Below are 288358 nucleotides of genomic sequence, written 5' to 3'. Positions count from 1 at the left end.
ATATAATCCCAATAAAACCCCAATAAAACTCCAATATAATCCCAATAAAACCCCAATATAATCTCAATAAAACTCCAATATAATCTCAATTAACCCCCAGTCTAATCCCAATAGAATCTCAATCTAATCCCAATCTAATCCCAATAAAACCACAATCTAATCCTAATATAAAAACAATAAAAACTCAATCTAACCCCAATCTAATCGTACAGATGTTGTGATATTCCACAGGCAGTTTACTCCATCATCAGCTATGACAGTGCAGCAGGGGGAGCATTCAACGTGGTTAAAACCAGTGGCAACATCGGCAGTGCCGCTGTAGCAGAGATGGTCATGACCCTCTTCCTGTCCCTTGTGGTCTGTATGGGGGCCGTCAACGGCAGGACCCGTACCCCACTGGCCCCACTTTGCATTGGGCTCACTGTGACTGCTAATATACTGGCTGGGTAAGGGCTGAGCAAATCTATGGAGACCTGTCATGCTAGACGGTGTATTGAAATGACAAGGGTTCACGGCAGAACAGGTTCAATACTATTCCTGCTTTGCCATTATCGAAAATAACAAGAAATGACACAGCAGGAATAAAGAGAACATTGGCATTGACATCACTGCCTGCCTGATAACGATTAATTCTACTAACTACGTGTATTGATCTGATGTAATGCATTGTTCGATCAATATAGAAACCAGATGTGTTTGTCCCATTGGTCTTTTAGCGGGCCAGTGTCTGGAGGGTGTATGAACCCAGCGCGGGCGTTTGGCCCTGCAGTGATGGCTAACTACTGGGAGTACCACTGGATCTACTGGGTGGGACCGGTTGCAGGGGCCCTTATCACTGGCAGCTTGGTCAGGTAGGATGCAGCACACCTAGCCTTCATTACTCACCTATTTATAGATAGTATTACCCTTCTACCATAGATTGTGACCTTAGAGGCAATAAAATGGCACAGCATTTCCATACTGTTTCAGCCTGTCATACATCATACTCTATACAGTCAGTAGGAGAGTATTGCTTCATCGCATTGTAATTCATGGATTGTTTACTATCATTGAATTCCTATTTTTGTACACAGGTTGTTGTTTGGAGACCAGAAGACACGTCTTGTTCTGAAGTAAAAGTGTTATCTTGGAGACATAGGGCATTGTCTTCCAAAATATTGTATTTCCCTTTATAGCTTGCAGAACTTTTGTATTTCACATCTTGTCGTACACGTCTGTTACGGATACAAGTATCCTGTGTGTGTATTCTGTGTGTGTGTGTTTCTTTTCTCTCCGTCTCCCCTCACAGGTGAAAATCATCACTCCCCAATCAGTCAACAATCCAATCAACAATCAGAAGACACACCTCCTCCTGTTTCCTACCCTATCACAGTTCCTTCCCCATGGTTTAAAAACCCCATCATTTGTTTGCTCTGAAGCTCAATCTCTTTGTAATGCCATGTTGGTAGAGCTCTGTTCTTCATAGATTTCAGTAGCTCAATCTCTTTGTAAATGCCATGTTTGTAGATCTCTGTTCTTCATTGATTTCAGTAGCTCAATCTCTCTGTAAATGCCATGTATGTAGATCTCTGTGTTTCACTCTCTCTTTGTGTCTTAGACCTCTTGTTTGAGCACCTCCATATCACTTTCATCTCCTGTGAGTATTGTTTTTGCTTATGGTGTTTGCTGGTGGGAAAAGGGGAATCCAAGACAAGTCACCCATGGGCATACACTACCCGTAGGTAAACTTTGTTAAAAACACTAGTTAGAACTGGGCGGACCACCCACTGTATTTTTGGTTAGTTAGCTGTTAAAGTAGGCTAGTCTAGCTTAGGGGTGTTTTTGCATATTTGTTTCTTTCCTTGGGTCCAGCTCAGCCCCTTTTCCTGCTCCCCCCATTACCGTGTGTTTATCAAATAAACCTTGAGTTTGACGGTAGATTTCAGTTGTCCTGGTTATTACGTTCACACTTTTACTTTGTCACAATTATAATTTGCATGAGTTATGTTACGCGTCTCATTACCATCCCCCCTAGACTGTCGGGCCAAAAGGGATTCGTAACATAAGTGGAGCCTCATCCGGGATCTGTCTTTACTGACACCCATGCCGCTCATGTAGATTGTTGATAGTGGTTTAGTTCAGTGTTGAGCGTCATAGCTGAAGTAGCATTAGTGTTTGCTATTTTCGTTGGCTCTTGTGAAGTAGTTAAAGATGGCTACTTTTGATTTGAAGTCCTTTTTGGATAACCCTTCGTGGGAGGTTTTTGACAAATGTCGTAGAGTTGATTTAATGACCGTGGCTGACCATTATTCAGTATCGATTCCACAGAATGTAGTTAAGTCGGAGGTTAAAAAGCTGGTGTTAAATGTATTGTTGGAAGAGCAAGTGCTTGTGTTACCGCTGCCTGAGCATACTACCCCTATAGGGGATGTTGCTGCTCCTGTAAGCCCATTGGTGTCTGATGATGAGGGCGAGGCTAAAACACCAGCCACATTGTCCCATTTTGATCCACTCTCCCCACTGTCAAACGGTGATGCCAGGAGGGATGTCCGTTTAGCACAGTTACAACTGGAGGCAGAAGAGAGAGCCCAAATTAGGCGAGAGACTCTCCAGTTGGAGATGTGTAAAATTGAGGCAGAAAGAGAACAGCCGCATTTAGATTTGGAGATGTGTAAAATTGAGGCAGAACGAGAACGAGAACAGCGGCAGATGACGTTTAAAATGCGCCAGATGGAACTGGAGGCAGAGACAGCGAGGCTAGCCTTTGTTCCTGCTGTCACTGTTAGTGAGTCGTCCTCACCTGCTGTGTCCTCAAACACATTTGACATTAGTAGGCAGATTGCCTTAGTACCTTTGTTCAGAGAGTCAGAGGTTGACTCCTATTTTTGTGTATTTGAGCGTATAGCCGTAGCATTGAAGTGGCCTGAAGAGGTATGGTGCCTATTACTTCAGTGTAAATTAACTGGTAAAGCCCAAGAGGTTTTGTCAGCGCTACCTCTGGAGGACAGTTTGAATTATGAAGTGGTCAAAGCTACTGTTCTTCGTGCCTATGAGCTTGTGCCTGAGGCATACCGACAGAGATTTAGGTCTCATAGAAAGTCTTCTAGTAAGACTTATGTGGAATTTGCTAGAGACAAGGGAAATCTGTTTGATAAATGGCATGCTGCTAGTAAGGTAACTGATTTCAACTCTCTCCGGGAGTTAATCTTGTTGGAAGAGTTTAAAAATTGCTTACCCGAACGCATTGTAGTTTACCTAAACAAACAGAAAGTATCCTCCCTGGCAGAAGCGTCTGTGTTGGCAGACGAGTTTGTGTTGACGCACAAGAGTGTATTTTCAGCTCAAACAGAGTAGAACCACTGAGTTTCCTACCTTTAGCCCTAGTCGGCCAGCAGTGGTATATCAAGCATGCCAGAAGAATGAGCGTCCCTGTTTCTATTGTCATGAAGTAGGACATATGATCAATGATTGCTTCATGCTTAAACGCAAACAAGGGATGCCTCTTCGTGCCAAGCCACCAACAGGTGTTGGTCTAATTCGTACGGTTGTGAGGTCTGCAACAAAACAGGTGCCTCAGAGTAACTGTAGTTTGAAAGACCCAGTCCCCGACCGCAGTTATGAACCATTCATTTCCGAGGGGTTTGTGTCCCTAACGAATGACGAAGCGTCTCAGCGTCCGGTTAAAATCCTTAGAGATACTGGTGCGGCGCAGTCATTTATATTGTCTGATGTGTTGCCCTTATCTGACGATACATACTGTGGTTCCAGTGTGTTAGTGCAGGGTATTGAAATGGGTTTTGTCCCAGTGCCGTTACACTTTGTGAAAGTACACTCTGAGTTAATCAGTGGAATATTCAGAGTGGGGGTACGTCCTAAGTTGCCAGTGAAAGGTGTGACCTTTATAATGGGTAACGATATTGCCGGAGGAAAGGTAGTACCCGTATTGGAAGTATTGGATAAAAGTGACCACTCTCTCTCGAATGAGTTGGCACAGAGTTATCCACATGTGTTCCCCGCTTGTGCTGTCACTCGTGCTCAGGCACTACAAGAGGGTGACGTGATAGATTTGTCGAACACTGTTCTGTTCAAAGAGGATGATCAAGAGGATGGATTGTGTGATACCTCTGAGAAGCTGATCACCTCTGACAAACAGCCCAGGAAAGAATTAAAGAACGTTGAACTTATTGCTGATGCAATACAGTTACCAGTCACTCGTGAGCAGCTGATTGCTAACCAAAAGGTTGACAACACACTTGCTAAATGTTTTTCTAGTGTTGTCTCATTGGAAGAGGTGAAGAAGAAGAATGTGGCTTACTTCATTGATGGTAATCTCCTCATGCGTAAATGGAAATCCCATGTTGACGCGGGTGGAGATTGGAATGCTGTTTACAAAATAGTGATTCCTACAGCCTTTCGACAAAATGTGTTATCCCTTGCTCATGATCACCAGTGGTCTGGTCATTTAGTAATTACAAAGACGTATGATCGGATCCTTCGACATTTCTTTTGGCCGGGTTTAAAACAAGATGTGGCGCAGTTCTGTCGGACATGCCACACCTGTCAGATAACAGGAAAACCAAATCAGGTTATTCCTCCCGCTCCACTTTGTCCCATACCGGTCATAGGTGAACCATTCGAGCATGGGGTGGTTGATTGTGTCGGACCGTTACCGAAGACAAAATCGGGTAACCAGTTTTTGTCTCGTGTCTAATGATTGTTGTATGTTTTGTAAGGTTGACTTTGTTATTGTGAGTATTAATTGTAATACTGTGATCGCAATCCCCCCTAGGGTTGCTCTTTTAAGGGTGGGAGTGTTACGGATACAAGTATCCTGTGTGTGTTTCTTTTCTCTCCGTCTCCCCTCACAGGTGAAAATCATCAGTCAACAATCAGAAGACACACCTCCTGTTTCCTACCCTATCACAGTTCCTTCCCCATGGTTTAAAAACCCCATCATTTGTTTGCTCTGAAGCTCAATCTCTTTGTAATGCCATGTTGGTAGATCTGTTCTTCATAGATTTCAGTAGCTCAATCTCTTTGTAAATGCCATGTTTGTAGATCTCTGTTCTTCATAGATTTCCGTAGCTCAATCTCTCTGTAAATGCCATGTATGTAGATCTCTGTGTTTCACTCTCTCTTTGTGTCTTAGACCTCTCTTTTGTTTGAGCACTTCCATATCACTTTGTCATCTCCTGTGAGTATTGTTTTTGCTTATGGTGTTTGCTGGTGGGAAAAGGGGAAACCAAGACAAGTCGCCCATGGGCATACACTACCTGTAGGTAAACTTTGTTAAAAACACTAGTTAGAACTGGGTGGACCACCCACTGTATTTTTGGTTAGTTAGCTGTTAAAGTAGGCTAGTCTAGCTTAGGGGTGTTTTTGCATATTTGTTTCTTTCCTTGGGTCCAGCTCAGCCCCTTTTCCTGTTCCCCCCATTACCGTGTGTTTATCAAATAAACCTTGAGTTTGACGGTAGATTTCAGTTGTCCTGGTTATTGCGTTCACACTTTTACTTTGTCACAATTATAATTTGCATGAGTTATGTTACGCGTCTCATTACCATCCCCCCTAGACTGTCGGGCCAAAAGGGATTCGTAACAACGTCATATTGTTTTGAACTGTACTGTATAACAAAAACAATTTGCATAAGTACAGTACATTCAAACCTATGGTCACGTCTGGCCATTCAATCCGTCAATCATTGTTTATGTTTGGTTCAAAGGTCTTTAATGGAAAACATGAATCGGTTTTACTATTTTATTACACTATAGGTGGTGTAATAACTTTTTGAACTCACTGACTGATAAAATACATTCTAAATCATGCTTCAACTGGCATGCATAAATTATTTTTAATGTATTTTATTTCACCTTTATTTAACCAGGTAGGCTAGTTGAGAACAACGTCTCATTTACAACTGTGACCTGGCCAAGATAAAGCAAAGCAGTGCGACACAAACAACAACACAGAGTTACACATGGAATAAACAAGCGTACAGTCAATAACATAATAGAAAAATAATAAAGTCTATATACAGTGTGTGCAAATGGCGTCAGGAGGTAAGGCAATCAATAGGCCACAGTAGCAAAGTTATTACAATTTAGCAGATTAACACAGGAGTGATAGATGAGCAGATTATGATGTGCAAGTAGTGATACTAGTGTGCAAACGAGCATAAATTGTGCAAGATGTATTGACATTTGCCATGCATCCCTGACATTAACATTGTCTCAAACATAAAATACACAGGACCAGTCAAGTTTGGACACATCTACTCATTCAAGGGTTTTTCTTTGTTTTGACTATTTTCTACATTGTAGAATAACAGTGAAGACAAACTATGAAATAACTGAACTGAGGAGTCTTTACGTCAAGTTTCCTGATGCTGCCAACTATAAAGTGCAATTCTATGAATATGGTCACTTCCCAGGAGTGATTAGCTGTATAGATGGATGTCATGTTCCCATCAAGTGTCGATCAACTCCTGATGCTGAAGAGTACAGGAACCGTAAGAACTGGTTTTCCATCAATGTTCAGGGTGAATGTATTCCTAATTTAGAGTTTTCAAACATTGTTGCCCAGTTTCAGAGAGGACAAAGTAGTGGACCACTACTTGGTGACAGTGGATATGGTCAGAGTAACTTTTTATTCATTCCACATGTATATCCCACAACAGCTGAGCAGCAAAGATACAACAGAGCTCATATCTGCACGAGAGCGATGGTCAAGCATATGTTTGGAGTATGGAAAAATCGATTCCAGTGTTTATGCAATACACTTTGTTTCAAGCCAAGAAGATGCTGCAAGATGATCATTGCTACAGCTGTGCGGCACAACTACCTGATCTTCCATCCTCCAATGGAAGATCAGGATCAAGCAGATGTGCCAATAGCTGAGGCAGGCAATGACCAATGAGGACTTGCACACAGAGTTGCTTTCACATTGCAGCACTTCAACTAGATGAGATGCATTTGAATATGGAATGTATTCATTATGGCTTATTTTTGCTTTGATAATGTTTGTTCTGTACAAAATTAAAATAGTGTGCAGCAAAATTAAATGAGTGACTAAACCAAGGCTGGTTTAAAATGTAGTTTGTGGTGATTAAAATACTCTCACTCATGAATATCCAAATGACAAAACATTTATTTGTTACATATCATATTGTTCACCATGGCTGGTAATCACAACTGTCTCATTACTGTATATTTTTTGGATCATACCTCTCTCTTCCAACTTACTATCCAATTCAACCTGTAGATTCCTCATTTTCCTTTCATGTTTTTCCTTCAGATACAGTGCCTTGCGAAAGTATTCGGCCCCCTTGAACTTTGCGACCTTTTGCCACATTTCAGGCTTCAAACATAAAGATATAAAACTGTATTATTTTGTGAAGAATCAACAACAAGTGGGACACAATCATGAAGTGGAACGACATTTATTGGATATTTCAAACTTTTTTAACAAATCCAAAACTGAAAAATTGGGCGTGCAAAATTATTCAGCCCCTTTACTTTCAGTGCAGCAAACTCTCTCCAGAAGTTCAGTGAGGATCTCTGAATGATCCAATGTTGACCTAAATGACTAATGATGATAAATACAATCCACCTGTGTGTAATCAAGTCTCCGTATAAATGCACCTGCACTGTGATAGTCTCAGAGGTCCGTTAAAAGCGCAGAGAGCATCATGAAGAACAAGGAACACACCAGGCAGGTCTGAGATACTGTTGTGAAGAAGTTTAAAGCCGGATTTGGATACAAAAAGATTTCCCAAGCTTTAAACATCCCAAGGAGCACTGTGCAAGCGATAATATTGAAATGGAAGGAGTATCAGACCACTGCAAATCTACCAAGACCTGGCCGTCCCTCTAAACTTTCAGCTCATACAAGGAGAAGACTGATCAGAGATGCAGCCAAGAGGCCCATTATCACTCTGGATGAACTGCAGAGATCTACAGCTGAGGTGGGAGACTCTGTCCATAGGACAACAATCAGTCGTATATTGCACAAATCTGGCCTTTATGGAAGAGTGGCAAGAAGAAAGCCATTTCTTAAAGATATCCATAAAAAGTGTCGTTTAAAGTTTGCCACAAGCCACCTGGGAGACACACCAAACATGTGGAAGAAGGTGCTCTGGTCAGATGAAACAACAATGCAAAATGTTATGTTTGGCGTAAAAGCAACACACCATCCCCACTGTCAAACATGGTGGTGGCAGCATCATGGTTTGGGCCTGCTTTTCTTCAGCAGGGACAGGGAAGATGGTTAAAATTGATGGGAAGATGGATGGAGCCATTCTGGAAGAAAACCTGATGGAGTCTGGGACGGAGATTTGTCTTCCAACAAGACAATGATCCAAAACATAAAGCAAAATCTACAATGGAATGGTTCAAAAATAAATATATCCAGGTGTTAGAATGGCCAAGTCAAAGTCCAGACCTGAATCCAATCGAGAATCTGTGGAAAGAACTGAAAACTGCTGTTCACAAATGCTCTCCATCCAACCTCACTGAGCTCGAGCTGTTTTGCAAGGAGGAATGGGAAAAAAATTCAGTCTCTCGATGTGCAAAACTGATAGAGACATACCCCAAGCGACTTACAGCTGTAATCGCAGCAAAAGGTGGCGCTACAAAGTATTAACTTAAGGGGGCTGAATAATTTTGCACGCCCAATTTCAGTTTTTGATTTGTTAGAAAAGTTTGAAATATCCAATAAATGTCGTTCCACTTCATGATTGTGTCCCACTTGTTGTTGATTCTTCACAAAAAATACAGTTTTATATCTTTATGTTTGAAGCCTGAAATGTGGCAAAAGGTCGCAAAGTTCAAGGGGGCCGAATACTTTCGCAAGGCACTGTATTTCATTTCATGCTCATGAAATACCCTGGCTAACTTTTCATGCATGGTCATCTTTTTTGTTCTCTGCTGAAAGGTGGTGGCAGCGTCTTCTCTCCGGGATGCTATAGCAGATGTGGAGAGTACACACTCACTGTGCACTGGCTCTTCCAACCTGTTCACATTCCTTTCCTCTGGAAAAAGAACACTGTTAGAAGCACAAATAAACGCATATGGTCCTTAGAATAAAATACAAATAAAGATTGACACAGACATTGGAATATATTTACCAAAGGAAGTAACCAATTTTATTTCTTTGGTATATGTACCATTTTTGCTGAGTTCTTCATCTGAACTGTCCAAATGGTCATCGTCTGGTATACCATCCAGAGGTTGGTCATCGTCTGGTATACCATCCAGAGGTTGGTCATCGTCTGGTATACCATCCAGAGGTTGGTCATCGTCTGGTATACCATCCAGAGGTTGGTCATCGTCTGGTATACCATCCAGAGGTTGGTCATCGTCTGGTATACCATCCAGAGGTTGCTGGTGCTCTATTCTTCTAGACAGCAAGTCACTCAATTCATTAGTCTTGTCTTTTTTTGGTGGTCCACCAGCAGTAGTAAATCACTCTCTTCTGATCTCTGCATTCTCTCTTTCTAAAGCCAGTTTAATGTCATTCCACAGAGTATTTGAAGGCAGATATCATTCAATATAAGTGAGGTCACAAAAATATGAATATGAGAAATGTGAAATTCTGATAATAAGGAAGATATCTCACCTGACGTTGTTGTACTCTTCTGGTGGTTACATTTACATTTACATTGAATTCACTGCAAATTGCAGCCCAACCACTCTTTCTTCTGCTCAATAGTAGCAGTATTATTTTTACCTTCAATAACTGGATGGATCCACAAAAGTAGTTTTAGTATCTTTTTCATACTCACTATAGTTTTTTGAACAAATTATTTTTTCCTCTGCCATTGTTTTGTCTCAAGATTCACACCAGTAACTGTGTTTTCTATTCCATTCCGGGTTTTTATGAGCACCATTAGACCAACAGCATGTGCTCATACTTAACCTAATCATGCTTAGCCTAGGTGTTCTCATTTAGGCTTACTTACCTTATTACTCCATGACTCCATAGTCTCCAACTAACTAAGCCAAATTTAATGAAAGATACTTAAATGTCCTAGTTTAACTAGTACACATTAAGGACTACTCTTGGCTTAATCTAAGCCCTGTCTCTGGAACTGGCCCTAGCTAGACTATTACAATAACCACATGCTCAAAAATCACCAATAGTCCGTTTCATTAACATTGTCAAGTTTGTATCATGTGCCTGATAATGTCCCCTTTACCAAACCGCATCTCTGTGTAGACTGTAATCCTAGATATTAGTGTGTGCAGCAGTTAACCAGTCTGTGTGCTGGTGCCGAAGGGATGTGTCTGGGACCTGTCTGAAGCCAGCCGGGGCTCTGGTGCCAGCAGTGATGGCCAACTACTGGACCTACCATTGGGTTTACTGGGCTGGTCCTATCGCAGGAGGTCTACTGGCGTATGTTTTTTTCTTTATTCAAATTCCATTTTGAAGGTAACAAGTTCAAATATATTACAAATATCTATAGATCCTTCTACAGTGTGGTTGGTATACTGTATACTGAAGACCGAATTTAGCAAGTTGACTGTGTAAAGGTAAATGAGGAGACGTAAAAGGTTTAATACAGAGCTTTCTGGATACAGGTGGGCATGTACAAATGCAGCGGCTAATAGCACCAAAGGCCAATAGCCTGGTTGCTAAAGAGCATTGCTAATAGGAAAACGTCCAAAAAGTGCAATTATGCTGTGCAATTAACACCATATGCGAATTGATTGCCCCCCCTCTATCTTCAGAGCTCGTGCTGTTAGGTGACCTAAACTGGGACACGCTTTTAACACCCCGGCCATCCTACAATCTAACCTTGATGCTCTCAATCTCACACAAATTATCAATCAACCCACCATGTACAACCCCAAATCCGTTAACACGGGCACCCTCATAGATATCATCCTAACCAACCTGCCCTCCAAATACACCTCTGCTGTCTTCAACCAGGATCTCAGCGATCACTGCCTCATTGCCTGCATCCGTAATGGGTCTGTGGTCAAGCGACCACCCCCGCGACCACCCCCCATCAATGTCAAACGCTCCCTAAAACACTTCAGCGGGCAGGCCTTTCTAATTGACCTGGCCTGGGTATCTTGGAATGATAATGACCTCATTCTGTCAGTAGAGGATACCTGGTTATTCTTTAAAAGTGCTTTCCTCACCATCTTAAATAAGCATGTCCAATTCAAAAAAATTTGAACCAGTAACAGATATAGCCTGTGTCACGTTCTGACCCTCGTTCTTGTGTGTTTTTCTTGTTTTAGTGTTGGTCAGGACGTGAGCTGGGTGGGCATTCTATGTCGTGTGTCTGGTTTGTCTATTTCTTATGTTTGGCCTGAAATGGTTCTCAATCAGAGGCAGGTGTTAGTCATTGTCTCTGATTGGGAACCATATTTAGGTAGCCTGTTTTGTGTTGGGTTTTGTGGGTGATTGTTTCTGTCTTTGTGGCACCAGATAGGACTGTTTCGGTTTTCTCACGGTTCTTGTTTTGTAGATTGTTGTATTTTCATCTTTATTAGAGATGTACAAAACTAACCACGCTGCATTTTGGTCCGCCTCTCTTTCACCAGAAGAAAACCGTTACAGCCCGTGGTTCACTCCAGACCTGACTGCCCTTGACCAGCACAAAAACATCCTGTGGCGTACTGCATTAGCATCGAATAGCCCCCGCAATATGCAACTTTTCAGGGAATTTTGGAACCAATATACACAGGCAGTTAGGAAAGCAAAGGCTGGCTTTTTCAAACAGAAATTTGCATCCTGCAGCACTAACTCCAAAATGTTCTGGGACAATGTAAAGTCCATGGAGAATAAGAGCACCTCCACCCAGCTTCCCACTGCACTGAGGCTAGGTAACACTGTCACCACCGATAAATCTGTGATAATTGAGAATTTCAATAAGCATTTTTCTACGGCTGGCCATGATTTCCACCTGGCTACCCCTACCCCAGTCAACAGCCCTGCACCCCTCACTGCAACTTGCCCAAGCCTCCCCATTTCTCCTTCACCCAAATCCAGATAGCTGATGTTCTGAAAGAGCTGCAAAATCTGGACCCCTACAAATCAGCAGGGCTAGACAATCTGGACCCTCTCTTCCTAGAATTATCTGCCGAAATTGTTGCAACCCCTATTACTAGCTTGTTCAACCTCTCTTTCGAAATGTCTGAGATCCCCAAAGATTGGAAAGCTGCCGTGGTCATCCCCCTCTTCAAAGGGCCCCAAACTGCTACAGATTTATATCTATCCTACCCTGCCTTTCTAAGGTCTTCGAAAGCCAAGTTAACAAACAGATCACCGACCATTTCCGATCCCACCGTACCTTCTCCGCTATGTAATCTGGTTTCCGAGCTAGTCATGGGTGCACCTCAGCCACGCTCAAGATCCTAAACGACATCATAACCACCATTGATAAAAGACAATACTGTGCAGCTGTATTCATCGACCTGGCCAAGGCTTTCGACTCTGTCAATCACCACATTCTTATCGGCAGACTCAACAGCCTTGGTTTCTCTAATGACTGCCTTGCCTGGTTAACCAACTACTTCTGACAGAGTTTAGTGTGTCAAATGGACTGCCAGTTGTCCGGACCTCTGGCAGTCTCTATGGGGGTGCCACGGTTCAATTCTCGTGCCAACTCTTTTCTCAGTATACATCAATGATGTCGCTTTTGCTGCTGGTGATTCTCTGATCCACCTCTACGCAGACATTCTGGATACATCTGGCCCTTCTTTGGATACTGTGTTAACTAACCTCCAGATGAGCTTCAATGCCATACAACTCTCCTTCTTTGGCCTCCAACTGCTCTTAAATGCAAGCAAAACTAAATGCATGCTCTTCAACCGATCGCTGCCCACCCTACCCACCCGTCCAGCATCACTACTCTGGACGGTTCTGACTTAGAATATGTGGACAACTACAAATACCTATGTGTCTGGTTAGACTATAAACTCTCCTTCCAGACTAACATTAAGCATCTCCAATCCAAAATTAAATCTAGAATCGGCTTCATATTTCGCAACAAAGCCTCCTTCACTCATGCTGGCAAACATACCCTTGTAAAACTGACTATCCTACCGATCCTTGACTTTGGCGATGTAATTTACAAAATAGCCTCCAACACTCTACTCAGCAAATTGGATGCAGTCTCACAGTGCCATCTGTTTTGTCACCAAAGCCCCATATACTACCCACCACTGTGACCTGTATGCTCTCGTTGACTGGCCCTCGCTTCATATCCGTCGCCAAACCCACTGGCTCCAAGTCATCTATAACTCATTGATAGGTAAAGGCCCACCTTATCTCAGCTCACTGGTCACTATAGCAGCACCCACCCGCAGCACGCGCTCCAGCAAGTATATTTCACTGGTCACCCCCAAAGCCAATTCCTCCTTTCCTTCCAGTTTCCTGCTGCCAATGACTGGAACGAACTGCAAAACTCACTGAAGCTGGAGACTCATATCTCCCTCACTAGCTTTAAGCACCAGCTGTCAGAGCAGCTCACAGATCACTGCACCTGTACATAGCCCATCTATAAATAGCCCATCCAACTACCTCATCACCATATTGTTATTTATTTTGCTCCTTTGCACCCCAGTACCGCTACTTTCATACTCATATTTTGCACATCTATCACCCCAGTGTTTAATTTGCCATACTGTAATAATTTCACCACTGTGGCCTATTTATTACCTCACCCCCTTATCCTACCTCATTTGCACACACTATCTCTATTGTATTATTGACTATGTTTGTTTATTCCATGTGGAACTCTGTTGTTTGTGTCCCACTGCTTTGCTTTATCTTGGCCAGGTCGCAGTTGTAAATGAGAACTTGTTCTCAACTAGCCTACCTGGTTAAATAAAGGTGAAATAAAATTACAAAAATGCTTCTGGGCCTCAAGACTATATAGTCATTCTGATGTATGTAAACATTGTTACAGACGTTGGTAGATATGAAACTGATAGAACTGGCAGATGAACAATGACAACAGTTAAGTTTCTGCTACTTTGTCATGTTATGTGGAACAGAGTGGCATTCAGCGTTTTAGCAAGTTCAAGGTTGTGTTAGTTCCTGAGGCCTAGAAGTATGTCCTAGTCACTAGTTACCACAGCCACAAAGTCATAATTATGGCTAAACCCCGCCTATTTCTGCAAGTTTCTTAAAATCAGATTTTAACCCTAACTTTAACCCTAACCACACAGCACATTTTTGTTTTCTTGAATTTTTACTATGCAGCCAATTTTGAGATGTTTAGAAAACCACTTTTATACATTAGGCCATTTGAAGTTAAGTTTAGTCAATTAGTCAGGCAGGCAGGCTAATTAGGCAGGCGAGTTATATTAGGCAGGCTAACCATATTAGGCAGGCAGGCAGGCTAATTACACTGAACATAAATGTAAACGCTACATGTTAACGTTTTTGTTCCTTGTTTCACGAGTTGAAATAAAAGATCTCCAGAAATGTTCCATACCGCATGAAGCTTATTTCTCTCACATTCTGTGCACACATTTGTTTATATCTCTGTGAGCATTTCTCCTTTGCCAAGATATCCATCAACCTGACAGGTGTGGCATATCAAGAAGCTGATTGAACAGCACGATCATTACACAGACCGATTAACGTGTACCAAGAACATGCGCGGACCCACTGGCAAGTGTCTTCATTGACATTTTCAAACTTTCCCTGACCGGGTCTGTAATACCTAAATGTTTCAAGCAGACCACCATGATCCCTGTGCCCAAGAAAGCGAAGGTAACCTGCCTAAATGACCACTGCCCCGTAGCACTCACATCGGTAGCCATGAAGTGCTTTAAAAGGCTGGTCATGGCTCACATCCACACCATCATCCCGGAAACCCTAGGCCCACTCCAATTCACATTACCGCCTAACAGATCCACAGATAACACAATCTCAATCGCACTCCTATGAGAATGCTGTTCATTGACTACAACGGGTGTGGTTGAAATAGACAAATCCACATATTTGAATGGGAGTCCACATACTTTTGTATATATAGTGTAGTTCCTACATGGTAGAACGTTTGCTTTGTTATCTAACTGATCTTGTGTCCTTTCTGTCATCCTGTGAACCCATTCTCGCCACTATTTTTTAAGTGTTTTACATGGTGCCAATGTCCAGGGACAGCATGACCACCACCGTTCAAGAATTACCCACGTGAGCAAAATTACACAGTAAACAAGAATCCCCTGCCTCCAACAAAATTCTGAATAATTTCTGAATAATTTGGTTCAGGATACATTTTTTTTTACCTCGTTGTGAAAGATCTAAATTATTATTATTACTGTTTTGGACAGGCATGTAATACTGTCTACAAAAGTATAAATAACCCTAATATCCTTTCGTGTCACCGTGTTTTATTTCATTTTTTATTCACCGCTGATTTAAATGTTGATTCTTGCCACTTTCAATGAATTAATGTCTTATCATTTTTTTTTTAAATGAACACGCAGGCATGTTTATCACCGCACGAATGACGAAGTTTCCAGATATAAAAGAGCTTAATTTGGAGTCAGTAATGGGTGGAGGGTCTTGTAGGAGATTACACAGAAGCGTGTTTGTAGCAGATACCACGTCAGAGGGTGGGAAAACATGGTCCCGATGTTTTGATTGTAACTAAAAGTTTATGTCTCACTTTTTTAATTAGGCCTAAGAAAATCTCAAACGATGGCGTCAAATTGAAATTCTGAAATCGAAATTGAAAAATCTGAAATTACAGCCCATCAACTACTGCACAGGTGCACTCTCGAGAGGCAGGGTTGGAATGAAACTAATGCCATGCCAATTGCCATACATTTTAGAGTAGTCAAAAGTTTAGTGTTTGGTCCCATATTCCCTAGCACGCAATGTGACAACAAACGTGTTGGATACATTTGCAGTTTGTTTTTGATTGTGTTTTGGATTATGTGTTGCCAACACAATCTCACATTCAATTCGCGCAGTATGTACATAATGCATTTCAGCACATTTTTTACGTTTTGTGCGGCTTAATTCATGAGAAAAGACACGAATTTATGTGCTCCATAATTCGTGCGAAAAGACACCAATTTAACCAGTAGGCTACACACAAGCCTTTGCAACAACCAAAGACACAATATCCTATATTTCATTTTTGTTCTTCTTTATGGCTAATTCAACGTTGTGAATATACAGAAATTGTGTCTTTATTTAACCCTGTTTTAAAATGTGTAGTTGTATGCTTATATATAGTGTTTTAAACTTGCTGAACAGAATTTGTGAGAAAAGAAACACATTTACGTGCGACTTAATTCGTGGGAAAAATTGTTTTATTGTCAATGCTGTTTTCCATGCTTAATACTTTGGGAAACTGGTGCACTTGTAATCAGAAAGGCTATTTTTTCGTGTAGGCAACAGTACACCATTTTCTTCATAACGAATGTAATTACGTTAAACAGGTTATTGTAAACTAATGAATTATGTTGGCTTACACTTATGGCACTTCCAAGGCCTTTCCGTTATGATTATTACGGTCATGTCAATCATGTTATATACTTAGTCTACTTTAACGCGTTCAATCAGTTAGCAAGTCAGAAATGTAATTTTCCTAGTACCGACTAGGATTTGAATGATGTCTTATGCTGGCTTCACATTCTCGTGAGAAATAAGAAAATGGGCAGTTGAGACTCCGACATGATTGTATTCAACTGCTTTTGAAGTCGGAACAAATCTTAAACCAATAAAATTGGCAACATCCTTTTCTCATTTCCCACTTGTAATTCCTATTTGGAGGGTCATTCAAGTGAAACTTCCCATTCGGAACTAGGAATTTCCGAAAACTCCGATAGCACCCGAACGAAGCATTAGTATGTGTAATAGACAACAGTAGGGTCTGGATGGCGGTGTGTCCAGCCCTCATGCCCATTCACGACCACGGCGGAGTGAGTGTCAGTAGGCTACTTACTATGTGTCCGTGCAGTCAACTAGTAGAATTATTGTTTGTGAAGTAAGTAGGGTGATTATTATTACGGTTATGGTCGTCTGAGATACAGGCTATTACAACAAACAATATAACTATAGAATTAAGAAACTAAAGTAAATAAAATTCATGAAATAAATGCAAAAAATAAAATAACATTAACAAATGTTTGGTTGCTTTACGACTAATAAGTCACACAATAATATTTTTCAAGGAGCGGTTCCAATGTTTAGCCTACATACATACATACATCTGTCTTCAGATTTATTTTATCGGTGATTTTTCCATTAAATACATTTCTTTCAATCTACCACGCCACACTTCCGTAGTATGAATGTCCTCATTTAACCAATGCTTTTTGATACATTAATTTGCTGCAGACAATAGGATATTCAACATGTAGGCATTTTGAAACCGTTCAGAGAACACTCCTAGTAATAACACTCATTGGGTTCTTTGCCAGGGAACATTTAAATACATTATCATTGGCAAATGCTGTTTTCTATGCTTGATTTCACATAATATTTGTGTGTGTTGTTGCGCTCATTGCAGTCAGAAAATATATTTTGGCCGATCGAAACCCTTGCAGGTTATGTTGCTTTCTCTCCCCAAGTCGTACGAGAAAATAATGGAAAACTGACCCAAGATCAGTACTGTACATTGGCAACTTCAAGCCAATCTAGTGCAGAGCGCGTTCCAGTTCGTCAGCAGCACAATCGGCTGCAGGGGACGTTACTTTCTGCGTTCGGTTTATAGAATAATATTAAATACATCTAAGAAACGCATTTCCAGGCAGTTTGAATGTATATTATTATTCTGTGCAGAATATGTGTATGTTGACCTACAACACAAACGCGCATTATGACTTCAACCAAGGCAACTTGGAACGTCCCCGATCCTCCCATGCGATCATCCTCTTTCCCGGTAAGTGAAGTATGCAATGAAACAATGTGGTTGTAATCGCTAGAATGTAATGGAGATTGATTTATAGCTTTTTACGAAATTTCTTAACCCACTATGCATTTTTCACTGATCTGTCAATGTTTTCAATGAAAATCTTAGCTATAGGCCTACTCAGTTTCAACTAGCTAGCGAGCTAGGCGACCGTCTATGGAGTTTCACGTGGGCGCAGGGTTTTGTTCTGGGCAACATCTACACACCTGATTAGACTAGCTTGAGTGGTTAATTACTTTAATCCACGTGTCAAACTCCTACCATGGGAGGTCCAAGTGTCTGCAGGTTTTTGTTCCACCCGTGATTGATAAATGAAGTTCACAAATTACTAAGGAACTCCCTTCACCTGGTTAAGTTGTCTAGATGTTAATTGAAATGAAAAACCAAAAACCCGCAGACACTCGGCCTTCTGTGGAATGAGTTTGACACCCCTGCCTAATAGAGCTGGGTTCAGTTTGTCCTGCCCTGTTCAACTTGTCTTTGCAAAGCCTTTCTAAAGACAGTTTTAGATCTTGTGGAGCAAACAATTCCAAACAATGGATGAATTGGGACAACAAGGCAGCACTGCTCCCATCCACAGTGAATGTGTATCTATCCAATGATCATATTGTAGTTTTTGTGATGTAATCCACTAACAAATTAAGTACATTGTCATGTAGTCAGTAGTGTAAGTGAGTGGTTGCGTGCATACGTTTGATAATGAGGGGTGCCGAAAGCAAACAGAGGGGTGCCGAAAGCAAACAAACAAAATGGCCACAACCAAAATCTAACAGTGTGGGTGGAGAGTCTCCTCAATGAATGGGGAAGAGGTGTATTTATCCCGGGACACACCCGAGCCCAGGTGTGTCCCATTTCCCATTTCGCTGACGACCCTCCCGGCGCCGCCCACCGATATCCTATTAAGGAAAACAAGAGCAAAGAGAAAGAATTCCAGACAGAGTGGGAGGGTCGTCACCACCTCTCCCATAAAACTGGGAACCAACAAGGACCCCGGAACACCATACCAATCACACAAACAAAATAGTGTCCTGCATCCTAATAGAAGCATTCCATCCATGATGCGTTGATGTTCGTTTTATGGTCCATGTTCTTATTAGTTAAAAGAAAATACATTGGTCACTTCATAGTTGTTTTTGTACCTTTTATATGTTAAAACACATTGTGTCACGTTTTACAGCCAGCAACATTATACAATTCAGCCGGGCCAAATCTGTAAACTTGTAGGCAATGTGCATGCATTCGCGAACTTCTTCATCTTGGCAAATGTATTATTTATAATGTGTAGATCTAACATCTAGATATGAAATAACCATTGAAAACATTAACTTTTAAAGTTGTCTTATTCTAGTATCCATGCTTAAAGTGCAATTTGTCTAGCCCCATATGCATACAATTACGCAAGAGTAAAATAAACATTTAAAAAATAAACAAACAGATGCTTCTATGCTTCTTTTATTTTTCATTGAGGGGTGAAACACATGTCTCCTCTGTCAGGTATAGAGGACTGACTCTAGTGGTACTGCCTGCCCAGAGCGGACACCACCACGGACAAGAACTTCTGGAAGGATGCCTGATACTCGGGGGTGAAGGCGGTGCCCATCTTCGCAGCGATGACGATGGTCAGACAGTCAGACAACAGCTGTAAAAGAGATCAAACCAAAGCAGAAGAGAGATGTTTAGAATGTATTTGGGGGTAGCTTGATCGAGTGGTGTAATGACATAATATGCTTTACTTTGCACGCGCAAAAAAAAGTGTTCTTCAATATTATTTTGTATCTTACCTTGAAGTTGTCTGGATCCACGCGCAGTTTCTCGGAGTGCAGAATGCTCAGCTCCGCGTATGTGTTCTTTATGTCGTCCATGTTCTTCAGAGCTCTTTCCAGACCGCGCAGCACCGTGGTGCCGTGCTTAGCGATCAGAGGGTTGTTCATGATGGCCTCTGCGTTGTACAGGTTGCCGAAGGCCCCGAAGTACCTCTGGGTCCAGGGGTAAACGATCAGACACCTGAGGGGAGCGGAGAGAACAGTGTGAGGCTGAACAACAACATAACATGACGAAGAAGATGGAGATTTAGGGGACTAACACTCCAAATTAAAGTCAAGTTAAGTTTATTGTCTTACCTTGACAGGCACTTTGGGCCAACGTCGTCATAGTCTAGCTTGGAGAAGATGTCGGAGATGGCTGCGCGCTCTTCATCTGTCCACACAACCATGTTTGCTCGTGATGATTTAGCTTAGGTTCTGGTGAGAATCAGAATTATGAACAAATTCGGAAAAAATCTTTATTATCATGGTATTTTTGCACACCGCCCCCAAGACGAAAACGTGAATGTGATTGGTTGGAGATAAGACATTGTTGAACATTGGGCCCTCCTTTATGACTATAGGCCTACTATCAAGCGGTTTTCCGTGAAACTGCAAATAAAAAACATTTCTGGAACAAAAAAATAGATCATGAGGGTAACCTGCAAAATATTGGAGATTTACATATGCAGTAGCCTATTTAGTAATACAGGCCTACTCTCCATTAGTCTGTTTTGCCATCATTTTGAGATTTTTAATAATTGTCATTGCATTTGAATGAGTTCGCATTGATAATCATTAATAAGTCACGATGTCTCTCATGATTGCAAAAAAATAATGTATGACATTGGCATGGCATTGGTTTCATTGCAACCCTGCTTCCTGATTTGCAACTTGTTTCATAGTTGAAATAACAAGGGCATGGGCTATAATTAAGTCGCTCTGGATAAAAACGTCTGCTAAATGACTAAAATGTAAACATTTTAATGAAATGAAAAGCGTTACAAATAAAATGTTTGTTACAATCCAAAAATCGGGACCAAGTTTTCCCATCTTCTGACGTGTTATCTGCAACAAACACGCATCTGTGTAATCTCCTACAGCAAGACCCTCCACCCATTAGTGACTCCACATTAAGCTCGTTTAGGGTGGAGTGGGGTAAATTGAGCCATTTTTCATAATCAGCGTCACTCCATCAAGGGAAATATAGTTTAATTTCTAACAAAGATATCTACGTATTTTTCAGCATGTTGTGTATCCCTAGAAATAATCAGCATTCATGTAAACATTACAGTTTTTAAAACATAGCTTGTCTAAAAAAAGTGGTTTATTGGCATAATTTACCCCGGGTATGGGACAGGATTGATAAAGCAACCTTCACATTTCTGTACTGAATGAAATGTTACCAATACCTTTAAAAAAATCTTTATTTCCCAAAGACAATCAACATATTTTTTTGTTGTTTTTGTCTTTGAATAATTTTAAGCAGATTTTAACACAGGCTTAACACCTAACAAACATCTTGTACTTAAAACAAAAAAAAAAACATTTAATATGTATTGCATTATGCCTGGGAAGAAAACACTTACATTTGCTTAGCTAGCCATTGGCTCAACCTTTGGCTCAACTTACCCCATGGCCATTGACTCAACTTACCCCATGGCCATTGACTCAACATACCCCATGGCCATTGACTCAACATACCCCATGGCCATTGACTCAACTTACCCCATGGCCATTGACTCAACTTACCCCATGGCCATTGACTCAACATACCCCATGGCCATTGACTCAACATACCCCATGGCCATTGACTCAACTTACCCCATGGCTATTGACTCAACTTACCCCAAGGCAAACATTTCAATGATATAGGGTCCCCTGTGGCTCAATTGGTTGAGCATGGTGCTTGCAACACCAGGGTTGTGGGTTTGATTCCCATGGGGGACAAGTACAGATAGAAAGTATGGAAATATATACACTGACTTCTGTAACTCTCTCTGAATAACAGTGTCTATTAAAATGTTTAGTAGCCCACACAGATACAATGATGCACTATCATTCTAGGTTTAGGACCTCATATTGAAGCTTATAGAAACCCCAATTGATGTATAGAACAATCTTTACATTTTCTACTTTGGTTTCGATTCAAGCATCATGAAACCTCTAACACAATAAATTAATTGGACTTGTGCGAAAATCATTTTTTGGACCTAACATGCTTACCACTTTTTCGATGTGGTTTCTTCCTTCAAATCCAATCTAATTTCATTTGTCACATGCGCCGAATGCAACATCTGTAGACTTTACCATGAAATGCTTACTTTACAAGCCCTTATGTCCTCGACAATTCAGTTCAATAAATATAGTTAATAAAACATGTGCTAAATATACTGACTTAAAAAATGTAATTAAAAGTAAGACAATAAAAGAACAATAACGAGTCTATATACAAGGACTACCGGTACCGAGTCAATGTGCAGGGTACATGTAGGTAGGGGTAAAGTGACTGTGCGTAGATAATAAACAGCGAGTTGCAGCAGGGTGTCAATGTAAATAGTATGGGTGACCATTTGATTAATTGTTCAGCAGTCTTATGGCTTGGGGGTAGAAGCTGTTAAAGAGCCTTTTGGACCTAGACTTGGCGCTCTGGTACCGCTTGCCAGTCTATGACTTGGGTGACTGGAGTCTTTGACCATTTTTTGGGCCTTCCTCTGACACCGCCTGGTATATAGGTCCTGGATGGCAGGAAGCTTGGCCCCAGTGATGTACAGGGCTGGACGTATTACTCTCTGTAGCGCCTTACTGTCGGATGCCAAGCAGTTGCCATACCAGGCGGTGATGCAACCGGTCAGGATGCTCTCTATGGTGCCGCTGTAGAATGTTCTGAGGATCTGGGGACCCATGCCAAATATTTTCAGTCTCCTGAGGGGGAAACGGTATTGTCGTGCCCTCCACGACTGCCTTGGTGTGTTTGGACCATGATAGTTTGTTGGTGATGTGTACACCAAGGAACTTGAAACTCTATGTGAATGGGGGCCATCCTTTTCATGTAGTCCACGATCAGCTCCTTTGTCTTGCTCACCTTGATGGAGAGGTTGTTGTCCTGGCACCACACCACACTCAGGCTCCATGAAATGATGACCTCTTCATAAATACCCTGTATGTGGTTAAATTATTAACAAACGTCATTCGTGCCATGATAAACATGCGTGCATGTTAATTTACCCCCTAAATTGATGACATTAAATCAATTTATGTCCTATCAAAATTTTAATCAAATTTAAATCAATATCAAATCATTGGTTAATCAAAATATTTGTTGGAGCCACAAAATTATAACAAATGTATTTATACCTTAATATACTTACTATTGCAGGATAATCAAAACGTCACTCTACCAATGATAGCCAACTTTAAAAATCCTACTTTAAGCACAGTGCCAATTGCTCTCTGCCAGGCGTTAACCCTGAGGTTAAAGCCTACATTTTCACCTCTTTCCCAAATATCCATACGCAATAGCCTATTTATTCATATACTTTTCATTACTTTCGCCATCATGTTGGGGTTGTGAATAATGTAATATGTTGAATTGCATTTGAATGATTTTGCGTTGCTAATCTGGTATACTGATCTAGTCAAGGGCATGGGCTGTACTTTCAGATCAATTTGATGCCATCGTTTGAGATTTATTGAAAAATGTACAAACAAACCTTTAGTTACAATACAATCCTTAAATTGGGACCAAGTTTCCCATCCTCTAACGTGTCAGTAGTGACAGACTTGTTTAGTAAAAACCTAATTGAAAAACATTTTTAACACACTTTATATTTAATTGTGGCTTCAACAAATGATATCCATCAGTTGCCAATTAGAAATGTATGGTCCACCGCAGACGGTTTAGTTTATATCAGTTCTGTCACTACTGTTCGACAGAACAACAGTTAATACAGCTGAACAAGTAACGATTTTCTCCACATTTTAGTGTTAATGACACAAGATAACTCATTAGGGGTTTTGTCATGTTTTATTACAAAATAAAAGCACACTAATAAAATACCTTATGTATAATAAGTTAATTCCCTTAGTAGTAGTAGCTAGCTGGCAGCCTGACTAAAAACATAGCAAGCTATAGCTAGCCTTTTTTTAGCTTCCCACATCTCCATGTCAAATCAAATCAAATCAAATGTATTTGTCACATACACATGGTTAGCAGATGTTAATGCGAGTGTAGCGAAATGCTTGTGCTTCTAGTTCCGACAATGTAGTAATAACCAACGAGTAATCTAGCTAACAATTCCAAAACTACTACCTTATACACACAAGTGTAAAGGGATAAAGAATATGTACATAAATATATATGAATGAGTGATGGTACAGAACGGCATAGGCAAGATGCAGTAGATGGTATCGAGGACAGTATATACATATACATATGAGATGAGTAATGTAGGGTATGTAAACATTATATTAATTAGCATTGTTTAAAGTGGCTAGTGATATATTTTACATCAATTTCCATCAATTCCCATTATTAAAGTGGCAGGAGTTGAAATAATCAGCCTGCAAATATGATTCTACTTGCCTGCGTAACCTAAAACATTATCCCAGTTTGATATACTGCTTGTGTATTCATTTCCATATCAGCTAAACATAGAACGTCATGGAGAACAAAGCACATGGCTAGCTAGTTGACTACAGCAGGTTCTACTATTTCACTATAGCCTATAATCACTAGTTATTACTTCTAAACAATATACCTTTTTGGGTGGATTCTTGGGTTTTGTTGTTGCCTTCTCATTTGTTGACAAAATCAAAAGAAGAGTCTTGTCTTGCTAGCTAGTTGGCTAAACACTGCAAGCTAGCCTTTAAGCTTCTGACATTTTCACATTAAAAAATCAGATTTATTATTAAATAATATGCCCTGGCAAATATTCTTATATTTGCCAGTGTAACCTACAACATCATCCTCGCTTGGTTTATTGTTAGAACAGTCCCTCAGATTATATTTGGTTATCAATGCAAAATAGGCTGCTTATTTAATGCCAAGCTAAACCAAGACAGCAATTTGGAAGTTGAATTGATTTTGTGAAGTTGATTAGCTTCCCACATACCATGTGAAATAATCAGATGTATAATTAAATAATATGCCCTGGCAAATATTGCTATACTTACGGGTGTAACCTACAAAAACCTATCCCAGTTTGTTATGCTGCGTCAATGTATTGCTCCTCCCATATTCGCTAAAAATAGAATGTCATCAAGTTTTGGTCGTGGAGAGAAAGCAGTAAATTGCAAAAGTATTCAGACCACTTACATTTCTTCACATTTTATTGTGTTACGAAGTCGTTGCGTAAGTATTCAGCTCCTTTGTTTAGGCAAGCCTAAATTAGTTTAGGAGTGCAATTTGGCTTAACAAATCACATAGTATAATTGCATGGACTCACTCAGTGTGAAATATAGGGGTTGACATGATTTTTGAATGACTAACCCTTCCTCTGTCACCCATACATAACATTTGCAAGGTCCCCCAGTCAAGTATTGAATTTCAAGCACAGATTCAACTACAAAGACCAGGGATTCAGAGACCAGCTTCAGGTAGCCTAGTGGGATGGCAGGTTGATGGATCGAATCCCCGAGCTGACAAGGTAAAAATCTGCCGTTCTGCCCCTGAACAAGGCAGTTAACCCACTGTTCCCCGGCAGGCCGTCACTGCAAATAAGAATTAGTTCTTAATTGACTTGTCTAGTTACATTTTTTATGTAAAAAAATAAGGGCAGTGATGGGTAACAATAACAAATCAGACATTGAATATCTAATTTAGCATGGTCAAGTTAATAATTATGCTGTTGATTATATATTAAACCACCCAGTCACATCAAAGATACAGTTGACCTTCTGAACTGAGCTGCAGGACAGGAATATAACTTCTCAGGGATGTTACCATGAGGTCATTGGTGATTTTAAAACAGCTACAGAGTTCAATGTCTGTGATGGTAGAACACTAGGGATGGATCAACAACATTGTAGTGACTCCACAATAATGACCTAAATGACAGAGCGAAAAGAAGAATACACATTTACAGAATACAAATATTCCACAACGTGCATCTTGTATGCAACAAGACAGTAAAGTAATAAGCAAAGCAAAGGAATACACGTTTTGGCCTTAATGCAAAGCCTTATGTTTGGGGCAAATCCAACAAAACACATCACTGAGTAACTGCCTCCTTATTTTCAAACATGGTGGTGGCTGCATCATGGAATGTATGGTATGCTTGACATCGGCAAATACTGGGGAATTTATCAGTATAAAAATATATGGGATTTGCACAGGCAAAAGCCCAGAGGAAAACCTGTTTCAGTCTGCTTTCCACCAGAGACTGGGAAAGGAATTTACCTTTCAGCAGGACAATAACCCAAAACACAAGGCCAAATTGGAGTTGTTAACTAAGACAGTGCATTTTCCCGAGTGGCCAAGTTACAGTTTTAATTTAAATCTGCTTGAAAATATATGGATTTGATTTAAATCTGCTTGAAAATCTATGGCAAGACTTGAAAATCGCTGTCTAGTCATGATCCTCAACATCTTGACAGAGCTTGAATAATTTTGAAAAGAATAATGGGTAAATATTGCACAATCCAGGTATGGAAAGCTCTTATAGACTTACCCAAGATAACTCACTGCTGTAATCAATGTCAAAAGTGTTTATAACATGTATTGACTCAGGGAGCTGAATACTTATGCTATGACTACATTTTCGTTATGTCATTTTAATCATTTTTTATATGTCGTTTTTTTTATTCCACTTCGACATTATTTTGTGTAGATTGTTGACAAAAAATATATAAATGAAATCAAGTTTAACCCAACTTTGTAACACAATAAAATGTGAAAAAAATCCAAGGGGTCTGAATACCTCTGCAAGGCACTGTATTTCGCAACTGTTTTTACCAGTAACCTGGAATCACTAATTACTACTTCTAAACAAAATACATTTTGGAAGGGATTCTAATAAGGCTACAATGTTGTTTGGTTTATTGTTTGAACATTCGCTGAGATTATATTTGCTTATCAATGCAAAATAGGCTACTGTGATGCATAGCGTATAGATCAGATCAAGGAACAAAGCAAGTTTCATTGTCTGCACAGCACTGTCCCCACCGCTACGGAAGGTAAGATACTGTGCGTTACAATTTTCATGTGACACGGGAAAAGTCGAATTTAGGACCGCACTACAAGGAGCAGAACATTTTGCAACGAAAAACGGCATTGCGACACTGCGCTATACGCTCTGTCGCTCCGTTTGCGTATTCTTTGTAGATGTCTTTATCTGCAACAAAAAAACACGCATCTGTGTTATCTCCAACAGTAAGACCTCCACCCATTATTGACTCCAAATGAAGCTAAAAAAGGAGAACTCTCGAACTTCTTTCTTGCCATGATAAACATGCCTACGTGTTCATTTTTTAAACTGATAGAACATTAATTTAATAAATGTGGCAATAATCTAAATTTAAATCAGTGATGAATAAAACATTTGCCAAAAGGAGACACAAATGATAACATTGTTATTTATAGCTTCAGATGATATATGTTTACATACGTGATGGCCTCACATAGGCCCGATTGCCTCACGTAGGCCTAGTTGCGCTATAATATATTGGCACCCTTGCACGATTCACTGTTTATTTTCAAGTAAGTTGACGTTGAAAAAACTTTTGGTGTTCACGCATGTATTTGTTTGATTTACAACAGCACAGGACAACAACAAAAAATACTGAGATTGAGATTTTCACTTCAAATTGTACCTGGGGCATTGAGTGCCCATGCGCAACAATGATGTCAATAATGACTCGTTTAGTAAAAACCTAATTAAAATACATTTTTTACAACACTTTATACTTAATTTTGCCTTCAACAAATTATATCCATCTTTTGTCAATTATAAATGTATGGTCCACCGCAGACGGTTTAATTGATATCAAATCAGTATTGTTGGCAACTCTGTGACTACTGAACGACAGAACATAATACAGCTGAACAAGTAACGATTTCCTCCACATTGTAGTGTTAATCACACAAGATAACTCATGAGGGGTTTTGTCATGTTTTATTACAAAATAAAATCACACGAATAAAATATGTATACTAAGTTAATGAAACAGCAACATTTGGTTTCTATTAATCTCCTTATCTGTGTTTCTCTGCCAGGAGGGCTGCAAAGACCGAGAGGTACTTGTCCATGGCTGCGTGCGCGACAGGATTGAACTCATCACCCATGCGAGCCGCCAAAGTCACGAAAATACAGTGACAAAGAAGCTGTGCGAAAAATAAACAAAACACAAAAGAACAAATAACAAACGGCATGATGTAGGCCTGTGATTGAGCTATAAGAAGAAGAAGGAGCTATGGGCTGCATATTAACATTTTGGCTCAACATGTGAAAACAGTTATCTTCACTTTTTTTGTAAGGGAAGTACTGAAATTGTATGTATGTTGGTTTTAAGGTAAGTGGTATGCTGGTCAGCTAAAATAGTGTGCAAATGTTGAATCAATAACAATATGATTACATTTGACATGATCAATTAGTCCTGAAGTTTTCAATATACCAGAATGTGAACTCACAACCTCTGGATTTGGGGTACCTGAACTTTCTACTGCATCAATAAGTCTGAAGCATTCTCAGAAGTCCCCTAACCATTCATGGCCTATAATAGATCTCTCCACTGAGCAACAGAGTGCCATCTGACTGCTATTTTAGTTATCAGTTAATCTGACTATTCTCTCATCAATGCTTTAATTAACTTATTTAATCAATTTGAGGGTTTTCTGTATAGTTGTCTAATGTTGGTGGGGCATTTTATTCTGTTTTAATGATACTCCTGAATCACTACTATACAAAGCTGAGATGTACTTTTAAGTCCAAAGTGTAGGAATACAGGTGAATTTATGGTGGAGTAGCAGGAAAATCGGAATGCTGTGAACCAAGAGTTCAAGAGTTCAAATCCCAGATGAGGACATGTTGAATAATAATTACTGTAGAAATGAACATACACAAAGTAATCATGGGTGTCAAATATGTAAATTGAATATCTAATATCTGTTGGAACAGTACATCAAAAAGAAATAGGGGAGCCACCTTGAAGTTGCAGGGGTCTATTCTCAGTTGGTAGGCTTGCGGTGCAAGGGTGACCATCATGGAGCTGATGTCTTTGTTCTTGCAATAGCAGAGTGTTCCAATCTTCTTCCCGCGGGACCGGGGTCTGATGTCCAGATGGATTAAGTATTTTTTTATTTCACCTTTATTTAACCAGGTAGGCTAGTTGAGAACAAGTTCTCATTTACAACTGCGACCTGGCCAAGATAAAGCAAAGCAGTTCGACACATACAACAACACAGAGTTACACAAGGAGTAAACAAACATACAGTCAATAATACAGTAGAAAAACAAGTCTATATGTGTGCAAATGAGGTGAGATTAGGGAGGTAAGGCAATAAATAGGCCATGGTGGCAAAGTAAATACAATATAGCAATTAAACACTGGAATGGTAGATGTGCAGTAGATGAATGTGCAAAGTAGAATGTACAGCTATGTACAGGTGCAGTGATCTGTGAGCTGCTCTGACAGCTGATGCTTAAAGCTAGTGAGGGAGATAAGTGTCTCCAGTATCAGTGATTTTTGTAGTTCGTTCCAGTCATTTGCAGCAGAGAACTGGAAGGAGAGGTGGCCAAAGGAGGAATTGGCATTGGGGGTGACCTGTTGTAAGTATGTCTTTGTCCCGGGAAACGTCGTCATCATCCTGTGATACAGTGATAAAGGAAAGGTCTGGATTTGGGCGTCATATCATACTAGGGTTGCAAGATATGGGCAAATAATCGAATTCTGATTAAATATTGCTATTACGATTTTACTATTTACTATTTAGATCAAAACGCTTGGGTGAGCTGTTGGAATAATAGAAAATAACATCAGTATTCTGATTCTATGGTTGGTGTTGTTTGGCATAAGAACTGGCATAAGAACTAATAAAAGGTACAGTAGAAGTTGTTGTTACAGTGTTGATCAGAGTTTTCACAAGGGACCCTTACATTTAAACATTACGTAACTGCCTTTATAATTGCCATAATGTCATAATTGCAATTTTGATTTTTTTAAAGTCAATGAATTGTACAGCCCTACTGACAACAGGTCCAAGAGAGACCTCTGATGTCAGCTTCATTCCCACCAAGTTTGGGTAAATAGACCATGAAACCATTGGAATTGCAAAATTATTGGAATAGGTTAACCATACAGTTGAAGTCTGAAGTTAACATACACTTAGGTTGGAGTCATTAAAACTAGTTTTTCAACCACTCCACAAATTTCTTTTTAACAAACTATAGTTTTGGCAAGTCATTTAGGACATCTACTTTGTGCATGACCCAAGTAATTTTTCCAAGAATTGTTTACAGACAGATTATTTCACTTATAAAACACTGTATCACAATTCCAGTGGGTCAGAAGTTTACATACACTAGGTTGACTGTGCCTTTAAACAGCTTGGAAAATTCCAGAAAAAGTTGTGATGGCTTTATAAGCTTCTGATAGGCCAATTGACATCATTTGAGTCAATTGGAGGTGTACCTGTGGATGTATTTCAAGGCCTACCTTCAAACCCAGTGCCTCTTTGCTTGACATCATGGGAAAATCAAAAGAAATCAGCCAAGACCTCATAAAAAAAATTGTAGACCTCCACAAGTCTGGTTCATCTGTGGGAGCAATAACCAAATGCCTGAAGGTACCACGTTTATCTGTACAAACAATAGTACGCAAGTATAACGCCATGGGACCACACAGCCGCGCCATGGGACCACGCGTTCTGTCTCCTGGAGATTAACACACTTTGGTGCGAAAAGTGCAAATCAACCCCAGAACAACAGCAAAGGACCTTGTGAAGATGCTGGAGGAAACGGGTACAAAAGTATCTATATTCACAGTAAAAAGAGTCCTATAATAAAAAAGCCAGGCTACAGTTTGCAACTGCACATGGGGACAAAGATCAGACTTTTTGGAGAAATGTCCTCTGGTCTAATGAAACAAAAATAGAACTGTTTGGCCATAATGACCATCGTTATGTTTGGAGGAAAAAGGGGGAGGCTTGCAAGCCGAAAAAAACACCATCCTAACCGTGAAGCACGTGTTGTGGGGGTGCTTTGCTGCAGGAGGGACTGGTGCCCTTCACAAAATAGATGGCATCATGAGGTAGGAAAAATTATGTGGATATATTGAAGATCTATCTCAAGACATCAGTCAGGAAGTTAAAGCTTGCTCGCAAATGAGTCTTCCAAATGGACAATGACCCCAAGCATACCTCCAAAGTTGTGGCAAAATGGCTTAAGGACAACAAAGTCAAGGTATTGGAGAGTCCATCACAAAGCCCTGACCTCAATCCTGTAGAACATTTGTGGGCAGAACTGAAAAAGCGTGTGCGAGCAAAGAGGCCTTACAAACCTGACTCAGTTACACCAGCTCTGTCAGGAGGAATGGGCCAAAATTCACCCAACTTATTGTGGGAAGCTTGTGGAAGGCTACCCGAAACGTTTTCCCCAAGTTAAACAATTGAAAGGCAATGCTACCAATTACTAATTGAGTGTATGTAAACTTCTGACCCACTGGGAATGTGTTGAAAGAAATAAAAGCTGAAATAAATCATTCTCTCAAATATTATTCTGACATTTCACATTCTTAAAATTAAGTGTGGATCCTAACTGACCTAAAACATGGATTTTTGTTACTAGGATTAAATGTCAGGAATTGTGAAAAACTGAGTTTAAATGTATTTGGCTAAGGTCAAATCAAATGTATTTGTCACATACACATTGTTAGCAGATGTTAATGCCAGTGTAGCGAAATGCTTGTGCTTCTAGTTCCGACAATGCAGTAATATCCAATGAGTAATCTAACCTAACAATTTCACAACAACTAACTTATACACACAAGTGTAAAGGAATGAATACGAATATGTACATAAAAAAATATATGAATGAGTGATGGTATAAAACGGCATAGGCAAGATGCGGTAGATGGTATAGAGGACAGTATATACATATGAGATGAGTAATGTTGGGTATGTAAACATATGAAAGTGGCATTGTTTAAAGTGGCTAGGGATACATTCATTACATCAAGATGGCAAGATGCAGTAGATGGTATAGAGTACAGTGTCATGACTGTCCTGATCAGGTCAGGTTACAGGAGACCACAACCCTACAGATTATCTCTCAACCCCAACAGAGGAGGAGAGATCTAGGGGTCTGAAGATGTGGGGGTTTTATGACCCCTCACGCCCCTGGTAAATCTCAGGCCACAGACAACATCTCTTTGTCCTGTTACTATGGAGAACCAACCTCAGAACATTAAACATGAACTAAAGGGACTTTGGAACAATGGTTTCCGTCAGCCACAATGGTGGTCATGACGATAGATGGAATATGAAAATGTATGTCATTTTTGTTTTGTTATTAAAGGTTAATAGATGACGTTATTAGGAAAACATTGTAACTGTAAGAGTTCTCCTAGGATATTCTTGGTGTTTATACATTGTAGGTTGTGTGGAAAATGTCCAAATCAAAGAAAATGTTTTGGTAAAGATGAAATGTGAAGTTAGTTGTCTAAAATTGGATTTGAGTAAAATCTAGACCTTGCCACTTAACTTAGTACGCCCAGAGAATTGCCCTAAAGGCAGTTACGCCCACTTCTGACCCGAGGGTATAAGACATGTGAGTGAAGAATTAACATATCAGACTAAGTGACCCAAGCTGCAGCCGAGGTCTAAAAAGTAAAAAAAAAAAAAAAAACTCAACCCAAGGTTGAAGACAAAGAAATCTTGGTGTGGTACGAACTCATTGGTGAGACCCGGGTCCGTGCAGATTCCCAGATTATGCGATGTTCAGAATGAGACTGTAGAGGAAACTGATTAATTAGCGACGGTTGTAAAATCGATATTCTGATATTCTTTGAGTTAATTTGGGAAATAGAAACTCAATAAAACTAATTTTCCCTTGGTGCCCCAGGTTAATGAGTTAATAATTGCTTGATTCAGTTAATCACGCAATTAGAAACTTTTAATAATTCGATGAGCAACAGTCGTCACATTAACTAATACAACGTCACGACAACAGTATATACATATGAGATGAGTAATTTAGGGTATAGACATTATATGAAGTGGCATTGTTTAAAGTGGCTAGTGATACATGATTGTACATGCTTGATTCCATCAATTTTTCCATTATTAAAGTGTCTGGAGTTGTGTCAGTATGTTGGCAACAGCCACTCAATGTTAGTGATGGCTGTTTAACAGTCTGATGGCCTTGAGATAGAAGCTGTTTTTCAGTCTCTCGGTCCCTGCTTTGATGCACCTGTACTGACCTTGCCTTCTGGATGATAGTGGGGTGAACAGGCAGTGGCTCGGGTGGTTGTTGTCCTTGATGATCTTTTTGGCCTTCCTGTGACATCGGGTGGTGTAGGTGTCCTGCAGGGCCGGTAGTTTGCCCCCGGTGATGCATTGTGCAGACCTCACTACCCTCTGGAGAGCCTTGCTGTTATGGGCTGAGCAGTTGCCGTACCAGGCGGTGATACAGCCCGACAGGATGCTCTCGGATGTGCATCTGTAAAAGTTTGGAGTGTTTTTGGTGACAAGCCAAATTTATTCAGCCTCCTGAGGTTGAGGTGGCGCTGCTGCACCTTCTTCACCATGCTGTCTGTGTGGGTGGACCATTTCAGTTTGTCCGTGATATGTACGCCGAGGAACTTAAAACTTTCTACCCTCTCCACTACTGTCCCGTCAATGTGGATAGGGGGTGCTCCCTCTGCTGTTTCCTGAAGTCCATGATAATTTCCTTTTGTTTTGTTGACGTTGAGTGTGAGGTTATTTCCCTGACAGCACACTCCGAGGGCCCTCACCTCCTCCCTGTAGGTCGTCTCGTCGTTGTTGGTAATCAAGCCTACCACTGTAGTGTCGTCTGCAAACTTGATGATTGAGTTGGAGGCATGCATGGCCACACAGTCATGGGTGAACAGGGAGTACAGGAGAGGGCTGAGAACGCACCCTTGTGGGGCCCCAGTGTTAAGGATCAGCGGGGTGGAGATGTTGTTACCTACCCTCACCACCTGGGGGCGGCCCGTTAGGAAGTCCAGGACCCAGTTGCACAGGGCGGAGTCGAGACCCAGGGTCTCGAGCTTGATGACAAGTTTGGAGGGTACTATGGTGTTAAATGCTGAGCTGTAGTCGATGAACAGCATTCTCACATAGGTATTCATCTTGTCCAGATGTGTTTGGGCAGTGTGCAGTGTGATTGCGATTGCGATTGCGTCGTCTGTGGACCTACAGTGCATTGCGAAAGTATTCGGCCCCCTTGAACTTTGCGACCTTTTGCCACATTTCAGGCTTCAAACATAAAGATATAATACTGTATCATGAAGTGGAACGACATTTATTGGATATTTCAAACTTTTTTAATAAATCAAAAACTGAAAAATTGGGCGTGCAAAATTATTCAGCCCCCTTAAGTTAATACTTTGTAGCGCCACCTTTTGCTGCGATTACAGCTGTAAGTCGCTTGGGGTATGGCTCTATCAGTTTTGCACATCGAGAGACTGACATTTTTTCCCATTCCTCCTTGCAAAACAGCTCGAGCTCAGTGAGGTTGGATGGAGAGCATTTGTGAACAGCAGTTTTCAGTTCTTTCCACAGATTCTCGATTGGATTCAGGTCTGGACTTTGACTTGGCCATTCTAACACCTGGATATGTTTATTTTTGAACCATTCCGTTGTAGATTTTGCTTTATGTTTTGGATCATTGTCTTGTTGGAAGACAAATCTCCGTCCCAGTCTCAGGTCTTTTGCAGACTCCATCAGGTTTTCTTCCAGAATGGTTCTGTATTTGGCTCCATCCATCTTCCCATCAATTTTAACCATCTTCCCTGTCCCTGCTGAAGAAAAGCAGGCCCAAACCATGATGCTGCCACCACCATGTTTGACAGTGGGGATGGTGTGTTCAGCTGTGTTGCTTTTACGCCAAACATAACGTTTTGCATTGTTGCCAAAAAGTTCAATTTTGGTTTCATCTGACCAGAGCACCTTCTTCCACATGTTTGGTGTGTCTCCCAGGTGGCTTGTGGAAAACTTTAAACAACACTTTTTATGGATATCTTTAAGAAATGGCTTTCTTCTTGCCACTCTTCCATAAAGGCCAGATTTGTGCAATATACGACTGATTGTTGTCCTATGGACAGAGTCTCCCACCTCAGCTGTAGATCTCTGCAGTTCATCCAGAGTGATCATGGGCCTCTTGGCTGCATCTCTGATTAGTCTTCTCCTTGTATGAGCTGAAAGTTTAGAGGGACGGCCAGGTCTTGGTAGATTTGCAGTGGTCTGATACTTCTTCCATTTCAATATTGTCGCTTGCACAGTGCTCCTTGGGATGTTTAAAGCTTGGGAAATCTTTTTGTATCCAAATCCGGCTTTAAACTTCTTCACAACAGTATCTCGGACCTGCCTGGTGTGTTCCTTGTTCTTCATGATGCTCTCTGCGCTTTTAACGGACCTCTGAGACTATCACAGTGCAGGTGCATTTATACGGAGACTTGATTACACACAGGTGGATTGTATTTATCATCATTAGTCATTTAGGTCAACATTGGATCATTCAGAGATCCTCAATGAACTTCTGGAGAGAGTTTGCTGCACTGAAAGTAAAGGGGCTGAATAATTTTGCACGCCCAATTTTTCAGTTTTGGATTTGTTAAAAAAGTTATGAAATATCCAATAAATGTCGTTCCACTTCATGATTGTGTCCCACTTGTTGTTGATTCTTCACAAAAAAATACAGTTTTATATCTTTATGTTTGAAGCCTGAAATGTGGCAAAAGGTCGCAAAGTTCAAGGGGGCCGAATACTTTCGCAAGGCACTGTATTTGGGCGTCAGGTAGGGTGGAGGTGATATGGTCCTTGACTAGTCTCTCAAAGCACTTCATGATGACGGAAGTGAGTGCTACGGGACGGGAGTCATTTAGCTCAGTTACCTTAACTTTCTTGGGAACAGGAACAATGGTGGCCCTCTTGAAGCATGTGGGAACAGCAGACTGGGATAAGGTGTAAGTAAACTTCCGACTTCAACTGTAGATAAATGTATGGAAAGATGCACAGTACAGGTCTGCGTAAAATGCACAGAATACAGTGGTTTGGGTGAATGTGTGAAATTGCAGTCGGTGTGTCACAAAGTAGCCCTTGATAATGACTCTCAGTTCCATCACATAAAAGTTATTGATGAAGGCGTCTTCTTTAGGTAGGCTACGTAGGAGTTTTGAACATTGGTCTGAACATTAACATGCATCACTTGCAGTACGATTTTGGAAGCATAAGGACCTTATCTTTCTCATCCGTAAACACATTTAGGCATGGTGTTCTTTACTGTAGACATGATGTTCTTTACTGTAGACATGGTGTTCTTTACTGTAGACATTATGTTCTTTACTGTAGGCATGGTGTTCTTTACTGTAGGCATGGTGTTCTTTACTGTAGACATGGTGTTCTTTACTGTAGACATGGTGTTCTTTACTGTAGACATGATGTTCTTTACTGTAGGCATGGTGTGCTTTACTGTAGGCATGGTGTTCTTTACTGTAGGCATGGTGTTCTTTACTGTAGACATGATGTTCTTTACTGTAGGCATGGTGTTCTTTACTGTAGACATGGTGTTCTTTACTGTAGGCATGGTGTTCTTTACTGTAGGCATGGTGTTCTTTACTGTAGACATGGTGTTCTTTACTGTAGATATGATGTTCTTTACTGTAGGCATGGTGTTCTTTACTGTAGACATGGTGTTCTTTACTGTAGACATGATGTTCTTTACTGTAGACATGGTGTTCTTTACTGTAGACATGATGTTCTTTACTGTAGGCATGGTGTTCTTTACTGTAGACATGATGTTCTTTACTGTAGGCATGGTGTTATTTACTGTAGGCATGGTGTTCTTTACTGTAGACATGATGTTCTTTACTGTAGACATGATGTTCTTTACTGTAGGCATGGTGTTCTTTACTGTAGACATGGTGTTCTTTACTGTAGGCATGGTGTTCTTTACTGTAGACATGATGTTCTTTACTGTAGACATGATGTTCCTTACTGTAGGCATGGTGTTCTTTACTGTAGGCATGGTGTTCTTTACTGTAGGCATGGTGTTCTTTACTGTAGACATGATGTTATTTACTGTAGACATGGTGTTCTTTACTGTAGACATGATGTTCTTTACTGTAGGCATGGTGCTCTTTACTGTAGACATGATGTTCTTTACTGTAGGCATGGTGTTCTTTACTGTAGGCATGATGTTATTTACTGTAGGCATGGTGTTCTTTACTGTAGGCATGGTGTTCTTTACTGTAGGCATGATGTTCTTTACTGTAGGCATGGTGTTCTTTACTGTAGACATGGTGTTCTTTACTGTAGACATGATGTTCTTTACTGTAGACATGATGTTCTTTACAGTAGGCATGGTGTTCTTTACTGTAGGCATGATGTTCTTTACTGTAGACATGGTGTTCTTTACTGTAGACATGATGTTCTTTACTGTAGGCATGGTGTTCTTTACTGTAGACATGGTGTTCTTTACCGTAGACATGATGTTCTTTACTGTAGGCATGGTGTTCTTTACTGTAGGCATGGTGTTCTTTACTGTAGGCATGATGTTCTTTACTGTAGGCATGGTGTTCTTTACTGTAGGCATGGTGTTCTTTACTGTAGACATGATGTTCTTTACTGTAGGCATGGTGTTCTTTACTGTAGGCATGATGTTCTTTACTGTAGGCATGGTGTTCTTTTGGGTGGAAAGATATATTGGGTTTTTGCCAGACATATCGTTTTGCGCTCAGGCCAAAAAGTTATATTTTGGTCTCATCTGACCAAAAAGAAAAATAGAGATTATATTTGAAAATGTTGAATATTGTTTTGTAAAATGTATCTGTAATAGAAGGTTAATCAAAATTAGCGTTACTGTGCCTGGTTCTCCCTTTCCTGCAACTTTTCCACTATATTTCAGTAGTAGTTAAGTGGGGTGGTCAGGAATTCAGGACAATATTTCAAATATGCAATATAAACAAAGTGTGTGAGTAGTAGTCTGTCTGACATATGTTGGAAGACGTGTGAGTAGTAGTTATGTCTATCTGACATATGTTGGAAGACGTGTGAGTAGTAGTTATGTCTGTCTGACATGTTGGAAGACGTGTGAGTAGTAGTTATGTCTGTCTGACATGTTGGAAGACGTGTGAGTAGTAGTTATGTCTGTCTGACATATGTTGGAAGACGTGTGAGTAGTAGTTATGTCTGTCTGACATGTTGGAAGACGTGTGAGTAGTAGTTATGTCTGTCTGACATATGTTGGAAGACGTGTGAGTAGTGGTTATGTCTATCTGACATATGTTGGAAGACGTGTGAGTAGTAGTTATGTCTGTCTGACATATGTTGGAAGACGTGTGAGTAGTGGTTATGTCTATCTGACATATGTTGGAAGACGTGTGAGTAGTAGTTATGTCTGTCTGACATATGTTGGAAGACGTGTGAGTAGTAGTTATGTCTGTCTGACATGTTGGAGGACATGTGTGAGTAGTGGTTATGTCTATCTGACATGTTGGAAGACGTGTGAGTAGTAGTTATGTCTGTCTGACATATGTTGGAAGACGTGTGAGTAGTGGTTATGTCTATCTGACATGTTGGAAGACGTGTGAGTAGTAGTTATGTCTGTCTGACATATGTTGGAAGACGTGTGAGTAGTAGTTATGTCTGTCTGACATATGTTGGAAGACGTGTGAGTAGTAGTTATGTCTGTCTGACATATGTTGGAGGACATGTGTGAGTAGTAGTTATGTCTGTCTGACATATGTTGGAAGACGTGTGAGTAGTAGTTATGTCTATCTGACATATGTTGGAAGACGTGTGAGTAGTGGTTATGTCTGTCTGACATATGTTGGAGGACATGTGTGAGTAGTAGTTATGTCTGTCTGACATATGTTGGAAGACGTGTGAGTAGTAGTTATGTCTATCTGACATATGTTGGAAGACGTGTGAGTAGTAGTTATGTCTGTCTGACATGTTGGAAGACGTGTGAGTAGTGGTTATGTCTATCTGACATGTTGGAAGACGTGTGAGTAGTAGTTATGTCTGTCTGACATATGTTGGAAGACGTGTGAGTAGTGGTTATGTCTGTCTGACATATGTTGGAAGACGTGTGTGATAAAGGTTTGGGAGAAATAGGATACGAATTTGAATTGTTTTCCAACCCCCTATTGTCACGGCTGTGTGGAGAGACGGACCAAGGCGCAGCGTGCTCTGAGTTCCACATCTTAATTTTTTGTGAAACTTACAAAACAAAAAGGAAACAAACAACAAACCGTAACATAAGAGGTGCAACAGGCACTAACTCAAAACAAGAACCCACAAAAACCAGTGGGAAAATGTCTGCCTAAATATGATCCCCAATCAGAGACAACGATAAACAGCTGCCTCTGATTGGGAACCATACCAGGCCAACATAGATGTAAACACATTAGATAACCCACCCTAGTCACACCCGACCTAACCAAAATAGAGAATAAAAGGCTCTCTATGGTCAGGGCGTGACACCTATTTGCACCACTTCTCTACAATGACCCATTTATGAGCCATACTAGATGCCTCTATATAGGTCTTCAACCCAAGCCAGTTAGCAGTGAAGGTTTGCTCATCACTTGCCCTGCCCATGTTTCTAGTTTCCACAAAATCTTTTAAATATAGCATCTGCATACAAGTCCAATTCAAGGGTCCCAACAAACATAGTACAATAAAACCAGAATCCAACATCTTATAACATTTTGTAGGATCATAGTCTTTATCCTACAGTAGTGTACAGTAGGCAAAACATATGTTATACATATTCATACATATGCATACATATGCGTACAACAGTAGGGTTAGATCTGACATAAATGGAAAAAACAACAACAGAGATACATCTGTGGGTATTTATTGCTTTATATTTACTGTAGAACCACACAATTTTTGTTAAAACCAGATGTGCCTAATTTCCATTTGTCTGTATATGTATGGTTGGAACTCCAGTGGTCATGGCCCAGGTCTGGAAGAGGAGAGGTCAGCCCAGGTTTCTCAGAAAGGGAGGGAGGGGGCTGATAAAGGTCTCCAGCTGCCCCTATCAGCGGCACCAGAATGGGACTCGGGTCAGGGCGGGGCGGGGCCGCGGGGGCAAGGCATAGAAGTAGAAGGTGTAAGTCCCTAACCACAGATCCAGGATAAGATTACCCCTAACTCCAAATTTAACACTACCCATTAGGGAGTTTAAAACATAGCTGACTCTGGACCCATGGTTAGGGCAGTTTCTACATACTGTGTTTTAGAGGCAGAAGAATGATTTACCAGAAAGATGGATCTCTCTTCTAACCTAATTACAGAGCATAGGATGAGCCTGATGAATCAATGATATTATGTTATGTTTCATTTACTCAATATTTACTCAAAATTAAAAGGTAATTACAAAATAATGACATAATCATGACCAGATAACAAAATAATAACTAAATATCCAATGCTGTCAGACAGAATATGTAGATTGTTTGTCATCTGTTTAAATGTTTCCTCAGACTGGAACCACAGTATCTATATCCCTGAACATAGTGACCAAATCGCTTGACAAAAATCCTGCTTTTCCTGTAACATTGAGCAAAGAAATCCTTTACAAGTCACATGAGCAGCTGTTCCTGGTCAAAAGGAGAATTCCATTCTAAGCTAGTTTTTTCTTTAGCGTTGTATTCAGGTCTCCAATGAGTCTTCCATTAAACTAATGCACACTATTGCTCTAACTCCTCCGCACTGGCTGGCTGTCATCATGCCAATCAATGCCCAGCTGAGCCTGGCCCTGTCTGAATTGAATCAGACCCAAAAGCCCACCCACTAACACTCCACTCTCCAGAGTACTTTCCATGCACTGAAAGTCAACCCCAGACTTCATGTCAAACCTAAATTCACAGTGTCTTTTTTATTTCTTTATTTTGGGCCTGGTCATTTATTGTGTTCTGTGAAGTGGATTATGGTGAAATTTATGATATTATGGCACAGCGCCATCTACTGTAAAGAGAGAGGGAGAGAGTAAAGAGAGAGAGAGAGAGAGAGAGAGAGAGTACTAGAGAAAGTGTGAAGAGTGTGTTAGAGAGTGTGTGAGAGTGTGTGTGTGAGAGAAAGAGAGAGACAGAGAGAGACAGAGACAGGGAGAGAGTGAGAGTGAGTGAGAGAGAGAAAGACAGAAAGAAAGCGAGAGCATGTGAGAGAGCTTGCGAGAGAGAGAGAGTGAGAGAGAGAGTGAGAGAGAGAGTAAGACTATTATCTACTTCACTTGCTTTGGCAATGCTTAAATTGAGAAATTGAGAGTTGAGAGACAGAGAGTGAGAGAGATACAAAGAGAGAGAGAGTGAGAGAGAGAGTGTGAGAGCGTGTGAGAGAGAGTGATAGAGAGTATTATCTACTTAACTTGCTTTGGCAATGCTAACATATGTTTCTCATGCCAATAAAGCCCTTAAATTGAGAAATTGAGAATTGAGAGAGTGAGAGAGAGTGAGAGACAGCAACAGAGAGAGATAGGGTGGAAACTGTGCTGCACTTCCTAACCTCCTGCCAAATGTATGTGTCGCGCCCTGATCTCTTTCACCTGTCGCCCATCTCCCCCATTATCCCCTGTGTATTTATACCTGTGTTCTCTATTTGTCTGTTGCCAGTTCATTTTTTCTTCAAATCTACAAGTGTTTTTCCCCTTGCTCTTGTCTTGTCTTTTTACCTTTGTACCTTTTTACCTTTCTGCCTGCCCTGACCCTGAGCCTGCCTGCCGTCCTGTACCTTTGCCTGCCCGTGTTCGATCAAATAAACTTTTGTTACTTCGATACTGTCTGCACCTGGGTCTTACCTTCAAACGTGATAGTATGACTATTTTAGAGACACATATTTCCCTCAGATTACACAGACCTACAAAGAATTCGAAAACAAATCCAATTTGGAACAACTCCCATATATTTAGCGTGAAATACCACAGTGTGCAATCACAGCAGCAAGATTTGTGACTTGTTGCCACAAGAAAAGGGCAACCAGTGAAGAACCATTCCCATTATAAATACAACCTATATTTATTTTCCCTTTTGTACTTTAACTATTTGCACATCATTACAACACTGTATATATATTCAGTACATAATATGACATTTGAAATGTCTTTATTATTTTGGAACTTTATTAAGTGTAATGTTTACTGTAGATTTATTTTTGTTTATGCCACTTTTGTTTATTATCTATTTCACTTGCTTTGGCAATGTAAACATATGTTTCCCATGCCAATAAAGCCCCTTAATTGAATTGAGAGATAGTGTGAGAGAGAGCATTGCAGTTTACTAGACCAAAATCAATATATGTAATGCTCTCACACACACATACACACCCCTCCACCCACCAAGTAGTCAGCAGCACTCAACATTCTTTGTCCTCCAAACACGACGAGTTTAGTTTTTACCAAAAAGTTCTATTTTGGTTTCATCTGACCATATGACATTCTCCCAATCTTCTTCTGGATCATCCAAATGCTCTCTAGCAAACTTCAGACGGGCCTGGACATGTACTGGCTTAAGCAGGGGGACACGTCTGGCACTGCAGGATTTGAGTCCCTGGCGGCGTAATGTGTTACTGATGGTAGGCTTTGTTACTTTGGTCCCAGCTCTCTGCAGGTCATTCACTAGGTCCCCCCGTGTGGTTCTGGGATTTTTGCTCACCGTTCTTGTGATAATTTTGACCCCACGGGGTGAGATCTTGCGTGGAGCCCCAGATCGAGGGAGATTTTCAGTGGTCTTGTATGTCTTCCATTTCCTAATAATTGCTCCCACAGTTGATTTCTTCAAACCAAGCTGCTTACCTATTGCAGATTCAGTCTTCCCAGCCTGGTGCAGGTCTACAATTTTGTTTCTGGTGTCCTTTGACAGCTCTTTGGTCTTGGCTATAGTGGAGTTTGGAGTGTGACTGTTTGAGGTTGCGGACATGTGTCTTTTATACTGATAACAAGTTCAAACAGGTGCCATTAATACAGGTAACAAGGACAGAGGAGCCTCTTAAAAAATAAGTTACAGGTCTGTGAGAGCCAGAAATCTTGGTTGTTTGTAGGTGACCAAATACTTATTTTCCACCATAATTTGCAAATAAATGAATTAAAAATCCTACAATGTGATTTTCTGGATTTTTTCCCCTCATTTTGTCTGTCATAGTTGAAGTGTACCTATGATGAAAATTACAGGCCTCTCTCATCTTTTTAAGTGGGAGAACTTGCACAATTGGTGGCTGACTAAATACTTTTTTGCCCCACTGTATAAGACTCCAACTTCAGTGATTTTTGCAAATCGTTCCAGTCATTGTCAGCAGAGAACTGGAAGGACAGGAGGCCAAATTAGGTGTTGGCTTTGGGATGACCCGTGAAATATACCTGCTGGAGCGCGTGCTATGTTGCTATGTTGACCAGTTAGCTGAGATAAGGCGGGCTTTACCTAGCATGAACTTATAGATGACCTGGATCCAGTGGGTTTGGCGACGAATATGTAGTGAAGGCCAGCCAACGAGAGCATACAGGTCGCAGTGGTGGGTAGTATATGGGGCTTTGGTGACAAAACGGATGGCACTGTGATAGACTACATCCAGTTTGCTGAGTAAAATGTTGGAGGCTATTTTGTAAATGACATCGCCAAAGTCGAGGATCGGTAGGATAGTCCGTTTTATGAGGGTATGTTTGCCAGCATGAGTGAAGGAGGCTTTGTTGCGAAATATGAAGCCGATTCTAGATTTAATTTTGGATTGGAGATGCTTAATGTGAGTCTGGAAGGAGAGTTTACAGTCTAACCAGACACCTAGGTATTTGTAGTTGTCCACATATTCTAAGTCAGAACCGTCCTGAGTAGTGATGCTAGACGGGCAGGAGGGTGCGGGCAGCAATCGGTTGAAGAGCATGCATTTAGTTTTACTAGCGTTTAAGAGCAGTTGGAGACCACAGAAGGAGAGTTGTATGGCATTGAAACTTGTTTGGAGGTTTGTTAACACAGTGTCCAAAGAAGGGCCAGAATTATACAGAATGGTGTCGTCTGCGTAGAGTTGGATCAGAGAATCACCAGCAGCAAGAGCGACATCATTGATATATATACAGAGAAAATAGTCAGACCCCCATAGAGACTGCCAGAGGTCCGGACAACAGACCCTCCGATTTGACATACTGAACTCTATCTGAGAAGTAGTTGGGTAACCAGGCAAGGCAGTCATTTGAGAAGCCAAGGCTGTTGAGTCTGCCGATGAGAATGTGGGGATGGATAGAGTCGAAGCCTTGGCCAGGTCGTTGAAGACAGCTGCACAGTACTGTCTTTTATCGATGGCGGTTATGATATTGTTTAGGACCTTCAGTCTGGCTGAGGTGCACCCATGGCCAGCTCGGAAACCAGATTGCATAGCAGAGAAGGTATGGTGGGATTCAAAATAGTCAGTGATCTGTTTGTTTGTCAACTTGGCTTTCAAAGATTTTAGAAAGGCAGGGCAGGATGAATATAGGTCTATAACATTTTGGGTCTAGAGTGTCTACCCCTTTGAAGAGGGGGATGACCGCGGCAGCTTTCCAAATCAAATCAAATCAAATTTATTTATATAGCCCTTCGTACATCAGCTGATATCTCAAAGTGCTGTACAGAAACCCAGCCTAAAACCCCAAACAGCAAGCAATGCAGGTGTAGAAGCACGGTGGCTAGGAAAAACTCCCTAGAAAGGCCAAAACCTAGGAAGAAACCTAGAGAGGAACCAGGCTATGTGGGGTGGCCAGTCCTCTTCTGGCTGTGCCGGGTGGAGATTATAACAAAACATGGTCAAGATGTTCAAATGTTCATAAATGACCAGCATGGTCGAATAATAATAAGGCAGAATAGTTGAAACTGGAGCAGCAGCACAGTCAGGTGGACTGGGGACAGCAAGGAGTCATCATGTCAGGTATTCCTGGGGCATGGTCCTATGGCTCAGGTCCTCCGAGAGAGAGAAAGAAAGAGAGAATTAGAGAGAGCATATGTGGGATGGCCAGTCCTCTTCTGGCTGTGCCGGGTGGAGATTATAACAGAACATGGCCAAGATGTTCAAATGTTCATAAATGACCAGCATGGTCGAATAATAATAAGGCAGAACAGTTGAAACTGGAGCAGCAGCACAGCCAGGTGGACTGGGGACAGCAAGGAGTCATCATGTCAGGTAGTCCTGGGGCATGGTCCTAGGGCTCAGGTCCTCCGAGAGAGAGAAAGAGAGAAGGAGAGAATTAGAGAACGCACACTTAAATTCACACAGGACACCGAATAGGACAGGAGAAGTACTCCAGATATAACAAACTGACCCTAGCCCCCCGACACATAAACTACTGCAGCATAAATACTGGAGGCTGAGACAGGAGGGGTCAGGAGACACTGTGGCCCCATCCGAGGACACCCCCGGACAGGGCCAAACAGGAAGGATATAACCCCACCCACTTTGCCAAAGCACAGCCCCCACAACACTAGAGGGATATCTTCAACCACCAACTTACCATCCTGAGACAAGGCTGAGTATAGCCCACAAAGACCTCCGCCACGGCACAACCCAAGGGGGGGGGGGGGGGGGGGGGGCGCCAACCCAGACAGGATGACCACATCAGTGACTCAACCCACTCAGGTGAAGCACCCCCTCCAGGGACGGCATGAGAGAGCCCCAGTAAAGCCAGTGACTCAGCCCCTGTAATAGGGTTAGAGGCAGAGAATCCCAGTGGAAAGAGGGGAACCGGCCAGGCAGAGACAGCAAGGGCGGTTCGTTGCTCCAGAGCCTTTCCGTTCACCCTCCCACTCCTGGGCCAGACTACACTCAATCATATGACCCACTGAAGAGATGAGTCTTCAGTAGAGACTTAAAGGTTGAGACCGAGTTTGCGTCTCTGACATGGGTAGGCAGACCGTTCCATAAAAATGGAGCTCTATAGGAGAAAGCCCTGCCTCCAGCTGTTTGCTTAAAAATTCTAGGGACAATTAGGAGGCCTGCGTCTTGTGACCGTAGCGTACGTGTAGGTATGTACGGCAGGACCAAATCAGAGAGATAGGTAGGAGCAAGCCCATGTAATGCTTTGTAGGTTAGCAGTAAAACCTTGAAATCAGCCCTTGCTTTGACAGGAAGCCAGTGTAGAGAGGCTAGCACTGGAGTAATATGATCAAATTTTTTGGTTCTCCAATCTTTGGAGATCTCAGACGATACGAAAGAGAGGTTGAGTAGGCTATTAAAAGGGGTTGCAACAATTTTGGGAGATAATTTTAGAAATAGAGGGTCCAGATTGTCTAGCCCAGCTGATATGTAGGGATCCAATCTTTGGAGATCTCAGACGATACGAAAGAGAGGTTGAGTAGGTTATTAAAAGGGGTTGCAACAATTTCGGGAGATCATTTTAGAAAGAGAGGGTCCAGATTGTCTAGCCCAGCTGATATGTAGGGATCCAGATTTGGCAGCTCTCTCAGAACATCTTGGGTAAACTGCTGCAGGGATTGCTAAGTTGTTGGCTGGGGTAGGTGTAGCAAGGTGGAAAGCATGGCCAGCCGTAGAAAAATGCTTATTGAAGCTAAGAAACAGACTCCTCAACCGAAGACATTTTCAGGGATCACAGGGGTGGAAGGTAATTCAGACAGATCCCTCGTGAAGTTGTCCATCACACAGACACAGATTATCACATCTCAAGGTACTGAACAGAGACTGTCAAAACTAACTATGGGAAACACATAAAGACTGATGCCTAGCTTCTAGATGTTTCAAAACGAATGCTTCAAAATGCATGCTTCAATTGTTCTAATTCCCCCATGGTTTTAGACCTCAAAAAAATAATTTAGTTATAACCAATGATTTATATATACACTAGATGACTTACGCTGCGCTGTTTTGAAGCCATCCCTCCATTTTAGTACCCCCTATTGTAAAAAATATTTTGGAAGTTGTAAAAATGCATTTATTAATTTACACATCTGTTTTTGCCACATGCATTGTATTACAGACACCTTGATGCATACTTTTAAATTATTTTATGTGAGCTGAATTTCCAATACATCATTTTTATAAAATACATACATAATTTTGTCCTTGAAACATGTAATTGAAATACTGTAGAATTCCATTAATTCCTATGGAGGACTGCCAAAATGGCCGACCGGTGGTTTCAAAACCTCTCATTGGCCTCATTGTTTTCTTTAAAAACTGCTGGGTTATTGATGCTGGGTACTGGGTTATTGTAGATGGTTTATTAAGATATAACTCAGTGGGACAGATCAGAAGACTGGAGGCATGGCTTAGCCTATGCATATCCAAATGTAACTCAATCTCTGGATACAAATTTTATATCAGAATATTAAATGTGTGAAAACATTAGAGGAAAATTGAACTTTGCCATGTACAAACTTAAGTTTGTCAACATCATCAACAGGAATTACATTTACTCTTACAGGTGGCCAAAAATAATTATCTGAAAGCCATGGCCCTAATAGGCCACACCTCCTCAAAATAACCTATGGATTTCATAAAAAGGATCCAATTGCTGGGTCAACCCCATGTCTGGGTAATCCCAAAAACACAATATGTTGTTATTCACTCAGTCCAACTGGCTGGGTCAAAATAACCCCGCGTGTTTTCTGTCCAATATTTACCCAGAGCTGGGTTACCAAATAACCCAAATTGTGTTGTTTCTAATATAGCATTCCCTGCCCTGCCCGTGGCTCGTAAAGCTACCAGGATGGGTACAATAATGAGCCCACTGGACTTATCAACCTGTATGGGGAAAGATGACAATCATGAGATGTGAGTCCTGCAACATGATACTGTTGTTAAAAAACAAGACTTTCATGAGGAAAATGCATCTCACTTTATTTCATTGCTGATGGAAGTTTCTGTAGTACCTTTCTGGTCAAGGTCTAACTTTTGTTGCTTTTTTTAAGGGCCTTAAAAGTATTGCACTTGATATGGAATAGGGTGCCATTTGGGATTCAAAACAAAGTGCAGTTACAATGAGTGTCCAGCAGGTGACATCATTGTGTTAAGACTTCCAATTCCTTGAATCAGACCTCTAGGCTCAGCTTTTGGCTGGTAAACGAGACTAGTCTTCTCTGCTCTGTCAACATACTGTAACTCTATCTGTAATTTAATTATAAGGATTGCAAGTGAACAAGACCTATTACATGAATGGAGACTGCTCTCTGTCATACAAACAACCACAATATAAAATCAAAAGCAAATACATGAGTATTTGTCACATGCGCCGAATACAACAGATGTAGACTTTACTGTGAAATGCTTACTTTCGAGCCCATTCGCAAGTAAAAAAAGTTATTTAAAAAAGCACAAAAAAAGGGAATAGTAACACAATAAAATAACATATCTATTTTAGTCATTTAGCAGACGCTCTTATCCAGAGCAACTTACAGTAGTGAGTGCATACATTTTCATACTGGTCCCCCGTGGGAATCAAAGCCACACTCTACCCACTGAGCTACATGGTACAAACAATGTTTTACATTTGAGTCGTTTAGCAGATGTGACTTACTGTAGTGAGTGCATATATTTTTGTACTTTTTTTGCTTGTCCCCAGTGGGAATCAAACCCATTGCAAGCACCATGCTCTACCAACTGAGCGACACAGGACTATATACAAGGAGCACCGGTAGCGAGTCAATGTGCAGGGGCACGAGGTAGTTGAGGTCATTGAGGTAATATGTAGGTAGGGGTAAAAGTAGCTAGGCACTCAGAACAGATAATAAACAGAGTAGCAGCAGCGTATGAAAAGAGTGTGAAAGAGTGTTGTTTTGTTTCTGCTTGTCACCTTGCCTGGTTCCAATGACTCAGACGTTTAGACTAGTGTGTGTGTGTGTGTGTGTCCATGCCAAATCTTTTCAGTCTCTTGAGGGGGAAGCGGTGTTGTCGTGCCCTCTTCTAGACTGTGTTGGTGTGATTGGACCATGATAGGCCCTTAGTGATGTGGACACAGAGCAAATATGATCAATAACTTGATTCATCCACAGTGTTATCAAATTGCAGAGCATCAGCCTGGTGACTGGTTGTACAGCGAGGGTAAACCATTTAATGTTGCAGGATGTGACAGAGAGGTATTTTCCTCTACCTATCCTAAGGGGCTATATCAAACACAAACTGCAAGTGGAATGTCAAAGAATTACCCATCAAACTAGATAATATCTTATTTTGTAAATTTAGAAAATGTCCCCTCCCTGCTCCTCTGCCCCAACGTCCTCCTCCTCCTCCTGCTGCACAAGCAGCGGGCGCCTTGCGGCAGTATGAGTGGTGGCATACTGGCTACTTTTTTAGTTGTACGTCAATCTGACGGTCAGGGACATGGTCAGGGTCAGGGAAAAGGTCAGGGTCAGGGACAGGGTCAGGTACAGGGTCAAGGGTCAGGGAAGGGTTCAGTTTGGCTGTTTTCAGGAGGCTTACAACACAGATGTTAGCAGCAGAACAAACTCCAATCACAGGTAAATAATAGTTACATTGTTACAACAGCAGAACAAACTACCAATCACAGGTAAATAATAGTTACATTGTTACAACAGCAGAACAAACTACCAATCACAGATAAATAATAGTTACATTGTTACAACAGCAGAACAAACTACCAATCACAGGTAAATAATAGTTACATTGTTACAACATGTTAGCTAGCTAACTAGTGAACTGATTTACATCATCTACATTTGCTATGATCAGCTGATACTCCCCTATATCCCCTTTCGGTGAGTAGTAGGCTAGGTAGCTTGCTTAAAGAACGTTTTTGCTGAAAAGAAAAATGCTCAAATAATATTTTTTGAAATTTGTCTATGAGCAGTAGAGAATTAAGAAAGTAAGGCATTTGGGGTAAAATTGTTGTTGTTGTTATTGTTGTTGCATGTGTATGTGTGTTGGGGGGTCCACCTTGAGCACCTGCTCATCCAAAGTCTGTGAACCGCCCTGCCTGACATGCACAGACAGAAAGGAAGGATGTTGGTGACTGATCCATAGGAGATGAACCCTGACCTCTATCATGCAGTGGGACATAGAACATTCAGTGTGTAAACACACACACACACAATCAGTGGTGAGAGCGTGCCGTGCATACTCTTAGCTCTTCCTGTCACTCTTCCTGTCAGTGTTCCTGCACCATAGAGGGATTGTGAGGGGGGAGATGAGGACTGAACAACAGCCAGTTTTCCTCTAATCAAGATGATTATCTCTCTCTCTCTCTCTCTCTCTCTCTCTCTCTCTCTCTCTCTGCTCTCCTCCCCACCCACCCTCTCTCTCTCACTCTCTCAATTTTCAATTCAAGGGCTTTATTGGCATGGGAAACATGTGTTAACATTGCTCAAGCCCCTCTCCTCCCCACCCTCTCTCTCTCTGCTCTCCTCCCCACCCTCCTAAGTCGGACTAGAAGGAAACTCCAAGCCCCTCTCCTCCGCCGGCGTTGTTTTGGGTCAGCCTCTGGAATCAGTTCAATTGTCCTTGGGGCTGTGAACAAAGGATCTGCTTCTGGAAAGTCATATTCCTGGTCTTAATGCTAGTAGTGCTGGTGAGTTACCACCACTCTGATATCCAATAGTTCTTCCCAGCTGTTTGTAGTAGGGGCTTTATTGGCATGGGAAACGTGTTAACATTGCCAAAGCAAGTGAGGTAGATAATTTACAAAAGTGGAATAAACAATAAATATTAACAGTAAACATTACACATACAGATGTTTCAAAACAATAAAGACATTACAAATGTCATATTATATATATACAGTTGTCTGTCTTACTATTTTGTGTTTTCTTTATTATTTTGGTCAGGCCAGGGTGTGACATGGGTTATTTATGTGGTGTGTTTTTGTCTTGGGGTTTTTGTAGGTTATGGGATTGTGATATAGTAGAGTTGTCTAGGTAAGTCTATGGTTGCCTAGAGTGGTTCTCAATCAGAGGCAGGTGTTTATCGTTGTCTCTGATTGAGAACCATATTTAGGCAGCCATATTCTTTGAGTGTTTCGTGGGTGATTGTTCCTGTCTCTGTGTTTGTTTGAACCAGATAAGGCTGCATTTTGGTCTGATCCCTGCTACACCTCCTATTCAGAGGAAGAGGAAGAAGAGAACCTTAACAACAGTGTTGTAACAATGTACAAATGAAAATAAATATGGTTTGTATTTACAATGGCGTTTGTTCTTCACTGGTTGCCTTTTTCTTGTGGCAACAGGTCAATCTTGCTGCTGTGATGGCACACTGTGGTATTTCACCCAGTAGATATGGGAGTTTATCAAAATTGGGTTTGTTTTCAAATTCTTTGTTGATCTGTGTAATCTGAGGGAAATATGTGTCTCTATGGTCACACATTGGGCAGGAGGTTAGGAAGTGCAGCTCAGTTTCCACCTCATTTTGTGGGCAGTGTGCACATAGCCTGTCTACTCTTGAGAGCCATGTCTGCCTACGGCGGCCTTTCTCAATAGCAAGGCTATGCTCACTGAGTCTGTACATAGTCAAAGCTTTCCTTAAGTTTGGGTCAGTCACAGTGGTCAGGTATTCTTCCACGGTGTACTCTCTGTTTAGGGCCAAATAGCATTCTAGTTTCCTCAGGTTTTTTGTTAATTCTTTCCAATGTGTCAAGTAATTATCGTTTTCTTTTCTCATGATTTGGTTGGGTCCAATTGTGTTGCTGTCTTGGGGTCTGTTTGTGTTTGTGAAAAAAGCCCCAGGACCAGCTTGCTTAGGGGACTCTTCTCCAGGTTCATCTCTCTGTAGGTGATGGCTTTGTTATGGAAGGTTTGGGAATCGCTTCCTTTTAGATGGTTGTAGAATTTAACGTCTCTTTTCTGGATTTTGATAATTAGTGAGTATCGGCCTAATTTTGCTTTGCATGCATTATTTGGTGTTCTACGTTGTACATGGAGGATATTTTTGCAGAATTCTGCATGCAGAGTCTCAATTTGGTGTTTGTCCCATTTTGTAAAATCTTGGTTGGTGAGCAGACCCCAGACCTCACAACCATAAAGGGCATTGGGCTCTATGACTGTTCCAAGTAATTTTAGCCAGATCCTAATTGGTATGTTCAATTTTATGTTTCTCTCGCTCTCGCTCTCTCTCTCTCTCTCTCTCTCTCTCTGTTGCTCTCTCCCTCACTCTCTCTCTAACTCTCTGTAACTGTGTCCGCTCCCTGGTCTCTCATAGTGAGAGGTGAGGTGAGGCGGGACCTAGTTTTCTGTGTAACCTGGTGACCTCAGTATCTCCAAGGTGATGACTCATCTCATGGTCCGCCTATTTGCGTCTACATGTGTTAGTCATTCATCAAAAACACAAACCCACAACAACCCACTTTGAAAGCTAAAAATAGACTTTGAACATTAAGGAAGGTGGGACCCAAAAACAAATAACTAGAATTTAGCCTGGAGCTATGTCCTTTAAAGAGATGTATTTAGAGCTCTCTCAGGTGTTAGTAACATTGTTGAACCACATGTTCCATTACCTATAATTGGTGGCTCATACTTGGTGGTTGGGTCCACCCCTTTCTTTTTGGATTAACCCTTTAGTTTCAGGTTGTTATACTGCGTAGGAACACTAAGGATAAGGGTCTAGAAAGCTATAGCAAACTTTTCTTTGTACAGTAACTCTTAGAATGGAAGAATCAAATCTAATTTGCAACAACATACAGATCTCAATGTGTTTTCCTCCACTATATCGTGTCAACCTTCCCTCCATTTTGACCAACACAGATGGGACTGAAAGCTCATTTGTTCTGTCTGTGCATTTTCATCAGCCTATTCAAATGGGAAGTGGCCTTTTGAATTTCCTGCACATAGTTTAGGGCTCACACAGGCTACAAAACAATTATAAAGGAGGAAAAAGCCTGCCTTGTAAAAGTTATTACACAGCTAAGTTAGCTTTTCAATGAGTGTGCGAGTGTGCTTGGGTGCATACGCTGCATGTGCATGTGTGCGTGTTGCAGGAAATCCTGTTTACTATAGAACAAGCTTGAGCAGGGAGGTAGCAAGAACCAACCACTCTGTAGATTAGAATGTGTTCTTTGATAATTGTAGTCTCTCTCTCTCTCTCTCTCTCAATTCAATTCAATGGGCTTTATTTGCATGGTAAACATATGTTTACATTGCCAAAGCAAGTGCACTAGACACTAAACAAAAGGGAAATAAACAATAAAAAATGTACAGTAAACATTACACTCACAAAGAAATAGAGACATTTCAAATGTCATCTTATGGCTATATACAGTGTGGTAACAATGTGCAAATAGTTCAATTTTTCAAAATAAAGTAATAAACAAAATATGGGTTGTATTTACTATGCTGTTTGTTCTTCACTGGTTGCCCTTTTCTCGTGGCAACAGGTCACACATTTTGCTGCTGTGATTGTACACTGTGGTATTTCACCCAATAGATATAGGAGTTGATCAAAATTGGATTTGTTTTCAATGTTTTTGTGGGTCTGTGTAATCTGTTAGACCCATCAACCAATGGGCTGCCAGGCCATGAAACATGCCTAAAAGCATCTTGTGTCGAAGGACAGTGCACCAATGCTTGAACAGCTTCCTGGTATCCTACAGGAACACGCCTCATGCAACCACCAAAGCTTCGCCTGCATCGTTACTCATAAAGAGAGACCTATGGACAAGATTCAACCTACTCAACCCTCAGAAAGCAAAGGAGAAGTCAACAGGAGAGTCAAGTCAAACGTTGTGAACTGAGCGCAAAGGACAGAGCTTTCAATCCTGGAGAAAATGTCTTAGCTAGGAACTACTTTGAAGGACTGAAGTAAGTTCCTGGTACAGTTATTGCTCAGACTGGTCCTGTCTCCTACACTGTCCAGACTGCAGAGAGTGTCATCTGAAAAAGGCACAAAGTTACTGACAAATAAAGCAACACTGTCAGAACCACAGCCGTAAGTGGTCCTGAACTGCTACTGGGTAACACCTTGACTCAGTCAACTAGGGGCTAGCAGTCACCTATGTGTCTCTAATAAGGTCAAACATTTGGCAGGAGGTTAGGAAGTGCAGCTCAGATTCCACTTCATTTTGTGGGCAGTGTGCAGAGAGCCTGTCTTTTCTTGAGAGCCAGGTCTGCCTAAGGCGGCTTCTCTCAATAGCAATGCTCACTGAGTCTGTACATCGTCAAAGCTTTCCTTCATTTTGGGTCTGTCACAGTGGTCAGGTATTCTGCCACTGTGTACTCCCTGTTTGGGGCTAAATAACATTATTGTTTGCTCTGTTTTCTTGTTAATTATTTCTAGTGCCCAGGGCCCAAGGACCAGCTTGCTTAGGGGAATCTTCTCCATGTTCATCTCTCTGTAGGTGATGGCTTTGTTATGGAAGGTTTGGGAATCACTTCCTTTTAGGTGGTTGTGGAATTTAACAGCTCTTTTTTGAATTTTGACAATTAGCGGGTATCGACCTAATTCTGCTCTGCATGCATTATTTGGTGTTTGACGTTGTACTTAGTACATTCATCTTCAGATAGCTAGGTGAGACAACCACATATCACAGTTAGTTCATTTATCTTCAGATAGCTAGGTGAGACAACCACATATCACAGTTAGTTCATTCATCTTCAGATAGCTAGGTGAGACAATCACATATCACAGTTAGTTCATTCATCTTCAGATAGCTAGACAACCACTTATCACAGTTAGTTCATTCATCTAAAGATAGGTGAGACAACCACCTCATCTAATAATACATGGATGTGTTTGTGTAATAGAATACTGTACGGTAGTCCCTTGCACATCTGGATGATTTCATCTTGTCCCTTCTGCCATCACTGGGTAGCCTAGTGGTTAGAGCGTTGGACTAGTAACCGGAAGGTTGCGAGTTCAAACCCCCGAGCTGACAAGGTACAAATCTGTCGTTCTGCCCCTGAACAGGCAGTTAACCCACTGTTCCCAGGCCGTCATTGAAAATAAGAATTTGTTCTTAACTGACTTGCCTGGTTAAATAAAGGTAAAAAAAAAAAAAAAAAAATAAAAAAAAATAAAGTATTTTATGGATCTGGCCGTAGGCAGTTAGGCCATGAGTCTGGCTGCTCGTGATGACATGACCATACACTACTCAACAGACCAGAGCCAAAAACCCCTGATTACAGTGTGTGTGTGTGTGTGTGTGTGTGTGTGTGTGTGTGTGTGTGTGTGTGTGTGTGTGTGTGTGTGTGTGTGTGAGTGTGTGTGTGTGTGTGTGTGTGTGTGTGTGTGTGTGTGTGTGTGCGTGCGCGTGTGTGCGTGCGTGCGTGTGCGTGTGCGGATGTGTGTGTGTGGATCACACACATCGACAATGGCTGAGAAACCGGGTAAAGCATGACAGACCCAGCACTCCCCTGTGCTCCCGCTCTTTGACCTCTGACCTCTGTGAGTCTGGGAGTCTTTATTCCTCTAGTTTCAGCTCTGCTCCACTGGGGCTGACTGACCTGTTCAAAAGGTACCAGCGGCTCTGTCCCGTACATCACAGACATGGCCCTCCAACCACCAGAGAGCCATAAAGCATTAGAAACTGAGATTTCTCTCTGTTCTGGCTGATTATCTAAGCAGTGTCTCTGTAAATCTACAGGACGTACCATACAGACAGCGGAGGATTAGTTATGGTATTTCAGTGTTTGTGTATACATTCTGGTTCAACAGTTGAAGTCGGAGGTTTACATACACCTTAGCCAAATACATTTCAACTCAGTTTTTCACAATTTCTGACATTTAATCCTGGTAAAAATGCCTTGTTTTAGGTCAGCTAGGATCACCACTTTATTTTAGGAATGTGAAATGCCAGAATAATTGTAGAGAGAATTATTTATTTCAGCTTTTATTTCTTTCATCACATTCCCAGTGGGTCAGAAGTTGACATACACTCAATTAGTATTTGGCAGCATTGCCTTTAAATTGTTTAACTTGGGTCAAATGTTTAGGGTAGGTTTCCACAAGCTTCCCACAATAAGTTGGGTGAATTTTGGCCCATTCCTCCTGACAGAGATGGTGTAACTGAGTCAGGTTTGTAGGTCTCCTTGCTCACACTAGCTTTTTCAGTTCTGCCCATTAATGTTCCATAGGACTGAGGTCAGGGCTTTGTGGTGACTACTCCAGTACCTTGACTTTGTTGTCCTTAAGCCATTTTGCCACAAATGGTCATTATCCATTTGGAAGACCCGTTTGCAACCAAGCTTTAACTTCCTGACTGATGTCTTGAGATGTTGCTTCAATATATCCACATCATTTTCCTCCTCATGATGCCATCTATTTTGTGAAGTGCACCAGTCCTTTCTGCAGCAAAGCACCCCCACAACATGATTCTGCCACCCCCATGCTTCACGGTTGGGATGGTGTTCTACGGCTTGCAAGCCTACCCCTTTTTCCTCCAAACATAACAATGGTCATTATGGCCAAACAGTTCTATTTTTGTTTCATCAGACCAGAGGACATTTCTCCAAAAAGTCTGATCTTTGTCCGCATGTGCAGTTGCAAACCGTAGCCTGGCTTTTTAATGGCGGTTTTGGAGCAGTGGCTTCTTACTTGCTGAGCGGCCATTCAAGTTATGTCGATATAGGACTTGTTTTACTGTGGATATACTGTAGATACAGTTTTGTACCTCTTTCCTCCAGCATCTTCACAAGGTCCTTTGCTGGTGGTCTGGGATTGAATCACACTTTCTGGGATTGAATCACACCAGAGTACGTTCATCTTTAGGAGACAGAACGCGTCTCCTTCCTGAGCGGTATGACGGCTGCGTGGTCCCATGGTGTTTATACTTGCGTACTATTGTTTGTACAGATGAACGTGGTACCTTTAGGCGTTTGGAAATTGCTCCCAAGGATGAACCAGACCTGTGAAGGTCTACATTTTTCTTTCTGAGGTCTTGGCTGATTTCTTTTGATTTTCCCATGATGTCAAGCAAAGAGGCACTGAGTTTGAAGGTAGGCCTTGAAAAAACATCCACAGGTGCACCTCCAATTGACTCCAATTGACTCAATTGACTCAAATTAAGCTTCTAAAGCCATCACATAATTTTCTGGAATTTGACTTGTGTCATGCACAAAGTAAATGTCCTAACCGACATGCCAAAACTATAGTTTGTTAACAAGAAATTTGTGGAGTGGTTGAAAAACAAGTTTTAATGAGTCCAACCTAAGTGTATGTAAACTTCTGACTTAAACTGTGTGTGTGTGTGTGTGTGTGTGTGTGTGTGTGTGTGTGTGTGTGTGTGTACCCATGCCGCAGCAGCCCCAGTTGCCCGGCTCTCTGCTGCCAGAGCTGTTTCCTGCTCATAGCTGCTGCTCAGACGAGAGGAAGCGCTCGCGCCACAGTGTGTTACCGAGAAACAGGCATCTCAGAGCAGGTCCCAGGGATGAAGCTGAATGCACACACACACATACATGCAGTATATAGGCACCCATAGCATGCGCACACACACACACACACACACACACACACACACACACACACACACACACACACACACACACACACACACACACACACACACACACACACACACACACACACACACACACACACACACTGCGGTCCTGTGGGTAAAGATTCTAGGATGTAGGGGTTTTTAAATCAACTGTTGGTCGTTTGTATTTAGGTTCTGACAGAACGTTCACAAGGTCAACCTGACTACAGGATTTTTTGGGCTTGTCTTCATAGGGTAATACTACAACATCCTGTTGGGAGATTTATTTTTCTCTATAACTATTATTTTCTTTGACTGTGGAACAGTGGATGTCAGAGCAAATTGCTTAACGGGCTCAATATGATTTAGTTTTCTAAAAAAAATGGGTTCTGCTCTGTATTCACTATGACTTATTTTGATACCATGGATGGTCAGTCCTTGCATCCATTTCTTTGCCTATGAATTTGAGAGTGGTTACATTTTTCCATCACCATCCCTCAGCTTTTCACCAAAACTGGGGAGGGTGGAACACTTTGTTACTGTTTCAATTGCTGATTGCTGTTTTAAAGTCAACCAGTGCTCTCTGTCAGATGATCTGCTGCTCTGAATGTTACTAACGGTTGACTCCACTTCTCTGCTCTAATGTTGCAGAGGTAGACAGACTACTGTTACATAGTAGTTACATAGTAGTAGCATAGAGAAAATCCTCCTTTAACACAAAGAGAAAATCCTCCTTTAACACAGGCAGAAAACTTTCATTTAACACAGGGAGAAATTCCTCCTTTAACACAGGGAGAAAGTCCTATTTTAACACAGGGAGAAAGTCCTCCTTTAACACAGGGAGAAAGTCCTATTTTAACACAGGGAGAAAGTCCTCCTTTAACACAGGGAGAAAGTCCTCCTTTAACACAGGGAGAAAGTCCTCCTTTAACACAGGGAGAAAGTCCTCCTTTAACACAGGGAGAAAGTCCTCTTTTAACACAGGGAGAAAACTTTAATTTAACACAGGGAGAAAACTTTAATTTAACACAGGGAGAAAGTCCTCTTTTAACACAGGCAGAAAGTCCTCTTTTAACACAGGGAGAAAGTCCTCTTTTAACACAGGCAGAAAACTTTCATTTAACACATGGAGAAAGTCCTCCTTTAACACAGGCAGAAAGTCCACCTTTAACACAGGCAGAAAGTCCTCCTTTAACACAAGGAGAAAGTCCTCTTTTAACACAGGGAGAAAGTCCTCCTTTAACACAGGCAGAAAGTCCTCCTTTAACACAGGCAGAAAGTCCTCTTTTAACACAGGGAGAAAGTCCTCCTTTAACACAGGGAGAAAGTCCTCCTTTAACACAGGGAGAAAGTCCTCCTTTAACACAGGGAGAAAGTCCTCCTTTAACACAGGCAGAAAGTCCTCTTTTAACACAGGGAGAAAGTCCTCCTTTAACACAGGGAGAAAGTCCTCTTTTAACACAGGGAGAAAGTCCTCCTTTAACACAGGGAGAAAGTCCTCCTTTAACACAGGGAGAAAGTCCTCCTTTAACACAGGGAGAAATCCTCCTTTAACACAGGGAGAAAGTCCTCCTTTAACACAGGGAGAAAGTCCTATTTTAACACAGGGAGAAAGTCCTCATTTAACACAGGGAGAAAGTCCTCCTTTAACACAGGGAGAAAGTCCTCCTTTAACACAGGGAGAAAGTCCTATTTTAACACAGGGAGAAAGTCCTATTTTAACACAGGGAGAAAGTCCTCCTTTAACACAAAGAGAAAATCCTCCTTTAACACAGGCAGAAAACTTTCATTTAACACAGGGAGAAATTCCTCCTTTAACACAGGGAGAAAGTCCTATTTTAACACAGGGAGAAAGTCCTCCTTTAACACAGGGAGAAAGTCCTATTTTAACACAGGGAGAAAGTCCTCCTTTAACACAGGGAGAAAGTCCTCCTTTAACACAGGGAGAAAGTCCTCCTTTAACACAGGGAGAAAGTCCTCCTTTAACACAGGGAGAAAGTCCTCCTTTAACACAGGGAGAAAGTCCTCCTTTAACACAGGCAGAAAACTTTCATTTAACACAGGGAGAAATTCCTCCTTTAACACAGGGAGAAAGTCCTATTTTAACACAGGGAGAAAGTCCTCCTTTAACACAGGGAGAAAGTCCTATTTTAACACAGGGAGAAAGTCCTCCTTTAACACAGGGAGAAAGTCCTCCTTTAACACAGGGAGAAAGTCCTCCTTTAACACAGGGAGAAAGTCCTCCTTTAACACAGGGAGAAAGTCCTCCTTTAACACAGGGAGAAAGTCCTCCTTTAACACAGGGAGAAAGTCCTCTTTTAACACAGGGAGAAAACTTTAATTTAACACAGGGAGAAAACTTTAATTTAACACAGGGAGAAAGTCCTCTTTTAACACAGGCAGAAAGTCCTCTTTTAACACAGGGAGAAAGTCCTCTTTTAACACAGGCAGAAAACTTTCATTTAACACATGGAGAAAGTCCTCCTTTAACACAGGCAGAAAGTCCACCTTTAACACAGGCAGAAAGTCCTCCTTTAACACAGGGAGAAAGTCCTCTTTTAACACAGGGAGAAAGTCCTCCTTTAACACAGGCAGAAAGTCCTCCTTTAACACAGGCAGAAAGTCCTCTTTTAACACAGGGAGAAAGTCCTCCTTTAACACAGGGAGAAAGTCCTCCTTTAACACAGGCAGAAAGTCCTCTTTTAACACAGGGAGAAAGTCCTCCTTTAACACAGGGAGAAAGTCCTCTTTTAACACAGGGAGAAAGTCCTCCTTTAACACAGGGAGAAAGTCCTCCTTTAACACAGGGAGAAAGTCCTCCTTTAACACAGGGAGAAATCCTCCTTTAACACAGGGAGAAAGTCCTCCTTTAACACAGGGAGAAAGTCCTATTTTAACACAGGGAGAAAGTCCTCATTTAACACAGGGAGAAAGTCCTCCTTTAACACAGGGAGAAAGTCCTCCTTTAACACAGGGAGAAAGTCCTATTTTAACACAGGGAGAAAGTCCTATTTTAACACAGGGAGAAAGTCCTCCTTTAACACAAAGAGAAAATCCTCCTTTAACACAGGCAGAAAACTTTCATTTAACACAGGGAGAAATTCCTCCTTTAACACAGGGAGAAAGTCCTATTTTAACACAGGGAGAAAGTCCTCCTTTAACACAGGGAGAAAGTCCTATTTTAACACAGGGAGAAAGTCCTCCTTTAACACAGGGAGAAAGTCCTCCTTTAACACAGGGAGAAAGTCCTCCTTTAACACAGGGAGAAAGTCCTCCTTTAACACAGGGAGAAAGTCCTCCTTTAACACAGGGAGAAAGTCCTCCTTTAACACAGGGAGAAAGTCCTCTTTTAACACAGGGAGAAAACTTTAATTTAACACAGGGAGAAAACTTTAATTTAACACAGGGAGAAAGTCCTCTTTTAACACGGGCAGAAAGTCCTCTTTTAACACAGGGAGAAAGTCCTCTTTTAACACAGGCAGAAAACTTTCATTTAACACATGGAGAAAGTCCTCCTTTAACACAGGCAGAAAGTCCACCTTTAACACAGGCAGAAAGTCCTCCTTTAACACAGGGAGAAAGTCCTCTTTTAACACAGGGAGAAAGTCCTCCTTTAACACAGGCAGAAAGTCCTCCTTTAACACAGGCAGAAAGTCCTCTTTTAACACAGGGAGAAAGTCCTCCTTTAACACAGGGAGAAAGTCCTCCTTTAACACAGGGAGAAAGTCCTCCTTTAACACAGGGAGAAAGTCCTCCTTTAACACAGGCAGAAAGTCCTCTTTTAACACAGGGAGAAAGTCCTCCTTTAACACAGGGAGAAAGTCCTCTTTTAACACAGGGAGAAAGTCCTCCTTTAACACAGGGAGAAAGTCCTCCTTTAACACAGGGAGAAAGTCCTCCTTTAACACAGGGAGAAATCCTCCTTTAACACAGGGAGAAAGTCCTCCTTTAACACAGGGAGAAAGTCCTATTTTAACACAGGGAGAAAATCCTCCTTGAACACAGGCAGAAAACTTTCATTTAACACAGGGAGAAAGTCCTCCTTTAACACAGGGAGAAAGTCCTCCTTTAACACAGGGAGAAAGTCCTCCTTTAACACAGGGAGAAAGTCCTCTTTTAACACAGGGAGAAAGTCCTCTTTTAACACAGGCAGAAAACTTTCATTTAACACATGCAGAAAGTCCTCCTTTAACACAGGGAGAAAGTCCTCCTTTAACACAGGGAGAAAGTCCTCCTTTAACACAGGCAGAAAGTCCTCCTTTAACACATGCAGAAAGTCCTCCTTTAACACAGACAAAAAGTCCTCCTTTAACACAGGCAGAAAGTCCTCCTTTAACACAGGGAGAAAGTCCTCTTTTAACACAGGGAGAAAGTCCTCCTTTAACACAGGCAGAAAGTCCTCCTTTAACACAGGCAGAAAGTCCTCTTTTAACACAGGGAGAAAGTCCTCCTTTAACACAGGGAGAAAGTCCTCTTTTAACACAGGGAGAAAGTCCTCCTTTAACACAGGGAGAAAGTCCTCCTTTAACACAGGGAGAAAGTCCTCATTTAACACAGGCAGAAAGTCCTCTTTTAACACAGGGAGAAAGTCCTCTTTTAACACAGGCAGAAAACTTTCATTTAACACAGGGAGAAAGTCCTCTTTTAACACAGGCAGAAAGTCCTCTTTTAACACAGGGAGAAAGTCCTCTTTTAACACAGGCAGAAAACTTTCATTTAACACATGGAGAAAGTCCTCCTTTAACACAGACAGAAAGTCCTCCTTTAACACAGGCAGAAAGTCCTCCTTTAACACAGGGAGAAAGTCCTCTTTTAACACAGGGAGAAAGTCCTCCTTTAACACAGCCAGAAAGTCCTCCTTTAACACAGGCAGAAAGTCCTCCTTTAACACAGGGAGAAAGTCCTCTTTTAACACAGGGAGAAAGTCCTCCTTTAACACAGGGAGAAAGTCCTCCTTTAACACAGGGAGAAAGTCCTCATTTAACACAGGCAGAAAGTCCTCTTTTAACACACGGGGAAAGTCCTCCTTTAACACAGGGAGAAAGTCCTCTTTTAACACAGGGAGAAAGTCCTCCTTTAACACAGGGAGAAAGTCCTCCTTTAACACAGGGAGAAAGTCCTCCTTTAACACAGGGAGAAAGTCCTCTTTTAACACAGGGAGAAAGTCCTCCTTTATAACACAGGGAGAAAGTCCTATTTTAACACAGGGAGAAAGTCCTCCTTTAAAACAGGGAGAAAGTCCTCCTTTAACACAGGGAGAAAGTCCTCCTTTAACACAGGGAGAAAGTCCTCCTTTAACACAGGGAGAAAGTCCTCCTTTAACACAGGGAGAAAGTCCTCCTTTAACACAGGGAGAAAGTCCTATTTTAACACAGGGAGAAAGTCCTCCTTTAACACAGGGAGAAAGTCCTCCTTTAACACAGGGAGAAAGTCCTATTTTAACACAGGGAGAAAATCCTCCTTGAACACAGGCAGAAAACTTTCATTTAACACAGGGAGAAAGTCCTCCTTTAACACAGGGAGAAAGTCCTATTTTAACACAGGGAGAAAATCCTCCTTGAACACAGGCAGAAAACTTTCATTTAACACAGGGAGAAAGTCCTCCTTTAACACAGGGAGAAAGTCCTCCTTTAACACAAGGAGAAAGTCCTCCTTTAACACAGGGAGAAAGTCCTATTTTAACACAGGGAGAAAATCCTCCTTGAACACAGGCAGAAAACTTTCATTTAACACAGGGAGAAAGTCCTCCTTTAACACAGGGAGAAAGTCCTATTTTAACACAGGGAGAAAATCCTCCTTTAACACAGGCAGAAAACTTTCATTTAACACAGGAAGAAAGTCCTCTTTTAACACAGGGAGAAAATCCTCCTTTAACACAGGCAGAAAGTCCTCTTTTAACACAGGGAGGTGTTCATTGAGGATTTTCTCCCTTTGTTCAAGGAAGATTTTCTCCCTGTGTGCAAGGAGGTGTTTCTGCATGTGTTCAAGGAGTATTTTCTGCATGTGTTATTAAAGGAGGAAATGGTGAAGTCATCCTCCCCTCCTGATATTCCCATCCGGAAGTTTGTCCATCCTGCAGGAGGAATGCTAATGAATTTCAGGAAGGAGGTGGGAAAACACAAATACACACAAACACAACAGCACGGACACATATACACACACACACACACAGGCCATGTCCGAAATCTGTCTGGCCTACTGAAACAACATACAGTGTACTAAAAGTACTAAATCAAATCAAATGTTATTGGTCTCATACCCATATTTATCAGATGTAGCGAAATGATAATGTTTCCAGCTCCAACAGTGCAGTAATATCTAGTAAAACACAACAATACACACATAATCCCCAAAATAAATAAAACATATCAGGATGAGCAATGTATATGATGGTGTGTATAGACATGGATATAGATATGGACAGATATATGAATAGAAAAGGTGTGTACAGCAGTAGTTACAGTTGAAGTCGGAAGTTTACATACACTTAGGTTGGAGTCATTGAAACTCGTTTTGAACGCGCTTCCTCCCGCATGAGCAGCAGCTCTGAGCAGGAAACAGCTCTGGCAGCAGAGAGCTGGGCAACTGGGGCTGCTGCAGCATGGGTATACACACACACACACACACACACACACACACACGCACACACACACACACACACACACACACACACACACACACACACACACACACACACACACACACACACACACAGTTGAAGTCAGAAGTTTACATACACTTAGGTTGGACTCATTAAAACTTGTTTTTCAACCACTCCACAAATTTCTTGTTAATTAACAAACTATAGTTTTGGCAAGTCGGTTAGGACATCTACTTTGTGCATGACACAAGTCATTTTTCCAATAATTGTTTACAGGCAGATTTTTTCACTTATAACTCACTGTATCACAATTCCAGTGGGTCAGAGGTTTACATACACTAAGTTGACAGGGCTTTGAAACAGCTTGGAACATTCCAGAAAATTATGTCATGGCTTTAGAGAACGCTGATAGGCTAATTGACATCATTTGAGTCAATTGGAGGTGTACCTGTGGATGTATTTAAAGGCCTATCTTCAAACTCAGTGCCTCTTTGCTTGACATCATGGGAAAATCAAAAGAAATCAGCCAAGATCTCAGACAAAAAATCCAAACACCTGAAGGTACCACGTTCATCAGTACAAACAATAGTACGCAAGTATAAACACCATGGGACCAAGCAGCCGTCATACCACTCAGGAAGGAGACGCCTTCTGTCTCCTAGAGATTAACGTACTTTGGTGCGAAAAGTGCAAATCAATCCCAGAACACCAGCAAAGGACCTTGTGAAGATGCTGGAGGAAACCTTTGATGCACCTGTAATGTCTCCGCCTTCTAGATGGTAGTGGTGTGAACAGGCCTTGGCTTGTGTAGCAGAGGTTTTTGATGATCTTCTTGGCCTTCCTCTGACACCGGGTGCTGTAGATGTCCTGGGGGCAGTGTGCCCCAGATGGTGTGTTGGGCTGACCACACCACCCACTGGAGAGCCCTGCGTTTACAGACGGTGCAATTGCTGTACCAGACGGTGATACATCCTGGCAGGATGCTCTCAATGGTGCATTTATTAGTTTGTGATGGACTTAGGGGCTATTTAGAATGTAGTCTGCTATTTAGTAAACATTTATGCAGTAAGCAAAAAATATTTACATGCTACAATGCGCTTGTTACTCGCCATTTGCGCATTTTTGTAGAACTTGTCCCATATTCTGATTATCAGCTGTTGTCAATCAGAGTGTGAAAAGACAATTATTTTCCTCAATAGTGTAATAGTAATGTACTGTTAAACCATAGTTTCTTTGAAATTTACGTTAACATACTATACCTTTTTTACAGTAACTTACAGGTTGGCTGCCAGTAAGTTACCGTAAAAACAACAGGATTTTAAAAAACAGTTTACTTGATGAAAAGCCAAAATGTGTTTGACATCTTGCATACCCAAAAAGCCTAGTATTTAGAATGCAAGTATGGGTATTTGGGCACAGCCACTGTTTTAGATACAATTTCTATGTTACAGTGCAGGCAGGATAGTGTCATGCTACAGAGAATTTTGAGATAATCTCTGGTTGATGTTAACTTTGGGATCGGTGTCCCGTCCACGGGACGGTTAAGCTAACATAGGTTAATGTGATTAGTATGAGGTTGTAAGTAACAAGAAAATGTCCCAGGACATAGACATTTCTGATATTGGCAGAAAGCTTAAATTCTTGTTAATCTAAATGCACTGTCCAATATACAGTAGCTATTACAGTGAAAAAATACCATGGTATTGTTTAAGGAGAATGCATAATTTTGAACATGAAAAATTATTAATAAACAAATTAGGCACATTTGGGCAGTCTTGATACAAACTTGGAAAATAAATGCAATGGTTCATTGGATGAGTCTAAAACTTTGCACCTGTACTGCTGCCATCTAGTGGCCAAAATCTAGTGGCACCTGGGCTGGACTAATACATTATGTCCTTTCTCATGCATTTCAAAGATGATGGTACAAAAAAAATACAAAAGAACGGTTGTTTTTTTCTTTGTATTTTCTTTTACCAGATCTATTGTGTTATATTCTCCTACATTCCTTTCACATTTCCACAAACTTCAAAGTGTTTCCTTTCAAATGGTATGCATATGCATATCCTTGCTTCAGGGCCTGAGCTACAAGCAGTTAGATTTGGGTATGTCATTTTAGCCAAAACTGAAAAAAGGCGCGGATCCTTTAGAGGTTAATTATGTTTCCTCTCTTTATGCCATGTCCATGTTTTCTCTCTCAGAAACATTCTCTGACACCTGCTCCAGAAGCTGTCATGCACCAATGAGGACAGGCCTGTAGAGCCATATTAAAACACATGTTATTCTAAACAAGCAGATGTTTGTTTTCCCGATGACTCAAACAGATTTGGTTGACTTGGATCAAGTCCCTGATTTGCCTCTGTTCCTTTCTTTCTTTCTTTCAACCATTCTATCCATTAATAAGGAAGTAACTTATTAATGCGTGTGACTTAATGCCAGAAAAAAAAACGTATTTCTCCCTGGAACTCTAGATTTACAGTATACCATCGTCCCACTCTTACTTCATTGTTGATGCAGGATACTGATCCCACATCTGTTGTTGCCAGGGTTACAATGCATGTGCTGAAGCTAGACCCACTTGTTGGTTGTTGCCTATAGCTAGTATGGCCTCATCAACCTGAGTTGGGGTGATAATTATTGTCTTTTGAATTATAAAAATGTTGTTAAAAACAACGTTTCAAGGATCGTCTAAGCTCAGACAATGAGCTGCATCATTGATTTTGATTGTTCAGTAACTCTATCATATTCCAACCACACACCACACATTTGCTAGTAGACGCTTTCTCTCTCCTCCTCTTCCTAAGGCCACCTGGCTCTCCAATATCCTTTCTTGATTTACACAAAAACCTAAGGCACAGAAGAAGAAGCTTCAGCTTACAGATGTATCCCTGTCCAGGCTGTCATTCTTCAGTTTACAGATGTATCCCTGTCCAGGCTGTCATTCTTCAGTTTACAGATGTATCCCTGTCCAGGCTGTCATTCTTCAGTTTACAGATGTATCCCTGTCCAGGCTGTCATTCTTCAGCTTACAGATGTATCCCTGTCCAGGCTGTCATTCTTCAGTTTACAGATGTATCCCTGTCCAGGCTGTCATTCTTCAGTTTACAGATGTATCCCTGTCCAGGCTGTCATTCTTTGCCACACTTCTCCAGTTGAGTGAGTCACACAGTGATTGGTGAGTAACAGTGATCAGGTGAATAGATCAAATGGGGTCTTCTGCTCTCAGGTGTTATTAGACAGAAATAGAAACCCAGAGACAAATGAGGTGTTCTACTTGTTCTATGGTGTGGTGTTATTGTTCTGTGGTGTGGTTCAAATAGACAGAAACAGGACCTATAGACAGAACAGGACACATGAAGTGGGTAGGAGGGAGAAGAGAGCCCATCTGGATAGGGGTTTTATGGTGAGGTAGAATAAAGGTAGAATAAAGCATGCTCTCACAACTACAGGAACCATATGGCTCACTCTGGTAGAACATACGTAGGTAGATACAGTGCCTTGCGAAAGTATTTGGCCCCCTTGAACTTTGCAACCTTTTGCCACATTTCAGGCTTCAAACATAAAGATATAAAACTGTATTTTTTTGTGAAGAATCAACAACAAGTGGGACACAATCATGAAGTGGAACGACATTTTAACAAATCAAAAACTGAAAAATTGGGTGTGCAAAATGATTCAGCCCCTTTACTTTCAGTGCAGCAAACTCTCTCCAGAAGTTCAGTGAGGATCTCTGAATGATCCAATGTTGACCTAAATGACTAATGATGATAAATACAATCCACCTGTGTGTAATCAAGTCTCCGTATAAATGCACCTGCACTGTGATAGTCTCAGAGGTCCGTTAAAAGCGCAGAGAGCATCACGAAGAACAAGGAACACACCAGGCAGGTCCGAGATACTGTTGTGAAGAAGTTTAAAGCCGGATTTGGATACAAAAAGATTTCCCAAGCTTTAAACATCCCAAGGAGCACTGTGCAAGCGATAATATTGAAATGGAAGGAGTATCAGACCACTGCAAATCTACCAAGACCTGGCCGTCCCTCTAAACTTTCAGCTCATACAAGGAGAAGACTGATCAGAGATGCAGCCAAGAGGCCCATGATCACTCTGGATGAACTGCAGAGATCTACAGCTGAGGTGGGAGACTCTGTCCATAGGACAACAATCAGTCGTATATTGCACAAATCTGGCCTTTATGGAAGAGTGGCAAGAAGAAAGCCATTTCTTAAAGATATCCATAAAAAGTGTCGTTTAAAGTTTGCCACAAGCCACCTGGGAGACACACCAAACATGTGCAGAAGGTGCTCTGGTCAGATGAAACCAAAATTGAACTTTTTGGCAACAATGCAAAACGTTATGTTTGGCGTAAAAGCAACACAGCTCATCACCCTGAACACACCATCCCCACTGTCAAACATGGTGGTGGCAGCATCATGGTTTGGGCCTGCTTTTCTTCAGCAGGGACAGGGAAGATGGTTAAAATTGATGGGAAGATGGATGGAGCCAAATACAGGACCATTCTGGAAGAAAACCTGATGGAGTCTGCAAAAGACCTGAGACTGGGACGGAGATTTGTCTTCCAACAAGACAATGATCCAAAACATAAAGCAAAATCTACAATGGAATGGTTCAAAAATAAACATATCCAGGTGTTAGAATGGCCAAGTCAAAGTCCAGACCTGAATCCAATTGAGAATCTGTGGAAAGAACTGAAAACTGCTGTTCACAAATGCTCTCCATCCAACCTCACTGAGCTCGCACTGTTTTGCAAGGAGGAATGGGAAAAAAAATTCTCGATGTGCAAAACTGATAGAGACATACCCCAAGCGACTTAAAGCTGTAATCGCAGCAAAAGGTGGCGCTACAAAGTATTAACTTAAGTGGGCTGAATAATTTTGCACGCCCAATTTTTCAGTTTTTGATTTGTTAAAAAAGTTTGAAATATCCAATAAATGTCGTTCCACTTCATGATTGTGTCCCACTTGTTGTTGATTCTTCACAAAAAAATACAGTTTTATATCTTTATGTTTGAAGCCTGAAATGTGGCAAAAGGTCGCAAAGTTCAAGGGGGCCGAATACTTTCGCAAGGCACTGTAGATAGCCTAACACTGTGTTTAGGTTTTCATACTTCATCATAAAGATGACGCCCGCGCGCCTGCTATAGCGCGGGGCACACCGGTCGGCGGTGACGTGTGACAACGCTCTGTTTTCTCTGCCCTCTCCAGCACAGCACAGTCAACCTCACGTGGGCGTTCCCGCTACCCAGCAACGAAACTGAAATACAGACGGACTGAAGCGCGCTGCCGAACGAGCCAAAACGAGACTGGAACAGACAGCGGTGGGAGAGTGTCTCTAGAACGGGAGGGGAGGCAAGAAGATAACACTGTTTCCCGCAGTTTCAGCATCTTTTCGCGATGTTGTGAGTGAGATCTTCAGAGTCCCCCCTTTCGGATGCAGTTTTAGAAGTGATTTTTTATTTATGTCATCTGTCTGTTGCATGACTGGGTTATGAAGTGATTTGACTACCACGGTATATTGGTCATTGGAGTGCCACCGATAGGGTGGATCGAGCTGTTAAGGACCGGAGCATTTTCAGTAAGGTAAGGTGGTCTGGCAATTTACCCCTAAAGGGCAACTGGTAATTATGAGACCATTCTTTGATAGTGTACTGTAAAAGATTGCGGAAAAAAATAAAAACTAGAATTAAACAAACACATGATCTACTTGGCACACTAACATGAATTCAACGTGAAATCAACAAACTATGTCAAAATGTAATTGGATTTAGGTTAAAAGTTTAGTGAAAAAAATGACACATTCCCTTACACGTTGAATCTACGTCATCACGTATAATTTTTGGTTGAATTTACGTGGAAATAACGTTGATTCAAGCAGTTTTTGGCCAGTTGACAACATCCATCTATATTATCTATGCACATTGTAGGCTATTCGATATAAAATAAGTTTTGAAGATTGAGAGAGGATTGCATTTGGCCTTAATCCAACTCACTTAATTTTCCAATCTTTCAAAACATGATTTCGACTGTATAGCCCACGGTGACAAACCGGTAGTAATTACATCCAGGATGCTGTAGCCTAGGCATATTTGCTTTCTATTTCAAAGCACATGCATGACATTTACTCCGGCTTGTCAACACGCATGACATCGGGACAAGTTTCTGTCTACTGCACGCACGCACACGCGCGCGCGCACACACACACACACACAGGGTGGGACCTCAACACTTGCCCGAGGGAAGTCAAGTATGATCTCATGTATTTGTTTTGAGTCTTGTGAGGTGGGAAAGGGCAAAATGATGTCCATATGCTTTACCAGTACTGTCACATGTCTATTCAAGATGACTAAATGTCTGATGTAGAGTTTTGGACATGGAGATAATTGGATTATGATTTGGGAAACACCACCAATACCATTTCAGAATCCAATTTTTTTTTACCTCATAAATTGAGATTAGATGACAGTCACTGTGTGTGGTTGTGTGTGGATTTATGAGATCAACAACACCAGACAAACAGAATCTGGTCATTACATTTCAGACTGTATCATGCCAACTCTACAGATGTACAATCTTAATTTGACCACTTGCTGAGTATTTTCCTGCACACAGCAGGAAATGCAAACTTGTAGTGTATTTGAGTCTTAAAAAGGCTTCTGAAGTTTATAATTTCAGACTTTATTTGCCCTAATGAAAAATGTATCAACCCTTACAAAAATGTCCATTAATCATAATCTATATAATAATTCACATTTCCTGTTGCTGTATTCTGGCACTGTGGGAGCCAATCGTCTCTCACTCTCTTTCTTTCTCTCTCTCTCAATTAAATTAAATTCAAAGGGCTTTATTGGCATGCAAAACATATGTTTACATTTCTAAAGCAAGTGAAATAGATAATAAACAAAAGAAACAATAAAACATGTACAGTAAACATTACAATTACAAAAGTTTCAAAGGAATTGAGACATTTCAAATGTCATTATGTATATATACAGTGTTATAACGATGTGCAAATATTTAAAGTACAAATGGGAAAATAAATAAACATAAATATGGGCTGTATTTACATGGTGTTTGTTCTTCACTGACCCATAGCCTTGAGTGTTTGTTTGGTTTCCTGTCTGAGAAGAAGTTACTTCTGTTGACTGAAGGCTTCTCTGTAGAAGTCATGTTAATAGTAGATGTTGTTATGGTTCTGAATCAGACTGAACAATCTGAATCATTTGGTCCCACACACTAACTAGCATTCATGGTGTTCCATAGTGTTTTACAATATGGATACATTGCTTATAACAATGATGTTCCTCTATATAAACTCAATGCTGGGGGTTTGGGACATCCCAAACCCATGCTGTTTCAGTATAGAGAATGTCTGCATTGACCGTGATTAGTTGAGAACAGATGGGAGAACAACACAGCACAGGCCTAGCTTCCATACACCAACATATTGAAGGGTATGATATCCAATGGTTTCCTAGAGGGCAATTCCAGTGAATGAGAGCTTCCGAATTCCTCTCTACAGCAGCAAGGTGTTGGTCAGGTGTTTAGCAACAGTCAGTGGATGATATCGTGTTACTCTGATATGGGAGTAGTTTGGAATCAGAGGTATGCAGAGTGTTAAAGCATGTTGTTCATTATCCTACAAAGAAAGAAAGAAAGAAAGAAAGAGAAAGAGAGAGAAAGAAAGAAAGAAAGAAAGAAAGAAAGAGAGAGAGAGAGAGAGAGAGAGAGAGAGAGAGAGAGAGAGAAAGAGAGAGAGAAATAAATAAATAAAGGAGAGTAGATATCCAGACATCTACCTAACCATTTCCTGGCTCTGTTTAAAACTTAGTAGTGTGTGTCCCCTTTTTTCCCTCCATTGTCAACTACAGTCCTCCTACACACACACACACACACACACACACACACACACACACACACACACACACACACACACACACACACACACACACACACACACACACTGGCAGCCATTGAACGCTCTAGGGAGTGTCTGGGCATACTTTGTGCTCGGCACAGTAAGTAGTGAATCAAATCAGCAGCAAACTTATTTGTCAGGTTTATATCAAGGCTAGTGCTGTTGTGCTATCCTGACCCGTCACTTGCAAAGCTGCTGCTGTAATTTGTTATGAGTGCTAATTATGCATTTAATTTATTTTGTGTTTTGTGAACAGCACACAAACTTGATATCGTGTCTTATAAGCCCATACTGTCTGGGCACCAATTGGTGCACGACACGGAAATAAGATAAATCAATTAATTGGAAGTAGTTGTCGTCGTCGTGCAGTAATATGTACATGTATTTGTATTTATTATGGATCCCCATTGCAGCAGCTACTCTTCCTGGGGTCCAGCAAAATTAAGGCAGTTTATAGAATTTTAAAAACATTGCAATACATTCACAGATTTCACAACACAGTATGTGCCCTCAGGCCCCAGTACTAAATCCATGTGTATGTATAGTGCCTATGTTATCGTGTGTGTGTGTGTGTGTGTGTGTGTGTGTATATATATATTTGTCTGGTTTGTGTTGTTTCATAGTCCCCGCTGTTCCATAAGGTGTTTTTTAATCTGTTTTTTAAATCAAATTTTACTGCTGGCATTAGTTACTTGATGTGAGTTCCATGTAGTCATGGCTCTATGTAGTACTGTGTGCCTCCCATAGTCTGTTCTGGACTTGGGGACTGTGAAGAGACCTCTTGTGGCATGCCGTGTGGAGTATGCATGGGTGTCCGAGCTGTGTGCCAGTAGATTAGACAGACAGCTCGGTGTAGCTCGGTGCATTCAACATGTTGATAACCTAGGTAGAGTTGTTAAAGTGACTATGCATAGATGATAACAACAGAGAGTAGCAGCGGTGTAAAAGCGGGGGGGGGGGGGGGGGGGGGCAAAGCAAATAGTCTGGGTAGCCATTTGATTAGATATTCAGGAGTCTATTGGCTTGGGGGTAGAAGATGTTTAGAAGGCTCTTGGACCTAGACTTGGCGCTACGCTACCACTTGCCGTGTGGTAGCAGACAGAACAGTCTATGACCAGGGTGGCTGGAGTCTTTGACAATTTTTAGGGCCTTCCTCTGACACAGCCTGGTATAGACGTCCTGGATGGTAGGAAGCTTGGCCCCATGATGTGCTGGGACAGTCGCACTACGCTCTGTAGTGCCTTGCGGTCGGAGGCCGAGCAGTTGCCGTACCAGGCAGTGATGCTCTCGATGGCGCAGCTGTAGAACATTTTGAGGATCTGAGGATCCATGCCAAATCTTTTAGGTTTTGTCGCGCCCTCTTCGCGCCCTCTGTCTTGGTGTGCTTGAACCATGTTAGTTTGTTGGTGATGTGGACAGCAAAAAACTTGAAGCTCTCAACCTGCTCCACTGCAGCCCCGTCGTTGAGAATGGGGGCGTGCTCGGTCCTCTTATTCCTGTAGTCCACAATCATCTCCTTTGTCCTGCACGTTGAGGGAGAGGTTGTTGTCCTGGAAACACACGGCCAGGTCTCTGACCTCCTCCCTATAGGCTGTCTCGTCGTTCTCGGTGATCAGGCCTACCATTGTTGTGTCATTGGCAAACTTAATGATGGTGTTGGAGTCGTGCCTGGCTGTGCAGTCATGAGTGAACAGGGAGTACAGGAGGGTACTGAGCACACACCCCTGAGGGGCCCTGTGTTGAGGATCAGCATGGCGGATATGTTGTTACCTACCCTTACCACCTGGGCGTGGCCCGTCAGGAAGTCCAGGATCCAGTTGCAGAGGGAGGTGTTAAGTCCCAGGGTCCTTAGCTTATTGATGAGCTTTGAGGACACTATGGTGTTGAACGCTGAGCTGTAGTCAATGAATAGTATTCTCACGTAGGTGTTCCTTTTGTCCAGGTGGGAAAGGGCAATGTGGAGTGCAATAGAGATTGCATCATCTGTGGATCTGTTGGGGCGGTATGCAAATTGAGTGGTTCTAGGGTTTCTGGGATAATGGTGTTGATGTGAGCCATGACCAGCCTTTCAAAGCACTTCATGGCTACAGAGTGCTACGGGTCGGTAGTCATTTAGGTAGGTTACCTTAGTGTTCTTGGGCACAGGCACTATGTTGGTCTGCTTAAAACATGTTAGTATTACAGACTCGGACAGGGAGAGGTTGAAAATGTCAGTGAAGACACTTGCCAGTTGGTCAGCGCATTCCCCCAGTACACGTCCTGGTCATCCCTCTGGCCCTGCAGCCTTGTGAATGTTGACCTGTCTAAAGATCTTACTCACATCGGCTATGGAAAGAGTGATCACACAGTCTTCCGGAACAGCTGGTGCTCTCATGCATGTTTCAGTGTTATTATCCTCGAAGCGAGCATAGAAGTAGTTTAGCTCGTCTGGTAGGCTCGTGTCACTGGGCAGCTCTCGGCTGTGCTTCCCTTTGTAATCTGTAATGGTTTTCAAGCCCTGCCACATCCGACGAGGTCAGAGCCGGTGTAGTACGATTTGATCTTAGTCTTGTGTTGACACTTTTCTTGTTTGATGGTTCATCGGAGGGCATAGTGGGATTTCTTATAAGCTTCCGGGTTAGAGTCCCGCTCCTTGAAAGTGGCAGCTCAAGCCTTTAGCTCAGTGCGGATGTTTCCTGTAATCCATGGCTTCTAGTTATGGTATGTACGTACAGTCACTGTGGGGACGACGTCATCGATGCACTTATTGATGAAGCCAATGACTTATGTAGTGTACTCCTCAATGCCATCGGAGGAATCCCAGAACATACAGTGCCTTGCGAAAGTATTCGGCCCCCTTGAACTTTGCGACCTTTTGCCACATTTCAAGCTTCAAACATAAAGATATAAAACTGTATTTTTTTGTGAAGAATCAACAACAAGTGGGACACAATCATGAATTGGAATGACATTTATTGGATATTTCAAACTTTTTTAACAAATCAAAAACTGAAAAATTGGGCGTGCAAAATTATTCAGCCCCTTTACTTTCAGGGCAGCAAACTCTCTCCAGAAGTTCAGTGAGGATCTCTGAATGATCCAATGTTGACCTAAATGACTAATGATGATAAATACAATCCACCTGTGTGTAATCAAGTCTCCGTATAAATGCACCTGCACTGTGATAGTCTCAGAGGTCCGTTAAAAGCGCAGAGAGCATCATGAAGAACAAGGAACACACCAGGCAGGTCCGAGATACTGTTGTGAAGAAGTTTAAAGCCGGATTTGGATACAAAAAGATTTCCCAAGCTTTAAACATCCCAAGGAGCACTGTGCAAGCGATAATATTGAAATGGATGGAGTATCAGACCACTGCAAATCTACCAAGACCTGGCCGTCCCTCTAAACTTTCAGCTCATACAAGGAGAAGACTGATCAGAGATGCAGCCAAGAGGCCCATGATCACTCTGGATGAACTGCAGAGATCTACAGCTGAGGTGGGAGACTCTGTCCATAGGACAACAATCAGTCATATATTGCACAAATCTGGCCTTTATGGAAGAGTGGCAAGAAGAAAGCCATTTCTTAAAGATATCCATAAAATGTGTCATTTAAAGTTTGCCACAAGCCAGCTGGGAGACACACCAAACATGTGGAAGAAGGTGCTCTGGTCAGATGAAACCAAAATTGAACTTTTTGGCAACAATGCAAAACGTTATGTTTGGCGTAAAAGCAACACAGCTGAACACACCATCCCCACTGTCAAACATGGTGGTGGCAGCATCATGGTTTGGGCCTGCTTTTCTTCAGCAGGGACAGGGAAGATGGTTAAAATTGATGGGAAGATGTTTGGAGCCAAATACAGGACCATTCTGGAAGAAAACCTGATGGAGTCTGCAAAAGACCTGAGACTGGGACGGAGATTTGTCTTCCAACAAGACAATGATCCAAAACATAAAGCAAAATCTACAATGGAATGGTTCAAAAATAAACATATCCAGGTGTTAGAATGGCCAAGTCAAAGTCCAGACCTGAATCCAATCGAGAATCTGTGGAAAGAACTGAAAACTGCTGTTCACAAATGCTCTCCATCCAACCTCACTGAGCTCGAGCTGTTTTGCAAGGAGGAATGGGAAAAAATGTCAGTCTCTCGATGTGCAAAACTGATAGAGACATACCCCAAGCGACTTACAGCTGTAATCGCAGCAAAAGGTGGCGCTACAAAGTATTAACTTAAGGGGGCTGAATAATTTTGCACGCCCAATTTTTCAGTTTTTTTTTGTTAAAAAAGTTTGAAATATCCAATAAATGTCGTTCCACTGTGGCCTCCCGGGTGGCGCAGTGGTTAAGGGTGCTGTACTGCAGCGCCAGCTGTGCCATCAGAGTCCTGGGTTCGCGCCCAGGCTCTGTCGTAACCGGCCGCGACCGGGAGGTCCGTGGGGCGACGCACAATTGGCCTAGCGTCGCCCGGGTTAGGGAGGGGTAGGGGTGTCCTTGTCTCATCGTGCACCAGCGACTCCTGTGGCGGGCTGGGCGCAGTGTACGCTAGCCAAGGTGGCCAGGTGCACGGTGTTTCCTTCGGCGCATTGGCTTCCGGGTTGGATGTGCGCTGTGTTAAAGAAGCAGCGGCTTGGTTGGTTGTGTATCGGAGGACGCATGACTTTCAACCTTCGTCTCTCCCGAGCCCGTACGGGAGTTGTAGCGATGAGACAAGATAGTAGCTACTACAACAATTGGATACCACGAAATTGGGGAGAAAAAGGGGTAAAATTCAACAACAACAAAAAAAAAAATGTCGTTCCACTTCATGATTGTGTCCTACTTGTTGTTGATTCTTCACAAAAAAATACAGTTTTATATCTTTATGTTTGAAGCCTGAAATGTGACAAAAGGTCGCAAAGTGACCAAGGGGTCATTCGGCAAGGGGGCCGAATACTTTCGCAAGGCACTGTATTCCAGTCTGTGCTAGCAATGCTAGTTCAACCATTCCTATGGGGGAAATGAATTGGGAAAGAATAGGGTTTTGGGATAAATGCCCCCCAAAAGATCTGAGGTTAACACAGGCTACGGAGATCTTATACATGTTGTTCTCTGAGATTATAACAGTCAGTAACATAATGGCTTTATAATCCATAAAGGTTATGTGCTTTATGTGCTTTTTTTGTGAGATACATGCTTCAAAATTCACAAAAATTGCCTACAGAAAGACACCCTTACAATTGCTCTCTATTGTCCAGTGCAGCTGGAGCAATTGGGGTTAAGTGCTTTGCGATAGGATTTGAACCTGTGACCTATCGGTTACTGTCACAACACACTTACCTGGAAGCTATCTGCCACCCCCTAGCTAGCAGTGGTAGGTCAGGGTCAGTCTACTGTGTATTATCACCTGGTTCCATGTGAGTATCTGGTTAGATCTGGTTAGGTTCAGTTCCATTTGAATCCTGTCAATTCAGGATAATGAAAAAGCACACATTTTAAAGGGGAGTTTTCTATTTAGAAATGGAATTTGACTGAGTTAAAATATAGTCGACCCCATATATCCTGGTAAGACTTTGTTGAGCCCACCATCACAATCAGTTATATTAGAGGGTTCAAGGAAAGTGTTTGGTAGGATATTTCACTGAATTCAGGGGTAACCCGGCCGGGACTTTGCAACTCTCTGCAACTGTCAGCTGAACACCTTAACCATCCCTGTGTGAAGGGAGATAGGCTTTTCCATCATGATGGATCAGTACAATGAGAACAGGTGCCACAGTTGCTCTCTCCTCCCTCAGATGATAGGTGTAGAACTAACAAACTAACAAACTATCATGGTCCCAACACACTAAGACAGTCGTGAAGAGGGCACATTAAAACCAATTCCCCCTTAGGAGACTGAAACGATTCGGCATGTGTCCTCAGATCCTCAAACGGTTCTGCAGCTGCACCATTGAGAGCATCCTAACTGGTTGCATCACTGCCTGGCATGGCAACTGCTCGGCCGCAATGCACTACAGAGGGTAGTGCGTACAGCCCAGTACATCACTGGGCCAAACTTCCTGCCATTCAGGACCTCTATACCAAACGGTGTCATAGGAAGGCCCTAAAAATGGTCAAAGACTCCAGTGACCCTAATTATACTGTTCTCTTTGCTACCGCATGGCAAGTGGTACCGGAGCACCAAGTCTAGGTCCAAGAGGCTTCTTAACAGCTTCTACCCCCAAGCCATAAGACTCATGAACAGCTAATCAAGTGGCTTCCCAGACCCCTCTTTTACACTGCTGCTACTCTCTGTTTATTATCTACCTACATGTACATATTACCTCAATTACCTCTACTAACCGTTGCCCCTGCACATCACTCTGTACCCCCTGTATTTAGCCTCGCTATTGTTATTTTACTGCTGCTGTTTAATTATTTGTTACTTTTATTTTCAGATTTTTACTTATCTATTTTACTTAACACTTATTTTTTCTTAAAACTTGTCACGGATCCCCCCGGTACTGCTGCTCATTCCGTTCACCAGCTCCAGAGGTCTACGTCACCGGTCTTCTAGGCGTCACTGAACTGGATCATTACCACCAACCCTGGACTGTCTTGTCTCATTACGCACACCTGGTTCCTATTCCCCCTGATTAGTTTGTGTATAATTGTGCCCTCTGTTCCCCATTGTCCTTGCTGATTATTGTTCCATGTCCGTTGGTCTTGTGCTCAGTTATTATCGGCTTTCGTGTTAGTGTGCACTTGTTATTACGGGTCTCGTCCCGTGTATTGTTATTACGGGTCTCGTCCTGTGTATTTATTAGAGGTTTACACCTCGCTCTTTCGTTTGTGTTACATCCCAATGTATATACAGTGCCTTGCGAAAGTATTCGGCCCCCTTGAACTTTGCGACCTTTTGCCACATTTCAGGCTTCAAACATAAAGATATAAAACTGTATTTTTTTGTGAAGAATCAACAACAAGTGGGACACAATCATGAAGTGGAACGACATTTATTGGATATTTCAAACTTTTTTAACAAAACAAAAACTGAAAAATTGGGCGTGCAAAATTATTCAGCCCCTTTACTTTCAGTGCAGCAAACTCTCTCCAGAAGTTCAGTGAGGATCTCTGAATGATCCAATGTTGACCTAAATGACTAATGATAATAAATACAATCATGATGCAGCTATTTTCATACAGTTTTATATCTTTATGTTTGAAGCCTGAAATGTGGCAAAAGGTCGCAAAGTTCAAGGGGGCCGAATACTTTCGCAAGGCACTGTATATATATAAACACACATACACACATGTTTGTTTTGGGCTTCGTCCCCGTCATTTTCATGACGTATTCTATTTTAGCTAGGGAAATAAAATATAAAGATTTTCGTATTCCTGCGCCTGTCTCCTATCATTATACAATGTGACAACTTCTTAAAGCATGGTTAGTTAAGGGCTTGTAAGTTAGCATTTCACTGTAAGGTTGTATTCGGCACATGTGACAAATAAAATTTGATTTGATTATGACAGCACTGTTGTTTAATGGCTGTAAAGCCATTCATTTGAATGGCTATCACCACAGGGATTTGATCTGTAATTATTCTCCATGTTGATGATCTGGGATGTGATCTGAGATTATCCTCCATGATGATGATCTGTGATGTGATCTGAGATGATCTGGGATGTGATCTGAGATGATCTGGGATGTGATCCGAGATTATCCTCTATGATGACAATCTGGGATGTGATCTGAGATGATCCTCCATGGTGATGACAATCTGGGATGTGATCTGAGATGATCCTCCATGGTGATGACCTGGGATGTGATCTGAGATTATCCTCCACGGTGGTGATCTGGGATGTGATCTAAGATGATCCTCCAGGGTGGTGATCTGGGATGTGATCTGAGATGATCCTCCATGATGGTTATCCAGGATGTGATTTGAGATGATCCTCCAAGGCGGTAATCTGGGATGTGATCTGAGATGATCCTCCATGACGGTGATCCGGGATGTGATCTGAGCTGATCCTCCATGATGGTGATCTGGGATGTGATCTGAGATGATCCTCTATGATGACGATCTGGGATGTGATCTGAGATAATCCTCCATGGTGATGATCTGGGATGTGATCTGAGATGGTCCTCTATGGTGATGACCTGGGATTTGATCTGAGATGATCCTCCAGGGTGGTGATCTGGGACGGGATCTGAGATGATCCTCCATGATGAAGATCTGGGATGTGATCTGAGATGATCTGGGATGTGATCTGAGATGATCCTCTATGATGACGATCTGGGATTTGATCTGAGATGATCCTCCAGGGTGGTGATCTGGGACGTGATCTGAGATTATCCTCCAGGGTGGTGATCTGGGATGTGATCTGAAATTCTATAAAATAATTTCTCTGTAATTAATATTACCTGATTAAGCTAATCATGTAAATGTAATTAACTAGAAAGATGGGGCACCACAAAATAATGTTTATAGAGCTGTTATCTTCCGAATAAACTCTTAAAGACCTGGTAATCTTTTACCTCAATAGCAGTCAATATTTAATCATCACCTTATTCAGTCTCATCTGAAAGTTGTAATTTTTTTTTATCTTCACGAACCCTGGCTAACAAGTTGAATCATCAATACAACATTTGTTTTAATTATTTATTTACTAAATAATCACACGGAATTACATCTACACAGAATGGATCATACATTGATTACCAATGATGTCATAAAGGAAAACGTCCCTAGCGGACGGAACAGATATGACGGCTGGTTACACAAAGAGAGGGGGGTTGGGTTTGAGTGAAGGAGCGGGAAGACTGAGGAACAAAAAGGTTTTGTGTCTCTATCGGGCCGTAGGCAGCTATGCTATCGTAAATACAGTATCTTATGCATTCTCAATAACCGCCCATTTGGAAAAGGAAAATGCAATAAATATTTACTCTGAGCTGCGGTTTGGTAGATTGGTCGTAGATAGAAGGCCGGGTTGTCCAGCATGGATCTCTTGTCCTGAAGAATGTCTAGTGGTGAACTGGAGCGTGGTAGAATGGATACTCTGTCCGTCCTCTCCTAACCCACGTTTACAGTTGCTGCGGCTAACTCAATCGGCTAGGAAGTATCACTTCTTTAGTGAATAAGAGTTCAAAGTTCATACCACATTGCCATGCTATATGCTCATGCTATATTCTGGCTGGTATAGTCGAAATTCATCCTTCCGGCGTGTTGATCATCATCTTCACGTTGAAATTCAATGCTAATTTTGTTAGGTTCTTGTCGTTCAACCAGAGCTCACGCTGAGGTTGGCTTAGTTCTGTAGGTGATCTTGTCCTTTTAACGCAGGGACCGCAAGTCCTCACGTCCTTGGAACAGAAAGTTTGATTTTTTTCAACAGGCTTATATCGTGGTGAAGAGAAGGGCGTGTTTCATAGTTTACACCCAATGTCTGTTCACTTGGGCGGGGCCTCTGAGTGAGAAGAGTTTCCTCTATGACAAACTGTTCTCTCATTAAGAAGCTAAAATTACATTTAATATTTTCACAAATAGTTTCATATTTAAACATTTAAATTGCACAACAATTCCATGTGAATCTGATAACTAGAATGTGTAGATTTTCCAAGATACAGTTTATGTCATACTCTCATTAGTAGTAATGTCTCAGACAACAACTGATCTGAGATCATATTCATTAAGTAACAACGCATATGTTCAACTGGTTGGATTACCGAAATATGGTTCCGTCTCCCACCTTTTGATGTTACCAGACTCTCTATGTTACAAATGCATTACAAGAGTAAACTCTATAAAGTAGAGAGAGAGAAAAGGGGAAAGGTATTTATGGTTGTCATAAACCTCCCCCAACAGGCCAACGTCATGACAACGGTGATCCGGGATGTGATCTGAGGTGATCCGGGATATGATCTAAAATGATCCTCTGATGATGATGAACTGGGATGGGATCTGGTAATGGAGGCTGGGTTTCTGTATTGATAGGGGAAACAGCAGTGGGAGAGCCAGAGTGGATATTTAGGGAGATTGCGGTAGGTTGGGGGGAGGGAATATTTTGGCTAAGATGTAGATTTTATGACAATATGTAAATGTAGGTGTGGAATGGATGCTAGAATCCCCATAAATCTCTCCAAATATGACTGGATGAATGGAAAATTCTTTACCAAAGTCTAGTCCCATCTTTCATTAATGTAAATTAACATGGATGATGCCAGTGCTGTCACAAAGGCCAGAGTTCTCCATGGGGACTCCAGACTGAGTGCTCCATTTCAAAGCAGCCACAATTATGACATTCTTCATTCTTCTCTCTAAATAGTATTTTCAGTGTCGCTTTTCTCCCTCTCCCTCTTTTTTCCAATGCAGCATCTGTGTGCAATTACCATTAGGGTTTTTTATCCAGTGCGAGCCAACAGAGGAAGCTGTTATGTCTAAGTCACAGAATGTGGATTGTCCATAAGGAGCTCTATTCATCAGAGCAGACTAAAGCCTCCCACATTGACTGATTGTGACAATGGTCTTCACTTCCACCAGCTAGCTGAGACAAAGTAGTCTTCAATAAAGAGATTGACTCTCTCTCTCGCTCTCCCTGTCTGTCTCTCACTCTCCCTGTCTGTCTCTCGCTCTCCCTGTCTCTCTCTCACTCTCCCTGTCTGTCTCTCGCTCTCCCTGTCTGTCTCTCGCTCTCTGTCTGTCTCTCGCTCTCTGTCTGTCTCTCGCTCTCTGTCTGTCTCTCGCTCTCTCTCTGTGTCTCTCGCTCTCTCTCTGTGTCTCTCTCTCTGTGTCTCTCTCTCTCTGTGTCTCTCTCTCTCTGTGTTTCTGTCTTTCTCTCTGTGTCTCTGTCTCTCTCTCTGTGTTTCCATGTCTGTCTGTCTCTCTCTCTGTCTCTGTCTCTCGCTCTCTCTCTGTGTGTCTCTCGCTCTCTCTCTCTGTGTGTCTCTCTCTATGTGTCTCTCTCTCTGTCGCTCTCTCTGTGTCTCTCTCTCTGTGTGTGTTTCTGTCTCTCTCTCTGTGTCTCTGTCTCTCTCTCGATGTTTCTCTGTCTCTCTCCATTTCATGGGAAACATGTTTACATTGCCAAAGCAAATGAAATAGATAATAAACAAGTGAAATAAACAAAAAATGAACAGCAAACATTACACTTACAAAAGTTCCAAAATAATAAAGTAAAATAATATTATGTCTATATCCAGTGTTGTAATGATGTATAAATAGTTAAAGTACAAAAGGTAAAATAAATGAATATAGGTTGTATTTACAATGGTGTTTGTTCTTCACTGGTTGCCCTTTTCTTGTGGCAACACGTCACAAATCTTGCTGCTGTGATGGCACACTATGGTGTTTTACCCAGTAGATATGAGAGTTTATCAAAATTATATTTGTTTTCAAATTCTTTGTGGGTCTGTGTAATCGGAGGGAAATACGTGTCTCTAATATGGTCATACATTTGGCAGGAGGTTAAGGAAGTGCAGCTCAGTTTCCACCTCATTTTATGAGTAGTGTGCACATAGCCTGTTCTCTTGAAAGCCAGGTCTGCCTTCATCGGCCTTTCTCAATAACAAGGCTATGCTCACTGAGTCTGTACATACTCAAAGATATCCTTAAGTTTGGGTCAGTCACAGTAGTCAGGTATTCTGCCGCTGTGTACTCTCTGTTTAGGGCCAAATAGCATTCTAGTTTGCTCTGATTTTTGTAAATTCTTTCCAATGTGTCAAGTAATTATCTTTTTGTTTTCTTATGATTTGGTTGGGTCTAATTGTGCTGCTGTCCCGGGACTCTGTGGAATCTGTTTGTGTTTGTGAATAGAGCCCCAGGACCAGCTTGCTTAGCTTGCTCTTCTCCAGGTTCATCTCTCTGTAGGTGATGGCTTTGTTATGGAAGGTTTGGGAATCGCTTCCTTTTAGGTGATTGTAGAATTTAACGGCTCTTTTCTGGATTTTGATAATTAGTGGGTATCGGCCTAATTCTGCTCTGTATGCATAATTTAATGTTTAACGTTGTACACAGAGGACATTTTTGCAGAATTCTACATGCAGAGTCTCAATTTGGTGTTTGTCCCATTTGGTGAATTCTTGGTTGTTGAGCAGACCCCGGACGTCACAACCACAAAGGGAAATGAGTTCTATAACTAATTGAAGTATTTTTTAGCCAGATCCTAATTGGTATGTCTAAATTTATGTTCCTTTTGATGGCATAGAATGCCCTTCTTGCCTTGTCTCTCAGATTAATCACAGCTTTGTGGAAGTTACCTATGGCGCCGATGTTTAGTTCGAGGTATGTGTAGTTTTTTGTGTGCTCTAGGAAAATGGTGTCTAGATGTGTATTTGTGGTCCTGGTGACTGGACCTTTTGAACACCATTATTTTGGTCTTACTGAGATTTACTGTCAGGTCCCAGGTCTGTCAGGGCCCAGGTCTGTCAGGGCGCAGGTCTGTCAGGGCCCAGGTCTGTCAGGTCCCAGGTCTGTCAGGGCCCAGGTCTGTCAGGGCCCAGGTCTGTCAGGTCCCAGGTCTGTCAGGGCGCAGGTCTGTCAGGGCCCAGGTCTGTCAGGGCCCAGGTCTGTCAGGGCGCAGGTCTGTCAGGGCCCAGGTCTGTCAGGGCGCAGGTCTGTCAGGGCCCAGGTCTGTCAGGTCCCAGGTCTGTCAGGGCCCAGGTCTGTCAGGTCCCAGGTCTGTCAGGGCGCAGGTCTGTCAGGGCGCAGGTCTGTCAGGGCCCAGGTCTGTCAGGTCCCAGGTCTGTCAGGGCCCAGGTCTGTCAGGGCGCAGGTCTGTCAGGTCCCAGGTCTGTCAGGGCGCAGGTCTGTCAGGTCCCAGGTCTGTCAGGGCGCAGGTCTGTCAGGTCCCAGGTCTGTCAGGGCGCAGGTCTGTCAGGGCGCAGGTCTGTCAGGGCCCAGGTCTGTCAGGGCCCAGGTCTGTCAGGGCGCAGGTCTGTCAGGGCGCAGGTCTGTCAGGGCCCAGGTCTGTCAGGGCGCAGGTCTGTCAGGTCCCAGGTCTGTCAGGGCCCAGGTCTGTCAGGGCGCAAGTCTGTCAGGGCCCAGGTCTGTCAGGGCACAGGTCTGTCAGGTCCCAGGTCTGTCAGGTCCCAGGTCTGTCAGGGCGCAGGTCTGTCAGGGCCCAGGTCTGTCAGGGCCCAGGTCTGTCAGGTCCCAGGTCTGTCTGGGCCCAGGTCTGTCAGGGCCCAGGTCTGTCAGGGCCCAGGTCTGTCAGGGCGCAGGTCTGTCAGGTCCCAGGTCTGTCAGGTCCCAGGTCTGTCAGGGCCCAGGTCTGTCAGGGCCCAGGTCTGTCAGAGCCCAGGTCTGTCAGGGCGCAGGTCTGTCAGGTCCCAGGTCTGTCAGGGCCCAGGTCTGTCAGGGCGCAGGTCTGTCAGGGCGCAGGTCTGCCAGGGCCCAGGTCTGTCAGGGCGCAGGTCTGTCAGGGCCCAGCTCTGTCAGGGCGCAGGTCTGTCAGGGCCCAGGTCTGTCAGGGCCCAGGTCTGTCAGGTCCCAGGTCTGTCAGGTCCCAGGTCTGTCAGGGCGCAGGTCTGTCAGGGCGCAGGTCTGTCAGGTCCCAGGTCTGTCAGGGCGCAGGTCTGTCAGGGCCCAGGTCTGTCAGGTCCCAGGTCTGTCAGGGCGCAGGTCTGTCAGGGCCCAGGTCTGTCAGAGCCCAGGTCTGTCAGGGCCCAGGTCTGTCAGAGCCCAGGTCTGTCAGGGCGCAGGTCTCTCAGAGCCCAGGTCTGTCAGGGCCCAGGTCTGTCAGGGCGCAGGTCTGTCATGGCCCAGGTCTGTCAGGGTGCAGGTCTGTCAGAGCCCAGGTCTGTCAGAGCCCAGGTCTGTCAGGTCCCAGGTCTGTCAGAGCCCAGGACTGTCAGGGCGCAGGTCTCTCAGAGCCCAGGTCTGTCAGGGCCCAGGTCTGTCAGGGCGCAGGTCTGTCAGGGCCCAGGTCTGTCAGGGCGCAGGTCTGTCAGAGCCCAGGTCTGTCAGAGCCCAGGTCTGTCAGGTCCCAGGTCTGTCAGAGCCCAGGTCTGTCAGGGCGCAGGTCTGTCAGAGCCCAGGTCTGTCAGGGCGCAGGTCTGTCAGGTCCCAGGTCTGTCAGGGCCCAGGTCTGTCAGGTCCCAGGTCTGTCAGGGCCCAGGTCTGTCAGGTCCCAGGTCTGTCAGGGTGCAGGTCTCTCAGGGCCCAGGTCTGTCAGAGCCCAGGTCTGTCAGGGCCCAGGTCTGTCAGGGCCCAGGTCTGACAGAATCTGTGAAGAAGATCTAGGTGCTGCTGTAGGCCCTCCTTGGTTGGGGACAGAAGCACCAGATCATCAGCAAACAGTAGACATTTAACTTCAGATTCTATTAGGGTGAGGCCGTGTGCTGCGGACTGTTCTAGTGCCCTCGCTAATTCGTTGATATATGTTGAAGAGGGTGGGGCTATGTTGAAGAGGAGTTTCCCAAGGTTGCTGTCTCACGTAGTCATTGGGGTCAAATTTGCCTCCACTCATGTGGATTGGGATGATCAGTCCTTGGTTCCAAATATTGGGGAAGATGCCAGAGCTGAGGATGATAGAGTTTAAGTTTAGCCAATTGGAATTTGTGGTCTGTATATTTTATAATTGAATTTAGGATAACATCAACCCCACATGCCTTTTGGGTTGGAGGGTTTGTATTTTGTCCTGTAGTTCATTCAATGTAATTGGAGAATCAAGTGGGTTGTGGTAGTCTTTAATAGTTGATTCTAAGATTTGTATTTGATCATATATATGGTTTTGAAGTTTGTTCTTTGTCATAGAGCCAAACAGATTGGAGAAGTGGTTTATCTACTGTATACATCTCCATTTTGGATAGATACATTTTCTTGTTGTTTGTTTAGTGTTTTCCAATTTTCCCAGAAGTGGTAAGTCTATGGATTCTTCAATTACATGGAGCTTATTTCTGATGTGCTGTTCCTTTCTTTTTCCACATTTTCCCACAAAACATAAAGTGACATTGGAATGGCCTGGTGAATGTCTGTGGTGGAGGTTTTGGAGTTTATTAATTGATATGTGTAGCCCATGTATCTGATGCTGTATGGACATAGAATATACAGCTACATATAGTAAGACAGGGGATGCCGTGTGTATATATATATATATATAGAGAGAGAGAGAGGCCGGTCGGTCGGTCAAAGGCTTGACCACTTGAAGAGGGCCAAATCCCACCGAACAACAACAGCCACAGACAGAAAACTCTGCCAGGGATGGTTTAAACAGCTGTCCTCAAAACACTTTGTTATGGACTTGGGGCTCATGTACGACACATTTGAACTCGCACTACTTTCCGAGTGCTTAGCTTACAGAAACATACCACCGGTATAGCATATACAAATAAACAGATCCACCTTATGAACCTCATCACATCAACCAGATCTGGGATCCAAATTCACCGCGTGTCTGCCTTGATGTTCATAACTCCACGGACCCCCTCTGGAACCCAGAACGACATGTCTCCACTTGGTCACGCTGCTGCCCTTTCAGCACCATGATTCAAAGGGCTTAAATGAACCCTCACTAAGTGCTGTTGCCTAATAATCCTACTCATCACATTATTATTGTCATTACAAATAGAAAGGTGCTTGTTTAGTAAAGTTCGATCAAAGCTGAATCAAATATCTCGCAAGACCACGTAATGATTCATTAGTATTTTACATAACAGAACTGAATATAGTACCATATACTGTAGCATAGTAGGCCTACAGTATGTTACACCAAAAACACATCTTCCTCATCTGGCTGAATAGTCACAATTATTTCCTCATGCAGCCAAAACTCAATAGTGCAATCAATCCAGAATGCTCTTTGATGGAAAGTATGCATAGAAGAAAGGTTAATAGTTTGTTAACACCGTCTGTTTTAATTCGCTCAACAGTAATTCAAGAAGAACTAAATGCATATTCCCATGAATCTGATTGACATCAAATGATTGGCATTCAGTTTGGACATTTATTTCACCGGTAAAATGTGAAGAATTATCATTCACAATTGACAGTGATGACGGCCTATTTTGAAATGAGGTATGCCTAACTTGGTGTTTGAGGGTATTAAAAATAGAACATGTTCTTGAGACAATATGTGTGGGCATAGGCAGACGTTGTGATTGGAGGATGCATTTTATGCATAGACATATTCTACAATGATATTCAATAGGCTTCATCTGTCGGTACAAACGTTGATTGAGAAATGATGACGTCATACTTTTTATTTGTTGCTCTTCCTCACCTTAAAAAAGAGCACTACTCCACTGGAATTGAAGGACATTTGGCAAGTGCATAGTGCACTGTTCGGATGCTTGGATTATTGTGGACAAAAGTACGAAGGTAACCTACTTTTTGAAGGGATTTGTTTGACAATCAGATAAAAACATCATGACTGGTTGTTTTCATGCCACATTAAAAGGTTACACATTTTTACAGTTAAATTACATGTCTTTACTATAAAACCCATTTAAAAAACACATAGGAAGTCCCGTGAAAAAAATGTGCCCCCCTATGGAAATCAAATGCCCGTCCAACTGGCCAAGTCTCCTCCAGTCTCTGCATATTAGTCAAGCACTATCCACTGGGTATCAGTATCAAAACCAACGCTGTGAACGGGAGCAGATTTACTGCCATTATAGCTGTAATTTACAGGGTAACATGAGGGCAGTAGACAGACCAGGGAGCAGTCGGAGTTCATTTGAACCATGGCATATTATACAGGGTAACAGGTCTGTGGAGTTGTGTCTCTGGCAGGCTTGGGTGTGAGTTCAAGTTGGATCCTTCCTGCTGCATCATAGAGAACCAAAGTAATGTAAGATTATAATTTATTCTCACCTTCATTAGTCAGTGGGCTCCATGAAGCTTATAACAGCTTAGAGGCAGTGCTTTCAGTGGATGTATACCCCTACGAAGCTGTAGCTAATGCCTCATAATTCCCTCTTTGCTAATGGGTACTATGGGCTGTTACCTGCTCTGACTCTATTCATATTACCAGTGTCATTCTGATATGCAAACAGCTCTCCGAGGTCCATTCCGAAATGGAATGAAACAGAATTGGAATATCAGCTCACATTCTATTCAGAGCTGGTTCCACACTGTCTTTACGGAATTTGGATGCAATTTTGTTGCCAGATGATGGGATGGTTGGCTTGAGACTGTGATATGTGAATCCACATCACAGTAGTGCACTATATGGAAAAGGGTGCCATGCATTTGAGACCTTAATCTGCAGACTGACTGCAGTGGGTAGTTGTGACAGTGTAATAGTGTTAATGTTCCCAGGCAGTTTGTGCCAGTTGGGGAGGAGACACTCAGACTTCTACTGCCTCTCTACTCTCCCCTGGGAGCGCTTTATGGCAGGTCTGTCCATTTCCCCCTGCCTCTCTCTCTCTTTCCCTTTCATTCTGGGTCTCTGTCATCAACTCACTGTTTAAAAATGACAAACTGACAGATGGGAAGATCTGCCTTCTGCCCAGGCTTTTGAACTCACCTGGCATGATATATATATCTTTTTTTCAGGGTTTCCTGGCAGTCAAATATGCCATAAAGAACTGTTGAAACTTCAGTGAGTTTTCCATATAGGATTTTTCCAATCCATTTTAATATAATTTGTAATTTACATAATTTACGAGATATAAGCTTAGCTTGCAAATTGAGAGAATACTACATCTATAAGATACAGGTAACTGCAAAAATAAATGAAACACCAACATAAAGTGTCTTAATTGGGCAATGGGCCACCACGAGCCAGAACAGTTTCAATGCACCATGCCATGGATTCTCCAATTTCTGGAACTCAATTGGAGGGATGCGACACCATTCTTCCGCAATAAACTCCATCATCTCCTGAGTGGTGCAATGGTCTAAGGCACTTCACCGCAGTGCTAGCTTTGCCACTAGAGATCCTGGTTCATGTCTAGGCTATGTCCCAGTCGACTGCGGCTGGGAGACCCATGGAGTGGCGCACATTTGGCCCCGGGTTAGGGCAGGGATGTTGTTGTCCCGTCGTGCACTAGCGACTCCTGTGGCATGCTAGGTGCAATGCATGCTGACACGGTCGCCAGGTGTATGGTGTTTCCTCCGATACATTGTTGCGGCTGGTTTCCAAGTTAAGCGGGCATTCTGTCAAGAACCAGTGTGACTTGGCTGGGTTGTGTTTTGGAGGACGAATGGCTCTTGACCTTCGCCTCTCCCGAGTCCGTACAGGAGTTGCAACGATGGGTCAATTCGATACCACGAAAAAGCGATAAAAAAAATGTGTAGAATTTTATGGGGGGGAAATTCCATCATTTGGGGTTTTGTTGATGGTGGTGTAAAACGCTGTCTCAGGCGCCGTTACAGAATCTCCTATAAGTGTTCAATTGGTTTTTTGATCTGGTGAATAAGACGAAATCTGGTTTACATCGTTTTCATGCTCATCAAACCATTCAGTGACCATTTGTGCCCAGTGGATGGGGGAATTGTCATCCTATGGGGCCTATCCTGGCTTAGGAAGACCACCAAATTTCCATCCCTATATAACATTTTACGACAAGATAGAACTGCCAAGGGGGTGGTGTTGCAATCTACTGCAGAGATAGCCTGCAGAGTTCTGTCACACAATCCAGGTCTGTACACAAACAATTCCAGCTTCTACTTTAAAAAATCCAGGTTTTCAGAAACAAGTCTTTCACTGTTGCCGCTTGCTATAGACCCCCCTCAGCCCCCAGCTGTACTCTGGACACCATATGTGAACTGATTGCCCCCATCTATCTTCAGAGCTCGTGCTGCTAGGTGACCTAAAATGGGATATGCTTAACACCCCGACCATCCTACAATCTAAGCTTGAAGCCCTCAATCTCACACAAATTATCAATGAATTTACCAGGTACAACCCCAAAGCTGTAAACACGGGCACCCTCATAGATATCATCCTAACCAACTTTCCCTCCAAATACACCTCTGCTGTTTTCAACCAAGATCTCAGCATTCACTGCCTCATTGCCTGCATCCGTATTGGGTCTGCGGTCAAACGACCACCCCTCATCACTGTCAAACGCTCCCTAAAACACTTCAGTGAGCAGGCCTTTCTAATCGACCTGGCCCGGGTATCCTGGAAGGATATGGACCTCATCCCGTCAGTAGAGGATGCCTGGTTATTCTTCAAAAGTGCCGTCCTCACCATCTTAAATAAGCATGCCCCATTCAAACAATTTTGAACCAAGAACAGATGTAGCCCTTGGTTCTCTCCAGACCTGACTGCCCTTGACCAGCACAAAAACATCCTGTGGCATTCTGCAGTAGCATCAAACAGCCCCCCAATATGCAACTTTTCAGGGAAGTTAGGAACCAATATACACAGGCAGTTAAGAAAGCTAAGGCTAGCTTTTTCAAGCAGAAATTTGCATCCTGTAGCACAAACTCAAAAAAGTTATGGGACACTGTAAAGTCCATGGAGAATAAGAGCACCTCCTCCCAGCTGCCCACTGCACTGAGGCTAGGAAACACTGTCACCACCGATAAATCCACTATAATTGAGAATTTCAACACACATTTTTATACGGCTGGCCATGCTTTCCACTTGGCTACCCCTACCCCAGTCAACATCCCTAAGTTACTCAAATGTTTCCATTATTTTGGTAGTTACCTGTATCTAGAAGCAGACCTTCAGTATAAGGCATAGGAACAGTATACTGTACCTTGTATAGGCATTTCCTGCTTTATTATCCTTATGAACATAGGACCTTTAGCTCAGAAACAAACTGAGTTGATCACAGCTTGCTAGCTTAGGGTCATCAGCCCTAGGGTCCCAGTAGAATTACCACAGCGCATCTCTCTTCTCTCACTTTCTTCTCTCTCTCTTTCTTCTTTCTCTCCCCTCCCTCTCTTTCTTCTCTCTTTTCTTCTTCAACATGTCATGTATTTTTCTTCTTCTCTTACTTTTCATGTTCTCTCTCCTCTCCTTCCTCTCCTTAAATTTCACGGTTTGGACTCAGTCCCTCAGGAGATTACCAAGCCGTGAAAATTGGCTTGGCTGATAACCATCCTCTTACACATGCTGTCAGTCTGAGCTCCAGCTGGGGGCTGGAATCCTGCAATACTGAATAGAACGTCTTTACTACTGCTTAGAAATGCCTGGAAATGGTATCGATAGATTCAACCCTGTACCAAGTTCAGCATAGCAAGCCTTTACATGTCTGTGATTATTATATACAGTATTGCCGAGGATAAAGATAGACTAAAACTGTTGATGTTTGAGGCTTGTGTGTAAGTAATTCATCTCCATTGGATTGATGAGAACGTAGAAATACCATCTTATTTCTGCTATGCCTGCATTCTCATGCCTATGACTGAAGCCTAGTGGGTTAGTTTCCCAAAAGCCTCGTAGCTGAATCAGGCTGGCAGAGTGGTTTTGGTTCTGCAGCTGTGTAGCCATTCCACACCATCACGGTTCACGCCACCAGAAGCAGAACTGAGTGGGATGAAATGGGGAGGAACGGCCTGGTCTCTCAGGAGGAATGTGAGGTATTTACCACAAAGCATCGAGCCAACCAGGTTCAACGTTTTGTGGTAAATGCCATGACTATCAAGCAGCTGCCTCAATTAGAGAAAACTCTGTACTGATACCAGATCTGAAGAAGATTAGTGGAGATATATAATTGAGTGGGACCTGATGAACTCACTCTAGGTGAAACTGTCCGTGTTTGAATACTTAAACTGCATACTATGTACTCATCGTCACATACAATTTAGCACGTACTGTTTAGTAAAAAGCAAGCAGTATGCTACGGCCCCTGACTGACTGAATAGGTGGGGCGGGGCAGAGTGCACGTGGATTTCTCCAAATTCAACAGACATGCATGGCATTAACCAGCCTGATAATAGCTCATTTCCAATTAGATGAATTTCTCTAAACTCTGAATAGAATATGGATGGAGTTCTAGGCCTCTCAGGCTGGTTGTTGGTGTTGTGCTATTAGGGTTCAATGAATACAACGTAATGAAACATAATTCATGTTTACTGAAAAAATATAGTGTTTACATCTTGACGGGAGGCACATATTCATACAACTCTGTCATGTTCAACTGCCAAAGAGTATCTCTCCTGTGCATGCGTTATCCGTTCAGGTATTGTAATCAATCTAGCAAACACTGTTTAGTTATATCATTACATCTCCCTTTCTTTAAATGAAAGTATTTTACTTTTCAAAATGAACCATTTCTTTCTGTACTCAAAGTGTAATAACAAAATGAATTGTAAACAGCATTTCAATGTTGTCAACAAAATGTTATTAACTATATGCTTAGTAGGACCACTAGTGAAAATACTACAGTAGTAATATACTCTCAACTGTTTTAATTGTCCTTAGAGTCCCTAACAACTCTCAGTAAGTCTTTCTGGTACTTTAACTGATGTGTGAATCTTCTGATGGTGTTCTTCACACTGGGCTGCTGCCAGAGATGTGCTTTCAGCCTTTTCAATAGTGTCTGTCATGATGGTGTTCTTCACACTGGGCTGCTGCCAGAGATGTGCTTTCAGCCTTTTCAATAGTGTCTGTCATGATGGTGTTCTTCACACTGGGCTGCTGCCAGAGAGGTGCTTTCAGCCTTTTCAATAGTGTCTGTCATGATGGTGTTCTTCACACTGGGCTGCTGCCAGAGATGTGCTTTCAGCCTTTTCAATAGTGTCTGTCATGATGGTGTTCTTCACACTGGGCTGCTGCCAGAGATGTGCTTTCAGCCTTTTCAATAGTGTCTGTCATGATGGTGTTCTTCACACTGGGCTGCTGCCAGAGAGGTGCTTTCAGCCTTTTCAATAGTGTCTGTCATGATGGTGTTCTTCACACTGGGCTGCTGCCAGAGATGTGCTTTCAGCCTTTTAAATAGTGTCTGTCATGATGGTGTTCTTCACACTGGGCTGCTGCCAGAGATGTGCTTTCAGCCTTTTCAACAGTGTCTGTCATGATGGTGTTCTTCACACTGGGCTGCTGCCAGAGAGGTGCTTTCAGCCTTTTCAATAGTGTCTGTCATGATGGTGTTCTTCACACTGGGCTGCTGCCAGAGAGGTGCTTTCAGCCTTTTCAATAGTGTCTGTCATGATGGTGTTCTTCACACTGGGCTGCTGCCAGAGATGTGCTTTCAGCCTTTTCAACAGTGTCTGTCATGATGGTGTTCTTCACACTGGGCTGCTGCCAGAGATGTGCTTTCAGCCTTTTCAATAGTGTCTGTCATGATGGTGTTCTTCACACTGGGCTGCTGCCAGAGAGGTGCTTTCAGCCTTTTCAACAGTGTCTGTCATGATGGTGTTCTTCACACTGGGCTGCTGCCAGAGATGTGCTTTCAGCCTCTTTGTTATTTTTTTATTTCACCTTTATTTAACCAGGTAGGCTAGTTGAGAACAGGTTGTAATTTACAACTGCGACCTGGCCAAGATAAAGCAAAGCAGTGCGACAAAAAACAACACAGAGTTACACATGGAATAAACAAACATACAGTCAATAACACAATAGAAAAGTCTGTATACAGTGTGTGCAAATGGAGGAAGGAGGTAAGACAATAAATAGGCCAATAGTGGCTGAGTAATTACAATTTAGCAATTTACACTGGAGTGGTATATGTGCAGATGAGGGTGTGCAAGTAGAAATACTGGTGTGCAAAAGAGAAAATAAAGTAAATAAAAGCAATATGGGGATGAGGTAGGTAGTTGGATGGGCTATATACAGATGGACTATGTACAGCTGCAGCGATTGGTAAGCTGCTCAGATAGCTGATGCTTAAAGTTAGTGAGGGAGATATAAGTCTCCAACTTCAGCGATTTTTGCAATTCGTTCCAGTCATTGTCAGCAGAGAACTGGAAGGAAAGGCAGCCAAAGCAGGTGTTGGATTTGGGGATGACCTGCTGGAGTGCGTGCCACGAGTGGGTGTTGCAATGGTGACCAGTAAGCTGAGATAAGGCGGAGCTTTACCTAGCAAAGACTTGGAGCCAGTGGGTTTGGCGACGAATATGTAGTGTAGCGAGGGCCAGCCGGCAAGAGCATACAGGTCACAGTGGTGGGTAGTATATGGGGCTTTGGTGACAAAACGGATGGCACTGTGATAGACTACATCCAGTTTTCTGAGTAGAGTGTTGGAGGCTATTTTGTAAATGACATCGCCGAAGTCGAGGATCGGTAGAATAGTCAGTTTTATGAGGGTATGTTTGGCAGCGTGAGTGAAGGAGGCTTTGTTGCGAAATAGGAAGCCGATTCTAGATTTAATTTTGAATTGGAGATGCTTAATATGAGTCTGGAAGGAGAGTTTACAGTCTGGCAAGACACCTAGGTATTTGAAGTTGTCCACATATTCTAAGTCAGAACCGTCCAGAGTAGTGATGTTAGTCAGGCGAGCAGGTGCGGGCAGCATGCATTTAGTTTTACTAGCATTTAAGAGGCCTCAGAAGTAGAGTTGTATGGCATTCAAGCTCGTTTGGAGGTTTGTTAACACAGTGTCCAAAGAGGGGCCAGATGTGTACAGAATGGTGTCGTCTGCGTAAAGGTGGATCAAGGAATCACCCGCAGCAAGAGCGACATCGTTGATATATACAGAGAAAAGAGTCGGCCCAAGAATTGAACCCTGTGGCACCCCCATAGAGACTGCCAGAGGTCCGGACAACAGTCCCTCCGATTTGATACACTGAACTCTATCTGAGAAGTAGTTGGTGAACCAGGCGAGGCAGTCATTTGAGATACCAAGGCTGTTGAGTCTGGCGATAAGAATACGTGATTGACAGAGTCGAAAGCCTTGGCCAGGTCGATGAAGACGGCTGCACAGTACTGTCTGTTATTGATGGCGGTTATGATATTGTTTAGTACCTTGAGCGTGGCTGAGGTGCACCCGTGACCAGCTCGGAAACTGGATTGCGCAGCCGAGAAGGTTCGGTGGGATTCGAAATGGTCAGTGATCTGTTTGTTAAAACCTCTTTGGGCTGAGATCCCGGTAACGGGATCGATATGACAACAGCCAGTGAAAGTGCAGGGCGCCAAATTCAAAACAACTGAAATCCCATAATTAAAATTCCTCAAGCATACAAGAATTTTACACCATTTTAAAGATACACTTCTTGTTAATCCCACCACAGTGTCCGATTTCAAAAAGGCTTCACGAAAGCAAACCAAACGATTATGTTAGGTCAGAGCCAAGTCACAAAAAAACATAAATTTTTCCAGCCAAGGAGAGGAGTCACAAAAAGCAGAAATGGAGATAAATGAATCACTAACCTTTGATGATCTTCATCAGATGACACTCATAGGACTTCATGTTACACAATACATAACAGGTTAACTTGTTCGATAAAGTTCATATTTATATAAAAAAATATCAGTATACATTGGCGCGTTACGTTCAGTAGTTCCAAAACATCCGGTGATTTTGCAGAGAGCCACATCAATTAACAGAAATACTCATAATAAACATTGATAAAATATACAACTATTATGCACGGAATTATAGATACACTTCTCCTTAATGCAACCGCTGTGTCAGATTTCAAAAAAGCTTTACCGAAAAGGCAATGGAACTCAAGCTAACTCTCACGTGAACGCGCGTGGCCAGCTCGTGGCTCTCTGGCAGACCTCTGATTCATTCCCCTCTCATTCGCCCCCACTTCACAGTAGAAGCATCAAACAAGATTCTAAAGACTGTTGACATCTAGTGGATGTCACGAGCTGGCCACGCATGTTCACGTGAGAGTTAGCTTGAGTTACATTGCATTTCTGAAGACAAAGGAATTCTCAGGTTGGAAAATTATTAAAGATTTATGTTAAAAGCATCCTAAAGATGGATTCTATACATCGGTTGACATGTTTCTACTAGATGTCAACAGTCTTTAGAACCTTGTTTGATGCTTCTACAGTGAAGTGGGAGAAGTGCAATTTGATCCCATAGACACTGTGCATTCGATAGGAATGAGTTGAAAAACTTCAAACCTCAGATTTCCCACTTCCTGGTTGGATTTTTTTCTCAGGTTTTTGCGTGTCATATGAGTTCTGTTATACTCACATACATCATTCAAACAGTTTTAGAAACTTCAGAGTGTTTTCTATCCAAATATAATAATAATGTGCATATATTAGCAGCTGGGCCTGAGTAGCAGACAGTTTACTCTGGGCACCTTATTCTTCCTAGCTACCCAATACTGTCCCCGGCCATAACAAGTTAACTTGGCTTTTGAAGACTTTAGAAAGGCAGGGCAGGATGGATATAGGTCTGTAACAGTTTGGGTCTAGAGTGTCACCCCCTTTGAAGAGGGTGATGACCGCGGCAGCTTTCCAATCTTTGGGAATCTCGGACAATATGAAAGAGAGGTTGAACAGACTAGTAATAGGGGTTGCAACAATGGTGGCGGATAATTTTAGAAAGAGAGGGTCCAGATTGTCTAGCCCAGCTGATTTGTACGGGTCTTGCAGCTCTTTCAGAACATCAGCTATCTGGATTTTGGTGAAGGAGAAGCTGGGGAGGCTTGGGAAAGTTGCTGCGGGGGATGCGGAGCTGTTGGCCGGATTTGGGGTAGCCAGGAGAAAAGCATGGCCAGCCGTAGAGAAATGCTTATTGAAATTCTCGATTATCGTTCACTTATCGGTGGTGACAGTGCTTCCTAGCCTTAGTGCAGTGGGCAGCTGCGAGGAGGTGCTCTTATTCTCCGTGGACTTTACGGTGTCCCAAAACATTTTGGAGTTAGAGCTACAGGATGCAAATTTCTGTTTGAAAAGCTAGCCTTTGCTTTCCTAACTGACTGTGTGTATTGGTTCCTGATTTCCCTGAAAAGTTGCATATCGCGGGGACTTTTCGATGCTAGTGAAGTATGCCACAGGATGTTTTTGTGCTGGTCGAGCTGGAGTAATTGTGTTTGCTAGTCGGGAGATGCGCCTGGCTCGAGGTTAACTGGTGCCAGCTTCGGGACAAGGGCATTAGCCACTATAGCCACTCGGTAGCAGTTAGCTAGCTGCGATTATCCGGTGGTCCAGAGCTTACGGCAGGAATCCAGTGATTTAGTGGCTTCTAGTCGTGTTAGTGAAGAGTCCAGGAGGCATCAGCTGTGTAGCCGAGTGATCATAGGGTCCACTGAGCAGGCCGGGAGATGGGCCAATTGGCTGATCTGATGCAATGGTTCAGAGCTTACGGCAGGAATCCAGTGATGTAGTGGAGAAAAGCAGTCCGGTATGCTCAGGGTTGATATCGCGCTGTGCAGACTGGCAGGTATTATCCAGGCAAAAAGTGTCTGGTGTCTGAGCTAAAGGTAAAGGCAGTGGCTAACAATGACTAAATAGCTAGTAGCTAATTAGCTGGTCAGCGTCTGATGGCTAGCTTCTGATGGAGGTTCTAGCTATAAGACCTAAAAATAGCAGATCCGTATCACATTGGGTGAGGCGGTTTGTCGTTAGGTATATTTAATTAAAAAAAGGAAGAAGAGATTGAAATATAAAAAAAACGAAACAAACATCAAATTTACGCCATCTTGGAAAAAAACGGGTCTGTGTCATGATGGTTTGTTCTTCACACCCCACTGCTGTCAGAGCTGTGCTTTCAGCCTCTTCATTAGTGTCTGTGTCATGATGGTCTGTTGATGGCCCCTTAGAAGATCGCAACCATTTCTCCGTAAAACAGCGCCAGTTTCTGTTTGTATGTAGTGTGACCTTGGCTGTACTTCAGTGATTACTGTTCCTTTCTGTGTCCATATGTTTGTTTTGTCTTTGTTCCGCACATTGTCCCCAGGTTATAGTTCAGTCAGGTTTCTTGTCCCTCACATTGTGCCCATGGAGGTTCCTTGTTCCTCTGTCATAGTAGAACTTTTACTTAGTTTTTTGTTGTTCCTTGAACTTCCTCACTTTCTCTTGCTCTTTCATTTTTAGGAGGTTCTCTTTGATGGGTCAGTTGGTCCTCAGTCTGCGTCCCATGAGGAGCTGCGCTGGTCTCAAGTGTCGTTGTGCAGTATACAAGCAGGTTCCTGTAGAAGGCAGTTCCACTGTCTTTTACTTTGTACATCAGTCTCTTTACTGTCTGAACAGATTTCTCCACCATTCCATTTGATTGTGGGAAGTGTGGACTTGATGTGTGGATGAAGTCCCAGTCCTTGCTGAATTGTTTGAACTTTGCATTAGAGAATTGCGGTCCATTATCTCAGGAGTCAGGAGAATATGGATTTCATACAGGTTATCACAGCATCTGTGGTGGTAGTGTTGAGAGAGGTCTGAGAGACCTACCTTTTGGTATGGTCTCTCAGGTGCAGGGCAGGGCTTTAATGGCTCAGCAGGGTTCTTGCACTTCCGGTTCTTAGGTGGCCTTCATTCATCTTATTTAGCATTTCCTTTCTCAGACTTTTCGGAATTAGTATTTTGCTTCCTTTATAGACAATGTTTCCAATTGCTGTCAGTTTAGCTCTGTAATTACAGTATTCAGTTATATCTTATGAACGGTCTTGTTTCATGTTAGGCCATCCATTGAGGATTGTTTTCTTCAGGTTTGTCAGTGTTGTGTCTTTTTCTGTCTCAGTCTGTATGATTTCCATCTGCATCTGCGACTGGCAATGCTGTTGTGATCATGTAAACGTATGCTCTCACTTGTTCATCTGCTTTGGTGCTCGCTAGCGCCTTCGGGTCATCAGCTCTAGAAAGAGTTTCTGCTGTGCACATCTTTCTTGGTGCGTGTTCTACATTCAGAGGGTTGTAGTTTGATCATCATCAAATCAAATTCTGTTAGTCACATCCGCCGAATACAACAGGTGTAGTGAAATGTTACAGTGAAATGCTTTCTTACAAGCCCCTAACCAACAACGCAGTTTAAAAAAATACGGATAAGAATAAGAAATGAAAGTAACAAGTAATTAAAGAGCAGCAGTAAAATAACAATAGTGAGACTATGTACGGGGGGGGGGGTACCGGTACAGGATCAATGTGCAGGGGCACCGGTTAGTTGACGTAATATGTACACGTAGGTAGAGTTATTAAAGTGACTATGCATAGATGATAACAACAGAGAGTAGCATCGGTGTAAAAGAGGGGGAGGGGCGGGGGGGGGCAATGCAAATAGTCTGGGTAGCCATTTGATTAGGTGTTCAGGAGTCTATTGGCTTGGGGGTAGAAGCTGTTTAGAAGCCTCTTGGAAATAAAGGAGAGTCGCACACTCTAAGAGCGCAGATGCAAAAATGTAATGTCCAACGTTTCGATAGGCAAGCTGTCTTCATCAGGGTATAACTCCAAAACTGCAGGGTGACTCGTTTATATAGTGTCAAAAGACACACACAAGTGTCTTTAATCATGGCCAAGTATGGCCTAATATCATTGGTTCATTCTCAAATATTAAAATGACATACAAAGAACAACATACAAAAAACAAATGGATAGCATACGATCATAGATTCATTTTAGACTACACAAGCTTACAAACAATTACAATGGCAAAGTCACAATAATCACAAGAATGGCTTCAGATCAAAGTCTACGTTGAGAGGGAAGGGAGCATAGGTCTTTAAATTAAGGATCCAGGCAGCCTCTCATTTTAACAATAAATTATCGAGGTCACCCCCTCTCCTAGGGAGGGTGACATGTTCGATGCCCATATAACGCAGAGACGAAATCGAGTGGTTTGCTTCCAAAAAGTGGGCCGCAACTGTGTAAGTCGAGTTTTTGCACCTAATGGTGCTACGATGCTCTAAGATAGGTACTTTTAATTTGCGCTTTGTTTTACCCATATCATGTTTACCACAAGGGCAAGTTATAAGATAAATAACTGCCTTAGTGGAGCACGTAATAACACCTTTGATTGGGATCAATTTCCCTGTTTGTGGGTGTTTGAAGGATCTACATTTATAAGTGCCATTGCATTGAGCATAGCCATTACACTTGTAGTTTCCATCCAGTAGTGGCGCAAATAGACGTTGTTCAGGGATATCTTGGGGTGGTAAATCAGAGTGTACCAATTGGTCTGGAAGATTTCTGCCCCGCGAGAAAATACCAAGGGAAGGTCCGAAAACACATTAACGAGACTATCATCGGATTTAAGAATGTGCCAATGTTTGTGAACGACTCCCTTAATTTGTTCAGAGCACTTTGAATAGCGGGTAGTTAGAACGCAAGAATGCTTATTTTTACGAGACTGACCTCGGAAAAGGTCATGTCTCGTTTTGTTTTGAATTTTCTCAATGGCAGTATTAATCTGCTCATTTTTGTACCCCCTCTCCTTGAATTTTCTTTGCGTCTCAGCCATATTTCTGTCAAAATCTGATTGTTTTTTGCAAATTCTTTTGATTCAACAGAATTGTCTGTAAAACTATTTTTCAAGGGAAGTGGGTGACAACTGTCAGCCCTCAACAAACTGTTACGATCAGTAGGTTTCCTGTAAAGATCAGTGTATAGAACATTATCTTCACACAAGATCAGAAGATCAAGAAAACTGATTTGACATGTATCAGATTGCATAGTAAATCTCAGATGCTCAGAACAGGAGTTAAGAAAAGCATAAAACGCCTGGAGCTGGAGCAATATACCGTTTCCAAATAATGATGTTAGGCAAGAAAACATTTGAGAGGATTGAAAATAGACTGTTTCTCCATGTAACCCACATACAAATTAGCATAGTTAGGAGCCATGGGGGATCCTATAGCAGTACCCTTCGTCTGAATAAAGAAATAATTTAGAGATATGAAGTAGTTATGTGTGAGTACTATTTCAGCCAATGTTATAATGCAGTCACTGGAAGGTAGTTCATTAGGGTCATGTTGCAGAAGAAAATGTTCCATAGCTTCAATACCGCCCTCATGTGGAATATTTGTGTATAACGACTCAACATCAAAAGTAACTAACAAGGTATTCTCAGGAAGAGGATCAAGCGATTCAATAATAGAGATCATACTGCTGGTGTCCTTTACAAAGGAGGGGAGCTGTTCTGCGAGTGGTCTAATAAAAACAGCAACAAAAGTAGACAGAGGGGCTGTTACCTCATCAATGCCCGCTACAATAGGGCACACTGGAGGTTTTGTAACATTCTTATGTAATTTCGGCAAAGTATAGAAAGTGGCAATTTTAGGGTGTTGAATAGCCAAAATGTCGTGTTCTTTTTTGGTCATCTGACCAGAAATTAAATACCCATCTAAGACAGTAAAGATAGTGTTCTGAAATTGGGAAGTGGGGTCACTTCTGAGTTTCTTGTAAAAGGTGTTGTCAAGCAGTTGTCTATGACACCATTTACATTTACATAAGCTGTCCTATCCATGAGTACAACTGACACACCCTTATCAGCAGGGCAGGTAAGGACTGACGTATCGGATTGTAAATCAAGCAAAGCTTGTTTTTCATCCTTAGGTAAATTATGGAAAGATTTGTACTCCTGTTTGTTCTTAAGGAGATGGGCAACATCTTTTTCAACAAGTCTGCAATATAGATAGATAGATAGAGTGATTGCGATTAGCTAGAGGAATAAAATAACTCTTGCTTCTAAAAGGAGTCGGCGTATGTGCAGGTGAGTAACCTACTGGTTCAATAGAAATATCAGGATTAGGGGAGCTAAAGTGTTTGTAACATCAACATCATTGCACTGAGTTGTAGGCACAAAATATAACCCTTTATTAAGCAAGGAGACATGGGCAGGGCTCAAGATCTTGCTTGATAAATTAAAGACACTCAGTCCCGTGGGTTCTGGGACTGTGTGAATGGTCCCCTCTGCCTCTGGTAGTCATTTCTTCTTACCCCATCGGGTGCGGCATCTCATCGGTGCGTGTGCCTTCGGCCACCTCCGCCCTTCCGTCGGTCCAGTCTCTCGTTGAATAAAAAACTGCCACTGGAAGCCGATGAGGTGCTGGTTGTAAAGTGTTGATCAGACAGAGGTGGATCGAAGTAAGCGTCATCCCTCCTGCGTCTGCCGTGGAGAGGAGGAGCAGGATCTCCCTTGTCAGGGTTTCCCCAGAAGTAGACTTTGTCTTCGGCCTGGGCTCTTAGAGTGTGCGGCTCTCTTTTATTTTCAAGTTTTCCACTCCGCTAGCCCGCACCTTGCCTAAATAGGTGTGCGTTTATTTTTCCTCTAGAAGCCTCTTGGACCTAGACTTGGCGCTCCGGTACCACTTGCCATGCAGTAGCAGAGAGAACAGTCTATGACCAGGGTGGCTGGGGTCTTTTACAATTTTTAGGGCCTTCCTCTGAAGGCCTGTATAGAGGTCCTGGATGGCAGGAAGCTTGCACTACCCTCTGTAGTGCCTTGTGGTCGGAGGCCGAGCAGTTGCCATACCAGGCAGTGATGCAACCATCTTGATGGTGCAGCTGTAGAACCTTTTGAGGTTCTGAGGACCCATGCCAAATCTTTTCAGTCTCTTGAGGGGGAATAGGTTTTGTTGTGCCCTCTTCACGACTGTGTTGGTGTGCTTGGACCATGTTAGTTTGTTTGTGATGTGGACAGCAATAAAACTTGAAGCTCTCAACCTGCTCCACTACAGCCCCGTCGATGAGAATGGGGGCGTGCTCGGTCCTCTTATTCCTGTAGTCCACAATTATCTCCTTTGTCCTGATCACGTTGAGGGAGAGGTTGTTGTCCTGGCACCACGCGGCCAGGTCTCTGACCTCCTCCCTATAGGCTGTCTCGACGTTGTCTGTGATCAGGCCTACCACTGTTGTGTCATTGGCAAACTTAATGATGGTGTTGGAGTCCTGCCTGGCTGTGCAGTCATGAGTGAACAGGGAGTACAGGAGGGGACTGAGCACGCACCCCTGAGGGGCCCCTGTGTTGAGGATTAGCGTGGCGGGTATGTTGTTACCTACCCTTACCACCTGGGCGTGGCCCGTCAGGAAGTCCAGGATCCAGTTGCAGAGGGAGATGTTTAGTCCCAGGATCCTTAGCTTATTGATGAGCTTTGAGGACACTATGGTGTTGAACACTGAGCTGTAGTCAATGAATAGTATTCTCACGTAGGTGTTCCTTTTGTCCAGGTGGGAAAGGGCAATGTGGAGTGCAATAGAGATAGCATCATCTGTGGATCTGTTGGGGCAGTATGCAAATTGGAGTGGTTCTAGGGTTTCTGGGATAATGGTGTTGATGTGAGCCATGACCAGCCTTTCAAAGCACTTCATGGCTACAGACGTGAGTGTTACGGGTCGGTAGTCATTTAGACACGTTACCTTAGTGTTCTTGGGCACAGGGTCTATGGGGGTCTGCTTGAAACATGTTGTTATTACAGACAGACAGGGAGAGGTTGAAAATGTCAGTGAAGACACTTGCTAGTTGGTCAGCACATGCTCGCAGTACACATCCTGGTAATCCGTCTGGCCCTGCGGCCTTGTGAATGTTGACCTGTTTAAAGGTCTTACTCACATTGGCTGCAGAGAGAGTGCAGAGAGAGAGCAGAGACAGTCTTCCGGAACAGCTGGTGCTCTCATGCATAAGTCAGTGCCATTTGCTCCGAAGCGAGCATAGAAGTAGTTTAGCTCGTCTGCTAGACTCGTGTCGCTGGGCAGCTCTCGGCTGTGCTTCCCTTTGTAGTCTGTAATAGTTTGCAGGCCCTGCCACATCCGACGAGCATCAGAGCTGGTGTAGTACGATTTGATCTTAGTCCTGTGTTGACACTTTGCCTGTTAGATGCTTCGTCGGAGGGCATAGCGAGATTTCTTATAAGCTTTCGGGTTAGAGTCCCACATCGATGCACTTATTGATGAAGCCAATGACTGATGTGGTGTACTCCTCAATGCCATCGGAGGAATCCTGGAACATACTGTATTCCAGTCTGTGCTAGCAAAACAGTCCTGTTTGATCTAGTCACTGGTGTTTCCTGCTTTAATTTTTGCTTGTAAGCAGTAATCAGGAGGATAGAATTATGATCAGATTTGCCAAATGTAGTGCAAGGGAGAGCTTTGTGTGTGGAGTAAAGGTGGTGTAGAGTTTTTTTTCTTCTCTTTTTGCACATTTAACATGCTGATAGAAATTTGGTAAAACGGATTTAAGTTTTTCTGCATTAAAGTCTCCGGCTACTATGAGCGCCGCCTCTGGGTGAGCGTTTTCCTGTTTGCTTATGGCGGAATACAGCTCATTCAATGCTGTCTTAGTGCCAGCCTCTGACTGTGGTGGTATGTAAACAGTTATGAAAAATGCAGATAAAAACTCTCTAGGTAGATAGTGTGGTCTACAGCTTATCGTGAAATATTCTACCTCAGGCGAGCAATAGCTTGAGACTTCCTTAGATATCGTGCACCAGCTGTTATTTACAAAAATACATAGCCTGCCACCCCTCGTCTTACCAGACGCCAGTTCTATCCTGCCGGTACAGTGTATAACCAGCCAGCTGTATGTTGATAGTGTCGTCGTTCAGCCACGACTCCGTGAAGCATAAGATATTACAGTTTTGAATGTCCCATTGGTAGTTTAATCTTGCGCGTAGATCATCTATTTTATTCTCCAAAGATTGCACGTTTTCTAGCAGAATGGAAGGAAGTGGGGGTTTATTAGATCGCCTAAGAATTATCAGAAGGCAGCCTGCACTTTTGCCCCTTTTTCTCCTCCTCCTCTTCATACAATCACGGGGATCTGGGTCTGTTCCCGAGAAAGCAGTATATTGTTAGTTACAGGCTCGTCAGACTCATTAAAGGAAATATGGATTCTGCCAGTTCGTGGTAAAGTAATCGCAGTCCTGATGTCCAGAAGTTATTTTCTGTCATAAGAGACTGTATCGGCAACATGATGTACAAAATACGTAAAAAAATAAGTTACAAAAAACGCAAATAAACGGGGAAAAACACAATCGGTTGGGAACACTTAAAACGTCTGCCTTCTTCTCTGGCGCCATTTTTAGACATTCTTTGGACTCTCAGCGGACAGTCATTCAATGGCTTTTGAAAGAGCAGAATCAGTGGTTTGTGATCCGTTTCAACGCTCATCACTTGTCCTGACACAAACCAATGTAATCTCTCACAAGCACATGTTATGCTGAGCAACTCCTTTTCAATTTGAGAATACCGGGTCATTGAACAAGATGCATATGCCACTGTTTGCCAGTTGTTGTCGTATTTCTGCAACTGAACACTGTGATGCATCCGATGATATCTCGATGGGTCTCCCTGGGCCGTAAAACCTAATTCCATTCCCATTCTATATTATTTTACGCCAGTCTTCTCAGCAGAGCGATCTTCTCTGAGAGGCTGTGTATGAATTTTCCCAAATAGTTGACCATGCCATTAAACCTCTGGACATCCTTTTTGCTCTCTAGTTTTGGCTTGTTATCCACAGCAGATATTTATCTCAGGTCAGGTCTGATGCCTTCACTGCTGATGATGTCTCCAACGAAAGTCAACTCTGTCACACTAAGCTGGCATTTCTCTCTGTTCAGTTTCAAGTTTGAAAAAAGTACAGGAAGCAACAATGAAGGCAGTCTTACATCGTGCTCTGCTTTCCCCATGCAATAATGTCATCCATCGATGTGTCCACGCCCACAATGAGTTCATAAATCAGATGTATGGTTTTGTGATCAACTTCAGGTGCTGAGGCAATGCCAAAAGGTCATCTCAGGAACCTGTATCTGCCATAAGGGGTGTTGAAGGTACATTGTTTAGAGCTGGCCTCATCTAACTTGAACTGCCAAAATCCAGAAGATGCATCTAACTTGCTGAAGTATTTTGCATTTGCAAACTGTACTATGATTCCCTCACGTGTGAAGTGTTCTCTTTTTATTTCTGGGTTCAGATCCATTTGATCCAGGCAGACTCTCAGTTTTCCATTATTTTTGACCACAATGACGAGATAATCTATCTTCTGTACCACAGTCAGTTTCTCCATTCTGTCCAACTCGTCTTTTAGCTGGACTTGGAACGAATGGCACTTTTCTAGATCAATAACTGGAGGTATGTTTTGGTGTATCCAGATAGTGTGTTCACCTGGCAGATATCTGAGTCCTTGGAATAAGTCGTTATACTCCTTCATCAATTCATCATAGTCTGTCTCTTTCTGGCTTTCCACCACAAAGGTTCAGTCTGTCACAGGCCTAGTATAGCCTGCATATCCTTGGGTACTATGATGAATGACAATGTGTGCAGTGTTCTTGTATGACACTTTGGCAATGCACTTCCCTTTAACTGTAATCTCAGCACCTGCATAACCTGTCACTTTAACTTCAGCTTCATGCAGTTTCATCTTGGCCTTATACTCTTAAACTCAGTCTCTGATATCACATTCACCTGTGCACCTGTATCCAGTTTAAATGGAATAATACTGTCATTCACCTGTAAAGAAAGAATCCAATCCTTCTGTTTTCTAGAAAGAGCATCCACATAGAACTCCTCTAGTTCACTTTCCCCCACTGAATCTATCATATAGAGCATCTACATAGAACTCCTCTAGTTCACTTTCCCCCACTGTATCTATCATATAGAGCATCCACATAGAACTCCTCTAGTTCACTTTCCCCCACTGTATCTATCATATAGAGCATCCACATAGAACTCCTCTAGTTCACTTTCCCCCACTGAATCTATCATATAGAGCATCTACATAGAACTCCTCTAGTTCACTTTCCCCCACTGTATCTATCATATAGAGCATCTACATAGAACTCCTCTAGTCCTCTAGTTCACTTTCCCCCACTGTATCTATCATATAGAGCATCTACATAGAACTCCTCTAGTTCACTTTCCCCTACTGTATCTATCATATAGAGCATCCACATAGAACTCCTCTAGTTCACTATCCCCCACTGTATCTATCATATAGAGCATCCACATAGAACTCCTCTAGTCCTCTAGTTCACTTTCCCCTACTGTAACTATCATATAGAGCATCCACATAGAACTCCTCTAGTCCTCTAGTTCACTTTCCCCTACTGTAACTATCATATAGAGCATCCACATAGAACTCCTCTAGTCCTCTAGTTCACTTTCCCCTACTGTATCTATCATATAGAGCATCCACATAGAACTCCTCTAGTCCTCTAGTTCACTTTCCCCTACTGTATCTATCATATAGAGCATCCACATAGAACTCCTCTAGTCCACTAGTTCACTTTCCCCTACTGTATCTATCATATAGAGCATCCACATAGAACTCCTCTAGTCCTCTAGTTCACTTTCCCCTACTGTATCTATCATATAGAGCATCCACATAGAACTCCTCTAGTTCACTTTCCCCCACTGTATCTATCATATAGAGCATCCACATAGAACTCCTCTAGTTCACTTTCCCCCACTGTATATATCATATAGAGCATCCACATATAACTCCTCTAGTCCTCTAGTTCACTTTCCCCTACTGTATCTATCATATAGAGCATCCACATAGAACTCCTCTAGTTAACTTTCCCCCACTGTATATATCATATAGAGCATCCACATAGAACCCCTCTAGTTCACTTTCCCCTACTGTATCTATCATATAGAGCATCCACATAGAACTCCTCTAGTTCACTTTCCCCCACTGTATCTATTTGGTGGATATAGATGGTCTAGTATTTTGTTTAAAAGCTCTGATGCTCAAGAGAACAAGAAACACTTAGCGTACATTTGAACACGACTGCAGAAGCTTTGCTATTCAGCATGTTCCCAGTAGCCTAGTTTTGTTGTTTGGCTACTTGAAGAGAAGTAGGACCTATCACTCGCAGCCCACCTCTTTTAATGCATTGTGGAAAAGTGTGCATCAAATTCTACTACACGAAGAGCCAAAATGAGTATAACTTCCTGGCATTTATATCATACTTGATTTTCGCATACTGAGAATGGATCATCTGCAATTGCGTTGTTTCCCGTTATTCGTTGATTTCGGTAGCACATCCCCATCTAATGGATCATCTGCGATTGCGTTGTTTCCCGTTATTCGTTGATTTCGGTAGCACATCCCCATCTAATGGATCATCTGCGATTGCGTTGTTTCCCGTTATTCGTTGATTTCGGTAGCACATCCCCATCTAATGGATCAGCTGCGATTGCGTTGTTTCCCGTTATTCGTTGATTTCGGTAGCACATCCCCATCTAATGGATCATCTGCGATTGCGTTGTTTCCCGTTATTCGTTGATTTCGGTAGCACATCCCCATCTAATGGATCATCTGCGATTGCGTTGTTTCCCGTTATTCGTTGATTTCGGTAGCACATCCCCATCTAATGGATCATCTGCGATTGCGTTGTTTCCCGTTATTCGTTGATTTCGGTAGCACATCCCCATCTAATGGATCATCTGCGATTGCGTTGTTTCCCGTTATTCGTTGATTTCGGTAGCACATCCCCATCTAATGGATCATCTGCGATTGCGTTGTTTCCCGTTATTCGTTGATTTCGGTAGCACATCCCCATCTAATGGATCAGCTGCGATTGCGTTGTTTCCCGTTATTCGTTGATTTCGGTAGCACATCCCCATCTAATGGATCATCTGCGATTGCGTTGTTTCCCGTTATTCGTTGATTTCGGTAGCACATCCCCATCTAATGGATCAGCTGCGATTGCGTTGTTTCCCGTTATTCGTTGATTTCGGTAGCACATCCCCATCTAATGGATCAGCTGCGATTGCGTTGTTTCCCGTTATTCGTTGATTTCGGTAGCACATCCCCATCTAATGGATCAGCTGTTGTCAAAGCCTTTAAGAGTGTGACATCCGCCATTTAAAGTATACTCCATTTTCAAAATGTCAGATAATATGAACATTTATTTTTTCGCACAATCAAACATCCTACTATTTACGACGCAAGTATACGTATTCGGTTAAATAAATGTTGAGAATGGTCTGTGGTAGCTTGGTGGTTTGTGGGATACAGAACTCTGCCTCTACTTCCCTAGTTAGACATCATGCATTATGGACTAGATCTTCACTTGAGAAACGCACAGAACAGCTTCTCTCATAAATATTGTGTTGATGTTCATGGGAGATTTGGATCAATTTGAGGTTACACATGACACATGGATCTTTAGTTAAAAGCTTATCTCTCCCCCTGTCTCCTGGTTGACCACTAGGCCTGAGGATTGAGGTAAATAGATTAATAAATAGATTAGTAATACCAGATTCAACTTGGTGGCATATGTCAATAGTAAAATGAGTTGGAATACAAAAAAGATTACTGTATTTTCTCAGATCATATTTTGGTCCATCTTGCTGCTGGTTTATCATAATGATGCTGGTGTGGCTGGTTTATGGAACATTTTGGGTGAATGGTGTTGGGTGGCTGGTTGGAACATTTTGGGTGAATGGTGTTGGGTGGCTGGTTGGAACATTTTGGGTGAATGGTGTTGGGGTGGCTGGTTGGAACATTTTGGGTGAATGGTGACGGGGTGGCTGGTTGGAACATTTTGGGTGAATGGTGTTGGGGTGGCTGGTTTATGGAACATTTTGGGTGAATGGTGTTAGGGTGGCTGGTTGGAACATTTTGGGTGAACCTTAGTGGAGTCAAACTAAAACGGGACGTCTTGTTTGAACCTCCATAATCCATCAATTCCATAATCCATAAATTCTCTTCCCAGTGTGCTAACGAGATGAACTACAAATAGTCGACTTCAAGTTGTGTCAATGAGAGCACCCTCTTCATTACTGTAGGTTGTACTTTCAATGTGGCTTCTTTTTTTTGCCCAGAGGCAGGTCATCTATACCACCTGTGGCTGTTTTCTCTGTTGTCTTCTCTATGTTGTCTTCTCTATGATACTCACTGTTGTCTTCTTTATGATACTCACTGTTGTCTTCTCTATGATACTCACTGTTGTCTTCTCTATGTTGTCTTCTCTATGATACTCACTATTGTCTTCTCTATGATACTCACTGTTGTCTTCTCTATGTTATCTTCTCTATGATACTCACTATTGTCTTCTCTATGATACTCACTATTGTCTTCTCTATGATACCCACTGTTGTCTTCTCTATGATACTCACTGTTGTCTTCTCTATGATACTCACTGTTGTCTTCTCTATGATACTCACTATTGTCTTCTCTATGATACTCACTATTATGTTCTCTATGATACTCACTGTTGTCTTCTCTATGATACTCACTGTTGTCTTTATGATACTCTCTGTTGTCTTCTCTATGATACTCTCTGTTGTCTTCTCTATGAAACTCTCTGTTGTCTTCTCTGTGATACTCACTGTTGTCTTCTCTATGATACTCTCTGTTGTCTTCTCTATGATTCTCACGGTTGTCTTCTCTATGATTCTCACTGTTGTCTTCTCTATGATTCTCACTGTGGTCTTCTCTATGATTCTCACTGTTGTCTTCTCTATGATTCTCTCTGTTGTCTTCTCTATGATTCTCACTGTGGTCTTCTCTATGATTCTCACTGTTGTCTTCTATGATACTCTCTGTTGTCTTCTCTATGATACTCTCTGTTGTCTTCTCTATGAAACTCTCTGTTGTCTTCTCTGTGATACTCACTGTTGTCTTCTCTATGATACTCTCTGTTGTCTTCTCTATGATTCTCACGGTTGTCTTCTCTATGATTCTCACTGTTGTCTTCTCTATGATACTGTCTGTTGTCTTCTCTATGATTCTCACTGTTGTCTTCTCTATGATTCTCACTGTTGTCTTCTCTATGATTCTCTCTGTTGTCTTCTCTATGATTCTCACTGTGGTCTTCTCTATGATTCTCACTGTTGTCTTCTCTATGATTCTCACTGTTGTCTTCTCTATGATTCTCACTGTTGTCTTCTCTATGATTCTCTCTGTTGTCTTCTCTATGATTCTCTCTGTTGTCTTCTCTATGATTCTCACTGTTGTCTTCTCTATGATTCTAACTGTTGTCTTCTCTATGATTCTCTGTTGTCTTCTCTATGATTCTCTCTGTTGTCATCTCTATGATTATCTCTGTTGTCTTCTCTATGATACTCACTATTGTCTTCTCTATGATACTCACTGTTGTCTTCTCTATGTTGTCTTCTCTATGATACTCACTATTGTCTTTTCTATGATACTCACTATTGTCTTCTCTATGATACCCACTGTTGTCTTCTCTATGATACTCACTGTTGTCTTCTCTATGATACTCACTGTTGTCTTCTCTATGATACTCACTATTGTCTTCTCTATGATACTCACTATTATGTTCTCTATGATACTCACTGTTGTCTTCTCTATGATATGCACTGTTGTCTTCTCTATGATACTCACTGTTGTCTTTATGATACTCTCTGTTGTCTTCTATGATACTCTCTGTTGTCTTCTCTATGATACTCTCTGTTGTCTTCTCTATGAAACTCTCTGTTGTCTTCTCTGTGATACTCACTGTTGTCTTCTCTATGATACTCTCTGTTGTCTTCTCTATGATTCTCACGGTTGTCTTCTCTATGATTCTCACTGTTGTCTTCTCTATGATTCTCACTGTGGTCTTCTCTATGATTCTCACTGTTGTCTTCTCTATGATTCTCTCTGTTGTCTTCTCTATGATTCTCACTGTGGTCTTCTCTATGATTCTCACTGTTGTCTTCTATGATACTCTCTGTTGTCTTCTCTATGATACTCTCTGTTGTCTTCTCTATGAAACTCTCTGTTGTCTTCTCTGTGATACTCACTGTTGTCTTCTCTATGATACTCTCTGTTGTCTTCTCTATGATTCTCACGGTTGTCTTCTCTATGATTCTCACTGTTGTCTTCTCTATGATACTGTCTGTTGTCTTCTCTATGATTCTCACTGTTGTCTTCTCTGTGATTCTCACTGTTGTCTTCTCTATGATTCTCTCTGTTGTCTTCTCTATGATTCTCACTGTGGTCTTCTCTATGATTCTCACTGTTGTCTTCTCTATGATTCTCACTGTTGTCTTCTCTATGATTCTCACTGTTGTCTTCTCTATGATTCTCTCTGTTGTCTTCTCTATGATTCTCTCTGTTGTCTTCTCTATGATTCTCACTGTTGTCTTCTCTATGATTCTAACTGTTGTCTTCTCTATGATTCTCTGTTGTCTTCTCTATGATTCTCTCTGTTGTCTTCTCTATGATTATCTCTGTTGTCCTCTCTATGATTCTCTCTGTTGTCTTCTCTATGATTCTCACTGTTGTCTTCTCTATGATTCTCACTGTTGTCCTCTCTATGATACTCTCTGTTGTCTTCTCTATGATTCTCACTGTTGTCTTCTCTATGATTCTCACTGTTTTCTTCTCTATGATTCTCTCTGTTGTCTTCTCTATGATACTCACTGTTGTCTTCTCTATGATACTCACTGTTGTCTTCTCTATGATACTCACTGTTGTCTTCTCTATGTTGTCTTCTCTATGATACTCACTATTGTCTTCTCTATGATACTCACTGTTGTCTTCTCTATGTTCTCTTCTCTATGATACTCACTATTGTCTTCTCTATGATACTCACTATTGTCTTCTCTATGATACCCACTGTTGTCTTATCTATGATACTCACTGTTGTCTTCTCTATGATACTCACTGTTGTCTTCTCTATGATACTGTCTGTTGTCTTCTCTATGATTCTCACTGTTGTCTTCTCTATGATTCTAACTGTTGTCTTCTCTATGATTCTCTGTTATCTTCTCTATGATTCTCTCTGTTGTCTTCTCTATGATTCTCACTGTTGTCTTCTCTATGATTCTCACTGTTGTCTTCTCTATGATTCTCTCTGTTGTCTTCTCTATGATTCTAACTGTTGTCTTCTCTATGATTCACTGTTGTCTTCTCTATGATTCTCTCTGTTGTCTTCTCTATGATTCTCACTGTTGTCTTCTCTATGATTCTCACTGTTGTCTTCTCTATGATTCTAACTGTTGTCTTCTCTATGATTCTCTGTTGTCTTCTCTATGATTCTCTCTGTTGTCTTCTCTATGATTCTCACTGTTGTCTTCTCTATGATACTCTCTGTTGTCTTCTCTATGAAACTCTCTGTCGTCTTCTCTGTGATACTCACTGTTGTCTTCTCTATGATACTCTCTGTTGTCTTCTCTATGATTCTCACGGTTGTCTTCTCTATGATTCTCACTGTTGTCTTCTCTATGATTCTCTCTGTTGTCTTCTCTATGATTCTCACTGTTGTCTTCTCTATGATACTCACTGTTGTCTTCTCTATGATACTCACTGTTGTCTTCTCTATGATACTGTCTGTTGTCTTCTCTATGATTCTCACTGTTGTCTTCTCTATGATTCTAACTGTTGTCTTCTCTATGATTCTCTGTTATCTTCTCTATGATTCTCTCTGTTGTCTTCTCTATGATTCTCACTGTTGTCTTCTCTATGATTCTCACTGTTGTCTTCTCTATGATTCTCTCTGTTGTCTTCTCTATGATTCTAACTGTTGTCTTCTCTATGATTCTCTGTTGTCTTCTCTATGATTCTCTCTGTTGTCTTCTCTATGATTCTCACTGTTGTCTTCTCTATGATTCTCACTGTTGTCTTCTCTATGATTCTAACTGTTGTCTTCTCTATGATTCTCTGTTGTCTTCTCTATGATTCTCTCTGTTGTCTTCTCTATGATTCTCACTGTTGTCTTCTCTATGATACTCTCTGTTGTCTTCTCTATGAAACTCTCTGTCGTCTTCTCTGTGATACTCACTGTTGTCTTCTCTATGATACTCTCTGTTGTCTTCTCTATGATTCTCACGGTTGTCTTCTCTATGATTCTCACTGTTGTCTTCTCTATGATTCTCTCTGTTGTCTTCTCTATGATTCTCACTGTTGTCTTCTCTATGATTCTCACTGTTGTCTTCTCTATGATTCTCTCTGTTGTCTTCTCTATGATTCTCTCTGTTGTCTTCTCTATGATTCTCACTGTTGTCTTCTCTATGATTCTAACTGTTGTCTTCTCTATGATTCTCTGTTGTCTTCTCTATGATTCTCTCTGTTGTCTTCTCTATGATTCTCACTGTTGTCTTCTCTATGATTCTCTCTGTTGTCTTCTCTATGATTCTCATTGTTGTCTTCTCTATGATTCTCACTGTTGTCTTCTCTATGATTCTAACTGTTGTCTTCTCTATGATTCTCTGTTGTCTTCTCTATGATTCTCTCTGTTGTCTTCTCTATGATTCTCACTGTTGTCTTCTCTATGATTCTCTCTGTTGTCTTCTCTATGATTCTCTCTGTTGTCTTCTCTATGATTCTCACTGTTGTCTTCTCTATGATTCTAACTGTTGTCTTCTCTATGATTCTCTGTTGTCTTCTCTATGATTCTCTCTGTTTTCTTCTCTATGATTCTCACTGTTGTCTTCTCTATGATTCTCACTGTTGTCTTCTCTATGATTCTCACTGTTGTCTTCTCTATGATTCTCTCTGTTGTCTTCTCTATGATTCTCTCTGTTGTCTTCTCTATGATTCTCACTGTTGTCTTCTCTATGATTCTCTCTGTTGTCTTCTCTATGATTCTCTCTGTTGTCTTCTCTATGATTCTCTCTGTTGTCTTCTCTATAATTATCTCTGTTGTCTTCTCTATGATTCTCACTGTTGTCTTCTCTATGATTCTCACTGTTGTCCTCTCTATGATACTCTCTGTTGTCTTCTCTATGATTCTCTCTGTTGTCCTCTCTATGATTCTCTCTGTTGTCTTCTCTATGATTCTCACTGTTGTCTTCTCTATGATTCTCACTGTTTTCTTCTCTATGATTCTCTCTGTTGTCTTCTCTATGATACTCACTGTTGTCTTCTCTATGTTGTCTTCTCTATGATACTCACTGTTGTCTTCTCTATGATACTCACTGTTGTCTTCTCTATGATACTCACTGTTGTCTTCTCTATGTTGTCTTCTCTATGATACTCACTATTGTCTTCTCTATGATACTCACTGTTGTCTTCTCTATGTTGTCTTCTCTATGATACTCACTATTGTCTTCTCTATGATACCCACTGTTGTCTTCTCTATGATACTCACTGTTGTCTTCTCTATGATACTCACTGTTGTCTTCTCTATGATACTGTCTGTTGTCTTCTCTATGATACTCACTGTTGTCTTCTCTATGATACTCACTATTGTCTTCTCTATGATACTCTCTGTTCTCTTCTCTATGATACTCACTATTGTCTTCTCTATGATACTCACTATTATGTTCTCTATAATACTCACTGTTGTCTTCTCTATGATACGCACTGTTGTCTTCTCTATGATACTCACTGTTGTCTTTATGATACTCTCTGTTGTCTTCTATGATACTCTCTTTTGTCTTCTCTATGATACTCTCTGTTGTCTTCTCTATGAAACTCTCTGTTGTCTTCTCTGTGATACTCACTGTTGTCTTCTCTATGATACTCTCTGTTGTCTTCTCTATGATTCTCACGGTTGTCTTCTCTATGATTCTCACTGTTGTCTTCTCTATGATTCTCTCTGTTGTCTTCTCTATGATTCTCACTGTTGTCTTCTCTATGATTCTCACTGTTGTCTTCTCTATGATTCTCTCTGTTGTCTTCTCTATGATTCTCTCTGTTGTCTTCTCTATGATTCTCACTGTTGTCTTCTCTATGATTCTCACTGTTGTCCTCTCTATGATACTCTCTGTTGTCTTCTCTATGATTCTCTCTGTTGTCTTCTCTATGATTCTCTCTGTTGTCTTCTCTATGATTCTCACTGTTGTCTTCTCTATGATTCTCACTGTTTTCTTCTCTATGATTCTCTCTGTTGTCTTCTCTATGATACTCACTGTTGTCTTCTCTATGTTGTCTTCTCTATGATACTCACTGTTGTCTTCTCTATGATACTCACTGTTGTCTTCTCTATGATACTCACTGTTGTCTTCTCTATGTTGTCTTCTCTATGATACTCACTATTGTCTTCTCTATGATACTCACTGTTGTCTTCTCTATGTTGTCTTCTCTATGATACTCACTATTGTCTTCTCTATGATACCCACTGTTGTCTTCTCTATGATACTCACTGTTGTCTTCTCTATGATACTCACTGTTGTCTTCTCTATGATACTGTCTGTTGTCTTCTCTATGATACTCACTGTTGTCTTCTCTATGATACTCACTATTGTCTTCTCTATGATACTCTCTGTTGTCTTCTCTATGATACTCTCTGTTGTCTTCTCTATGATACTCACTATTGTCTTCTCTATGATACTCACTATTATGTTCTCTATAATACTCACTGTTGTCTTCTCTATGATACGCACTGTTGTCTTCTCTATGATACTCACTGTTGTCTTTATGATACTCTCTGTTGTCTTCTATGATACTCTCTGTTGTCTTCTCTATGATACTCTCTGTTGTCTTCTCTATTAAACTCTCTGTTGTCTTCTCTGTGATACTCACTGTTGTCTTCTCTATGATACTCTCTGTTGTCTTCTCTATGATTCTCACGGTTGTCTTCTCTATGATTCTCACTGTTGTCTTCTCTATGATTCTCTCTGTTGTCTTCTCTATGATTCTCACTGTTGTCTTCTCTATGATTCTCACTGTTGTCTTCTCTATGATTCTCTCTGTTGTCTTCTCTATGATTCTCTCTGTTGTCTTCTCTATGATTCTCACTGTTGTCTTCTCTATGATTCTCTCTGTTGTCTTCTCTATGATTCTCACTGTTGTCTTCTCTATGATTCTAACTGTTGTCTTCTCTATGATTCTCTCTGTTGTCTTCTCTATGATTCTCACTGTTGTCTTCTCTATGATTCTCACTGTTGTCTTCTCTATGATTCTCTCTGTTGTCTTCTCTATGATTCTCTCTGTTGTCTTCTCTATGATTCTCACTGTTGTCTTCTCTATGATTCTAACTGTTGTCTTCTCTATGATTCTCTGTTGTCTTCTCTATGATTCTCTCTGTTTTCTTCTCTATGATTCTCACTGTTGTCTTCTCTATGATTCTCACTGTTGTCTTCTCTATGATTCTCACTGTTGTCTTCTCTATGATTCTCTCTGTTGTCTTCTCTATGATTCTCTCTGTTGTCTTCTCTATGATTCTCACTGTTGTCTTCTCTATGATTCTCTCTGTTGTCTTCTCTATGATTCTCTCTGTTGTCTTCTCTATGATTCTCTCTGTTGTCTTCTCTATAATTATCTCTGTTGTCTTCTCTATGATTCTCACTGTTGTCTTCTCTATGATTCTCACTGTTGTCCTCTCTATGATACTCTCTGTTGTCTTCTCTATGATTCTCTCTGTTGTCCTCTCTATGATTCTCTCTGTTGTCTTCTCTATGATTCTCACTGTTGTCTTCTCTATGATTCTCACTGTTTTCTTCTCTATGATTCTCTCTGTTGTCTTCTCTATGATACTCACTGTTGTCTTCTCTATGTTGTCTTCTCTATGATACTCACTGTTGTCTTCTCTATGATACTCACTGTTGTCTTCTCTATGATACTCACTGTTGTCTTCTCTATGTTGTCTTCTCTATGATACTCACTATTGTCTTCTCTATGATACTCACTGTTGTCTTCTCTATGTTGTCTTCTCTATGATACTCACTATTGTCTTCTCTATGATACCCACTGTTGTCTTCTCTATGATACTCACTGTTGTCTTCTCTATGATACTCACTGTTGTCTTCTCTATGATACTGTCTGTTGTCTTCTCTATGATACTCACTGTTGTCTTCTCTATGATACTCACTATTGTCTTCTCTATGATACTCTCTGTTCTCTTCTCTATGATACTCACTATTGTCTTCTCTATGATACTCACTATTATGTTCTCTATAATACTCACTGTTGTCTTCTCTATGATACGCACTGTTGTCTTCTCTATGATACTCACTGTTGTCTTTATGATACTCTCTGTTGTCTTCTATGATACTCTCTTTTGTCTTCTCTATGATACTCTCTGTTGTCTTCTCTATGAAACTCTCTGTTGTCTTCTCTGTGATACTCACTGTTGTCTTCTCTATGATACTCTCTGTTGTCTTCTCTATGATTCTCACGGTTGTCTTCTCTATGATTCTCACTGTTGTCTTCTCTATGATTCTCTCTGTTGTCTTCTCTATGATTCTCACTGTTGTCTTCTCTATGATTCTCACTGTTGTCTTCTCTATGATTCTCTCTGTTGTCTTCTCTATGATTCTCTCTGTTGTCTTCTCTATGATTCTCACTGTTGTCTTCTCTATGATTCTCACTGTTGTCCTCTCTATGATACTCTCTGTTGTCTTCTCTATGATTCTCTCTGTTGTCTTCTCTATGATTCTCTCTGTTGTCTTCTCTATGATTCTCACTGTTGTCTTCTCTATGATTCTCACTGTTTTCTTCTCTATGATTCTCTCTGTTGTCTTCTCTATGATACTCACTGTTGTCTTCTCTATGTTGTCTTCTCTATGATACTCACTGTTGTCTTCTCTATGATACTCACTGTTGTCTTCTCTATGATACTCACTGTTGTCTTCTCTATGTTGTCTTCTCTATGATACTCACTATTGTCTTCTCTATGATACTCACTGTTGTCTTCTCTATGTTGTCTTCTCTATGATACTCACTATTGTCTTCTCTATGATACCCACTGTTGTCTTCTCTATGATACTCACTGTTGTCTTCTCTATGATACTCACTGTTGTCTTCTCTATGATACTGTCTGTTGTCTTCTCTATGATACTCACTGTTGTCTTCTCTATGATACTCACTATTGTCTTCTCTATGATACTCTCTGTTGTCTTCTCTATGATACTCTCTGTTGTCTTCTCTATGATACTCACTATTGTCTTCTCTATGATACTCACTATTATGTTCTCTATAATACTCACTGTTGTCTTCTCTATGATACGCACTGTTGTCTTCTCTATGATACTCACTGTTGTCTTTATGATACTCTCTGTTGTCTTCTATGATACTCTCTGTTGTCTTCTCTATGATACTCTCTGTTGTCTTCTCTATTAAACTCTCTGTTGTCTTCTCTGTGATACTCACTGTTGTCTTCTCTATGATACTCTCTGTTGTCTTCTCTATGATTCTCACGGTTGTCTTCTCTATGATTCTCACTGTTGTCTTCTCTATGATTCTCTCTGTTGTCTTCTCTATGATTCTCACTGTTGTCTTCTCTATGATTCTCACTGTTGTCTTCTCTATGATTCTCTCTGTTGTCTTCTCTATGATTCTCTCTGTTGTCTTCTCTATGATTCTCACTGTTGTCTTCTCTATGATTCTAACTGTTGTCTTCTCTATGATTCTCTGTTGTCTTCTCTATGATTCTCTCTGTTGTCTTCTCTATGATTCTCACTGTTGTCTTCTCTATGATTCTCTCTGTTGTCTTCTCTATGATTCTCTCTGTTGTCTTCTCTATGATTCTCTCTGTTGTCTTCTCTATAATTATCTCTGTTGTCTTCTCTATGATTCTCACTGTTGTCTTCTCTATGATTCTCACTGTTGTCCTCTCTATGATACTCTCTGTTGTCTTCTCTATGATTCTCTCTGTTGTCTTCTCTATGATTCTCTCTGTTGTCTTCTCTATGATTCTCACTGTTGTCTTCTCTATGATTCTCACTGTTTTCTTCTCTATGATTCTCTCTGTTGTCTTCTCTATGATACTCACTGTTGTCTTCTCTATGTTGTCTTCTCTATGATACTCACTGTTGTCTTCTCTATGATACTCACTGTTGTCTTCTCTATGATACTCACTGTTGTCTTCTCTATGTTGTCTTCTCTATGATACTCACTATTGTCTTCTCTATGATACTCACTGTTGTCTTCTCTATGTTGTCTTCTCTATGATACTCACTATTGTCTTCTCTATGATACCCACTGTTGTCTTCTCTATGATACTCACTGTTGTCTTCTCTATGATACTCACTGTTGTCTTCTCTATGATACTGTCTGTTGTCTTCTCTATGATACTCACTGTTGTCTTCTCTATGATACTCACTATTGTCTTCTCTATGATACTCTCTGTTCTCTTCTCTATGATACTCACTATTGTCTTCTCTATGATACTCACTATTATGTTCTCTATAATACTCACTGTTGTCTTCTCTATGATACGCACTGTTGTCTTCTCTATGATACTCACTGTTGTCTTTATGATACTCTCTGTTGTCTTCTATGATACTCTCTTTTGTCTTCTCTATGATACTCTCTGTTGTCTTCTCTATGAAACTCTCTGTTGTCTTCTCTGTGATACTCACTGTTGTCTTCTCTATGATACTCTCTGTTGTCTTCTCTATGATTCTCACGGTTGTCTTCTCTATGATTCTCACTGTTGTCCTCTCTATGATACTCTCTGTTGTCTTCTCTATGATTCTCTCTGTTGTCTTCTCTATGATTCTCTCTGTTGTCTTCTCTATGATTCTCACTGTTGTCCTCTCTATGATACTCTCTGTTGTCTTCTCTATGATTCTCTCTGTTGTCTTCTCTATGATTCTCTCTGTTGTCTTCTCTATGATTCTCACTGTTGTCTTCTCTATGATTCTCACTGTTTTCTTCTCTATGATTCTCTCTGTTGTCTTCTCTATGATACTCACTGTTGTCTTCTCTATGTTGTCTTCTCTATGATACTCACTGTTGTCTTCTCTATGATACTCACTGTTGTCTTCTCTATGATACTCACTGTTGTCTTCTCTATGTTGTCTTCTCTATGATACTCACTATTGTCTTCTCTATGATACTCACTGTTGTCTTCTCTATGTTGTCTTCTCTATGATACTCACTATTGTCTTCTCTATGATACCCACTGTTGTCTTCTCTATGATACTCACTGTTGTCTTCTCTATGATACTCACTGTTGTCTTCTCTATGATACTGTCTGTTGTCTTCTCTATGATACTCACTGTTGTCTTCTCTATGATACTCACTATTGTCTTCTCTATGATACTCTCTGTTCTCTTCTCTATGATACTCACTATTGTCTTCTCTATGATACTCACTATTATGTTCTCTATAATACTCACTGTTGTCTTCTCTATGATACGCACTGTTGTCTTCTCTATGATACTCACTGTTGTCTTTATGATACTCTCTGTTGTCTTCTATGATACTCTCTTTTGTCTTCTCTATGATACTCTCTGTTGTCTTCTCTATGAAACTCTCTGTTGTCTTCTCTGTGATACTCACTGTTGTCTTCTCTATGATACTCTCTGTTGTCTTCTCTATGATTCTCACGGTTGTCTTCTCTATGATTCTCACTGTTGTCTTCTCTATGATTCTCTCTGTTGTCTTCTCTATGATTCTCACTGTTGTCTTCTCTATGATTCTCACTGTTGTCTTCTCTATGATTCTCTCTGTTGTCTTCTCTATGATTCTCTCTGTTGTCTTCTCTATGATTCTCACTGTTGTCTTCTCTATGATTCTCACTGTTGTCCTCTCTATGATACTCTCTGTTGTCTTCTCTATGATTCTCTCTGTTGTCTTCTCTATGATTCTCTCTGTTGTCTTCTCTATGATTCTCACTGTTGTCTTCTCTATGATTCTCACTGTTTTCTTCTCTATGATTCTCTCTGTTGTCTTCTCTATGATACTCACTGTTGTCTTCTCTATGTTGTCTTCTCTATGATACTCACTGTTGTCTTCTCTATGATACTCACTGTTGTCTTCTCTATGATACTCACTGTTGTCTTCTCTATGTTGTCTTCTCTATGATACTCACTATTGTCTTCTCTATGATACTCACTGTTGTCTTCTCTATGTTGTCTTCTCTATGATACTCACTATTGTCTTCTCTATGATACCCACTGTTGTCTTCTCTATGATACTCACTGTTGTCTTCTCTATGATACTCACTGTTGTCTTCTCTATGATACTGTCTGTTGTCTTCTCTATGATACTCACTGTTGTCTTCTCTATGATACTCACTATTGTCTTCTCTATGATACTCTCTGTTGTCTTCTCTATGATACTCTCTGTTGTCTTCTCTATGATACTCACTATTGTCTTCTCTATGATACTCACTATTATGTTCTCTATAATACTCACTGTTGTCTTCTCTATGATACGCACTGTTGTCTTCTCTATGATACTCACTGTTGTCTTTATGATACTCTCTGTTGTCTTCTATGATACTCTCTGTTGTCTTCTCTATGATACTCTCTGTTGTCTTCTCTATTAAACTCTCTGTTGTCTTCTCTGTGATACTCACTGTTGTCTTCTCTATGATACTCTCTGTTGTCTTCTCTATGATTCTCACGGTTGTCTTCTCTATGATTCTCACTGTTGTCTTCTCTATGATTCTCTCTGTTGTCTTCTCTATGATTCTCACTGTTGTCTTCTCTATGATTCTCACTGTTGTCTTCTCTATGATTCTCTCTGTTGTCTTCTCTATGATTCTCTCTGTTGTCTTCTCTATGATTCTCACTGTTGTCTTCTCTATGATTCTAACTGTTGTCTTCTCTATGATTCTCTGTTGTCTTCTCTATGATTCTCTCTGTTGTCTTCTCTATGATTCTCACTGTTGTCTTCTCTATGATTCTCTCTGTTGTCTTCTCTATGATTCTCTCTGTTGTCTTCTCTATGATTCTCTCTGTTGTCTTCTCTATAATTATCTCTGTTGTCTTCTCTATGATTCTCACTGTTGTCTTCTCTATGATTCTCACTGTTGTCCTCTCTATGATACTCTCTGTTGTCTTCTCTATGATTCTCTCTGTTGTCTTCTCTATGATTCTCTCTGTTGTCTTCTCTATGATTCTCACTGTTGTCTTCTCTATGATTCTCACTGTTTTCTTCTCTATGATTCTCTCTGTTGTCTTCTCTATGATACTCACTGTTGTCTTCTCTATGTTGTCTTCTCTATGATACTCACTGTTGTCTTCTCTATGATACTCACTGTTGTCTTCTCTATGATACTCACTGTTGTCTTCTCTATGTTGTCTTCTCTATGATACTCACTATTGTCTTCTCTATGATACTCACTGTTGTCTTCTCTATGTTGTCTTCTCTATGATACTCACTATTGTCTTCTCTATGATACCCACTGTTGTCTTCTCTATGATACTCACTGTTGTCTTCTCTATGATACTCACTGTTGTCTTCTCTATGATACTGTCTGTTGTCTTCTCTATGATACTCACTGTTGTCTTCTCTATGATACTCACTATTGTCTTCTCTATGATACTCTCTGTTCTCTTCTCTATGATACTCACTATTGTCTTCTCTATGATACTCACTATTATGTTCTCTATAATACTCACTGTTGTCTTCTCTATGATACGCACTGTTGTCTTCTCTATGATACTCACTGTTGTCTTTATGATACTCTCTGTTGTCTTCTATGATACTCTCTTTTGTCTTCTCTATGATACTCTCTGTTGTCTTCTCTATGAAACTCTCTGTTGTCTTCTCTGTGATACTCACTGTTGTCTTCTCTATGATACTCTCTGTTGTCTTCTCTATGATTCTCACGGTTGTCTTCTCTATGATTCTCACTGTTGTCTTCTCTATGATTCTCTCTGTTGTCTTCTCTATGATTCTCACTGTTGTCTTCTCTATGATTCTCACTGTTGTCTTCTCTATGATTCTCTCTGTTGTCTTCTCTATGATTCTCTCTGTTGTCTTCTCTATGATTCTCACTGTTGTCTTCTCTATGATTCTCACTGTTGTCCTCTCTATGATACTCTCTGTTGTCTTCTCTATGATTCTCTCTGTTGTCTTCTCTATGATTCTCTCTGTTGTCTTCTCTATGATTCTCACTGTTGTCTTCTCTATGATTCTCACTGTTTTCTTCTCTATGATTCTCTCTGTTGTCTTCTCTATGATACTCACTGTTGTCTTCTCTATGTTGTCTTCTCTATGATACTCACTGTTGTCTTCTCTATGATACTCACTGTTGTCTTCTCTATGATACTCACTGTTGTCTTCTCTATGTTGTCTTCTCTATGATACTCACTATTGTCTTCTCTATGATACTCACTGTTGTCTTCTCTATGTTGTCTTCTCTATGATACTCACTATTGTCTTCTCTATGATACCCACTGTTGTCTTCTCTATGATACTCACTGTTGTCTTCTCTATGATACTCACTGTTGTCTTCTCTATGATACTGTCTGTTGTCTTCTCTATGATACTCACTGTTGTCTTCTCTATGATACTCTCTGTTGTCTTCTCTATGATACTCACTATTGTCTTCTCTATGATACTCACTATTATGTTCTCTATAATACTCACTGTTGTCTTCTCTATGATACGCACTGTTGTCTTCTCTATGATACTCACTGTTGTCTTTATGATACTCTCTGTTGTCTTCTATGATACTCTCTGTTGTCTTCTCTATGATACTCTCTGTTGTCTTCTCTATTAAACTCTCTGTTGTCTTCTCTGTGATACTCACTGTTGTCTTCTCTATGATACTCTCTGTTGTCTTCTCTATGATTCTCACGGTTGTCTTCTCTATGATTCTCACTGTTGTCTTCTCTATGATTCTCTCTGTTGTCTTCTCTATGATTCTCACTGTTGTCTTCTCTATGATTCTCACTGTTGTCTTCTCTATGATTCTCTCTGTTGTCTTCTCTATGATTCTCTCTGTTGTCTTCTCTATGATTCTCACTGTTGTCTTCTCTATGATTCTAACTGTTGTCTTCTCTATGATTCTCTGTTGTCTTCTCTATGATTCTCTCTGTTGTCTTCTCTATGATTCTCACTGTTGTCTTCTCTATGATTCTCTCTGTTGTCTTCTCTATGATTCTCTCTGTTGTCTTCTCTATGATTCTCACTGTTGTCTTCTCTATGATTCTAACTGTTGTCTTCTCTATGATTCTCTGTTGTCTTCTCTATGATTCTCTCTGTTGTCTTCTCTATGATTCTCACTGTTGTCTTCTCTATGATTCTCTCTGTTGTCTTCTCTATGATTCTCACTGTTGTCTTCTCTATGATTCTCTCTGTTGTCTTCTCTATGATTCTCACTGTTGTCTTCTCTATGATTCTCTCTGTTGTCTTCTCTATGATTCTCACTGTTTTCTTCTCTATGATTCTAACTGTTGTCTTCTCTATGATTCTCTGTTGTCTTCTCTATGATTCTCTCTGTTGTCTTCTCTATGATTCTCACTGTTGTCTTCTCTATGATTCTCACTGTTGTCTTCTCTATGATTCTCACTGTTGTCTTCTCTATGATTCTCTCTGTTGTCTTCTCTATGATTCTCTCTGTTGTCTTCTCTATGATTCTCACTGTTGTCTTCTCTATGATTCTCTCTGCTGTCTTCTCTATGATTCTCTCTGTTGTCTTCTCTATGATTCTCACTGTTGTCTTCTCTATGATTCTCACTGTTGTCTTCTCTATGATTCTCTCTGTTGTCTTCTCTATGATTCTCTCTGTTGTCTTCTCTATGATTCTCACTGTTGTCTTCTCTATGATTCTCTCTGTTGTCTTCTCTATGATTCTCTCTGTTGTCTTCTCTATGATTCTCTCTGTTGTCTTCTCTATGATTCTCACTGTTGTCTTCTCTATGATTCTCACTGTTGTCCTCTCTATGATACTCTCTGTTGTCTTCTCTATGATTCTCTCTGTTGTCTTCTCTATGATTCTCTCTGTTGTCTTCTCTATGATTCTCACTGTTGTCTTCTCTATGATTCTCACTGTTTTCTTCTCTATGATTCTCTCTGTTGTCTTCTCTATGATACTCACTGTTGTCTTCTCTATGTTGTCTTCTCTATGATACTCACTGTTGTCTTCTCTATGATACTCACTGTTGTCTTCTCTATGATACTCACTGTTGTCTTCTCTATAATTCTCACTGTTGTCTTCTCTATGATTCTCACTGTTGTCTTCTCTATGATTCTCTCTGTTGTCTTCTCTATGATTCTCTCTGTTGTCTTCTCTATGATTCTCGCTGTTGTCTTCTCTATGATTCTAACTGTTGTCTTCTCTATGATTATCTGTTGTCTTCTCTATGATTCTCTCTGTTGTCTTCTCTATGATTCTCACTGTTGTCTTCTCTATGATTCTCTCTGTTGTCTTCTCTATGATTCTCACTGTTGTCTTCTCTATGATTCTCTCTGTTGTCTTCTCTATGATTCTCTCTGTTGTCTTCTCTATGATTCTCGCTGTTGTCTTCTCTATGATTCTAACTGTTGTCTTCTCTATGATTATCTGTTGTCTTCTCTATGATTCTCTCTGTTGTCTTCTCTATGATTCTCACTGTTGTCTTCTCTATGATTCTCTCTGTTGTCTTCTCTATGATTCTCACTGTTGTCTTCTCTATGATTCTCTCTGTTGTCTTCTCTATGATTCTCTCTGTTGTCTTCTCTATGATTCTCTCTGTTGTCTTCTCTATGATTCTCTCTGTTGTCTTCTCTATGATTCTCTCTGTTGTCTTCTCTATGATTCTCTCTGTTGTCTTCTCTATGATTCTCACTGTTGTCTTCTCTATGATTCTCACTGTTGTCCTCTCTATGATACTCTCTGTTGTCTTCTCTATGATTATCTCTGTTGTCTTCTCTATGATTCTCTCTGTTGTCTTCTCTATGATTCTCTCTGTTGTCTTCTCTATGATTCTCACTGTTGTCTTCTCTATGATTCTCACTGTTGTCCTCTCTATGATACTCTCTGTTGTCTTCTCTATGATTCTCTCTGTTGTCTTCTCTATGATTCTCTCTGTTGTCTTCTCTATGATTCTCACTGTTGTCTTCTCTATGATTCTCACTGTTTTCTTCTCTATGATTCTCTCTGTTGTCTTCTCTATGATACTCACTGTTGTCTTCTCTATGTTGTCTTTTCTATGATACTCACTGTTGTCTTCTCTATGATACTCACTGTTGTCTTCTCTATGATACTCACTGTTGTCTTCTCTATGTTGTCTTCTCTATGATACTCACTATTGTCTTCTCTATGATACTCACTGTTGTCTTCTCTATGTTGTCTTCTCTATGATACTCACTATTGTCTTCTCTATGATACCCACTGTTGTCTTCTCTATGATACTCACTGTTGTCTTCTCTATGATACTCACTGTTGTCTTCTCTATGATACTGTCTGTTGTCTTCTCTATGATACTCACTGTTGTCTTCTCTATGATACTCACTATTATGTTCTCTATAATACTCACTGTTGTCTTCTCTATGATACGCACTGTTGTCTTCTCTATGATACTCACTGTTGTCTTTATGATACTCTCTGTTGTCTTCTATGATACTCTCTGTTGTCTTCTCTATGATACTCTCTGTTGTCTTCTCTATGAAACTCTCTGTTGCCTTCTCTGTGATACTCACTGTTGTCTTTTCTATGATACTCTCTGTTGTCTTCTCTATGATTCTCACGGTTGTCTTCTCTATGATTCTCACTGTTGTCTTCTCTATGATTCTCTCTGTTGTCTTCTCTATGATTCTCACTGTTGTCTTCTCTATGATTCTCACTGTTGTCTTCTCTATGATTGTCTCTGTTGTCTTCTCTATGATTCTCTCTGTTGTCTTCTCTATGATTCTCACTGTTGTCTTCTCTATGATTCTAACTGTTGTCTTCTCTATGATTCTCTGTTGTCTTCTCTATGATTCTCTCTGTTGTCTTCTCTATGATTCTCACTGTTGTCTTCTCTATGATTCTCTCTGTTGTCTTCTCTATGATTCTCTCTGTTGTCTTCTCTATGATTCTCACTGTTGTCTTCTCTATGATTCTAACTGTTGTCTTCTCTATGATTCTCTGTTGTCTTCTCTATGATTCTCTCTGTTGTCTTCTCTATGATTCTCACTGTTGTCTTCTCTATGATTCTCTCTGTTGTCTTCTCTATGATTCTCACTGTTGTCTTCTCTATGATTCTCTCTGTTGTCTTCTCTATGATTCTCACTGTTGTCTTCTCTATGATTCTCTCTGTTGTCTTCTCTATGATTCTCACTGTTGTCTTCTCTATGATTCTAACTGTTGTCTTCTCTATGATTCTCTGTTGTCTTCTCTATGATTCTCTCTGTTGTCTTCTCTATGATTCTCACTGTTGTCTTCTCTATGATTCTCACTGTTGTCTTCTCTATGATTCTCACTGTTGTCTTCTCTATGATTCTCTCTGTTGTCTTCTCTATGATTCTAACTGTTGTCTTCTCTATGATTCTCACTGTTGTCTTCTCTATGATTCTCTCTGTTGTCTTCTCTATGATTCTCTCTGTTGTCTTCTCTATGATTCTCTCTGTTGTCTTCTCTATGATTCTCTCTGTTGTCTTCTCTATGATTCTCACTGTTGTCTTCTCTATGATTCTCACTGTTGTCCTCTCTATGATACTCTCTGTTGTCTTCTCTATGATTCTCTCTGTTGTCTTCTCTATGATTCTCTCTGTTGTCTTCTCTATGATTCTCACTGTTGTCTTCTCTATGATTCTCACTGTTTTCTTCTCTATGATTCTCTCTGTTGTCTTCTCTATGATACTCACTGTTGTCTTCTCTATGTTGTCTTCTCTATGATACTCACTGTTGTCTTCTCTATGATACTCACTGTTGTCTTCTCTATGATACTCACTGTTGTCTTCTCTATGATTCTCACTGTTGTCTTCTCTATGATTCTCACTGTTGTCTTCTCTATGATTCTCTCTGTTGTCTTCTCTATGATTCTCTCTGTTGTCTTCTCTATGATTCTCACTGTTGTCTTCTCTATGATTCTAACTGTTGTCTTCTCTATGATTCTCTGTTGTCTTCTCTATGATTCTCTCTGTTGTCTTCTCTATGATTCTCACTGTTGTCTTCTCTATGATTCTCTCTGTTGTCTTCTCTATGATTCTCTCTGTTGTCTTCTCTATGATTCTCACTGTTGTCTTCTCTATGATTCTAACTGTTGTCTTCTCTATGATTATCTGTTGTCTTCTCTATGATTCTCTCTGTTGTCTTCTCTATGATTCTCACTGTTGTCTTCTCTATGATTCTCTCTGTTGTCTTCTCTATGATTCTCACTGTTGTCTTCTCTATGATTCTCTCTGTTGTCTTCTCTATGATTCTCTCTGTTGTCTTCTCTATGATTCTCTCTGTTGTCTTCTCTATGATTCTCTCTGTTGTCTTCTCTATGATTCTCACTGTTGTCTTCTCTATGATTCTCACTGTTGTCTTCTCTATGATACTCACTGTTGTCTTCTCTATGTTGTCTTCTCTATGATACTCACTATTGTCTTCTCTATGATACTCACTGTTGTCTTCTCTATGTTGTCTTCTCTATGATACTCACTATTGTCTTCTCTATGATACCCACTGTTGTCTTCTCTATGATACTCACTGTTGTCTTCTCTATGATACTCACTGTTGTCTTCTCTATGATACTGTCTGTTGTCTTCTCTATGATACTCACTGTTGTCTTCTCTATGATACTCACTATTGTCTTCTCTATGATACTCTCTGTTGTCTTCTCTATGATACTCTCTGTTGTCTTCTCTATGATACTCACTATTGTCTTCTCTATGATACTCACTATTATGTTCTCTATAATACTCACTGTTGTCTTCTCTATGATACGCACTGTTGTCTTCTCTATGATACTCACTGTTGTCTTTATGATACTCTCTGTTGTCTTCTATGATACTCTCTGTTGTCTTCTCTATGATACTCTCTGTTGTCTTCTCTATGAAACTCTCTGTTGTCTTCTCTGTGATACTCACTGTTGTCTTCTCTATGATACTCTCTGTTGTCTTCTCTATGATTCTCACGGTTGTCTTCTCTATGATTCTCACTGTTGTCTTCTCTATGATTCTCTCTGTTGTCTTCTCTATGATTCTCACTGTTGTCTTCTCTATGATTCTCACTGTTGTCTTCTCTATGATTCTCTCTGTTGTCTTCTCTATGATTCTCTCTGTTGTCTTCTCTATGATTCTCACTGTTGTCTTCTCTATGATTCTAACTGTTGTCTTCTCTATGATTCTCTGTTGTCTTCTCTATGATTCTCTCTGTTGTCTTCTCTATGATTCTCACTGTTGTCTTCTCTATGATTCTCTCTGTTGTCTTCTCTATGATTCTCTCTGTTGTCTTCTCTATGATTCTCACTGTTGTCTTCTCTATGATTCTAACTGTTGTCTTCTCTATGATTCTCTGTTGTCTTCTCTATGATTCTCTCTGTTGTCTTCTCTATGATTCTCACTGTTGTCTTCTCTATGATTCTCTCTGTTGTCTTCTCTATGATTCTCACTGTTGTCTTCTCTATGATTCTCTCTGTTGTCTTCTCTATGATTCTCACTGTTGTCTTCTCTATGATTCTCTCTGTTGTCTTCTCTATGATTCTCACTGTTGTCTTCTCTATGATTCTAACTGTTGTCTTCTCTATGATTCTCTGTTGTCTTCTCTATGATTCTCTCTGTTGTCTTCTCTATGATTCTCACTGTTGTCTTCTCTATGATTCTCTCTGTTGTCTTCTCTATGATTCTCACTGTTGTCTTCTCTATGATTCTCTGTTGTCTTCTCTATGATTCTCTCTGTTGTCTTCTCTATGATTCTCACTGTTGTCTTCTCTATGATTCTCACTGTTGTCTTCTCTATGATACTCACTGTTGTCTTCTCTATGATACTCACTGTTGTCTTCTCTATGTTGTCTTCTCTATGATACTCACTATTGTCTTCTCTATGATACTCACTGTTGTCTTCTCTATGTTGTCTTCTCTATGATACTCACTATTGTCTTCTCTATGATACCCACTGTTGTCTTCTCTATGATACTCACTGTTGTCTTCTCTATGATACTCACTGTTGTCTTCTCTATGATACTGTCTGTTGTCTTCTCTATGATACTCACTGTTGTCTTCTCTATGATACTCACTATTGTCTTCTCTATGATACTCTCTGTTGTCTTCTCTATGATACTCTCTGTTGTCTTCTCTATGATACTCACTATTGTCTTCTCTATGATACTCACTATTATGTTCTCTATAATACTCACTGTTGTCTTCTCTATGATACGCACTGTTGTCTTCTCTATGATACTCACTGTTGTCTTTATGATACTCTCTGTTGTCTTCTATGATACTCTCTGTTGTCTTCTCTATGATACTCTCTGTTGTCTTCTCTATGAAACTCTCTGTTGTCTTCTCTGTGATACTCACTGTTGTCTTCTCTATGATACTCTCTGTTGTCTTCTCTATGATTCTCACGGTTGTCTTCTCTATGATTCTCACTGTTGTCTTCTCTATGATTCTCTCTGTTGTCTTCTCTATGATTCTCACTGTTGTCTTCTCTATGATTCTCACTGTTGTCTTCTCTATGATTCTCTCTGTTGTCTTCTCTATGATTCTCTCTGTTGTCTTCTCTATGATTCTCACTGTTGTCTTCTCTATGATTCTAACTGTTGTCTTCTCTATGATTCTCTGTTGTCTTCTCTATGATTCTCTCTGTTGTCTTCTCTATGATTCTCACTGTTGTCTTCTCTATGATTCTCTCTGTTGTCTTCTCTATGATTCTCTCTGTTGTCTTCTCTATGATTCTCACTGTTGTCTTCTCTATGATTCTAACTGTTGTCTTCTCTATGATTCTCTGTTGTCTTCTCTATGATTCTCTCTGTTGTCTTCTCTATGATTCTCACTGTTGTCTTCTCTATGATTCTCTCTGTTGTCTTCTCTATGATTCTCACTGTTGTCTTCTCTATGATTCTCTCTGTTGTCTTCTCTATGATTCTCACTGTTGTCTTCTCTATGATTCTCTCTGTTGTCTTCTCTATGATTCTCACTGTTGTCTTCTCTATGATTCTAACTGTTGTCTTCTCTATGATTCTCTGTTGTCTTCTCTATGATTCTCTCTGTTGTCTTCTCTATGATTCTCACTGTTGTCTTCTCTATGATTCTCACTGTTGTCTTCTCTATGATTCTCTCTGTTGTCTTCTCTATGATTCTAACTGTTGTCTTCTCTATGATTCTCACTGTTGTCTTCTCTATGATTCTCTCTGTTGTCTTCTCTATGATTCTCTCTGTTGTCTTCTCTATGATTCTCTCTGTTGTCTTCTCTATGATTCTCTCTGTTGTCTTCTCTATGATTCTCACTGTTGTCCTCTCTATGATACTCTCTGTTGTCTTCTCTATGATTCTCTCTGTTGTCTTCTCTATGATTCTCTCTGTTGTCTTCTCTATGATTCTCACTGTTGTCTTCTCTATGATTCTCACTGTTTTCTTCTCTATGATTCTCTCTGTTGTCTTCTCTATGATACTCACTGTTGTCTTCTCTATGTTGTCTTCTCTATGATACTCACTGTTGTCTTCTCTATGATACTCACTGTTGTCTTCTCTATGATACTCACTGTTGTCTTCTCTATGATTCTCACTGTTGTCTTCTCTATGATTCTCACTGTTGTCTTCTCTATGATTCTCTCTGTTGTCTTCTCTATGATTCTCTCTGTTGTCTTCTCTATGATTCTCACTGTTGTCTTCTCTATGATTCTAACTGTTGTCTTCTCTATGATTCTCTGTTGTCTTCTCTATGATTCTCTCTGTTGTCTTCTCTATGATTCTCACTGTTGTCTTCTCTATGATTCTCTCTGTTGTCTTCTCTATGATTCTCTCTGTTGTCTTCTCTATGATTCTCACTGTTGTCTTCTCTATGATTCTCACTGTTGTCCTCTCTATGATACTCTCTGTTGTCTTCTCTATGATTCTCTCTGTTGTCTTCTCTATGATTCTCTCTGTTGTCTTCTCTATGATTCTCACTGTTGTCTTCTCTATGATTATCACTGTTTTCTTCTCTATGATTCTCTCTGTTGTCTTCTCTATGATACTCACTGTTGTCTTCTCTATGTTGTCTTCTCTATGATACTCACTGTTGTCTTCTCTATGATACTCACTGTTGTCTTCTCTATGATACTCACTGTTGTCTTCTCTATGATTCTCACTGTTGTCTTCTCTATGATTCTCACTGTTGTCTTCTCTATGATTCTCTCTGTTGTCTTCTCTATGATTCTCTCTGTTGTCTTCTCTATGATTCTCACTGTTGTCTTCTCTATGATTCTAACTGTTGTCTTCTCTATGATTCTCTGTTGTCTTCTCTATGATAGTCACTATTGTCTTCTCTATGATACTCACTATTATGTTCTCTATAATACTCACTGTTGTCTTCTCTATGATACGCACTGTTGTCTTCTCTATGATACTCACTGTTGTCTTTATGATACTCTCTGTTGTCTTCTATGATACTCTCTGTTGTCTTCTCTATGATACTCTCTGTTGTCTTCTCTATGAAACTCTCTGTTGTCTTCTCTGTGATACTCACTGTTGTCTTCTCTATGATACTCTCTGTTGTCTTCTCTATGATTCTCACGGTTGTCTTCTCTATGATTCTCACTGTTGTCTTCTCTATGATTCTCTCTGTTGTCTTCTCTATGATTCTCACTGTTGTCTTCTCTATGATTCTCACTGTTGTCTTCTCTATGATTCTCTCTGTTGTCTTCTCTATGATTCTCTCTGTTGTCTTCTCTATGATTCTCACTGTTGTCTTCTCTATGATTCTAACTGTTGTCTTCTCTATGATTCTCTGTTGTCTTCTCTATGATTCTCTCTGTTGTCTTCTCTATGATTCTCACTGTTGTCTTCTCTATGATTCTCTCTGTTGTCTTCTCTATGATTCTCTCTGTTGTCTTCTCTATGATTCTCACTGTTGTCTTCTCTATGATTCTAACTGTTGTCTTCTCTATGATTCTCTGTTGTCTTCTCTATGATTCTCTCTGTTGTCTTCTCTATGATTCTCACTGTTGTCTTCTCTATGATTCTCTCTGTTGTCTTCTCTATGATTCTCACTGTTGTCTTCTCTATGATTCTCTCTGTTGTCTTCTCTATGATTCTCACTGTTGTCTTCTCTATGATTCTCTCTGTTGTCTTCTCTATGATTCTCACTGTTGTCTTCTCTATGATTCTAACTGTTGTCTTCTCTATGATTCTCTGTTGTCTTCTCTATGATTCTCTCTGTTGTCTTCTCTATGATTCTCACTGTTGTCTTCTCTATGATTCTCTCTGTTGTCTTCTCTATGATTCTCACTGTTGTCTTCTCTATGATTCTCTGTTGTCTTCTCTATGATTCTCTCTGTTGTCTTCTCTATGATTCTCACTGTTGTCTTCTCTATGTTGTCTTCTCTATGATACTCACTATTGTCTTCTCTATGATACTCACTGTTGTCTTCTCTATGTTGTCTTCTCTATGATACTCACTGTTGTCTTCTCTATGATACTCACTGTTGTCTTCTCTATGTTGTCTTCTCTATGATACTCACTATTGTCTTCTCTATGATACTCACTGTTGTCTTCTCTATGTTGTCTTCTCTATGATACTCACTATTGTCTTCTCTATGATACCCACTGTTGTCTTCTCTATGATACTCACTGTTGTCTTCTCTATGATACTCACTGTTGTCTTCTCTATGATACTGTCTGTTGTCTTCTCTATGATACTCACTGTTGTCTTCTCTATGATACTCACTATTGTCTTCTCTATGATACTCTCTGTTGTCTTCTCTATGATACTCTCTGTTGTCTTCTCTATGATACTCACTATTGTCTTCTCTATGATACTCACTATTATGTTCTCTATAATACTCACTGTTGTCTTCTCTATGATACGCACTGTTGTCTTCTCTATGATACTCACTGTTGTCTTTATGATACTCTCTGTTGTCTTCTATGATACTCTCTGTTGTCTTCTCTATGATACTCTCTGTTGTCTTCTCTATGAAACTCTCTTTTGTCTTCTCTGTGATACTCACTGTTGTCTTCTCTATGATACTCTCTGTTGTCTTCTCTATGATTCTCACGGTTGTCTTCTCTATGATTCTCACTGTTGTCTTCTCTATGATTCTCTCTGTTGTCTTCTCTATGATTCTCACTGTTGTCTTCTCTATGATTCTCACTGTTGTCTTCTCTATGATTCTCTCTGTTGTCTTCTCTATGATTCTCTCTGTTGTCTTCTCTATGATTCTCACTGTTGTCTTCTCTATGATTCTAACTGTTGTCTTCTCTATGATTCTCTGTTGTCTTCTCTATGATTCTCTCTGTTGTCTTCTCTATGATTCTCACTGTTGTCTTCTCTATGATTCTCTCTGTTGTCTTCTCTATGATTCTCTCTGTTGTCTTCTCTATGATTCTCACTGTTGTCTTCTCTATGATTCTAACTGTTGTCTTCTCTATGATTCTCTGTTGTCTTCTCTATGATTCTCTCTGTTGTCTTCTCTATGATTCTCACTGTTGTCTTCTCTATGATTCTCTCTGTTGTCTTCTCTATGATTCTCACTGTTGTCTTCTCTATGATTCTCTCTGTTGTCTTCTCTATGATTCTCACTGTTGTCTTCTCTATGATTCTCTCTGTTGTCTTCTCTATGATTCTCACTGTTGTCTTCTCTATGATTCTAACTGTTGTCTTCTCTATGATTCTCTGTTGTCTTCTCTATGATTCTCTCTGTTGTCTTCTCTATGATTCTCACTGTTGTCTTCTCTATGATTCTCACTGTTGTCTTCTCTATGATTCTCTCTGTTGTCTTCTCTATGATTCTAACTGTTGTCTTCTCTATGATTCTCACTGTTGTCTTCTCTATGATTCTCTCTGTTGTCTTCTCTATGATTCTCTCTGTTGTCTTCTCTATGATTCTCTCTGTTGTCTTCTCTATGATTCTCTCTGTTGTCTTCTCTATGATTCTCACTGTTGTCCTCTCTATGATACTCTCTGTTGTCTTCTCTATGATTCTCTCTGTTGTCTTCTCTATGATTCTCTCTGTTGTCTTCTCTATGATTCTCACTGTTGTCTTCTCTATGATTCTCACTGTTTTCTTCTCTATGATTCTCTCTGTTGTCTTCTCTATGATACTCACTGTTGTCTTCTCTATGTTGTCTTCTCTATGATACTCACTGTTGTCTTCTCTATGATACTCACTGTTGTCTTCTCTATGATACTCACTGTTGTCTTCTCTATGATTCTCACTGTTGTCTTCTCTATGATTCTCACTGTTGTCTTCTCTATGATTCTCTCTGTTGTCTTCTCTATGATTCTCTCTGTTGTCTTCTCTATGATTCTCACTGTTGTCTTCTCTATGATTCTAACTGTTGTCTTCTCTATGATTCTCTGTTGTCTTCTCTATGATTCTCTCTGTTGTCTTCTCTATGATTCTCACTGTTGTCTTCTCTATGATTCTCTCTGTTGTCTTCTCTATGATTCTCTCTGTTGTCTTCTCTATGATTCTCACTGTTGTCTTCTCTATGATTCTAACTGTTGTCTTCTCTATGATTATCTGTTGTCTTCTCTATGATTCTCTCTGTTGTCTTCTCTATGATTCTCACTGTTGTCTTCTCTATGATTCTCTCTGTTGTTTCTCTATGATTCTCACTGTTGTCTTCTCTATGATTCTCTCTGTTGTCTTCTCTATGATTCTCTCTGTTGTCTTCTCTATGATTCTCTCTGTTGTCTTCTCTATGATTCTCTCTGTTGTCTTCTCTATGATTCTCTCTGTTGTCTTCTCTATGATTCTCTCTGTTGTCTTCTCTATGATTCTCACTGTTGTCTTCTCTATGATTCTCACTGTTGTCCTCTCTATGATACTCTCTGTTGTCTTCTCTATGATTCTCTCTGTTGTCTTCTCTATGATTCTCTCTGTTGTCTTCTCTATGATTCTCACTGTTGTCTTCTCTATGATTATCACTGTTTTCTTCTCTATGATTCTCTCTGTTGTCTTCTCTATGATACTCACTGTTGTCTTCTCTATGTTGTCTTCTCTATGATACTCACTGTTGTCTTCTCTATGATACTCACTGTTGTCTTCTCTATGATACTCACTGTTGTCTTCTCTATGATTCTCACTGTTGTCTTCTCTATGATTCTCACTGTTGTCTTCTCTATGATTCTCTCTGTTGTCTTCTCTATGATTCTCTCTGTTGTCTTCTCTATGATTCTCACTGTTGTCTTCTCTATGATTCTAACTGTTGTCTTCTCTATGATTCTCTGTTGTCTTCTCTATGATTCTCTCTGTTGTCTTCTCTATGATTCTCACTGTTGTCTTCTCTATGATTCTCTCTGTTGTCTTCTCTATGATTCTCTCTGTTGTCTTCTCTATGATTCTCACTGTTGTCTTCTCTATGATTCTAACTGTTGTCTTCTCTATGATTCTCTGTTGTCTTCTCTATGATTCTCTCTGTTGTCTTCTCTATGATTCTCACTGTTGTCTTCTCTATGATTCTCTCTGTTGTCTTCTCTATGATTCTCACTGTTGTCTTCTCTATGATTCTCTCTGTTGTCTTCTCTATGATTCTCACTGTTGTCTTCTCTATGATTCTCTCTGTTGTCTTCTCTATGATTCTCACTGTTGTCTTCTCTATGATTCTAACTGTTGTCTTCTCTATGATTCTCTGTTGTCTTCTCTATGATTCTCTCTGTTGTCTTCTCTATGATCCTCACTGTTGTCTTCTCTATGATTCTCTCTGTTGTCTTCTCTATGATTCTCACTGTTGTCTTCTCCATGATTCTCTCTGTTGTCTTCTCTATGATTATCTCTGTTGTCTTCTCTATGATTCTCACTTTTGTCTTCTCTATGATTCTCTGTTGTCTTCTCTATGATTCTCTCTGTTGTCTTCTCTATGATTCTCACTGTTGTCTTCTCGGTGATTCTCACTGTTGTCTTCTCTATGATTCTCACTGTTGTCTTGTCTATGATTCTCACTGTTGTCTTCTCTATGATTCTCTGTTGTCTTCTCTATGATTCTCACTGTTGTCTTCTCTACGATTCTCACTGTTGTCTTCTCTATGATTCTCTCTTTTGTCTTCTCTATGATTCTAACTGTTGTCTTCTCTATGATTCTCTGTTGTCTTCTCTATAATTCTCTCTGTTGTCTTCTCTATGATTCTCACTGTTATCTTCTCTATGATTCTCTCTTGTCTTCTCTATGATTCTAACTGTTGTCTCCTCTATGATTCTCTCTGTTGTCTTCTCTATGATTCTCACTGTTGTCTTCTCTATGATTCTCTGTTGTCTTCTCTATGATTCTCTCTGTTGTCTTCTCTATGATTCTCACTGTTGTCTTCTCTATGATTCTCTCTGTTTTCCTCTCTATGATTCTCTCTGTTGTCTTCTCTATGATTCTCACTTTTGTCTTCTCCATGATTCTCTGTTGTCTTCTCTATGATTCTCACTGTTGTCTTCTCTATGATTCTCTGTTGTGTTCTCTATGATTCTCACTGTTGTCTTCTCTATGATTCTCTGTTGTCTTCTCTATGATTCTCTCTGTTGTCTTCTCTATGATTCTAACTGTATTCCTCTCTTAACTCTGAGTTTTTTGCAGCAGGTGTGAGATGTTGTAATCACACAAAACAAGGGAAGGCCCCAGAAGAGACACAGATATGACTAACATCTGGCACAAATCAAAACCCACTACACAGACCTCAAATGTCACATAGGGGGAGGGGAGGCATGCCTAGGACTGATCTAGGAGCAGATGATGGGTAAAGTTGCATTTGGTTCATTAGAACTGAGATATTAATTCAAAATAAATAACAGAAACACGTCAAATATTAGAAACAGCATCAGATTTTTTCTAACACATCAAATATTGATTCCAGCCAAAGATGCATAACACAGAAGTCCATTGACATGACACAAGAGGGGAAATATCACTGTTTGGACTGAGATGCTATCAGGCTTATTGGTTTGTCCATAGTCCATAAAGCATAAAGAAAGCAGAGCTCCTCTACAATGCTCTGTTAAGCTGAAAGGAGAAGAGCTGGGATCAGGCTCTGTAAGGTTACACTGACCTTGTGCCAGTTATAATGTCATAAAAATGCAGCGTGGCATTTCTTTTCTTTTTTCTTTTTTCTCGAGAAAGGAAGGCTGAAATGAAAGAGGTAGAAGTAGAGATGGAGAGAAGGAGGAGAGAGAGAGTAGGAGAAAGGGAGCGATAGGGAGAGCGAGAAAGAGAGTGCAAGAGAGAGAGAGAGCCATTGGTTTGGAAAGTGCAAGGCTATTGATATAGACACAATGAGGAGTAACATGAGCTCCATTCAACCCCAGTACCATACAGTGCAAAGCTCTTACCATGAGTACAGCAAACAGGGTAGGAGAAGACAATGTTAGGACAACTATTATATGCAAAGTGACATTCTGTTGAATTTCAATAAGATGTGTCTGGTGGAACTGTCCATTAATGTAAAACAGGCCCAAGTACTTACTGTAGTTACATAACTGTTAGAGAAGATCCATCTCTGGAGTAAATCCATCCATGTACTGTAGTGAAATCAACACCAAGGTTCATGAAACAAGAGCAAACCCATTCATTCTGTTCCATTCAATGAAAACTCACTTCCATTCAGTTCCATTTGACTCCTGGTGCAGGGTGAATTCCTGGAGATTCTTGATGTTTATGATATCACCCATCCAGTTCCTGTCCTGATCTCCCTCCACAGGAGGGCAACTCCAGTCCTCTAGGGCCTGATTGGTGTCACACTTTTGCTCCATCCCTACCAAACACAGCTGATTAATCAAATTTAATTCTAAACTGAAGATCATGATTAGGTGATTATTGGAGTCAGGTGTGTTAGATGGGACTGGGGCAAAAGTGTGACACCAATCAGGCCCTGGAGGACTGGAGTTGCCCAGACCTACTAGGCTGACACAGGAGGAGGGGTATCATCATGTATCATCAACCCACACTGCAGGTTTAAAGCCTTAATCCGTTAGTCGTATGACACACACACAGAGATGTAGAAAACTGACTGGGTGAAAGAGGAATAGAGCGATAGAGGGATCATGAAATAACAAACAATGTATTTTGTGTCAAAAGGGGGGTGAGAGAAGCAGTGCTTTCGTTTTTTTGTTTTGTTTTAGGATGTGGTCGTATTGTTATGGTGCTATTTGTAGGAGCTCTAATCATTCTGGATGGCTGAACCGTTACAGATTGCGCAATAGAAATGTAAAGGTCATTTCCGATTTAGCAGAGTTTACCGTGAATGCAGGAGCACACAGGGTTCTAGAACCAACCACAGAATGACTGTCAGAACACCGAATGCACAGAACACAGAACACACAGAACACATAACACAGAGAACAAAGAGCACACAGAACACAGAATGCACAGAACACAGAACACAGAGCATACAGCACATGAAACACAAAACATGAAACACTGAACACAAAACACACAGAACACACAAAAGACACAGTAAAACGCCATTATCTTGGGTTTGGAAACAGCCTCTCTCACTGCCTGGCTGGCTAGTGAGTCTCTGCTGGTATTGAATAGCACACAGCTTGTTGGACTTGGCTGAATATTCAGCCTCAACAATCAATTACAAGACCAACCTGCTGAATGGATGAATGAATGATTATATCAATACAAGTTTGCCTAAGGCTTACATCAAAGATCATATCCTAGCTCTTGACACATGGCAAGCAATATACAGTGCCTTGCGAAAGTGAACTTTGCGACCTTTTGCCACATTTCAGGCTTCATACATAAAGATATAAAACTGTATTTTTTTGTGAAGAATCAACAACAAGTGGGACACAATCATGAAGTGGAACGACATTTATTGGATATTTCAAACTATTTTAACAAATCAAAAACTGAAAAATTGGGCGTGCAAAATTATTCAGCCCCTTTACTTTCAGTGCTACAAACTCTCTCCGGAAGTTCAGTGAGGATCTCTGAATGATCCAATGTTGACCTAAATGACTAATGATGATAAATACAATACACCTGTGTGTAATCAAGTCTCCGTATAAATGCACCTGCACTGTGATAGTCTCAGAGGTCCGTTAAAAGCGCAGAGAGCATCATGAAGAACAAGGAACACACCAGGCAGGTCCGAGATACTGTTGTGAAGAAGTTTAAAGCCGGATTTGGATACAAAAAGATTTCCCAAGCTTTAAACATCCCAAGGAGCACTGTGCAAGCGATAATATTGAAATGGAAGGAGTATCAGACCACTGCAAATCTACCAAGACCTGGCCGTCCCTCTAAACTTTCAGCTCATACAAGGAGAAGACTGATCAGAGATGCAGCCAAGAGGCCCATGATCACTCTGGATGAACTGCAGAGATTTACAGCTGAGGTGGGAGACTCTGTCCATAGGACAACAATCAGTCGTATATTGCACAAATCTGGCCTTTATGGAAGAGTGGCAAGAAGAAAGCCATTTCTTAAAGATATCCATAAAAAGTGTCGTTTAAAGTTTGCCACAAGCCACCTGGGAGACACACCAAACACGTGGAAGAAGGTGCTCTGGTCAGATGAAACCAAAATTGAACTTTTTGGCAACAATGCAAAACGTTATGCTTGGCGTAAAAGCAACACAGCTCACCACCCTGAACACACCATCCCCACTGTCAAACATGGTGGTGGCAGCATCATGGTTTGGGCCTGATTTCTTCAGCAGGGACAGGGAAGATGGTTAAAATTGATGGGAAGATGGATGGAGCCAAATACAGGACCATTCTGGAAGAAAACCTGATGTAGTCTGCAAAAGACCTGAGACTGGGACGGAGATTTGTCTTCAAAAAAATACAATGATCCAAAACATAAAGCAAAATCTACAATGGAATGGTTCAAATATAAACATATCCAGGTGTTAGAATGGCCAAGTTAAAGTCCAGACCTGAATCCAATCGAGAATCTGTGGAAAGAACTGAAAACTGCTGTTCACAAATGCTCTCCATCCAACCTCACTGAGCTTGCGCTGTTTTGCAAGGAGGAATGGGAAAAAATTTCAGTCTCTCGATGTGCAAAACTGATAGAGACATACTCCAAGCGACTTATAGCTGTAATCGCAGCAAAAGGTGGCGCTACAAAGTATTAACTTAAGGGGGCTGAATAATTTTGCACGCCCAATTTTTCAGTTTTTGATTTGTTAAAAAAGTTTGAAATATCCAATAAATGTCGTTCCACTTCATGATTGTGTCCCACTTGTTGTTGATTCTTCACAAAAAAATACAGTTTTATATCTTTATGTTTGAAGCCTGAAATGTGGCAAAAGGTCGCAAAGTTCAAGGGGGCCGAATACCTTCGCAAGGCACTGTATTAGTCAACTCCTTGAGAAAGGAGAAACCCCCTGCCAGTCCCCTGCCAGAAACCCCCTGCCAGTCTGTAGACGGTGTGGGTTTAGGTTTGAATTGTATGTGTACAGTATCCCAATCAATCCCTCTCTGTGGTTCTGTCCACAGGATTCCTCAGTACTATATGTGTGGAGTTGAACCCCTCATTATACTTGAGTCAGGCTGGTCCTTTGATGCAGCGGTTCCGGTGCAGATGGCTGCTTCCAGGGGTTGGCCTTGATTAGCAGCTTGTTAGAGGTTTACTGTATAAAGGGTGTGTGTGTGCGTGTGTGCGTGTGTGTGTGTGTGTGTGTGTGTGTGTGTGTGTGTGTGTGTGTGTGTGTGTGTGTGTGTGTGTGTGTGTGTGTGTATAAACATCCTCAGCCACCCCCCACGCAGAGGTGGCCGAGTTCAAAGACTAACAGTAAATACAACATTTATTGGGGAGAAGTTTTAGAGGCAGTCACTGCCCCCTTGTGGGAGTTTATAGTAGTACAAAGACTTCAAAACAGTCCATGGAAATCATAGGTCTGCCTTGGTCATGCAGTGGTACAGTGATAGCACTGATGACTACACTGAATGGAAGAAGGCCGTGAATATACATAAAGACAGCCCAGAGCAGACTGCTCTAAAGCCTAAATCTGAGGCTGTGTCCAGATGGGCAGACAGACAGTGGACACAGGGCAGGGTATGTCCAGTTTAGAGGGCAATCTGTCTGTCTGTGATGGGCTGGGCTGGCAGCATTAGGATTATGGAATTACCCAATCATGAAAAGTACTCAATAAAGCTGCTCAATGCGCTCCACTCTGTGTCAGATCGCTGGGTTTATCTGTAGTACGGCTACTGTGTGTGGGTGTGTGTGTGTGCTTGTGTGTGCGTTCTGAACTTCTGTCTCACATCTCTCCTTCCTCTCCATGTGTCTCCAGCTGGCAGGTGTAGCGCGGTAGGGGGCGGTAGAGAGCATGGCTGAGCCCAGCCAGCCCCAGGAGAGCAGCAGTCTGCAGAGGAAGAAACCTCCATGGCTCAGAGTGGACATCCCCCCACAGCTGTCCCTGGATGAGCCCTTAACTTTAATACAGGTATGATGAAACACCTCTCTCTCTCTCAATCTGTCTCTCTCAATTCAATTCAAAGGGCTTTATTGGCATGGGAAACATATGTTTACATTGCCAAAGCAAGTGAAATAGATAATAAAGAAAAGGGAAATAAACAATAAAATGAACAGTAAACATTACACTCACAAAAGTTCCAATAGAATAAAGACATTTCAAATGTCATGTTATGTCTAAATACAGTGTTGTAATGATGTGCAAATAGTTTTTTATGCATTTACAGTGCCTTGCGAAAGTATTCGGCCCCCTTGAACTTTGCGACCTTTTGCCACATTTCAGGCTTCAAACATAAAGATATAAAACTGTATTTTTTTGTGAAGAATCAACAACAAGTGGGACACAATCATAAAGTGGAACGACATTTATTGGATATTTCAAACTTTTTTAACAAATCAAAAACTGAAAAATTGGGCGTGCAAAATTATTCAGCACCCTTAAGTTAATACTTTGTAGCGCCGCCTTTTGCTGCGATTACAGCTGTAAGTCGCTTGGGGTATGTCTCTATCAGTTTTGCACATTGAGAGACTGACATTTTTTCCCATTCCTCCTTGCAAAACAGCTCGAGCTCAGTGAGGTTGGATGGAGAGCATTTGTGAACAGCAGTTTTCAGTTCTTTCCACAGATTCTCGATTGGATTCAGGTCTGGACTTTGACTTGGCCATTCTAACACCTGGATATGTTTATTTTTGAACCATTCCATTGTAGATTTTGCTTTATGTTTTGGATCATTGTCTTGTTGGAAGACAAATCTCCATCCCAGTCTCAGGTCTTTTGCAGACTCCATCAGGTTTTCTTCCAGAATGGTCCTGTATTTGGCTCCATCCATCTTCCCATCAATTTTAACCATCTTCCCTGTCCCTGCTGAAGAAAAGCAGGCCCAAACCATGATGCTGCCACCACCATGTTTGACAGTGGGGATGGTGTGTTGCTTTTACGCCAAACATAACGTTTTGCATTGTTGCCAAAAAGTTCAATTTTGGTTTCATCTGACAAGAGCACCTTCTTCCACGTTTGGTGTCTCCCCCAGGTGGCTTGTGGCAAACTTTAACCGACACTTTGTATGGATATCTTTAAGAAATGGCTTTCTTCTTGCCACTCTTCCATAAAGGCCAGATTTGTGCAATATACGACTGACTGTTGTCCTATGGACAGAGTCTCCCACCTCAGCTGTAGATCTCTGCAGTTCATCCAGAGTGATCATGGGCCTCTTGGCTGCATCTCTGATCAGTCTTCTCCTTGTATGAGCTGAAAGTTTAGAGGGACGGCCAGGTCTTGTTAGATTTGCAGTGGTCTGATACTCCTTCCATTTCAATATTATCGCTTGCACAGTGCTCCTTGGGATGTTTAAAGCTTGGGAAATATTTTTGTATCCAAATCCGGCTTTAAACTTCTTCACAACAGTATCTCGGACCTGCCTGGTGTGTTCCTTGTTCTTCATGATGCTCTCTGCGCTTTTAACGGACCTCTGAGACTATCACAGTGCAGGTGCATTTATACGGAGACTTGATTACACACAGGTGGATTGTATTTATCATCATTAGTCATTTAGGTCAACATTGGATCATTCAGAGATCCTCACTGATCTTCTGGAGAGAGTTTGCTGCACTGAAAGTAAAGGGGCTGAATAATTTTGCACGCCCAATTTTTCAGTTTTTGATTTGTTAATTTTTTTTGAAATATCCAATAAATGTCGTTCCACTTCATGATTGTGTCCCACTTGTTGTTGATTCTTCACAAAAAAATACAGTTTTATATCTTTATGTTTGAAGCCTGAAATGTGGCAAAAGGTCGCAAAGTTCAAGGGGGCCGAATACTTTCGCAAGGCACTGTATTTTATTTCACCTTTATTTAACCAGGTATGCCAGTTGAGAACAAGTTCTCATTTACAACTGCGACCTGGCCAAGATAAAGCAAAGCAGTGCAACAAAAACAACAACACAGAGTTACACATGGAATAAACAAACATACAGACAATAACACAATAGAAACATCTGTATACAGTGTGTGCAAATGAAGTAAGGAGGTAAGACAATACATAGGCCAATAGTGGCGAAGTAATTACAATTTAGCAATTTACACTGGAGTGATATATGTGCAGACAAGGATGTGCAAGTAGAAATACTGGTGTGCAAAAGAGCAGGAAAACAAAAACAAATATTGGGATGAGGAAGGTAGTTGGTTGGATGGGCTATTTACAGATGTCCTGTGTACAGCAGCAGCAATCGGTAAACTGCTCTGACAGCTGACGCTTAAAGTTAGTGAGGGAGATATAAGTCACGAACTTCAGTGATTTTTGCCATTGGCAGCAGAGAACTGGAAGGAAAGGCGGCCAAAGGAGTTGTTGGCTTTGAGGATGACCAGGGAAATATACCTGCTGGAGCGCGTGCTACCGGTGGGTGTTGCTATGGAGACCCGTGAGCTGAGATAAGGTGGATCTTTACCTAGAAAAGACTTATAGATGACCTGGAGCCAGTGGGTTTGGCGACGAATTTATAGCGAGGACCAGCCAACGAGAGCATACAGGTCACAGTGGTGGGTAGTATATGGGGCTTTGGTGACAAAACAAATAGCACTGTGATAGACTGCATCCAATTTGCTGAGTAGAGTGTTGGAGGCTATTTTGTAAATGACATCGCCGAAGTCAAGGATCGGTAGGATAGTCCGTTTTACGAGGGTGTTTGGCAGCATGAATGAAGGAGGCTTTATTGCGAAATAGGACGCCGATTCTAGATTTAACTTTGGATTGGAGATGCTTAATGTGAGTCTGGAAGGAGAGTTTACAGTCTAGCCAAACACCTAGGTATTTATAGTTGTCCACATATTCTAAGTAAGAACCATCCAGAGTAGTGATGCTAGTGGGGCAGGCGGGTGCGGGCACCGATCGGTTGAAGAGCATGCATTTCGTTTTACTAGCATTTAAGAACAGTTGGAAGCCACGGAAGGAGAGTTGTATGGCATTGAAGCTCGTTTGGAGGTTTGTTAACACAGTGTCCAAAGAAGGGCCAGATGTATACAGAATGTTGTTGTCTGCATAGAGGTGGATCAAAGAATCTCCGGCAGCAAGAGCGACATCATTGATATATACGGAGAAAAGAGTGGGCCTGAGAATTGAACCCTGTGGACCCCCATAGAGTGTGAGGGTAGGTAGCAACACATCTGCCACGCTGATCCTCAACACCGGAGCTCCCCAGGGTGCATGCTCAGTCCCCTCCTGTACTCCCTGTTCACCCACGACTGCATGGCCAGGCACGACTCCAACACCATCATTAAGTTTTTAGACAGCACAACAGTGGTAGGCCTGATCACCGACAATGACAAGACAGACTATAGGGAGGAGGTCAGAGACGTGGCCGGGTGGTGCCAGAATAACAACCTATCCCTCAACGTAACCAAGACTAAGGAGATGATTGTGAACTACAGGAAAAGCAGCACCGAGCACGTCCCCATTCTCATCGACGGGGCTGTAGTGGAGCAGGTTGAGAGCTTCAAATTCCTTGGTGTTCACATCAACAACAAACTAGATTGGTCCAAACACACCAAGAGGCTCTACAGCTGCAACATCGAGAGCATCCTGACCGGTTGCATCACTGCCTGGGTCGGCAATTGCTCGGCCTCTGACTGCAAGGAACTTCAGAGGGTAGTGCGTACGGCCCAGTACATCACTGGGGCAAAGCTGCCTTCCATCCAGGACCTCTACACCAGGCGGTGTCAGAGGAAGGCCCTAAAAATTGTCAAAGACCCCAGCCACCCCAGTCATAGACTGTTCTCTCTGCTATTGCATGGAGGCTTATTGAGGTAGTATGTACATGTAGGTGTGGTTAAAGTGACTATGCATATATGATGAACAGAGAGTAGCAGTAGCGTAAAAGAGGGGTTGGTGGGTGGGACACAATGCAGATAGCCCGGTTAGTCAATGTGCGGGAGCACTAGTTGGTCGGGCCAATTGAGGTAGGATGTACATGAATGTATAGTTAAAGTGACTATGCATATATGATAAACAGAGAGTAGCAGCAGCGTAAAAGAGGGGATGGGGGGGTGCACATAATGCAATAACCATTTGATTACCTGTTCAGGAGTCTTATGGCTTGGGGGTAAAAACTGTTGAGAATACTTTTTGTCCTAGACTTGGCACTCTGGTACCGCTTGCTAACCGGTTTTCTGTATATATGTAGCCTTGCTACTGTTATTTTCAAATGTATTTTTACTGTTGTTTTATTTCTTTACTTAACCCCCCCCCCCCCCCCAAGGAGTGTATCAACATTGGATTTGTTTTTGAGTTCTTTGTGGATCTGTGTAATCTGAGGGAAATATGTGTCTCTAATATGGTCCTACATTTGGCAGGAGGTTAGGAAGTGCAGCTCAGTTTCCACCTCATTTTGTGGGCAGTGTGCACATAGCCTGTCTTCTCTTCAGAGCCAGATCTGCGTACGTCAGCCTTTCTCAAAAGCAAGGCAATGCTCACTGATTCTGTACATAGTCAAAGATTTCCTTAAATTCGGGTCAGTCACGTTGGTCAGGTATTCTGCCACTGTGTACTGTCTGTTTAGGGCAAAATAGCATTCTAGTTGCTCAGTGTTTTTGTAAATTATTTTCAATGTGTCAAGTAATTAATTATCTTTTTGTTTTCTCATGATTTGGTTGGGTTTATTGTGTTGCTGTCCTGGTGCTCTGTGGGGTCTGTTTGTGTTTGTGAACAGAACCCCAGGACCAGTTTGTTTAGGGGACTCTTCTCCTGGTTAATTTCACTGTAGGTGATGGCTTTGTTGTGGAAAATTAGGGCTCTTTTCTGGACACTTACTCACTCACACCTTACGTTACAGATACAATGCAAATCAATAGACACCGAAAACACACTTATACAGGTACAGCACACACATTCATAGATACAGTTACTATAATCTGGCCTGTATACAGGTACTGTAATCTGGCCTACATACAGGTAGAGAGAGGCACTGTAAACTGGTTTACATAGAGGTAGTGTAATCTGGCCTACATAGAGGTAGTGTAATCTGGCCTACATAGAGGTAGTGTAATCTGGCCTACATAGAGGTGGTGTAATCTGGCCTACATACAGGTACTGTAATCTGGCCTACATACAGGTACTGTAATCTGGCCTACATACAGTTTCAATAGATGCATTACAATGTACACCAGCTACAGTAAATCCACTGAGCTATTAAGGAGAAATACGTTTTTGTTGTCTGGTGTGTGCTGCAGCCGGTGAAGAGGCAGGGGTTCCTGCACAGTGTGAGCATGCCCTGTGAGATCACACAATCAGGCATCGCAACCTTTGACCCCAGCAATTATCCCCGACCCCCTCTGCAGCGCCAGCCCTCCATCACAGAGACCATCAAGAGGTGAGACCACACACACACATGCTTGCTTCACACACCACACCATCCACTATCCTTGCTTAACTACTCACTACTATGATTTCTGCATGCCCTGAATATCTTTTCTAAACCCTAACTTTTACTGACTGACTCTTCTTCCGGCTGATCTGAACTTTATACTATTTTTATTGATATTTTTCCTCTCTTTACTTCCCACTCTCTCTCCTTTCTCTGTATGTTTTCCTTCTCTCTCCTTCTCTGCCTACCTACCTCCCCGTCTTCCCCCTGTCTGGTGTGTGTAGTGGGAAGAGGGTGCATTTCAAGCGGGTCAACACGGTCCCTCATAAGGGCCAGAAGGGCCCCCGACTGGTGTCTGTACGCCGCAGGAGCTCCTGTGTCCCCAAACTGGTCACCCAGCGCCGCTCGTCCATCCCCAAACAAATCATCAAGTAAGAGAGAGAGAGAGAGAGAGACAGAGGAGGGAGTGGGAGGAAGAGAGAAACACAGAGGGAGTTGGAGAAAGAGAGTAGGATGAAGGAAAGAAAGGTTAAGATCATGTGTTAATACAACCGTTTTAGAATCCCCTGAAGGAGTCACATGACCTGTGACTGAGAAGTCCCTTGAAGGAGTCACATGACCTGTGACTGAGGTAATGAATCCCCTGAAGGTGTCACATGACCTGTGACTGAAGATGAATCCCCTGAAGGTGTCACATGACCTGTGACTGAGGATGAATCCCCTGAAGGTGTCACATGACCTGTGACTGAGGATGAATCCCCTGAATGTGTCACATGACCTGTGACTGAGAAATCCCCTGAAGGTGCCACTTGACATGTGACTGAGGATGAATACCCTGAAGGTGTCACATGACCTGTGACTGAGGATGAATCCCCTGAATCAAATCAAATCAAATGTATTTATATAGCCCTTCGTACATCAGCTGATATCTCAAAGTGCTGTACAGAAACCCAGCTTAAAACCCCAAACAGCAAGCAATGCAGGTGTAGAAGCACGGTGGCTAGGAAAAACTCCCTAGAAAGGCCAAAACCTAGGAAGAAACCTAGAGAGGAACCAGGCTATGTGGGGTGGCCAGTCCTCTTCTGGCTGTGCCGGGTGGAGATTATAACAGAACATGGCCAAGATGTTCAAATGTTCATACCAGCATGGTCCAATAATAATAAGGCAGAACAGTTGAAACTGGAGCAGCAGCACGACCAGGTGGACTGGGGACAGCAAGGAGTCATCATGTCAGGTAGTCCTGAGGCATGGTCCTAGGGCTCAGGTCCTCCGAGAGAGAGAACGAAAGAGAGAATTAGAGAGAGCACACTTAAATTCACACAAGACACCGAATAGGACAGGAGAAGTACTCCAGATATAACAAACTGACCCTAGCCCCCCGACACATAAACTACTGCAGCATAAATACTGGAGGCTGAGACAGGAGGGGTCAGGAGACACTGTGGCCCCATCCGAGGACACCCCCGGACAGGGCCAAACAGGAAGGATATAACCCCACCCACTTTGCCAAAGCACAGCCCCCACACCACTAGAGGGATATCTTCAACCACCAACTTACCATCCTGAGACAAGGCTGAGTATAGCCCACAAAGATTTCCGCCACGGCACAACCCAAGGGGGGGGCGCCAACCCAGACAAGACGATCACATCAGTGACTCAACCCACTCAGGTGACGCACCCCTCCCAGGGACAGTATGAGAGAGCCCCAGTAAGCCAGTGACTCAGCCCCTGTAATAGGGTTAGAGGCAGAGAATCCCAGTGGAAAGAGGGGAACCGGCCAGGCAGAAACAGCAAGGGCGGTTCGTTGCTCCAGAGCCTTTACGTTCACCTTCCCACTCCTGGGCCAGACTACACTCAATCATATGACCCACTGAAGAGATGAGTCTTCAGTAAAGACTTAAAGGTTGAGATCGAGTTTGCGTCTCTGACATGGGTAGGCAGACCGTTCCATAAAAATGGAGCTCTATAGGAGAAAGCCCTGCCTCCAGCTGTTTGTTTAGAAATTCTAGGGACAATTAGGAGGCCTGCGTCTTGTGACCGTAGCGTACGTGTAGGTATGTACGGCAGGACCAAATCAGAGAGATAGGTAGGAGCAAGCCCATGTAATGCTTTGTAGGTTAGCAGTAAAACCTTGAAATCAGCCCTTGCTTTGACAGGAAGTCAGTGTAGGGAGGCTAGCACTGGAGTAATATGATCAAATGTTTTGGTTCTAGTCAGGATTCTAGCAGCCGTATTTAGCACTAACTGAAGTTTATTTAGTGTTTTATCCGGGTAGCCGGAAAGTAGAGCATTGCAGTAGTCTAACCTAGAAGTGACAAAAGCATGGATGAATTTTTCTGCATCATTTTTGGACAGAAAGTTTCAGATTTTTGCAATGTTACGTAGATGGAAAAAAGCTGTCCTTGAAATGGTCTTGATATGTTCTTCAAAAGAGAGATCAGGGTCCAGAGTAATGCCGAGGTCCTTCACAGTTTTATTTGAGACGACTGTACAACCATTAAGATTAATTGTCAGATTCAACAGAAGATCTCTTTGTTTCTTGGGACCTAGAACAAGCATCTCTGTTTTGTCCGAGTTTAAAAGTAGAACGTTTGCAGCCATCCACTTCCTTATGTCTGAAACACATGCTTCTAGCGAGGGCAATTTTGGGGCTTCACCATGTTTCATTGAAATGTACAGCTGTGTGTCATCCGCATAGCAGTGAAAGTTAACATTATGTTTTCGAATGACATCCCCAAGAGGTAAAATATATAGTGAAAACAATAGTGGTCCTAAAACGGAACCTTGAGGAACACCGAAATTTACAGTTGATTTGTCAGAGGACAAACCATTCACAGAGACAAACTGATATCTTTCCGACAGATAAGATCTAAACCAGGCCAGAACTTGTCCGTGTAGACCAATTTGGGTTTCCAATCTCTCCAAAAGAATGTGGTGATCGATGGTATCAAAAGCAGCACTAAGGTCTAGGAGCACGAGGACAGATGCAGAGCCTCGGTCTGATGCCATTAAAAGGTAATTTACCACCTTCACAAGTGCAGTCTCAGTGCTATGATGGGGTCTAAAACCAGACTGAAGCATTTCGTATACATTGTTTGTCTTCAGGAAGGCAGTGAGTTGCTGCGCAACAGCCTTTTCTAAAATTGTTGAGAGGAATGGAAGATTCGATATAGGCCGATAGTTGTTTATATTTTCTGGGTCAAGGTTTGGCTTTTTCAAGAGAGGCTTTATTACTGCCACTTTTAGTGAGTTTGGTACACATCTGGTGGATAGAGAGCCGTTTATTATGTTCAACATAGGAGGGCCAAGCACAGGAAGCAGCTCTTTCAGTAGTTTAGTTGGAATAGGGTCCAGTATGCAGCTTGAAGGTTTAGAGGCCATGATTTTCATCATTGTGTCAAGAGATATAGTACTAAAACACTTGAGCGTCTCTCTTGATCCTAGGTCCTGGCAGAGTTGTGCAGACTCAGGACAACTGAGCTTTGAAGGAATACGTAGATTTAAAGAGGAGTCCGTAATTTTCTTTCTAATAATCATGATCTTTTCCTCAAAGAAGTTCATGAATTTATCACTGCTAAAGTGAAAGCCATCCTCTCTTGGGGATGCTGCTTTTTAGTTAGCTTTGCGACAGTATCAAAAAGGAATTTCGGATTGTTCTTATTTTCCTCAATTAAGTTAGAAAAATAGGATGATCGAGCAGCAGTAAGGGCTCTTCGGTACTGCACGGTAATGTCTTTCCAAGCTAGTCGGAAGACTTCCAGTTTGGTGTGGCGCCATTTCCGTTCCAATTTTCTGGAAACTTGCTTCAGAGCTCGAGTATTTTCTGTATACCAGGGAGCTAGTTTCTTATGAGAAATGTTTTTCGTTTTTAGGGGTGCAACTGCATCTAGTGTATTGCGCAAGGTTAAATTGAGTTCCTCAGTTAGGTGGTTAACTGATTTTTGTCCTCTGGCATCCTTGGGTAGACAGAGGGAATCTGGAAGGACATCAAGGAATCTTTGTGTTGTCTGTGAATTTATAGCACAACTTTTGATGTTCCTTTGTTGGGGTCTGAGCAGATTATTTGTTGCAATTGCAAACGTAATAAAATGGTGGTCTGATAGTCCAGGATTATGAGGAAAAACATTAAGATCCACAACATTTATTCCATGGGACAAAACTAGGTCCAGAGTATGACTGTGACAGTGAGTGGGTCCAGAGACATGTTGGACAAAACCCACTGAGTCGATGATGGCTCCGAAAGCCTTTTGCAGTGGGTCTGTGGACTTTTCCATGTGAATATTAAAGTCACCAAAGATTAGAATATTATCTGCTATGACTACAAGGTCCGATAGGAATTCAGGGAACTCAGTGAGGAACGCTGTATATGGCCCAGGAGGCCTGTAAACAGTAGCTATAAAAAGTGATTGAGTAGGCTGCATAGATTTCATGACTAGAAGCTCAAAAGACGAAAACTTCATTTTTTTTTTTTTTGTAAATTGAAATTTGCTATCGTAAATGTTAGCAACACCTCCGCCTTTGCGGGATGCACGGGGGATATGGTCACTAGTGTAGCCAGGAGGTGAGGCCTCATTTAACACAGTAAATTCATCAGGCTTGAGCCATGTTTCAGTCAGGCCAATCACATCAAGATTATGATCAGTGATTAGTTCATTGACTATAATTGCCTTTGAAGTAAGGGATCTAAGATTAAGTAGCCCTATTTTGAGATGTGAGGTATCATGCATGATCTCTTTCAATAATGACAGGAATGGAGGAGGTCTTTATCCTAGTGAGATTGCTAAGGCGAACACCGCCATGTTTAGTTTTGCCCAACCTAGGTCGAGGCACAGACACGGTCTCAATGGTGATAACTGAGCTGACTACACTGACTGTGCTAGTGGCAGACTCCACTATGCTGGCAGGCTGGCTAACAGCCTGCTGCCTGGCCTGCACCCTATTTCATTGTGGAGCTAGAGGAGTTAGAGCCCTGTCTATGTTGGTAGATAAGATGAGAGCACCCCTCCAGCTAGGTTGGAGTCTGTCACTCCTCAGCAGGTCAGCTTTTCAGGCACAATGTTCAGGACTTTGCTACCTTTTGTGCGTTCGCTTTCTCTCAATTCAATTCAATTTCAATTTAAGGGCTTTATTGGCATGGGGAACATATGTTTACATATGTCTACTAGCTAGATTTGTCCTGTTTGTTGTGGCTCCCTCCTCTGCCTGACATGTACAACCTCCCTCGTTTCTTTATGTCCTTCTAATCTCTCTTCCTGAGAAGTGCTGGTATGTTAGTGGGAGTATTGGCCTGTTTACATTTACACACACTCCCCAAACAGAGGGAGAGAGGGAGAGAGGGGGAGGGAGGAGGAGGGAGAGAGAGGGAGAGAAATACATGACATTACTTTATAAGGACTGAATGCTAAATTAAGGCTTCCAAGCTTGATACAACAATTAGCACTGACATGTCAAGTGAGAGGTGTCAAAGCCCTATGTGAAGAATGATAAGACACAAAAACAGCACAAAATGAAGCTCCTTACGGAAAATCAAGAGACACTTCTTGCTGACTATTATAAGATTTGGGAACATCAGCAACCTCACCTTCCACACAAACCATCCCCTGGCATGGCACAGTGCTATATTAGCACACTAACCCTGTGTTTAGTCAGTTAATATAAATCTCTAGAAGTCTGGAACACTATTGGTACAGGGCAACCCCAAGCAGTTTCCGCAGGACTTTCACCTAATCAAATAATTAGCTGAGCAGGAGAAGCTTTCCCTTGAGAAAGATATCCCCACTCCGAGCGGGTCAGACCAGACGTTATATAACCCCACAGACGAGCAACCCCAAGCGGAAAGTCAACCTGCCAACACAGAGTACTACTCCCTCATTGAAAAGAAGGATACATTTACCCAGCTGGAGGTAAGGCAGGTGGAGCTGGAACAGCAGGTGATTACACTCCAGTCAGCACAGACCCAGACAACAGTCCAGCACAACAACACCCCCTTAACCAGACCCAGAGAGCTGGAGGTGGAGAGAGACATATCTGCACTCTGGACTGTGGTAAGACAACTTCAACAGGATAAAAATCAGGAGCAGGAGAATAACAGAGCACTAGAGGAGAGGATCAGACTGCTGAAGGAGAGGGTGAGGGGGTTGGCGTGTGACAGAGAACAACCCACTAGAGAGGTGGCTACCCTCACAGAGAAGCCAGCAGATCAGCCCACCTCAGCACCCGACAAAAGTCTCGACACCACAGCAGAACAGTCCACACCAGACCCTGACCATAGCGTCGACATCACAGCAGAACAGACAAATGAAGAACCCCAAGCCCAGCGCCTCTCACCCCCTCTGAGCACCCTGATAGCCCTCCTGATAACCCCCCCACACCCACTGAGGACATACACAAGAGACAGATTGTTCTCCTTATGGACTCCAATGGGAAATATATACAAGAAAAAAATAAACTTTTTCCCAAACAGAGTGTGTCTAAACTCTGGTGTCCAAACACCCTAGTCCTTCTGTCTGAGGACCAACTAGGTTCACCTAGCCACATAATAATACACAAATGACCTGAGAGCACAGCAAGAAAGGGTGGCCACAGCACTCAAGGGAGTGATTGAAAAAGCTTCTTCTACTTTCCCCAATGCACAACTGGTTATCTCCACCCTGCTACCATACAGCGGGTAAACGCAAGTATTTCCTGTGACTGTGCCTCAAAACCCAATTTTTTCCTGGCCCACCAGTCCACCCTGGACTTGAACAGCCTTTATGACCAGGTCCACCTATACAAGGCAGCAGTGCTCACCTTTGCCCAGATTCTAAAGGACATCGCTCTCAAACGCAGCCCCAACACTTTACACAGGAGCAACAGATCAATAGACCCCCCCCCCCCCCACAAGACCTACACAGAGGACCGACACCGAGAAGACCTACATCCAGACCACTACACCACCAGCCACATCCCCACCCCCCAAGTCAACTATGCCCGCATCCCATTTAGGCCCAGTAAGATCAGACCTACTGTATTCCCCTCCTGCACACCCCATGCACGCCACCCCCGCAAAGAGGGCCTCAACATGGAAGTCACACATACACCCAGTCCGTGAGCAGGCAAACAGGCCCAAGCCCCACTCTTACACTACCCCAAGCCAATGGCATGTACCAAATGCTCAGCAGGCTCTGCTCACACTTACTGGTCTGAGGCCAGACCACACAACCAACAATATTGGACACTTTATGGAACACAAAGCCTTCACTATATCATCCTGGAATATCCCAGGCCTGAGGTCATCTGCCTTTGGCCTAAAGAGCGGAAACCAGGACTTCATCAAAGAAATCGGAAATACAGACATTGTCATCCTACAAGAAACATAGTATAGAGGAGACGGACCCACTGGTTGCCCTCTAGGTTACAGAGAGCTGGTAGTCCCATCCACCAAACTACCAGGTGTGAAACGGGAAGGGACTCAGGAGGTATTCTAATTTGTTATAGAGCAGACCAAACTCACTCCATTAAATTAATCAAAACAGGAACATTTTACATTTGGCAAGAAATTCAAAAGGAAATTATCTTAACAGAGAAAAATGTCCTCCTGTGTGCTACTTATATCCCCCCACTAGAATCCCCATACTTTAATGAAGACAGCTTCTCCATCCTGGAGGGGGAAATCAATCAACCAGGGACATGTACTAGTCTGTAACGACCTAAATGCCAGAACCGGACAAGAACCTGACACCCTCAGCACACAGGTGGACAAACACCTGCCTGCAGGTGACAGCATTCCTTCCCCCATATGCCCCCCTAGGCACAACTATGACAACATAACCAACAAAAGCAGGTCACAACTCCTGCAGCTCTGTCGCAGCTCTGTATGTACATAGTCAATGGTAAGCTTCGAGGGGACTCCTATGGTAGGTATACCTATAGCTCATCTCTTAGCAGTAGTACTGTAGACTACTTTATCACTGACCTCAACCCAGAGTCTCTCACAGCGTTCACAGTCAGCCCACTGACACTCCTATCAGACCACAGCAAAATCACAGTCTACTTCACCTGAGCAATCCTCAATCATGAGGCATCAAAGCTAAAGGAACTGAGTAATATCAAGAAATGCTATAGATGGAAGGAATATAGTGTGGAGACCTACCAAAAAAAATTAGGTAACAACATATTCAATCCCTTCTAGACAACCAACTTCCTGGACAAAACGTTCCACTGTAATAGTGAAGGTGTAAATTTGGCAGTAGAAAATGTTAACAGTATATTTGACCTCTCAGCTTCCCTATTTAATCTAAAAATTTCAAACAGAAAACTGAAGAAAATGAACAACAATGAAAAATGGTTTGATGAAGAATGCAAAAACCTAAGAATGAAATTGAGAAACCTGTCCAACCAAAACATAGAGACCCCGAAAACCTGAGTCTACGGCTTCACGCTGGTGAATCACTAAAACAATACAGAAATACACTTCGGAAATCGAAGGAGCAGCACGTCAGAAATCAGCTCAATGTAATTGAAGAATCCATAGACTAACCACTTCTGGGAAAATTGGAAAACACTGAACAAACAACACAAATAATTATCTATCCAAAATGGAGATGTATGGGTAAATCACTTCTCCAATCTTTTTGGCTCTATAACAAAGAACAAACAGAAAAAACATATACATGATCAAAGTAAACTATTAAAGACTACCAAAACCCACTGGATTCTCCAATTACATTGAATGAACTACAGGACAGAATAAAAACACTCCAACCTAAAAAGGCCTGTGGTGTTGATGGTATCCTCAATGAAATGATAACATATACAGACAACAAATGCCAATTGGCTATAATAAAACACTTTAACATCATCCTTAGCTCTGGCATCTTCCCCAATATCTGGAACCAAGAACTGATCACCTCAATCCACAAAAGTAGAGACAAATTTGACCCCAATAACTACCGTGGGATATGTGTCAACAGCAACCTTGGGAAAATCCTCTGCATTATCATTAACAGCAAATTCCATCTAGACACCATTGCCCTAGAGCACACAAAAAACAATACACGCCTTGGCCTAAGCATCAGCGCCACAGGTAACTTCCACAAAGATGTGAACAATCTGAGAGACAAGGCAAGAAGGGCATTCTATACCATCAAAAGGAAAATAAAATATGACATACCAATTAGGATCTGGCAAAAAAAAATTGAATCAGTCGTAGAGCCCATTGCCCTTTATGGTTGTGAGGTCTGGGATCTGCTCACCAACCAAGAATTCACCAAATGGGACAAACTTTGCATGCAGAATTCTGCAAAAATGTCCTCTGTGTACAACGTAAAACACCAAATAATGCATACAGAGTAGAATTAGGCTGAAAACCGCAATTGATCAAAATCCAGAAAAGAGGCGTTCAATTCTACAACCTAAAAGGAAGCGATTCCCAAACCTTCCATAACAAAGCCATCACCTACAGAGAGATGAACCTGGAGAAGAGTCCCCTCAGACAGCTGGTACTGGGGCTCTGTTCACAAACACAAACAGACCCCACAGAGCCCCAGGACAGCAACACAATTAGAGCCAAACAAATCATGAGAAAACAACAAATAATTACTTGACACATTGGAAAGAATTAACAAAAAACTAGAAAAGGAAAAACTAGAATGCTATTTGGCCCTAAACAGAGAGTACACAGTGGCAGAATACCTGACCACTGTGACTGCCCCAAACTTAAGGGAAGCTTTGACTATGTACAGACTCAGTGAGCATAGCCTTGTTATTGAGAGAAGCCGCTGTAGGCAGACATGGCTCTCAAGAGAAGACAGGCTATGTGCACACTGCCCACAAAATGATGTGGAAACTGAGCTACACTTCCTAACCTCCTGACAAATGTATGACCATATTAGAGACACATATTTCCCTCAGATTACACAGATCCACATAGAATCCAAAAACAAACCTGATTTTGATAAACTCCCATATCTACTGGGTGAAATACCACAGTTTGCCATCACAGCAGCAAGATTTGTGACCTGTTGACACAAGAAAAAGGCGACCAGTGAAGAACAAACACCATTGTAAATTATTTATTTCCCCTTTTGTACTAACCATTTGCAGATTGTTACAACACTGCATATACATACGTATACATAATATAACATTTGTGATGTCTTTATTCTTTTGGAACTTCTGTGAGTGTAATGTTTACTGCTCATTTTTATTGTTTATTTCACTTTTGTATATTATCTACTTCACTTGCTTTTGCAATGTTATGTTTCCCATGCCAATAAAGCCCCTTGAACTGAATTGAATTGAGAGAGAGAGAGAGGTCAAGGAAGGAAAAGAGGGAGAGATTGAGAAAGAGGGAGAGGCTTGTAAAAGTATTTTAGGGAGGTGGGAACAGAGATTCATAGACAGTAGATCTGGTGATCTGTTCCCACTGAGGATCAGATAGCTGGAGAGAGAAAATCCAGGTGGGAAGATGGAGATACAGGTGGGAAGATGGAGATACAGGTGGGAAGATGGAGATACAGGTGGGAAGATGGAGATACAGGTGGGAAGATGGAGATACAGGTGGGAAGATGGAGATACAGGTGGGAAGATGGAGATACAGGTGGGAAGATGGAGATACAGGTGGGAAGATGGAGATACAGGTGGGAAGATTGAGATACAGGTGGGAAGATGGAGATACAGGTGGGGGTACTTTAGTCTGTTGGAATGGAATGGGGGAGGGTGCTGGACAGGTAAGAAAGTGTGGAACTGGTTAGAGGAATAGGGGGGAAACAGAAGAGATGGAAGGAGTCGGGAAGGGGAAAGAAGTGAGAGAGAGGGAGGGTGGGTGGGAGAGAGGTTGAGGGTAAGGAGATTAGAGGAGAGAGATCACTGAAAGTATTTTACAAAGGAGCCATTTATCTTTTTATTTGTCATAGCTAAGGGATGCTTGTTTTTATGATGTAAAGTGACCAACATGGGAAATAGCACTGATAGCGCTGATCAGTGTGATGTAAATAAGGACGTTAAACCATCACTAAATGTCTCTGCCAAAGCTACTCATTTGCCTCTGGTAGTGGAATAATAGCAGTAGTTTCTGTCTCTACTGGCTATAGCTGTTGATTTGGATGGTCTCTACTGGCTATATCTGTTGATTTGGATGGTCTCTACTGGCTATAGCTGTTGATTTGGATGGTCTCTACTGGCTATATCTGTTGATTTGGATGGTCTCTACTGGCTATGTTGATTTGGATGGTCTCTACTGGCTATAGCTGTTGATTTGGATGGTCTCTACTTCTGTTGATTTGGATGGTCTCTACTGGCTATAGCTGTTGATGTGGATGGTCTCTACTGGCTATATCTGTTGATTTGGATGGTCTCTACTGGCTATATCTGTTGATTTGGATGGTCTCTACTGGCTATATCTGTTGATTTGGATGGTCTCTACTGGCTATATCTGTTGATTTGATTTGGATGGTCTCTACTGGCTATATCTGTTGATTTGGATGGTCTCTACTGGCTATAGCTGTTGATTTGGATGGTCTCTACTGGATATAGCTGTTGATTTGGATGGTCTCTACTGGCTATAGCTGTTGATTTTGATGGTCTCTACTGGCTATACCTGTTGATTTGGATGGTCTCTACTGGCTATAGCTGTTGATGTGGATGGTCTCTACTGAATACTGACTTGTACCACTGGTGAGCTAGCTGCTCAAACACACACAGGCAAACGTGAAGACACACACACACACACACACTAGGTTTGTAGCCTAATGAGTCAAGGTGTTTATTTTCCTGGAAACAACCTTCTACAGAGGGTATGAGTCTTCCCAGAACCTTATCTCACACAGTCTGTTTCAGTAAAGATGGATGTGTCACTCTGTTTTCTTCTTCTGTGGTGTTTATAATAATCCTGCTACCCTGAGAGCCTCTCTTTGTGAATCACCAACACTCAATCTACCCCCCCAACCCTCCTAAACCCTCCCAACCCAAACTTGTGACCCCTCTTAAAACATTCCTGCCTCCCGGGAGGACAAGAATCAGTGTGGCACTTCCCTCCCTCTCTCCCCTGGCGGTGCGCAGCCTTAAAAGGCTTCCCCAGCTGGCTGGTTTCTCTCTAATGATGGAGACTGTTTTATTACTGAGTGTCTGCTACTCCCCAACCCACATCCTGCTTCTTCACAGAACACTTTCCCCATCCACTCTGGGACGCTCCTACAAACCCAGAGGTCCACCAGGGGGCTGGCTGTCTGCCCAGGACTAACAGAGAACATCAGCTCATTCACTATGCACTAAAAGAAGAATGAGGGCTTGCACTGTTTGTCACTGGGTTTTATGAGTGTGTGAACGTGTGAACGTGTGAACGTGTGAACGTGCTCGTGTGTATCCATTAGGGTTTTAATGTGTGAGTCTGAGCATGGTTTTGTGTGAGTGGCATGTCGAGGCACATATTTGTCAACTGCAGTTGACTTCCTGTCTGTGTGAGTAGAACTGATGTAATCCTGCTGTACTCTTGTCATTGTTTGACTGAGTGGTGATGCACAACACTAATGCTCTGGCCCGGTCAGTCCCTCCAAATGTCTCCGGCTTTACACTGGGTTAGGGTTTGAAACTGTGGGGCTGGGGAGTGGGGGAACACACACTCACATGGTAATCCAAATGGCCTCGTTCCGTACACAAATAAACCCACTGCCGTGCCTGGGTTGCTATTGTAATCTGTTTCTGCCTTTTCTGTACACTCTCTGCAAAGACGAGCCCACACTCAACCCAAATACTGTCTCTTTTAACTCAATTTAAACTGTTACAACCAACTATCACTAACCAAGAACATCCCTGAACGGAGATTCACCTTGCTCTAACCTCTGTCTCTGTCCCCTCAGGGGTACGGCAGCCTGGTTCGGGGTCAGTAAGGAAAACGACAGCACCCAGCGATGGAGGAGGAAGAGCCTGCAGCACTGCAACCTGCGCTACGGCCGTCTCAAGGCCCAGGTGATGAGGGAGATGGAGCTGTCCAGCCAGGACAACCTGTCTCTGACCAGCACTGAGACCCCACCACCCCTCTACCTCCCCCCACACCACCACCCCTATGGCATGCAGAGGGTAGGGCAGCGCCACCCACAGACAGACTGGCTTTCTTCCTCTATCTCTTACTGTTTAGGATGTTAGGAGCTTGCCATACATCTCTGCATGTGTAATGTGTCGTGTTGTGATGTGTAGTGTTTCTTTACCAATATCAATCCTATCCCTCCCTTTGAAATAATGACACTATTCAATACAATTCAATAGAGATATCAGAATGTATATTTTGCTTATTTCGGGTAATATTTTTCCTTTGTGATGCGTATTAATACATGGAGTAATGCAACTATTATAGGTCCATCACTATGGTAACCTGCGTATTGATATGACTGTGAACTTGACCTGTCATGTAGCCACTTAGCATGTGAGTTCACCACTAAATAACATCAAATAATATACTTGCCTCCGTGCTGTTTACTACAGTATCGGACATTACAGTGTCTGCCTCTATCTTTGTGTGTGTGTGTGTGTGTGTGTGTGTGTGTGTGTGTGTGTGTGTGTGTGTGTGTGTGTGTGTGTGTGTGTAGATTGTGGACCCCCTGGCGCGTGGCCGTGCATTTCGCCTGGTGGAGGAGGTAGATGGTTACAGCGTACCGCAGACTCCCTTCACCCCTGGTGCCACCTCTCTCTGCTCCTTCTCCAGCTCGCGCTCCGCACTCAACAGGTTACCACGGAGACGCAAACGAGAGTCTGTCGCTGTCATGAGCTTCAAGGCCACCGCCGCGCTGGTCAAGGTGTGTGTTGCACAGACAGTATGTCAGAGGCAAGAATCAGAGTGTGTGTGTGTGTGTGTGTGTTCAGGGAACAGATGCGTTCATGTGTTCCCTGCATGATTCTTACTATTGGTGAATCATCCCTGATACTCCAGCAGATACAGTATAAGACTTCCAGACACTGCTTTGATCTAACTAAATCACCACTGGGAAATGTCTGTCAGATATGACCCTGGTCACTGAACACTGCTTTAACACCACTGGGTGATGCTGTCTGTCAGATATGACCCTGGTCACTGAACACTGCTTTAACACCACTGGGTGATGCTGTCTGTCAGATATGACCCTGGTCACTGAATGCTGCTTTAACACCACTGGGTGATGCTGTCTGTCAGAGATGACCCTGGTCACTGAATGCTGCTTTAACACCACTGGGTGAAGCTGTTTGTCAGATATGACCCTGGTCACTGAACGCTGCTTTAACATCACTGGGTGATGCTGTCTGTCAGAGATGACCCTGGTCACTGAACACTGCTTTAACACCACTGGGTGATGCTGTCTGTCAGATATGACCCTGGTCACTGAACACTGTTTAACACCACTGGGTGATGCTGTCTGTCAGATATGACCCTGGTCACTGAACACTGCTTTAACACCACTGGGTGATGCTGTCTGTCAGAGATGACCCTGGTCACTGAACACTGCTTTAACACCACTGGGTGATGCTGTCTGTCAGATATGACCCTGGTCACTGAACACTGCTTTAACACCACTGGGTGATGCTGTCTGTCAGATATGACCCTGGTCACTGAACACTGCTTTAACACCACTGGGTGATGCTGTCTGTCAGAGATGACCCTGGTCACTGAACACTGCTTTAACACCACTGGGTGATGCTGTCTGTCAGAGATGACCCTGGTCACTGAACACTGCTTTAACACCACTGGGTGATGCTGTCTGTCAGATATGACCCTGGTCACTGAACACTGCTTTAACACCACTGGGTGATGCTGTCTGTCAGATATGACCCTGGTCACTGAACACTGCTTTAACACCACTGGGTGATGCTGTCTGTCAGATATGACCCTGGTCACTGAACACTGCTTTAACTCCACTGGCAGGGTGATGGGGGGCAGTAGGATAACACTGCTGACTGGAGGACAGGACTGCTGTCAGTCCTGTCCTCTAGTCAGAAGGCTCAGCTGTGTGTCTGGTGTGTTATCCAGTAGAGTGTTGTGTGTTCTGGAACTGGAACATTGAATGATACAGGGCTAATCCCGCCTCCTGAGGTCAAAGCATCATAATCATCATGGCCACTGTTCACAGCTGGTTGTCAGAAGCCAGAGAGGACAATCATTTGTGTCGTTTTGTCTGGGGACACTGTCTACCCTTTGTTTACTTGGTATGTTCTTGATTTCGGGTTGGGGTCAATTCCATTTCTATTTTAAATGTAATTTACTTCCTACTGACGGAATTTAAATGGAATTGACCCGTCATGGTCTTCCTGTCACACACAACAGTAATGTATTATCATGCAATAGATGTATAACAGAGGGTATAACATTGACGGTGATGATGACAACGATGGTGATGATGGTGTGTGTCAGGGCCGTACGGTTTGGGAGAGGGACCAGCGCTGTCGCAGGCGGAGCTTCATGCCAGTGAGTTTCCTGGAGGACGACACAGTGGACTTCCCTGATGAGCTGGACACCTCCTTCTTTGCTAGGGTGAATAACATACACACACCTGTCCCATCACACATTCATGTACAAATACCACATACACCTTTTCACATCTTTTCCTCCTCCTCCTTCTCCTTCTTCTCCGCTCCCCTCGTTTCCTTCTCCTTCTCCTCTCCTCTCATTTCCTCCTCCTCCTCCTCCTTCTTCTCCGCTCCACTCGTTTCCTTCTCCTCCTCCTCCTTCTTCTCCGCTCCACTCGTTTCCTTCTCCTTCTCCTCTCCTCTCGTTTCCTCCTCCTCCTCCTCCTTCTTCTCCTCTCCTCTCGTTTCCTCCTCCTCCTCCTTCTTCTCCTCTCCTCTCGTTTCCTCCTCCTCCTCCTCCTCCTTCTTCTCCTCTCCTCTCGTTTCCTCCTCCTCCTCCTCCTTCTTCTCCGCTCCTCTCGTTTCCTTCTCCTCCTTCTCCTTCTTCTCCGCTCCACTCGTTTCCTTCTCCTCCTCCTCCTTCTTCTCCGCTCCACTCGTTTCCTTCTCCTTCTCTCCTCTCGTTTCCTCCTCCTCCTCCTTCTTCTCCTCTCCTCTCATTTCCTCCTCCTCCTCCTCTCGTTTCCTCCTCCTCCTTCTTCTCCTCTCCTCTTATTTCCTCCTCCTCCTCCTCTCGTTTCCTCCTCCTCCTCCTCCTTCTTCTCCTCTCCTCTCATTTCCTCCTCATCATCCTCATCCTCCTCCTCCTTCTTCTCCTCTCCTCTCGTTTCCTCCTCCTCCTCCTCCTCTCCTCTCATTTCCTCCTCCTCCTTCTCCTCCTCCTCCTCCTTCTTCTCCTCTCCTCTCGTTTCCTCCTCCTCCTCCTCTCCTCCATGCAGGATGGTTTGAGGAGAGGAGATGAGGAGCTGTTTACCTATGCAGACGATGTGTTTGAATCCCCGTCTGAGGCCGCCATTAAAGAGGAGGAGTCTAACACAGCTGCAGGTGAGAGTGACCTCACAGGTGGCACCCTGGACAAGAACGAACTGGAGAGAAGTCACCTAATGATGTGAGTTTAACACACACACACACAGACAGACATACACACAGCCACACAGACAGACACACACACAGACACACACAGAGACACACAGACAGACACAAACAAGTTGTTGCTGCTACTGTAGCCTGTTTTCACCTAACACACACCCTCTTCTGACCCTTTCTCTCTCCTTCACTACCATATCTTTCTCATTCTCTCTCTCTCTGTCTGTCTGTCTCTCTATTTCTATTTATTTCTCTCTCTCTCCCTCTCTCCTCCTCCTCCTCCCTCCACCTCTCAATTGATCAACAGACCCCTAGAAAGAGGCTGGCGTAAGGGTAAAGAACCTGGGCCGTCTCTGGTCCATCCCAAGGTGCGCCTGCAGCAGGAGGTGGTGAGTGTGAGTGGGCAGCGACGGGGCCAGCGGATCACAGTGCCTGTCAAGAAGCTCTTCGCCAGGGAGAAGAGGCCCTACGGCCTAGGCATGGTGGGACGGCTCACCAACAGAACCTACCGCAAACGCATCGACAGCTTCGTCCAGCAGCAGATAGAGGACATGGACGACCACAGGTACACTTTATCGTCTTAGAGGATTTTCAGATTCTTGAATTTATATTTCTAATTCAAAATTTGCTACATGGCTGTGCAATTGACTTCAACTCTGGCATGGTCACATAGTTGCACTTTAACATGGTCACATGTCTAACATGTTACGATACTACAGGAGAAGAGCCCAGTCACAGCCGAAGCAGAGGTAGCAGCTGTGTCTGAGTTGGCCCCAGATAATATCACAGGATAGTGTAGACCAGTGGTTCCCAAACGTTACTGTACTATGACTCACATGAAAGCACCTTTTCTTCTGGCTGACCTGGCCTCTAGATACAGCAGGACTGTGTGACTCACTCCCGAGTCCCCGGCACTCCATGTGGGGAAAAATGGTGTACGCAGGTTTACACTACAAACTGTTCTCCCAGTTGCTGCAGCTGTTTTCAGTGGGAAGACCACACTGACATAGTGAGGTACTGTTTCTAACAGAGCTGGTATACTGTCTGGGATACCTTATTCATATTCTGTGTCTCTGCAGGCCTTTCTTCACCTACTGGATCATGTTTGTCCACCTGTTGATCACCATGTTGACTGTGTGTCTGTACGGCATTGCTCCTGTTGGCTTCTCCCAGCACGAGACTGTCGACTCGGTCAGTACACCGATTGTTTCATACTGTAGTTTGGGTTCTACAAGTTACAGTGGCGGGTGTATCGTCATTGCTATGAAGCTTGTGCCTTGTGTGATGAGCGATCCTTTGAATCCGTGTGGTATGTCTGTGTATTTGACTTTGTAAACCCTTTGGTATTTTCCCTCTCTCTCTGTTTAGGTATTGAGAAATAAAGGTGTTCATGAAAATGTCAAGTTTGTGCAACAAGAAAACTTTTGGGTGGGACCAAATTCGGTAAGTGTAGCTTTTTTTAGGCGAAAGGACTTTGTTTGATAATTTAAACTTCAATGTCAGCGACATTATGAGACCTTGTCTGTGTTCTGACTGCACATCCTCCCCCTGGCCTGCAGGAGGCGCTGATCCACCTGGGGGCTAAGTTCTCCCCCTGCATGCGTCAGGACCAGCAAGTCCATGACCTGATCCAGGAGAAGAGAGGAAGAGAGAGGGACTCAGCCTGCTGTGTGAGGAACGACCGCTCCGGCTGTCTCCAGACTTCACAGGAGGAGTGCTCTGTGAGTCACCCTGGTATTAGACTAATGTTAGACTAATGTTAGACTAATGTTAGAGTCTTGTACTGGTTAATGTCCTACGAGATCTGATATCTCTCTCTCTCTCTCTCTCTCTCTCTCTCTCTCTCTCTCTCTCTCTCTCTCTCTCTCTGTTCTCTCTTTCTCTGTCTGTCTCTCTCTCTCTCTTGTTCTTTCATTCTCTCTCTCTCTCTCTCTCTCTCTCTCTCTCTCTCTCTCTCTGTTGTTTCTTTCTTTCTCTGTCTGTCTGTCTCTCTCTCTCTTGTTCTTTCATTCTCTCTCGCTTTCTCTTTCTTTCTATCTCTATCCATCTCTCTCTCTGTCTCTCTATCTCTCTCTTTCTCTCTCCCCTGTTCTCTCTCTCCAGTCTACTCTAGCAGTGTGGGTGAAGTGGCCTCATCACCCCAGTGCTCCTCTCCTGAAGGGGAAGGTCCGTCAGCACGGCTCAGTCTGCCACCAGGACCCCAGGTAATAGACTGCTTCTTTCTGTCCCTCTCTTCTTCTATATCTCCTCTTCCCTCTATTCCTCTAACATTCTTTCCTCTGTTCCTCTCCTTCCAGGATCTGCCTGGAGCCAGCCTCTGTATCGCCTCACGAGTGGCCTGATGACATCACCAAGTGGCCAGTGTGTACCAGGTACCCAGGCAACCACACTAACCTCCCCCACGTAGACTGTGCCATCGCAGGACGGCCCTGCTGCATCGGGACCAAAGGGAGGTAAGGACACTCTGTTTGTTCTGTCTCTGCAGCTATTGTCGCTGCGATGATGTTGTGATGTAATCCTGTGTGTTGTGTGTGCAGGCTGCTATTATTTGTTAATGTTGTAAGAACGTTATGTGTGTGTTGTAATAATGTAATGTGTTATGTGTTCAGGTGTGAGATCACGTCCAGAGAGTACTGTGACTTTATGAAGGGCTACTTCCACGAGGAGGCTACTCTCTGCTCCCAGGTGGCCTGTCTGGATGATGTGTGTGGCTTGCTGCCTTTCCTCAACCCTGAGATCCCAGACCAGTTCTACAGACTCTGGCTCTCTCTATTCCTCCATGCTGGGTGAGACTGGAACTCCCCCAGAATCATCCGTCATGGTGTTGTGTCTTTTTCAGGATTTCTCCCGCATTACTAATGTATAACGTGTGTGTGTGTGTGTGTGTGTGTGTGTGTGTGTGTGTGTGTGTGTGTGTGTGTGTGTGTGTGTGTGTGTGTGTGTGTGTGTGTGTGTGTGTGTGTGTGTGTGTGTAGGATCCTGCACTGCCTGGTGTCGGTGCTGTTCCAGATGACCATCCTGAGGGACTTAGAGAAGCTGGCTGGCTGGCTGAGGATTTCTATCATCTACATTGTCTCTGGAATCACTGGAAACCTGGCCAGCGCTATCTTCCTCCCCTACAGAGCTGAGGTAAATACTGTAGATACACTGTACCGTAGATACCTACCCTACAGAGCTGAGGTAAATACTGTAGATACACTGTACCGTAGATACCTACCCTACAGAGCTGAGGTAAATACTGTAGATACACTGTACCATGATACCTGCCCTACAGAGCTGAGGTAAATACTGTAGATACACTGTACCATGATACCTGCCCTACAGAGCTGAGGTAAATACTGTAGATACACTGTTCCATGATACCTACCCTACAGAGCTGAGGTAAATACTGTAGATACACTGTTCCATGATACCTACCCTACAGAGCTGAGGTAAATACTGTAGATACACTGTTCCATGATACCTACCCTACAGAGCTGAGGTAAATACTGTAGATACACTGTTCCATGATACCTGCCCTACAGAGCTGAGGTAAAATACACTCCCGCTCCCACTCTCCCTTCCTCCCCAGGTGGGTCCAGCAGGCTCTCAGTTTGGTATTCTGGCCTGTCTGTTTGTTGAGCTGTTCCAGAGCTGGCAGATCCTGGAGTGTCCTTGGAGGGCTTTCACCAAGCTGCTGTGTGTCGTCCTCTTCCTGTTCTCCTTTGGCCTGCTGCCCTGGATAGACAACTTCGCCCACATCTCCGGATTCATCTCTGGACTCTTCCTCTCCTTTGCCTTCCTGCCATACATCAGGTGAGAAGTTTGTTGATTTCGTGAAATGTTTAGTTTGTTTGGATGTGAATGCTTTGACCAATACATGACTCGGTTGTTGGGTTGAAGTTGCTTGGAGTAATTAGGGGGATTTTATTATTACTACACATTGGCAAATCATCGTCACTATCTGATTATATGATCTATTCTTATTATTTCCAGTTTTGGCCGTTCGGACATGTACCGTAAGCGTGTCCAGATCTGTGTGTTCCTGTTGGTGTTCCTGGGTCTCTTCTCAGGGCTGGCTGTCCTGTTCTACGTCCACCAGGTCAAGTGTGAGTGGTGTGAGTACCTCACCTGTATTCCCCTCACTGACAAGTTCTGTGACAAGTACGACCTCAACGCCCACCTCCACTGACCAGGCCTTTGACCATGCAACTATAATGACTAGATTGGACATTCTCAAAGAAGTATAGCCTCATGCACCAGGATAGCAGGACACAAGTCTGGTGAACAAGACTTAAAGCAACGTCACGGCATGGACCGGACCGGCGGAAATATTTGGTGTAGCATTCAGGACATTGGACGTGAAGATTGCCAATCTTGGAAAAATGAACTGATAACGGTTTATCTTAATAACTGTTGAACTGTTGATCTGTCTCCATTCGGTTTTGTTTATATGGACATTGCTAGCGAGTGACCGGTCACTTTCAAAGCATAAAGACAGAGAGAGGTGGAAGGGGGTAATATGTGACTGTTTTGCCTTGACACTGATCTCACTCCCCTCTCTTCTTATTAAAACTGTGCCAACACCACCACCTTGTGGCCATCAGACCACACAACAGCCACTGACTCCACACACAGTTGTGGATGGATTTTGTTTTGTATTTTTCTACACAAGTCATAAAGCCAACTAAGAGTTTTATTGGATGACCTCAGACAGGAAGATATATGAAAAATATATGAAAATATATGTTTAGTACTGTAGGATGACTGCCTCTGGTGCCTTGGTTATTAATGTCAAGTCTAGGTCTAAATCTAGGTCCAAGTCTAGGTCCAAGTCTCAAATGGCACACTATTCCCTATACAGTCAACTTATTAGTGCACTATATTGGGTCTATTCTCTTTATAGTGCACTACGATTTGAAAAAGTAGTGAACTACATAGGGGATAGGGAATAGTGTTCCATTTGAGATGTGCTCTATGTTAGACTAGACAAACCACTTGTAGCTTAACATGTACTGTATACTGCTGTCTAAGAGTGGTGAGTGTTTGGGGGGTAGCGTTTTAGCTACCTGCTTATCTGTACCTGACAATACAGCAACACAAACTGAAGCTTTCTGTGTCCACTTTATTTCTGTTGTGTGAATGTGTCTTGTTGCACATGCATGTTTCCCCCATTAGAGGGCAGAGTTTTCCCCAGAAGAGAGCAGAGTCTCCCCCAGTAGAGGGCAGAGTTTCCCCCAGTAGAGGGCAGAGTCTCCCCCAGTAGACGACAGAGTCTCCCCCAGTAGAGGGCAGAGCCTCCCCCAGTAGAGGGCAGAGTCTCCCCCAGTAGAGGGCAGAGTCTCCCCTAGTAGAGGGCAGAGCCTCCCCCAGTAGAGGGCAGAGCCTCCCTCAATAGAGGGCAGAGCCTCCCCCAGTAGAGGGCAGAGTCTCGGGACCAAAGGGAGGTAAGGGGGCATGAGTAAGTGGCTTCCATCAGGGACATGTCACATAAGATGCATATCTGATGCCTTCCTATATAAGCTTCAACAAACCTAGTCTAAATGGCTGTTGAAGTAATAATACTCTGTGTTATCAACATTGTCTCTGCCAGAGGATATGTAGGCTAATGTCGACTAGAGACCCCATGTTGTTCCATGGCTCTGGCCTCTCATGATTTCAGTGTCTGATATGTTTATTCCACACAACTCTTAATGGTGCACGTCAATACCTCTCTTTTGCTGTTTACTAATCCTCTCTTCACCAGTCACCAGCCCCTTCCCACACATTCACTCACTCACACGCACACACACACACACACACACACACACACACACACACACACACACACACACTATAATTTATGGGGCACTTCAAGTCCTCTCTTTTGTCGTTCACTAATTCTCTCTTCCATCCCCCTCTCCTTGATTCACCAGCCCCTTCCAACACACACACACACACACACACACACACACACACACACACACACACACACACACACACACACACACACACACACACACACAGAGAGTCTGTAATTGAGTGTTAATTAGTATGTACACTCAAGCTTCCTGTTGAAGGAAAGCTGATTATGACAAACCCTTATTTGCAGCCAATGTATAATAGCTACATAGTATGTTTAGGGCTTATTCCACGAATCTCACCTTACAGATGCTTCTCCACCTATAGATTGTATTTTATTTAACTAGGCAAGTCAGTTAAGAACAAATTCTTATTTACAATGACAGCCTGCCAGAAGTGCCTTTTGCGGGGACGGTGGCTTTGATTAAAAATAAAATAAAAATATAGTACAAAACATAAAGACATAAAGAGAGACCCAAGACAACAACATAGCATGGCAGCAATACATGAAAACACAGCATGGTAGCAACACAACATGGCAGCAGTACAACATGGTAGTAGCACAAAACATGGTACAAACATTACATGGTACAAACATATTGGGCACAGACAACAGCACAAAGGGCAAGTCAGAACTGTCATGTTCCCACCTGTCACTAGAGGGCGGCAGAGATGTCCTAGAGACATTAACAACACTCAGGTGTGTCCTATTTACTCATTATGATTTCCCTGTTAAAAGAAGTGTGTTTTCTGTTGTCCTTTGCTGAAGCTTACATTGTGTGCTGTGTGCTTTTGTCTCCTGAGTGAGTTTGAGACTTAGTGTTTGTTGTTTTCCCAGTGTTACTGTGATCCTTCCATTACTGTTTCTCAGTAAAGTATTATGTTTATCCTTAACTTCTCTAGGGTAGGAGGCAGCATTTGGAATTTTGAATGAAAAGCGTGCCCAAATTAAACTGCCTTCTTCTCAGGCCCAGAAGCTAGGATATGCATATAATTGGTGGATTTGGGTAGAAAACACTCTAAAGTTTCCAAAACTGTTTAAATAGTGTCTGTGAGTATAACAGAACTGATTTGGCAGGCGAAAACCTGAGAAAAATCCATTCAGGAAGTAGGATTTTTTTGTTGTAGTTTTCTATTCAATGCCTTTACAGTATCCGTTGACTTAGGACTCAAATTGCAGTTCCTATGCCTTCCACTAGAAGTCAACAGTCTTTAGAAATTGTTTCAGGCTTGTATTCTGAAAAATTAGGGAGTAAAAGCAGTCTGAATGAGTGGACCCTGCCGTGTCACAGAGCTTTTTCATGCTCGCGACCGAGAGAGTGCCTTTCTTGTTTACCTTTTATATTGACGACGTTATTGTCCGGTTGAAATATTATCGATTATTTAGGCTAAAAACAACCTGAGGATTGAATATAAACATCGTTTGACATGTTTCTATGAACTTTACGGATACAATTAGGATTTTTCGTCTGCCTGCTGTGACTGTGTTTGAGCCTGTAGATTACTGAAGAAAACATGCGAACCAAACGGAGGTTTCGGATATAAAGATAAACTTTATCGAACAAAATGAATGTTTATTGAATAAATGAATGTCTTCTGAGTGCAACCATATGAAGATCATCAAAGGTAAGTGATTAATTTTATCTCTATTTCTGACTTGTGTAACTCTTCTACTTGTCTGGTTACTGTTTGTAATGATTTTTCTGCTGGGCGATGTTCTCAAATAATCGTAAGGTATGCTTTCGTCGTAAAGCATTTTTGAAATCTGACACCGTGGTTGGATTCACAAGAAGTTCATCTTTAAACCTATGTAAAATAGTTGTATCTTTTCTGAATTTTTATAATGAGTATTTCTGTATTTGAATTTGGCGCTCTGCAATCTCACTGGATGTTGGCCAGGTGGGACGCTAGCGTCTCACATACCCTAGAGAGGTTAACCGCTGATTCTTTGTCTGGTCTCTTCTCTGCACCTGGGTCCAACCTCACCATGTCACAGCAAGCTTCAGCCTACAACATGGACCCAGCAGAGATCATTGTTGTAACCCAATGTTGTAACCCAACATTCTTGAGGAGCACTGCTGGGGTGGCAGCAAGAACAACTCTTCCTGACATCAGATACCCTCCGGGCACTTACCGACTCCCTCCAACCACAGTCTAACCCCAACACAGGAGCAGGAAATGCCCGAGTCTCATCATCCAGTGCTACAGGTGTCGCCGTAGTTCCTCCAGGGAACCCAAGATCCCAGCCCCCGAGTAGTATGACGGCCACCCGGGAAGATGCAAGGGGTTCCTCACCCAGGGATCTCTGGTGTTTGAGCTACAGTCCTCCTTGTTCCATAATGGTCGGGCCATGATCGCTTACATAATCTCTCTACTCTCAGGCAAGGCCCTGGCGTGGGCAACGGCGGTGTGGGAACAGCAGCCACCATCCTGCATCTCCATATTAGCCTTCACTGCCAAGCTGTGACGAGTCTTTGACCCCACAGTCGGCGGATGAGAAGCGGCCAGCCGACTGTTCATTCCGCCAAGGGGCCAGACCAGTGGCTGACTTCGCCATTGAGTTCCACACCCTCGCTGCCGAGGCACTGGTCACCGCTTTCCACCAGGGGTTGTCTAGCTCCATCAAGGATGTACTGGCCTCTCAGTAACTGGGGGAGGATCTCAAGTCCCTGATAACCATGGCAATCAGGATCGACAACCGCCTCCGAGAACGCATGAGATGGCGCTTTTTTGACACCACCCCAGTATCCCGGTTTCCTGAGCAACCCAAGCCCCCCAAAGCCAGCATTGAGGAGCCCATGCAGCTGGTACGCACACGTCTGAGCCCACAGGAGTGTGACAGGTGCATGAGTGAAGGCTGCTGCCTGCTACAGATGTCTCGACCATCTCTGTGCTACCTGCCCAGAGCTGACGGGAAATGCCAGGGCTCGCCAGGACAAGGGGAGATCCTGACGAGCTCGGCTACCCAGTCACCGTCTGTGACTACCCGCAACCCTCCATTGGGACAACCATCAGCACCAGATTCAAGCCTTTGTGGACTAAGACCCCACCTAGAGCCTTGCTGCGTCCCCCTGCATCCATTGAAGACCAAGACTTCTCCACTCTCCCTCCCGAATACTTAGAACTCCCGGAGGCCTCCACCCTCCCTCCTCATCGTCCATGTGACTGCGCCATATAACCCCTACCCAGTTCCACCCCTCTCCGTGGCCGTCTTCACTCCCTCTCGATCCCTGAAGCTGCAGTCATGGACAATTTCATCCGGGAGTTGCTGTAGGCAGATTTCATTCGCTCCTCAACATCCCCAGCTGGTGCATGTTTCTTCTTCATGGGAAAAAAAGGATTGTGGTCTGTGTCCCTGCATCGACTACCGAGGGCTGAACAGGATCACGATTAAGAACCATTACCCCTTACCCCTGATGTCTGCTGCCCTGGTGCTAGCCCAGGGGGCCCAAATCTTTTCACCAAACTGTACCTCTGAAACGCCTACAATCTGGTGAGAATCAGGAAGGGAGATGAATGTAAAACTTCCTTTAACACCCCTAGTGGCCACTGAGTATTTAGTCATGCCATTCAGATTATTGAACTCACCAGCAGTCTTACAAGCATTGGTCAATGACACTCTTAGGGATATGTTGAATCGGTTTGTCTTTGTTTACCTCGACGACATCCTGATCTTCTCCAAGGCCCTTTCGGAACACACCCCTGCACTTCCGCCAAGTCCTGAGATACCTCCTGCAGAGTCAACTATACGTCAAGATTGAGATGTGTGAGTTCCATGTTCCATCCCAAGTCTCTTTCCTGGGCCACATTATCTTTACTGTAGGCATCTAAATGGACCCTGTTAATAAATCCTCTTACTTCTACCCCCTCCTTTTTCGAACATTCTGTTAAAAATCGCGCAACTTTTCAGCGTCCTGCTACTCATGCCAGGAATATAGTATATGCATATGATTAGTATGTTGATAGAAAACACTCTGAAGTTTCTAAAACTGGTTAAATCACGGCTGTGACTATAACAGATCGTGTGTTTCATTGAAAAACGCAAGAAAAACTGCTCTCTGAAAGCTAAAAATAATTTCCATAAGTCACTTCCATGAGTTGTTAAAAGAGGACACAATTTAATATCGACCTGCATGCAATTCATACAAATTCCACACGATGTCGCCATTGTCGTCATTTTCAATTGAATTAATTGTTGGAAAATCCATCTATCTGGCATCCGTTTCTTCCAGTCTTCACCCGGATGTTGTTAATGTGGACATTGGCAGCCATTGATTTGCAAACGAGGAGCTATTGAATATACATTGCCCTGTAATCATTTTGATAGATTATAAACGTTTACTAATACCTAAAGTTGGATTACAAAAGGATTTCGAAGTGTTTTGTGAAAGTTTATCGTCGACTTTTTTAATTTTAAAAAATTACGCAGCGTTTAAAAACAATGTTTTTTTCTGAATGACACAGCTTCCATACAAAGCTATTTTGGGTATATATGGACCGATTTAAACGAAAAAAAGATCCAATAGTGATGTTTATGGGGCATATAGGAGTGCCAAGAAAGAAGCTCGTCAAAGGTAATGAATGTTTTATATTTTATTTCTGCGTTTTGTGCTGCGTCGGATAAGCAGAGTCTTTGTTTACGTCGCATTCAGGCATTTTCAGGTGGTGCATGCTATCAGATAATACCTTCTCATGCTTTTGCCGAAAAGCATTTTAAAAATCTGACTTGTTGGCTAGGTTCACAACGAGTGTAGCTTTAATTCAATACCCTGCTTGTGAATTTTGATCAAGGTTTGAGTTGTAACGAGTACATTTAGCATTTAGCGTAGCGCATTTGCATTTCCAGGTGTCTACTTGAGACATCTGCGTCTCAAGTATAGTCAAGAAGTTTTAAGGTTAGTGTGGTCACTGACTGGCCCTGTCCCGCCTCAATCAAACAAGTCCAGCGGTTCCTCGGGTTTGCTGATTTTTCCAGATGTTATATTCGGAACTTTGGTGTGGTGGCAGCTCCTCTCACAGCCCTAACCCCAAGTCCCAGAACCGTTTTAGCTGGACCCCTGAGGCTGACAGGGCATTCATGGAGATTAAGGGATGTTTCACCTCCGGACCCATCCTCGTTCATCCTGATCCTACTCTTCTCTTCGTGGCAGAGATGGACACCTCAGACACCGGAGCAGGGCCGGTCCTTTCACAGCGGAACAAGGGGGACAAGAGAATGCACCCATGTGCTTTTCTTTCCAAGCGGTTCTCTCCAGCAGACCGCAACTATGATGTAGTTGTAGCTTGGCAGTCAAGTGGGCCCTTGAGGGGTGGAGACACTGGTTGGACGGGCACCTCATCCTTTCGTGATCTGGACGGACCATAAGAACTTGGTCTCCATTCAAGAAGCCAGGAGGCTGAACACTCGCCAGGCAAGATAGGCTCTATTTTTTAACATGATCCAAGAATCATAAAGTAGTTGCCCTGTCCTGCCAACACAATGTTTCTAACGAGGAGAGGGACTCCGAACCCATCATCCCCAGCTCCGGCATTGTGGCTGTTCCACATGTGCCCAAAGCAAGTCCACCTGGTCCCACCTGTCCGTAGACTTTATCACAGGGTTACCTCCATCTCAAGGGCTTCCCACTATCCCGGTGGTCATTGATCGGTTCTCCAAGGCAGCCCATTTTATTGCCTTACCCAAGTTGCCCTCAGCGAAAGAGACCGCTGATCTCACAATTACTGATGTCTTTCGACTACACAGACTTCCCCAGGACATTGTCTCAGATCGTGGGCCCCAGTTCTTCGCACGGAATTGGAAATCCTTCTGGGGGATTCTCCTCTGGATTCTACCCACAGTCGAATGGCCAACCAGGAGCTGGAGAATTTCCCCCGCTGTTTCATTTCCACCAAGGCCAGCAACTGGAGCCCGTTCCTCGTCTGGGCGAAGAATGCTCACCCCCCGCCCCCATTTCCTGAACAAGAAGCCGAAACGGGGTGCCATCAGTCAAGGCGTTCATTCGACGATCTCTCTGCACCTGGATCAGAGCGCGATATTTCTTCCTCCGCTCATCTGCCCGACACCAACACAAGGCAAACCGGTACCGAAGACCTCTTCGGCTCCTCCTACCGGGTCAACGAGTGTGGCTGTCAACCCGTGATCTTCCCTTAAAAGGTGGACTCGTGGAAACTCGCTCCAGGCTACATAGGACCATTCAAGATCCTGAGTCGCATCAACCTGGTCACCTATCATCTCCAGCTTCCCAGGTCTATGAGGGTCTGTCTATTCCTTCCATGTATCCCTTCTCAAGCTGGTAAGGACCAGTCCCTTCTCTCTCCCCCCTCCGCCCCCTCGTCGATGTTCCCCCGGCCTACACTGTCCGGCGTCTGTTGGAGGCTCGTCTGGTCCGAGGCAACCTGCAGTACCTGGTGGACTGGGAGGGCCACGATCCCGATGAGCGTGCGTGGGTGCCTGCCCGCGACATTCTGGATCTGGGATGTTGCTGGCTGGAGCCGCCCTTAGAAGGGAGAGTACTGTCATGGTTCCACCTGTCACCAGAGGGCGGCAGAGACCATCCTAGAGACATTAACGACTCTTCCATTACTGTACAGTAAAGTAATCCTTAACCACTGATTCTTTGTCTGGTCTCTTCTCTGCACCTAGGTCCAACCTCACCATGTCACAACAACTGTCAGTAAGAGTGTCCATGATTGAGTCTTTGAACGAAGAGATGGAGATAAAACGGTCCAGTTTGAGTGTTTTCTGCAGCTCGTTCCAGTCGCTAGCTGCAGCAATACATATGAGATGAGTAATGCAAAATATGTAAACATTAATACAGTTACTAGTGTTCCATTTATAAAGTGGCCAGTGATTTCAAGTCTATGTTTATAGGGCAGCAGCCTCTAATGTGATAGTGATGGCTATTTAGCAGGTAAACTAGTGATTAGAGCGTTGTGCCAGTAACCGAAAGGTTGCTGGATCAAATCCCCGATTGCCGAAGACATTGTTGTCAATTTATGGTAGCCCGCCGCACCTCTCTGATTCAGAGGGGTTGGGTTAAATGCGGAAGACACATTTCAGTTGAATGCATTCAGTTGTACAACTCACTTCCCCCTTTTCCTTAACAATCAGATGACATTGAGATAGAAGCTGTCTCTCAGTCCCTGCTCTGATGCACCTGTACTGACCTCGCCTTCTGGATAATAGTAGTATGAACAGACAATGGCTCGGGTGGTTGTTTTCCTTGATGATCTTTTTGGCCTTCCTGTGATATCGGGTGCTGTAGGTGTCCTGGAAGGCAGGTAGTTTGCCCACAGTGATGCGTTGAGCAGACCACACCACCCTCTGGAGAGCTCTGCAGTTGCGGGCGGTGCTGTTGCCGTAGCGTTTTAAGTGCCAAGCCAAATTTCTTCAGCCTCCTGAGGTTGAAGAGGCACTGTTGCGCCTTCACCACACTGTCTGTGTGGGTGGACCATTTCAAATCGTTAGTGAAGGAACCCCGAGGAGCTTTTCACCTGCTCCACTGCGGTCCCGTCGATGTGGATAGGGGCGTGCTCCCTCTGCTGTTTCCTGAAGTCCACAATCAGCTCCTTTGTTTTGTTGATTTTTGGGTGAGAGGTTATTTTCCTGGCATCACACTCCCAGGGCCCTCACCTCCTCCCTGTAGGTTGTCTGGTCATTGTTGGTAATCAGGCCTACTACTGTTGTGTCGTCTGCAAACTTGACGATTGAGTTGGAGGCGTGCGTGGCCACGCGGTCATGTGTGAACAGGGAGTACAGGAGGGGGCTGAGCACGCATCCTTGTGGGGCCCCAGTGTTGAGGATCAGCGAAGTGAAGGTGTTGTTTCCTACCTTCACCACCTGGAGGCGGTTCATCTGAAAGTCCAGGACCCAGTTGCACAGAGCAGGGTTCAGACCCAGGGCAGCGTTCTCTCGTTCGCTCTCTCTCTCGCGCTCCCTCTCTCTCGCGCTCCCTCTCTTTCTCTCCCGTTCTCAATTTCAATTAAATTCAATTCAAGGGCTTTATTGGCGTGGGAAACATGTGTTAACATTGCCAAAGCAAGTGAGGTAGATAATATATAAAGTGAATATATAAAGGGAAATAAACAATAAAAATGAACAGTAAACATTACACATACAGAAGTTTCAAAACAATAAAGACATTACAAATGTCATATTATATATATATATACAGTGTTTTAACAATGTACAAATTGTTAAGGTATACAAGGGAAAATAAATTAGCATAAATATGGGTTGTATTTACAATGGTGTTTGTTCTTCACTGGTTGCCCTTTTCTCGTGGCAACAGGTCACAAATCTTGCTGCTGTGATGGTACACTGTGGAATTTCACCCAGTAGATATGGGAGTTTATCAAAATTGGATTTGTTTTCGAATTCTTTGTGGATCTGTGTAATCTGAGGGAAATATGCCTCTAATATGGTCATACATTGGGCAGGAGGCTAGGAAGTGAGGCTCAGTTTCCACCTCATTTTGTGGGCAGTGAGCACATAGCCTGTCTTCTCTTGAGAGCCATGTCTGCCTACGGCGGCCTTTCTCAATAGCAAGGCTATGCTCACTGAGTCTGTACATAGTCAAAGCTTTCCTTAATTTTGGGTCAGTCACAGTGGTCAGCTATTCTGCCGCTGTGTACTCTCTGTGTAGGGCCAAATAGCATTCTAGTTTGCTCTGTTTTTTTGTAAATTCTTTCCAATGTGTCAAGTAATTATCTTTTTGTTTTCTCATGATTTGGTTGGGTCTAATTGTGCTGACGTCCTTGGGCTCTGTAGGATGTGTTTGTTTTTGTGAACAGAGCCCCAGGACCAGCTTGCTTAAGGGACTCTTCTCCAGGTTCATCTCTCTGTAGGTGATGGCTTTGTTATGGAAGGTTTGGGAATCGCTTCCTTTTAGGTGGTTATAGAATTTAACGTCTCTTTCCTGGATTTTGATAATTAGTGGGTATCGGCCTAATTCTGCTCTGCATGCATTATTTGGTGTTCTACGTTGTACACGTAGGATATTTTTGCAGAATTCTGCGTGCAGAGTCTCAATTTGGTGTTTGTCCCATTTTGTAAAGTCTTGGTTGCTGAGCGGACCCCAGACCTCACAACCATAGAGGGCAATGGGCTCTATGACTGATTCAAGTATTTTTAGCCAAATCCTAATTGGTATGTTGAAATTTATGTTCCTTTTGATGGCATAGAATGCCCTTCTTGCCTTGTCTCTCAGATCGTTCACAGCTTTGTGGAAGTTACCTGTGGCGCTGATGTTTAGGCCAAGGTATGTATAGTTTTTTGTGTGCTCTAGGGCAACAGTGTCTAGATGGAATTTGTATTTGTGGTCCTGGTGACTGGACCTTTTTTGGAACACCATTATTTTGGTCTTGCTGAGATTTACTGTTAGGGCCCAGGTCTGACAGAATCTGTGCATAAGGTCTAGGTGCTGCTGTAGGCCCTCCTTGGTTGTTGACAGAAGCACCAGATCATCAGCAAACAGCAGACATTTGACTTCGGATTCTAGTAGGGTGAGGCCGGGTGCTGCAGACTTTTCTAGTGCCTGCGCCAATTCGTTAATATACAGTGCCTTGCGAAAGTATTCGGCCCCCTTGAACTTTGCGACCTTTTGCCACATTTCAGGCTTCAAACATAAATATATAAAACTGTATTTTTTTGTGAAGAATCAACAACAAGTGGGACACAATCATGAAGTGGAACAACGTTTATTGGATATTTCAAACTTTTTTAACAAATCAAAAACTGAAAAATTGGGTGTGCAAAATTATTCAGCCCCCTTAAGTTAATACTTTGTAGCGCCACCTTTTGCTGCGATTACAGCTGTAAGTCGCTTGGGGTATGTCTCTATCAGTTTTGCACATCGAGAGACTGACATTTTTTCCCATTCCTCCTTGCAAAACAGCTCGAGCTCAGTAAGGTTGGATGGAGAGCATTTGTGAACAGCAGTTTTCAGTTCTTTCCACAGATTCTCGATTGGATTCAGGTCTGGACTTTGACTTGGCCATTCTAACACCTGGATATGTTTATTTTTGAACCATTCCATTGTAGATTTTGCTTTATGTTTTGGATCATTGTCTTGTTGGAAGACAAATCTCCGTCCCAGTCTCAGGTCTTTTGCAGACTCCATCAGGTTTTCTTCCAGAATGGTCCTGTATTTGGCTCCATCCATCTTCCCATCAATTTTAACCATCTTCCCTGTCCCTGCTGAAGAAAAGCAGTCCCAAACCATGATGCTGCCACCACCATGTTTGACAGTGGGGATGGTGTGTTCAGCTGTGTTGCTTTTACGCCAAACATAACGTTTTGCATTGTTGCCAAAAAGTTCAATTTTGGTTTCATCTGACCAGAGCACCTTCTTCCACATGTTTGGCGTGTCTCCCAGGTGGCTTGTGGCAAACTTTAAACAACACTTTTCATGGATATCTTTAAGAAATGGCTTTCTTCTTGCCACTCTTCCATAAAGGCCAGATTTGTGCAATATACGACTGATTGTTGTCCTATGGACAGAGTCTCCCACCTCAGCTGTAGATCTCTGCAGTTCATCCAGAGTGATCATGGGCCTCTTGGCTGCATCTCTGATCAGTCTTCTCCTTGTATGAGCTGAAAGTTTAGAGGGACGGCCAGGTCTTGGTAGATTTGCAGTGGTCTGATACTCCTTCCATTTCAATATTATCGCTTGCACAGTGCTCCTTGGGATGTTTAAAGCTTGGGAAATCTTTTTGTATCCAAATCCGGCTTTAAACTTCTTCACAACAATATCTCGGACCTGCCTGGTGTGTTCCTTGTTCTTCATGATGCTCTCTGTGCTTTTAACGGACCTCTGAGACTATCACAGTGCAGGTGCATTTATACGGAGACTTGATTACACACAGGTGGATTGTATTTATCATCATTAGTCATTTAGGTCAACATTGGATCATTCAGAGATCCTCACTGAACTTCTGGAGAGAGTTTGCTGCACTGAAAGTAAAGGGGCTGAATCATTTTGCACGCCCAATTTTTCAGTTTTTGATTTGTTAAATTTTTTTTAAATATCCAATAAATGTCGTTCCACTTCATGATTGTGTCCCACTTGTTGTTGATTCTTCACAAAAAAATACAGTTTTATATCTTTATGTTTGAAGCCTGAAATGTGGCAAAAGGTCACAAAGTTCAAGGGGGCCGAATACTTTCGCAAGGCACTGTATATGTTGAAGAGGGTGGGGCTTAAGCTGCATCCCTGTCTCACCCCACGACCCTGTGTGAAGAAATGTGTGTTTTTTGCCAATTTTAACCGCACACTTGTTGTTTGTGTACATGGATTTTATAATGTTGTATGTTTTACCCCCAACACCACTTTCCATCAATTTGTATAGCAGACCCTCATGCCAAATTGAGTCAAAGGCTTTTTTTAAATCAACAAAGCATGAGAAGACTTTGCCTTTGTTTTGGTTTGTTTGGTTGTCAATTAGGGTGTGCAAGGTTAATACATGGTCTGTTGTACGGTAATTTGGTAAAAAGCCAATTTGACATTTGCTCAGTACATTGTTTTCATTGAGGAAATGTTCAAGTCTGCTGTTAATGATAATGCAGAGGATTTTCCCAAGGTTACTGTTGACGCATATTCCACGGTAGTTATTGGGGTCAAATTTGTCTCCACTTTTGTGGATTAGGGTGATCAGTCCTTGGTTCCAAATATTGGGTAAGATGCCAGAGCTAAGGATGATGTTAAAGAGTTTTAGTATAGCCAATTGGAATTTGTTGTCTGTATGTTTGATCATTTCATTGAGGATACCATCAACACCACAGGCCTTTTTGGGTTGGAGGGTTTTTATTTGGTCTTGTAACTCATTCAATGTAATTGGAGAATCCAGTGGGTTCTGGTAGTCTTTAATAGTTGATTCTAAGATCTGTATTTGATCATGTATATGTTTTTGCTCTTTATTCTTTGTTATAGAGCCAAAAAGATTGGAGAAGTGGTTTACCCATACATCTCCATTTTGGATTGATAATTATTTGTGTTGTTTGTTTAGTGTTTTCCAATTTTCCCAGAAGTGGTTAGAGTCTATGGATTCTTCAATTACATTGAGCTGATTTCTGACATGCTGTTCCTTCTTTTTCCGTAGTGTATTTCTGTATTGTTTTAGTGATTCACCATAGCGAAGGCGTAGACTCAGGTTTTCCGGGTCTCTATGTTTTTGGTTGGACAGGTTACTCAATTTCTTTCTTCAATTTTTGCATTCTTCATCAAACCATTTGTCATTGTTGTTCATTTTCTTCGGTTTTCTATTTGAGATTTTTAGATTTGATAGGGAAGCTGAGAGGTCAAATATACTGTTAAGATTTTCTACTGCCAAGTTTACACCTTCACTATTACAGTGGAACGTTTTACCCAGGAAATTGTCTAAAAGGGATTGAATTTGTTGTTGCCTGATTGTTTTTTGGTAGGTTTCCAAACTGCATTCCTTCCATCTAAAGCATTTCTTAATGTTACTCAGTTCCTTTGGCTTTGATGCCTCATGATTGAGTATTGCTCTGTTTAAGTAGACTGTGATTTTGCTGTGGTCTGATAGGGGTGTCAGTGGGCTGACTGTGAACGCTCTGAGAGACTCTGGGTTGAGGTCAGTGATAAAGTAGTCTACAGTACTACTGCCAAGAGATGAGCTATATGTGTACCTACCATAGGAGTCCCCTCAAAGCCTACCATTGACTATGTACATACCCAGCGTGCGACAGAGCTGCAGGAGTTGTGACCCGTTTTTGTTGGTTATGTTGTCATAGTTGTGCCTAGTTGGGCATATGTGGGAGGGAATGCTGTCACCTCCAGGCAGGTGTTTGTCCCCCTGTGTGCTGAGGGGACAACTGACAACAACTTTCTCTAAGACAACTGAGGGGGGCACAAAGTGCCATTAAACTCAACCAGCCTCTCTCTTCCCATCCCCAATACTCCCCTTCCTCTCTCTTCCATCCATGGCCCTATAGAGATGCTGATTAGATTTTAAGTGGGCTATACCTCTCTTCTCCCCTCCCCTGTCTCTCCCAGACCTCTCCTGCTCCTCTCCTCATCAGCCAACGAGATGACCTCTGTGTGATTAGCAAGCTAGACTGTGTCATATGGATCAAAGAGAGGAACATGCTGTCTGGCCTTTTTATCTCTCTCTCTGTCTCCTCACTCACTCACTCACTCACTCACTCACTCACTCATTCACTCACGCAATTCAATTCAATTTTCAATGTAAGGGATTTATTGGCATGGGGAACATGTTAACATTGCCAAGCAAGTGAAGTAGTAAATTAACAAAAGTGAAATAAACAATACAAATTAACAGTAAACATTACATTCACAAAATTTCCAAAAGAAAATACATTTCAAATGTCATATAATGTGTAAATAGTTAAAGTACAAAAGGGAAAATAAATATACATAAATATGGGTTGTAATTACAATGTTGTTTGTTCTTCACTCTTGCTGCTGTGATGGCACACTGTGGTATTGCACCCAGTAGATATGGGAGTTTATCAAAATGGGGTTGGTTTTCAAATTGTTTGTGGATCTGTGTAATCTGAGGAAAATCTGTGTCTCTAATATGGTCATAGCATTTGGTAGGAGGTTAGAAAGTGCAGCTCAGTTTCCACCTCATTTTTGTGAGCAGTGTGCACATAGGCAGATCTGGCTCAAGAGAAAGGCTAAGACATTCTTTCTCAATAGCAAGGCTATGCTCACTGAGTCTGTACATAGTCAGAGCTTTCCTTAAGTTTGGTTCAGTCACAGTGATCAGGTATTCTGCCACTGTGTACTCTCTGTTTAGGGCCAAATAGCATTCTAGTTTGCTCTGTTTCTCTCTCCCTCTCTCCACTCTAATTAAGTAAATGTTCTTATTGTAAGGACATTTGTCATTTTTCACCCTTATGCATACCCACTTCAATCACACCTTCCATGGAATAGTCATAATGGAAATGTTATGTCTGTCTTTCCAATCCTAAACCATTGTCTTACGTCAGATAGCTCAACACAGTGTTGAAGTACTCCAGTCCAGAACTCCACTTGACTTTTACCCCCAAGCCATAAGACTCCTGAACAGGTAATCAAATGGCTATCCGGACTATTTGCATTGTGTGACCCCCAACCCCTCTTTTTACGCTGCTGCTACTCTCTGTTTATCATATATGCACTTTAACTATACATTCATGTACATACTACCTTAATTGGCCCGACCAACCAGTGCTCCCGCACATTGGCTAACCGGGCTATCCCACCCACCAACTCCTCTTTTACGCCACTGCTACTCTCTGTTCATCATATATGCATAGTCACTTTAACCATATCTACATGTACATACTACCTCAGTCAGCCTGACTGTCTGTATGTAGCCTTGCTACTGTATATAGCCTGTCTTTTTAAGGTTGTTTTATTTCTTTACCTACTTATTGTTCACCTAATACCTTTTTTGCGCTATTGGTTAGAGCCTGTAAGTAAGCATTTCACCTGTTGTATTCGTGACAAATAAACTTTGATTTGACTTGTCCAGTAGTGATGTCAGAAGGTCTTGCTTAGTTCACTGCAGTAGCTACTGTATTAGCTAGTTAGTCCTACTAATGTGCAACACCGTAAGTCAGCTAGCTTTCTATATTATGAAATGTTGCTTCAAAGATTGATGGACCGCAGCTTTTAGCCTATCAAGGGACTCCCGACTTGACTTGGGAACTTGGATAGATGGATAAATGGATGGATAAATTGATGGATGGATAAATGGATGGGTGGATGGATAAATGGATGGATGGATAAAGGGATGGGTTGATAGGTGGATGGATAAATGGATGGATGGATAAAAGGATGGGTTGATAGATAGATGGATAAATGGATGGATGGGTGGATAAATGGATGGCTAAACAGATGGTTTGATAGATAGATAAATGAATGGATGGATTGCTAAATGGATGGGTAAATAGGTGGATGGATGGATTATAGATAGATGGGTTGATAGATGGATGGATGATAGATAGATGGATAAATGGGTGGATGGATGAATTGCTAAATGGGTGGATGGATGGATAAATTGATAGATGGATGGATATGGGCAGGCGGGCAGGCACTGCCACCCTGGCTGGAAAGCCGACCCTGAAACTGGACCCTGACAGCTGCTCGGCAGGTGGTCACTGACAGGCTCTCTCTCTCTTCATTCTGCCTTGAGTAACACACACACACACACACCAGGCCCACAGGCCCCCAGGCTCTTAGCCCAGGTGAGGGGGATGGGAGGTTAAGTGAGGAGGATGGGAGGTTAGGTGAGGGGGATGGGAGAGAGTCCACAGTGCACCTGTCTGAGCCCACCTCCAATGACACGGCTGATTGTGAATAATGGTAGCCTGAATCACACATGGCCTATCCGCCACCTGTTCTGTGACTGACTGGCCCCCTTCCTCCTGGCAGAAAGAGAGAAAGCGAGAGAGCAGTCTAATACACTGAGCTAATAGCATCCACACTTGTTCCTGGTCCATCAGACGGGTGTGTGGTTCTCTTGGTTTGTTGTGGTTGTGTGACTGCCTGGGCTCCTGGTCGATCAGAGGGGTGTGAGGTTTGCCCTATCAACTCCAGATTACATCTGCTCTTTAAAAAACACCTTCCTGTCCCGCTGTCCCCCTCCTTTCCTACTCCTCTCTCCCCTCACCTGTCAGCTCCAGACCCCATCCTGCCAAGGCCCTGTGTCCCCCAGCAGCCCTGCAGAAGTCTCCCCTTCCTGATCTCCTAAGCCCCCTCTCTCTGGTCCTCTCTCTCTAATTACATGCACACATGCAAACACACACACACACACACACACACACACACACACACACACACACACACACACACACACACACACACACACACTCTCTCTCTACTCGTTAGGTTCTCTTTAACAAGGCTGGTTCCATGAATGCCCCCTCTCTCTCAAGGTCTCTCTAATGGTTGGTTTCTCAAAGGGATGTGGGTGGCCTTTATAGGACAGGTGCATTCTGGGTAAGGTCAGGGATTGTTATTATAGCTACGGGGTGGAGAGGAGAGGAGAGGAGAGGAGAGGGAATCAGTGTACTAATATATTCACATCCTTTCAAACACACAGGTAATTCACCACGTTTAACCAGATAGAGAAAGTAGAAATATTTCCATCCATCATGATGGATGACGTCACTCCAGAATGCAATGTCCACATGACCTCTTGTTCCAAAGAACTAGAATGTCTTGTCCCCCTGTGCTGTGTTCTATTGACTGTACTGTGTGATGGGTCAACAGTTGTGAGGAAGCAGGCAGCCATTGTTATACTATGTGTCTTGGTAAAACACACCTGTTTAATCAGTAAACAGGGCAAGTAGAGGCCTGCCTGGACCAAGGATCAGCCCGTATCACTGGTCAGGGCCTAATGTATTGTCCCCTTCTGACTCAGCACTGGGAACAGAACAAACACACACGCATGCATGCACTCACACACAAACGGTTGCGTTGCACACACGCATGAAGGCTACTGTAGATTTGGATGAATGATCATATTGTTATTGGTTTCAAATCACCCTACATCACTATACTGAATGTGTGAGAGCCAGGATCAGCCAGTCCCCATCACATCCTCAAGTGATGATTGAAGTCATATTTCTCATCAATCATTATCATCAACAGCATTATCAGATGGGCTGAAAGACCATGACATATTATTTAATCCCCCCCTTGACTTGACTTAGTGACATACACAAACTGTGCAAAACATTAGGAACAACTTCCTAATAACGAGTTGCACCCCATTTAGCCCTCGGAACAGCCTCAATTCGTCAGGGCATGGACTCTACAAGGTGTCGAAAGCTTTCCACAGGGATGCTGTCCCATGTTGACTCCATTGCTTCCCACAGTTGTTTCAAGTTCGATGGATGTCTTTTGGGTGGTGGACCATTCTTGATACACATGGGAAACTGTTGAGTGTGAAAAACCAAGCAGCGTTGCGGTTCTTGACACACTCAAACTGGTGCACCTGGCACCTACTTCCATACCCCGTTAAATCTTTTGTCTTGCCCATTCACCCTCTGAATGGAGCACATACACAATCCATGTCTCATTCGTCTCAAGGTTAAAACATCCCTCTTTAATCTGTCTCCTCCTCTTCATCTACAGTGATTGAAGTGGATATAACAGGTGACATCAATAAGTGATCATAGCTTTCACCATTTACCAAACAGATGATTCGGGGTACTTATTTGTCACCAATCAGCTCACATTGTAAATAATCTATCTTGTCTCTTTTGTTTTTCGTCTCTTCATGTCTTCTCTCTCCATTCTCTTGTACCCTTCATCACTCCAGAGCTCAGATCCATAGATTATTATTGACCCCATCACATGAAGACACAGCCAGACTGAGGATCATCAAGCCCTGAACAGTCCAATTCTGTTTCCAGAGTTGTAGCTGTACTGTGTGTCTGTTGTGGGTGGCAGGGTTTCTGTCAGAGCCTGGGTCTCCTGATGATTGCCCACCATCCACAACAAATTAGCTATAGTTTCTGCAGATTCTCTTTTAGGGTAATTGCAGGCTAGGTAAATTGTCAGTGACAGACGCCGTAAAACTCAATATCTCAAACAGAGTGAAGGGTGTAGTAAATAGGTGTACTGTACTGGGCTTTGAATACTGCACCTGCAGTATTCACCTGTCCGCCTGCAGTACTCACTTGTCCGCCTGCAGTACTCACCTGTCCTCCTGCAGTACTCACCTGTCTGCCTGCAATACTCATCTGTCCGCCTGCAGTACTCACCTGTCTGCCTGCAATACTCACCTGTCCGCCTGCAGTACTCACCTGTCTGCCTGCATTACTCACCTGTCCGCCTGCAATACTCACCACTTGCAGTATCCGCCTGTCCACGTGCAGTATCCGCCTGCAGTACTCACCACCTCCTGCAGTACTCACCTGTCCACCTGCAGTACTCACATGTCCACGTGCAGTACTCACCTGTACACCTGCAGTACTCACCTGTCCACCTGCAGTACTTACCTGTCCACGTGCAGTACTCACCTGTCCACCTGCAGTACTCACCTGTCCACCTGCAGTACTTACCTGTCCACGTGCAGTACTCAATATTAGGGAGGTGTTAATGTTTGGTACAGTAGGTGTATGTAATTTAACAGGCACTTTTATCTAAAGCAACCTAAAAAAATATATAGGTGACCCTGGGAATCAAACTAACTTTCCAGGCATTGCAAGAGCCATGCTCTACCAAATGATCTATAGAGGACCACTCATAAAATCTGTGGCTAGTTGATTCAAGTGCTGGGCTGGAACAAAACAGTGCAGCCCTGAGGATACTCAGGACTTGAGAAACACTCTGCTGTGACATGATTTACAGTCAATTAAAAGTCAAAGTGATTAGATTGTTTTTACAGGAACCACGGCCTTCTGAAACAGTGAAACAGACCATCTCAAAGCAACTACAAACCACAGTTATGTTGTATCTGTTTCTTATCGATTTCTGGTTGTGAGCAGGAAGACTCCCACCTGTATTGGCAGCCTGCCTGTCCCTTAAATCACATACCTTAAACGTCTCTCCCTTCTGTTTGCTATTTAGCTATCAGACACCTGCGTCAACAACCGTTGATTGGGAGTCTTCCTCCAGGGGACAACAAAGCAGAACAACTCTTCCTGTTCAGCTGGAGCAGTGATAAAGAAGAAATGTTGAGGTACAGATATGACCTGGGTTGATACAGTACCAGACCTGGGTCAAATACATATGTCAAATAGTGTCAAATATGTATAATACAAGTATTTGAGGTGCCCCTTGGTTTAGTTCCAAAAGTGCAAACTCCATTCTATTTCATTGGTTCCATTGCACTGGGCAAAACTAACCAAGCACAACTCAAGTATTTGACCTTATCCATTGATTTAGGTTTGGTAGATATAAAATTACTATTGCGCGGTGTTTGTGTATTTGGTCTGATAACGCATGACGAGGGAATTATTATCCTAGCTAGCGTTGCCACTATCCTTCAACTCTGACAGGCTTTGTAACATCACCAGGGCAAGCTCAGGCTTGCTCAGTCAGCCCTCCCAAGGTCTGAGGCACAAGGAAACACACACAAACACACACACACTCCTCCAATCACAGACAGATCCTGTCAGTGCCCAGCGACAAAATTACAGCACACATTTGATGGAGTGTGGCTCTTCAGACCAAGCAATCATCTTTTGCCTTCATCAGCTATTAAAGAGGCCTAGACCCTCCTACCAACCTGACTGATCTCCAAAACCACACAAAGGAGTCACTTCTAACCCATTTGTCTCAACTCCCCCACACAACTCCACAATACACTGTATTCACAATTCACATTCATGCCATTGGCACACTGACTCTGTACACCATTGATGAAAGAAAGAGAAAGAGCTAGAGAGCGTTCACAGTCAGCACACTGACACAATATCAGATCACAGCAAAATCAGTCTACTTGAACAGAGCAGTACTCAATCATGAGTCAGCAAAGCCAAAGGAACTAAATAATATTAAGAAATGCTATAGATGGAAGGAATGTAGTGTGGAAACCTACAAACAAATAATTAGGCAACAACAAATTCAATCAGTTTTAGACAACTTCCTGGACAAAACTTTCCACTGTAGGTGTAAACTTGGCAGTAGAAAACCTAAACAGTATACTTGACCTCTCAGCTTCCCTATCAAATCAAAAAATGTCAAACAGAAAACTGAAGAAAATTAACAATGACAAATGGAAATTGAGAAACCTATCCAAACAAAAATGGAGAGACACAGAAAACCTGAGTCTAGGCCTTCACCATGGTGAATCACTAAAACAATAGAAAAATACAGTACGGGAAAAGAAGGAACAGCATGTCAGAAATCAGCTCAATATAATTGAAGAATCCATAGATTCTAACCACTTCTGGGAAAATTGGAAAACACTAAACAAAAAGAGATGGAGATATATGGGTAAACCACTTCTCCAATATTTTAGTCCCTATAATAAAACAGAAAAAAATATATACTTCATGATCAAATACAAATCTTATAATCAACTATTAAAGACTACCAGAACCCACTGGATTCTCAAATTACATTGAATGAACTACAGGACAAAATAAAAACCCTCCAACCCAAAAGGGCCTGTTGTGTTATAAATTATAAAATATACAGACAACAAATTCCAATTGGCTATACTTAAACTCTAACATCATCCTCAGCTCTGGCATCTTCCCCAATATTTGGAACCAAGGACTGATTACCCAAATTTGACCCCAGTAACTACCGTGGGATATGAGTCAACAGCAACCTTGGGAAAATCCTCTGCATTATCATTAACAGCAGACTCGTACATTTCCTCAATGAAAAATATCAAATTGGCTTTTTACCAAATTACCGTACGACAGACCACGTATTCACCCTGCACACGCTAATTGACAAACAAGCCAAACAAAGGCAAAGTATTATCATGCTTTGTTAATTTCAAAAAAGCCTTTGATTCAATTTGGCATTTGGGTCTACTATACAAATCAACGGAAAGTGGTGTTTGGAGAAAGACATGCAACATTATAAAATGTAAGATATACACAATGAAATAAACAAACAACAAGTGTGCGGTTAAAATGGTCAAAGAAAACACATTTGTTTCCACAGGGCTGTGGGGTGAGGCAGGGATGCACCTTAAGCCCCACCCTTTTCAACATATATCTCAACAAATTTGCGAGGGCACTAGAACCGTCTGCAACACCCAGTCTCACCTTATTAGAATCTAAAGTGAAATTGTTTGCTGATGATCTGGTGCTTCTGTCACTAACCAAGGAGGGCCTACAGCAGCACCTAGATCTTCTGCACAGATTCTGCCTTTCCTGGGCCCTGACAGTAAATCTCAGTAAGACAAAAAATAATGGTGTTCCAAAAAAGGTCCAGTCGCCAGGACCACAAATACAATTCCATCTAGAAACCGTTGCCCTAGAGCAAACAAAAAACAATACATACCTCGGCCTAAACATCAGTGCCACAAGTAACTTCCACAAAGCTGTGAATGAGCTGAGAGACAAGGCAAGAAGGGCCTTATATGCCATCAAAAGGAACATAAAATTTGACATACCAATTAGAATCTGGCTAAAAATATAGAACCCACTGCCCTTTATGGATGTGAGGTCTAGGGTCCGCTCACCAACCAACAATTCACAAAACGCGACAAACACCAAATTGATACTCTGCATGCAGAATTCTGCAAAAAATATCCTCTGTGTACAACGTAAAACACCAAACAATGCATGCAGAGCAGAATTAGGCAGATACCTGTTAATTATCAAAATCCAGAAATTACTTGTTAAATTCCACAACCACCTAAAAGGATGTGATTCCCAAACATTCCATAGCAAAGCCATGACATACAGAAAGATGAACCTGGAGAAGAGTCCCCTAAACAAACTGGTCTTGGGGCTCTGTTCACAAACACAGACCCCACAGAGCCCCAAGACAGCAACACAATTAAACCCAACCAAATCATGAGAAACAAAAAGATAATTACTTGACACATTGGAAATAATTAACAACAAAAAAAACAGAGAAAATTAGAAGGTTAGACAGGCTGTGCACACTGCCCACAAAATGAGGTGGAAACTGAACTGCACTTCCGAACCTCCTGTCAAATGTTTTTATTTATTTCACCTTAATTTAACCAGGTAGGCTAGTTGAGAACAAGTTCTCATTTGCAACTGCAACCTGGCCAAGATAAAGCAAAGTAGTTCGACACATACAACAGCACAGAGTTACACATGGAATAAACAAAGTTACAATCAATAATACAATAGAAAAATCTATATACAGCATGTGCAAATGAGGTAGAATAAGAGAGGTAAGGCAATAAATAGGCCATGGTGACGATGTAATTACAATATAGCAATTAAACACTGGAATGGTAGAATGAGCAGAAGATGAACGTGCAAGTAGAGATACTGGGGTGCAAAGGAGAAATATAAATAAATAAATAAATATAGTATGAGAATGAGGTAGATTGGATGAGCTATTTACAGATGAGCTATGTACAGGTGCAGTGATCTGTGAGCTGCTCTGAAAGCTGGTGCTTAAAGCTAGTGAGGGAGGTAAGAGTCTCCAGCTTCAGTGATTTTTGCAGTTCGTTCCAGTCATTGGCAGCAGAGAACTGGAAGGAGAGGCGGCCAAAGGAAGAATTGGCTTTGGGGGTGACCAGTGAGATACACCTGCTGGAGCGCATGCTACCTGTGGGTGCTGCTATGGTGACCAGTGAGCTGAGATAAGGCGGGGAAGGCTAGGCAGAATACTGCCCCCTTTGGAGGAATTGCGTGCCCATAGTAAACTGAAAAAAAATCTGTCCAAAATTGCTAATATATGCATATAATAATTATTATTGGATAGAAAACACTCTAAAGCCTCTAAAACCGTTGGAATTATGTCTGTAAGTATAGCAGAACTCGCAGGCATTCTTCCAAACTAGTTTTGTGATCATGAAAGTTGGGGCAACTTTGACGTGATCGCCCCCACCCTTCCCAACCAGCTATGGATCTGGGGACACTTTCTATGTCTTCCACTAGATGTCCTCATTCAGTAGAGCGTTTAATCGTTCAAGTTTTGGCCCTATGGGAGTGAATTGAGTGAGTGTCGCGAGAAAATACCTGTGCGTTAGGGCGCGAATTGGTCCCATCCATTCCTTTGTTCCAGCACTCCGGAGGAGAACTAACAATGACCGGTTGAATTTAAAATTGTTTTGTACGTTTAGAACATCCTAAAGCTTGATTCTGCACTTAGTTTGACCTGTTTAGTCGACATATAATATGTAATTTTGAAGTTTTGATGCGCAACTTTTCGGGACCAGAGGACATTTTGGGTGCATTTCAGCTGATATTGTTAGCAGATGCTAATACAAAGACACAAGACTTGAAACCAAACAATGTTTTGGGTAAGTATGAACCCTTCCAGTACATTCTGAACGAAGACCATCAAAGGTAAGGGAATATTTATGCTGAAATTGTGTGTTTCTGTTGACTCCAACATAGCGGAGAAATATTACTTATGTCTGAGCGCTGTCTCAGAATATTGAATAGTGAGCGATTTCTGTAACGTTAAAAAGAAATGTAACAGAGCGATTGCATTAAGAAGCAGTGTATCTTTTTAACTATATGTAGAACATGTATATTTAGTCGAAGTTTATGATGTCTATTTACGTTACCTTGCGGCGCTACCTATATTTTCTGCAGACATATTTTCTGAACATGAATTCAATGTAAATGGACATTTATGGATATAAATGGCATATTATTGAAAAAAAAAAAGTACTGTGTAACATGTCCTATTACTGTCATCTGATGAAGATTTTCAAAAGGTTAGTGAATGATTTATTTTTTAATCCTGCTTTTATAATTTTATATTTTCTGGGACAAAATGGCTGCCTCTTGTCTTCGTTTCGGTGGTGGTCTAATATAAATATGTGGTGTGTTTTCGCCGTAAAACATTTAAAAAATCTGACATGCTGGGTAGATGAACAAGGTGTTTATCTTTCATTTGAGGTATTGGACTTGTTAAAACCTGTTGATGCCAGGAGTTCCTCTAGAGGAACGCCACCCCCCCCGTTCGGCGCATGGAACGCAAAAATATTCTTAGAAATATTTAACCTCCACACATTAACAAGTCCAATAGCTCAAATGAAAGATAAACACCTTGTTCATCTACCCAGCATGTCAGATGAAAATCTTCATCAGATGACAGTAATAGGACATGTTACACAGTACATTTTTTTTTTTCAATAATATGCCATTTATATCCATAAATGTCCATTTACATTGAGTTCATGTTCAGAAATTACTCAAAAATGTCCGCAGGAAATCTAGGTAGCGCGGCAAGATAACGTAAATAGACATCATAAACTTTGACTAAATATACATGTTCTACATATAGTTAGAAAGATACACTGCTTCTTTATGCAACCGCTTTGTTACATTTCTTTTTAACGTTACAGAAATCGCACACTATTCAATATGCTGAGACGGCGCTCAGATACAAGCTACATTTCTCCGTAATGTTGGAGTCAACAGAAACACAGATTTAACTTCTTGATTCTACTTGAGACGCAGATGTCTCAAGTAGGCACCTGGAAATGCAAATGCGCTACGCTAAATGCTAAATGTACTCGTTAAAACTCAAACCTTGATCAAAATTCACAAGCAGGGTATTGAATTAAAGCTACACTCGTTGTGAACCTAGCCAACAAGTCAGATTTTTAAAATGCTTTTCGGCGAAAGCATGAGAAGGTATTATCTGATAGCATGCACCACCTGAAAATGCCTGAATGCGACGTAAACAAAGACTCTGCTTATCCGACGCAGCACAAAACGCAGAAATAAAATCTAAAACATTCATTACCTTTGACGAGCTTCTTTCTTGGCACTCCTATATGCCCCATAAACATCACTATTGGGTCTTTTTTTCGTTTAAATCGGTCCATATATACCCAAAATAGCTTTGTATGGAAGCTGTGTCATTCAGAAAAAAACATCGTTTTTTAACGCTGCATCATTTTTTAAAATTAAAAAAGTTGACGATAAACTTTCACAAAACACTTCGAAATCCTTTTGTAATCCAACTTTAGGTATTAGTAAACGTTTATAATTTATCAAAATGATTACAGGGCGATGTATACTCAATAGCTCCTCGTCTGCAAATCAATGGCTGCCATTGTCCACATTTACAGCGTCCTGGTGGAGACTGGAAGAAACGGAAGCCAGATACTTGGATTTTTCAACAAAAAATTCAATTGAAAATGACGACAATGGCGGCATCGTGTGGAATTTGTATGAATTGCATGCAGGTCGATATTAAATTTTGTCCTCTTTTAACAACTCATGAAATTGACTTATGGAAATTATTTTTAGCTTTCAGAGAGCAGTTTTTCTTGCGTTTTTCAATGAAACACACAATCTGTTATAGTCACAGTCGTGATTTAACCAGTTTTAGAAACTTCAGAGTGTTTTCTATCCACACATACCAATCATATGCATATACTATATTCCTGGCATGAGTAGCAGGACGCTGAAAAGTTGCGCGATTTTTAACAGAATGTTCGAAAAAGGAGGGGGTAGAAGTAAGAGGTTTAGCATAAATATTCCCTTACCTTCGATGGTCTTCGTTCAGAATGTTCTGGAAGGGTTCATACTTACCCAATACATCGTTTGGTTTCAAGTCTTGCGTCTTTGTATTAGCTACTGCTAATAACATCAGCTGAAATGCACCCAAAATGTCCTCTGGTCCGGAAAAGTTGCGCATCAAAACTTCAAAATTACATATTATATGTCGACTAAACAGGTCAAACTAAGTGCAGAAGCAAGCTTTATGATGTTTTTAACACACAAAACAAATTTCAATTCAACCGGGCATCGTTTGCTCTTCCCAGGAGTGCTGGAACAAAGGAATGGCTGTGACCAATTCGCGCCCTAACGCACAGGTTTTTTCTCGCGGCACTTACTCAAATCACTCCCATAGGGCCAATTCTCGCGCGATTGGAACGATTAGACGCTCTACAGAATGAGGACATCTAGTGGAAGAGATAGAAAGTGTCCCCAGATCCATAAGTGGTTGGGAAGGGTGGGGGCGATGACGTCAAAGTTGCTCCAACTTTCATGACCACAAAACTAGTTTGGAAGAATGCATGCCCTGTGAGTTCTGCTATACTTACAGACATAATTCCAACGGTTTTAGAAGCTTTAGAGTGTTTTCTATCCAATAATAATTATTATATGCATATATTAGCAATTTTTGACTTTTTTTTTCAGTTTACTAGGGGTACCCAATTTCTCCAAAGGGGGCGTAAATCTGCCATGTCCTCAACAGGTTTTAATGTGTGGAGGTTAAATATTTCTACGAATATTTTTGCGTTCCATGCGCCACGTTCCAGCTGAACGTGGGAGGGGTCGTTCCCAAAAGGGAACCCTCACCCGTCATCAGGTTTTAACCTGTTAAGTCTATAGGGGCGCTATTTCATTATTGGATAAAAAAACGTTCCTGTTTTAAGCGCGATATTTTGTCACGAAAAGATGCTCGACTATGCATATTCTTGACAGTTTTGGAAAGAAAACACTCTGAAGTTTCAGAATCTGCAAAGATTGTGTCTGTAAGTGCCCCAGAACTCATTCTACAGGCGAAACCAAGATGATACGTCAACCAGGAAATGAGCAGAATTTCTGAAGCTCTGTTTTCTAATGTCTCCTTATATGGCTGTGAATGCGACAGGAATAAGCTTATACCTTCTGCCGTTTCCCCAAGATGTCGGCAGCATTGTGACGTATTTGTAGGCATATCATTGGAAGATTGACCATAAGAGACTACATTTTCCAAGTGTCCGCCTGGTGTCCTGCGTCGAAACTGTTGCGCAAAGCCAGGTGCAAGTATTTTTCCATTTGATTGAGGGGAGAAACCATGCTTCCAGGAACGATATATCATTGAAGAGATATGTGAAAAACACATTGAGGATTGATTCTAAACAACGTTTGCCATGTTTTCAGTCGATATTATGGAGTTAATTTGGACTGAATTTTCTGTTTTTTTTGGTAGCTAACTGAGAGTATCCTCATTGAAAACATCAGAAGTTCTTCAAAGGTAAATGATTTTATTTGAAGGCTTTTATGTTTTTGTTGAAATGTTGCGTGCTGGATGCTAACGCTAATGCTAACACTAAATGCTACGCTAGCTAGCTACTTTTACACAAATGATTGTTTTCCTATGGTTGAGAAGCATATTTTGACAATCTGAGATGACAGTGTTGTTTACAAAAGGCTAAGCTTGAGAGATGGCATATTTATTTCATTTCATTTGCGATTTTCATGAATAGTTAACGTTGCGTTATGGTAATGAGCTTGAGTCTGTATTCCTGATACCGGATCCGGGATGGGTAGATCAGAGAGGTTAACTTAGCAGAGACTTGTAGATGACCTGGAGCCAGTGGGTTTGGCGACGAGTATGAAACGAGGGCCAGCCAACGAGAGCATACAGGTCGCAGTGGTGGGTTGTATATGGGGCTTTGGTGACAAAATGGATGGCACTGTGATAGACTGCATCCAATTTGTTGAGTAGAGTGTTGGAGGCTATTTGTAAATGACATCGCCAAAGTCGAGGATCGGTAGGATGGTCAGTTTTACGACTGTATGTTTGGCAGCATGAGTGAAGGATACTTTGTTGCAAAATAGGAAGCCGATCCTAGATTTAATTTTGGATTGGAGATGTTTAATGTGAGTCTGGAAGGAGAGTTTATAGTCTAACCAGACACATAGGTATTTATAGTTGTCCACATATTCTAAGTCAGAACCGTCCAGAGTAGTGATGCTGGACGGGCGGGCAGATGCGGGCAGTGATCGGTTGAAGAGCATGCATTTAGTTTTACTTGCATTTAAGAGCAGTTGGAGGCCACGGAAGGAGTGTTGTATGGCATTGAAGCTCATCTGGAGGTTAGTTAACACAGTGTCCAAAGAAGGGCCAGATGTATACACAATGTTGTTGTCTGCGTAGAGGTGGATCAAAGAATCACCCACAGCAAGAGCGACATCATTGATATATATGGAGAAAAGAGTCGGCCTGAGAATTGAACCCTGTGACACCCCCATAGAGACTGCCAGAGTTCCGGACAACAGGCCAGGGGCAGGGTAGAATAGATATAGGTCGTAGTCCAGTCCTGAAGGATCGGCGGGGTTCCGTGCCCCGTACCGGCAGTAGAAGGGGTCCGGGTATTGTAGCCCAGGAGTGGCTGATGGGCCTCTTTTAGCTAGCCTGGAGAAAGGGCCTAGAATGGGCTAGCTCCAGGCTAGTTGGTGCTTGCTCCGGGACCGATGTTAGCCAGTACTCGGATAGCAGCTAGCTAGCTGCGAAGATCCAGGTGAAAATGTCCAGAGCTTGCGGTAGGAATCCAGGGATATGGAGAGAAAATATGTCAGCTATGCTCTGGTTTGAGTCGCTTTGTACAAACTGGCGAGAGCTTTCCGAGCTAAAGGTTAGCTGATGACCGCTAGCAGTGGTTAGCTGACTAGTAGCTAGTGAGCTAGCTAGCTTCTGTTGGGGGATTCCGAATACGAGGTGAAAAAAACAGATCCGCACCACATTGGGTGAGGAGGGTTGCAGGAGAGTGTTTTGAAGTTGAGTTTTAGAAAAAATATTTTAAAAGATATGCGCAGAAAAGATTAAAAATATATATACACGGGACAAGACGAGGACAAAAGACGTCTGACTGCTACGCCATCTGCCAAATGTATGACCATATTAAAGACACATATTTCCCTCAGATTACACAGATCCACAAAGAATTCCAAAACAAACCCAATTTTGATAAACTCTCATATCTATTGGGTGAAATACCACATTGTGCCATCACAGCAACAATTTTTGTGACCTGTTGCCACAAGAAAAGGGAAACCAGTGAAGAACAAACACCATTGTACATACAACCCATATTTATGTTTATTTATTTTCCCTTTTGTACTTTACCAATTTGCACATTGTTTTTTGCACAACAATTTATATTGAAATAAAAGGCCATTTGAAATGTCTTTATTCTTTTGGAACTTCTGTGAGTGTATTGTATACTGTTAATTTCACTCTTGTTTATTATCTATTTCACTTGCTTTGGCAATGTTAACATACAGTATGTTTCCCATGCCAATAAAGCCCTTGAATTGAGCGAGAGAGAGAGAGGTATTAATTTCCTTGGATACGTTAGAATGTGCACTCACTTCAGCCTAAGCAATCTGTTGGCAGATTGTAAAGATAGGAAAGGTTGTCCGAAGCAGGACTGCATCCTCCTAGTTAATTTACTCACAGCTGTCATGACGTTGGCCTGGGGGGTAGGTTTATGACAGTCATAAATACCTCTTCCCCCCTTTTCCTCTCTCTACCCTACTGATGTTACATTTGAAAAATCTTTGGTTATTAACATAGAGATTCTGGGAACATCAGAAGGTGGGGGGGAATGAACTATATTCTGGTAATCCGACCAATTGAACATATGCGGTGGTACTTAATGAATATGATGTCCGTTCGGTTGTCATCTGAGACATTCTCATCAATGATAAGATGGCAAACTCTACAGTGGAAAGTCTACACATCAGAGTAATCGGATTCACATGGAATTGTTGTTCAATTTAAATGTTTGAATATGGAATTATTTGTGATGGGATGAAATGTGATTTTAGCTTCTAAAATGTGAGATTTGGGTTTTCATAAGGTAGGGAGGGCTCTGCTCAATCAGTGGCCCGCCCCTGTGAATGGACATGGGCTATAAAACTTTTCAAACATGCCCTCCTCTCCCTTCCTATATAAAGCCTTGACGACAATATAACCATCTGTTCCGAGGATGTGAGGACGACGGTCCGATGCCAGAATGGTTCAGATGATAACTACAGAACGAAGCCAACATCAGCGTGAGCTTTGGTTGCAAATGGTATGAACTTTGAACTCTTATTCACTACAGAAGTGATACCTCCTAGCTGTTGAGTTAGCAACATCAGCTGCAAATGCAGGATAGGAAGGAACAGACAGAGTATCCCGTCTACCACACAACGACGTTACTACAACGTATTCAATCGACCAGCAGAGACATTGGTTGGGCAACATGGCCTTCCATCTACCACCAACCTACTGAAGCGTAGCTCAGAGTAAATATTTATTGCATTTTCCTTTTCCAAATGGGCGGTAATTTAGAATGCATAAGATACTGTATTTACGATGGCACAGCTTCGCCCTTTGTTCCTCAGTCTTCCACTCAAACCCAGCCCCCTTTCTTTTGTGTAACAAGCTGTCATATCTGTTCCGCCCGCCAGGAACGTTTTCCTTTATGATGTAATTTGTAATCAAGTTATGATTAATTATGTGTATGTGTAATTCTGTGTGATTAGTTAGGTATTTAGTAAATAAATAATTAAATCCAATTTTGTATTGCTGATTCAACTTGTTAGCCAAGGTTCGTGAAGATAACCAAGAATTTACAACTTTCAGATGAGACTGAATTAAGGTGACGATTAATATTGACTGCTATTGATGTAAAATATTACTAGGTCTTTAAGAGTTTATTCGGAAGATAACAGCTCTATAAATATTATTTTGTGGTGCCACGACTATTTACATGATTAGCTCAATCAGGTAATATTAATTACGGAGAAATTATTTTATAGAATAGCATGTCATATCACATAATCCGGCATAGCCAAAGACACAACACAGCCAATACGAGTTGTTTTCCCAATGGCTATAAAACCAAAACTAAGTACAAGATTTTGAAGAACATTGCACCAACAAAGTAGCAATTTCTTCATCCATTGTCTCTTACAAGTTTAAAGCTGCACATTTGCAGTCCAACACTTTTCCTGCCCTTTGAAGAGTACCATTCACTCACAGTCAGCATGTAAAACCAATAGCCGCACCATCCTATACTCCATTTTATATCCACCAGACACAACAAGTGTGGCCTGAATCTTTACCTCCGACCCAGACATCCACCACCCTTTTACCGCTCACAATGGGTCAGCCCAGTGAATGAAGCTGCCAGGAGCCCACAGCGGCTCGGGCTACAGCTGGGTAGAGGGTCTCCCCAGGCAGCCATTGTGATGGTAAGCGAGGTCTGAATGGACAAGCAGGAGACATAAAACAGAGGAACAGATAAGGTGGAGGAGACGAGAGGTATAGAGGGAGACGAGACAACAAACAACCACTTCAGAGATAGATCAGATAGGTTGGATAGTTCCCCTGACCACTGACCTAAGGGTTCTCTGCTCGTGGTTTTTGAGGTTGTTGAAGTGATCTGGGTTGAGGTAAATACAAGTTTATTACAATGTTTTGGACGGTTTGTTTAAAAACAGAGACAGAAAGAGTATGCCTGCTATTTAAGCTGTACTGAGACACAAAGGCAATAAACAAAGAGCTTTAAGGCATCAGGAAGTAAAGAGTTAAAACCTGCTCTATAATCCTAAACCATTAAACCACTCAGAGAAACGTGACGTCAGTGAGATAATCAGTAAAATAATCAGGTGTGTGTATGTGGGGTTGGGGGTGGAGAGGGGCATGTGTGTGTACCAATGACTGTATATACATATGAATGGACAAAGCCATCAATCACATAACACCATTCAGTCCTGTATGAAAACTCTGCATTGAAGCCAAATTAAGTCGTTGAGATTGCTTCTCATGGAGACATAACATGTGTAGTTTGAGCTACTCTAGGAACAACAAACTAACATGGTCCAAGCACATCAAGACAGTCGTGAAGAGGGCACGACAAAACCTATTGCCCCTCAGGAGACTGAAAAGATTTGGCATGGGTCCTCAGATCCTCAAAAGGGTTTACAGCTGCACCATCGAGAGCATCCTGACGGGTTGCATCACTGTCTGGTATGGCAACTGCTCAGCCTCTGACTGCAAGGCACTACAGAGGGCAGTGTGTACGGCGCAGAACATCAACGGGGCCAAGCTTCCTGCCATCCAGGACCTCTATACCAGGCAGAGGAAGGCCCTAAAAATTGACTCCAGCCACCCTAGCCATAGATTGTTCTTTCTGCTACCGCACGGCAAGCGGTCCCAGAGTGCCAAGTCTAGGTCCAAGAGGCTTCTAAACAGCTTCTACCCCCAAGCCATAAGACTTCGGAACAGCTAATCAAATGGCCACCCAGACTATTGGCCACCCGAATGTACATAATTACCTCAATTACCGTGACACTGGTGCCCCCGCACATTGACTGAACCGGTATCCCCTGTATATAGCCCCACTATTGTTATTTACTGCTGTGCCTTAATTATTTATTTTTCTTATCTCTTACTTTTATTTTGAGGCATTTTCTTAAAACTGCATTGTTGGTTAAGGGCTTGTAAGTAAGCATTTCATTGTAAGGTTGTATTCTGCGAATGGGCCAAATTCAATTTGATTTGATTTAAAGTGACGTTGCAGGCTATCTCAGTGCGGTCCCCTCTTATTGAGTAACTCACGGGGTGCTGTTTTGTTAGACTTCAGTGTGGCTTTTGACAAGCCTCTCCCACATAATCCAGGTAGAATCAGGTATTCCCCATGGCAGCTGTCTAGGCCCCTTACTTTTTTCAATCTTTACTAACGACATGTCTTTGACTTTGAGTAAAGCCAGTGTGTCTATGTATGTGGATGACTCAACACTATACACGTCAGCTACTACAGCGACTGAAATGAATGCAACACTTAACAGAGGGCTGCAGTTAGTTTCAGAATGGGTGGCAAGAAATAAGTTAGTGCTAAATATTTCAAAAACTAAAAGCATTGTATTTGGGACAAGTCATTCACTTACCCCTAAACCTCAACTAAATATTTAAATGAAACATTTGGAAATTGAGCAAGTTGAGGTGACTAAACTCCTGGGAGTAACCTTGGATTGTAAACTGTCATGGTCAATAACAGATTGATACAACAGTAGCTAAGATGGGGAGAGAAGTCTGAGCACACAGCTCAGACACCCATGCATACAGTGGCTTGCAAAAGTATTCACCCCCAGGCCTCCCGGGTGGCGCAGTGGTTAAGGGCTGTGCCACTAGAGTCTCTGGGTTTGCGCCCAGGCTCTGTCGTAACCGGCCGCGACCGGGAGGTCCGTGGGGCGACGCACAATTGGCATAGCGTCGTCCGGGTTAGGGAGGGATTGGCCGGTAGGGATATCCTTGTCTCATCTCGCACCAGCGATTCCTGTGGCGGGCCGGGCGCAGTGCACGCTAACCAAGGTTGCCAAGTGTATGGTGTTTCTTCCGACAAATTGGTGTGGCTGGCTTCCGGGTTGGATGTGCGCTGTGTTAAGAAGCAGTGCGACTTGGTTGGGTTGTGTATCGGAGGACGCATGACTTTCAACCTTCGGCTCTCCTGAGCCCGTACTGGAGTTGTAGCGTTGAGAATATGTAGTAGCTACTAACAATTGGATACCACGAAATTGGGGAGAAAAAAGGGCATAAAATTTTAAGAAAAACAAAATAAACTATTCACCCCCCTTGGCATTTTTCCTATTTTGTTGCCTTACAACCTGGAATTAAAATGGATATATTGGGGGTTTGTATCTTTTGATTTACACAACATGCCTACCACTTTGAAGATGCAAAATATTTTTTATTGTGAAACAAACAAGAAATAAGACATAAAACAGTAAACTTGAGCGTGCATAAATATTCATGGCACATCTAGCCACTGGGATTATTGCCCATTCTTCAAGTCAAAACTGCTCCAGCTCCTTCAAGTTGGATGGGTTCCGCTGGTGTACAGCAATCTTTAAGTCATACCACAGATTCTCAATTGGATTGAGGTATGGGCTTCGACTAGGCCATTCCAAGACATTTAAATGTTTCCCCTTCAACCACTCAAGTGTTGCTTTAGCAGTATGCTTAGGGTCATTGTCCTGCTGGAAGGTGAACCTCCTTCCCAGTCTCAAATCTCTGGAAGACTGAAACAGGTTTCCCTCGAGAATGTCCCTGTATTTAGCGCCATCCATCATTCCTTCAATTCTGACCAGTTTCTCAGTCCCTGCCAATGAAAAACACCCCAACTGCATGATGCTGCCATCACCATGCTTCACTGTGGGTGAAGTGGTCTGCCTACCCATGTGAGAGATGCAGACTCGGTCTCAACCTTTAAGTCTTTACTGAAGACTCATCTCTTCAGTAGGTCATATGATTGAGTGTAGTCTGGCCCAGGAGTGTGAAGGTGAACGGAAAGGCTCTGGAGCAACGAACCGCCCTTGCTGTCTCTGCCTGGCCGGTTCCCCTCCACTGGGATTCTCTGCCTCTAACCCTATTACAGGGGCTGAGTCACTGGCTTACTGGTGCTCTTCCATGCCGTCCCTAGGAGGGGTGCGTCACTTGAGTGGGTTGAGTCACTGACGTCGTCTTCCTGTCTGGGTTGGCACCCCCCCTTGGGTTGTGCCGTGGCGGAGATCTTTGTGGGCTATACTCAGCCATGTCTAAGGATGGTAAATTGGTGGTTGAAGATATCCCTCTAGTGGTGTGGGGGCTGTGCTTTGGCAAAATGGGTGGGGTTATATCCTGCCTGTTTGGCCCTGTTTGGGGGTATCATCGGATGTGGCCACAGTGCTCCTGACCCCTCCTGTCTCAGCCTCCAGTACTTATGCTGCAGTAGTTTATGTGTCGGGGGGCTAGGATCAGTCTGTTATATCTGGAGTATTTCTCCTGTCTTACCAGGTGTCCTGTCTGAATTTAAGTATGCTCTCTCTAGTTCTCTCTTTCTTTCTTTCGCTCTCTTGGAGGACCTGAGCCCTAGGACCATGCCTCTGGACTACCTGGCATAATGACTCCTTGCTGTCCCCAGTCCACCTGGTCGTGCTGCTGCTCCAGTTTCAACTGTTCTGCCTGCGGCTATGGAACCCTGACCTGTTCATCGGACATGCTACCTGTCCCAGACCTGCTGTTTTCAACTCTCTAGAGACAGCAGGAGCGGTAGAGATACTCTCAATGATTGGCTATGAAAAGCCAACTGACATTTACTCCTGAGGTGCTGACTTGTTGCACCCTCGACAACTACTGTGATTATTATTATTTGACCATGCTGGTCATTTATGAACATTTGAACATCTTGGCCATGTTCTGTTATAATCTCCACCCGGCACAGCCAGTCGAGGACTGGCCACCCCTCATAGCCTGGTTCCTCTCTAGGTTTCTTCCTAGGTCATTTTTTAATAGCCACCATGCTTCTACACCTGCATTGCTTGCTGCTTGGGGTTTTAGGCTGGGTTTCTGCACTGCACCTTGATATATCATCTGAAGTAAGAAGGGCTATATAAATACATTTGATTTGATTTGTGGGGATGATTGATGTTCTCGGGGTGATGAGAGGTGTTGGGTTTGTGCCAGACATAGCATTTTCCTTGATGGCCAAAAAGCTCAATTTTAGTCTCATCTGACCAGAGTACCTTCTTCCATATGTTTGGGGATTCTCCCACATGCCTTTTGGCGAACACCAAACGTGTTTGCTTATTTTTTTCTTTAACCTTTTCACACGTACCAACACACAGGTCACCTGACCCACTGGCTCCAGGTCATCTATAAGTAGATGGTAGGTAAAGCTCCGCCTTATCTCAGCTCACTAGTCACCCAATCTACCTACCTCATCCCCATATATTTTTTATTTACTTTGCTGCTCTTTTGCACACCAGTATCACTACTTACACACCATCATCTGCTCATCATCATCTGCTCATCTATCACTCCGGTGTTAATCTGCTAAATTGTAATTACTTTGCTACTATGGCCTATTTATTGCCTTACCTCCTCATGTAATTTGCCCACACTGTATATAGACTTTTTTTTCTATTGTGTTATTGACTGTACGCTTGTTTATTCCATGTGTAACTCTGTGTTGTTGTTTCTGTCGTACTGCTTTGCTTTATTTTGGCCAGGTCGCAGTTGTAAATGAGACCTTGTTCTCAACTACCTGGTTAAATAAAGGTGATTTTTTTTATTTTTAACAATGTTATATGATATATTGTTTTGTATTTTGTTTACATGTAATATAAGTACCAAAATGTGTTTGGACCCCAGGAAGAGTAGCTGCTGCCTTAGCAGGAACTAATGGGGACCGCTAATAAATACAAAAATGTTGAAGGCCAACGAGGGTACTGCAGGCTGCCATTGGCAATTAAACTTGTTCTGTGTACGATTTTAAAATATTCGGTTCATGGACATACTGGGCATCTGGTGTATTAGAAACAATTATCGGTACCATGATTGTCTTCCATTTTTGGTTTTTATTAACACTAAGATTGACCATGAAGATTGCACATTTCCGTTCCCTATAATGGAGGAACGGCGCCGACAGAGATGGCCGCCTCGCTTCGCGTTCCTAGGAAACTATGCAGTTTTTTGTTTTTTTACGTGTTATTTCTTACATTGGTACCCCAGGTCATCTTAGGTTTCATTACATACAGTCGAGAAGAACTACTGAACATAAGAGCAGCGTCAACTCACCATCAGTACAACCAAGAATATGACTTTCGCGATGCGGATCCTGTGTTCTGCTTTTCACCCAGGACAACGGAATGGATCCCAGCCGGCGACCCCCAAAAAATACTTCGTAAAAGGGGGAAACGAAGCGGTCTTCTGGTCAGACTCCGGAGACGGGCACATCGTGCACCACTCCCTAGCATTCTTCTCGCCAATGTCCAGTCTCTTGACAACAAGGTTGATGAAATCCGAGCAAGGGTAGCATTCCAGAGGGACATCAGAGACTGTAACGTTCTTTGCTTCACGGAAACATGGCTCACTGGAGAGACGCTATCGGAGTCGGTGCAGCCAGCTGGTTTCTCCACGCATCGCGCCGACCGAAACAAACATCTTTCTGGTAAGAAGAGGGGCGGAGGCGTATGCTTCATGGTTAACGTGACGTGGTGTGGCCACAACAACATACAGGAACTCAAGTCCTTCTGTTCACCTGATTTAGAATTCCTCACAATCAAATGTCGACCGCATTATCTACCAAGGGAATTGTCTTCGATTATAATCACAGCCGTATATATTCCCCCCCAAGCAGACACATCGATGGCTCTGAACGAACTTTATTTGACTCTTTGCAAACTGGAATCCATATATCCGGAGGCTGCATTCATTGTAGCTGGGCTAATCTAACAAGGTTAATCTGAAAACAAGACTCCCTAAATTGTATCAGCATATCGATTGCGCAACCAGGGCTGGAAAAACCTTGGATCATTGCTATTCTAACTTCCGCGAAGCATATAAGGCCCTGCCCCGTTCTCCTTTCGGAAAAGCTGACCACGACTCCATTTTGTTGATCCCTGCCTACAGACAGAAACTAAAACAAGAAGCTCCCGCGCTGAGGTCTGTTCAACGCTGGTCCGACCAATCTGATTCCAAACTCCAAGACTGCTTCCATCACGTGGACTGGGATATGTTTCGTATTGCGTCAGACAACAACATTGACGAATACGCTGATTCGGTGAGCGAGTTCATTAGAAAGTGCGTTGAAGATGTCGTTCCCATAGCAACAATTAAAACATTCCCAAACCAGAAACCGTGGATTGATGGCAGCATTCGCGTGAAACTGAAAGCCCGAACCACTGCTTTTAATCAGGGCAAGGTGACCGGAAACATGACCGAATACAAACAGTGTAACTATTCCCTCCGCAAGGCAATCAAACAAGCTAAGCGTCAGTATAGAGACAAAGTAGAATCTCAATTCAACAGCTCAGACACAAGAGGTATGTGGCAGGGTCTACAGTCAATCACGGATTACAAAGAGAAAACCAGCCCCGTCACGGACCAGGATGTCTTGCTCCCAGGCAGACTAAATAACTTTTTTGCCCGCTTTGAGGACAATACAGTGCCACTGACACGGCCCGCAACTAAAACATGCGGACTGTCCTTCACTGCAGCCGACATGAGGAAAACATTTAAAAGTGTCAACCCTCGCAAGGCTGCAGGCCCAGACGGCATCCCCAGCCGCGCCCTCAGAGCATGCGCAGACCAGCTGGCTAGTGTGTTTACGGACATATTCAATCAATCCCTATCCCAGTCTGTTGTTCCCACATGCTTCAAGAGGGCCACCATTGTTTCTGTTCCCAAGAAAGCTAAGGTAACTGAGCTAAATGACTACCGCCCCGTAGCACTCACTTCCGTCATCATGAAGTGCTTTGAGAGACTAGTCAAGGACCATATCACCTCCACCCTACCTGACACCCTAGACCCACTCCAATTTGCTTACCGCCCAAATAGGTCCACAGACGATGCAATCTCAACCACACTGCACACTGCCCTAACCCATCTGGACAAGAGGAATACCTATGTGAGAATGCTGTTCATCGACTACAGCTCGGCATTTAACACCATAGTGCCGTTCAAGCTCGTCATCAAGCTAGAGACCCTGGGTCTCGACCCCGCCCTGTGCAACTGGGTACTGGACTTCCTGACAGGCCGCCCCCAGGTGGTGAGGGTAGGCAACAACATCTCCACCCCGCTGATCCTCAACACTGGGGCCCCACAAGGGTGCGTTCTGAGCCCTCTCCTGTACTCCCTGTTCACCCACGACTGCGTGGCCACGCACGCCTCCAACTCAATCATCAAGTTTGCGGACGACACAGCAGTGGTAGGCTTGATTACCAACAACGACGAGACGGCCTACAGGGAGGAGGTGAGGGCCCTCGGAGTGTGGTGTCAGGTAAATAACCTCACACTCAACATCAACAAAACTAAGGAGATGATTGTGGACTTCAGGAAACAGCTCCCCCCTATCCACATCGATGGAACAGTAGTGGAGAGGGTAGTAAGTTTTAAGTTCCTCTGCGTACACATCACAGACAAACTGAATTGGTCCACCCACACAGACAGCATTGTGAAGAAGGCGCAGCAGCGCCTCTTCAACCTCAGGAGGCTGAAGAAATTTGGCTTGTCACCAAAAGCACTCAAACTTCTACAGATGCACAATCGAGAGCATCCTGTCGGGCTGTATCACCGCCTGGTACGGCAACTGCTCCGCCCACAACCGCAAGGCTCTCCAGAGGGTAGTGAGGTCTGCACAACGCATCACCGGGGGCAAACTACCTGCCCTCCAGGACACCTACACCACCCGATGTCACAGGAAGGCCATAAAGATCATCAAGGACAACAACCACCCGAGCCACTGCCTGTTCACCCCGCTATCATCCAGAAGGTGAGGTCCGTACAGGTGCATCAAAGCTGGGACCGAGAGACTGAAAAACAGCTTCTATCTCAAGGCCATCAGACTGTTAAACAGCCACCACTAACATTGAGTGGCTGCTGCCAAAACACTGACTCAACTCCAGCCACTTTAATAATGGGAATTGATGGGAAATGATGTAAAATATATCACTAGCCACTTTAAACAATGCTACCTAATATAATGTTTACATACCCTACATTATTCATCTCATATGTATACGTATATACACTGTACTTGTAAGGGTCTTCTTGTGGTGAAGTAGAGGCGGACCAAAAAGCAGCGTGATTATATTGATTCATGTTTAATAACAAACACGAACACTACAAAACAACAAACGTGGAAAAACACGAACACTACAAAACAACAAACGTGGAAAACCAAAAACAGCCCTGTCTGGTGCAAAACACAGAGACAGGAACAATCACCCACAAACACACAGTGAAACCCAGGCTACCTAAGTATGATTCTCAATCAGAGACAACTAATGACACCTGCCTCTGATTGAGAACCAGACTAGGCCGAAACATAGACATACCCAAAACATAGAAAATCAAACATAGACTGCCCACCCAACTCACGCCCTGACCATACTAAATAAATACAAAACAAAGGAAATAAAGGTCAGAACGTGACAGTACTCTATATCATCTACTGCATCTTTATGTAATACATGTATCACTAGCCACTTTAACTATGCCACTTTGTTTACATACTCATCTCATATGTATATACTGCACTCAATACCATCTACTGTATCTTGCCTATGCCGCTCTGTACCATCACTCATTCATATATCTTTATGTACATATTCTTTATCCCCTTACACTTGTGTCTATATGGTAGTAGTTTTGGAATTGTTAGCTAGATTACTTGTTGGTTATTACTGCATTGTCAGAACTAGAAGCACAAGCATTTCGCTACACTCGCATTAACATCTGCTAACCATGTGTATGTGACAAACTAAATTTGATTTGATTTGATTTGTTTCCTGCTAACATTGCCTGCAGTACCACGGTCGGCCTTGAACTTCCGTGGCGTCTATGAAAGGGGGCAGTCGTTCCCCCCTGGTATGGTCACAGCAACAGACTCCTCCTTTCCTCCTTTCCACAGCTGTTCCCCTTTCTCCGAGTACTGCTTAAGTACTGCTTCAGTACTGCTTCAACACAAAATTACACATTTTCACCACTGTCCTACTCTCCTCTGGCACAGACTAGTGTACTACTCTCCTCTGGCACACACTGAACCCTCAACACACACACACACACACACACACACATATTTACCATAAGTCAGATCAAAATCTCTCTGTATCTCGCTGTACCCTTTATTTTCTCTCTTCTTTCTTGACTCTGGGGGCTGTATGGGTCTTTGTCTCTTGGGGCTGTAGGGATCTTTGTCTCTGGGGGCTGTAGGGGTCTTTGTCTCGGGGGGCTGTAGGGGTCTTTGTCTCTGGGGGCTGTAGGGGTCTTTGTCTCTGGGGGCTGTAGGGGTCTTTGTCTCTGGGGGCTGTAGGGGTCTTTGTCTCTGGGGGCTGTAGGGGTCTTTGTCTCTGGGGGCTGTAGGGGTCTTTGTCTCTGGGGGTTGTAGGGGTTATGTCTCTGCAGACTCTAGGAATCTTTGTCTCGGGGGGCTGTAGGGTCTTTGTCTCTGGGGGTTGTAGGGTCTTTGTCTCTGGGGGCTGTAGGGGTCTTTGTCTCTGGGGGATGTAGGAATCTTTGTCTCTGGGGGCTGTAGGGGTCTTTGTCTCTGGGGGTTATGTCTCTGCAGGCTCTAGGAATCTTTGTCTCTAGGTGCTGTAGGGTCTTTGTCTCTTGGGGTTGTAGGGTCTTTGTCTCTGGGGGTTGTAGGAATCTTTGTCTCTGGGGGCTGTAGGGTCTTTGTCTCTGGGGGTTGTAGGGGTTATGTCTCTGCAGGCTCTATGAATCTTTGTCTCTGGGGGCTGTAGGGTCTTTGTATCTGGGGACCGTAGGGGACTTTGTCTCTGGTTGCTGTAGGGGTCTTTGTCTCTGGGGACTGTAAGGGTCTTTAAAATCATGTCCATTCAGTTGAATTTACCACAGGCGGACTCCAATCAAGTTGTAGAAACATCTCAAGGATGATCAATGGAAACAGGATGCACCTGAGCTCAATTTCGAGTCTCATAGCAAAGGGTCTGTATATGTAAATAAGATATTTATGTTTTTAATTATTAATGAATTTGCAAAAAATCTAAAAACCTATTTTCACTTTGTCATTATGGGGTATTGTGTGTAGATTGATGAGGACATTTGTTTTATTTAATACATTTTAGAATAAGGCTGTAATGTAACAAAATGTGGAAAAAGTCAAGGGGTCTGAATACTTTCCGAATGCACTTTATGTCCTGTGGATAAGAAGGTTGTGTCTTATCAGCTTGGTTTGCCAGACAAAGTGATAGCTACTGGGAGATGTCCTCCATGGTATGCACTCTGAATACATACTCCATATTCTGAAAATGTTATCCTTGGTCTGTAGTCTATTGAATATTTATCTTTTGATGTTGGATTTTCAATCACTGACATTATCCTGTGTTTATTCATCCAAAGTAAAATAACGAGCATAGTGTCAAAAAGAGAAATATTGATATAAGTTCAAAACACAAATTTAAACTTTTATGAACCATTAACATTTATAGAAAACACCAGTAGTCTCTTGGTCTTTTATGAACCATTGACCTTTCCAGATAACACCAGTAGTTTCTTGGTCTTTTCTGAACCACCAGTAGTCTCTCATAAATCACAGAAATGCAATGAGGCATCTCATTGATCATAACGTCACCATTTAAATTTGATCGTCTATTTCGTTTAACCTTTTCATCAAATTAAAGCTTGACCTTTGTCACTGTGACATACCCCTAAATGAGAGATCAAACATCTGTTCAAACACAGCTCAGACTCTGGGCTATTTTACCTAGCTGGGACACACACACATACACGAACGTGCACACACGTACACACATGCATGAACACACACATACACACACACACAGGTCCAGTTTGTGCGTTGTGGGTGGATGTTAAACTTCTCTTCCTCTGTCCCGGGGGAAACTGATATTAATTGGCAATGTGGGAGGCCGAGGGTGTTTAATGACACATGATTACTGTAGAGTGTGATCCTGTAATTACCACCGCTAATGAATTCACACCCCTCACCCCTGATGTGCACTGGACCAAATCACTGATACACAGAGAGACCAAATCACTGATACACAGAGAAACCAAATATCTGATACACAGACAGACCAAATCACTGATACACAGAGAGGGATCAAATCACTGATACACAGAGAGGGATCAAATCACTGACACACAGAGAGGGATCAAATCACTGATACACAGAGATGGATCAAATCACTGATTCAAAGAAAGGGGGACGTAGAGGAATAGGTGCCACTGCTGAAACTGGTGTCCTTCTGATTTTGGATGTCATGTTTTTTCTGTTTCAGAGAACGAAGATGGAATGATTAGAATGAAAACACTTCAGGGTTTAGAGCTAGTTCATTTTTCATCTCTCTGGACAGATCTCTGGCAAACTGTGTTACATGTCTGCACTAAAAACCTCGGTCTCTCATCGTCTCTACTGGGCAGACTGGACACACACACAGGCTCAGCAGGGTTCGGTCATACACTATAGCAGGATGGCACTGATGGGCAGAGTTAACATTCCCCACACATCCCCTTTTCCACACTCTGCCAACTAGGCACACACTAAAACCAAATGCACTTAACAAATGCATGCCCTCCCTCCCTCCTTCCCTCCTCCCACTCTCCTCCTCTCCCTCTCCTCTCTTCTGTGTGTCTGGGATGGTTGGCAGTGTCGCCCAGGGTGTCTGTGGTCTTGCATAATTAGCTCAGTATGACAGCAGAGTTGGCCAGGGTTTTGCCCAGGTCTGGCATGGGCTCAGCCCAGCTCATTAATGAGAATATGTCTCTCTCTCTCCCCCTCTCCCTCTCCCTCTCCACTCTCTCTCTCTCTCTCTCTCCTCTTCTTTTACCACCTGAATGGGAGAATGTGTGAAGAGAGGTACAAGAGTGGGACTCGGTTCAGAGAGAGAGAGGGACTGTAACTACTAACACTGTACATAGCCAATAATATAATATTTGAAATGTCTATATTCTTTTACAAATTATGTGAGTGTAATGTTTACTAATGTTTCCCATGTTTATTTCCCCTTTGTTTACTGTCTATTCCATTTGCTTTGTCAATGTAAACATATGTTTCCCATAAAGCCATTTTAATTGAATTGAATTGATATTGAGAGAGAGAGAAAGACATATTTTCACTAATGAGCTGGGATGAGCCCATGTCAGACCTGGGCCAGACCCTGGCCCACTGTGCTGTCATACTGAGCTAATTATGGAAGACCACAGACACCCTGGGCGACACTCACACCATACACACACGTTGTTTTATTTTTGTCAGGCTAAACTCAGGGACACTCAAGCAGTGTGTCAGATTGAAAACAAAATGACTGACCAAGAATAGAAGTATTTGATACTGAATCAGATTGAAGAACTGTGACTGGCCTAGTACAGAAGTCTCTGATACTGATTCAGATTGACAAGAAGACTGGCCTAGCACAGAAGTCTCTGATACTGAATCATATTGACAAAATACTGGCCTAGCACAGAAGTCTCTGATACTGAATCAGATTGACAAAAAGACTGGCCTAGTACAGAAGTCTCTGATACTGATTCAGATTGACAAGAAGACTGGCCTAGTACAGAAGTCTCTGATACTGATTCAGATTGACAATAAGACTGGCCTAGTACAGAAGTCTCTGATACTGATTCAGATTGACAAGAAGACTGGCCTAGCACAGAAGTCTCTGATACTGAATCATATTGACAAAATACTGGCCTAGCACAGAAGTCTCTGATACTGAATCAGATTGACAAAAAGACTGGCCTAGTACAGAAGTCTCTGATACTGATTCAGATTGACAAGAAGACTGGCCTAGTACAGAAGTCTCTGATACTGATTCAGATTGACAATAAGACTGGCCTAGTACAGAAGTCTCTGATACTGATTCAGATTGACAAGAAGACTGGCCTAGTACAGAAGTCTCTGATACTGAATCAGATTGACAAAAAGACTGGCCTAGTACAGAAGTCTCTGATACTGATTCAGATTGACAAGAAGACTGGCCTAGTACAGAAGTCTCTGATACTGATTCAGATTGACAAGAAGACTGGCCTAATACAGAAGTCTCTGACACTGAATCAGATTGACAAGAAGACTGGTCTAGTACAGAAGTCTCTGATACTGAATCAGATTGACAAAAAGACTGGCCTAGTACAGAAGTCTCTGATACAGAATCAGATTGACAAAAAGACTAGCCAAGCACAGAAGTCTTTCATACAGAATCAAATTGACAAGAAGACTGGCCTAGTACAGAAGTATGATACTGAATCAGATTAAAGAACAACGACTGGTCTAGTACAGAAGTCCTTGATACTGAATAAAAAAATAAAAAGATGGGCCTAGTACAGAAGTCCTTGATATTGAATGAGATTGACAACATGACTGGCCTAGGTCAGAAGTATGATACTGAATCAGACTGAAGAACTGTGACGGCCTAGTATAAAAGTCTCTGATACTGAATCCGATTGACAAAAAGACTGGCCTAGTACAGAATTATTTGATACTGAATCATATTCACAAATATACTGGCCAAGCACAGAAGTTATTGATAATTAATCAGATTGACAAAAATACTGGCCTAGTAGAGAAGTATTTGATACGGAATCAGATTGAAAACTGACACTGGACTAGTTGATAATAATTTGATACTGAATCAGATTGAATATATGTGACTGGCCTAGTACAGAAGTCTCTGATACTGAATCAGATTGAAGAACTGTGACTGGCCTAGTACAGAAGTCTCTGATACTGAATCAGATTGACAAAATGACTGGCCTAGTACAGAAGTCTCTGATACTGAATCATATTGACAAAAGCCTGGCCTAGTACAGAAGTATTTGATACTGAATCATATTGACAAAAGACTGGCCTAGTACAGAAGTATTTGATACTGAATCATATTGACAAAAGACTGGCCTAGTACAGAAGTATTTGATACTGAATCAGATTGACAAAAGACTGGCCTAGTACAGAAGTATTTGATACTGAATCATATTGACAAAAGACTGGCCTAGTACAGAAGTATTTGATACTGAATCATATTGACAAAAGACTGGCCTAGTACAGAAGTATTTGATACTGAATCATATTGACAAAAGCCTGGCCTAGTACAGAAGTATTTGATACTGAATCATATTGACAAAAGACTGGCCTAGTACAGAAGTATTTGATACTGAATCATATTGACAAAAGACTGGCCTAGTACAGAAGTATTTGATACTGAATCATATTGACAAAAGCCTGGCCTAGTACAGAAGTATTTGATACTGAATCATATTGACAAAAGACTGGCCTAGTACAGAAGTATTTGATACTGAATCAGATTAAAACCTGTTATGGATGATGCAAATTTTCGCAGCTTTTTGTAAAAAATCGCGCAACATTTCAAAGTCCTGCTACTCATGCCAGGAATATAGTATATGCATATGATAAGTATGTGTGTATAGAAAACACTCTGAAGTCTCTAAAACTGGTTAAATCGGGTCCGTGGCTATAACAGAACGTGTTTAGGAGTAAAAATCCCTGGTAAAACTGTTTACCAAAAACACAAAAAAAATATTTGTCCGCCATTCAATGTATTGTTTAATAAGGCGACAGAAAATATATGCGAATCCCCTGTAAACGCCTACAGCTTCCACACGATGTCGCCATTGCTGTCAATTTCTGACTCATTTATCCTTGGTTACAACACGAATAGACCCATCCTTACTTGAGGCACACCACAGTATGTTGTGAAACTGAAAAAATGGACGATGATTTCCAGACTTGCTGCTATCGAATACAGATCGCCCCGTGATCAATTTGATACATCATTAACGTTTATTAATACCTAAAGTTGGTTTAGAAAAGTCGTTGTGATTTGTAAAAGTTTATAGGCGACTTTTGTAATTTTAAAAAGTGACGTTGCGTCTTGTAAATGGGCTTTTTGCAGCATCAGACTGGCCTTCAGCAAATGACATTTTGGGTATACAATGACGGATTTAATCGGGAAAAAGACCCAATTGTGATGTTTATGGGACATATAGGAGTGCCAACAAAGAAGCTCGTCCAAGATAATGAATGTTTTATATTTTATTTCTGCGTTTTGGGTAGCGCCGGCTACCGCAAAATCTGTTGTTTACGTGTCGTGCTGGTATTTTGGGGGGTGCATGCTATCAGATAATAGCTTCTCATGCTTTCGCCGAAAAGCATTTTACAAATCTGACTTGGTGGCTAGATTCACAACGAGTGTAGCTTTAATTCAGTACCTTGCATGTGTATTTTTATGAAAGTTTGAGATTTATCGAGTACTATACTCGAGTACTATAGGTGGCGCTCTGAAATTTCCGCTGAGCTGTCCCTGTGCAGGGACCACCTCCGTAACAAGTTAACACAAATACTGGCCAAATACAGAAATCGATGATATTCAATCTTATTGACAATACGACTAGTCTCGTACAGAAGCATTTGATACGGATTCAAATTGACTAAAATACTGGCTAAAAACAAAAGTCTTGATAATGAATCTATTTTACAAAAAAACTGTCCAGGTACAGAAGTCTTTGATACTGAATCAGACTGACAAAAAGACTGGTCTAGTACAGAAGTCTTTGATACTGAATCAGAATGAGCAAAAATACTGGTCTAGTACAGAAGTCTTTGATACTGAATCAAATTGACAAAAGACTGGCCTCGTACAGAAGCATTTTATACTGATTCAAATGGACTAAAATACTGACTAAAACAGAAGTCTTTGATACTGAATCAGATTGAAGATCAGTGGCTGTCCTTCTAGAGAAGTATTTTATACCGAATCAGATTGAAAAAAGACTGGCCTTGTACTGAAGTTTTTGATACTGAATAAGATTGACAAGAAGACTGGCCTTGTACAGAAGTCTTTAATTCTGAATCAGATTATAGACCTGTGAATGGCCTAATACAGAAGTCTTTGATACTGAATCAGATTTAAGAACTGTGACTGGCTTAGTACAGAAGTATTTTATACTGAATCGATTGACAGAAAGACTGGCCTAGTACAGAATAAGTATTTGATACTGAATCAGATTTAAGAACTGTGACTGGCTTAGTACAGAAGTATTTTATACTGAATCGATTGACAAGAAGACTGGCCTTGTACAGAAGTCTTTAATTCTGAATCAGATTGTAGACCTGTGAATGGCCTAATACAGAAGTATTTTATACTGAATCGATTGACAGAAAGACTGGCCTTGTACAGAATAAGTATTTGATACTGAATCAGATTTAAGAACTGTGACTGGCTTAGTACAGAAGTATTTTATACTGAATCGATTGACAGAAAGACTGGCCTAGTACAGAATAAGTATTTGATACTGAATCAGATTTAAGAACTGTGACTGGCCTAATACAGAAGTCTTTGATACTGAATCAGATTATAGACCTGTGAATGGCCTAATACAGAAGTCTTTGATACTGAATCAGATTTAAGAACTGTGACTGGCTTAGTACAGAAGTATTTTATACTGAATCGATTGACAGAAAGACTGGCCTAGTACAGAATAAGTATTTGATACTGAATCAGATTTAAGAACTGTGACTGGCTTAGTACAGAAGTATTTGATACTGAATCGATTGACAGAAAGACTGGCCTAGTACAGAAGTATTTGATACTGAATCAGATTTAAGAACTGTGACTGGCTTAGTACAGAAGTATTTGATACTGAATCGATTGACAGAAAGACTGGCCTAGTACAGAATAAGTATTTGATACTGAATCAGATTTAAGAACTGTGACTGGCTTAGTACAGAAGTATTTGATACTGAATCGATTGACAGAAAGACTGGCCTAGTACAGAATAAGTATTTGATACTGAATCAGAATGAAGAACTTTGTCCTTTTAGAGTCCTATAGATGGCTATGGCAGTGTGACAGTGTCAATTAAAGAGCCATTCTGGTCACAGAAACACTCGTCCACATTTAGACACAGTGACCAGCAACGGTGACTTGGCCTCTTCCAAAAAGCTTTATTGGCACCAGACAGGACCATGACGCTAGTGACTGTGAACATGGCTAGCTTTGTAGCCATGGCTGTTTCAGCTTTAGACAGAGGTACGTACTAGAAGTACAGACCAACAGAAAGGAGTGTGGAGGAGGACAGGGTCATTGTCTTCCTCGTGCTCTGTGTGTTATGACAGGGCACTAGGAGGCATAGACTAGCTGCATGTCAACACCTCCAATATAATTACACGTCCAATCTCATTATTTTCCCTTCTTCCCCTTTCTCATTCTACTCTCCTTCCCCCTCTCGCTCTACCCCGCTCTCTCTCCTTCCATTCCTCTTTTCTGCTCCTTACCCCCCCCCCCCTTCTCCTCCCTCTCTCTCCCCCCTGCTCCCCCCCCCCCCCCCTCTCTCTCCTCTCCCCTGCGTTACCACCCAGCCCCAGTGGAGATCTCTACCATGGCCCTGCCTGTTCTCCAGTGGCCAATTTGACTGTTCTAGCCTGATGGCAGAGTAGAGGGAGGTGTGTACTGTTAGTGCCTGTCTCCTGGCCCTGCCATTCTGCTGCTTTGGAACATCGCTTTGCCTAGCTGACATGAACATCCAGCCTGTGACTGAACAGAACATTCCATGCTAATATGAACACACCAATATATTGGCACAGACAACAGAAGACAATGCTCTGAATTGCTTGTCTGTATAGATTTAGCTCATTGTCTGTCTGTCTGTCTGTCTGTCTGTCTGTCTGTCTGTCTGTGTGTGCAGAGTGATAGGCCTAATGTAGTGCTCATGGGCTCTAGGTTCTGTCTTTACCCCCAGCAGTCCCAGCAGGATATAGAGAGGTGTGCCATGCTCTTCAGAGCCACTTCAGAATGCTCACGCTCGCCTGCTGATTAGATCTACACTCTGGAACACTGGAACACTCCAGAACCAATTTCTGCCTGCCTGCAGCTTCAAGCCTGTCTCACTGAGAAGCACTGCAGTGGGGGAGGGGGACGCACTGCTTAGTTTACACCAGTGGAGGCTACTGAGTGGAGGACGGCTCATACTAATGTCTGGATTGGAGCAAATGGAATGGCATCAAACACATAGAAACCATGTGTTTGATGTATTTGATACCATTCCACTTATCCTGCTCCAGCCATTATCACGAGCCCATCCTCCCCAATTAAGGTGCCACCAACCTCTTGTGGCTTACACATATGTGTGCACACAGAGAGCGACACACACACACACACACACACACACACACACACACACACACAGGTGTGGTCCCACAAGACCCAATCAGTTTTAATTAACCCCTTGTGGTGTGTGTGTGTGTGTGTGTGTGTGTGTGTGTGCTCTCTAACTATCACAGTTTACTAATCCACTTCAGCTCAGCCAGGTTTGTCATCATGCAACCAGAGTCCTGCAAACCACCTCTGCGGCAATCTTCTAACTCTCCAAGACCATGTTGATGTGGTCACTGTAAGGTAAGCTGAGGGAAGACACCTGATGTTTGGCACATGGCATATTCACACCCCACACAGGTGACCAGTCAGTTCATGCATATTTAACCAATAGGTGATTAGTTTAACTAAGGCCTGACCGATAGAGTTACACACCATACAGTCACCCTTATGTAATCAGAGGTGCTTTCCCAACAATGGAGTGAGATCATAGAGATCATGATCAGAGTTCGACAGATGTAAATGATTTAGACTGGACTGGTTTTTGTTAGGAGTGCTGCTTACGCTACTGATGGTGATGTTGATTGGGGTGATGGTGTGTGTATGTGTGTGCGTGTGTGTGCCAGATGCCAGGCTTGACAAAGCAAAGCCCAGCTAATCAAATAAGAGCCCCTAGCAGTGTATGTGTAGACTGAGAGAGAGAATGGAGTGTGTGTGTGTGTGTGCGTGTGTGGACGTCAGGGAGAGAGCGAATGAGAGGAACCGTGGGGAGGCTCAGTGCTCGGTGTAGGGCCTTCAAGAGGCTAAGGACAATTGGTGTGGGTGTACAGACAGACAGGCACACACACACACACACACACACACACACGCACACATTCTACTGAAAAATACTTTTTGCGAGAGTCTCAAGAACTATTAAGCATTCATATCTTTGTTGTGACAATCTCCACCATGATAATCTCCACCATGACAATATCCACCATGACAATCTCCACCATGACAATCTCCACCATGACAATATCCACCGTGACAATCTCCACCGTGACAATATCCACCATGACAATATCCACCATGACAATCTCCACCATGACAATCTCCACCATGACAATCTCCACCATGACAATATCCACCATGACAATATCCACCATGACAATATCCACCATGACAATATCCACCATGACAATCTCCACCATGACAATATCCACCATGATAATATCCACCATGAAAATATCCACCATGACAATATCCACCATGACAATATCCACCATGATAATCTCCACCATGATAATCTCCACCATGATAATATCCACCGTGACAATCTCCACCATGACAATATCCACCATGAAAATATCCACTGTGATAATCTCCACCATGACAATATCCACCATGATAATATCCACCATGATAATATCCACCATGGTAAAATCCACCGTGTGTAACGGCAGATTTCCTCCTCTTCGTCTGAAGAGGATGTGTAGCAGGGATCGGACCAAAACGCAGCGTGGTAAGTGTCCATATCATTTATTATAAAACATAAACTGAACACTAAGAAATACAAAACAATAAATGTGAACATGAACGAAAACCAAACCGAAACAGTCCCGTGTGGTGACAGACACGGAAACAAACACCCACAAACCAACAGTGAAACCCAGGCTGTCTAAGTATGATTCTCAATCAGAGACAACTAACGACACCTGCCTCTGATTGAGAACCATACTAGGCCAAAACAGAAACCTAAACATAGAAACACAAAACATAGACTGCCCACCCCAACGCCCTGACCATACTAAATAAAGACAAAACAAAGGAAAATAAAGGTCAGAACGTGACACCGTGGTAATCTCCACCGTGGTAATATCCACCGTGATAATCTCAACCGTGGTAATATCCACCGTGATAATCTCCACCGTGGTAATATCCACCGTGATAATCTCCACCGTGGTAATATCCACCGTGATAATCTCCACCGTGATAATCTCCACCGTGGTAATCTCCACCGTGATAATCTCCACCGTGGTAATATCCACCGTGGTAATATCCACCGTGATAATCTCCACCGTGATAATCTCCACCGTGGTAATCTCCACCATGATAATCTCCACCGTGGTAATCTCCACCGTGATAATCTCCACCGTGGTAATATCCACCATGGATGGATATACCAATGTGTTGTATATTCATCAGAAACGACTTCTGCCGCCACACTAAATTACGTGGTGCAGTGTGTTTGGCATGGTGCGGTGTGTTTTGCATGGGACAGTGTGTTTGGCATGGTGCGGTGTGTTTTGCATGGGACAGTGTGTTTGGCATGGTGCGGTGTGTTTTGCATGGGACAGTGTGTTTGGCATGGTGCGGTGTGTTTTGCATGGGACAGTGTGTTTGGCATGGTGCGGTGTGTTTTGCATGGGACAGTGTGTTTGGCATGGTGCGGTGTGTTTTGCATGGGACAGTGTGTTTGGCATGGTGCGGTGTGTTTTGCATGGGACAGTGTGTTTGGCATGGTGCGGTGTGTTTTGCATGGGACAGTGTGTTTGTCATGGTGCGGTGTGTTTTGCATGGGACAGTGTGTTTGGCATGGTGCGGTGTGTTTTGCATGGGACAGTGTGTTTGGCATGGTGCGGTGTGTTTTGCATGGGACAGTGTGTTTGACATGGTGCGGTGTGTTTTGCATGGGACAGTGTGTCTGGCATGGTGCGGTGTGTTTTGCATGGGACAGTGTGTTTGGCATGGTGCGGTGTGTTTTGCATGGGACAGTGTGTTTGACATGGTGCGGTGTGTTTTGCATGGGACAGTGTGTCTGGCATAGGGCAGTGTGTTCGGAATGGTGCAGTGTTTTGAATGGAGCAGTGTGTTTGGAATGGTGCAGTGGGTTTGAAATGGAGCAGTGTGTTTGGAATGGGGAAGTGTGTTTGGCATGGGGCAGTGTGTTTGAAATGGGGAAGTGTGTTTGCCATGGGGCAGTGTGTTTGGAATGGGGCAGTGTGTTTGGATTGGGGAAGTGTGTTTGGAATTGGGAAGTGTGTTTGCCATGGGGCAGTGTGTTCGGAATGGTGCAGTGTTTTGAATGGAGCAGTGTGTTTGGAATGGGGAAGTGTGTTTGGAATGGGGAAGTGTGTTTGGCATGGGGCAGTGTGTTTGAAATGGGGAAGTGTGTTTGGAATGGGGCAGTGTGTTTGGCATGGGGCAGTGTGTTTGGAATGGGGAAGTGTGTTTGGCATGGGGCAGTGTGTTTGAAATGGGGAAGTGTGTTTGCCATGGGGCAGTGTGTTTGGAATGGTGCAGTGGGTTTGAAATGGAGCAGTGTGTTTGGAATGGGGAAGTGTGTTTGGAATGGGGAAGTGTGTTTGGCATGGGGCAGTGTGTTTGAAATGGGGAAGTGTGTTTGGAATGGGGCAGTGTGTTTGGCATGGGGCAGTGTGTTTGGAATGGGGAAGTGTGTTTGGCATGGGGCAGTGTGTTTGAAATGGGGAAGTGTGTTTGCCATGGGGCAGTGTGTTTGGAATGGGGCAGTGTGTTTGGATTGGGGAAGTGTGTTTGGAATTGGGAAGTGTGTTTGCCATGGGGCAGTGTGGTTGAAATGGGGCAGTGTGTTTGGAATGGGGAAGTGTGTTTGCCGTGGGGCAGTGTGGTTGAAATGAGGCAGTGTGTTTGGAATGGGGAAGTGTGTTTGCCGTGGGGCAGTGTGGTTGAAATGAGGCAGTGTGTTTGCCATGGGGAAGTGTGTTTGGAATGGTGCAGTGTGTTTTGAATGGGGAAGTGTGTTTGGAATGGGGCAGTGTGTTTGGAATGGGGAAGTGTGTTTGGAATGGGGAAGTGTGTTTGGAATGGTGCAGTGTGTTTTGAATGGGGAAGTGTGTTTGGAATGGGGAAGTGTGTTTGCCATGGGGCAGTGTGGTTGAAATGAGGCAGTGTGTTTGGAATGGGGAGGTGTGTTTGGAATGGGGCAGTGTGTTTGGAATTGGGAAGTGTGTTTGCCATGGGGCAGTGTGGTTGAAATGGGGCAGTGTGTTTGGAATGGGGAAGTGTGTTTGGAATGGTGCAGTGTGTTTTGAATGGGGAAGTGTGTTTGGAATGGGGCAGTGTGTTTGGAATGGGGAAGTGTGGTTGAAATGAGGCAGTGTGTTTGGAATTGGGAAGTGTGTTTGGAATGGGGCAGTGTGGTTGAAATGGGGCATTGTGTTTGGAATTGGGAAGTGTGTTTGCCGTGGGGCAGTGTGGTTGAAATGGGGCAGTGTGTTTGGAATGGGGAAGTGTGTTTGCCGTGGGGCAGTGTGGTTGAAATGAGGCAGTGTGTTTGGAATGGGGAAGTGTGTTTGCCGTGGGGCAGTGTGGTTGAAATGAGGCAGTGTGTTTGCCATGGGGAAGTGTGTTTGGAATGGTGCAGTGTGTTTTGAATGGGGAAGTGTGTTTGGAATGGGGCAGTGTGTTTGGAATGGGGAAGTGTGTTTGGAATGGGGAAGTGTGTTTGGAATGGTGCAGTGTGTTTTGAATGGGGAAGTGTGTTTGGAATGGGGAAGTGTGTTTGCCATGGGGCAGTGTGGTTGAAATGAGGCAGTGTGTTTGGAATGGGGAGGTGTGTTTGGAATGGGGCAGTGTGTTTGGAATTGGGAAGTGTGTTTGCCATGGGGCAGTGTGGTTGAAATGGGGCAGTGTGTTTGGAATGGGGAAGTGTGTTTGGAATGGTGCAGTGTGTTTTGAATGGGGAAGTGTGTTTGGAATGGGGCAGTGTGTTTGGAATGGGGAAGTGTGGTTGAAATGAGGCAGTGTGTTTGGAATTGGGAAGTGTGTTTGGAATGGGGCAGTGTGGTTGAAATGGGGCAGTGTGTTTGGAATTGGGAAGTGTGTTTGCCGTGGGGCAGTGTGGTTGAAATGGGGCAGTGTGTTTGGAATGGGGAAGTGTGTTTGCCGTGGGGCAGTGTGGTTGAAATGAGGCAGTGTGTTTGGAATGGGGAAGTGTGTTTGCCGTGGGGCAGTGTGGTTGAAATGAGGCAGTGTGTTTGGAATGGGGAAGTGTGTTTGTCATGGGGCAGTGTGTTTGTCATGGGGCAGTGTGTTAGGCAGGGGGCAGTGTGTTTGGCATGGGGCAGTGTGTTTGGAATGGTGCAGTGTGTTTTGAATGGTGCGGTGTGTTTGGAATGGGGCAGTGTGTTTGGAATGGTGCGGTGTGTTTGGAATGGTGCAGTGTGTTTTGAATGGTACGGTGTGTTTGGAATGGTGCGGTGTGTTTGGAATGGGGCAGTGTGTTTGGCATGGGGCAGTGTGTTTGGCAAGGTGCAGTGTGTTTGGAATGGGGCAGTGTGTTTGGCATGGGACAGAGTGTTTGGCATGGGGCAGTGTGTTTGGCATGGGACAGTGTGTTTGGCATGGGACAGTGTGTTTGGCATGGGGCAGTGTGTTTGGCATGTTGCAGTGTATTTGGAATGGGGCAGTGTGTTTGGAATGGGGCAGTGTGTTTGTCATGGTGCAGTGTGTTTGTCATGGGGCAGTGTGTTTGGAATGGTGCAGTGTGTTTGGAATGGGGCAGTGTGTTTGGAATGGGGCAGTGTGTTTGGAATTGGGAAGTGTGTTTGCCATGGGGCAGTGTGGTTGAAATGGGGCAGTGTGTTTGGAATGGGGAAGTGTGTTTGGAATGGTGCAGTGTGTTGAATGGGGAAGTGTGTTTGGAATGGGGCAGTGTGTTTGGAATGGGGAAGTGTGGTTGAAATGAGGCAGTGTGTTTGGAATGGGGCAGTGTGGTTGAAATGGGGCAGTGTGTTTGGAATTGGGAAGTGTGTTTGCCGTGGGGCAGTGTGGTTGAAATGGGGCAGTGTGTTTGGAATGGGGAAGTGTGTTTGCCGTGGGGCAGTGTGGTTGAAATTAGGCAGTGTGTTTGGAATGGGGAAGTGTGTTTGCCGTGGGGCAGTGTGGTTGAAATGAGGCAGTGTGTTTGGAATGGGGAAGTGTGTTTGCCGTGGGGCAGTGTGGTTGAAATGAGGCAGTGTGTTTGCCGTGGGGCAGTGTGTTTGAAATGGTGCTTTGTGTTTGGAATGGGGCAGTGTGTTTGGAATGGGGCAGTGTGTTTGGAATGGTGCAGTGTGTTTGGAATGGGGCAGTGTGTTTGTCATGGGGCAGTGTGTTAGGCATGGGGCAGTGTGTTTGGAATGGGGAAGTGTGTTTGGCATGGGGCAGTGTGTTTGGAATGGGGCAGTGTGTTTGGAATGGTGCAGTGTGTTTTGAATGGTGTGGTGTGTTTGGAATGGGGCAGTGTGTTTGGCATGGGGCAGTGTGTTTGGAATGGGGCAGTGTGTTTGGCATGGGGCAGTGTGTTTGGAATGGGGTAGTGTGTTTGGCATGGGGCAGTGTGTTAAGAGCAGCAATTTTAGTTCCATAGACCCTCCCACCATTCTGTCCCCTGAGCAGCCAGTTTAGTTCCATAATCTCCCCCCTCCCTTCTCTTCCCTGAACAGCCAGTTTAGTTCCATAATCTCCCCCCTCCCTTCTCTTCCCTGAACAGCCAGTTTAGTTCCATAGTCTCCCCCCTCCCTTCTCTTCCCTGAACAGCCAGTTTAGTTCCATAATCTCCCCCCTCCCTTCTCTTCCCTGAACAGCCAGTTTAGTTCCATAGTCTCCCCCCTCCCTTCTCTTCCCTGAACAGCCAGTTTAGTTCCATAATCTCCCCCCTCCCTTCTCTTCCCTGAACAGCCAGTTTAGTTCCATAGTCTCCCCCCTCCCTTCTCTTCCCTGAACAGCCAGTTTAGTTCCATAGTCTCCCCCCTCCCTTCTCTTCCCTGAACAGCCAGTTTAGTTCCATAGTCTCCCCCCTCCCTTCTCTTCCCTGAACAGCCAGTTTAGTTCCATAGTCTCCCCCCTCCCTTCTCTTCCCTGAACAGCCAGTTTAGTTCCATAGTCTCCCCCCTCCCTTCTCTTCCCTGAACAGCCAGTTTAGTTCCATAATCTCCCCCCTCCCTTCTCTTCCCTGAACAGCCAGTTTAGTTCAATAGTCTCCCCCTCCCTTCTCTTCCCTGAACAGCCAGTTTAGTCCCATAGTCTCCCCCCTCCCTTCTCTTCCCTGAACAGACAGTTTAGTTCCATAGTCTCCCCCCTCACTTCTCTTCCCTGAACAGCCAGTTAGGTTCCATAGTCTCCCCCCTCCCTTCTCTTCCCTGAGCAGCCAGTTAGGTCCCATAGAACCCCCCTTCTCTCCTCTGAGCAGCCAGTTAGGTTCCATAGACCCCCCCCTTCTCTCCTCTGAGCAGCCAGTTAGGTTCCATAGAACCCCCCTTCTATCCCCTGAGCAACCAGTTAGGTCCCATAGAACCCCCCTTCTCTCCTCAAAGCAGCCAGTTAGGTTCCATAGACCCCCCCTTCTCTCCTCTGAGCAGCCAGTTAGGTTCCATAGACCCCCCTTCTCTCCTCTGAGCAGCCAGTTAGGTTCCATAGACCCCTCCTTCTCTCCCCTGAGCAGCCAGTTAGGTTCCATAGACCCCCCTTCTCTCCTCTGAGAAGCCAGTTAGGTTCCATAGACCCCCTTTCTCTCCTCTGAGCAGCAAGTTAGGTTACATACCCCCCCTTCTCTCCTCTGAGCAGCCAGTTAGGTTCCATAGAACCCATAGATAATGGTGACCAAAGGGAGCAGAGAGGAATGTCTTTCACTGACCTGGGCAGTAGTGCTAGCAGCAATGCCAACACACAACAACACCCTCTGGAAAACACTCCACGGACTCCAACAACACACATCATTATGGCACATACTGCTTACCAACTTTATCATACAAACACCACTGTCCATAGCACTGCTAGTACTGCCCCGTCAGAATAGAGGCCTGACTGGAATGAATAACACAATTTGAATAGACAGAGAAGATCGTCTTCTACAATGAGCGAGCACCATAAGCTGTTCATGAGATTCATGAAAATAAATGGCATCTCTCTGTTTCCCATTCCCCCCCCCCCCCCATTACTACTACGATGCAGTGGTTCAATGGTGGCACCCATTTCCAAATCGGCCCCCAGTCCCTAACTCCAAGGCACTTGTGTATACCTGGACAATTTTTTTATAGGTACAGTTGAAGTCGGAAGTTGGCGTACACTTAGGTTGGAGTCATTAAAACTCGTTTTTCAACCACTCCACACATTTCTTGTTAACAAACTACAGTTCTGGCAAGTCGGTTAGGACATCTACTTTGTGCATGACACAAGTCATTTTTCCAACAATTGTTTACAGACAGATTATTTAACTTATAATTCACTGTATCACAATTCCAGTGGGTCAGAAGTTTACATACACTAAGGTGACTGTGCCTTTAAACAGCTTGGAAAATTCCAGAAAATTATGTCATGGCTTTAGAAGCTTCTGATAGGCTAATTGACATAATTTGAGTAAATTGGAGGTGTACCTGTGGATGTATTTCAAGGACTACCTTCAAACTCAGTACCTCTTTGCTTGACATCATGGAAAATCAAAAGAAATCAGCCAAGACCTCAGAAAAAAAGTTGCATACCTCCACATGTCTGGTTCATCCTTGGGAGCAATTTCCAAACGGCTGAAGGTACCACGTTCATCTGTACAAACAACAGAACACAAGTATAAACACCATGGGATCACGCAGCCGTCATACCGCTCAGGAAGGAGACGCGTTCTGTCTCCTAGAGATGATTGTACTTTGGTGCGAAAAGTGCAAATCAATCACAGAACAACAGCAAAGGACCTTGTTAAGATGCTGGGGGAAAAAGGTAAAAAAGTATCTATATTTGCAACTGTTTGCAACTGCACATGGGGAAAAAGATCGTACTTTTTGGAGAAATGTCCTCTGGTCTGATGAAACAAAAATTGTTTGGTCATAATGACCATCGTTATGTTTGAGGAAAAAGGGGGAGGCTTGCAAGCCGAAGAACACCATCCCATCCGTGAAGCACGAGGGTGGCAGCATCATGTTGTGGGGGGTGCTTTGCTGCAGGAGGGACTGGTGCACTTCACAAACATCTCAAGACATCAGTCAGGAAGTTAAAACTTGGTCGCAAATGGGTCATCCAAATGGACATTGACCCCAAGCATACTTCCAAAGTTGTGGCAAAATGGCTTAAGGACAACAAAGTCAAGGTATTGGAGTGGCCATCACAAAGCCACGACCTCAATCCCATAGAACATTTATGGGCAGAACTGAAAAAGCGTGTGCGAGCAAGGAGGCCTACAAACCTGACTCAGTTACACCAGCTCTGTCAGGAGGAATGGGCCAAAATTCACCCAATTTATTGTGGAAGCTTATGGAAGGCTACCCGAAATGTTTGTCCCAAGTTAAATAATTTAAAGGCAATACTACCAAATACTAATTGAGTGTTTGTAAACGTCTGACCCACTGGGAATGTAATGAAAGATTTAAAAGCTGAACTAAATAATTATCTTTACTATTATTCTGACATTTCACATTCTTAAAAATAAAGTGGTGATCCTAACTTTGTCAGGTTCTCCCTAGGAGAGGTTGGTGTGGAGTCAGGCGCAGGAGAGAGTGAATTGCAAGAAAGGGCGTTTATTTACAAGTCCAAAGAACAGGAACAGGACCACAACAGTAGCCACAAAACGACAGGAACGCAGTCCAGAAAAAACTCCTGTTCAACAGAACAAACCAAAACGCAACCCAAACAAATGACAGCTACACGAACAATCCCGCACAAAACCAAGAGGGTAGAGCGAGATTAAATACCCCACTAATAACCTAAACTAGACACAGTTGAACAACAAAACCAAACGAAAAAGAAAAGGGATCGGTGGCAGCTAGTAGACCGGCGACGATAACCGCTGTGCGTTTCCCGGACAGGGAGAGGAGCCACCGTCTTTGGAATTTGTGACAGTACCCCCTTGACGCATGGCTCCCGCAGCGCGCCAACGCCGGCCTCGAGGACGACCCGGAGGGCGAGGCGCAGGGCGATCCGGATGGAGGCGGTGGAACTCACCCAGCAGAAATGGGTACAAGATGTCCCCCACCGGCACCCAGCACCTCTCCTCCGGACCGTACCCCTCCCAATCCACGAGGTACTGCAGGCCCCTCACCCGACGCCTAGAGTCCAGGATGGAACGCACAGTGTACGCCGGGCCCCCCTCGATGGGGGCCCGGGACCTCCCGCACCTCAACGTCCTGCAGTGGACCAGCTACCACCGGTCTGAGGAGAGACACATGAAACAAGGTGTTAATACGATAGTAAGGGGGAGCTGTAACCTATAACACACCTCGTTTATTCTCCTCAGGACTTTAAATGGCACAAACCGTGGCCCCAGCTTCCAGCAGGGCAGGCGGAATTCCTAACTTAAGCGCGAACCCGCGGCCCATAAAACTCCCCGCTGCGCCTGAATCTACTAGCGCCTTATGCTGGGAATGAGGGGAAAACTCAGGAAAAGAAATCAACACATACATATGACCAACAGGGAGCTCTGGGTGAGCCTGGTGCTGACTCACCTGAGGTGTCCGAGCAGTGCTCTGCCTGCCCTCTCGACTCCCAGACGAGCTCCTCCAGCACCGGTCAGAAGTGTGCCCTCTCCAACCACAACTGGTGCAGGAGGAGGCTCTTCCTCCGGTCGCCCTAGCTGCAGCCCCCCCTAACTACATGGGTGTCGGAGCGGGAGGGCTGGGAGGTGGAACAAACAGAACCCTATCTGGACGCCCGCGAGCAGCCAGCAAGTTGTCCAGCCTGATGGACATGTCGATCAGTTGGTCCAGAGTGAGGGTGGTGTCTCAATAAGCTAGCTCCCTGCGGACGTCCTCTCGCAGGCTACACCTATAGTGATCTATCTACTCCAGCGCGGAATCCTGTGCGCTCCTCGTCTTCTGCCTCAGATGGAACAGCCGTTCACCCGCCACTCTGCCCTCTGGTGGGTGATCGAACATAGCCCGGAAGCGGGTGAACTCTGGGTAATGGTCCCTCGCCGAATCTGGACCCTCCCAGACCGCGTGGCCCACGAGGACGTTGACACTCTCCCATCCCGAGGGAGTCGGGTGAATGGTCGCCTGGCAAAGCTCCAGCTGGAGCAGGAACCCCTTGCACCCGGAAGCCATCCCATCGTACTCCCTCAGGAGAGCAAGCCGAATCCTGCTGGGGCCGGACGCCGCCGGAGAAGGTGGAGGTGCAGGCTGGAGAGTGGCTGAAGATGGGGTAGGGAGGCTGCTCCTCTCCTATCCCCATCTCTCCATTCCATTCTCCACACTTGATCCATGGCTGTCCCCAGGCGTTGTAGCACGGCTGTATGCTGGAGGACATGTTCCTCCATGGACGGGAGGGCGCGTCCGCTCCTGCTGACTCCATGATTGTGGTGTGGGATTCTGTCAGTTTCTCCCTAGGAGAGGTGGGTGTGGAGTCAGGCGCAGGAGAGAGAGAATTGCAAGAAAGGGTGTTTATTTACAATTCCAAAGAACAGGAACAGGACCACAACAGTAGCCACAAAATGACAGGAATGCAGTCCATCAAAAACTCCTGTTCAACAGAACAAACCAAAACGCAACCCAAACAAATGACAGCTACAAGAACAATCGCGAACAAAACCAAGAGGGTAGAGCGAGATTAAATACCCCACTAATAACCTAAACTAGACACAGGTGAACAACAAGACAGACAAAACCAAACAAAAAAGAAAAGGGATCGGTGGAAGCTAGTAGACCGGCAACGCCGAGCGCCGCCCGAACAGGGAGAGGAGCCACCTTCAGTGGAAGTAGTGACAAACTGACCTAAGAAAGGGCATTTTTACTATAATTAAATGTCAGGAATTGTGAAAACTGAGTTTAAATGTATTTGGCTAAGGTGTATGGAAACTTCTGACTTCAACTGTGCATTAATAATATGTTAATAGTTTCAAATGGACCCCTAATATACTAGTTGGAGTTGTTGTTCACCATATTGCTTCCATCTCATAACCTATAGTTCAGGTGCCTAGAATAGATAGGGATCGATTTAGAAATGGTGGTCGTCACCTTTGATCGAAGAGGACGTCCGTCTGTTTAAAGCATGCACCACATTTATTTGCATTTAAATGCTTCTCTGTTTCTGTAGCATACTGGTCCACTGAATGACATATAATTGTGCTTAATAGTCATCCCCCTATAGAATGAACCCTCTGAATAACATAGAACTGTGCTTAATAGTCATCCCCCTATAGAATGAACCCTCTGAATAACATAGAACTGTGCTTAATAGTCATCCCCCTATAGAATGAACCCTCTGAATAACATAGAACTGTGCTTAATAGTCATCCCCCTATAGAATGAACCCTCTGAATAACATAGAACTGTGCTTAATAGTCATCCCCCTATAGAATGAACCCTCTGAATAACATAGAACTGTGCTTAATAGTCATCCCCCTATAGAATGAACCCTCTGAATAACATAGAACTGTGCTTAATAGTCATCCCCCTATAGAATGAACCCTCTGAATAACATAGAACTGTGAGAGGACGGGAGGGCAGGTGAGGGTAGGGTTAGGGCAAGTGAGGGGAGGGGAGAGGAGAGGAGGTGAGGGGAGGGCAGGTGAGGGTAGGGTTAGGGCAGGTGAGGGGAGGGTTATGGCAGAGGAGGTAAGTGGAGGGTTAGCGCATGGTGAGGGGAGGGCATGGTGAGGGGAGGGCATGGTGTGGGGAGTTAGGGCAGGTGAGGGGAGGGGAGGGCAGGGTAGGTAAGGGGAGGGTTAGGGCATGGTAAGGGCATGGTGAGGGGAGTTAGGGCAGGTGAGGTGAGGGGAGGGCAGGGCAGGTAAGGGGAGGGTTAGTGCAGGTGAAGGGAGTGGGGGCATAATGAGGGGAGTTAGATTAGGTGAGGAGAGTAGGGTAGGTGAGGGGAGGGCATCGTGAGGGAAGTTTGGGGAGGTGAGGGGAGGGGAGTGTTAGGGCATGGGGATGTTCTGGTCTCCATCCCAGATACCTCTGCTACGGTCTGAATGGATCCTCTTTAAGCCGTCTGCATGCTTCCTATCCAAAACAGTTTGTGCATTATGATGATATTTTGTCACGTTTTTGTTCGTTTTGTTGTTCAGCAAGGGTTTTCTCGACTGTTTGTGGCACGATATTTTATCCTGAGGCATGCCGAAGTTTGGTAGCCAAAGTCTAGGCCCCTTCGTTGATTGGTCAACAGTAGGGATTCTTCAATTAAGTGTTTGTTGTCATTCAACGCATTTTTTCACTTGAGAAATACTGCACCAAACATCAAATTTAGATGTAAAATTACGTGACTAAGCAGCAAAAATATCAAAATTAATAACAGATTCATTCAGACTATTTTGAGGAAGCATATACTGGCTGCAGCGTCTCAAGAGGGACAAACAGTACTATTGCCGCTTTTTTCTAGTTTTTCAAGCGAACGTTTAAGGGCGTATGCGAGGCACAGAAGTTCACTTCGCCTAGCCGAGTTCTGCTAGGAGCAAACCGAACCTAGTATGCAGACGCCACCATGTCCCTAATTGCCTCCTGGCTAGGGGAGGAGGGGTGGGGGGTGCATAAGTAAATGAAATTAGCACATCAAAAACAAATGAAAATGTGTGTGTACATGTGCGTGTGTGCGTGTGTGTGTGGGACACACACACACACACACACACACACAACTTATAAGGTACAGCCACTGTTAATCATAGCCACATAGACATAATGGTTAATTGATGGGGGAAAGCTTCTGGGTTTAGCTTAACAATAACATCACTAAACCCCATTCAACACAGGCTGCTGAGAGCTTTTACATGTAAAGTGTTCTGAACAGACGGACATATTGACACACGTAGCCGGCACACACACACACACACACACACACACACACACACACACACACACACACACACACACACACGAACACAAACAATGTAAACCATTGTATCACTGGTACATAGTACACTGAGAAGCACAAGGATGAAAAGAGCAAATATTGTCAAATGGAACAGACCCTCAAATGGAACCTGATTTACATGTCATGCATAAACATCAACATTTTAGAAAGGTCATTGAGGTGTATTTCCTTAGCCACTCCCCTTCCACTCCTCAGATTCCCTTCTCATGTCCTCTATGTGTTATAGTGGTCTGTATGCACCCCGCTAATCAGGGTTTGGCCATAACCCCCCCCCCCCCCCCCACACACACACACACACACACATACACACACACACACACAGTGATAAAGTTGCGTAGCAGAAGCCCACTGTGACAGGCCGGTCTTGTTCCTGGTCCTGCAGTCACAGCGTCTGCATTCTGAGCAGCGCTGGTCTTAGAGACAGGGTGAATAGAGCTGCAGGGACCTGCCCCATGGAGATAAGGTTATCTATTCAACCATGGGGACAATATTTAAACCTCACATACAAACACATTTACAAACAAACACACATGCACACACACACGCATACACACTAAGAGACACACATGCACACAGAAAGACAGAAAGACAGACACACACACACACCGGGTGACACAGAGACACACAGGCACACCGAAAGACACACACACACACACACACACACACACTGACTCTCCTCAATGTGCCCCTCAACAACAAGCGTTAGTGATCCCTTGACTTGACAATGATATTAGGCACACTGTCAAACAGTAACAACAAGAAGCTGGTCTCCTTTTTTTGAGACTGGAACATAACAACTGGTACAGGCTGGTACAGAGCTGATGAACCATAGTGTTCATCAGCTCTCAGGATGAATATGGAAACAAGTAGCGTCACAATTCTGTCTCTGTGCATAGTCCCTGCTGTTTCTAGGAATCTGAGTTATTTGGTCGATCCCAAAAGATCTTTACTCCTGACCTCCAACCCCATGGAGGGAGAACCAATGGGATAATCCTCATTTTTATCCCCTTTTGCTGCCTTTTTCAATTAAAAAGAGATTTGAAGGGAGAAAATAATGTTTGTATTTATTACACAGATGTAATATCCTTGAAACCTGTTACTCTTAGTTCAAACCAACCTGGTTTGAGAGAATTTTCTCTGGATAGAGACTTGATCAAGACAAATGCTTCAGACCCTTAATCTTTCAAGTAAAAGGGGCATGTCAAGAGACAACAAAATGAGACAACTGGAAATAGAAAATAACATTAATGCTGTTCTTCATGCTCCAACCCCACAATATGCTCCTGTACTACCTTGAACAAGTACACTTCAGCACATGGCGTATCCAACCTCTAACAGGTGAATGAAACACTCTGTGCCCGTGGCATGCCCATGCTTGCCCGGCATCCCCCCAATCTTTGACCCTCTCTTCCCTCTCACTCTCTATTCCACCAACTCATACTCTCTCTCTGGTGATGTTGAGAGACCAGGTTAGTCTAAGAGACCAGGCTTGTCTGAGAGACCAGGTTAGTCTGAGAGACCAGGTTAGTCTGAGAGACCAGGTTAGTCTGAAAGACCAGGCTAGTCTCAGAGACCAGGCTAGTCTGAGAGACCAGGTTAGTCTGAGAGACCAGGTTAGTCTGAGAGACGAGGCTAATCTGAAAGACCAGTTTAGTCTGAGAGACCAGGTTAGTCTGAGAGACCAGGTTAGTCTGAGAGACCAGGCTAGTCTGAGAGACCAGGCTAGTCTGAGAGACCAGGTTAGTCTAAGAGACCAGGCTTGTCTGAGAGACCAGGTTAGTCTGGGAGATCAGGTTAGTCTGAGAGACCAGGCTAGTCTGAGAGACCAGGCTAGTCTGAGAGACCAGGCTAGTCTGAGAGACCAGGTTAGTCTGAAAGACCAGGCTAGTCTGAGAGACCAGGCTAGTCTGAGAGACCAGGTTAGTCTGAATGATGAGGCTAGTCTGAGAGACGAGTCTGAGAGACCAGGTTAGTCTAAGAGACCAGTCTTGTCTGAGAGACCAGGTTAGTCTGAGAGACCAGGCTAATCTGAAAGACCAGGTTAGTCTGAGAGACCAGGTTAGTCTGAGAGACCAGGCTAGTCTGAGTGACCAGGCTAGTCTGAGAGACCAGGTTAGTCTAAGAGACCAGGCTTGTCTGAGAGACCAGGTTAGTCTGGGAGATCAAGTTAGTCTGAGAGACCAGGCTAGTCTGAGAGACCAGGCTAGTCTGAGAGACCAGGTTAGTCTGAAAGACCAGGCTAGTCTGAGAGACCAGGCTAATCTGAAAGACCAGGTTAGTCTGAGAGACCAGTTTAGTCTGAAAGACCAGGTTAGTCTGGTAGACCAGGTTAGTCTGGGAGACCAGGCTAGTCTGGGCCTGACTATGATTGAGATATATTGTCTTCCCAACTATGAACAAGCTGTTCTTGACCCTTATTGACCAATGGATTGCATCTTTGACTTTCATATGCAGTATGGCAAACGAATGAGATAAAACATCTAAATTGCCATTTATTGCATTGAGGCATGATTGCATTTTGAACTATTTATGAATTACACCAGAATTACATTGAAGACATTGTATCAAGTTTGAGCTGAACTTCACGATTGACTCAAGAAGTACAAGCATTTCATTGGTTCATCAGTTTTCCCAAACAAGATACCTTTTAAAATAAATCATCCTTTTAAAAACATACAAAATTATAGTAACTTGAAGTAATCAATCAGAAATCAATATCACTAAAAGGAAGCCGATCACCCCAGAGAGAGAATTTAGATTTCCTCAGTATATCAATGGGTAGCCTAAACCTGAACATACTCATCGACAGAGTTCAATCAAATGCAAGATTGGCAGAATAAATCATGGAAAACTTGAACAAAAGCATCTGTGCCTGCCAAGGCTGTGGTATTGTTGTCAAACAATGGAGTGTTTAATCTGTGTCATTGCATGTTTTATGGAACAAGGGCAAATAGCATTCTGACGGACAGTAGAGCATTAGAAATTGAAATGTTTTCTATCCTCAAACATACCCATTGTCTCTCATGCTTGGATATTCTGATTGAGGCATTTCAGTTCATTTATGTCCCTCTCTCCACTTTGCCATAGCCTAGGACTCAAAAGACTAGTGCCCAGCCAGACTCTTATCATAGACTCTAATGGATATATATTAAATTGACTACTTGAAAAGCATATTGAAATCTGATCTCTAGGTCCGACTACGACCCAACACCATAAGTGCATCTCCACTTCATTGACTCCTCTAGTCCTCCAGTCTGTGATCAAACCAGAAACATAGATCATCTTAACGTCCTAAACATACAGTATAGATCTCTCAAAACATGATGACTTTATGATGCTAATGTAGCAAAATAGCAGTCTGTATGTAGGTCTCCTGGCCCACTGGTGATGCCTGACTTTCCTGTCCCAGCATTTACTGTAAGAAAGCCGTGGCTAGGGCCTGAATCCCTTGGTTAATGGCTGGCGCAACAGTAGTTGGTCTGTCACAGGTAGGCCTCAGCCCTCTCCCAGGGTTGTATCTCTGAGAAGAATCCTTCACACAGCCCAAAGCCCTGATCCAGAGGGATAGCCTGAGCCTCCTCCTTCATCTCTTCCCAGGGATGCACCTCCTGCTGCTCTGGAAACAGAGTCACCTCCTCGAACTGGTGCAGGTGGCTCTGTAACAACTGATCCTGGCTCAGCTGTTGCTGTTGAACATGATGGTCCCCCATGTTACTGCTGTCATATCCCACTGAGCCACTCAGCTCCATGTAGTCGTAAGAGTAGTGGGTCTGCTGGGTCTGGTTGTCCCCCTCTCCACACCACCTTCCCAGCCCAGCGGAGTGCCTCCCCTGCAGGGTCAGGTCCAGAGAGCAGCCCAGGGAACTCAGAGCAGTGTCGATGTCCAGTTCTTCGAACGTACTGCAGTTACCACTGAGGACGTCATCAAACACAGACACCAGGTCAAAATCTCCTCTCAGAACTATATCTGCGTTGTGGGCCTCCATGGCTAACAGCGGGGATTTGTGGGTCCGCGCCATCTTGCCGTGTTGCCTTGGAGAAGGTTGTTTACGCTTACTGCTGGCTCCAGCTCCTAGGTAGTGGTAGCCATCTTGGCTCCCCTGAGTGCCTCTATGGTAGTCAGTTTCCTGGTTGTGTAGGAGCTTGCTCTGCCTGTTGGTGTTGTAAAGGTTGGAGGACATTCTCCTTCTCTTGAAGACTCCGTTAACGAACATGTCAGCGTACTGAGGGTCGATCTGCCAGAAGCCTCCTTTCCCTGGTTCATCCTTCTGCCGCGGCACCTTCATGAAACACTTGTTGAGCGAGAGGTTATGGCGGATAGAGTTCTGTTAGGGGAGGGGAGAGGAGAAGGGGAGGGGGAGTGGAGAATGGGAGAATGGGAGGGGGTGCGGAGAAGGGGAGGGGAGATGGGAAGGTGAAGGGGAGAAGGGGAGGGGAGAAGGAGAGGGGGAGTGGATAAGGGGAGGGGAGAAGGGGGGAGTGGAGGGGGGGAAGAGGGGAGGGGGAGTGGAGAAAGGGAGGGGCAGGGAAGAGGGGGAGGGGAGAAGAAACAAATGTGTTAAATCCATGTTGCATGTGATGTAAATAATAATCTAATTTTATATAGTGTGTGTATGTGTGTTCATATGCGTGTGTGTGTGTCAAATAGAGAGAGAAAAAAGAGAGGGCCTTCTAAGGGGGAGGAGGAGTTATTGTTGTTGTTTGTGTAGGAAATTTACCTAATGAGGCTTTCTAGTGTAGAGCTCTGTGCATTTCAAACATGATCAACTATGCTTAGCTGCCAAGGGAGATCTCATAGGGATACTCATTAACACACACACACACACACACACACACACACACACACACACACACACACACACACACACACACACACACACACACACACACACACACACAACCCCCTCCCTAGAGCAGTAAAGCACTTGTGTCTGACCCCCTGAGATAGAAGCCTGACAGATATCTCTCGGAGGGTAGAAATAGCAGAAATGTCCTCTTATTTGAGACACCTTGGCTTATAAATTATAAATGTAAATTTAAATGAATATCACTAGGATCTAATAAAATACAGTATAAGTTACTGTTGGTGATTATAAGTTACTGGATGATTATAATAAATAACAGGAGCAATGTGTTTTAAATGGATTTTTGTGTATTAATATTCTTACAACAAAACAACAGGTTTAGTATGCATATTGCAACCCTTCTGCTTTCCCTTATCTGGTCTCTCTCTTCTCTCTTCTCTCCCTGTCGCCATTTAGCTCATCAATAATAGAGTGACAGAGGAGAGCTGGGTCATTTACCTGCCAGCTAGGATCTGCGTGTCTGTAGTAGCAGAAGTTGTCTGTGATCCAGTTATAGATGGTGGACAGAGTCACCTTGGGCTTCTTGCTGGCCTGCATGGCCATACAGATGAGAGAGGCGTAGGAATACGGCGGTTTGACTTTGGGGTTCGTTTTATAGTCAATCTCCTCCGGTGGGATGATCTGCGCCTTGATGTGGTGTTCGTGGTGAGGGTAATTCACCAAATGCACATCGGTGGAGATACTGCCAGAGGTAGCCGGGCTCCCGAGGCAGCGAGGCATCCCGCAGGCGGCGGTGTCCCCCGCTGGAGGGCTGGACGGGGAGTCGGTTCCACGGGGGTACAGGCGCTGGTGGTAGGAAAGCAGGTGATGTGATGGGCAACCGGAGCCAGTGCCGGTGGGTCTTTCCTGGTTAGCGCTGAGGATGGAGAAGTTCTGCAACCAGTGGAGGCTGGTCAGGCTGTCGTCCAGGTGCACTGATCCGGCTGCGCTGTCCTGAAGCTCCGGCTGGAGGTTCAGCCATTTCTCCTTAAACTTGGAGGCGATCTCCGGACTCATCAGGACAGGCATTCTAAGCGTGACGCACGGGACGTTCAATCGCGAAGATGTGGAAATTTTGAAGGACTGTTCAATGAGATGTCCTGCAGCAAAACAAATATTGAAATCGACCGAAACCACATAAAAACAGATCGCATTTGAGCCACTTCCCCCATTACAGTAGCCTATTAAAAACACACTATATAAAAAAGCCTATGTGTCTCAACAGTCGAATTCGAGTCACTACTCCCATTACAATAGTCTATTAAAAACATTCTATATAAAAAATAAATAAAACATCTCAACATGCCAACATGTCAAAACATGAAAATTAAACAAGTGATTATAACACAGTAGCCTATATACCCTTACCTCAAAAACAGGTCAGCGATAATGCTCGGGAACAGTGTACACCTGTTGCAGTGGTCGGTGATCGGTCGGTCCCTGTGCTCTATTCTCCTAGGACTCCGGAGAAGCAGCATCTATCTTCTGCGCAACAAGTGCAGAGGGGGAGGGCTCACCTAAGTATGATCCAGCAGTTTATATAGAAATGTAGAAGATGATTTAATCAATTTCAGTCGTTTTTAATAATCCATAATATTTCAATCCCGGCCAATTGCTCACCAGAATGATACATGAAAAGGTCTGAGTGCTGGAAGGTTCTTGGATGCTCATAATAAAGGTGGAGAGACTTCCCACGAGCCCTTTAAACGTCTTAGAGGTCTCTGATTGGTTGCCTGCTCTCCAGGTTTCACTTGTCTTGACAGACAAAGCTGGTGTGCATGAGGATATGAGGAGCGCGCTCAACTGCTCAACCAGGAATGTATCATTATACCGACATTAGGCTGGCCTATGTTAAGGTTACATTGCGGAATACAAGGATAACCACAAAATCAACAACAATTGACATCTCTTTCTAAAGGCTATTGTTGTCCTGAGCCCAATCCTGATCCAAGACCTGTTGAGAGCAATATGGCGCGACAATGCCCCCACGGAGCGCTGAAATGTCGCGCCACAAGTCCCGCGCGTGTGCTACACTTTACTCTCAGCATTCCATACCTTTTGTCAACATTTAGCTAACCCCTTATTAACTGTAGGCTATCAAATAGCATCATCCAACTGCAGAGAGGGGAAATATGAGAGGGAATTCCTACACAATAGCGTCATAGGCTATAGTAGACCTTAGGCCTACTATAACATATTACGGTATCTGAATTATTTCATTTTAAATAATGTAATGTATATTCAATTTGTCACCAACTATAATGCTTGTGAAATAGAATACAAAATGACTCAAGTTGCACAACTTCACTCCTAGGGAATTAGCGTAATATTGGGGGATGACCTAACAAATTTGCCTACTCCAACAAATTATTGCAATTTTGAGGGATTTTGGACATCTCGTTTTTCTATTTACTACAATCCACAGTTTAAATGACACAAAAAAACCTGCCTCCATCTGTTGCCAATGGAAAGCTATCTCAGCTCCTCACATAGGGATGCACTGCCGCTCTGTGGATATATAGTGTACTGCATCTTAATTTGAGTCAATTAACGACAGCAGGAAAATAATCCTCCAGCAACAAAAGTTGTGAATTATTATGTGGATTATAATTCATATACATTTTTGTAGTGAATGGTACATTTTTCATATCGGGAAATCAAGTCTGAAATTTCAAAGTGAAAAAACTCAAATGCCAACAAATATAAATGTCCTGTATTTCAGGAAAGTTCTCCTGCTACAGGGTGATCACATTAAGATCCTACACACTGTACCTAGAGAGCTGAATCAATTTGTACTGATATGAGAAAACTGGACAGGTGAAAGCAACCAACAGCAGGTTGGTGCATGTAGATCAATGCAAATGAAGGATAGGGCATGAGCAGAGCAAACCACATAAGACATTGAGATGCTGCCCATGGTGGTTTCAGCATCTTCAAACAGACGGCCCCAGACCTGAGCCAGTAATAGATCAAACATTTTCTAGAGGTTCGCAGAGATTAAGGATCCTAACCTGACCTCACTCTCCCTCACACACAGTGACCTGTCCTGCAATATTTTCCCTTTCACAAGCCTCATTTAACCTCTGTTGCAGTTGCTCTGAATCCATAGTCGTGGGAGGTAGGGGTGCTGAAGGTATTAATATATTAATATGATAAAAATAAAATACAAATCTCACAAAAGTAGTGCACTGGGTCTTTACTAGTATTAACGGACCGATATAGCAGGCATCTCTGATTTGGCAAGAAAGGTGGTTGTATAATGAAGAACAGTATCTTGCAGGATTCAATAGTTGGAATTGTAAGAGTTGTTGCCCTGACCCCTTCTCTTCTAAATCCATTCTAATAGGATCCAGAAAGAACAAAACCCTGTCTGTCCTCAAATATTTACATCAAAAGGTGTGAAGTTATGGGCAAAGACACAAAACATCCACATCAAATTAAATATTTTTCTTGATCAAATAACAATAAACCACCACTTTTTGTGCAGTATTATTTTACCATTCTTACAAACCACTTAATGTAAATGTACATTACTGTATTGTACATAGGCTGGTCATCTAGGTTTATACCTGTAGACTTTCTGTCACCAAAAACAATGCACAATATAGTAAGTGAGTACATTGAGACATCAAGTGGTTTGCAATGATGTGATGATGTGGTGCAGTTGGTAGACCATGGTACTTGCAATGCTAGGGATGTGGGTTTGATTCCCATTGGGGATCAGTACGAAATGCAGTATGCAGTATGCAACTTATTTCTATGTGAAAACTGAAATGGTCTATTCATTCCTTTTCCATTTTAGTAGACACCCTTATCCAGAGAAACCTACAGTACTGAGAACATACATTTTCAAAGTAGAAAACATATATCAACCAAGTATTTTTATATCCACAAGTATTATCAGATAATTATCAGACTCAAGTTACAAATGCTTGTAAACACTTAAATACATTTAGGTTTTTAAAAATCACAAATGTAGTGCATCCCCCAATACATTTCTCTAATTAACTGCCAACATGCCTACATTCCATTCAAAGAATGCAGTCAAGCCACAGCCGGTCACTGGCTGAAATCAGTTGATGATAGGACTTAGACAAGTTGTAAATGCAACAGGTACTGACATTGTTTCATATAATAGCACTCATAGTTTTCCCCCACTTTTATTTTTTATTTTGACATTTATGGTCTGTTTACATACATTTTAGAGGCTATTTATACAGAAAATTGGTATAAAACCTGTATACACTATATTTATAATTATATGACAATATTCTAGGTTTACAAACATGTTATTACGCAATTTCTGATATATTACATAACTTACGCTACTTTTATTTTCCTGCTTTAAGTAAAATCAGGATTATGCCTCTACTGCCATTCATTCTAATTAGACTGGTTAGGATTTCTCCCTGACCAATATGGCTGCCATTTTCACCCATTCTGGAACTTTTAGGGTTTATGACATAGTCCCTCTAGTAATTTAATAGAATCTCTATTGTGCTTGCCCTGTAACTTGAGGGGTGGTGGTTGGAGCGCCGAGCTGGCTGTTCCCTCTCAGTTGTTACATTGGTGGCAGTAGTGGGAAAATACTGCAGTCTCTCAATCATTACACTGTTAATAGTGGGCATACTAAAGCGCCTTTGGTCCATGCGCTTGTAGAAGAGCAGGTTCACAAACAGTAGGCCTAGTTGCCTGAACAGATCTGGGGCAAAGCAGAGCTGTGAATGCTGGGACAAAGAAGAAGTGGGTCATTTTATGAGAGTGTAGCATGAATGACTGCATGTAAAAACTTAGATAAGCCAGTCCAGCTGTTGCAGGCTACTGTCTGTCACAGGAGGCACCAAATGGTTTCAGAATCCCACTGGGCACAGATGTCCATTCAACGTCTACTCCACGTTGGTTCAATGTCATTTACTTGAAATGACGTGCAATTCACGTTGATTCAACCAGTGTGTGCCCAGTGGGATGTTTCCAGGTTTGTTTCTGGTCAATCACGAAGGGCCCTGGTGAAACAGGGTAAGTGTTTGACCAGCTGTTCTTATGGTTGCTAGAGGCAACAGCAGCGTTTGTCAAGAGAGGCCTATGGCATACAGTACGTCTACAGACGGGGGTCTGTTGTAATAGGGGATGTCTTGTAAGCTATCATTATTCACCTGTTTTGCATGACGTCTAGCCCACTTTACATGAGGACACTGAAATCAGGCCACGGTATATGGTCTAGCTATGATGTCCTTTAAGGGTGATTATAAAGGTCATCAGACTAATCAAAAAGGGGATTATAGTACTAAAAGCAACAACAATGGCCATATTCATAGAGTCCAAAACTAGAATTTGGCAGTTTGGTTGTGCCCTGAGGATAGCTGTATTATATTGATATAATGCACTTTTCAAAGGGACCATTTCACCAGCAGGTGTCTCTATTTCCAAAACCTAACACAAACCCACGAACACACACCCACGGAGAGGTTGCGCGTAAGAGAGGCTGCACACAGATAACAGGATGTTTACAGTATCCAGTTTCCCACACTCCTTGTAGGTTTATTGACGGTATTGAGGGTTCGTTTTACACACAGTCTACTCCAGAGATCATCAACTAGATTCAGCAGCGGGACGATTTTTCTTGAGCAGATGGTCAGGTGGCCGGAACGTAATTGCAAATAATTTGTCAACTGCAAATTGACCGCAAGAAGCCCAAACAGATATAATATTATACTAAAACAGAATAATTTCAACCCTTGCTGATATTTGTATATGGTCACATACTGTATATCTCTGTATTATGCGTGGGAATACTTTGGAACAGATTTCATAAATTAAAATCACTTGGAGCTGATTTGCTGGTGTTTTTACAGTATTTTACGTTCAACAATAAAATAAACAAATATATATATATATTTTTTAGATCTCGGAAAACGCCAGCTGGGGAACCGTTGTCTACTCCCTGTGGCTGCAGTGTTATTTTCCTTTCACCCTGCATCCACTTCAATGCAATTTAGGCATTGGGGGCTGTTGTTAATATGGGTCTCATTGGGGCCATTAAATGAAACATTGTCTTTCTTATGAGAGCTAATTGAGATTAAACAGTCTGCCAACTAGAGGCTCAGTACATAGGGTGTATGGACAAAGAGAGAAAACGATTGCAGATTCTCAAATCTGCACGAGCAGAATGAGAACAAGTCACGCATGCAGTAGTCTCGCGTTACCATACCTCCAAAATCACGTCGTTGTAACGCCTCCCTTGGAGAAGCCTGGTTCTCGCGAGGCTACGCGTACAGTAATAGAGTCGTAGACAGTTTGAAACATATATATATAATACATGTATTATAATGTATTCATAATACAAAACACAGATGTAATTGGTATATGACAACATTTAACAAGTCATTTATAAACATGTAATAAATTATTTAATGACTGCATATAGACAATCTAGGCTGTGCTGCATGGTTTTGACTGCAATATTGACTTAAGTCATCTCACTAAAGAAATGCGCAGACACGACGCTTCTGAATGTGGGCTATATTAAATACACCCGTGAATAGACTGTCCCTAATGTAATTGTGGAAGTTGTGTTTACCATATTTGGCAAGATAGTGACACAGCGCGCATGGGAATTGGACAGGACCGGCCTTCATTCACAAAATTCCACCCCCTAGAACTTTACAAACAAAGCATTGACTCACGGGACTTGTAGTCCAAAACAAACAAATATAATACATCCTCATTTTTGGGCACATAATCCTCTCATATTTGACGTTACTATTTTATATTTTCATGAACATGTGAACTGTCTTGATTCTAAGCATTTCCATATTATTTTTTGCAATGTACTGACAATTCCTGTCCTGTGATTCGAGAACATGGAATAATTAATCAAGGCCCCCCTAGTTATGGCAGGACTTTTGCAGCATACAAATCCCATTTGCAGTGCTTTGTCTTCACTGGCTGCCGGCTGGCGTCACTCAAGGGGCACGACTGCTCCTACAGTAAATATTTGTGTTTTCTCAACCGGTTGTGATGGTGAACGACTGAAACTGAAAAGAGAGGAATAAAACCACGAATATCGAAGTCTAGACACAATACTACGAGACGCGAGTAGGAATAAAGCTTCAGCGCAAAATGGATGAGCTCAAACACCAAGTAATGATAAACCAGTTCGTCTTGACAGCGGGTTGTGCTGCAGATCAGGCAAAGCAGCTTTTGCAAGCAGCACATTGGCAATTTGAGGTAAGGGGTTAGCTACGATCAGTAGCGAGATGGCTTGCTAATGTTTATGTTTGACTGCGTATGTGACAGACAGTAAATGTAGTTTTGACCGGGCTGCGATGTTCATTGTTGTTGGTCATGGACGAAATTTGATGTTTCACAAGAACATTCGAAAAGAAAGATCAGTATCAACACTTAAACTCAACTTCTAACATGTATTTATTTGTATTTTTATCGAATTGTGCTATTGTATCTGTGCTTTATAAATATCCGTAGTATCCATTAAGTAAGGCTGAAATGGGAAACGTTTACCCAGTCAATATCCAATTATAATTTACTCTAGAGATTAAATGAACCTGTTCCCATGCAGTGGTTAGGCGAGGCTAGAAAATGCAATTATGCAATGAAGACAACCGTACGGTTTGTTTTGACTGCACATGATTGTTTAGTCTGCACAGAAAAGTGAAATAGATTTTTCACATCACATTTGATTCAGCTCCATTGTTTATGTGCTGAATGTTTTGTAAACACACACTGTGATGACATACATCTCTAAACATCATGTATTTATAATGATTTATTTACAAAAAAATACATGTTCTGTGTTCTATGTAGTAGAGTCTAAATATAATTGATCAAATTATATTTTATTTTTGTTTTAGACTGCCCTCAGTGCCTTTTTTCAAGAAACGAATATTCCATACGGTCACCATCATCAAATGGTGAGTATGGGCTCCGTATCAGAATGCAGTCCACTCTTCACCTTAACCTTTTTTTAATATGGTGGTGTTATTTATTTTTAACGGTGTCAATAGTAGTATAGTAGAACTTCTCTTAGTAATTACTTAGAAAACGATAATTATGATGTAGCAACAATAACAAAGCACATGTCGGCCATGTTGCGGAGTCGGGGTCTCTGTAAACAGAGGCATGCTTGCAGCAGCCACGTTCCGTTCAGCCAGCACCGGCTGCGTTCGATCAGAACGTTGGTGATCATGGAATGGACAGAGGAAAGCTGCAGATGGATTCGAAGAATATGTCGGTGATATGTGGACTGCATAGTGGTGGATACACGTGGACGGATTTCACATTCTGTGTGCCACAAACACCATATAATGTAACATAGTCCGATAAATGGAGACACCAGGTAATGTCACTTCCCAGAAAAGGACAGCCAGTCCCTGCTGCTGCAGTTGTCTCCATTTGTCGGACTATGTTACATCATTATGTGTTGTTCTAAATGTATTACATGTGTAAAGCAATAGAGGAAACGACATCTCAAGCGTAACATTGTCAGTCAGTCAGTCACTTGTTATGGTTTTGTAAGCACTACACTGCCCACTCAGTGGCACATAGGCCTTTGTGTTGAGCTGCATGTCATGTCACGTTCTGGGACACACCATAGATGAGGATTCGTGGAAATGTTGATCAGTTTGGAGCTGAGCAGAAGCCCATCGCTGTGTTTGTCCAGATTCTCTCTCTGTCAGGTAGCCTCACCATGCTAGTGGACATTTTAGTGTTCATGCTGCTGTGTCAATGCAATGATTGGTATCAGATATGCGTTTTATTGGGGTGCATGGCATGATGCTTACAGTGCAGTGTATTCATACAACGCTGTTTATTTAAGCTGGACAATATGCTGTTTTACCTGAAGCTTTTGTGTTTGAAAGTACAACACTGTAGGAGTGATTCAACCGAGACCTGATGACATCTATTAGCTGTGCAGAAACATCCACCTTCCAACCTTTTTTTAGCCTAAATGTGTGTCACCTGAAATTACTTTTTTATTTAGTAAGTCAACATTCACGCAGATATAGGTGAACCTGGGTCGTACACTTGTATTTGTGTACAGTAGCCTGTCATATCAGTAGGGATTTCCTATCCATAGACACAGAATAATGAACCTCCATCTCATTGCAGAACAGTTTGCTCTGTGTCTGTGTGTGGTAGTCTACTTCATGGCAGGCTGCAACCATTGCCAACCCCCTGGAGCCTGTATGTGTGGCTTGGCTATAGAGACTTAATCCACTTTGCTCCAGTCTTTCCTCTAACTGACGCACTTTATAGTGATTGACAGACCTGATGGAATCAGCTAAAGCTCCGTAAAGGAAACCGGCATAAACCAGGTCCTGAGCAACTGTACTGAACATTAACCATGTCAATGCTCTACAGTACTATACACATGAATATACATCTACCCCTAACATGAGTGGTAAGATACTTAGCTATGTGTTTGCATGTAGTGTTGTAATGTACGCTAACCTCTTGTCCTCAAGGGGGTGGGATTTCTCTATTCTATGCTCATGAATTCACATAAATGTTTATCCTCAGTACAATGAGATGATGACTGTTCCAGAGTATACTATAAAATATTATCTTTATTCATTTTGACTTTCCTTTAGCTAAGTCTAAATAATATTTACCCTAGCATCAACACATTCCACCTATGAGCTTTTTCGAGCTGGAGATTGATCACCAATTAAATATGGACTGGTCCCAGTAGCGGCATGCAGCAGCCCCTGCCTCTTCTTGCATAATGTTGTGAAAGGTGGGAGATTTAGCCTAACTTAAGCTTTTTAATATTTTTTCAGCAGCTATTGCAAAGCTAGAGGAGTGCCGTGCCCTTTCCCTGGCACAACATAAACAAACGTTAAGCTTTGCACAGACACGGATTTGATGGGTGTGTGTTTGTGTGTGTGTTTGTACACAATATTTTTTCAGAGAGCATAACAGGCTTCAAATGAGTCGTGTTTATTGGACAGAATACTAATGAAGCATCCTCTGTTTGACAACACAAAGACTAATGGGCGTGAAGCAGACCCTTTACTGTGGACTTCAGTTCTGTGAGCCTGTTACTGATGTAAGGGCCTTAGTTAAAGCCTGTAGTTAAAGTGAGACTTAGCCTAACCGTGGTGGAGTTAGGAGCCTACTACTCAGTAAGGAGCTTAGGACCAAAGTAGCCTTTCTGGTACAGATCTAGGATCAGCTTTCCCTCCCTAAATCCTAACCTTAACCATCAGATGGACGAGATAGACCTTCCAAATCAGTGGCGAGGGGACAAATCAGTGGCGAGGGGAAATGTACTCCTAAACTCTGCCTGGGTAGATTCCCTCCCTCCCCTCCACCCTGTTGCCCTGCCCCTCCCTGCCCTCCACTCTGCTTCCCCAGCCCCTCCCTACTCTCTTCCTCGCTCCGCCTGCCCCTCCCTACCCTCCAGCCTCCTGCCCCTCCCTACCCTCCAGCCTCCTGCCCCCCTACCCTCCACTCTGCTCCTCCGGTCCCTCCCTACTCTCTTCCCTGCTCCGCCTGCCCCCCCTGTCCCACCCTGGCTGTCTCTTCCCCCCGCCCTTCCCTATGCTCAGCCATGTTTAGGTTTTCCTCTTTGTTGTGTCTGCTCGGCTCTCCCCTCCGCGGTTTCCCTCTCCACACACTATCTGCCCATACAAACAGTGCCACCGCAACACATTCCAATAGGAAGCCAGACTCCGGCTGTTCCAAATGGACTCTTTCAGAGCAGCAGGGGCCAGCTAGGCTGCAGACACAGAGCTACCTCTCTGGCTGTGTTTTGGGCCTAGACCGAGGTCTCACTGCACCTCTATGAGGGTGTGAGCTGGGGGACTTTCTGAATAGGAGGTGGTGGTGAAACCACCCACACTTTGGTGTGTGTGTGTGTGTGTGTTGTTGACTGGCGGCTTTGTTGGAGAGGGGAACTGAAAGTAACTTCTCTTATCTCTATCTGGGCCTTACAGCTGTAGTAAAGTGAATTGAGCATCATGTGACCTGGGAGAAGGAAGTGGGCTGACTTTCACTACAGCACATGTGACTAATCACTAACCTAGAGAACCAGCTACAGTAACAACCAGGAAATACAGTTTATAATGCTTAGACTGATACAATATGCCTGTAGATTTGACTAATTTTGTGTCACTATTGTATTATCAAAACCAGGGGATGTGATTCACTCCAACACAAATATACAGTTTGTGGATATGGATGTCATTGGTCATTCATGTCTGGTGTGATATTGTAGGTCTAGATGATCAATGAACCAACCATTAGACTCCATGTGTCGTCTTGTGGTCCAATGAACTTCTCTTTACAATGCTGGCATTCACAGTAGCTGGCTAGCTGTCGTCTGGATACGGTGATGTAGTCAAGAAAGGATTGGACAGCAGAGCAAGTTAATAAGAGTGGGAGAGAGGGAGGAGCAATGTGTAGGGGGTGGGAGGGAGGGATGGGGAGGGGGGTGGGAGAGAGGGAGGGGCGGTGGGGAGGAGAGAGGGAGGGGCGGTGGGGAGGGGGTGGGAGGGAGGGATGGGGAGGGGGGTGGGAGAGAGGGAGGGGCGGTGGGGAGGAGAGAGGGAGGGGCGGTGGGGAGGGGGTGGTAGGGAGAGATGGGGGAGAGAGGGATGGGGAGGGGGGTGGGAGAGAGGGAGGGGCGGTGGGGAGGGGGTGGGAGGGAGAGATGGGGGAGAGAGGGATGGGGGGGGTGGGAGAGAGGGATGGGGAGGGGGGTGGGAGAGAGGGAGGGGCGGTGGGGAGGGGGTGGGAGGGAGAGATGGGGGAGAGAGGGATGGGGGGGGGGGGTGGGAGAGAGGGATGGGGAGGGGCGGTGCAGTGAGACCTTGTTGTGTTGATGTTGTGGTAGTGTGTAATAATGTGTTGTATGGTAGATATGTTGTGGTAGTGTGTAATAATGTGTTGTATGGTAGATATGTTGTGGAAGTGTGTAATAATGTGTTGTATGGTAGATATGTTGTGGTAGTGTGTAATAATGTGTTATATTGTAGATATGTTGTGGTAGAGTAGTGTGTAATAATGTGTTGTATTGTAGATATGTTGTGGTAGAGTAGTGTGTAATAATGTGTTGTAGTGGTAGAGTAGTGTGTAATAATGTGTTGTATTGTAGATATGTTGTGGTAGAGTAGTGTGTAATAATGTGTTGTATGGCAGATATGTTGTGGTAGAGTAGTGTGTAATAATGTGTTATATTGTAGATATGTTGTAGTAGAGTAGTGTGTAATAATGTGTTGTATGGTAGATATGTTGTGGTAGTGTGTAATAATGTGTTATATTGTAGATATGTTGTGGTAGAGTAGTGTGTAATAATGTGTTGTAGTGGTAGAGTAGTGTGTAATAATGTGTTGTATTGTAGATATGTTGTGGTAGAGTAGTGTGTAATAATGTGTTGTATGGTAGATATGTTGTGGTAGAGTAGTGTGTAATAATGTGTTATATTGTAGATATGTTGTAGTAGAGTAGTGTGTAATAATGTGTTGTATTGTAGATATGTTGTGGTAGTGTGTAATAATGTGTTGTATTGTAGATATGTTGTGGTAGTGTGTAATAATGTGTTGTATGGTAGATATGTTGTGGTAGTGTGTAATAATGTGTTGTATTGTAGATATGTTGTGGTAGAGTAGTGTGTAATAATGTGTTGTATTGTAGATATGTTGTGGTAGAGTAGTGTGTAATAATGTGTTGTATGGTAGATATGTTGTGGTAGTGTGTAATAATGTGTTATATTGTAGATATGTTGTGGTAGAGTAGTGTGTAATAATGTGTTGTAGTGGTAGAGTAGTGTGTAATAATGTGTTGTATTGTAGATATGTTGTGGTAGAGTAGTGTGTAATAATGTGTTGTATGGTAGATATGTTGTGGTAGAGTAGTGTGTAATAATGTGTTATATTGTAGATATGTTGTAGTAGAGTAGTGTGTAATAATGTGTTGTATTGTAGATATGTTGTGGTAGTGTGTAATAATGTGTTGTATTGTAGATATGTTGTGGTAGTGTGTAATAATGTGTTGTATGGTAGATATGTTGTGGTAGTGTGTAATAATGTGTTGTATTGTAGATATGTTGTGGTAGAGTAGTGTGTAATAATGTGTTGTATTGTAGATATGTTGTGGTAGTGTGTAATAATGTGTTGTATTGTAGATATGTTGTGGTAGAGTAGTGTGTAATAATGTGTTGTATGGTAGATATGTTGTGGTAGTGTGTAATAATGTGTTATATTGTAGATATGTTGTGGTAGAGTAGTGTGTAATAATGTGTTGTATTGTAGATATGTTGTGGTAGAGTAGTGTGTAATAATGTGTTGTAGTGGTAGAGTAGTGTGTAATAATGTGTTGTATTGTAGATATGTTGTGGTAGAGTAGTGTGTAATAATGTGTTGCATGGTAGATATGTTGTGGTAGAGTAGTGTGTAATAATGTGTTATATTGTAGAAATGTTGTAGTAGAGTAGTGTGTAATAATGTGTTGTATTGTAGATATGTTGTGGTAGTGTGTAATAATGTGTTGTATTGTAGATATGTTGTGGTAGTGTGTAATAATGTGTTGTATTGTAGATATGTTGTGGTAGTGTGTAATAATGTGTTGTATTGTAGATATGTTGTGGTAGTGTGTAATAATGTGTTGTATTGTAGATATGTTGTGGTAGTGTGTAATAATGTATTGTATTGTAGATATGTTGTGGTAGAGTAGTGTGTAATAATGTGTTGTATTGTAGATATGTAGTGGTGGTGTGTAATAATGTGTTGTATTGTAGATATGTTGTGGTAGAGTAGTGTGTAATAATGTGTTGTATTGTAGATATGTTGTGGTAGAGTAGTGTGTAATAATGTGTTATATTGTAGATATGTTGTAGTAGAGTAATGTGTAATAATGTGTTGTATTGTAGATATGTTGTGGTACTGTGTAATAATGTGTTGTATTGTAGATATGTTGTGGTAGAGTAGTGTGTAATAATGTGTTGTATTGTAGATATGTTGTGGTAGAGTAGTGTGTAATAATGTGTTGTATTGTAGATATGTAGTGGTGGTGTGTAATAATGTGTTGTATTGTAGATATGTTGTGGTAGAGTAGTGTGTAATAATGTGTTGTATTGTAGATATGTTGTGGTAGAGTAGTGTGTAATAATGTGTTATATTGTAGATATGTTGTAGTAGAGTAATGTGTAATAATGTGTTGTATTGTAGATATGTTGTGGTAGTGTGTAATAATGTGTTGTATTGTAGATATGTTGTGGTAGAGTAGTGTGTAATAATGTGTTGTATTGTAGATATGTTGTGGTGGTGTGTAATAATGTGTTGTATTGTAGATATGTTGTGGTAGAGTAGTGTGTAATAATGTGTTGTATTGTGGATATGTTGTGGTAGATTAGTGTCTAATAATGTGTTGTATTGTAGATATGTTGTGGTAGAGTAGTGTGTAATAATGTGTTGTATTGTAGATATATTGTGATAGAGTAGTGTGTAATAATGTGTTGTATTGTAGATATGTTGTGGTAGAGTAGTGTGTAATAATGTGTTGTATTGTAGATATATTGTGATAGAGTAGTGTGTAATAATGTGTTATATTGTAGATATGTTGTAGTAGAGTAATGTGTAATAATGTGTTGTATTGTAGATATATTGTGATAGAGTAGTGTGTAATAATGTGTTATATTGTAGATATGTTGTAGTAGAGTAATGTGTAATAATGTGTTGTATTGTAGATATATTGTGATAGAGTAGTGTGTAATAATGTGTTGTATTGTAGATATGTTGTGGTAGTGTGTAATAATGTGTTGTATTGTAGATATGTTGTGGTAGTGTGTAATAATGTGTTGTATTGTAGATATGTTGTGGTAGAGTAGTGTGTAATAATGTGTTGTATTGTAGATATATTGTGATAGAGTAGTGTGTAATAATGTGTTGTATTGTAGATATATTGTGATAGAGTAGTGTGTAATAATGTGTTGTATTGTAGATATGTTGTGGTAGAGTAGTGTGTAATAATGTGTTGTATTGTAGATATATTGTGATAGAGTAGTGTGTAATAATGTGTTGTATTGTAGATATGTTGTGGTAGAGTGGTGTGTAATAATGTGTTGTATTGTAGATATGTTGTGGTAGAGTAGTGTGTAATAATGTGTTGTATTGTAGATATGTTGTGGTAGAGTGGTGTGTAATAATGTGTTGTATTGTAGATATGTTGTGGTAGAGTGGTGTGTAATAATGTGTTGTATTGTAGATATGTTGTGGTAGAGTAGTGTGTAATAATGTGTTGTATTGTAGATATGTTGTGGTAGTGTGTAATAATGTGTTGTATTGTAGATATATTGTGATAGAGTAGTGTGTAATAATGTGTTGTATTGTAGATATATTGTGATAGAGTAGTGTGTAATAATGTGTTGTATTGTAGATATATTGTGATAGAGTAGTGTGTAATAATGTGTTGTAGTGTAGATATGTTGTGGTAGTGTGTAATAATGTGTTGTATTGTAGATATATTGTGATAGAGTAGTGTGTAATAATGTGTTGTATTGTAGATATATTGTGATAGAGTAGTGTGTAATAATGTGTTGTATTGTAGATATATTGTGATAGAGTAGTGTGTAATTGCCTTCATCTTGTTTGGACCACAGGAAGAATAGCTGCTGCCTTGGCAGGAAGTGATGCGTATCCTTAATAAATACAAATACACTCACACATTTATTTTGAAGTCTCCATTAGGCTATAACTGGTCATGTGTTAGATGGGAAGATATTTATAATCACAGTCATAAATGACAACATGGCTGACTGACTGCACTTTTGCAATGGCTGCTAGGAGAGAAATGGTTCTATCCCTCTCTGTCTGACTGGCCCTGGACAATGACCATGATCTGTTCATCACCAGGGCAGAGGGAGGCAGGGAGGGAAGAAGGGAGAGAAAAGAATAGTAAGGCAATAAGGAAGGGAGGAAAATAAAGTCAGAGTATTGGTTTTCCTGCAGGGTAGAATAGGGTAATAACAGGGTAATGATGATGAAGTATTTGGAGATGAGAGATGATTCTCCTCAGTTACTAACACAGATCATCTTTGTGTCTGTGGCAGTCTGTCTGGCTCGTGAAAAAACTTCCACTTTGTCTCTGGATAAATACCATTGGAGTAAACTGAAATCCACTGTATGTTTCCCGTATTGAGAAAGACAGGTCTGTGTGGGTGCATGACTGTGTGTGTCTGCGTGTGTATTTTTGCTCATAGTTCCAAGTTTACCATCTGTTCAGGCCACGCAGAGTGTATAGTATTTCCCAGTGTGGTGTGTGTGTGGGGTGTCACAGTACCAGGCAGGCTTGGTACACACACACACACACAGGTACAACACACACACGCACACGCACTCGCACGCGCACACACACACAGGTACAACACACACGCACAGGTACAACACACACACACACACACACACACACAGGTACAACACCACACACACACACAGGTACAGTACACACACACACACACACACACACACACACACACAGGCACAGTATACACACAGGCACAGTACACACACAGGCACAGTATACACACAGGCACAACACACACACACACACACACACACACACACACACATATACAGGCGCAGTACACATGCACACACATACACACACCAGCAGGTACAGCACACACACACACGCACACAGGCACAGTACGCACAGTACACACACAGGCACAGGCACAGGCACAGGTACAGAACACACACACACACACACACACACACACACACACACACACACACACACACACACACACACACACACACACACACACACACACACACACACACACACACACAGTATATACACACACACACACACACAGTATACACACAGGCACAGTATACACACACACTAACACACACACAGTTACAGCGTGCGCACACAGGTACAGCACACACACACACACACACACACAGGTACAGTACAGGCACAACACACACATACAGGCGCAGTACACATGCATGCACATACACACACCCACAGGTACAGCACACACACGCACACAGGCACAGTACGCACAGTACACACACAGGCACAGGTACAGTACACACACACACACACACACACACACACACAGGCGCAGTACACACGCACACACGTACACACATACAGGCGCAGTATACATGCACACACATACACACACCCGCAGGTACAGCACACACACACACACACGCACACAGGCACAGTACACACAGTACACACACAGGCACAGGTACAGTACACACACCCACAGGTTCAGTAAACACACACACACACACACACACACACACACACACACACACACACACACACACACACACACACACACACACACACACAGGTACAGTACACACATACAGGCACAGTACACACACACACACACACACACACACACACACACACACACACACACACACACACACATTAACATTTCCCTTCACTGGAACTAAGGGGCCTAGCCCAAACCATGAAAAACAGCCGCAGACCATTATTCCTTCTCCACCAAACTTTACAGTTGGCACTATGCATTGGGGCAGGTAGCGTTGTCCTGGCATCCGCCAAACCCAGACTCGTCTGTCGAACTGCCAGATGGTGAAGCATGATTCATCACTCCAGAGAACACATTTCCACTGCTCCACAGTTCAATGGCTATGAGCTTTACACCACTCCAGCTGACACTTGGCATTGCACAAGGTGATCTTATGCATGTGTGCGGCTGCTTGGTCACGGAAACCCATTTCATGAAGCTCCTGACGAACAGTTCTTGTGCTGACATTGCTTCCAGAGGCAGTTTGGTAGTGAGTGTTCTAACAGAGGACAGACACATTTTACATGCTACTCGCTTCAAAACTCGGCGGTCTTGTTCTGTGAGCTTGTGTGGCCTACAACTTTGCAGCTGAGCCATTGTTGCTCCTACACGTTTCCACTTCACAATAACAATCACAGCAGCAAGATTTGTGACCTGTTGCCACAAGAAAAGGGCAACCCTCTGGCTCTCTTTCTGTCTCGGTCTCTTTATCTTTCTATTTCTGTCTCTCTCTGTCTCGGTTTCTGTCTTTGTGTCTCTCTCTCTCTCTCTCACACTCTGTCAATCTTTTTCTCTCTCTGTCTCTCTGACAGTTCAGACACTGCTGGGAGTCTGTGCATCATCATGCGTCTTATCAGGTTGCTTTACAGTGGAACACAGAGACATCAATTATTCCATTACCTACCATATAATTATATTAACTAGCATATTATTATATTAATTGCAGGACATCCTAGTCACCTAGCCCCAAGGGTCCCTGATAGTCAGAGGAAGTGTCCCAATAGTCTAAAGTTGATTGTTTTGCTTATCTCCTCTCCTGTATTTGCACAGACTGTATTTGCAAAGGACTGGATCTAGTCAGTCACTTTCTCCCTCTGTCACAACACAGGTCGATAACTTTGGAACAGACCTCCTCATTGGACATAATGGATTTTGAAAACAATCCTGCACAATTCTACATTATGCTCCGGTACATTCCACATTCAACCAGTTAAGACAGGTGCAGCTTTTTCATGGCTCTCTCAAAAAACTGTAAATACTTCCCTACCCTGTTTATTGAGCAAGGGACGTCATTGGACAGGGATTCATGCCGCGTTCATGTGCTAGTCGGAACTAGGAAACTCAGAAGTTTTCGACTAACTGGTTGAAGTTATACACGTGCTGCGTTCAACCAGTTAGCAAGTGGGAAATCACTCAGCAAATGAACACGAGACTAGAGGGAATGTTGGTGGAGAGATAATGTTGGCAAAATAAAAATCAAATCAAATTTCATTGGTCACATACACATGGTTAGCAGATGTTAATGCGAGTGTAGCGAAATGCTTGTGCTTCTAGTTCCGACCATGCAGTATAATCTAACAAGTAATCTAACAATAGAAAGTTGCGCCTAAAAACTGATCTAAGGTCAGTTATGTCTTTCGCCCACATAATGGTTAGCGTTAAGATTTGAGGAGGGTAAACTGATCCTAGATCATCTGTGCCTAAGGGCAACTTCTACCCAGATCTTTGTGGTTCTCTAGTTAAACTCTCATGGGTCTGTCTGCAAGGGGTGACACGAAACAGCCACCGGAAGTAGAGACAGACAGAGACAACTAACATGTGGTTGAATAAAATGCAGGGCTACAGCATTCATGTAAACGTTTGAACCTCTCCAGGCTGGATAGTGATCGGGAGGAATATCTGCTCCCCTTACAAATTCAACACGTTGCTCCCTGTAAACAGGGTTTTATTCAGGAATGTCGTCGGTCAGAGACATTAGTGAAGAGTGAGGACTGGGGCTTAAGCCTCACCACAGTGGAGGGCTGGTTGGACAGAGAGACAGAAAGGCAGGGTGAAACGTCAGATTGGAGTCCACAGTAAACTTAATGACAGACATCCTTCAGCCTCACCACAGTGGAGGACTGGTTGGACAGAGAGACAGAAAGGCAGGGTGAAACGTCAGATTGGAGTCCACAGTAAACTTAATGACAGACGTCCTTCAGCTTCACCACAGTGGAGGGCTGGTTGGACAGAGAGACAGAAAGGCAGGGTGAAACGTCAGATTGGAGTCCACAGTAAACTTAATGACAGACGTCCTTCAGCTTCACCACAGTGGAGGGCTGGTTGGACAGAGAGACAGAAAGGCAGGGTGAAACGTCAGATTGGAGTCCACAGTAAACTTAATGACAGACGTCCTTCAGCTTCACCACAGTGGAGGGCTGGTTGGACAGAGAGACAGAAAGGCAGGGTGAAACGTCAGATTGGAGTCCACAGTAAACTTAATGACAGACGTCCTTCAGCTTCACCACAGTGGAGGGCTGGTTGGACAGAGAGACAGAAAGGCAGGGTGAAACGTCAGATTGGAGTCCACAGTAAACTTAATGACAGACGTCCTTCAGCCTCACCACAGTGGAGGACTGGTTGGACAGAGAGACAGAAAGGCAGGGTGAAACTTCAGATTGGAGTCCACAGTAAACTTAATGACAGACGTCCTACAGCCTCACCACAGTGGAGGGCTGGTTGGACAGAGAGACAGAAAGGCAGGGTGAAACGTCAGATTGGAGTCCACAGTAAACTTAATGACAGACGTCCTACAGCCTCACCACAGTGGAGGGCTGGTTGGACAGAGAGACAGAAAGGCAGGGTGAAACGTCAGATTGGAGTCCACAGTAAACTTAATGACAGACGTCCTACAGCCTCACCACAGTGGAGGGCTGGTTGGACAGAGAGACAGAAAGGCAGGGTGAAACGTCAGATTGGAGTCCACAGTAAACTTAATGACAGACGTCCTACAGCCTCACCACAGTGGAGGGCTGGTTGGACAGAGAGACAGAAAGGCAGGGTGAAACGTCAGATTGGAGTCCACAGTAAACTTAATGACAGACGTCCTACACACACAAAAAATGATGGTTCCTCAAGGGTTCTTTGGGAATGGTGATGGTTCTACGTGGGTAAACCTTTGAGCTCTTCAATGGTTCTTTACAGTTCACAAAAGGCTATTTGTTCTTTTAGTGATCATTCAAATGTAGGGCCGGCAGCTCATTAGCATATTTTGAGGTGTGATTTGCTCACAGCTCTTTTTGTGCATCCCTGAGTGAGAGTGTCATTCCAGTTGATCTAATGTTGTTGTGTAATGTCAGGACATATTAGTGATGGAAAATCCGGCTCTATTTGCGACTTCAGCTGTTTGACTGCTGCGAGAGAGATTTGCACAATAGGCTATCGTTTGTGAAATGTAGCAGCCGCACAAACTATTGGTTCTGAGTGTTGAGCAGAGGCAAGCTGTGTATGTTCTGGTTCTACAAAGCTGTGTCCATCCATAACATTCAATAATCAATTCATTCTTGCACCATGTAATCATTTCCCAGTTATTTCCCTTGTCTATGCTGCCTGCAGCATGATCTATATTATTACATGATAGACAGTTGGTGGTCGGAGCACGTCTCCGGAGCTGCTGAACCAGAGGAGCACGTCTCCGGAGCTGCTGAACCAGAGGAGCACTTCTCCGGAGCCCCTGACCCAGAGGAGCACGTCTCCGGAGCTGCTGAACCAGAGGAGCACTTCTCCGGAGCCGCTGAACCAGAGGAGCACATCTCCGGAGCCCCTGACCCAGAGGAGCACGTCTCCGGAGCCTCTGAACCAGAGGAGCACGTCTCCGGAGCCCCTGACCCAGAGGAGCACATCTCCGGAGCCGCTGAACCAGAGGAGCACGTCTCCGGAGCCGCTGAACCAGAGGAGCACATCTCTGGAGCCGCTGAACCAGAGGAGCACGTCTCCGGAGCCGCTGAACCAGAGGAGCACGTCTCCGGAGCCCCTGACCCAGAGGAGCACATCTCCGGAGCCGCTGAACCAGAGGAGCACGTCTCCGGAGCCGCTGAACCAGAGGAGCACATCTCTGGAGCCGCTGAACCAGAGGAGCACGTCTCCGGAGCCGCTGAACCAGAGGAGCACGTCTCCGGAGCCGCTGAACCAGAGGAGCACGTCTCGGGAGCCACTGAACCAGAGGAGCACGTCTCCGGAGCCGCTGAACCAGAGGAGCACATCTCCGGAGCCCCTGACCCAGAGGAGCACGTCTCCGGAGCCGCTGAACCAGAGGAGCACGTCTCCGGAGCCGCTGAACCAGAGGAGCACGTCTCCGGAGCCGCTGAACCAGAGGAGCACATCTCCGGAGCCCCTGACCCAGAGGAGCACGTCTCCGGAGCCGCTGAACCAGAGGAGCACGTCTCCGGAGCCGCTGAACCAGAGGAGCACGTAGTAATCCTGCTTTAGAATTTAGATCAAACAAACGATTAAAATGAAAGAGTCACTCGGAAATACAAATCATGACTCACGAGTCAGTTAAAAAGAGTCTGCGAACTGCACACCACTACTGCAGGTTATACTGTATATGACTATGGCCAGTGTCTTGTGAGAGACCCACTTATGGCCTTCTGTCATTTGAAAATGGTTGACAAAATCAGTCACTAGTTGTCAATTCTCCCCTCAGGGACCCCCAGCTGTTCCAGAGGTAACTGACTTGATTCAACTTGTCAATTCATTCAATAATAACACCTATGGAATTTAACAATATAATATGGCTGACCTGAATAAAACAACCATTATGGTTCTTCAAAACGATTTTCAGATTGAGAAAGGTTATTTTATAGAACCGTTCTCCATAAAGATTCTAGATAGAACCATACAAACGTGCTCTATATAGCCCCAAAAAGGGTTGTAGCCATAGCGAAACCCTTTTTTGGTGCTGTATAGAACCTTTTATTAATGGTTCTTTATAGAATTTTAGGACAGGGTTCTTTATAGTACTATACAGGTTCAATTTAGAACCTTATCAGCATGGTTCTTTATATCAAAAAGGGTTCCGCTATGGTTACAAGCCAAAGAACCCCTATCTGGTACAATTTAGAACCTTTATTTTTGTGTGTATCCATCACCACCAGATCCGTCTTCATCATAACAATGGGCCATCCCCATGACAACGCCTCAGTGTTTGCCTATTTTAGAACACTCTCCTTCTAGAACAAATACACTCTCTCTCTAAATAATGGATGCTGTGGTTGGTAAAATGCATTTCTCTTAGTGTGTACATACATGCATTTATGCACCTTTCTCATTTCAAGTGCACATGCCCCCACTCATCCAATCGGATTTGATGCTTTGCCCTCACGCACTGTCCCAGCACCCATTTCAGCATTACCTGGCTGTGTCCTTCACAGACAGACAGGTCCTAATTTTTATCTTCTGCCAGCCTGATCAAGCTACTATGGCTTTACAGCAGGACGTAATGCTGTAGTCTGCAGTCTGCACAGCCCAGTGTGTGCTGCCTGGCTATGACTGAAAATAAACTGTACACAGACTATTCCTCTGAGCATGTGCTTCCTTCCAGTCTGGATAAACATCAGCACCCTGTCAATGACTGCAAGGTTGAGGACAGACCGACCTCTACAGACACTGACTGCAAGGATGAGGACAGACAGACCTCTACAGACACTGATTGCAAGGATGAGGACAAAAAGACCTCTATACAGACACTGACTGCAAGGATGAGGACAGACAGACCTCTACAGACACTGACTGCAAGGATGAGGACAGACAGACCTCTACAGACACTGACTGCAAGGTTGAGGACAGACCGACCTCTACAGACACTGACTGCAAGGTTGAGGACAGACCGACCTCTACAGACACTGACTGCAAGGTTGAGGACAGACCGACCTCTACAGACACTGACTGCAAGGATGAGGACAGACAGACCTCTACAGACACTGACTGCAAGGTTGAGGACAGACCGACCTCTACAGACAAGGAGTGTGTTGCAGCCTCTACACTGAGCACCTGTCCTTTTCCCTATGTGTGTGTGTGTGTGTGTGTGTGTGTGTGTGTGTGTGTGTGTGTGTGTGTGTGTGTGTGTGTGTGTGTGTGTGTGTGTGTAGGAGTGAATGTATGTGAGTGAGATGGGCATATGTGAGCTCAGCAGTAACACAATCTGGGGTGGTCCATTTAGCGTAGCAGTGTTACATACTAGTGGTGCTAGGGACAGCTGTATGTTCACCCGCAATAGCCAATAACCCATCCACAACCGCCTGACTATATGTGATAAAGTGAAAATCTCAGGCCCACTCCCGACTCTAAATCGCTAATATAGAAAATGCGCTGTAGGCTACAGTCAGACGGCATAATTTTTTTTTGACAGGGTGCAGGATTTAATTTTTCTTAATATATAATTTCTGACATTTTGGTAGGCTATTTGTTAGTCAGCTTGTCTATAATTAGATACATGCAGCTTCTCTCCTGTCATTATATGTTGCCCTAGAAGACTAAATAAACCCTCACGAGAATAATGTTATAAATTGATATAATGACCGCTTCAATCTAGTTGAAATCAGTAAAGTTTTTTCTGTCATCTCAGCTTCTTTGGGGCTCCCAAGTGGCGCAATGGTTTAAGGCACTGCATTTCAGTGCAAAAGCAACACTACAGTCCCTGGTTCAAATCCAGTTTGAATCACATCTGCCTGTGATTGGGAGTCCCATAGGGTGGCATGCAATGGCCCAGTGTTGTCTGGGGTAGGCTGCCATTGTAAATAAGAATTTGTTCTTAACTGGCTTGCCAAGTTACATATAGGATAAATACAATTATTTCTTGGAGCAAAGATGTTTAGGGACCAGGGGGAAACAGGAAAGATTTTTCTGCGCAAAATGTCCAAATGACTTCAGTTTGACGGTTGTAAGGAAATAGAAAGCTGTGAAAACGACCCAACATGTTTCTGATCAGATTTCAGTTCGGCTTGGATGCATATTTTATGTGGATGAAATACTATCAGCTTTTATGATGCTGATAAAGACAGCACCTCTAACTGCACATTCACATTCTCTCAAGATGCTGATACAAAGAAATCATATTTCTCCACTCCTGTTCCCAAGTCAAAATTTTGCCTACATTTTGGTGTATAATTTTACTGCATGAAAGGGCTATTAATTCTGCAGGAGTTAATATTAAGGCTATGTGAGCGGTTATAGGCCTATAGTCAGTGTCCAGATTTCAGTTTCCATTTAACCCATCTCAACAATAGACTACAGCTCGCTTGCCATCCCATAGGCCTATTTGAAGTCCCCATCTTGTGACTGTGGAATTGATATAGCGCCTCACAATCATCACCAAATCTTTCCCAAACATTACTTTTCTGGCCCTCACTTCTCTTTTTTTTTCAACTCTCCATTTTGCAGCTTTTTGCCTCTGTGAATCGACGTTAACATTTTCTGACTGGCGATTGGTGTGTAGGCTATTTGGTGGGAGTACAGTTAGCCCCTAAAGCTTAGGGTAATGCACTAATGCCAGATAGCCTAAAATAAAGAAAAACCTAAATGTAGCCTTATAAATTGCACAACAATGATACATTTATGGATTTTTCAAGGTATTGTTTTCTCTTTACTCAACCTGCCCTTCATCCTCCCTAAACTGTGGGTTATGAGTCAACACACGTATCACTATTTCAATACCTAAGTAGAGGAAATAGGGAGGAAGTAGAGGGGTTAACCAGGAAGTAGAGGGGTAACCATGAAGGAAAGGGCGTTTCCTCTCGCTGCAGGGTGTCTGTACATACATGGCATGTATTTTGTTATAGGCTAAGAGTGTTGTGTAGACACAGTACTCGTGACCCATTCTCAAAATTAGCATTCATCGTCACAAGTTGGGCTATTCTTGTTTACCTCCGGTCCTGCTGTTGGGAGTTGAAGGCTGTGTAACGTCTTGTTGTAGTTCAGGAATAGATAGTAGCTACAGTGGGGCAAAAAAGTATTTAGTCAGCCACCAATTGTGCAAGTTCTCCACTTAAAAATATGAGAGAGGCCTGTAATTTTCATCATAGGCACACTTCAACTATGACAGACAAAATGAGGAGAAAAAATCCAGAAAATCACATTGTAGGATTTAATGAATTTATTTGAAATTATGGTGGAAAATAAGTATTTGGTCACCTACAAAACAAGCAAGATTTCTGGCTCTCACAGACCTCTAACTTCTTCTTTAAGAGGCTCCTCTGTCCTCCACTCGTTACCTGTATTAATGGCACCTGTTTGAACTTGTTATCAGTATAAAAGAAACCTGTCCACAACCTCAAACAGTCACACTCCAAACTCCACTATGGCCAAGACCAAAGAGCTGTCAAAGGACACCAGAAACAAAATTGTAGACCTGCACCAGGCTGGGAAGACTGAATCTGCAATAGGTAAGCAGCTTGGTTTGAAGAAATCAACTGTGGGAGCAATTATTTGGAAATGGAAGACATACAAGACCACTGATAATCTCCCTCGAACTGGGGCTCCACGCAAGATCTCACCCCGTGGGGTCAGAATGATCACAAGAACGGTGAGCAAAAATCCCAGAACCACACAGGGGGACCTAATGAATGACCTGCAGAGAGCTGGGACCAAAGTAACAAAGCCTACCATCAGTAACACACTACGCCGCCAGGGACTCAAATCCTGCAGTGCCAGACGTGTCCCCATGCTTAAGCCAGTACATGTCCAGGCCCGTCTGAAGTTTGCTAGAGAGCATTTGGATGATCCAGAAGAAGATTGGGAGAATGTCATATGGTCAGATGAAACCAAAATATAACTTTTTGGTAAAAACTCAACTTGTCGTGTTTGGAGGACAAAGAATGCTGAGTTGCATCCAAAGAACACCATACCTACTGTGAAGCATGGTGGTGGAAACATCATGCTTTGGGGCTGTTTTTCTGCAAAGGGACCAGGACGACTGATCTGTGTAAAGGAAAGAATGAATGGGGCCATGTATCGTGAGATTTTGAGTGAAAACCTCCTTCCATCAGCAAGGGCATTGAAGATGAAACGTGGCTGGGTCTTTCAGCATGACAATGATCCCAAACACACCGCCCGGGCAACGAAGGAGTGGCTTTGTAAGAAGCATTTCAAGGTCCTGGAGTGGCCTAGCCAGTCTCCAGATCTCAACCCCATTGAACATCTTTGGAGGGAGTTGAAAGTCTGTGTTGCCCAGCAACAGCCCCAAAACATCACTGCTCTAGAGGAGATCTGCATGGAGGAATGGACCAAAATACCAGCAACAGTGTGTGAAAACCTTGTGAAGACTTACAGAAAACGTTTGACCTCTGTCATTGCCAACAAAGGGTATATAACAAAGTATTGAGATAAACTTTTGTTATTGACCAAATACTTATTTCCCACCATAATTTGCAAATAAATTCATTAAAAATCCTACAATTGTAGGATGTGTACCTATGGTGAAAATTACAAGCCTCTCTCATCTTTTTAAGTGGGAGAACTTGCACAATTGGTGGCTGACTAAATACTTTTTTGCCCCACTCTATATGGGGCTGCCTGTGTAACGTCTTGTTGTTGAGGTCAGGAATAGACAGTAGTCTATAATAATAATATCGATGTGGAGTACAGGAAACTGGCCCTGGAACAACCAGGCCTCTGGGAGTGAGATGCTGTGTCTTGTTGCTACAACACTCTGAGGAGTGTGTTATGAAGACAGTGTTTACGCCTGCCTGGCCTGGCTCCTGAACTGCAGAGAGGTGATGGTTGGCTGGTGTTGTTTTTTACAGGGTAGGGGGTTGTACTGTAGATGTTGTGACATTGTCTTCACCCCCACCACTATCATCTTCACTGAAGGAGTTACTACCAGAGATGGCGCCGTGACAATGGGGAGGGAGGATGGTGAGGATGGGGGTTGGCAGAGAGATATGTCAGGGTACTGCTAACAGGATGTGAGGTCGTGGAGAGGCTGAACACAAACACAGGTTGTGATGGTGTGTAACATATAGTGATGGTGTGTAACATATAGGGATGGTATGTAACATACAGCGATGGTGTGTAACATATAGTGATGGTGTGTAACATACATTGATGGTGTGTAACATATAGGGATGGTGTGTAACATATAGCGATGGTGTGTAACATATAGCGATGGTGTGTAACATATAGGGATGGTGTGTAACATATAGGGATAGTGTGTAACATATATTGATGGTGTGTAACATATAGGGATGGTGTGTAACATATAGGGATGGTGTGTAACATATAGTGATGGTGTGTAACATATAGGGATGGTGTGTAACATATAGGGATGGTGTGTAACAAATAGGGATGGTGTGTAACATATAGGGATGGTGTGTAACATATAGTTATGGTGTGTAACATATAGGGATGGTGTTTTTACATATAGTGATGGTGTGTAACATATAGGGATGGTGTGTAACATATAGTGATGGTGTGTAACATACAGTGATGGTGTGTAACATATAGGGATGGTGTGTAACATATAGTGATGGTGTGTAACATATAGGGATGGTGTGTAACATATAGGGATGGTGTGTAACATATAGTTATGGTGTGTAACATATAGTGATGGTGTTTTTACATATAGTGATGGTGTGTAACATATAGGGATGGTGTGTAACATATAGTGATGGTGTGTAACATACAGTGATGGTGTGTAACATATAGGGATGGTGTGTAACATATAGTGATGGTGTGTAACATATAGGGATGGTGTGTAACATATAGGGATGGTGTGTAACATATAGTTATGGTGTGTAACATATAGTGATGGTGTTTTTACATATAGTGATGGTGTGTAACATATAGGGATGGTGTGTAACATATAGTGATGGTGTGTAACATATAGGGATGGTGTGTAACATATAGGGATGGTGTGTAACAAATAGTGATGGTGTGTAACAAATAGTGATGGTGTGTAACATATAGTGATGGTGTGTAACATATAGTGATGGTGTGTAACATATAAGGATGGTTTGTAACATATAAGGATGGTGTGTAACATAGTGATGGTGTGTAACATATAGTGATGGTGTGTACTATATAGTGATGGTGTGTAACATATAAGGATGGTGTGTAACATAGAAGGATGGTGTGTAACATATAGGGATGGTGTGTAACATATAGTGATGGTGTGTAACATATAGGGATGGTGTGTAACATCTAATGATGGTGTGTAACATATAGGGATGGTGTGTAACATATAGTGATGGTGTGTAACATATAGGGATGGTGTGTAACATACTATGATGGTGTGTAACATATAGGGATGGTGTTTAACATATAGTGATGGTGTGTAACATATAGTGATGGTGTGTAACATATAGGGATGGTGTGTAACATATAGGGATGGTGTGTAACATATAGGGATGGTGTGTAACATATAGTGATGGTGTGTAACATATAGGGATGGTGTGTAACATATAGGGATGGTGTGTAACATATAGGGATGGTGTGTAACATATATAATGATGGTGTTTAACATATGGGGATGGTGTGTAACATATAGTGTTGGTGTGTAACATATAGGGATGGTGTGTAACATACTATGATGGTGTGTAACATATAGGGATGGTGTTTAACATATAGTGATGGTGTGTAACATATAGTGATGGTGTGTAACATATAGGGATGGTGTGTAACATATAGTGATGGTGTGTAACATATAGTGATGGTGTGTAACATATAGGGATGGTATGTAACATATAGTGATGGTGTGTAACATACAGTGATGGTGTGTAACATATAAGGATGGTTTGTAACATAGTGATGGTGTGTAACATATCGTGATGGTGTGTAACACATAGTGATGATGTGTAACATATAGGGATGGTGTGTAACATATAGTGATGGTGTGTAACATATTTTTTTTTTTTTTTTTTTTTTTTTTTTCACCTTTATTTAACCAGGTAGGCTAGTTGAGAACAAGTTCTCATTTGCAACTGCGACCTGGCCAAGATAAGGCATAGCAGTGTGAACAGACAACACAGAGTTACACATGGAGTAAACAATTAACAAGTCAATAACACAGTAGAAAAAAGGGGAGTCTATATATACATTGTGTGCAAAAGGCATGAGAAGGTAGGCAAATAATTACAATTATGCAGATTAACACTGGAGTGATAAATGATCAGATGGTTATGTACAGGTAGAGATTGGTGTGCAAAAGAGCAGAAAAATAAAAATAAATAAATAAAAACAGTATGGGGATGAGGTAGGTGAAAATGGGTGGGCTATTTACCAATAGACTATGTACAGCTGCAGCGATCGGTTAGCTGCTCGGATAGCAGATGTTTGAAGTTGGTGAGGGAGATAAAAGTCTCCAACTTCAGCGATTTTTGCAATTCGTTCCAGTCACAGGCAGCAGAGAACTGGAACGAAAGGCGGCCAAATGAGGTGTTGGCTTTAGGGATGATCAGTGAGATACACCTGCTGGAGCGCGTGCTACGGATGGGTGTTGCCATCGTAACCAGTGAACTGAGATAAGGCGGAGCTTTACCTAGCATGGACTTGTAGATGACCTGGAGCCAGTGGGTCTGGCGACGAATATGTAGCGAGGGCCAGCCGACTAGAGCATACAAGTCGCAGTGGTGGGTGGTATAAGGTGCTTTGGTGACAAAACGGATGGCACTGTGATAAACTGCATCCAGTTTGCTGAGTAGAGTGTTGGAAGCAATTTTGTAGATGACGTCGCCGAAGTCGAGGATCGGTAGGATAGTCAGTTTTACTAGGGTAAGTTTGGCGGCGTGAGTGAAGGAGGCTTTGTTGCGGAATAGAAAGCCGACTCTTGATTTGATTTTCGATTGGAGATGTTTGATATGGGTCTGGAAGGAGAGTTTAGAGTCTAGCCAGACACCTAGGTACTTATAGATGTCCACATATTCAAGGTCGGAACCATCCAGGGTGGTGATGCTGGTCAGGCGTGCGGGTGCAGGCAGCGAACGGTTGAAAAGCATGCATTTGGTTTTACTAGCGTTTAAGAGCAGTTGGAGGCCACGGAAGGAGTGCTGTATGGCATTGAAGCTCGTTTGGAGGTTAGATAGCACAGTGTCCAAGGACGGGCCGGAAGTATATAGAATGGTGTCGTCTGCGTAGAGGTGGATCAGGGAATCGCCCGCAGCATGAGAAACATCATTGATATATACAGAGAAAAGAGTCGGCCCGAGAATTGAACCCTGTGGCACCCCCATAGAGACTGCCAGAGGACCGGACAGCATGCCCTCCGATTTGACACACTGAACTCTGTCTGCAAAGTAATTGGTGAACCAGGCAAGGCAGTCATCCGAAAAACCGAGGCTACTGAGTCTGCCGATTAGAATACGGTGATTGACAGAGTCGAAAGCCTTGGCAAGGTCTATGAAGACGGCTGCACAGTACTGTCTTTTATCGATGGCGGTTATGATATCGTTTAGTACCTTGAGCGTGGCTGAGGTACACCCGTGACCGGCTCGGAAACCAGATTGCACAGCGGAGAAGGTACGGTGGGATTCAAGATGGTCAGTGACCTGTTTGTTGACTTGGCTTTCGAAGACCTTAGATAGGCAGGGCAGGATGGATATAGGTCTGTAACAGTTTGGGTCCAGGGTGTCGCCCCCTTTGAAGAGGGGGATGACTGCGGCAGCTTTCCAATCCTTGGGGATCTCAGACGATATGAAAGAGAGGTTGAACAGGCTGGTAATAGGGGTTGCGACAATGGCGGCGGATAGTTTCAGGAATAGAGGGTCCAGATTGTCCAGCCCAGCTGATTTGTACGGGTCCAGGTTTTGCAGCTCTTTCAGGACATCTGCTATCTGGATTTGGGTAAAGGAGAACCTGGAGAGGCTTGGGCGAGTAGCTGCGGGGGGGGGGGAGCTGTTGTCCGAGGTTGGAGTAGCCAGGCGGAAGGCATGGCCAGCCGTTGAGAAATGCTTGTTGAAGTTTTCGATAATCATGGATTTATCGGTGGTGACCATGTTACCTAGTCTCAGTGCAGTGGGCAGCTGGGAGGAGGTGCTCTTGTTCTCCATGGACTTCACAGTGTCCCAGAACTTTTTGGAGTTGGAGCTACAGGATGCAAACTTCTGCCTGAAGAAGTTGGCTTTAGCTTTCCTGACTGACTGTGTGTATTGGTTCCTGACTAGCGATGGTGTGTAACATATAGTGATGGTGTGTAACATATAGTGATGATGTGTAACATATAAGGAGGGTTTGTAACATAGTGATGGTGTGTAACATATCGTGATGGTGTGTAACACATAGTGATGATGTGTAACATATAGGGATGGTGTGTAACATATAGTGATGGTGTGTAACATATAGCGATGGTGTGTAACATATAGCGATGGTGTGTAACATATAGTGATGGTGTGTAACATACAGTGATGGTGTGTAACATATAGGGATGGTGTGTAACATATAGCGATGGTGTGTAACATATAGCGATGGTGTGTAACATATAGGGATGGTGTGTAACATATAGTGATGGTGTGTAACATATAGGGATGGTGTGTAACATATAGGGATGGTGTGTAACAAATAGTGATGGTGTGTAACAAATAGTGATGGTGTGTAACATATAGTGATGGTGTGTAACATATAGTGATGGTGTGTAACATATAAGGATGGTTTGTAACATATAAGGATGGTGTGTAACATAGTGATGGTGTGTAACATATAGTGATGGTGTGTACTATATAGTGATGGTGTGTAACATATAAGGATGGTGTGTAACATAGAAGGATGGTGTGCAACATATAGGGATGGTGTGTAACATATAGGGATGGTGTGTAACTTATAGTTATGGTGTGTAACATATAGTGATGGTGTTTTTACATATAGTGATGGTGTGTAACATATAGGGATGGTGTGTAACATATAGTGATGGTGTGTAACATACAGTGATGGTGTGTAACATATAGGGATGGTGTGTAACATATAGTGATGGTGTGTAACATATAGGGATGGTGTGTAACATATAGGGATGGTGTGTAACATGTAGTTATGGTGTGTAACATATAGTGATGGTGTTTTTACATATAGTGATGGTGTGTAACATATAGGGATGGTGTGTAACATATAGTGATGGTGTGTAACATATAGGGATGGTGTGTAACATATAGGGATGGTGTGTAACAAATAGTGATGGTGTGTAACAAATAGTGATGGTGTGTAACATATAGTGATGGTGTGTAACATATAGTGATGGTGTGTAACATATAAGGATGGTTTGTAACATATAAGGATGGTGTGTAACATAGTGATGGTGTGTAACATATAGTGATTGTGTGTACTATATAGTGATGGTGTGTAACATATAAGGATGGTGTGTAACATAGAAGGATGGTGTGTAACATATAGGGATGGTGTGTAACATATAGTGATGGTGTGTAACATATAGGGATGGTGTGTAACATCTAATGATGGTGTGTAACATATAGGGATGGTGTGTAACATATAGTGATGGTGTGTAACATATAGGGATGGTGTGTAACATACTATGATGGTGTGTAACATATAGGGATGGTGTTTAACATATAGTGATGGTGTGTAACATATAGTGATGGTGTGTAACATATAGGGATGGTGTGTAACATATAGGGATGGTGTGTAACATATAGGGATGGTGTGTAACATATAGTGATGGTGTGTAACATATAGGGATGGTGTGTAACATATAGGGATGGTGTGTAACATATAGGGATGGTGTTTAACATATAAGGATGGTGTGTAACATAGTGATGGTGTGTAACATATAGTGATGGTGTGTAACATATAGTGATGGTGTGTAACATATAGTGATGGTGTGTAACATATAGTGATGGTGTGTAACATATAGGGATGGTGTAGTGATGGTGTGTAACATATAGTGATGGTGTGTAACATATAGGGATGGTGTGTAACATATATAATGATGGTGTTTAACATATGGGGATGGTGTGTAACATATAGTGTTGGTGTGTAACATATAGGGATGGTGTGTAACATACTATGATGGTGTGTAACATATAGGGATGGTGTTTAACATATAGTGATGGTGTGTAACATATAGTGATGGTGTGTAACATATAGTGATGGTGTGTAACATATAGGGATGGTGTGTAACATATAGTGATGGTGTGTAACATATAGGGATGGTGTGTAACATACAATGATGGTGTGTAACATATAGGGATGGTGTTTAACATATAGTGATGGTGTGTAACATATAGTGATGGTGTGTAACATATAGTGATGATGTGTAACATATAGTGATGGTGTGTAACATATAGGGATGGTGTGTAACATATAGTGATGGTGTGTAACATATAGTGATGGTGTGTAACATATAGGGATGGTGTGTAACATATAGGGATGGTGTGTAACATATAGGGATGGTGTGTAACATATAGGGATGGTGTGTAACACATAGTGATGGTGTTTAACATATAGTGATGGTGTGTAACATATAGGGATGGTGTGTAACATATAGTGATGGTGTGTAACATACAGTGATGGTGTGTAACATTTAGGGATGGTGTGTAACATATAGGGATGGTGTGTAACATATAGGGATGGTGTGCAACATATAGTGATGGTGTATAACATATAGTGATGGTGTGTAACATATAGTGATGGTGTGTAACATATAGTGATGGTGTGTAACATATAGTGATGGTGTGTAACATATAGGGATGGTGTGTAATATATAGGGATGGTGTGTAACATATAGTGATGGTGTTTTTACATATAGTGATGGTGTGTAACATATAGGGATGGTGTGTAACATATAGTTATGGTGTGTAACATATAGTGATGGTGTTTTTACATATAGTGATGGTGTGTAACATATAGGGATGGTGTGTAACATATAGTGATGGTGTGTAACATATAGGGATGGTGTGTAACATATAGGGATGGTGTGTAACAAATAGTGATGGTGTGTAACAAATAGTGATGGTGTGTAACATATAGTGATGGTGTGTAACATATAGTGATGGTGTGTAACATATAAGGATGGTTTGTAACATATAAGGATGGTGTGTAACATAGTGATGGTGTGTAACATATAGTGATGGTGTGTACTATATAGTGATGGTGTGTAACATATAAGGATGGTGTGTAACATAGAAGGATGGTGTGTAACATATAGGGATGGTGTGTAACATATAGTGATGGTGTGTAACATATAGGGATGGTGTGTAACATCTAATGATGGTGTGTAACATATAGGGATGGTGTGTAACATATAGTGATGGTGTGTAACATATAGGGATGGTGTGTAACATACTATGATGGTGTGTAACATATAGGGATGGTGTTTAACATATAGTGATGGTGTGTAACATATAGTGATGGTGTGTAACATATAGGGATGGTGTGTAACATATAGGGATGGTGTGTAACATATAGGGATGGTGTGTAACATATAGTGATGGTGTTTAACATATAGGGATGGTGTGTAACATAGTGATGGTGTGTAACATATAGTGATGGTGTGTAACATATAGTGATGGTGTGTAACATATAGTGATGGTGTGTAACATATAGTGATGGTGTGTAACATATAGGGATGGTGTAGTGATGGTGTGTAACATATAGTGATGGTGTGTAACATATAGGGATGGTGTGTAACATATATAATGATGGTGTTTAACATATGGGGATGGTGTGTAACATATAGTGTTGGTGTGTAACATATAGGGATGGTGTGTAACATACTATGATGGTGTGTAACATATAGGGATGGTGTTTAACATATAGTGATGGTGTGTAACATATAGTGATGGTGTGTAACATATAGGGATGGTGTGTAACATATAGTGATGGTGTGTAACATATAGGGATGGTGTGTAACATACAATGATGGTGTGTAACATATAGGGATGGTGTTTAACATATAGTGATGGTGTGTAACATATAGTGATGGTGTGTAACATATAGTGATGATGTGTAACATATAGTGATGGTGTGTAACATATAGGGATGGTGTGTAACATATAGTGATGGTGTGTAACATATAGTGATGGTGTGTAACATATAGGGATGGTGTGTAACATGTAGGGATGGTGTGTAACATATAGGGATGGTGTGTAACATATAGGGATGGTGTGTAACACATAGTGATGGTGTTTAACATATAGTGATGGTGTGTAACATATAGGGATGGTGTGTAACATATAGTGATGGTGTGTAACATACAGTGATGGTGTGTAACATTTAGGGATGGTGTGTAACATATAGGGATGGTGTGTAACATATAGGGATGGTGTGCAACATATAGTGATGGTGTATAACATATAGTGATGGTGTGTAACATATAGTGATGGTGTGTAACATATAGTGATGGTGTGTAACATATAGTGATGGTGTGTAACATATAGGGATGGTGTGTAATATATAGGGATGGTGTGTAACATATAGTGATGGTGTTTTTACATATAGTGATGGTGTGTAACATATAGGGATGGTGTGTAACATATAGTGATGGTGTGTAACATATAGTGATGGTGTTTTTACATATAGTGATGGTTTTGTAACATATAGGGATGGTGTGTAACATATAGGGATGGTGTGTAACATATAGTGATGGTGTGTAACATATAGGGATGGTGTGTAACATATAGGGATGGTGTGTAACATAGTTATGGTGTGTAACATATAGTGATGGTGTTTTTACATATAGTGATGGTGTGTAACATATAGGGATGGTGTGTAACATATAGTGATGGTGTGTAACATACAGTGATGGTGTGTAACATATAAGGATGGTGTGTAACATATAGGGATGGTGTGTAACATATAGTGATGGTGTATAACATATAGTGATGGTGTGTAACATATAGTGATGGTGTGTAACATATAGTGATGGTGTGTAACATATAGTGATGGTGTGTAACATATAGGGATGGTGTGTAACATATAGTGATGGTGTGTAACATATAGGGATGGTGTGTAACATATAGTGATGGGGTGTAACATATAGGGATGGTGTGTAACATATAGTGATGGTGTATAACATATAGTGATGGTGTGTAACATATAGTGATGGTGTGTAACATATAGTGATGGTGTGTAACATATAGTGATGGTGTGTAACATATAGGGATGGTGTGTAACATATAGGGATGGTGTGTAACATATAGTGATGGTGTGTAACATATAGGGATGGTGTGTAATATATAGTGATGGGGTGTAACATATAGGGATGGTGTGTAACATATAGTGATGGTGTGTAACATATAGGGATTGTTATGGTGCGTGAATGAGGACCCAAAAGCGAATTAACAAAACAGAGTTACTTTAATGACGAAACACACGTAGGCTCAGATGGACAGGCAGATTCCGACAGGACAGGACAAGGTTAGATGAACAGGCAGATTCCGACAGGACAGGACAAGGTTGCAGCAAACACGACGATAGTCTGGTTCAGGCATGAGTAACACAAACGAGAATCCGACAAAGACAGGAACAAAAACAGAGAGAGATATAGAGGACTAATCAGAGGGAAAAAGGGAACAGGTGGGAAAAGGGGTGACGAGGTAGTTAGGAGGAGACAAGGAACAGCTGGGGGAAAGAGGGGGAGAAAAGGTAACCTAATAACGACCAGCAGAGGGAGACAGGGTGAAGGGAAAGGACAGAAACAAGACACAACATGACAATACATGACAGTACCCCCCCACTCACCGAGCGCCTCCTGGCGCACTCGAGGAGGAAACCTGGCGGCAACGGAGGAAATCATCGATCAGCGCACGGTCCAGCACGTCCCGAGAGGGAACCCAACTCCTCTCCTCAGGACCGTACCCCTCCCAATCTACTAGGTACTGATGACCACGGCCCCGAGGACGCATGTCCAAAATCCTACGGACCCTGTAGATGGGTGCGCCCTCGACAAGGATGGGGGGGGGGGGGGAAGACGAGCGGGGGCGCGAAGAACGGGCTTGACACAGGAGACATGGAAGACCGGGTGGACGCGACGAAGATATCGCGGAAGAAGAAGTCGAACTGCGACAGGATTGATGATCTGGGAAATACGGAACGGACCAATGAACCGCGGGGTCAACTTGCGAGAAGCGGTCTTAAGGGGAAGGTTCTGAGTGGAGAGCCAAACTCTCTGACCGCGACAATATCTAGGACTCTTAGTTCTATGCTTATTAGCAGCCCTCACAGTCTGCACCCTATAACGGCAAAGTGCAGACCTGACCCTCTTCCAGGTGCGCTCGCAACGTTGGACAAAAGCCTGAGCGGAGGGAACGCTGGACTCGGCGAACTGAGATGAGAACAGCGGAGGCTGGTACCCGAGGCTACTCTGAAAAGGAGATAGCCCGGTCGCAGACGAAGGAAGCGAGTTGTGGGCGTATTCTGCCCAGGGGAGCTGTTCTGACCAAGACGCAGGGTTGCGAAAAGAAAGACTGCGTAAGATGCGACCAATAGTCTGATTGGCCCGTTCTGCTTGACCGTTAGACTGGGGGTGAAAGCCGGAAGAGAGACTGACGGAAGCCCCAATCAAACGGCAAAACTCCCTCCAAAATTGAGACGTGAATTGCGGACCTCTGTCCGAAACGACGTCTGACGGAAGGCCATGAATTCTGAAAACATTCTCGATGATGATTTGTGCCGTCTCTTTAGCAGAAGGAAGCTTAGCAAGGGGAATAAAATGAGCCGCCTTAGAGAACCTGTCGACAACCGTAAGAATAACAGTCTTCCCCGCTGACGAAGGCAGTCCGGTGACAAAATCTAAGGCGATGTGAGACCACGGTCGAGAGGGAATGGGAAGCGGCCTGAGACGGCCGGCAGGAGGGGAGTTACCGGACTTAGTCTGCGCGCAGACCGAACAAGCAGCCACGAAGCGACGCGTGTCATGCTCCCGGGTGGGCCACCAAAAACGCTGGCGAATGGAAGCAAGCGTACCCCGAACGCCAGGGTGGCCGGCTAACTTGGCAGAGTGAGCCCACTGAAGAACGGCCAGACGAGTAGGAACGGGAACGAAAAGAAGGTTCCTGGGACAAGCGCGCGGCGACGGAGTTTGAGTGAGTGCTTGCTTTACCTGCCTCTCAATTCCCCAGACAGTCAACCCGACAACACGCCCCTCAGGGAGAATCCCCTCGGGGTCAGTGGAGGCTACTGAAGAACTGAAGAGACGAGATAAAGCATCAGGCTTGGTGTTCTTAGAGCCCGGACGATAAGAAATCACGAACTCGAAACGAGCGAAAAACAGCGCCCAGCGCGCCTGACGCGCATTAAGTCGTTTGGCAGAACGGATGTACTCAAGGTTCCTATGGTCAGTCCAAACGACAAAAGGAACGGTCGCCCCCTCCAACCACTGTCGCCATTCGCCTAGGGCTAAGCGGATGGCGAGCAGTTCGCGGTTTCCCACATCATAGTTACGTTCCGACGGCGACAGGCGATGAGAAAAATACGCGCAAGGGTGGACCTTGTCGTCAGAGAGGGAGCGCTGAGAAAGAATGGCTCCCACGCCCACCTCTGACGCGTCAACCTCGACCACGAACTGTCTAGAGACGTCAGGTGTAACAAGGATAGGAGCGGATGTAAAACGATTCTTGAGGAGATCAAAAGCTCCCTGGGCAGAAACGGACCACTTAAAGCACGTCTTGACAGAAGTAAGGGCTGTGAGAGGAGCTGCCACCTGACCGAAATTACGGATGAAACGACGATAGAAGTTCGCGAAGCCGAGAAAGCGCTGCAGCTCGACGCGTGACTTAGGGACGGGCCAATCAATGACAGCCTGGACCTTAGCGGGATCCATCTTAATGCCTTCAGCGGAAATAACAGAACCGAGAAATGTGACGGAGGAGGCATGAAAAGTGCACTTCTCAGCCTTCACAAAAAGACAATTCTCTAAAAGGCGCTGGAGGACACGTCGAACGTGCTGAACATGAATCTGGAGTGACGGTGAAAAAATCAGGATATCGTCAAGGTAAACGAAAACAAAGATGTTCAGCATGTCTCTCAGGACATCATTGACTAATGCCTGAAAGACAGCTGGAGCGTTAGCGAGGCCGAAAGGAAGAACCCGGTATTCAAAGTGCCCTAACGGAGTGTTAAACGCCGTCTTCCACTCGTCCCCCTCCCTGATGCGCACGAGATGGTAAGCGTTACGAAGGTCCAACTTAGTGAAAAACCTGGCTCCCTGCAGGATCTCGAAGGCTGAAGACATAAGAGGAAGCGGATAACGATTCTTCACTGTTATGTCATTCAGCCCTCGATAATCTATGCAGGGGCGCAGGGACCCGTCCTTCTTCTTAACAAAAAAAAAACCCCGCTCCGGCGGGAGAGGAGGAGGGGACTATGGTACCGGCGGCAAGAGCTACAGACAAATAATCTTCGAGAGCCTTACGTTCGGGAGCCGACAGAGAGTATAGTCTACCCCGGGGGGGAGTGGTTCCCGGAAGGAGATCAATACTACAATCATACGACCGGTGTGGAGGAAGAGAGGTGGCCCTGGACCGACTGAACACCGTGCGCAGATCGTGATATTCCTCCGGCACCCCTGTCAAATCACCAGGCTCCTCCTGTGAAGAAGAGACAGAGGAAACAGGAGGGATAGCAGACATTAAACATTTCACATGACAAGAGACGTTCCAGGAGAGGATAGAATTACTAGACCAATTAATAGAAGGATTATGACAAACTAGCCAGGGATGGCCCAAAACAACAGGTGTAAAAGGTGAACGAAAAATTAAAAAAGAAATGGTTTCGCTATGATTACCAGAGACAGTGAGGGTTAAAGGTAGCGTCTCACGCTGAATCCTGGGGAGAGGACTACCATCCAAGGCGAACAAGGCCGTGGGCTCCCTTAACTGTCTGAGAGGAATGTCATGTTCCCGAGCCCAGGTCTCGTCCATAAAACAGCCCTCCGCCCCAGAGTCTATTAAGGCACTGCAGGAAGCTGACGAACCGGTCCAGCGTAGATGGACCGACAAGGTAGTGCAGGATCTTGAAGGAGAGACAGGAGTAGTAGCGCTCACCAGTAGCCCTCCGCTTACTGATGAGCTCTGGCTTTTACTGGACATGAAGTGACAAAATGACCAGCAGAACCGCAATAGAGACAGAGGCGGTTGGTGATTCTCCGTTCCCTCTCCTTAGTCGAGATGTGGATACCTCCCAGCTGCATAGGCTCAGCACCCGAGCCGGCAGAGGAAGATGGTAGTGATGCGGAGAGGGGGGCAACGGAGAACGCGAGCTCCTTTCCACGAGCTCGGTGACGAAGATCAACCCGTCGCTCAATGCGAATAGCGAGTTCAATCAAGGAATCCACGCTGGAAGGAACCTCCCGGGAGAGAATCTCATCCTTTACCTCTGCGCGGAGACCCTCCAGAAAACGAGCGAGCAAAGCCGGCTCGTTCCAGCCACTGGAGGCAGCAAGAGTGCGAAACTCAATAGAGTAGTCTGTTATGGATCGATTACCTTGACATAGGGAAGACAGGGCCCTGGAAGCCTCCTCCCCAAAAACAGATCGATCAAAAACCCGTATCATCTCCTCCTTAAAGTCCTGATACTGGTTAGTACACTCAGCCCTTGCCTCCCAGATTGCCGTGCCCCACTCACGAGCCCGTCCAGTAAGGAGAGATATGACGTAGGCGACACGAGCAGTGCTCCTGGAGTAAGTGTTGGGCTGGAGAGAAAACACAATATCACACTGGGTGAGGAACGAGCGGCATTCAGTGGGCTCCCCAGAGTAACACGGCGGGTTATTGATTCTGGGCTCCGGAGATTCGAAAGCCCTGGAAGTGGCCAGTGGATCGAGGCGGAGATGGTGAACCTGTTCTGTGAGGTTGGAGACTTGGGTGGCCAGGGTCTCAACGGCATGTCGAGCAGCAGACAATTCCTGCTCGTGTCTGCCTAGCATCGCTCCCTGGATCTCGACGGCAGAGTGGAGAGGATCCGAAGTCGCTGGGTCCATTCTTGGTCGGATTCTTCTGTTATGGTGCGTGAATGAGGACCCAAAAGCGAATTAACAAAACAGAGTTACTTTAATGACGAAACACACGTAGGCTCAGATGGACAGGCAGATTCCGACAGGACAGGACAAGGTTAGATGAACAGGCAGATTCCGACAGGACAGGACAAGGTTGCAGCAAACACGACGATAGTCTGGTTCAGGCATGAGTAACACAAACGAGAATCCGACAAAGACAGGAACAAAAACAGAGAGAGATATAGAGGACTAATCAGAGGGAAAAAGGGAACAGGTGGGAAAAGGGGTGACGAGGTAGTTAGGAGGAGACAAGGAACAGCTGGGGGAAAGAGGGGGAGAAAAGGTAACCTAATAACGACCAGCAGAGGGAGACAGGGTGAAGGGAAAGGACAGAAACAAGACACAACATGACAATACATGACAGGGATTGTGTAGTGATGGTGTGTAACATATAGTGATGGTGTGTAACATATAGGGATGGTGTGTAACATATAGTGATGGTGTGTAACATATAGTGATGCAGAACATCTGATGTCCATAGCCTCTTTGTTGCAAAACTCCCTGATCTTCTCAAAAATATAAGTTTTTCTAGCAGTGTCCAGTCCAGGTGGTGCTTGTACAGGCAGACCATCTATGGGAGGAAGGATGTCGGCGTTGCGCAGCAGCTAAAACCTGGTACCGACTGAGTCCAATGCTCCTTGGTGACAACAACACCAGGCTTCAGAGCATCGAAGCTGTAAAACAGGAAATAACAAAAAGACATTACAACCTTGAACTACATCAATTCACCTCCCAAGTTTAGATAGGAAGAATAAGCTCATACAATTCAATGAAAATGCTAATCACCTGAAGAGCTGGTACTGCTTGAACTGTGGCAGCGACCTGAAATACGCAGTCAGGTGTTGTTGCCAGCCATAGCGTTCCACCAGCACCGTACCATCCTCCAGTCCAACCAGCTGTGGGATGTTGACCCATGTCACCGTGCTGTTCTTCACAACACCAGCAATCTCAGACAAAAGTTTCACTCTTGTCTTTCTGAAGTGCTGTTTGATGAGGCTGAAGCACCAGGCAACTTGGTGTGGCCTGGGATCTGGAAGTGAAGGTCCAGACTGTGTGCTTGTGCATGGTCCGCCAGGCACAATACCAGAGCACAAACTTGTTCTTGTTTTGGTCCCTGCAGTTATCACAATTCAGGTCCACATGTGTTTCCCCAACTCCGTAGTTGGTGAAGAAATGGTGCATGCAGTTGATGACCGCGCTGCTGCCTTTGCTGGATGACATGCTTTCATCAATCAAGTAGTTGACTTGTTGTGGTATTCCTTCACAGCAGACACCAAACAAGCCACACTTGCGAGGAGTTATTAACAATTCCATGGGACTTGGCTGCATAGAGCCAGAAGGATAGTGCATCTGCAAACAACAAAATAACATTAAGATAAGTTCATGAAAAGAAAATGTAAAGTAAAACTTAATAAAAAAAATGTAATGCATCATTGTCAGCTAAGTTTAACTTACCTACAAATGTGCAGAGCTGCAGAACTGCATACAGAAACATCATCTTGGAAACTGGACGTTGAAATAATAACACACAGCCCGACTACACGTACCTCTGGAAAATAGAGAAATAAGGTGAAATCAATAAAAGTAATGACAATCATGTTGGAGGTCAATTAAATAATAAAGACGTGTTGTTTATGCTTTACATACCAAGGTGTAACCTGTGCTTGCTTGGTCTTTTTGATGGGAGGCATTAGACCATTCTCCTTGTATGACTGGTGGAGGAGAGTCAGGCGTGTTCTACTGATGCTGAAAGACAAATTCCAGATACACATATTTTGTCATTTTTATTCAATAGATAGCCGTAATCACCGTCAGACACACCTGGCTAACTTGATGGGTTGTGTAATCATCTGGCAAAGTGGAGTCTTTTTTGTTCAGACATGCTAGCTAAACAATGTAGCATAATGCCAATCCATAGAGTACTAGCCATACAAACCGATTGTCATAGCTAGCTTGGCATTCTGAGATAACATTACTACACACAGATCATAGATGTAATGTTAGCTAGCGAGCCAGCCAGCCATCTAACATCAGCTAGCTAGCTAACAGTAAGCTTTAACTTGGTATTTTGTTTATACCTGAAGCTAGCTAGCTAAACAATGAACCACAATACCAATCCTTAGAGTACTAGCAATACAAACCGATTGTTGTAGCTAGCTAAAGTTAACCAAATAGGTTCAGACTGCAACCCCTTTCATTAAATAATAAGTCCTGTATCGTTTCCTTTTTGTTTGTACAGCTTGCTTGGTCCGTTGTTGTGTCAAGTCACTCTGGTTCACACTGACTGTGTGCAATGCCATAAGAATCAGCTTAAACTTTAGCCCCCACCCAAACTCTGACCATTTTACTCGCCCTAGCAGAGCTGGTTAGGCTGTTTTCATGTTCTCCAGAGTGTTGGTGACTGTAATTGTTCTCCTGGCAACAATTTAATTACGCTTTTTTGCCGTGTTTACTGACACCAGCCATATCCAACCGATGTTGAGCGTGTGTACATTCATCAGTTATTCTGCGCTCTGGCACACTCGGACAGAGTGCTCTGACACAGTTGTTTGTGTTGACATTCTATTGAAATGGATACTTGCATAGTGGAGTCTTTTGTTAAGTTTTACTACGCAATAAAAAAAATTATAAGCAGCGTTAGACAGGATTACCTACACATGCTGACCAGCTCAAATAGACAGAAGCATGCTATACGGCAGACCAGTCCAAACTCTCAGCGTATGGGGCAGCGGGTAGCCTAGTGGTTATAGCGTTGGTCTAGTAACCGAAAGGTTGAAAGATTGAATCCCCAAACTAACAAGTTAAAAATCTGTTGTTCTGCCCCTGAACAAGGAAGTTAACCCACTGTTCCCAGGCTGTCTTTGAAAATAAGAATTTGTTCTCAAGTAACTTGCCTAGATAAATAAAAATTAAGGCATTTGAAAATTCACAAGGCATTTCTGCCCAAAAAACTATTTTGATTTTAGAGTTCAAACGGCTCTCCTGTGAAGTATTGACCATGACATACGCCTAGTTTCCTGAAACGTGTCACACACAGTGATGGTGTGTCACACACAGTGATGGTGTGTCACACACAGTGACGTTTATGAACAGTATGGGCTCTTCCTCTTCTGTCCCTCTAACATCTCTGTCTCTCTCCTCCAGATGTGCACCCCAGCTAACACACCGGCCACCCCACCCAACTTCCCTGACGCCCTCACCATGTTCTCCCGGCTGAAGGCCTCAGAGAGCTTCACCACCAGCAGCCCCATGGCCTCCATGGCCACCTCTCCCCCTCCTCCACACGATTGCTGGGGCGTGCCACCGCCCCCCATGCCCATGAGCGGCCCACAGGGTCAGGGACTCTGGATTCAGGGGACGCCACCCTCCCACCCCGCAGCCTGGCCCACGGGGGTTACCATTAACCCCCACACCCACCAACACCCGGCCACCGAACAGAAGGCGAGTGTGGCCATGGAGGCCGAGAGATGAGGGGCCAGGACTGGACGGCCCTGGGGGGAGGAAGGGAGAGGGAGGGATGGGTGAGGAGGAAAGGAAAGGTGAAGGTGTCTCTTTCCAATTGAGGATGGGAGGGTGGAGACAAAGACAGCTACGTAAACCAAGAAAAACCAAGCAACATAATGTGGACATTTCAACAAAAGGTGGAGAAAATGATTCAAATAAGGAATCAAAAGGAAAACATTTTAATGGAAAAAGCAGTGCACACACTTAGCAATAAGAGAGCAACTGAAATCTTTGTTAGTTTGTTTTTCTCCTCTCTCAGTAAATGTATAGATAAGACAAAGAAATGTATGGCACTAAAGGTAATCACCATCATGCTGATGTTTTCTGACATTTAAAAGGCAGCAACTGTTCTCTTGTTCTTCTTCTTTTCTTTTTGTCTGTCCATCCAGTGTTTCCCCTCTACTGGGGACCTGTGATAAGATGTGTTTGTGTTGCATGGAGAGAGAGAATCTGTCCATCCAGTGTTTTCCCTCTACTGGGGACCTGTGATAAGATGTGTTTGTGTTGCATGGAGAGAGAGAATCTGTCCATCCAGTGTTTCCCCTCTACTGGGGACCTGTGATAAGATGTGTTTGTGTTGCATGGAGAGAGAGAATCTGTCCATCCAGTGTTTTCCCTCTACTGGGGACCTGTGATAAGATGTGTTTGTGTTGCATGGAGAGAGAGAATCTCTCCATCCAGTGTTTTCCCTCTACTGGGGACCTGTGATAAGATGTGTTTGTGTTGCATGGAGAGAGAGAATCTGTCCATCCAGTGTTTTCCCTCTACTGGGGACCTGTGATAAGATGTGTTTGTGTTGCATGGAGAGAGAGAATCTGTCCATCCAGTGTTTTCTCTCTACTGGGGACCTGTGATAAGATGTGTTTGTGTTGCATGGAGAGAGAGAACCTGGCAGTGTAATGTTTTACTCTAGTATTCTCAACATGTGTCTGTGTGCAGTGTAACTGTCACGCACACTTACACACTCAACTAGCGAGCAGAAGAAACAGTGACATAGTTTTCATTACCCATCGGAAGGTGGAACTCTTCTTACCTCACCTGGTGGTCACCTGACTTTTTTCAGCCTATCAGGGATTCTCAACTGTTTGACAATGCAGAACATTTTTTTAAAACTGATTGTAATTTTTCAACTCTGGTATTTTGTCATGACGATGACACTGTTCACTGCTATAGCTTTCCTTTCCAACGAAGGGTGATGCTTTACTATTAACCTGTTCTGGAAGATAGAACTGGCCACTGCAATGGTTTTGCAGATTTGGGTATTATATACAAATCATGGTTTGATATATTAAAGTTCATGTTTTTCTTGGTGGGAGGGATGGGTGGGGTTTTGGAGGATTCGAGAGTGGGCGGGATTTGTTTATGTTGTGTTTGGGACGAGCCAATCGGAGAAGCTAAAAATAAATCTACAGAAAAAACAGACTACTATAAATACATTGACCATTTGTAAAGCAGATCTTGACACTTTGCATGAGGGATACTGTCTTGTAGCAAACACTTGAAACCGAGACGTGTTTCTGGCTGTTGGCGCAGGGGATACTACATGGTTTATCCCTCTGATTTATCATTTGTATAGCAGCATAATACAACTGGTTATGATCACACGTGTACTGTGATCCTGCCTATAGCAGATTATGTAAAGCATTGATTAAGACAATATTCACATGCAGGGTCAGCCCCGTTCAGTTTTGTTGTCCTTGGGTTATTTCAATTGAATAAAGAATATAAAATAAACCCAGCTAGAAATCTTTGTTTATGTAAGTTCTTTTTTTAGGCAGAACATTTTCAGGAAAATATCATTATAATTCTGAGTAAACCATCTTTAATTTTACTAAAATAATGTTTCAGTTCATCCCTTTTCCATCATTTTTGTTTGAATCTGGGAATCTTGGGATGGCCTATACCTGATTGGTTTCTCAGTGTATGTTTCCCCCTGTGTGACTGTATTACCATTCCCACAATATTTGTGGACTACCTGATAATTAACTTAGCATTTTTTGTGTTCCTAAATAAATATTGTATGTCAACCTACACAGTATTATCTCTCTTTAGTTGTGACTGAACTGAATGTAGCCATCAGTTGGTGAAAGATATAGAGATAGATTTAGAGAAGAGATGGGTAGATATAGATAGAGAAAAGAGTTGAGGGAGAAAGGGTGAGTCAGCTTGGGTGAATCTAAATGTGTTAACCGTGACACAGATCGACACGCCTGGCTACTCTAGAGATGAACAGGGATTTAATCCACCGGTCCAGTGTCAGACCGAAGTACTCCTAACTCTAGTTTAACCAGTTGACTACTGTCTGTCTGTTGGTCCCTCCAGACTCTTAACTAGTTTAACCAGTAGACTTGTTTACGTGCTGCTGTGCGGTTTGTTGCTAACCTTACTTTGCTACCTGCCAACTTTACGGTTTTTAGTTACCGTTTATATTTTTAGTTTTTCCCTCGCTCGACTTTTTTCATTCAACTTTTTCACCCCGGACGCTTTATCTGGACGTGGTTCGTCAGGACCTCCAACAGCCGAAGCTAAGTAGTAACATTAACATGATGCCTTCTAATTGCAGTCGCTGTACTCCTAATATACAGGAGAACGGTCGCCTTACGGCGAGGATAACTGTGCTACAAGCCCAGCTTCAGACACAATAGTTATGCAAGGGTAATTTGGGAAAGGACACTGTGGGAAAGGACACTGTTTCAGCGTCTGTGCAACCAGTAAGTACAGATAGTAGTTTAAATCCCCTCGCACAGTCCCCGCAGCCGGACAATTTTCTCATGGCTTCTGGAAGGAAATGCTGTAGGAATGCTCAACCGGTGTCGCTCATTCAGCCGACAGAAACATTAAATCGGTTCTCCCCATTAAGCAATGGGTTGGAGTCAGAGGCCGAGCCTTCTCTGATCTCTACTCCTCCCGTTATGGGGTCTGAGACGCCGAAGCCTCCCACCATTAGCTCTGACAAATTGAAAACCCTAGTCATTGGCGACTCCATTACCCGCAGTATTAGACTTCAAATGAATCATCCAGCGATCATACACTGTTTACCAGGGGGCAGGGCTACCAACGTTAAGGCTAATCTGAAGATGGTGCTGGCTAAAACTGCCGAGAATAGGGATATATCGTTATCCACGTCAGCACCAACGATGTTAGGATGAAACAGTCAGAGGTCACCAAACACAACATAGCTTCAGCGTGTAAATCAGCTAGAAAGATGTGTCGGCATCGAGTAATTGTCTCTGGCCCCCTCCCAGTTAGGGGGAGTGATGAGCTCTACAGCAGTCTCACAACTCAATCGCTGGTTGAAAACTGTTTTCTGCCCCTCCCAAAAGATAGAATTAGTAGATAATTGGCCTTCTTTCTGGGACTCACCTACAAACAGGACCAAGCCTGGCCTGCTGAGGAGTGATTGACTTCATCCTAGCTGGAGGGGTGCTCTCATCTCATTGCTACGAACATATATAGGGCTCTAACTCCTCTAGCTCCACAATGAGATAGGGTGCAGGCCAAGCAGCAGGCTGTTAGCCAGCCTGCCAGCTAAGTGGAGTCAGCTCAGCTATCCCATTAAGACCGTGTCTGTGCCTCGATCTAGGTTGGGCAAAACTAAACATGGCCGTGTTCAGTTTAGCAATCTCACTGGAATAAAGACCTCCTCCATTCCTGTCATAATTAACTAATCACTGATCAGAATCTTGATGTGATTGGCCTAACTGAAACATGGCTTAAGCTTGATGAATTTACTGAGTTGAATGAGGCATCACCTCTTGGTTACACTAGTGACCATATCCCCCACTCATCCCGCAAAGGCAGAGGTGTTGCTAACATTTACGATAGCAAATAAAACATTTTTAAGACTGGGTTTTCATCTTTTGAGCTTCTAGTCATGAAATCTATGCAGCCTACTCAATTACTTTTCATAGCTAAAGTTAACAGGCCTCCTGGGCCATATACAGCATTCCTCACTGAGTTCCCTGGATTCCTATCGGACTTTGTAGTAATGGCAGATAATATTCACATTTTTGGTGACTAATTTTCACATGGAAAAGTCCACAGACACACTCCAAAAGGCTTTTGGAGCCATCATCGACTCAGTGGGTTTTGTCCAACATGTCTCCAGACCTACTCACTGCCAGTCATACTCTGTCCCGTGGAATAAATGTAGTGGATCTTAATGTTTTTCGTCATAATTCTGGACTATCGGACCACCATTGTATTGCGTTTGCAATTGCAACAAATAATCTGCTCAGACCCAAACCAAGGATCACCAAAAGCCATGCTATAAATTCTCGGACAACCTAATGATTCCTAGATGCCCTTCCAGACTCCCTCCACCTACCCAAGGACGTCAGAGTACAAAAATCAGTTAACCACCTAACTGAGGAACTCAATTGAACCTTGTGTAATACCCTAGATGCAGTCGCACTCCTAAAAACAAAAAACATTTGTCATAAGAAACTAGCTCCCTGGTATACAGAAAAAAACTGAGCTCTGTAGCAAGCTTCCAGAAAATTGGAAAGGAAATGGAGCTACACCAAATTGGAAGTCTTCCGACTAGCTTGGAGAGATGGTACAGTATCGACGAGCTCTCACTGCTGCTACATCATCCTATTTTTCCAACTTAATTGAGGAGAACAAGAACAATTCAAAATGTATTTTTGATACTGTCGCAAAAAGCAGCATTCCCCAAGAGAGGATGGCTTTCACTTCAGCAGTGATAAATTCATGAACTTCTTTGACGAAAAGGTCATGATCATTAGAAAGCAAATTACGGACTCTTTAAATCTGCCTATTCCTCCAAAGCCCAGTTGTCCCGAGTCTACACAACACTGCCAGGACCTAGGATCAAGGGAGACACTCAAGTTTTTAATACTATATCTCTTAATCATGGCCTCTAAACCTTCAAGCTGCGTACTGGACCCTATTCCAACTAAACTACTGAAAGAGCTGCTTCCTGTGCTTGGCCCTCCTATGTTGAACATAATAAATCAAATCAAATCAAATGTATTTATATAGCCCTTCGTACATCAGCTGATAT

General features: G+C 42.9%; 5 protein-coding genes across 5 annotated transcripts in view; 3 read left to right on the top strand and 2 right to left on the bottom strand.

The window, feature by feature from the left end:
* The window catches only part of LOC139381166 (aquaporin-8-like), a 14374-nt gene extending 8920 nt beyond the window's left edge, over positions 1-5454 (top strand). Inside the window, exons 3-5 of the mRNA XM_071124546.1 lie at positions 232-446; positions 717-851; positions 1074-5454. Coding sequence (XP_070980647.1) covers positions 232-446; positions 717-851; positions 1074-1116 — 393 coding nt within the window. The 3' untranslated portion in view covers positions 1117-5454. The remainder of the gene's footprint in view (positions 1-231; positions 447-716; positions 852-1073) is intronic.
* Positions 5455-19379: 13925 nt separating this feature from the next.
* Positions 19380-20081, bottom strand: LOC139381162 (hemoglobin subunit beta-2-like). The gene is made up of 3 exons (XM_071124531.1): positions 19990-20081; positions 19651-19873; positions 19380-19508 (listed from the first exon to the last, which is right to left on the bottom strand). The coding sequence occupies exons 1-3, from the start codon at positions 20079-20081 to the stop codon at positions 19380-19382; spliced, it is 444 nt and encodes a 147-aa protein (XP_070980632.1).
* Positions 20082-69102: 49021 nt separating this feature from the next.
* LOC139381388 (inactive rhomboid protein 1-like) lies at positions 69103-170236 on the top strand. Its single transcript, XM_071124875.1, has 17 exons — positions 69103-69383; positions 143175-143327; positions 148578-148717; positions 161548-161767; positions 162274-162480; positions 164067-164186; positions 165001-165170; positions 165456-165713; positions 166228-166339; positions 166517-166591; positions 166708-166869; positions 167252-167352; positions 167446-167601; positions 167758-167934; positions 168124-168277; positions 168720-168943; positions 169124-170236. Exons 2-17 carry the CDS (start codon positions 143211-143213, stop codon positions 169317-169319), a joined length of 2589 nt encoding a protein of 862 aa, XP_070980976.1. The 5' UTR covers positions 69103-69383; positions 143175-143210; the 3' UTR covers positions 169320-170236.
* A 64539-nt stretch (positions 170237-234775) lies between these two features.
* Positions 234776-240238, bottom strand: LOC139381743 (forkhead box protein J1-B-like). The gene is made up of 3 exons (XM_071125487.1): positions 239933-240238; positions 239024-239664; positions 234776-238045 (listed from the first exon to the last, which is right to left on the bottom strand). The coding sequence occupies exons 2-3, from the start codon at positions 239591-239593 to the stop codon at positions 237203-237205; spliced, it is 1413 nt and encodes a 470-aa protein (XP_070981588.1). The 5' UTR covers positions 239594-239664; positions 239933-240238; the 3' UTR covers positions 234776-237202.
* Positions 240239-245531: 5293 nt separating this feature from the next.
* On the top strand, positions 245532-287762 carry LOC139381912 (UBA-like domain-containing protein 1). The gene is made up of 3 exons (XM_071125770.1): positions 245532-245791; positions 246433-246492; positions 282973-287762. Exons 1-3 carry the CDS (start codon positions 245684-245686, stop codon positions 283297-283299), a joined length of 495 nt encoding a protein of 164 aa, XP_070981871.1. The 5' UTR covers positions 245532-245683; the 3' UTR covers positions 283300-287762.
* The last annotated feature ends 596 nt before the right edge of the window (positions 287763-288358 follow it).

Source organism: Oncorhynchus clarkii, chromosome 23, assembly GCF_045791955.1.
Source record: "Oncorhynchus clarkii lewisi isolate Uvic-CL-2024 chromosome 23, UVic_Ocla_1.0, whole genome shotgun sequence".
In the NCBI taxonomy this organism is placed as follows: Eukaryota; Metazoa; Chordata; class Actinopteri; order Salmoniformes; family Salmonidae; genus Oncorhynchus; species Oncorhynchus clarkii.
Note: the sequence above shows the minus strand (reverse complement) of the source record. Positions and strands in the feature narration are given on the sequence as shown.

Excerpts from the sequence above, each read along its gene's own strand:
- LOC139381743 (XM_071125487.1), bottom strand. The coding sequence starts at position 239,593 with ATGCCTGTCCTGATGAGTCCGGAGATCGCCTCCAAGTTTAAGGAGAAA. Across the intron at positions 238,046-239,023 it reads ACGCAGATCCTAGCTGGCAG|AACTCTATCCGCCATAACCT; the intron begins GTAAATGACCCA and ends CTCCCCTAACAG.
- LOC139381388 (XM_071124875.1), top strand. The coding sequence starts at position 143,211 with ATGGCTGAGCCCAGCCAGCCCCAGGAGAGCAGCAGTCTGCAGAGGAAG. Across the intron at positions 143,328-148,577 it reads AGCCCTTAACTTTAATACAG|CCGGTGAAGAGGCAGGGGTT; the intron begins GTATGATGAAAC and ends TGTGTGCTGCAG. Across the intron at positions 165,171-165,455 it reads GAGAGAAGTCACCTAATGAT|ACCCCTAGAAAGAGGCTGGC; the intron begins GTGAGTTTAACA and ends ATTGATCAACAG.
- LOC139381162 (XM_071124531.1), bottom strand. The coding sequence starts at position 20,081 with ATGGTTGTGTGGACAGATGAAGAGCGCGCAGCCATCTCCGACATCTTC. Across the intron at positions 19,874-19,989 it reads GGCCCAAAGTGCCTGTCAAG|GTGTCTGATCGTTTACCCCT; the intron begins GTAAGACAATAA and ends CGCTCCCCTCAG. Across the intron at positions 19,509-19,650 it reads TGGATCCAGACAACTTCAAG|CTGTTGTCTGACTGTCTGAC; the intron begins GTAAGATACAAA and ends TCTCTTTTACAG.
- LOC139381912 (XM_071125770.1), top strand. The coding sequence starts at position 245,684 with ATGGATGAGCTCAAACACCAAGTAATGATAAACCAGTTCGTCTTGACA. Across the intron at positions 245,792-246,432 it reads CAGCACATTGGCAATTTGAG|ACTGCCCTCAGTGCCTTTTT; the intron begins GTAAGGGGTTAG and ends TTTTTGTTTTAG. Across the intron at positions 246,493-282,972 it reads ACGGTCACCATCATCAAATG|ATGTGCACCCCAGCTAACAC; the intron begins GTGAGTATGGGC and ends TCTCTCCTCCAG.